Raw genomic sequence first — 288358 nt, 5'->3', positions numbered from 1 at the left:
AGCACTAAATTGCCTAACGAGACGACTTTGTCAGTAGGGTGGTAACTAGCCACGGCCAAAGCCTCATACAAAATAAACTAAATAAAAAAATGGCTAAATGAATTTAACGGCCGACTTGCGCAGTGGGCAGCGACCCTGCGTCGTAGGCCGTGGGTTCGATTCCCACAACTGGAAAATGTTTGTGTGATGAACATGATGTTTTTTCAGTGTCTGGGTGTTTATCTGTATATTATAAGAATTTATGTGTATTATATTCATAAAAATATTCAACAGCTATCTTAGTACCCATAACACAAGCTAAGCTTACGTGTGTAGTGTCGTAGTACATTGATCTATTTAGTATTTAATATGAAAATTAAACTTAATGCTATACTCCACGAAAAACAGGATAATCTGTATGGTGTTATTTATAATTTCTTCAATCCTTATACTCCACACCGAACAGATCTTCGGCAATGTAGACTACGCACGTTTCGCTCCGATTATAAATTACACCATACAGATTCTCCTGCTTTTCGCGGACTATAGCAAATTAAGCTTAATTTTCATAATATATAATGGATTTCCGCAAAGTAACGCCTGCTTCTATCCAATAGATACATAACATACCTACGCCTGACTTATATTATATCTTTACTTTGTTCACCATCCACTGTCCATTTTACTGATAGCTTCTAAAGTTTGCCTAAAGTTTGCAAAGGCGGCCTTATCACTTAGAGTGATCTTTTACTGACAACCTATGTCAGTAAAAGATCACTCTAAGAGATAAGGCCGCCATTGCACCCTAACACTATTTAATTTTGTATTGTTTTTCCTTGTTTTTTTTTGCAATATTGTTATTCTATCTGTTACAGCAAATTAATGTAAAGTGGTGATAGCTCAGTGAGTAAGGCTTCGGCTTCCCTTTCAGGGGGACCGAGTACGATCCCCGGCACGCACTTTTTTCGGAGTTATGTACGTTTTTAATTTAAATATCACAATATGCTTTGACGGTGAAGGAAACTATCGTTAGGACTCGTGCCCTCTAGTGGCCCGGTTACGGATTGAGGATCAAGCTCGATGTTCTTTCAAATGACGTCATGTTTTAACATACCTACGTGTAATTGACAGTGGTCCTTTAACGGGCCTTCGGGCGTAGCTGCGTCATGTTCAGGGTACGTACCTTATATAGAGTATTGCTGACAAATAAAACGATTCGATTCACTCTTTTGAAGATATGATGTACTTTAATCCCGAGCTCACGACTTGTCCGTTGCACATGTCCCGCGTATATCCTGCCCTATCATTTGACATATCTAGAAAAATTCTCAACAACATTACCTATGCTGTCACAAAACACCAGTCGAAAGATTATCAACCCTATACCTATCGAAATAAGACTGCATATTGAATGGTGTCATTAAAAGAAGATTGAAATGTTCTTGGCAAATACGTCAAAGTAAAAGAGTGAAATGTAGACTATTGTTAGTCTATTTATTAGTAGTAACAAAACCTAGGGCCTCTAATCAAATGTGCTATGGTAATTAATAGAGTGGCCAACGGGTTACACATACCTACTTCTTAAGGAAAATCCATGTTTCCTATAGAGTCTACTACCGATAGGGTTTACATATATTTTTTTAAAGTTAGCCTAGCGGGTACCTACGAATTTGTCTATGTCATTTACGACACTGTTTCATACACAAAACTTTTATCCCCTATTTTTACACCATTTAAGGTTATTTTTCCGATAAAACTTTTTTATTCTACATGAACCTACTCAACTGCAATGTCATCAACTGGTAAATGCAGATACAGTCTAAGATGGTAACGGGCTAACCTGTTTCTAAACGACCTAAATTGGTTTCTAAAGCACTAAATTGCCTAACGAGACGACTTTGTCAGTAGGGTGGTAACTAGCCACGGCCAAAGCCTCATACAAAATAAACTAAATAAAAAAATTGCTAAATAAATTTAACGGCCGACTGGCGCAGTGGGCAGCGACCCTGCGTCGTAGGCCGTGGGTTCGATTCCCACAACTGGAAAATGTTTGTGTGATGAACATGATGTTTTTTCAGTGTCTGGGTGTTTATCTGTATATTATAAGAATTTATGTGTATTATATTCATAAAAATATTCAACAGCTATCTTAGTACCCATAACACAAGCTAAGCTTACGTGTGTAGTGTCGTAGTACATTGATCTATTTAGTATTTAATATGAAAATTAAACTTAATGCTATACTCCACGAAAAACAGGATAATCTGTATGGTGTTATTTATAATTTCTTCAATCCTTATACTCCACACCAAACAGATCTTTGGCAATGTAGGCATACATTTCGCTCCGAAACCGGAGCATCCTCAGAAGAGGTTGACTTTAAAATTAATAATTGTTAACATAACATTCTTAACAATAATTCATTGTAAAGTCATTGAGGATGCTCTGCTTTCGGAGAAAAACGTGCGTAGAGGTTACTTTGCATTTCCAAAATTAAGCTTAATTTTCATAATACATCTGCTTCTATCCAATATTTGTTAATATGGTGTTTTACGAGTGTATCTAAAACTGTTAATCTCTGTTTAAAAAGTAGCTACCTAACCAGTAGGGCAGTTAACCAGTCAGTATAACCTGCGCGGTAATCTAAACGATGTGATGAACTCGGCCTTTATCTAACAATATGCATAGCGGAGTCCCAACGCGATATTGTAATCACAACACATACAAATAGACTACTTTATGCGCCCGACTTCCGTTGGCATTTTATTACTACTACACAAGTACCCATTGATCTTAGACTAAAAGATATAATAGACTAAACGCCTTGCGACCATAGTATGCCCAGAGGGTTTTCACTACCAGTTTATCTGCGGCTAAGTTTTTTTTTTTTTACTATAATAAACTAGCGCTTGACCACAATCTCACCTGATGGAAAGTGTGGCCTAAGATGGAACGCGCTTGCCTAGAAGATGCCTTTTTACTCTTGTTTTAAAGATACCCAGGTTGTAAGAATTAGGAAACCGAACTAGGAAGGGTATTCCAAACCCCAGCCATGCGTATAAGAAAAGAAGATGAAATCGCTTCGTGCGAGTTTTTGGGATATTAACTTATGCTTGCAGTGCGATGGTAGAATGGTGAGGAGGGGACGAGATCGAATAGATCCTGAGCACACTCTCCAAAGTATCTATCCGAATAGGCTCCGAAACGGCTGGACCGATTTCAATGAAACTTTGAAACTTGACGCATCGTAAAAATGTACTCTCATCATTTTTGCCTAACGCGCCAAAAGAAGTATAACTTCAAAAATTGCAGATCCCTCTATTTTCCGTCTTCTGTGTCGCTGATACAGCGAGTGTCGTAGTGACGTTTTACTGCGTATTTATTCTATGGACCTATTTAGATACGATTTGTTTAATTAAACTAATGGTTCTGTTTGGAATGTTATTTTTAGATTTCTTAAGAGCAATTTATTGAACTTTGGTTAGCCAGTGGGAAATGCGCGCAAATCTCATTTGCTTACACCACACATTTAAAAGCATGTGCAATAGAAACATAGCACTGATACCACTCAAATACAGAGTACAATTAATTGGTCTACTTTCTATACGAAAGTATATTCAAGCAATACTGAATCTTTAGTTAACTTTAAAATTGCATTGCAACATTAACAAAAATGAGCCATCAACATTAATAACCAATTGAGCATTTATAACCCACTTGAACTGTCACATTTGACTGGTCAACATCTTCAAGATACTTGGTCCGATTCCCGATGCGGGCCAATAATTGTAAGAATAATACGGAATTATGAATTGATTGGATAAAGCAGCTTGGTGGGTTTACGTACTAATATTCCCTTTCCCCTATGAGGGGAGACTTGTGCCCATCAGTGGGACGTAATATAATAAATAATGACAATAATTTTTTCTTCAATTTATTTCTAGAAAAAGGTACCCCGGCGAGACCATACAGTTACCAAATTCGTCTTCCCAAAGAATACAGACATATCATACCTTCACAAAATTTGTGACTTTAGTATAAAAGAACCTATAGTTAAGAAGTAGGTACCGGTATGCTGGAAGCATTCGAAATGTGCTGTTGTATTGAGAGAACAAGTGGGACTGAGAAAATTGGAAATAAAGAAGTGCTGACTCGAGTCGGTGAAAAGAGGAATGTTGTTATATAGAAATCAGAAGAGGGAATAGCATTGGCCACCTACTCTAGACAGTAGTTTTCACGTGATGCCCGGACAGACAGACAAAAATTAAATAAGTCTGTTTTGGACTCAGTATCGATTATAAAGCATCCCCGGTCAAAATTTTCAAATATATATAAATGTACAGAATACTTCCAGTTACAGTTTTATTTTAAGTATAGATAGATATAGATAACCGTGACTATCTCAAAACAACACAAACAAGACAAAAACTAGAAAAGAGATACGATTTTAAAATTTGACACTGTATAAGAGTATATACACTGTCGAATGCTTTATAAGTCGGAAGAAAAAGCAGGCACCTTAAAATAAATCACACGGTAAACTGCCACATTTCGATATGAGGGTACTTGAGTATGTATCCAAATGGTATGAAGAGGTTGGGGAATGTGAAGAAGCTGGGAAGAAGCCGTAGGAGGTCTTGCACGTTCCCTCGGTGAACAGGTAAGTGGATCGGCCATACCTCATTAATTCGCGAGAGAATTCTCTTTGTAGTTTGATCCCAAGTCTGTAAGAGTGGGGTGATTATATTCTTGGATTCCAATTAATTAAGAATAAAAAATATTTTATATTAATTTTATCGTTAAATTAATAATCGTCTCGAAGGTACAGTGATTAGCATGCCACTATGTCTAGGCCCCGGATATTAAGTTATGCAAAAAATTCTTACAACAAGTCAAGATATTTCCTGCAACAGTTTGCAACTAGATAAACCCCGTGCAATGTTATGCCATCAGAGCCTATTCTAACTAACTTGTAATATAATTCGTTAAAACCCACCAGCTTAATTTGTAGCAGCGTTGTGGGTCGAATCTCTAATCCAAGGTTTTATGAGATAGGATTCTTTTTCCAGCAGTGGAAGTTCAAGAGGCTGATGATGACGATGATGATGATTTATTTAAAGAATGAATTTTCAACCGCTATTTAACTCAACTTAAAAGAAGATTTTAAAACATTCTTTCTCTATAAAAGAAATTAAGTTTATATGGCACTTATCAAATATGCTATTCGAGGTATGTCTTTTGTTTCCTACTAATGTTTAAAGGAAAATCTTGTATTTTTAGTAAAGCTTCATGTATCGGCCTGTATTATCTTTAAAGTTTATTTGCTGTTCTACCATTTGTAGGGCTTATTTAATTTTATGTATTATATTACATAGCTATCTATATCCCTTAGCCTAATAATTTTTCTCCAGTTTTATTTTTCTACCTATTCTCCTTTCATTTCCAGCTCTCCCATTGTCTTGGCTTTCTAGCAGATATCTCTTCCATAAGTGTGAATCTTTTCTTGTTTGATGATTATATCGCTTTTTTTTGGTATTGTATTAATAAATACATCTTCTAGTTGAAATAAGCGTGTACGTGGATGTACAGCGAAGCTACTTCCTATCATTCAATATTCAAAGTTTCCAGAACCCCTCGTTTTTTCCTGCTCACAACACGATCCTCGGGCACATGGCATCTCCCACGCTCGTAGCTTCACCCGACTCGTCAATAATTCACCGATTAACCGCAACTGGTAACTGCAGTAGCTTGTTTTACATCAGTTGTCGATTTATTATGATCGCTTACCATGTAGTTTAAAAACTTTAAACAATTGCCCATTGTGCAGTTGTAAATATGTATTATATTTATTGGCATTCAGTATTTCTTTATGTAATACTAGCGGACCCCAGCGCTATATGTCGGGCTAATTTGTGAATCTAAACCATCCCAGGGTGCCACTCAAAGGTATACCAAAAAAAATCATTCAAATCGGTCCAGCCGTCTAGGAGGAGTTCAGTAACATACATACGCACACAATAAATATATATAAAGATGTATTTGGTATATATGCATTGGCTAGGACTACATGGCAAGATACGGGAGATCCTAGTTTAGGGGTCAGGATTCCAAAGATTTATTGTACTGAGTTTTTCTAAGAAATATTTTCCATTTTCTATAATATATACATCCTTTCGGTAGTTTTAAACGTTAAGTTTATTTATTTATTTAATTCCAAAAATAAAAAATTACATAAAAAGGACAGAAGGTGCAAAAGAACAACTTATTTCTAAAGAGATTTTTTCCAGAAGCACTTGAATGCAGAAAAATTAGGTGTAAAGCTAAGAGTAGAGTAAGTTTTTTGTACGTGTAGGCTTCTTCTTAGAACAGGGCGCATTTAAAACCCTCGTAGCTTTACTTTAAAGTTTTCAAATGTAGTTATCACCATCATGCACACTGCAGTGGATTAATTTTATGTATCTGCACATCAAAAGTGCTTTCTAAAGGCCTTGACTAAAGATATTTCAGTTTGTGAAATTTTTATTTAAAGTCCGTTTTCTATATTCAATGTTTCTATAATCTGTTGATAAGTTGCTTCGCAAAGTTGATATTTGTTAGACATTCTATGGATATTTTTTGACAATAACAGTTGACTGGAAGAGATCGCTATATATCGCGATAAGTCTGCCAAACTGTATGCTCTGTGTTGAGATTGTTTTTCTGCTTATTTGGCTTGATTTGACAAATTTCTATCTATTCGTATTCGTAGACAATATACCTACTAACAAGACGGTTGATAAAAGATAAAAAATACCGTATATCTGTAAGGATTAGAGGAGTTTTTCAAACTTACGTATTCCCCGTATCTGGTTCTACGCACAGCCTTAGTTTAGCGCTTAACTATTTTTTTTTTATTAAAAGCCTATAACAGTGCGTGTAGAAAACAGCATATTACATTTATTATCAAACCGCATACAACAATGTTAGCGGTAAGGATTCCATGTTTGTTTTCTGCCGTTTTAAAAATGAAACCGACAATCTACAGAAAATTCAACTAAAATATTAACAGGCGAGTCGGAATCGAGACTAACTTCGACTAATTACAGTTTTGTTGGGCCCCCCGTCAAATAACGGAACGATCGCGAAATGATCGTTTGTACACGTTTAATCGCTTGCATGTTTGAGTGGACCGTTTTATTGGGGACTGTTTTAATGCTCGTGGACAATATGGAATTGTTTGATGTTCATTGCTGGGTTATCTAAAATAACTGAACAATGCGCAGAGGAGTAGCGTAGAGGTTGTAAATTATAAGATATTTTCTACTCGGAGAGAAAACGCTGATGCCCCCAGTAAGATAGTCTAAAGATGATTAATTTATTGTATCTTAAATCTTTTTCCTAATCCGCTTGACCAGTTGATTATTGCTTCACCTAAACCATAAAGTTTCCCAACTAATTGTATTGTAACTTTGGTAAGTAAACTTCGGTGAAACTGAAAACAATTAGGTAAGGCTAACCCTTAATTGTTTTTAGTTTCACCTAACAACAATGCAACTCTTGAGAGTTTTGCACTTTTTCAGTGAATTGATGCGACGTGAAGCAGATTACGTATTGACTAAAAACTAAGATTAGATTAGACTCAAAATTTGTGGTGCTGCGTAGGTGCAATTTATACTAAAGCCTTGAGACTTAAGACTTTAATAATTAAGATGAAACCGCACATTATATTAAATCACTGGAGATACTTCAAGGGTTTACACACAACACACATCCAGATATTAGTTAAATTCTTTCTGTTGCGCTGTCTTGCGCTGTAAATAAACCCACTAAATGTGATATCAAATTCAAAAACTAGTACCAGGGTACAAGGAATGGTGAGAAGTTCGCCAGGTGCGAGCCCGCCCATCGTACGGAAAAATGTTTCAATGTTGTGGCCACGCAGTTTACTTCATTAGCTTGGTCACTTATGCACGCCGTGTAATTGTTGGTAATTACCGGCCTAAATCATGTTTTAACTAGTTATTATTAGTGGTGTACGTTTTGTTTACTTGTAAACTAACAAGTACTGAGAAATTAGGAAATATTAAATCACTAAGAAAATTCTCATTTCATATTCTTATCCGCTGTTTTCAGCGAATAGCTAGTGACGTAGGTACCTATTAAATGTGGTAGATTTTTTGCCTCAAACTAAAAGAACTCAGGAATTTATACTTTATTGCAATCAATTACTCCAACATAATTAGTAACTCGTCCCTTACTTTTACAGAAACATGGGACTTCAATCAGCTGACAAATGGCAATTTAAAAAAAACGTGTGTTTCGAGCTTATTAAGAGGCAGTTATTGAAAATCACAAGTATCCATAGATTACTTGTTAGCTATAAAATACAAGTTTTACGGAGTATGTCAGATAAAGTACCTATAATATATAACTACTTGCCCACTGCAGTCTGTAGCACATTAGGTCGAGGACAAAGCTCTTATCGGCCATTGCATCGTCCAACAAAGACGAAAGCCGAAAAATAGCAAATATCGTTATAATAAAGCGATCGTATTTCGCCGATCGTATCAGTGGGGTGACCAAACAATGGATAATAATAGATAATCCCATTCAGTGTTTGGGAAGTGATAATTTGCTTTTGTCGAGTCTCGAATGACAATATTCCTTCCTATTTGCGGTTGTCCTACAAATCCGTTTTGTTAGTTTGCGCGTTTCGAATAACGGTTATGAAAAAAATGTTACTATTAGCGCTATTTCGAATAATAAAGTTAGTCTGTTCTTTTATCGAAAGTTAGCGAACGATAAGGGCTTTTTTCAGACAAGGACACGTTTGTTCATATCGAAAGCTTTGGCTTTTTTCAATGATCTACCTCAGATGTATCTTTTGTATACCTACTATTAGCCATATCATGTAGTTTAAGCAGAAAATACGTTATCAATGCATTATTAAACAAAATCATAGAATAGAACATTTATTCTATGTCATTTTTGTTCTAACTTTTGTAAGCCTATAATCAAGGACAAGGACACAAAAAAATACATAGTACAAAAACACTTAAAACATCCCACATATATATTTACAAGATTATGATTAACTAATTAACTAAATTGGGTTACTATTATGTGAAATTAATACGTATTCACTTATGTAATAATTCTAGATGCAACGTAACCCAAAGTTCTCTGAAATCAAAACAGCAGAAATACGTCGAAAGTTAACAACCAAAAAGATCGATTGTGCATGTACCTATCATAAAAACCTCTATTAGAAAACCGTTTAGCATTAATAAAGCCATTTAGAACGTAACAGAGCTTATCTCACGGCAATAGAGGAGATAACCATCTCGGCACCAAACAGGCCCAGTTTAGTTATGCAGTGAAAAATGATATGTTTGTAGATGTTATCGTGAGCTACCAAACACAGCCGGGCTCATGTTTCAGATTTGAAAATGAAAGTTTGTACAATGCTCATTGTGCAACGGAACATCTAGTTTTTGTTGTCACCCTACAAGATAGTCGGTATAGCATTCTGAATTCAGCCCTCTGATATAACTCGGCGATAAAATCACAACATTATTACTGTTTTTTAGAATTTAATAACATATTTAATGGACGTCATTTGTGTTAGGGCTTATAAGCCGTTTATTGTATAAGCTTAGATTGAAAACAAGTTTTTAGTTTATAATATTCATAATATTTCTACCTTATTTAGGTAAACCGCCCCTTCTAAGACTATAGTTGAAAAAAAAAAAAATCCCGTCAAGTAACCGAACTCAAAAAGTATTTTCGATTTCGAGTCGTTGGGGTTATTTTTTTTTTCTGGTCTTGAAAAAAAAAATAACCCCAACGGTCATCTGGTCTGAGTGGACGGGCATTAAGACTAAAAATTATGATAAAATTCTGAATGTCATATGACCCAAATGTACCATTTTTTTTGCTTTTCCAATGATACCGTTATGGAGATACCAGCAGAATAGCATAAATTTACCTAGCTTATTATCTACCTTACTAGGCCCATGTAGCGATAGTCTTTTGGGTATGTACCTTGCACATTTACAAAATATATTATTTTTTTTGTAAAAACTCATCGTAGTGATAACGAAAGTTGTAATAGTTTATTTTTTTAGATATTGAAATTTAATTTTTGAAGTTAAAAGGGGATGTATTCAATAATAATTTCAATTTATTTTCATGACATACCACAGTAATATTTAACATAATTTAATGACTAAACAATTGGTTGATCAATTATTTAATATTATAATAGATTTATTAACTTGATGATCTTTAATAGTAACTAGTTATTCTGACATCTGATATATATTTCTACTAACACTAATGGGAATCCTCAAATCGTGTGTTTGTTATTATTATAAGGGTCAAACTGTTTCTTATTGCTACGCCCTGACAGGGCCTCATGACTATGTAGAGGCATAGATGCAAGTAAATAAATAAATAAAGTTACAGTACCGACAGTCGAACAAAACTCAGAATTTACCCCAGTTTACTCGGACACCTCACTTCACTCGTTAACTATGCCACTACTCGCAATTTGGAACTAAATGGAGTGCCAGTGTACCGCAAACGAAATCAAGGATGCGGTTAATGCGGCTAAAAATTAATCCACAATCGTAAACAACTGTCATTATATCATATAACAAGTGTGTCGTGTGCTTGAGTGTAGATAACAGTTTGACAGCTGCAGCAAATCGAGCAAGGCTTTCTTATGAAATTGATTAATTTAATTGCAAAGTTTTGTGGTGCGTTTTGTTGGATTGCCTTTGGATCGATTAAAACTTATGAGGTGAAAAATAAGACAACAGTTTAGTAGTATATTTATTTATTTATTTAAGGGACAATCAACAGGTTACAACAACAACTCTTAAAAACTAAACAAAAAATGAAAAAACTTATAAATGTAATATTGTAGACCCACTTAAAGACTGCCACAACTTGCAAATAAAAACTATATTGTCAGTTAGAAGGAGAAAAAACGATTAAGAGAGACATGATAGTCAATAGTCAATAGTCAATAGTCATTTATTCATAAATATTAATATTATACGTCACAAAGTAATTATTCAATAATAAATTGTCTCATGCAAATGTATATTGTAATTTTATAAATTCATTATAATATTATTCTATAATAACAAATAAGTAAAGTCAATCTTCACAATATTTTACCATCCAAGAATTCATTATAACTGTAGAAAGCCTTCTCGACAAGCCAAGTCTTCAGTTTTTTCCTAAATAAATTATTATTTGGTGCATCTCTTATGCTACCTGGTATCCTATTGAAAACTTCTGGGCCCATGCCTGCTACAGTCTTTGTAGCTTTTTTAAGGCTGTGATATTTGGATAGAAGTCTATGAGGGTATCGTAAGTAACAATGACTCCTTTTGTCAAACTCGTTTCTGTGCTGCTCTACGTATACTGCTACATTATAAATGAGTAGGCAAGGCAGCGTTAAAATACCTAGTTTAATAAAGTAGGGTCGAGCTGGGGTGTCTTGCGATACGTGAGCAAGTATCCTGACTGCAATTTAAAGACGCGTTCCCAATCGGCACCGCGTCCCCACAAATCAATTCCATACTGAAGAAGGCTTTGAACAGAAGCAAAGTAGCAAGCATACGTTGCCTCTGCTGACAAAGTATGTGTAACGCGCTTTAGAGCGAAACAAGCTGTAGAAATTTTGCCACATAATTTGTCGATATGCAAATTCCATTTTAAGCCTTGATCTATCTGGAAGCCCAAAAAAGTAGCTTTATCGACCTGCTCAACTTTTTGGGCTTGAATGGAAACAGACAGGCACCGACGCTTCCGACCGGCTAGATTAAATTGCATAAACTGTGTCTTTGTGATGTTGAGGGCTAGACCATTTGTCAGAAACCATTTAAAAGTAAGTTCAGCCGTTCTGTTTAATTTATTTTCAAGGTCATCCAACGTTAATGCTGTTATTAGAATTGCTACGTCATCAGCATACATATAAATTTCACAATTTTCTATACCGAGAGGGAGGTCATTCAGCAGCAGCGTGAATGCAAGGTTCGACAGAGACGATCCTTGTGGAATGCCATTGTATGCGGTTTGGCTCATTGATTTTAACGATCCGGCTTTACTTACAACTGTTTGTTTTCTCTCTGAAAGAAAGTCAACTAGTAGGTCCAAAGCGGGACCATCTATTCCATAGTGCTGTAACTTCATTTTTAAGATGTTATGATCCGCAACGTCAAATGCTTTTGAGAGGTCGCAGAAGAGGACTGCGACCTCGTTCTTCCTCTCTCGAGCTTCCAATACCTTTTGTACTACCTCGCGTACCATCATAGTGGTTGAGCGTCCCGCGCGATACGCATATTGCCGGTCTGAGAGTGCATTCGTTACGTTTAGAAACTCCGTTATCCGTGTGGTCAATCCATTTTCTAATATTTTAGCCACCGCAGGGATTATTGCTATCGGTCGGTAGCACCTTGGGTCCGTTTTACTACCTTTTCCTTTGTATAGGGGACATACTTTAACCTCTTTTAGTGGCTTGGGATAACCACCTTCCCGTAAGCATCTATTAAATAATATTTGCAACGGGAGGCATATTATGAACGCTATAGATATAAGAAGGTTGGTTGAGATTTCGTAAATATCCTTGGTTGGTTTATTGGCAACCTTTGTGTTTATGATGGTAAATATTTCCAAGGCCGTGAAAGGACGAAAACGCAAGGATCTATCAGCACTCGGTAGAGCGTTGGCTAAACTCATTCTCGAGAGGTCAATATTGGGGGAAAGCAGTCCGCACTCGGAGGCTGCATTAATAAATTGTGCGTTGAGATAATTGACAAGCTCAAGCTTGGACTCGAATTCGCAGCCATCAATATTCTTTAGTATATCTACAAATTCTTGTCGCGGTCTGTTCGTTTTACCTGTTTCACAATTTACTATACGCCACATTGTTTTAGTAGTATTCGAGCTTTGTACGACCATGTTGTCATAGTACTTAGATCTTGCTTGAGTTAACCTGCTATTATAGAGTGAGTGAGTGATTATATATAGAGTGAGTGAGTGAGAGTACTTATAAGCTATAAGATCCATCAGGCTGTGACATAAGCTTGACGAATCTAGCACCGCGAACAAAAACATACATTTAGAATAAATTAAAAAAACAAATACCTAAATTATATATAAAATAATATTAAAAATGTATATCTTTTTATGACAGAACTCGTACGGGACGGTACTCGTACTGCCGCCATGCTAATTTCCGCCAAGCAAAATTGCTGTGTTCCGGTGTAATTACAGGCACTTGAGGTGCGGCAAGCGGTGATTGCGCATTAGGAAAAAGCTCGACTTCACTTTTGGGGGGCTGAGTTCGAATCCCAGCACGAACCTCTAACTTTTCTAAGTTATGTGCTTTTAAAGTAATTAAAATATCACTAGCTTCAACGGTGAAGGAAAACATCGTAAGGAAACCTGCATGCCTGAGAGTTCCACATACTGTTCTCAAAGGTGTGTGGAGTCCACCGATCTGCCCTGGGCCAGCGTGGTGGACTACGGCATTAACTCCTTCTCATTGTGGAAGAAGACCCGTTCTCTGTAGTGGGCCGGTAGTGGGTTGATGTGATGATGATGATGAGGTGCACTTTGAAGGAATTGTAGGTTTTGTTCTTAGCATGCTCTGAGAAGTTCATCTATGTTAATGGTTTTTCACTTACAATCAAGTGGACCATCTGTTCGCTCCGTCAACTACCACTATAAAATAAGACACATCTACAGAAAATATATTAATATTTCGTATCGTTCCATCAATCCGTTCATCACAGTTACAAAACCTATTAAACACGACTGAAGGCACAGGCAACGGGAATGTTACAATATTACAATGTTACGATATTTTATTGTTACAGTAGACAGATAGTGTTACGTTTAGGCGAGCCGAGGCGTGCGTACTGCGACGGATCAGATACTATCAGTGTTATGTTCTGACACTTGACCTGAGATTACCACGCGGTACATATGTTTAGGATACTTCCATCACTTTTCATATTGGCTAGTTTCAGATTGATTGACACAGGGCGGGATTTTGTGGGACGCGTTACTTGCATGCCCTGTGAAGTGTTGGTCTGTCTGTAAAATTCTATTTTCCATTTACCAGAAGGTAGGCCCTCTGCTTGGTACGACATTTATTACTAAAATAAAACAACTATGTACATAGCGTATTCGGCTACGTTTGACGAAGTCCTGAGTACGATATCCGACTTGGACCAAAAGTTGTAAGGATTTATATTTGTGACAAAAAATTCTCAATGATAGGATACGGAATTATGGAATTGGTCTTGTTTCAGCGGTTCCGGTTAGTCCCACTTACCAACTCGTCTACTCTTCCATCCTACATAGCTGGTTTAGGATAGAGTTTGATTAAAAAAGTATACTTCGACCAGTATGTTAGTATCAGCTCTAGATACGTCCCTCTAACGGGTAAGGAGGCATGCGCCCAGCTGTGGGCTACTATTATGCTGAGGATGGCAAAGAACTATTACATGCAATTCTACATTTTGAACTACTTAGGGTGACAATTTCAACAACTAATAAAATCGCAAAAGGACACTACCAGCACCGTAGAGAACTAAGTAGGTAACTTAATCTAATTATTTATTAAGGTTTTTTTATTTGATCTCTGGAATTCTGTCTATCTCTAGAAGCCGTCGCATTGAAAAATATATATTTTTTTTTATACTAAGGAAGCTCAGGAAATTGTATCGTGATGACGCAAAAAACTTACTTTAAAATAAGTTACACACACAAGTACAATTGCTAGTTCCTGGATATCACAAACTCATGTCAACCCTACATCGACCTCCTACCGCTAGCGGCGTGAACCAAAAGCCGCGTTTGACCGCAAATAAACAAACAAACAGGCGAACATTTACATAGATACCACCGCCAGCACCGGCTGTCACTTACACTACAGCTCTGACATCTCACGCGCTCCGCTACTGAAACAAAAAACGAGCAAGTGCGGACCGCAACCAGCCTAAGAAGTATTCCGTACCTACCAAATAAAAGAAAAATACGTTACTAGAGCTAACGCTATCGTAAAATAATTTGTGATCAATTTTATAAATTTAAAATGCATATAAAAAATATCATTTATATATTATTTATTAAATTGATAATTCCTCCAAGTGTAGATAAAAACACTACTAAAAATGTAATAATTTGTGATCATCATTAGGTATATGACATACAAGAGGACTTTTTTTTAGAACTTTTAAAAGGGAACAACTTTGTTGTACATGATTTTATCGAAACTGACCATTTACGCGGCAAACGCAGTGAAAGCTCTCAAATGAAATAAAAGCCCTGATATTGAAATACTCTTCATTGGTGCTATGATTCTGTTGGTCTCAGCGTTATAGCCTATAGCCTTCCTCGATAAATGGGCTATCCAACAGCGAAATAATTTATCAAATCGGACCAGTAGTTCCTTAAATCATAGCGTTCAAGTAAACAAACAATCAAACTCTTCAACTTTATATATTAGTATAAGATAGCCTATATGCCGTATACCACTTAAGGGGTTAGACCAATCTTCGACTATCAGCACTTAACATCAGGCGAGTTTGAAGTCAAGGTTATACTAAAACTCATATTAGAATTTAAAAAATATCATTACTATTTTCACAGCAGGCCATGTATCTCAGTTGACACCAAATTTAGCGAGCCATATATCATCCATTCTGACGGCCGATTGGCGCAGTTTGCAGCGACCCTGCTTTCCGAGCCCAAGGCCGTGGGTTCGATTCCCACAACTGGAAAATGTTTGTGTGATGAGCATGAATGTTTTACAGTGTCTGGGTGTTTATATGTATAATCTAAGTATTTATGTATATTATTCATAAAAATATTAATCAGTTGTCTTGGTACCCATAACAAAGCTACGCTTACTTTGGGGTTAGATGGCGATGCGTGTATTGACGTAGTATATTTATATTTATATTTATTTATATATACTCATATATACCGTATATACTGTACAGTTGCCATCCAAATACATTACGTGACTGTGACTGCCAAGCGATTTGTAATGAACTCAGTTGAAACTCAGGTTTGGTGGCAACTTTCCTGAGTGGTTAGCCATATTTGGTGTCAACTGAGATACTTTATTATCCAAACCAACGTAGCCAGGCCGTTGCCTCTGTCTATTTTTATTATATCACGAGTTTTTGAAGTGCGTATACAAAATATCCTATAGATCATTTGGTAAACCCACATTTCGGTATTGAGGTAATCGTGTCCGTCATTTTCAAAATTCTACGAGCACGTACGCCATGTGTCGCACATTTCTGTGGATATGAAATTTATTTAGTACGGAACTCTTAAAAAACTACAACAAATAAACCATATTCCCTCGTGATAGAAGTGTTACATTTACGTATTTACGAGTAGCTAGTCAAAGTGAGCCGTGCCTGCCAATCACAGTCGGTATGCAAGCGGTACGTGTAATACGATATATCGGTGGATTCGGTACCGCTTTGTGGCGTGATGTACGGCATCGAATTAGGTGTCCATTGTACTGATTGTGAGGCGTTTTGTTCACTTTTTTAGTAAAACCAGCCTCCGTTATCAAACTATTTCTATCAATCGTCTTTTCTAAAGGACAAGTGAAATTTAAAATTCTTTTTATCATTTTGTCTACTTTTTTAAAAGTAATTTATTCACTTAATTACTCTATTGGTTAAGTAACCCAAACATGCTTACCCTTTGGCTTCTTTTAGGCAGTAAGCCTCTCAGAAAATATTTTGTTCGGAGTGAATATATATAATATCATTGCTATAACCTAGAAATAAGATAGGCCCAATTGAACTGCCTTGGGGAACTTAATTTTTTTTATATTTCTACTTTCTGTAATTATTTTCTTTCACGCTTTTGGTTACCGGGACGAGATTATTATATGTCGATAAGGCCGCCAAATTGTAACCGATCTGTTGTGATTGCTTTTCTGTTTTATGCACTTTTTTGGTATACTATAAAGACTTAATCATTCCTTCAATTTGAGGCAATGTTTATTACTAACTATTCATAACTATTCAAAAATAAATTATGCTGATCGTCTTCTAAATTTTTTTTTTTTTTTTTTTTTTTATATTTATAGACGAGCGCTTGACTGCAATCACACCTGATGGTAAGCGATGATGCAGCCTAAGGTGGAGCGCGCTTGCCTAGAAGCTGCCTATTCACTCTTGATTTGAAGGTACTAATGTTGTAAGAACTGGGGAAAATGGAAGCTGGAAGAGCATTCCAGATCCCAGCGGTGCGAATTAGAAACGAAGATGCGAAGCGCTTCGTACGCGTCCGCGGTATATCGACCACGTAGGGATGCAGATCCTTCCGGTGCCTCGCGGTTCGATGGTAAAAAGGCGAGGGGGGAACTAGATCAAATAGTTCTTGAGCACACTCTCCGAAATATATCCTATAGAACACCGAAAGGCAGGCAACCTTGCGACGATGTTCCAAACTCTTAAGTTTTTTATTGGCTAGGTCACCGATGAGCCTTCTAGCACGGCGATCAACCGAATCCAGGGCATCAAGCTGATACTTGGCAGAGCCATCCCATAAATGGGAACAGTACTCCATGCACGATCGAACTTGAGCTTGGTACAAGGTAAGAAGCTGTTCAGGCGTGAAGTACCGCTTGACCTTATTAATATTCTACAAAACACATCATCATTATAAAAATTCTTCCATTGCCGTCCCACTACAGGGCGTCTCACCTCAGATTGGAAGGGTTGAGGCTGTAGTCTACCACGCTGCACGGGCCAAGTGCGGATTGGTAGACTTCACACGCCGTTGAGAATTCATTATGGAGAACTCTCAAGCATGCAGGTTTCCTCACGATGTTTTCCTTCACTGTCTAAAGCAATTGCTTCAATTAAAAACGCACATAACTTCGAAAACTCAATGTTGCCTGCCGGGGCTCGAACTCGGTCTCCACGAAATGAAAGCTAAAGCCTTACCCTAACTAATACTACTACTACTTTACAAATGGTAAATATGATAATGTATCCAACCTTTCATGGTAACTTTTAAATTCGTTATTTATGTTTATGATACTAAGTCACCAGTTGCCATCTCTGATTGCTACTGTGAGGGAATTTCCTTGATTTATAATTTCATTGTGTATTGTGTGTTTTACATTTTGAATTTTCACCAATATTCATCAGCTTCTTATTAAAAAAAATATACATTGAACAAATTAAACGGAGGTGTTAATGGTTGTGTTGAGAAAAATCAAGACTAATAAAAAAATATCTATCCAGGAATTCTACAAAATTGATTATTTGTGATTATTGTGCAATCTTTATCACTACGGTACATTTATCTGATGTTGAGTGACAGAAGCTTAACGCTGATCTCGTATATGTATTGTTTAATGTAACCGATTTCAAGTATCAACATTCGATATTTAGCGTGTAGAGCATACGATGTACTCGTGACTGTCGGTAACCTTAAATCGTTAAGTCTGTGCAAAGTTAAAAGAGATAAACAAACACGCTCTCCTCGCGTTTCCAGATAACTTTGAGATAACTTGATTTTTGGGGAAATAATGAATTCGATCTTATCGGTGAAAAATTGAACCTGTTTGACGAATGTGTGGTTAGATACGATAATGTGAGGATTAAGAAATGACTGAATAACTTGAAAATATTAGCCCGAAAAATCATTTTAAAAAAGAATTATTATTAAGAGATTAATAACAATTCTTTTTTAAAATGATTTTTCGGGCTTTAGAGAATATTTAGCAAGAACAATTACATTGTTGATTGTTGTTGTTGGAAAAGTCTAACTGCTGAGTTTCTTGCCGGCTTCTTTTCGGTAGAATCTGCTTTCCAAACCGTTGGTAGAGTCTATACAAACAGACAGACTTTTACGTTTCAAAGTGCGTATAAACTAGGCCTATTTGAAAGAAATGAATTTTGAAGTTCTTCAGAAATGTAATTAAAAACTTTTTCTAAGCCGTTACTTTTTATCAATATCAAAATTTTTCTATTTACCATTCATTAATGTATTTTGTTAGAGATTAATGTAGAGACTTTAAAAAACCTTATTTCCCACACATATCTTAATATATATAAATCTCCTGTCACGATGTTTGTCCGCGATGGACTCCTAAACTACTTAACCGATTTTAAATTAAATTGGCACACCGTGAGCAGTCTGCTCCAACTTAAGAGATAGGATAGCTTAGATCTTTAATTATAGTCGCAATTTTATTTTATTGCAAATTATTTGTCTTTAATTAATTGACAGTCACATGTTATACATATATATACTACTATACTCATTTAAGGCTTAACGATACTGAATACTTTAAAAACAAAATCAAACGCAGACGAAGTCGCGGGCAACAGCTAGTTGTTTATATAGAGAAGGAGAGCAGAGATTTCATAATAAATAAATTAAGTCAATTTAAAAATCTAAATAAAAATATTACACACATTACCCCGTATTTGATACACACTCATATACACTCTTCTCAATCATTTTTTGGATTTTATTTTGTTTGAAAAAATAGTAAAAATCTTTGATTTTAGAACTAGAACCTTAATTAAAAATGTTCAAACTTATTATTTAAATTAATCATGGTCCAGATTTGACCACTAATTATTATAAATGTTTATTAACGCATTTTATAAACTGATGCACAGGTATTTTTAAAATTCCCTTATCAATTTAGGGATATAATTAAGGGATTAGCTACAGGACTTTAAAGTAAACTAAAGTAGTAGGTACGTTACTAAACATTCGGTCATAAATCCAGAATTACACGTAACGTTCCATATTACAAATTAATGCGTTCACAAATGACATGTCTCAACATGTAACGGCCGATGGCGTATACGGAACCGTATGTCATTACGCGATAAATATTTAATCGCCTGATCGGTCGCGTAATGAGTATACCCACATATTACAGTGATGGCCACCGCAATATTTCCCATGCCTTAAGGTATCTTTAAGGGTTGGCGTGAATTTTTTTTCCTACTGATTTTATTGAATAAATATAATTTCCTCCTCTTTTATTTATCCTTTATTTACCTTTAGTGGGGAGCTTTCTGCCTTGCATGCCCTGTGAAGTGTTTACAGCGATACGCCTGTTTACAGGCGATGGTTTTTCACTTACAAACATGTTTTGACAATCTCCCAGGGTGAGCGCTATGAATTTAAGTGAATATGGGAATTAATAATTTCAGAATTTTCTCTGGTCTGGTCGGGTGGGAGGCTTTGGCCGTGGCTAGTTACCACCCTACCGACAAAGACGTGCCGCTAAGCGATTCAGTGTTCCTTTGCGATGTCGCGTAGAATCCAATTAGGGGTATGACTTCTATACTCCATTACAGTTTAGCCCGCTACCATCTTAGACTACATGATCATTTACCACCAGGTGGTTGCAGTTAAGGGCTAACTTGTAGTGCAATAATAAAAAAAAAATCACGTCTACCTGGTAACTCTCTGTTTTTGTCAGTTGGTTGATAGTAACGCCCCAGCTGTAATTTAAACCTTGATATGACAGTAACAATTAGATAACTACAAGGTAAGGTAATACGGATCATGGGAAATAAATGGAACATTTCCTTACAGTTGCGAGCGATGAATATTTGAACGGCGTCGCCGGTTCCGCCCGCAATGCGCCCTGCGCCCTGCGTGTTGGGCGATGGCAAGTATCAATATTACATCGCGTCCACTCAACAATGGCTGGGCGGGCATTGTGATCGCTTGGGAGTAAAAGCCCTGCCATACTGCCTAGCGTCTATTTTCAATATTCAATCTATGTAAGCTAAGTAACAACAGATTACAGATAGATTGAATATAGAAAACGTACATTATAAGTTCGCGTACGGTGAAGGAAAAAATCGTGAGGAAACCTGCATGCATACGAGTTCTCCATAATGACCTGTGTTGATGATGAACCCCCAACGCAAGAACAATGGTGTGTTATAAGTTAGTCGTGTCTGCCTTTTTTTGTGTCTGTCTATAGCATAGCATTTCCTGAACGGATAAACCGATTTTGCTTTTGTTTTTTTTGTTTGATACGTGAATTAGTCGAGAGTGTTCTTAGTTATGTTTGATCAAAATTGGTCAAAGATGTACACCGCCACAAAATCATTACATAATATGACACAGCACCCTCAATATGAGTATCAAATGAAAGGGCTTGACTAGTAAAACTACTATACACTATGACAAATTTTAAATCCAAAATGACATGCATCATATAATAGCGAATTGAATTTCACACAACTCCGTCAATATGCGTATCAAATGAAAGGGGTTGTCTATAGGGTCAGTAACAAAATGTACTCTATATTGAAAGTTGGGTTTTTTTCAATTTGAAAGCATGTTACCGACAGATTCTTTTTTCAAAATTGCCATCAACTGCCGAGGAATACATAACTACGATTCGTTGCCATATAAGGTAAAGCGAGCTTGGCCTGGCAATGCCAATCCTTTTTTGTCTTAAGGTATCTCGAGTCTATGGGATACAAGTCATAGCAGCGAGAAAAATACAAGCTACCGTTTCAGAACGTTGCGGTGTGCGGTGCGACGTAAATATTTGTGTTAGATGTTAGAAACGAGGAAACAAAGTGCTTTATAGGTGTTTTTCAATTGTAATTATTCACGGTCTACCTGATTTGATGTGTTGTGGATAACCGTCGTCTTTAAATAGCAATCGTCAATATGCATACACTTTTACTGGAGAAAGTTATACTAGGATTTGCAAGGAACATAACCCGCAAAATTAATCATAGCTGTAACACTTTCCCTGAAGATCTATGTCTTATCTATGTCCCTGAAGATATACTAATACGATATTATGTGAGTCGTTTTTATGTGATATGCGTTATGACCCAAGTAACGGCGTATATCCTTAACGACACCACGCGATTTGATATGGCCTGATATTGGGTGGCTACAACGCTGTTATAAATTATTGTAATCACTCACGGACGTAATCTTAAGCCGCGATGACAGAAGACAAAACACACTATAGAGCCGATACCGATATCCGTGTCTCAAATACTACGTGTTTAGTATCACCCGATGTTCTACTAGATGCAACTGTAGATTATGCTAATAAGGTAGTACCTAGAAACTAAATGCAGTTCATCAGCCGAATAAATGAAAAGAGCACAAAATATGCCTAAAAATTTTTTTTGCACATACAAACATGACAAACATGCAGTGGCGTGCATAGAGGGTATGCACAGGGTATGCAGATGATATAAAATGAAGAAAATCTCCAGTACGAGTTATAAATACTTAAGGGTAGGCTTTTTATAACTGTTACAATGCCTATCCTTAAGATTTTTATAACTCGTACTGGAGATTTTATTCATTTCATATCATCTGCATACCCTGTGCATACCCTCTATGCACGCCACTGCAAACATGTATTAGAATTTTTTCATCACTGCTAGTCAAGTCTTGACTATCATGGTTCTGGTAGTTGTATCAAACCGATACCCGTATTGCAACAAAAACTTATCGGCAGGAAAAAGCATGGCGGTAATACTTCCCCGAACAAGCTCCGTCACAAATACTACTTTTAATAAAACTGTAACTGGAAGATATATGTACATTTAATATATTTTGAAAATTTTGACCGGGGGATGCTTTATTATCGATACTGAGTCCAAAACAGATTTTTATTTAATTTTTGCCTGTCTGTCGGTCTGTCTGTCCGTCCGGGCATCACGCGAAAACTACTGAACGGATTCAAATAAAATTTGGTATAGTGGTAGCTGATATTCCGGGTCAACATATAGGTGACCTTTTATCCCGATAAACAATAAGTTTCCTCCGGAAAACGGGTTGAAAAATTTTATCAATTTTACTTCATAGCTCCGTTAAATTTGAACCGATTTTAATAATTTTGATTTTATTTAAAAAGTGTATACTATAAAACTTGTAGTGTCTAATCACGCAAAAACGGCTGAAAGGATTTGGATAAAATTTTGCATGCACGTAGCCTTTGACATGGAAAAGAACATATGCTACCTTTTATCTCGATTCCTTAAGTAGTACCTGAGGGAAAACAAAATGTGTTAACGAGCGAAGCTTTAGACCCAAGAAGTCCACAAATGGGGTATCGGTATACGTATCATTCAGAAACTATTAATTCCCAAATTATCTCTGCCCGGGATCAAACCCGGGACCTGCGACTGAAAACCACAGCACCCACCGCTGCGGTAGGGATACCTCCCTACCGCAGCGGTGGGTGCTGTGGTCGAATCCGAGGCTTCTTTAGAAAAAAAGTGTTGATAAAGTGTGACACTTTTGAAGTGTATTTTTAAATAGTTCCACCTTAAGTACCTAACAGAGAGAAAACTCGGCGTCACGATCAATCGTTGGTAGTAAACAGTCAATCAGTGGATGTTCATGAGTGATGCACCTTCTCACTTGAAAGAAGAAGAAGAAGAAGAAGTATAGACACTTCGTCTATACTTCTATTATAAAGAGAACAAATAATTACGCTCGTTTATTTGTTTGTTTGTATTTTCAGATTTTAACAATTCCTTTACCAATAGAAAGTTAAATTCAGAGAGTAACAATAGGCTGCCATTTAATTTAAAAAAAAAAATAGAGATCCTTTAGAGAATTACAATAAAGTAACCCAAGTGGCCAAATTGTGACTCAGGGCTCTGCAACGCGATCGCTAACTATGGGTCTCATAAGAAGGCTCAGGGCTGATGGAGAGAACTATGCTCGGATTATATCTACGTGATCAAATCCGGAATGAGGAGAAATTATCTAACTATCATAGTTAAGTCACAATAGCAGCCTTAAGAGGTTACCAATATTATATTATTATTACGTTACGACCTTTAATTTATGCGAGTGAAACCAAAGAGCACAGCTAGTCATTTATAGATAAAAAATCGTGCCGGTAATTGCTGAGATCCACCTATTCAAATGATTTGTAAGCCTTATAATATCTATGTAATATATGTATTACATAGATATAGATATAGATACATAAAATGGTGCCTGTAGGGTTGCTTCTATGGTGATAGCTTATCACTTAACGACTATATCACACAGCAACTAATAAATAATGTATTATCAATTAATATTTTATTGTGGTTATCACCAGAATCCGCTTTGGGATTAAGCGCTCAAAATATGTCAAATTAGATTAAGATACTTAGAAATAGTAACCTTGTGAAATCATTACACTTTAATCTGTAGCGTTTTTGTGTAAATATTAAATATATTTTTCACTTAGCATGCTATTAAATTCGTTACTTTAGGCTATGTGTAAGCTGACCAAAACTCAATTTTATAAATATTTTTAAGTATTCCGTCGATACCCATTACGTCTTAATCTTTTCAGGCTTATAACTAGAGGTGTAATAAAGAATCCTGCATAAATAAATCATTTAATAAAAACTAATAACTTAACACTTCAGGTCGTATGAGTCAGTATAACTTTTGCACGCTTTCAACCGTATAGTTATTTTCGAGTATCTAAATTCTATGACGTCAAAGTAAAGTGAACCGTATTAAATTCGATTTACAGTCGCTAATCCTGCCAGCTCTGCTGAAGGGCTACCTGAAGAAGTGTGGTTGAATTTTTGTTTTTAGATACAGTTTAATCGATTCTTTCATTGTGTTTCGATATTTGGAAACTACAATGACACAGTTGCGATGCGCGCAGTTGCGAGCCGCTGAAAACAAGCGGCCTAGTTCCATGGATTTTGGAACTCCCTACAAAAGACCTGTGTCCAGCAGGGGACGGCAAAGTTATGATGATGATACTGAAAACGTCTCTACAACATCATCATGACCACCGATGTACGTCTGCTGGATATAGATCTTTTGTAGGGAGTTCCAAATACCATGATCTTGTGCCGTTTGAGTCTCTGCGACTCGCTTCATGACATACGTCCACCTCATCGGCGATCTACCAACGCTGCATTTACTGGTGCGCGGTCGCCATTCCAGCACCTTGGGACCCCATCAATTCCCCATCACTTCCATCAATTCTCCCAGTTATGTGCTCCGCCTATCGTCAGTTTAGCTTCGCGACTCATTGAGCTATGTCGGTAACTCTGGTTGTTTTATAGATCGCTCATTCTTGATTTGATCACGTCATGATAGCCAAGCATAGCTCTTTCCATCATCCGAGTGACCCTGAGCCTTCTTATGAGACCCATATGTTAGGCGACCACGTTCCAGAGTCATAAGTCATCACTGGCAACACGTACTGTTCTTCAGGCACTGAGGTATTTTCATCACTTCATCTAAATCTTATACTAGGGATACTAAGTAGTCGTCTAAATAATCATATACGATTCCTAAAACATAAGTTCACTCCTGTTTTGGGCAGTCATGTAAGAATCATCGTTTTCATATTTCCGTTGATATTTCCCCAAAAAAGCTGTCAAAAATAATTTGCTCGATTAAGAAAACGAGCATGTAACGGGCTATGCCGCGGCGCTTATGCTAATGCTTTTGTGTGAAGCAATCACGTTACGCGGTTTCGCGCCCGAGCCTTTGTGCCGCCGCCGCAATTATTGTAATTATGTTTGTTCAGCCCTCGCGGAGTGCGCACACTATACTACAATTCGTAGACAGGGTCGCATTAGTATAAGACTAAGCAAGGATTCGTTTTCGCATATCAAACTCGATGCCTTCAAAACAAAATTAGCCTCATGTCAATGGTTTTAGGGTCGCAAATGTCCTTCTGATTTTTATTCTGCTGCCAAACGTGCTGCCAAAAGCCCAAGCTGAAGAAGGGTTCCCAAATTTGAGTTTTAATCAGATATTAATAAGATTTATTTTACTTTTATGAGCAAGTAGGTATAACAATCATATAAAAAAATCGAAAACGACTCCTCGATTGCGAACGAGCAAATCTTGTACTAAAAGCCAAGCACCCACGTCAACAACTTACAAGACGGAAGCTAAAGTATGTGAATGCTAGCAATGAGATTTAGTTTAAAATTACAATGTGAGATTTTGTTGGCTTCTTCATAGACCAGAGCGCGTTCGGAATCCTAATAGCTTTAGGTTTAAGTTTACGAATGTTGTTATTACCATCATCTCACTTCCACGTACATTTTTTTATGTTGCGTTGCCAGAGGTTCATGCTTATTACTAACACTTAACAAAGTGGCCCACTTGTAAATATTTCGAGTTAATTGTACTTGGAAAAGGAATAAAACTAATTACTTATGTACTTCGTTTGGATTAACTAAAAGCTTTGATGTATCATGTAGATGTGGCAGAATCCAGTAAATTATATTTCCCCCAAATAAGAGATTTAACTTGATATTTAAACCATTATCTAATGATTTTAATAAGTACATTTTGGAACGAAGTTTCTCAACGCGGCTTTTGGTAGGAATTAGCTGGTGGAAAAAAACATTGGCATGCGTGTCGGTCGATGCCTTCCTCCGCAGTTCGGATAATAACATGAAATATTGCCAGCCATACCCAGAATTTCGTTCCTGTAGTGAGTAAAAAGACCGCACACATATCTAAAAAAACCAATGGATTGGCCACGTTTTCCTTAAAAATGCCGGTTTACTCCAGGTTTAAAGCTTTTTGTAGTCTTTTAGCATGAGATCGTTTGGGATCAACAAATATATTTGTCTCGTGTGTGCACACGCCCTTTGGCGTGTAGTAGCATGACTATTTGAATCTTTTGTATTAATTCCGTGTATAACAAACAGCGAGCGCCTCTTTTGCTTTATTCCTGTTAATTACATTTGTTTAGGAATAGGCTTCTGTTACAATAAAACCTGCGTAGGTTTATTTTTTTTTATTACACTAACAGTTTTCAGTTCTTTGAAATCAGAAATGGGATATTATATAATATGCCAAATAAATAAAAAAAGTAGGTGAATATAAATACTAAGTGATAATATACAAAGTGGACTATAAAATACAAAACAATAAATAAAGTACTCCAATAAAGGCCGGGAGACTGGAGTACTCCAGTCTCCCGGCCGAATTGATAGTGCCCGTTTTCAAAATTTTTCATTTGACATTCACTCACTTAGTATTATGGTAAGCCATATTCAGTAACTACGATACCTGTATTATTCATTTATGTTCGCTCGTTCGTATATTAGCAAACCTTGATTAATAAAATATTTATCTATATAAATAAATATTAATAAATCATTGAGTACATAATTCTTTTAAGGTTGGTTTTACTCAGGATAAGTTATTCATACAAATATTATAAATGGGAAAGAGCGTCTGCTTCTTTATTTATTTGTTCGATTGTAACCCATGTTTGGCTCAAATACTGCACAGATCCTAATCAAATTTTGCTTAAATAGAGTTTTCGCAATTTCTTAGCCCAGGAAATCAACAGGATCCTGCAGGTTTTTAATAGAACTAAGGAAACAACAAACACGAGGCAAATCACAGGCTAGTGTACCTAAGTTCTAATTATTATATCTTATCTTAAACATGCGGGAATCTTGAACAGAATCTAATGGTTACATTACTTATCATAACATTATATTAGTTTAATGTTTTCCAGCAAAAAACATATCTAATAATTGTAAAAGATAGTAGGTATAATAATTAATATCTTAAGCTTAGCTTCTCATTATTTTTCACGAACACTATGACAATGTGAAAATCACTAAGTAGTTCCTCGCTACTACTCACATTGTTGACGGCCGATTGGCGCAGTGGGCAGCGACTCTGCTTTCTGAGTCCAAGGCTGTAGGTTCGATTACAACAACTGAAAAAGGTTTGTGCGATGAACGTGAACGTTTTTCAGTGTATAGATGTTTATCTGTATATTATACGTATTTGTGTGTTTTATTCATAAAATGTTCATCAGTCATCTTAGTAATTACCTACCCATAATACAGGCTACGCTAAGGTACTTTGGGGCTAGATGGCGATGTGTGTATTGTCGTAGTATTTTTTTTTCAATTCAATCAATTGCACCGGTCTTGAAATAATATAGCATAGAAGTTGTATCATGGTGTTGCATAGGCTGCTGTGATACCGGTATATTAAAGGACTAGCTATTGCCCGCGACTTCGTCTGCCTTTGATTTTGTTTTTGATGTGGCATTCAATTTAGTTGTAGTTCTAAAAAAAATTACAGTATTCAGTATCGCTAAGCCTTAAATGAGGGGTTTGCTGCTGTCCGCTAAGGAGTTCTGTACTCTATCTTCAACCATATTCATCAGATCTACACAAAGTTTGGGCAAAATTAAACACATATTAAATGTATTACTTCTAACACTTCCAAGAATGTGTGTACAAAGTTTCATTGAGGATCGGTTAATTAGGTTTCGCGTGAAAGCGTAACAAACAAACTTTCATTGACATTTATAATAGTAGTACCGATAGGGATAGGGATAGGGATAGGGATTTCTTCAGGATGTAAAAAGTGTGTTAGTCATTCTTATTATTGTAACGATGAACGCATTTTTAAACTGGAAAATGTGTGTGTGATGAACATGAATGTTTTTCTTAATAATCTTAGTACCCATAACACAAGCTATTGTTTGGGGCTAGATGGCGATGTGTGTATTGTCGTGGATATATATTTTTAATTTAGTAATATTTTTTGAACGCATGTTTGTTTGTTCACTTGTTTATTGGTTTGTCGTTGCTTAACGCCCTAAATAAGCAACCAATCAACTAGATTTTAAGCATTTCGAAGGATCGGAGGGTAACAAAGGATATATTTGTGATAAACCTTAATAGATGTTGACGAATGAATAATCCCTTTTTAATAAGGTACCATACACAAGCATGCTATAGGTTTAAATTTAAAAATACGTGGGTATCAGATTGAGAAATTTCTAATTCTTAAGCTGGTTCGAAATTATAATTAGATAAGTATTGACTCAGTTTTACAGAACCTAAAATTAATATCAATGTCAATGAAATAACAAAGCGGAGTGCAGTCGGTCCCTAACAAGGCGGCGCGGTGGTGGAAGCACCTTATAATTTAGTAGCGGTAGCGGTGCCACAATGGATGCGCAAGTCACGGCCTCAATTACGTCTAATGTCTGCTGTGCTCTGCTCTGCGGAGAGGTCTGCTCTATTGTTTGCAGTGGGAGTGGAAACAATCGGGGAAAGTGGGAAGAAAGTACATGTCAAAGCCGCGATATAGCGATCTATTTAAATCCCTTCAAGTAGTAGTAGCAGAGCTTTTTGTGACAGAGCTCGTGCAGGGAAGCACTACCGCCATGCAAATATCTGGCGCCAAACAGCATTGCTCTGATCTAAAGAGCGTAACCGGTGTTACAGTTAATTTATAAAGTAGGTAAATAATGAAACTTTTCATAACTTTAAATTCAAATTGGCCAGATATTTTATTAAATTCATTAGGATTTTCACAAATACGCTGGTAATTATTATGTAAACTATTTATTAAATAGTTTTCAATAAACAATTTAAATTATATTTGATTAACAATATACTTTCATGACGTTGAGTTGGTTATAAATACGACTGCATTATCGATACACTTCAGTCCTACATGGACTCCAACGATGCTAAGTTACCTCCCGGTGTCTTAGTTGTTGTCACCGGTGTAATTACAGGCCCAGGCTTAACACTTACGCTTTAGGTGGATGGACGCTAAGCGACACTTTATAGGATGTGATCCTTGGATGCCATGCAAATTGTAGCTGTATTTAAAGAGGATGGTATTTCCCATATCAGAACGACCATTTGCTTTGTACTAGATATAAAAAAAACCCTATAAGTAAGTAAGTGGTAGGTAAAGTCAATTTAAATTCGTTTGTCACAACGCCTCCTCTTCAATTGTTGATTTTCTGAATATTCTCTTGTCTGGTGTGAGGTGTCAGTCGTGGCTGGTTATCTCTCTACCGACATAGCCGTGTCATCTAGCGATTCAGCGTTCCGGAACATCCCACCCAGATCAGAAACACAGTAGGTGAGGTTATGGGTTAGAATCTTCGACTGCAGATCACGAGGACCTTTATTCGATCTCGGAGTCGATCCAATGAATAGTATTGGGTTTCTCTATTAAAAAATTCTTAGGAGTTTGGAAAATGGCGAAATGATCCATGCGCTTCAGAGAGCACGCAAACTTTAGGTCCTTCGCCTGATCTCTTTCTAGTCGTGTCCTAGCTGCCGTTTCATCGGAATATGAGAGTTATGGAATAGAGAATGCACCTGCGTTTGCGCACACACTTGCGCTATATTATCTCTGGCGTAGTTGGTTAAATCCCTTTGCAGATTGGTTCAAAAGTTTAGCCCATAGAACTATCGAAACTATTTTTAAAGCCGGCAACGCATCGGTGGCTCCTCTGGTGCTGCAGGTGTTTATGAGCGGCGGTGAACACTTATCATCAGGTGACCCACTTGCTCGCTTGCCCGCTATTAATATAAAAAAAAATATATAGTTATTTTATATTGGGTTATCGTTTTATTGAGATTTTTACCGAAAACATGTAAACAATCGCAAGGTATACGTTGCATAACGACGCAGTGATTCACTGCAGGGTATCATTTTAATCGGTAATCTACCCGTGGTATTAGTCCACTATGACGTCAACAGCAAAAGACAATAGATACAATACAATAGATAACAATAAAAAAAGAGAAAGATCCATTAGATTTTGTAAAAGAACTGATTAGTTCCTACTGGCATATAACTACGGATCAGAACCTAGTGCTTCGAAAATGCCTAATTAGGATAGGGTCCTGCCTTACTATTTTTGAATGACAGTTGTACATGACATATTCTGACGTCTCTAAAATAAGTATTACAATTTTGAAAAAAATATGAAAATAATGCTTTTTAAACAATAATATTGAGACCCCATTGGCACTTTGTAAAGCTTGTTACGAATTTGTGAGCTCAGTCAAGTGGTGGTGTTAGTGTTAGCCCGCTGAGCATACAATAGTCCCTCGTTACGCAGTAGCTTGTCATATATAGTATTGTTTACTCTAAGGCCAATATCTACTAGGATAACATGTTTTAGCGCAATATCGTATGATGGAGTGACATTCGCCAGTCGTTATCAACAATTTGTTTACGTTTATGTGTAGTTGCTACACGGATTTGAGATTTTCCATTTTAATCAGTAAGTTTGTAATCAAAAAATGTTTTCTTGCATTTTTTATATGTTTTACGTAATTTTAAGTGGTGCATTCAATAACCACACTGTAATGGACTCCACATTACATAACTAGATGGCGCTACACATATATATATGGAAAGTACCGTAACTATAAGCAAAGCAACCCTTCGCAGGGCAAGAAATACTCCCTGCAACGTGTCTGTGACCATTAACAGTGGAAACTTCATTGGTTTATGTGATACAAAAATACGGCATTACTTTTATGTGTAATAATACTGTTTGTTTCTCTTGAAAAATTAATAAATAAATAATTAAATAAATAACCTGAGGCCTATCTGTTAAGCTACATTAGCCTGTAATTACACCGGCACCCGCGCCCTTCAGACCGGAACACAGCATTGCATCAATGCTGCTCAGTGACATAAATAAGCATAGTAGTAGTACAACCTACACGATTGATTAATTCCTTAACGACAACGCTGCCTAGAAGCAGGCCGCTATCATCTGTCACAATAGAGAAAATTCTACAGATTGTTAAACTGTAAAATGATGTTTAAAATGAGCAATCTGCCGAGTTTTTTTGCCGGCTCTTCTTGGTAGAATCTATCTTCCAACCCGGTTGTAGAGTCACTACAAACAGAATTACTTGACGTTATAAAAGCGCTTATAAACTAGGCACTTGAAATAAATGTTTTTTTTTTAATAATGATAATAATAATTTATTCAGCTTCCACACCAAAGTAAATCAATGAAAACTAATTACTTATTACATTTAAACTAATTATACACTATATTACAAACTAAATGCCTTATGGAAAGGTGTGAAATATTAAACTAACGCTTGACAATCACACCTAATTGATGATGTAGCCTACAATGGGTTGCGCTTGCCTATAAAATGCCTATTCACTCTTGAAGGTACCCAGATTAAAGGTATCGGGGAAGACGGAACCTGGAAAGGCATCCCATATCTTTGCGGTGCGTAATAGAAAGAAGGAAGCAAAGCGATTCGTACTGTTGATGGTAATTCAACTGCGTGACGTGCACTCTTTCGGTGCCTCACAGTTCGATGGTAGAAACCTAATCGAATAGCTCCTAAGCACACTTTCTGAAATGTATCTTGTTAAATACAGCTAGACAGGCAACCTAGCGACGGTGTTCTAGACTTTGGAGTCTACTGACTACGTCGTTTAGAATTTAGAATTTGAATTTGAATTTTGAATTTGAATTTTTGAAGAAAAAAAACACCCGGCTAAGTTTGTTGTGGGCTTCTTCTTAGACCGGGACGCGTTTGGAACCCTCGTAGCTTTAGTTTTAAGTTTACGAATGTGGTTATCGCCATTATCTCACTACCGTGTAATTCTTATGTACGCATCAAAAGTGCCACCTGTGGGCCTACTTGAATAAAGATATTTTTGACTTTGAAAAAAAAAAAAAAGAAAGAATTCACTAGTTAATATCATAAGGCATTTTTTTTGCGATTCTTAGCAACAGTCTCGATGCCATTGATTGGCGCGCACCCCCGGTCGCGATACAGCGCACTATCAGCGTGCTATCGGGGATATGATTTATTTTGGACTTTGCGTCTCACGAGCGCGCCGACTGATCGCGCGATACGGATACGCTATCGTTGTTTACGAAAAACACATCAAAATACAATATTGATTGACGCCCTATCTGATCGCGGCTAATCGCGACCATAAACACCGTTCTCCGGACTAGTGTATTTCGACACGACTTCGTCCGTATCTTATTATTTTCCCAGCCGGGAATGTAAAGCCGATACCTTAAAACAGTTTGAGGCGTCATCAATATTTTGCAGTTCTGGGCAAAAGCTCAAGTTTGCGTTCATCGACCTTAAAGTCAATACTATGTAAAATTTATACGTACAATGCTGATTTTGTAAAATACAGTTTCTTACTGACTTCTTCTTTGTAGAATAAGCCTTCCAAACCGGCGGTAGAGTCACTACAAACAGACAGCCTTGACTTGTTTCTATAGTGCTTATATTAAGCCTCATCGTCATCATCACCTCAACCAATTGACGTCCACTGCTGGACAAAGGTTTTTTGTAGGGAGTTCCACAATACACGGTCCTGGGCCGCTTGCCTCCAGTGGCTCCCAGCGACTCGCCTGATATCATCTGTTTACGTCGTTGGGGGCGACCTACGCTGCGTTTACCGGTGCGGGGTCACCATTCCAGCACCTTAAGACCCCAAAGTCCGTCGGTTCTCCGAGCTATGTGCCCAGCCCATTGCCACTTCGTGAATAGCTTTATTAAGCCTACTTGAAATAAATCACTGAGGATTTCCAATATAACTTAGTCTGAATAGTAATTATTTAAAAGCAGCCAGGACCGGTTAATTTTATGTTATATCACACATGGTACAGCTAAAAATATATATTGTGCAAATTTCTAGCTAGATATCTATTTATTTCCTAGCAATTTTGCTATCTTAAGGTACATTATACTATTTTCGGGTTACAAAGTTATCTACCGATAACTATTCCAATGTGTCTGTAGATAAAACTCTAAAGAGTGGAGCATCCTAGAGCTTAGCACGCAGAGTGAGTGCCACGTGACAGACGAAAGGCAAATTAATCAATTACATATAATACATGTGCGTGACTTACTTATGTCACCTTTGCGCCACGAAATCATCATCCGGAAGGGAAACTCTTTACAAAGCAATCTATGTTTTATCAAACACTTATTTTAGATTGTCCTATTTACTCGTTAAATTTAAATATCTTTTTTACTTCAATTACATAATAAGGTTTGCTATACTTATATTTAGAAGATTTAAGTTGATGGTGAACGCTTTTTTAAAAGTAATAATTGACCTAACAAGCTGATTGTCCACCTGATGGTAAGTGGATAACCATCATCTATCAACAGAGTGACACTCGCAGGGTATGCGAGAGACACGTCCTGCAAAGTGGCGGCCTGTGTCCATTAACCTGAAGCGTAGGTGTTAAGCCTCATGTACCTGTAACTTAGTGGCGTGCACTTCATACATGCACAAAAGCACTGCATACCCAAATTATTTTATATAACTCGTATTGGAGGGGAATTTTAGCCAAGCACTTGCTGTATGCATACCCTGGTCTAAAACCCTGTGCACGGCACTGCTGTAACTACACCGGCAACTACGCCCTTCACACCGGAAAACAACAATGCTGCTTGGAGTCAGCAATGCTAATTAATTATACGCAGAAATAAACATAGCGGGAAGTATATCCGGGGAAGTAATACACCTGTAACTTTTCTTAGTTATGTGCGTTTTAAGTAATTACAATATCACTTGCTTCAACGGTGAAGGAAAACATCCTGAGGAAACCTGCATGCCTGAGAGTCCTCCATAGTATTCTCAAAGGTGTGTGGAGTCCACCAATCCGCAGTGAGGGACTACGGCCTTAAACCCTTCTCATTGTGGGGGGAAGACTCGTGCCCTGTAGTGGGTTGATAATGGGTCGATGATGATGATTTCGATAGGGTGGTCGATAGGCGCGGCCAAAACATCCCACCAGACTAGCTAGATTATATGTGAAAAATATGGCCCTAACAAAAAACTAACTTTTCACTTAAAGGTCTCAGTGAACGCAGTTGTGATGGCAAGGTGATTTTCCACATTGTTAAATCCCTTAATGCCGCAACTTAACAAACTTATGTCCGTTTTCACGAAACCGAATTTAGGTATTTCCTTGAGAAAAAACGTTTCACGAATTCTTATATGACGACCAACGACGTTAGGCGCCGTTAAAGTTACAACACCAATTCGGCGAATCTTTAAGTTTAGAACACTCGTAAACTGACACATGATAGATGAAAAAGAATACGGTTTTTTTAATAGTCTTACAGCCATAAGAAAAATGAAAAATATGATAATACAAACACTAGCGAATCGTTTGTTGAAAGGGGAAATGTATGCCTAGGAATCGTCTTTGATTAGTCGTCGTCGATCGTCGTCTTTCACTTTCTTAGGTGTTGCCTTAACCGTCAGTGAAAACGTGCATTAATGCCGTAACTTAACTGCCTTAGTCAGCCCTCTACCTTTAAGAATGCATCACCGTTTACCACCAGGTGAGATTATATTTAAGGATCAACTTCTTTTTTAGAAACCATAGCCTTATTACCTTAGAGAATCAAAGATAACTAACCACGATTCGATAAATTCTTAAATAAACGTACAAAGTAAAAAAACATGTTGTATCGATTGGTGTTAGCAGTAACTTCTTTCCCAAGAGCAAAATATTTACGATACTCTTTCTTAATGAGCTGTTAATATGTAATTCATGCAAATCGATACGTTTGTTTTCCAATACCTAAAGGCGCCGCGATAGTGCCGTGAGTAATACACAACTTAGAAGCGATCAGCGGTTTATGTCGCTCAATGGAACCGAGTTTTATATGCTGGTTTTCCGATAACACCTTTGGTACATATCATTGCCACTTACTTGACTACGGGAAGTCTCCCGAAGTATATATATATTTGTGTATTGACATTTTTCATGACACTTTAATTACTTTAAGGCGAAATTAAAGTTAGAGTATCATTATTTTCATTTGTTTAACATTAATTCTTTTATTCTTACTATTTTTGCTTTTGACTTCATTTAATTATTTTTAACCGGACTTACTTCAATGTGGTGTATACCTGTAAGTGATAACTGTACTCGGACATTAAACTATCATGTAAAATGATTAATGATAATACAGTGTATCGTTAGTATATCCAATGAAATAAATAAATAAATATATACATATATATATATATATATATAAATTATACATAACTGTTATATATATATAAAAACCGTTCTATTTTGTTCCTGCAACGTTAATCGTACATAAAACGGTGGCAATAAACCGCACTGATCTGGATCTGGGCTTATACAATAAGAGTAAACCTTAAAGTTTGTTTTAAAATTTTTAGTAAAAAGCCGATATTTAACTCAGACCTATAACAGTCTTAAGACCTCTCCCAACTGGAGAATTTTCTCTGAATGTTAGTACACGGTAAACGAGTAAAAGGGTTGGTTATTGCAGTGACGGTAGTTTTATAGACGCACAAGTGTAGGCACCTGTCACCTCAGGGGGTATGTCACAGTACCGTCTGAGGTGACTAGCAATAACGCTTGATCTATACTAGCACAATAGATTATATTCTCTTAGTCGCCTCGTACGACATCCGCGGAAAGAGGAGGAATGGTTTAAGTTATATTCTGATGCTGTCACCACGCGGTGTAATTTATTTATCTCGGCTTTCCAGATATAATGTAGTGTTTAGTTCGAATAGGAACCCGCCATATTGTGTGTCTTGCTCCGCCGAGCGACATTTAAAGCCAACACTTGGCGGAAGGCGTTGTATCAGTAATTGTGTCGATTAAAATGCCGAGGAGAAGTGATGTTCCTCCACTTTAAGTGTACCCGACCGATAGCGGCTCCCTGAGAGCGCGATAATGATTGCATTTGAATAAGGGACCGGACCAAGTCGCCGGTTCCTCTCATATTTAGATATATTTAGATGCATTTAGATACGTGCGCGAACCGTTGATGAATTATTTTTAACTAGCAGTTATTTATTATTTTTTTAATCGTGCGGGAACGGTTTTTGTTCCCGGGATAAAACGTGTTCTGTGTGAATCTTCACCAAACTTCGCAGAGATCGGTTTAGCTTTGCCTTGTATAGGTTACCAAAGCTATTTATTATTTTTTTTGCTTCAGGCGACGAGGCCTATATAAAATACATAACAATCTAGTCTAATAAACATAAGTAAACCCAAGAAGGAATTTTTTGAACGTTTCCTTGGTGATTTTCCGGAATGATAAGTAACAGGGTCAAGCTATAAATGTACTAAATGTCGTCAAGATCACTACAGTGGTTGAATCAGACATAGATAAAAAAGAAAAATCGAACAGAAACAGCGAATAAATTAGTAACCACAAAACCAACATTACTGAAAAAAAAAAACGTAAGGTGTTTTTGTGCATGCTTTTAAATTGAATCTATCATCACTTTATTTTGATAGCTCTAGCTATTACCCGCGTTCTTCCTCCACGTTAACTATTATTTTTGTTTATATCCCGTGGGAAGCATTTGTTTTTCTGACATAAAAAATCCTATGTTAATCTCCATCCTATCAACTGACCCCGTGCCAAAAATAAAGTTAAATGGTGACTTAGTAGGACGTAAAGGAAGGACAAAAAAAACAATCTCACGTTAATATTATTAGTAGTTATTTCCTCCATTGACTCTTACAGGAGATCGCATTCTATCTCGTCACATAAAATATCATCATCATCATCAGTACTACCGATTGAAGACCACTGCTGGACATAGGTCTTTTGTAGAGCGTTCCAAACTTCACGAATCTGGGCCGCTTGTTTCCAGCGGCTCCCAGCGACTCGTTTGATATAGTCTGTCCACCTGGTTGGGGGTCGTCAAAATCCCTCAGTGCCTGAAGACCAAAATTTTTCGAACAGTGCATGTTGCCAGTGACTTACGAATCTGAGTGGTCGCTAACTATGGGCCTCATAATAAGGCTCAGAGTCACTCAGCGTGCGATGGAAAGAGCTAAGTTAGGAGTATCTCTACGTGTTCGAATGAGGAGATCCATAGAAGAACTAGAGTTATCGACATAGCTCAACGAGTCGCGAAGCTGAAGTAGCAATGGGCGGGGCACATACCTTGGAGAACCGATGGAATGTAATAAAATGAATGGAATAAGATGGCATAAAATATCACCTCAGATTTATTGAGATGCGACATCCCATCCGTGTAGGTTCAATAATTAATAATAATTTGTACAGCTTTTTTCGCTCAATGATTGATAGTTGTGTGCGATGCGCCTCACTGTAAGAAGATAAATAAATAAAATATTTAATCAATAAATAACCGCGTGAAGCGATTCGGATTTTGCTTAAGCAAGGGGCGCAGCGTTTGCGGAAGTTAGGGTGACCATGGCTCTGCCATATTGGGATCATGTCATGAAACTTGCTAACGGTGAAAGTGCAAAAAAGGCTAAAATTTATATTATGGCAAATATTACCGGAAAGAAGCCAGGAGTAACTTGTCAGTTGTTCATTCGAGAAACCAAACATTTACAAATAATCAGTGACTATATCCCGTAAATTGGCAGATGAAAAGGTTCGAAGCTTCGAAGCGTATAATTTGATGGATAAGAAATTCCTTCATAATAATTGTAATATCTCCTTGGTTCAACAAATTAGTTTTTACTATATATTTTAAAAGGTCTAAGCTATCTGCATAAAGCATGTTGCATGACTATTTATTCTAACTACAAGTTATACCTTGACTGGAATCTCACCTGGTGGTATGTTATGATCTAGTCTAAGATAGTAGCAGGCTAACTGTTAGGAGCACTGCAGTTATATTACACCAAAATACAGTTATATTAATCGCATCATAGTATCGGAACGCTAAATCTCTTGGCGGAATGCATTTGCCGGTGGGGTTTTAACTAGTCACGGCCGAAGTCTCCCACTGGATTAACATAAACTTGGTGACTTGAAGGTTGTCAAATGTATGTCTTCGAGGCAAAAATCGATAACACCTATAAAAAATTGTCCCAGAAAAATGGTACATACTTCATTTTATACCTACCCTACTGTAGCCCGGAAACGCGTTTGGGGTAGGAGACAATATCGGCAAATTGAGACATCGCATTCGCCACGCATTACCAGTGGGAACACGCATTATCTGTCCGCATGTGCCTCTGTGCGAGCACATGCAATAAATCTTAGCGTTCGTTCCTATAGTTAATGGCTTATGACTACATTGAAACCCTCTGAAACCCCAAGTCATGATGGTTACCCAACTATTTGGCGTCATTATTTATATAAATGTATTGATTTATGTACTGAATAAGCTATTGGGTAAAAATTATATTTTCACGTACATTGATTCGTACATCTTATTTTTAACAGACTACAAAATAGGCTTTATTTTCGACTGTATGTTTTGTTTAGTTTATTCACCGATCAGTGATCAAGTCAGGATGATCCCGTGGAATTCGAAGGAAATTGTCTTTTTTTAGCCATTTACAGTGTTTGCTAAATCTCTCAAATCAAACGAAATATATATATATATATATATATATATATATATCTCAATATAGTGGAAATTATAAATGATTCCTTGAATGTGTGCCATCTTATAATATGTAGTCCTTTATTTGTAACTTACCTTATTATATAAACAAAAATAATATTTTCCATACTTCTTAGTGTAAAGTAGTAGTACGGTAGTATGGTATGGTTGTGGTAATTATAAGCTTGTTGTTAAAATCCTTACATAAGATAAAATACAAGCAATAGGATTTATGTACTAATAGGATAAATGGTACAGAGTTTATCGGTTTTTTAATCTATTTTTGTACCTGTGCATCAGGAATAGAACTTATGGACGACAAAATAACTATTATTTTCAAACAGGATTTATATTACGTCTTCGAATTACAAAATTTACAAACATGTCGCCATTTTGTATGTTGTACCGCGATGCACGTGGTAGGTAGTTAGTCACGCTGGCAATGTTATTCAACATGGCTCCCAAACAAAGACTTTATATTCGATAGGGTGCGCCCTTAGTTACATTTTGAATTATTTTCATTTCATTAATAACAATACATTTCACCCGTTTTCAAACGTGATTTGTTAGACGCCATTTTTGTTCCCTAAAGTCCCCATGCGCAAGCGCAACTGCGAATGCTACAACACAAAAGGGTTTTTTTACGAACCGTTAAAAAAAATAACAAAATGCATATCGTGGTTTTATGACGGGAATTTAATTTGTATCAAAGTATTCGCCGTGTCTAAAGAGTGAAAACAATAACGGGTTAGCATTCGACACGGTATGATGTTGTGACAAATCCTAATATCCCTTATTTAGGACGGATCTCTTCATATCTTTTGAAAAACTGAATCCCAAAGCCCTCAAAAAATAATGTAAAATACTCATAAGGTAAAAGAAATGAAGGTTTGCGGTTATAAGAAACAACAAAAGTATGGAAATCCCGACTTCAGGCTATGGGTTTAAACATAATTTAATGTAATGATAACGTATGGCATCTAAGTGCAGATTTGATTGTGGAGCTGGTCAATGGTAATAGGATCAATGCTAAGGTAGAAGTACCAAGCGTTTTTGTGGCGCGATCACAAGAAACTACATACAGACTCAAATAATCAGATTGATGGTATTGAGATCAAATGCAAAATTAAATAAGTCCTGGTAACTTTCCAAACATATAGTACATTGGAAAACATATATATGACAAAACACCACAACTTATATGAAATCCCTCAGCTGCAAATTCAGGGGAAAGACCTTCAGAACGAAGAAGAATATCTAGGCTGAAGAATTTACCAATGGTATGGTGAAAAAAGCGTCACATCGTTTTCCATGCAGATGTGTACCGATAGCCTTAATTATTGCTGACATCTGTTAAGAGACAGCACTTCTAGAAGTAGAAGTGCTGTATCTTAACAGAAGGATTGTTTGAGTTACGAGTAGTTATATTGGTGTCAATATCATAGTTGGCTGGCATATGATGATAACAATGACAGATGATGGTCTAGCCACAAATCCGCAGGATTCATGAATATTTAGAAAGCAGCTTGTCCCAAACAAAGGTTATTTAAATAATAAAAAATCAGTCAATTTCAGTCAGTCAGTAAATTTTGGACAAAAAATTGTGATAAAGTAAAACTAACTGTTTTCATCTATACACAGCAAAATGTACATGCAATGTTCCGCCACACCACACATAATGTTAAGCAAAACAAATCTCAAGCTGAGCTACAAATATTGCCCCGATATAATTCGCGGCACAGCACAATGGATGTAACGTAATTGTTATTTTCACTAGTTGCCGGGGGCCCGCCATGTTGCATACACGCGGAACTATAACACCTCATTATAGTAACCTATTTAAAATATCATTGTTTCGTTTCTCGCAATTGATGTGAAAAGAGTGTAAAACTCGGTAAACGTTACCCAAATTTTGTCTCCATAATCTTGTGCTTTGGCTCGGGAAATGGCTCGGATAAAATGGATTGCATTATGCAATTGTTGTTTAACATTATTTTTTACATAATTGATCAGAATGCAGTTTTCACCACCCTCCTCTTCCCGCAGCTGTTGTACGAGGCGACTAAGATAATGTAGCGAAGAACGGGCAGCTTCCTCGGTGCTAGTACTACCATCTACTGCGATCACCAACTTGTGATTGGCTTTGGGCGATTATGGCCTTTAGTCCAGCAGTGGACTTTTACTGTCTTCTTGATGAATCTATTTAACGTAAGCAATACGGCACTTTCTTCATACATCCATCCATACATCCATACTCACAAGCTTTTGCATTTATATGCCTTGCGACTTGCTGTTGTTTGTGAAGAGTTATGTCCTTTATCTCCCAATAGTGTAGACTTTCAAACAAAAAAAGAATTATTAAAATCGGTTCAAATATAACGGAGCTATGAAGTAAAATTGATAAAATTATCATTCTTAGGAGACTTACTGTTTATCGGGATAAAAAGTATCCGATATGTTGACCCAGAATATCAGTTACCACTATACCAAATGTTTAAATCCGTTCAGTAGTCTTCACGTAATGCCCGGACAGACAGACAAAAATTAAATCTATCTTGGACTTAGTACCGATTATAAAGCATACCCGGTCAAATTTTTCAAAATATATTACATGTACAGAAATCTTCCAGTTACAGTTTTATTATAAGTAGGTATAGATTATTGTGAAATATTATTGTGTAATTGTTAATGCAGCAGGTCCCTACCGATAAACAGACTATTAGTTGGGTTAATTCCATTAGGTATCTTTTAAGTATCTACGTGTTTTATTTTTAGATGATTTTGATCACCTTATCTAATGCGATAAGGTTATGTTTAAAGGACGCTTATTGACGGAAAATTATTCAAAGAACTCAATTGATATCAGAAGATAATAATCTCAATATCGAAATCTGATATATATCCCATACATCAAACATATTTGACTGATCGATTCATGTGATCTGCGCCGAGACAAGATGTGTGGAGACGAGATAAACGGTAGCTTCCCTTCATTTTGCCGCGGTATTGTGAAGTGGAATCATTGCAGAGATAACAGCGTTTTGTCATATTGTATATGTAATTTGGAAAATGCTTATTTTTCACGTGATGTTTATAAAATTGGATTATTACCTTTTAATTTTTACTAAGATTCCACTGACGCAAATCTCTCTTCTCTCTCTTGACAAAAAGGAAAAAGAAAAGTAAGACATTTAAGTTTCTGTATAGTAGTTGTACGTAAACATTATGAAAAAAGTCTGATAAAAGAGTATGATGCTAGTGATATCTTATGGTTCAGAAATGTGGTCACGATGAAGAGAGGTATGTTCGGAGAATATCGTGGGAATCGAACCCACGGCCTTGGACTCAGAAAGCAGGGTCGCTGCCCACTGCGCCAATCGGCCGTCATGAGTGGTGCACATAAATCGGAGAACTTATGGACGTTGGGGTCCCAAGAAGCTAGAATGGTCAACCTGCACTGGTCAACGCAGCGTTAGGAGACCGCTTTCTAGATGAAGAGACGATATCAAACTACATGCAGAGAGCCGCTAGACGCAAGCGGCACAAGACGATGACTGCTGAGTTTCTTGCCGGCTCTTCTCAGTGGAATCTGCCTTCCGAACCGGTGGTAGAGTCACTACAAACAGACTGACGTTTCAAAAGTGCTTGTGCTTGTAAGCTGAAAACAAAAAAGCATTGCAATTATTTTTTGTTTTAGCTTCGCAGCATTTATTTTAAACTGAAATTATTCAAGAGGTTAATAATATCGCGAGGCTTCGATGGTTTTTTCCATAAATAGTACGTAAATCCGTCTTTAAATCACCGATAAATTTATGTGCATAGCACCATGTCGAATTAAGAACCTAAGCCGAAGCCAGTTATTTTAAATGTAGGGCACATTTCCCACCCCACTTGGTCGGTAAAAGCGGGTGCGTACAAACGTCACACCCGACACTAACAGTATACTTACTGTACCACTGTCGCAGCAGAATAATACCACCAAATATTTATAAATGTTTTATTTGATCGGCGCGAGAGCAGCCTCACTAGATTTCTGTTGGTGTAAGCCACAAGCGAACACTGTAGCCATATTTGTTTTTAATTTGACTACTATTTTAATTGGATACGTGTTTTGTATAGTATCTTTTGTTTTCTGTACTTTTTATGTACAATAAAAATGTATTAATTTATTCATTCAATCTCACATAGTGGTAAGCCATGTGAAATTTAGAGTATTGGTGTTACATTGAATCCATACTATCACCCGATCCTACCAAAAGCTAAATTGGTTGCTTGCTCGACTTTGTCTGTTGGATGGGAACTAACCACGGCCAAAGCCTCCATAATGCTCAGACCAGCGAAATTATCTGATCCAGGGACCCACCTGAAGCCATGGTTTACATATAATCCTTATTATATATGTAACATCATTGAGCTCTGATGATAGGATTGTAAATAGTCTTGGGTGAATTCTTTTACAACAGCCCGACCTTAATTGAGCTTATTAGTTTCTTGCCAGTGAAAAAAAAATATTCCCGATTTAAAATTATTTATCTTATGAAATTAATGTCATAAATAGATTTGCATTAAATTATTTTATATTAAAGGTTATCTGACAAAGCGATAGGCGGCCTTTGCATATTTCGTTTTGTTTTTGTAGTTCTCATATTTATTTTTATCTATCTATCCAGAAACATGCTAATTCAATCTCGCTTTGAAGGTAGACGCTCAAGTTATGATATGTGGTCAATAAATATCACGCTACAGCCTATAACTTGGCGGGTTACAATTAGCCCTATTGTGTGATTACCCTTCTCCCGCCGCTAGTTTGTAGCGATGCAGATTGAATTATGTTTGCACACATGTTTAGGGGTACGCGCGGATCTGAGCGAGACGCGGCGGATTTGCGGGATTTCTACTAATATACAAGTCTTCTCTGGAAAGCGCAGCGTTGATAGGCTCTTAAACCAACATTAATAGGAGAACAAACAGCCCAAGACCGTGGAGTTAGTCCCTGGTGCCGTGGTGAGCACTGTGTCTTATGAGTTCAGGTCCCGGGTGCGGTTTATTAGAACTTCTGAATTTCTAGTGGGAGGCTTTAGCCGTAGCTAGCTTATAACAAAAATCCGCCAAGCGATTAAGCGTTTCCGAACGATGCCGCATAGAAGCCGATTAGGAGTTGGGTTTTCTTTAATGACTAGGGGGCTTTCAAGCATCCGGCTCCGCTTTCATCTCCCACGAGATAGAAAAATGAATGTTAAAAGCAACTGCTGAGTTTCTTGCCGGCTTCGTCTCGGTAGAATCTGCCTTCCGAACCGGTTGTAGAGCCAATACAAACAGACAGACTTTATGTTTCAAAAGTGCATATTGGCTATTAGGCCTACCTGAAATAAATGATTTATTTGAATTTTGGGCTTAATATAACCATTATGAAAATCAAGCTTAACTATACTCCGCGAACAGCAGGAGAATCTGTATAGTTTAATTTATACTTCAATCCGTATACTCCACACTAAACAGATCCTCGGCAATGTACACTCTACGCACGTTTCGCTCCGACACCGGAGCATCCTCAGGAGATGTTGACTTTACAATGAACAATTAATCATTGTAAAATCAACAGATTCCTATATCCTGCTGTTCGCGGAGTATAGCAAATTAAGCTTAATGTTCATAATATATTATGGATTTCCGCAAAGTAACGCCTGCTTCTGTCCAATACTTAATATAACCCTAGCAGGTTAGCCCGCTACCACCTTAGACAGCACATCTACGAGTACATAGATTAGATATTGGTTATACAGTCATAGGTTGAAAGAAGCCGTTACCATATCTGCTGTCCCCTTCCTGGGTCGGCACAGGCCTCGAGCAAGGTGGCACGCTCCAGGAGAGTGGGATTCGCGTATATACGTATGAACGCTTCATAAGTGCCTGTAATAGGCCTACATGAATAAAGAAATTTTGAATTTGAATTTGAATTTACGTTCAAAATTAATTGGTCCAAACATGTCTGCCATAAAGGCGTGAAATTTTATGCAGATACAAATCTATTTGTATTCGCAAAAAAAATATAATTAGAAATTTATCTATTCTAATTGGGCAATTTATTTATTTTTAATATTAATACATTTATTTTCAATTTTAATATCAAATTAGGTAAAATTCAACTTCTTAGTCAACTTAATATTGTCCGCTTATATTAGTGAAGTTAAGAAATATCTATTTCTTAGACCAATTTTATTTCAAAATAATCCTTAATGTCGTATATGTTTTAATTGTGTAGTTTGTTAAACAAGTAATTTTTCAATTTATTAGTAGGTAAATCTTCAATACGGTCTGGTAAGTAGTTGTAAATTTTTATAGACTAGCAATAGACATTTCTTTTGTATACACAGTTTTTGCATTGGTACTCTACTCTATGTTGTTATCTTCCGCTGAAATAATAAACTATTTTGCAAGTTTTTTTTTTAATTTTTGCTTGGAATAAAAAGTATAGTGCTATTCGATGCTATAACATATCCTGTGTCATATTTTATTCACAAGTTAAAAGTTACAGTTGTAAAATAACAAGTAAACTTCGCATTTATAATAGCAGTACGATTACATCATGATACCAGATCTTGTTTGCTTTGTGTGTACAAAAATACCTACTATAGCGTTAAAAGTCAGCAAAATTAAATCTAAATAATAAACACGAAGCTCAAAACCCGGCCTGGTTGCTTACTTGCTCTAAAATTGCCGCTAATCACAATCGCTGCCATCTTGACATGGACCGGTTGATTTGCGGCTGCTATTCTCAAACCATTCGCTAAAACTCATAGAGTTTTACAAATAAACATGGAATAACGTCGGAACTGCGAAGGAAAGGCATTAAAATAAAGTTTTTATAAAGGGCTCCTTCACTGAAAGACAGTTTGTTGCAAAGCTTATAAATTTTTCCCCGTTTGTCTTGAATAAACAAAATTTTTATCAAATTTTGGTGGCAATTAGGTACATTGGTTACTTTCTAGGATGCGAGTGCCAATTCCCCATTGACCTGGATATCCAGTAATGTATATTATGTGGTTAAAGAGGTTTATTTTCTCAAAAGAAATTACAATTTCACTCAATGAGAATATTGACAACTTATTTTTATGTAGGTATGTAATATTGAAACTAATAACAACGGCACATTACATAACAATCTGAAATTACATAAAAAAATACCTCAAGTTTTTAAGTTTTTTCTTTTGTTCCATTTTAATGTAATTAGGTAATTTATTAAACAATAAAATAAATGCTCCTTTAAAGCTTGAATTTGCGTTACCGTGATTTGTACGTGGTTTTAATTGTGTTTATCGCACAACCAACATGATGGGAACCTCGTATGCTATTTATATGAGTAGCAACAATTATCGATAAAATCTCGGTGTGCACTGAACGGACGGATTGTTTCTAAAGTATTACTTTCGTAAGCCTTCATCTAGCCTTTAATGTGACACTTACGATAGTTCGATACCTATATATTGGTTGTTGCGAACTTCAGTTAGTCTATACTAATATTATAAAGAGGTAACTTTTGTGAGTTTGTTACGTTGTAAAGGTTAATCTCCGGATCTACTGAATAGAAAGCTACGTTATTGTAGAGTGTCATCAGGCTATGTATTAAACTGAAAACTAAAAACAACTTTGCGTAGTAATCAGATCTGCAAATTAAATCGGAGAAAAAAACGGTCGAACGAAAATGTTCCTTACGAACGCTGTCTTAGCGATGATTGAGTTCTATAGAAATGTTGTAGAGATAATGCCTAAAAAGACACCTAAAGTCCGCGACAACATATGTATCACTTTTATAGTCTATAAAGTTGGATGAAGACTTTGGTTTTACATTCACTGAAATAAGTGTTAAATACATTTAAGTTTGGTGCATGGTAGAGTTCCCTTGTCCTACCAATAAAGATTTTTTTTTTACAGTTATAATTGAAGCACGGTTAAGCAGAGCGGCCAAATTGGTTAGCAGTTAACCTTCGTCACTAAACAGAGCAACACATGCATGGAGCACGTCCTGCAACATGCCGTCCTGTGTTCATCAACCTGAGGCGTAGGTGTTAAGCCTCCTGGCCTGTAACGTCATCGGCAACCACGCCCTTAAGACCGAAACATAACAATGCTGCTTGACAGCAGCAATAAGCATGACGTACTTCCCCTTTCTTTTCGGGGAGATGAGCCTCGTTTTCATTGGTCTGCAATCCATCTAGGAGAAAGAAAACTCCAAAATCAAACCCGAAATGGAGTCTCTGTTAGGAGCAAAAGGTTTTAAACCTTTACGTGCGGCAGTCTACTACAGCCAACCTGGTACCGAACGTTTGGTCGAGGGGATCTCCTTTCAAAAAAATCCAAAATTCATTTATTTCGTAGGCCTAATATAAGCACTTTTGAAACGTCAAGTCTGTCTGTTTGTAGTGTGTCTACCACCGGTTCGGAAGGCAGATTCTACCGAGAAGAAGCCGACAAGAAACTTAGCAGTTGCTCTTTTCCAACATCAACAATTTACATTTTAACATTCATTTTTCTATCTTGTGAGAGATGAAATCGGAGTTGATGCTTTCAAGCAACCTTGAAATCCATCAATTATATAGTAACCTCGCTGTAATAAATGTTAAGATAGTCCCTTGCGATACATTGTCTATGGAGATGGCACTCCATTCGCGACAGCTCCGCTGCACCAAGAGAAAGTATGGCCGACATTGTCGCTCACTAATTGGTCTCTACAGTCACAGAAGAAAATGTCTCCGAGACAATGTTTGAATCGTCTAACATAGACCACGAGGCCTGAATGATGATCATGATGAGTACTTCCCCAGCGTGTCCTGTCACAGAAAGGTCACTACTTCTGCTAATATAAAACTTGCAATCATGTTATAATGTGTCAGCTTTATAAGCCGGTACTTATTATTTGTTTAACACTCGCGTACAAATATTTAAATAGAATTTTCAATTAACTCAGCAACATGCATATAATTCATTCGATTACATAAAATTTGCATGAGAACAGAAACGAAAATATTATTTCTAAACACGCGCAAATAAATGTCAAATGAATACAATGCGACCGTTTTAGTGACACTTTCTAGGGGGAGTTTAGAAGATATGTGCGACACAGACACACCCATACCGACAATAGCAACGTCAATGTCACCTAATTCCTTACGCTCTGCGCGTCTATTCAATGCACTATGACAATGACTATAAAATACATGCGACATGCTAATTTAAACTTTATGGGTATAGTAATAGAGCTTGAATTAGGAACGGCGTATTAGTTGGTAGGGTGCGTACACTTTTGACTTCCGCGCGGACAATCTTACCCACACATTAGCGGTACAATGAATAAATCGTGCGCCTGCGACGAGATAACTTCATTAAAGTTGAAAAGTTGGGAACACACTGGGAACTGTATTCTTTATTTTGTTCAACTTGTAAGTTTCGAAAGTCCACGATGGACTAACTAAAAATTTTATGTGTTTGATTTTGAATGGCTTTTTTCTCGGTGTGACGGCAGTTCAGAATACAGTTGTCACCACCCCTCTTCCTACCGCGTCTTGGGGAATATCTAAAACTATCCCATCTACTCCAAGCACCAACCCGTCTGCCCAGCGTGATGATTTGAAGAAAACCTCTCTTTAGAAGAGGCTAGACGAGATTAGCATACTCAGAAATGTAAAACTTAGATACTTAATCTTGTGTAACAATATTTTTATCAATTATTTTATACAATTTTCATAAATTTGAATGAAAGAAAGTCGTAGAAAGCCCTTTATATTTCTCTTCGTGTCTCGATGCAAAAGGTCACGTGTGTTTGCGCTGGTACTGTGTGGACGCAGGACAAAACTATAAACTCAATCCAGTTTTTAACTATAATAACATATGTTTCCCCCAGTGCGTCAACGCCCTTACGGATAACATTCCGAATGATTGGCCGGTTATCTGGTGATAAGGGTCGGGCACATTAACATAAAGCATTTTAAATGTTCATAAGAGGATACAACTATTTAATTTTATTTTTCTCGCCCTTTAAATGGCCGATCTGTCGCCAGGCCGCCTCGTTCGATATTTAAAAAGATCATTACATTATGATAATATAATATCGGGCCAACGATTGTTAGGTATTGAGTTTGACTGCCAAAAAAACTGATAATTACTGTGTTTGAAAGTTGATGTTTTCCACCGCCGTGCTTCAGAGAGAACGCTAAGCACTTCCTCCCGGATGTTATCGATAACATACTGTCATAAATAAAATGAAAATAAGTACTTTAAATATTCTTTTTCTATAGATCAAAAGACCAGCGATTGACTCCACATCAGCATAAGCAGGAGGCAAACAAAAACCCCCGATTATAACCCCTGACAAGACATAAAATATGTGTACTCCAGCACGGCAACTTGGAATAGGAGAAGTTTACCCCCATTTATTGTTACACTATATTATTTGGATATCATTTTCATTAGTGTGCAAATGCTCGGACCGTTTTTTTATTTATTTATAATCGACAACCAATTAATAGTACATACATTATTTTTTTCTAATTGTTCACATAGAAAATGTTCCTATAAATTATTTACAGATAATTTTAATTTAGTCTGTTAATATTACCCTATAAACAATAAAACTACACCTATATATAACACTAACTATAAACAAAAAATAATTAATCATTTATGAGGAAACAAAACAAAAAAATAATCCGAAATAAATAAATCGAAATTAATATTGGTGACTTAAAAATAATAAATAAAATTGAACGTAACTAACTTAAATTAAAATCAGGTTAATTAGTATAAAAAATATCGTTTTATTTGTTAATATAGAGTTGATTAAGCTGTGGGAGAAGATAACATTTTTGCCCTTTCCCCGCGGAGAAAAATGTCTCCTAATCATCCTTGCTGATGGAAAATAACTACATATGTGGTTTATGGTGTTATAGAAAATCTAATATTAAGAATTACATGAATGATAAAGAGCTTGCAAATTGCTCTAACTTCATAGCTAAATATTAATTTGTCTGTGCGATGGTGATAACAAGAAAACCGGCTAAGTTTGTTGTGGGCTCTTCTTAGACCAGGGCGCGATTAGAACCATCCTATCTTTAGTTTTAAGTTAACGAATGCATTAATCACCATCATATAACATGAATGGTATATATGGACAAATTCCTGAAATGAACCATGCGCAAGTGTTTAAAAAAGTTTTAAAAGAAGTAGACTTTAATTCGTAAAATCGTTCAAAATAGTGGTAACTAGTAGTCAGTTAAGCATCTTCTTCGCAAATGACCTTTGGCTGCAAGGATTGATTCAGAGAACGCAATGCGTTAATTGCCATAAATTTTTAATTTTAATTTTAATTTAAATTCTATTTGTTCGTTTATCTATTACGTATTTTGTGTTTTAACTTTTGCCATAAAATTATTATACTAGGCAGAGCGAGAGAGAGCACACCACCACACACGGCCCTCTGCCTTTCTCATATAGCCGCTGGATGATACTTATTTATTCTCGTAACTAATATACAAGAATCCATGTTATAGATATTGTGGAAGACTGAAGCCGAAATAAAATTTCAAAATTATTAACGAGGAAGCAAAATGCTTTGTACGAGTACATGGGATATACTTAAACTTCGTAACGATGCCTCGCAGCTTGATCGGACGAAGTTGAAAATGAAACGAAACTGAATAGTACCTGAGCACAGTCTCCGAAGTATATCTTATAAATTATCGAAAGACTTAGACATTTGCGAGGGTGTCTCACACTTGGAAATAACATGAATAACCTCAAGATGATGATAGAATTTAATCTTTCTATTATAAACATCAACATAAGCGTCGCAAGGTTGCCTGTCTAGCTGTATTCTACAAGATACATTTCGGAGAGTATGCTCCGGTGCAATTGAATTCGATTTACTTAAACCATCTTCTGTCTGCCATCGAACTGCGACGAACCGAAAGAATCGGCCGTTACGTTGTGGAAATACCATCAAGACGTACGAAGCGTTTTGCTTCTTCAAAGTCCTGGAATGCCCTCCCATCTTCCCTCTTCCCCGATACTTAAATCTGGGTACCTTTAAATCAAGAGTGAATGGGCATCTTCTGGGCACGCGCCACATCTTAGGCTGCATTATTACTTACCATCAGGTGTGTTTGCAGTCAAGTACTTGTCTATATATTAAAAAATATACAACCAAAATTAAATTTTAAAAAGGGCTTAAATATTCTTACTTTAAGTTTTATCCCCTATTCTATACATTCTCAGTGAGGACATTTGTTATTATGTAAGGAAGAGTGCAGTCTAATCTCTAACCTATGTTACTTGTCGAAGATACTTTCTTCTAATTATTTTTATAACACAATCAACCTGTTCCCGCAGTGATCGTATCTACACCATTATATTAAACGTTCCACAACACGAGGAGTCGCCGTGTTACAAATTTATAATACAAGAAGCATTTTGGGAACTTTTAAATCTATAAATCGGTCGGAATGGGCTGCATTAGCCCAATGGGCCATAACGCGCCCGCTTGCCGCTCGCTCGGAGAACATCTCCATTTCGAACACACTAAAAGGCATAAAAACTCACAAAAAGATGATAAAGCAAGACATTCATGCTTAGCTATCCAATATACTAAATAACTATTTTTTCCAATACTTTATTGAATTAGTATTAAGAAAAAAGAAAATAGCTAAAGATTTTATAACCCAAAATTTATACTGAATTATATTCTATTCTAAAAGTTCAAAATTATGACACTTATTTTTAATTATTTTTATGCACATACCGACAATTGTGGCATTCTTGTGTTCTTAAAGACTTCTTGAAAGAGTTCAACTCTAACAGGAATGCCCTGCAAGAAATAATACCGGCTGAAAATAAATAATCAAACACAAAATATCTTAATTTAGTGTAAACCCTGTTTTATTCTATTAGGAAAAAAATTGAATTGTCTTTAGTAATGTACTGACCTCAGACGATGTTAATTAAACTTTGAAACTGTGGCTCAATAAATTACTTATCTTATATACGAGTATGATGAGAATACTAAGACTCTTTAAGCGTATAGTGAATAGAAGTGCGATATAGAACCTCATAAAGGCTATAACGTTATTTCAAGAAGCTCATAACGATTCTGTTTTCAATACCTTTGGTTACCGTAATTATTTGATCCATTTTACTTTGATGAACCGCCGAATTTATACCAATTTTTTATTCGATTTAATTTGTAACGCCTATTTTATTAAACCAGGGCATGTTAGACCCTTATACACAACTTGCATTCTCGATGCGAGAGAAATGGCACAGATACATTTGATAGTTTATTTTACAGTCTTCTTTACAGAAGACCACCAAGACTAGCGTAGCTGCAGTGACGCAGGCCAAAGTGAAACCGTACTGAGTTCCATAACCTAATTGTCGAAAGAATTTGAATAGAAGCAGGCGTTACTTTGCGGAATTCTATGATGTATTATGAAATTAGGCTTAATTTGCAATACTCCGCAAAAAGCAGGTGAATCTGTATGGTGCCATTTATAATGTCTTCAATCTTTATACTCCTCACTTACAATGTACACTTACACTTGCAATGTAACCTCTACGCACGTTTCGCTCCGACATTGGATTATTCTCAGGAGGTGGTGACTTTGTAATGAATCATTGTTTAGTAGTTAGAAAGTATTCAGCAGCTTGCTAGGCTTCTGGAATCAATTTAGCTAGCTCGAATTGCTGCTGGGATTTATTTAGAAGATTCTAGAATCCAAAGACCTTGCACACATGACACAAATGAAGTTTTAGTGTAGTTTAAGTGCGTAAACTGATACTAAAAGAAACTACCAAGCCTTTTGCCACTGTATTTCCTATTTAAAAACAGTGTACCTATAAAATTCAAAACATTTAAAATTCTACCTAAAACAAGACTATTGTAAAGAGCTTTTAAGTAGCTATATAAGGCCAAAATATTTGATTTATTTCAAACATTCGACATTCGACATTCGATATCTCGTCTGATATCGTAGATTCATCTGAGACGTTTACAATACAAAATCGATAATAGCATTTTTCTGTTACAAAACCTTCTAAATCGCCCATTAGCTGAAACGTGATCGTTTTCCATGGTGGTCTGTAATCTCGAGTGCTATTTACAATAATATCCATTCAGCGATCAAAGCGACTCAAACGGCGTCGGTAATTTGCAGGACAACAAAAGCAAAGCATCACCAGAACGAGATCAGCCGTGAACAGCGTAAAGGGCCCAAACTCCAAAATAACATGATTATATTGGCCAGGCCGGCTGTGTTTGTCGACGATGTCCTTTTGCCGGATCCAAATAAATAAATCCGCCGGATAATCCGCCATGAATAAATAAGTCCGCTTTCGCTTTGTCATCGCTGTCGTATTGTATATTGACATCTTCGGGCAAACTTAATTTAGACAACCAATAACTTAACAACATTGCAGTATCGACTGCAATTTGTGTTCCCCATGAAATATTGTTGTTATTTTGAACGCAAAATAATGTTGGTCGCATGTTATTGTAAGGGCACACAAAATTCAACTCTATTGTAAAGTTTCACAGCTAATAGATTCGCGTAAATGGAAATTGTCAACCAGTGTCATCACCTAATCCGTCGGCGTTTAGTTTTGATGTTATATTGGGTTTTTTTCTTGAGCGTTCACTTTCTTTTTACATCTGTCTTTTGGATAATTAGCTGTGTGTGGGTGGCCTCGCTGTTTATTTGGCGCACTCGTCTATTATTGTGCTGTTAATAAGTCCTTTTGTCGCCATTGTCTCGGTGTTTTCACTTTCTCAGTAAATCCTTTTGCTTGTACACGTAAACAGTCATCGATACTGTCAATGTTTGAAATAAGTCGAGAGTGAGTAGTTTTCTAAGAAACCAATTTTCACATTGTGTCGTGTCGACATTTCTCAAATATTACATTACTCTCTACCGTTTAGATACGACTTGACTTTACCTTGACTACTTTCTGACCTTCAGTCGGTGAAACGGTGGTCATCGCTATCTCCAAAGTGAGCTAACTAGCAAAATGCGATCATTTAACAACTATCTCTAAGACAATGGTGTTAACCAGAAATAGTTGGATTTTATTTCCACTAGTGCTTCCAGCCATCCATCTGACCATACTAGAGAAAATTTCTATATTTTTATGATTCCCAAATTGCCCAATTGTTGTCGCCACCACACCTCATCCCGCGGGTGTCGTACGAGGCGACTAAGGGAATATAATGGAGAAAGGCAGCAGCATCCTCTATGCTACTACTACCTCCCGTTACGAGAGGTCTTTAGTTCAGTAGTCAAATGTTTAGCAATTTAAGGGTTGTTCTAATTTAATAATGAATAGTTTTCAGGAAATTATTAATACTAAATTTGATTCGCAGCCAATGTTCATGCTGGTGGGTATTTTGATATAAATACGGGTGTGTTTACTGTACACTTCAGTCTTGTGTACACTCAAACGGCGCAAAGATACCACCTGGTGGCTTAGTTGTTGGCATATATAATAACACATCGCTGCACCACGGAGACCGCCGAAATCCGTTATGGTCCCGAGACGAAAGTTGATTCTATATGAGGTGTCCATTGAATGCCCTGGTGGCTACTACACATTATTTGAACTTCTTATAACAAATGAACATAATAAGCGACCATTATCTATTGTCGGACATCAATAGTCAATAGCAGTTGGCGGCGTGACGTCAGGACAGGCCGATAAAGAAAGACGTTATAATATCAACTTTTGTAACCGAAAAGTAATGGGAGGCTCCCGTCAAAGGCTGTAGCGTAACCGTTGATATTATAATCCAAGATGTAGCATTCAGACGTGAAACTGAATGTATAAAATAATAACTGAATCGTTGAAAAATTATTTTACTTCTTAATTTTAGTAAGGTTAATAATTTGTTAAAAAACAGTTTTGTTTTTAGCTTCGACGGCTCAACGTCCCGAAATTAGTTTGGAATCTGTAACCAAGATAGAATCTAAAGAAGATATAAGAGCGCGTTCTACATGCTATACTAAAGCTATTAGCTAACTTTATCATAACTCTAGCTACAATAAAATTCTATCACTTTAGGTCTTAAGGTATTTTAGCCGTATTTGCTTAAAGAAAATGTATAGAGCTATTTTTTTTAAACAAAACGGGCTACTTTTCTGATACTTAATTATAGGAAATTATGAATTGTTGACTTACTAATTGTATGGCAACAGCGGGTCCCGAAAACATTACCGAAGCTTCACAAGGTGGCACTTTTAGTGGCCTCTCAAATGTAATAACTGTATCCTCTTTACCAACCCATTACATTACAGGGCACAGGTCTACTCTCAGTGTGAGAAGGACTTAGGCTCCACCACGCTGGCCAAGCGGATTCGTAGACTACACACGCCGTGAACGTTATGGAAACTCAGGCATACAGGTTTAATCACGAGTTTTTGTTTCCCGTTTAAACTAGTGATAACTTATTGCTTAAATTATACAAAGAACTGTATATCTTTGGAGTTTTAATATCAACAAGGGGCAACGATCAAACGGCAGCCGATAATTTGGTCTTTATTAGTGCATAAAAGGCTTTGTTTTGTCCGCCATTGTGCGCAGGGGCCGGCCGGCGAAGGTGGTGTGAAGTTGATATGTTTATTACGAGGCAGGGCGGGGCGCACTCTAATGACGGGCCACACCGCCGACAATGGAACGGCGCGATGGGAAATTGAATTCGATACAGATGCGACATCGGCTTCCTTTACTACGATTGGGTGGAAAAAAAATCAAGATTTCATTATTTAGATGCAGACACGGCAGCTTATAACGGAGCTGGATTTAGAAGTGATGTCAATATGTACGTAAGGGTAATAGGGCTGTCTTCCATGGCAGGTGTTATTCTAGAAGATCCCAGGGCCTTTGTGCCGAGGGTGGCCACCGAGAGGGTTTAAGTGCCAAGCTTTGCCCCCAGGAAGCTGGGAATGTCATCAGAAGATTTTCCCCTGTTATCAAAAATAAAAAGGGCTCTCTTACATAAAACCTTATAATAATAATCAAATTAATTAAATTGTTTTGTTTCAAAATGGACAAAAAATTTACGCTAAAATACTAAATGATTTATTCATTTTATAACATGTCCTAACTTAAATGTCTTGACATCACCTTACATAGATTATAGTTTCCCTAATTGTACACAGCATAAATACAGAGATACCGTAATTAGTACGCTTAAACAAAATCAATTATATTATTTTCTTAACTTACCCAGTTATTGTAATAACTCTATTCTCAAACCACAAAATCTCGTTTTTAATTATTGTACGAAAATACACCGTGTTAACTTATTTATTTGACCTATTACTATTGAAACAGAACACGAAAGGTTTTGAGCATACATTTTTGCATCATTTTAAAGGCAATATATCAAATATTACTCAAAAACAAAAAGATAGGTATTTTTTTTATATTTGGGACTTAAAAGGCTGATAATGCATTAGCAAATCCCTCAAAGCTCCAATGAAGCGTTCATTTCCATTATTGTGAGGTGATTATAACAAAGTTAAAAAGTCAAAGTCAAAAATATCTTTATTCAAGTAGATGGCACTTTTGATGCGTACATTATTTGAGAATTACACTAAACTAACTTAAAACTAAAGCTACGAGGGTTACAAACGCTCCCTGGTCTAGGAAGAAGCCCACAACTAACTTAGCTGGGTATTTTTTCTTGTTATCACCATTTCACATTGTCATTTAAAATTATTAGAAGAGCAACCTGCTTAGAACAATAATTTACACCTAAGCTTTTTTATCGGACTTTTCTATAAGCTTACGTTTAATACAAACTTTGAACTTTTTAAAAGACATTTCCTTAATTTAAAATCAAAGCTACGTTGTTTATATGCATCATCTTTGATGTTAATACTAGATAGGTAGAAACAATGTCAAAGTAGCGATGGTGCTTCTGTTAAATTTTGTGTTCATTGGCGAGGCCGGTAACACCGCGTCATTGGCACTAATAAGCCGCGGGTTTCGGCAAATAATTGAGTAATCTCGATAATTGCGAGCCCGTAGCAGTTTCACAACGTTTCAATTTCCATTCCGCTCCCTGTGAGGCTTTTGTTGTCGTCAGCTCTCACCTCACCTGCGCGCCGCGGTACGTGACTCAATAATTTGATAATTCTACCTTTCCGTTGTTATTATAATATTATGTTCTTCGCTAGGTTATGGTAATTTGAAGTAAATGGGCTCACTTGATAAATATTTTTAATTAAAATAATTAGTAGACGTAGTTTTTTTTTCTGGAACATTATATTTTTATGGTAACTCGCTTCGTCCGCGTTTTTTTGAATTTTCATGAATCCCGCGGGACCCGTATATATTTCTTATTTATTATTATTATTATTATTCAGTAGTTTTTTATGAAAATTAAGCTTAAATTGCTTTAATCCGCGAAAAGCAGGAGAATTTGTATGGTGTAATTTATAATTTCTTCAATCCTTATACTCCAAACAGATCTTCGGCAATATACCCTCTACGCACGTTTCGCTCCGAAACCGGAGCACCCTCAGGAGATGTTGACTTTACAATGAATAATTATTAAGTAGTTTTTACGTAAAAGAATAACAAACATCCATCCATCCTAAAATTTTTCATTAATAATATTAGTACAACTGATGATCATCGAATGAAATACAAAAATAAAAACGAAGCTTTTAATAATAATTTTGTGCCTTAATCTAGTCTATTATCTATGGAATATGCTTGACTTGGGGGTGTAAGTTGGCGTGGCTAGTACCAGTCAGCCTCCCAAATTGCCAACCTCACCTGCACGTGGTGCACCCTGCCGTTTAACCGACGAGGCTCTGGCGACCGACAAGTGGCGGTATAACCACTTCGAATTGGCTAGGCTGAACAAATAGCACAGACCGGTGTCGGGCAGCAGCGACGCCGGGGCGATCAGTCTAGCCCTGCGATGACCAACCCGCCTGCCCAGCGTGGTCATTATCGGGCATAACTTTAATGGGAAGGAGAAAAAAAACTTGGAACTCCCTACAAAAGACCTATGTCCAGCAGTGGACGTCTATCGGTTGATGTGATGATGCTTGTCTTACTGGTTGTAGAGTCGCACATGTTTACAAACTTAAAGTTATTATATAATAACCAAAAAGAAAAAATGACTCGTTATAAGCAATAAGGTAAGAAGGTACCTTATTTTACCTTAAAAGTGTTTTTTGTCAAAATAAAATATTTCCCTTATTACTGTATCAATATTTATATTTGACAAGTAATCTTGAAGACCATTATTTCTTGTATACAGGTATTTACATTCTAATTTACAATGTTAGGTTCAAAATATATGTTTGACCTAGTTTATAAATTTTTTGTTGTGGTCCTCCACATTAAAAAAATAATGCATATTTTATAAGAACGGAAATTAAGAATAATAAATTAATACTAATTCCATATTAAAGTTACACGCAGCAATGAGAAAAAAACAGAAAAGCATAAAGATGTCAGCGGAATTATAAAAGGGAACCTGATAATTAAGCCGCGTCCACACTCCCCGCGAGTGGCATGTCGAATCAGGCGACGATTCTTTGCTTTTAATCCCATAAACAGATAAGAATTTAAAAATCTGCCACGCCGGCATGCAAATATGCGTGGGCGTGATCAATGCACATTTTGACTGATAAATTTCATAATGAAAAGGTAACTTTTCCCGCAATTTGGAAAAGAGCAACTACTGAGTTTATAACAGGCTCTTCTCGGCAGAATCTCCTTTCCGAACCGGTGGTAGAGTCACTACAAACAGACATACATGACGTTTCAAAAGTGTAAGATCAGTTTAAGTAGGCCTACTTGAAATAAATTTATTTTGAATTTTAATTTGAATTTTTTTCTTCTACTTATCAATATTTTTATGTAGACATAAACATAGACTTAAACCGTATATCATTATTGGTACACTTTAACCCCATAATCATCATATCAACCGATTGATGTCCAGCAGTCATAGATCACTTGGATCACTTGACATTCCAGCACCTTGGACTCCAGTGACCATCAGTGCTCTAAGATTTGTGCCCCTCCCTACAGTCGTTTAGCTATATGTCAAGTCTGGTTCTTCATAGGATCTCAGTATTTCTGATTATTTCACTCCGAGCATAGCTCTCTTCATCGCCCGCTGAGTGACTCTGGGCCTTCTAATGACGGCTATAGGAAGAGACAACAACGAGAGACGTAAACCCACTTTAACTTTGTCAATGTGTGTAAATACATGAGTGTTAGATATGTCTTGACATAGAAACACTTGTTTTTACAGACGCTCTTTACTTTCGTCTGAGAACACTTGACCTATCTCGATGTCGAGAAGGCCTATCTTAAGCCCACGAATACATAGTCATACATAACACGTCTAAGCTATTTTTGCTATCAGTGTATATTATATACTGACTTCTAAACGACGGGTAAGCGCACCAACCCATATTAGTGCAGAGTTCAGTATATATTCATATATATTATTCAGTGCTCCATAACTCTTTCACTTACGAGGGCACCCGTACCCAGCTGTAGGATATTAGGCTGACGTCGATACTTTTACTTTTTACTTTTGTTTACTTTTCGAGGATGTAGATGAAGTATAAACCTATTTCCAAAGTGCCTCCTCTCAGAAAAAGAAGGATATATGCCGTTGTTGACGACACTAGCCAAGTGCGTATGGGTGGACGTGAAATGCTATTGAAAACATTATGGACAAGTTTTAGAAAAACAGGTTTCCTCACGATGTTTTCATTAATCTTTAAAGCAAGTAAATCACTTGCTGGCATGTGCCTAAAACGCACAAGCCTCTGCAACTCAGGTAAACCCCTCAAATGTGAGACCGAAGTATTACCCGCTAGTCTAACACCTTTTATATCTATTAAAATACCAAACTACTTTTATGTTCGCAACCTAAACTTTGACGGTAAACTTTTTGTTATGGAACCAAACTCCAAAACAGGGTTCCGCATGGCCGGCGTAGAAGTGTTACCACGTGTAGTGCGTAGACACGGACAGACGGACACGTGGTTTGTATTAGTTGTGACAGATTTAACCTAATTGATACATATTTTATTTCGTTTGTTTAACTGCTTCCTTTGTCGGTGTAACATATGAAACGCTTGTTATTAAGGGCCCACCTAAATCATCTTTTGTTATAACTAAATATTATATTTCGAGAAAGACTTAAACCGCCGATTTAAAATCCGTTTGGGAAAGTAGCTGATGTTACTTTTCGTGTTCACAACGCCAAAAGAGATTTTCAGAGAGATTCCACCCAGAAAAGCCGACAAGACATTCAGAAGATTGCTCTTTTTAGATATAATTTTATAGTTAATTTTTTTTTTAATTTTCTATGTTGTGAGAGTTGAGAGCGAAGCCTTATTGTTAAACTTATGCGGTTGTTTATATCTACTTTTCGTTTATAGAGAGCAATGATTTGTCTTACAAATACTATATTGTTATATATATATTAATGTTGTGAGGCTACCGTAAGTATACCTATTTCTTTAAATTTTTCACGGAAGGATTCACGTGATTTAAGTTTATATATTGACCGTAAAGCTCTTTTCTGCAATTTGAATATAGCTTAAATATCAACGTTGTTCAAAAATCAGGTGACAGTAATAATAACCAGCACTCACATATTCACGTGCTCTCTAAAGCAAGGATTCAAGATGAAAAGGAGCCCCCAAACTCCTACGTCTATCCAGCTATTCACTGGAAGTGATGGAAATCACAGGTAAGCTTTTTGTTCCCTATAAATAAAATATTTTTAGACACCCCAACCTGTGTCCCTTCAATAAAACTCTTCCAAGAATATTATAAGAGTTATTCAAACGCATTACAAATAAATTTTCCCGTTACAAAACATTTTCCTCTTTCAAATACGTATAATGTAAAGGCGATAACAATTTCACACAACACTTCTTAATAAGGCGAGATCTCAGCTGCGCCCCTAGTACCTCGCCAATTATGTGATCCGATGCCAGTTTTCCATCAAAGAAGCTATAATATAAACCTACTATTATCTTAAGCTATTAATTTCAAGTCCTACACGTAGGTACTCTATTTTTTCTGACATGTTTACAATCTTTTCATTCGATAAGCGTCGGTTTTAAAAACAAAGGGCTCCTACCTTACTAATATTGTAAACGCGAAAGTGGCTTTGTTTGTCTGTTTGATTGTCCTTCCTTCACGCTCTAACTGAGCAACAAATCGAATTTATTTTTAGCATAGAGCTAGTTGCTAGGACCGAGAGTAATTTAGGCTTTGTTTTCAAAAAAACCAATGGTTCGCACGGGATTTGTAAAAACTCGCGCTAAACGCGCACAAAGGACGCGGGCAAAAGTTAGTAGTGGAATAAAAAATCAATGAACTAAACAGAGATTTTATTAATGAATGTGTGTTGTTATTAATTTAATATTCCTTCATAGCTATACTAAGATGTTATATACATCGTCTGTGACCATATTTTTGTCCAAATGATTATATGCTTTTTACGATTCAGTTCTGTGTAGAAAAGCTCTTATAGAAGTTAATATTGACTCACATAGAGCTTTGGTGGCAACCGACCCTTACATTTCACGCCTACCCTCGCCTTGAGATTCAAACACTTCACAAATGATTGAAATAAACTGCCTCACTTGACGTCATTGCGACAATTATATCTGAGATATAATACAATTAATGTTGATCTCAGCCAATTAATAACTGCTGGCACAGATACCCTTTCACATAGGCGACAGCGATTTAAGGAAATTTGTAAATTATTTAATAGAAGCAGGCGTTACTTTGCGAAATTCCATAGTATATTTATTTATTTATTTATTATTTATGTACCATAAATTGTGATTGTGAACATAAGATACATGAAGTGTACAAAGGAAAGCTTATCTCTATAAGAGATCTCTTCCAGCTACCCCGGGATGTGAGTAAAATGATTTAATTGTGATATAGGTCAAATAAAGGTACAATATACTTCATAATAACTACTAAGGATATTTAATATATCTAAATATTAACAAAATTCTACATACTAATACAATAAAATTTGAATATACAAAATACAAAAAAATAATATAATAAATATTTATATAATATAAATATCAATATATATCTATAATAAGTAAACAGTGATAAATATACTATGACGACGATAGATAATGCTCCTTTATATTGTGTTTAAAAGAGTGCACCGATCGGCAGTGTCTAATATGTTCTGGTAGTAAGTATACTTTGAAAATTAAGCTTAATTATCTATACTCCGCGAAAAGCAGGAGAATCTATCTGTCTGTGTATCAATCTTTATTTCGTGTAGAAACGACTTATATCAAAAACATTTTTCGTCAAATAGACTTTACCAACTACACTTTTTTCTTCTTTTACATAAGACTAAAATAAATGATCAAAGTATCCGTAACTTTCAAAGAACGTTTAGTAGGATCCTAAGAGGATTAAAAACACATAAAAAGGAAAAAGGGTCGAAAACAAACAAACAGAATGCAATGTAGCGTACTTTACCTTTGTTTGAAATAAATACTTGTTTAGTTGAAGACAGGGGAGGCTAGGGTAAATACATACACTAGTGTCCAGTTTCACTGTCCACTGGCCGCGAAGGAGATTGTTGGCTAAACCGTCCTGTACTTATGAGGGCAGGTCCAAGCTACAGCAGCAAGCGATTTTATTATGTTCGCGAATGTTTTTTAGGCGCATAAATATGTATTTCTGATATAAGTTATCACTCAATTATTCCTGGGATTCATTGGTATCAATTGGAATATAAAAATTATTAAAAAAAACTAACAAAATTTTCTATAAACAAAGATATTTACCTACCATAAAACCTTACAAAATACCTGTAGAAACCTAAAGGTATTTTATATTATTTCGTAAAATACGAAGCTCCATCCATAAGAAAATATTCTAAACTAATTTGATGTTTAACTAAATAACCGCCAGCACTTGACATACTCATTAACTATTATGTATCACAAATAAACTACCTTATATCACTGTCACAAGGCCTTTACTTGCTTAGAACGGTTAAACCAAAATATTTTCTGAAAGGTCAGAGATCGATTGACGTACTCCAGTTTTTTCCATTAACCGATTTCAGTTATGGAGTTTTTCCAACTATGCTTGATATATTATAGAGCACAAGTGTGTGTGAACAGTGGTGCTCTCTTTTTTTCTTCACTCATAGTCTGAATAGTAAAAGTGCTCCCTCGGAGAGCACTTTAACTCTTTCCGGACTCCGACACGAGGATTAATCACCGCCAATTTCCAAACTCCGGGCTATTACTAAAAAATCTTGATACAAAAACCCAATACACTGACCCGACCCAGGGATCGAACTAAGGACCTCGGGATCTGCAGTTGAACGCGCTAACCAGTAGACCATTAACATAATAAGACTATGAGTCTGATATAACCTCATTCGCAAATCGCTTAACCTTGTACCATGCTCGTCTCTCCCTTCGGTAATCCGCCGGCGTCTATTGCTCAAGTCGGTTCTAATTGCTCAGCCTCGGGGTAGGACACCCACCGCTCTCCGCCAGTACGCTTAATTATGTAATCTGTTGTCATCTTCAAGCTTTCAACTTGACAACGAATGCCAATTCCCAATGCTTTATTGCCTTTAAAGTTAACCAGGATTAGTAGAGTACTTTTTATTGTTGGCATACTTATATTCTAGACTAGCTATAACCCGTGACTTTGTCTAAACCGAATGTATTTTTTTATATTTTCTTTTCTAGGCAACTTTCTTCTTGTTGCCCTCATCCCACAACATGTCTTGGTCGGTACAAGATGTCTTCTTCATACTTGATGATAGTTTTTTTTTGTTTTTGCCATATTTTTCTCCACCGACTGCGTCCATCCTCTGACGAATACCGTACTTGGGAATGTTTTCGTAGTTATTTCTTAACGGCGAAAAAATATTTATTTCCAAATAGTTATCTACTATGCACAATTACTAAATTGCATTCGATGTGTTTTTTATTATTCTATATTTTGGTTTAGTTTAGTTCGCAATAAAAGTGTATTCATCAATAAAATAATAAATAAATATACTACGACCTGTATGGTCGTAATATATTCATTTAGATCTAGCCCCAAAGTAAGCGTAGCTAGTGTTATGGGTACTAAAATGATGAAAAATATACATAAATCCTAAAAAAAAAAAACAGTTAAACACCCAGACACTGAAAAATATTTATGTTCCACATTTTTCTAGTTGTGGGAATCAAACCCACAGCTTTGGGCTCAGAAAGCAGGGTCACTCCCCCTGCGCCAATCGACAAATTCATTCACACTCGCAAACTGTTACGCGTCTCCTTTCTGTCATGAGTAAAAATTTGTCAATATCATTAGCGGCACCTCTTAACTCCATTAATCGTAGTGAAATACGCGCTCGAGTTCTTGCGATCTACCGCACGACGATCATTCTCGAAGGCAGATGTTGTTAGCAGAATTACCGCTAATGAGTCGGTTAGCGCTCTGTCAGCGTTGAGGTATGGCAATGGGATTCTTACTAAATACTTCTCGAGTGACAGTTTTAGACAGCCTTCTTCAGTTAGAAACATAACTCACAAAGGCAGGATCTTTTAAAATAAGAAATAATATTGAATCCTTAAAACACTGAATTAATACCGATTAAGTGGTGAAAGGGTTACATGTATGATACAGAAATAAAGACCTAAGTTTGTTGTAGGCTCTTCTTAGACCAGGGTGCGTTTGGAACCCTCCTAGTTTTTGTTTTAAGTTAACGAATGTAGTTATCATCATCACGTAACATTAGTGGTAATATGTTATATGTGTAAACGCTTCAAAAGTGCCTGAGATAAGGTCTACAAGAATAAAAGGGGTTGACACCGCCAATTTCTGACTGGACTGGTACTGAGAATTCTTTTAATAGAAAAACCCAAAACCTAACAAGCATTGGCCTGGCCCGGGATTCGCACCCTGTACCTTGTTAGTTAAATAATAAAGAAAATAACACCCATACCACAATAGATAAAATCTTGGGTAAGTAAACCTACCAAAGTATAACATTACAATCTTGGCGTACATGAATACAAATAGATAGGTAGATCTCTTCTGTTTCTTCATAAGTTATTACGAGCTTAAATATACAACAAAGAATGCTCAAAGCGGTAATTGGTGTGCACGCATGCATCATGCATGCACAGTTAGCGGGACAAATGGCTGTCAGTTCCTTTGCCACCGGGGTCGTTATTATGAAAAACGACTGCGTGGAATGTTGATTATGTCGTCAGCTTAGGTGTGAAGAGCATGCGGCCCGCCCAGAAATCAGGGAAGTAGGAAAGTTGATTGGAAACCATTTTCTTTTTCGTCTAAACTAGATTCAAACTCTAATCTCTTCAGAGTCCGATCTGCTGACGATCATTGAAATATTCCGTCATGAAATCTCCATAAAACATGTAATTAGTCGGACCAAAAAGATACTATGTCCTCTTATATATTAAAAATTATCAAAATCAGTAATGATTCCACTAATTTGAAGTATCATTGACAGTAAATAGATTATTGAAAGTTGAAAGCCAACATGTGTATGGAATTATATTTAAATTGAAAGATACTCGTAGAATCTCATATTCCTGATGCCAAAGTTCTTAGGACATGACTTTTTACCACTAAGGTGGAAAAAGTATCTAATAAAGGGCTCACTTATAAAGTGATTCAAAGTTAATGATGAGTTAAACGAAGCCTCAACCTTTGATCCTAGAGATAAAAATTTGTGTAAAGAAACATCTTTGATCCTCGTGCGTGCGTGGATTATGCGATTAACTGGGTTAACACAGCGGTTATGTCATTTACTTAATTGAAGCAGGCAAATTTCTTTGAGAGAAAATGTTACAAGACAAATATTCCCGAATGTTTCAGGGAGGTCCCAGTTCAAAGCGTTAGCTTGTATCCATTAAAAGTGACAAATTGTTCCAAAATAAGCACGTGTTAGCACGTCGCGGGATTTGAAGTCTCGGTATGATGCCTGTCTGACTGCCGGTCTGTCATCGTGACATCTACGTATCACTTGCGATGTTTTTCATGAGCACGAACCTTTAGCTTCCTTTAATTTCCTACAGGCTCACGCTGCTGATTCTTACACGATGGAATGCGACAATGTGCCTGAAAGATGCGGCATGCTTTCTTTTTTATTTAAGTTAGCCCTTGATTGCAATATCGCCTACTGATAAATGATGAAGCAGTCTAAGTTGGTACAAATTGATTTTCGTACTATCATTTTACCAATGGATTTCCACGCGCCATGGTACCGGAACGCTAAATCTTTGCCGGTAACCCGAATGGTAACTAACCAAAGCCTAAAATTTTCTTGGAAAATGCCTTTAAACTTACCTGTATGTAGTAATGACAATTATCGTGGAAAGGTGTTCTAAGCTCTAGCCGATTAAAAAATAGTGCAAGGACATACTCTGGAAATTTGCGGAAATGTAAACCCCCCTAGTGGTTAGCGGGACCTTGGAACAATAGTGATAGGAAGCCATATCGAAATTTTGCAACTGACCTACTGGCACTTACCTCTATTATACCTCTCCAGTGGCAAAGATTATATATAACCTTGGAGAGGCTGTGTTAACGTTGTTGTTTTCTTTAATCTAATTGAAGCCATATTGTTGACGTTGTACGTTGTTAAGCTATAAAATTAATTACTAAGAATACTAATATTAGTTTCCGAGATAACCGTATGCCAAATGTTGTGCTTTAAATATATAAATATCATCTGTATAGGAACTACTAGGCCATGGTAATAAAGGTCAGCGCCCATTGGTGTTTAAACTTTCTCCATATACAAATCACATTAGAGAATCAGGAAGAATATATTTTCTCGCATAACAAGGCAACGACAGGGTCAAAGTTGCCTTGTTATGCGAAAGAAGTCAAAGAGCTGATGACAGGTCCCCCACGTGTGTAAACTTACATCTAGACCTCTTTGCGTATGTTATCTGTGCGATTAACTGTGATTTATTGGCGACAGCGCGTACCACCCAGCGTGCGCGGCGCCTTTGACGGGTCAGCCATTTTGCTAAGTGTCACAAGCTTTTTACGAGAGGTTGAACTTTAGGGATCCTTGAAGTAAGGTATATGCAATCCGACAATTTTTATAGGATGGATGTAATATTTTTGCAATTTTTTATGTAACTTTGACGATGGATAAATCTTTGTAAATTACAAGTTATCGTAACAAACTTTAATGTAAGCTGACTTTTATGACTCGTCTCATAATAGGTCCGCTCGCTCGATTCATGTTTTCTTACATTGGATTGACTTCAAGAGCTGCGAATGCTCATTAAGAAAAGCCACTTCTAGTTAATTGATTGTACTGTAATACAAACGGTTTATATTTAAAAGTACTGACTCATTTACTGAATGATTTACCACCGAGTACTATGTATAAGTATTACACAGAACCAAACAGTAAAATTTTCAAGCTACCCTTAGCAAGCTGTGGGTGGCGTCTCATTTTTTAGCGGCAACCGCTCGAAACGAGGCTCGGCGCCAATAGCGGGCCCATCCGTGTTTATACCTTATCTGCGCCAGATAATTGCTGTTTTAGCCATTTTTTGTCCAATTCACTACGTACTATAATTGGGGGTTTTAACATAAGGCTCCCTACAATACTGGAAAAATCAGAACACGTGATCTCCCTGACAAGGGTTTCTACCTCTGTCCAAAGTGGCAATGCGTGGGCACACAGCCCGGGAAACCGATGAACGTTGGGACGTTGGGTCTCAAGGTGCCGACATACCGACCCCGGTAAATGCATTGGTCGACCCTGAACGCGATAGACAGACGACGTCCAGCATGCCGCTGGAAAAAGCGGCTCAAGGACTCTGGATTTTGCGACTCCATACAATATACCTATGTCCAGCAGTGGACCTCAAACGATTGATACGATGATGATGATCATTTATTTGGGGATAGAAATTACATAACACATCCCCATAAGGGATCAGTCTTCCCCAAAAACATTCATATGGATATAGGCATTGTTGACATCCGTGCTTGACAATTTAGACGTTCATAAATGCCCTTTAGGCTTACTAATGGACTAGACCTGGCTACAATCATACAAGTTGGCACAAGTCGCGCAGAAGGTTCAACACAAAAACGCGGGTTCAAATCTTGCTTATACCAAAATTGCAGGTGCATTTAAAATTAAATCATTTAATTGATATACTATTTTTAAAGTTTATGGGTAAAGCCTGAAATAAATCATTATTTATTAAAATGTATATAATCGAAAAAGAAGTTTCATTCTTCATAAGCCTGTTTAGTATTTCAATCCGTGGTCAAATTTTCCCCTTGTCTCTTTTTGTTTATTAAAACAGTGCGCGAGATGCCTAGGCGATTTTTTGTTTTAAGGTTAAGAGCAGATGCATCAGTTTCGCGTAAGAAGGTAGCCGACTGAGTAAATGTTTCGAGAGCTATATTTCTAGTTTGGGCGGCCGAAAAAAAAACTATTTGAGACAACTTTAACACGTTTTATGATGTTTTGTTTTATCGCAGAAATTTTATCGCTTTTACGTGAAACGTTTTAAAGCATTTCAGTATTGTTGAGAGACTCGGGCGCAAAGCTTGCCTTAACTTGCTAAGGTTTAGCTAGATAGATAGATAGATAAAACACTTTATTGCACACAAATAAGAAACAACTCAAACGGTATCTTGATAAATTCATAAAAATATTGGTATGCAAAGGCAGTCCTAATCCCTTCCGGACAATTTTGGGGAGGGAATTTAAGATAGTAAAGGGCTCTTAGTTATTATCATTTGTCTTGGTGTGAATGTCGATTGTATTTTTCTGCGCACTAGTCTGCAAACATCGCGTCGTTTGAACCTTTGGATTTGCCGGCCATTTTGAAAACCATGTTCGCTCTAATCCGGTGTTTTAGTTGAGATTAGCGATCGCCTCCGGGTGGGCCCAGCGTGCTGAAATAATAACGTCCTAACCTTTGTGCAGCTTCACCGACCTTTTGTGTGATATATTTGTTTAAATTATGGCTGAAATGTGTTTCGAATTTGTATATCGAGTGGAAGATTCAATCAAATGCAATGATAAAAGAAAATAGCGCCGAGCCTTCTCAACAATGTACAATCTGCAAAACACGCGTTACAGCAGACCGCTTTAAAGTTGTGAGTTTGGCTTCCCGTATCAAGTTGTAATTTGAAAATTTGACGTTAACTCTGTGGTCTATCTAACACCTACCACTAAGTTATACAAAAACGCAAAACTTATTAAAAGCATTTTGACAGCATTATAACTGCACTCATAATGCTTGCAAGGATAAAATCCCGATGATGGGGAATCAACGATAAAAATGAATATATGATATGAATGAGTGTAAATTATTGCAGGTTGCTTCTTTAATACTTTTAAATGACAATGTGAGATGGTGATAACAAAAAAAAAACAACCGGCTAAGTTTGTTGTAGGCTTCTTCTCAGACCAGGGTGCATTTGGAACCCTCGTAGCTTTAGTTTTAAGTTGACAAATTTAGTTACACGTAACTCTAATATGATTCCGTGCATATATGCAAATAATAAGCGGTGATAGCCCAGTGTTTAGCAATTCGGACTCACTTTGGGGGGCTGAGTTCGATTTTCCGGTACGCACCTCTCATTTTCCAGAGTCATGTGCGGTTTTTAATTTTAAAATACCACTTGTTTTATCGCTGAAGAAAAAAATCCTGAGGAAATCTGCATGTCTAAGAGTGTTGTCAAAGAAGTGTGAAGTCTACCAATCCACAATTGGCCAGCGTGGTGGACTTTAGTGGACCAGTGTAGTGTGTAATTTTGAAGGATTATTCTTTTTGTGAAAGAAATAATTCCTTATATTATGTAAAAACTTAATAAATATACATTGTAAAATCAACATCTCCTGAGGATGCTCCGGTTTCGGAGCGAAACGTGCGTAGAGGGTACATTGCCGATGAACTGTTCGGTGCTGAGTATAAGGATTAAAGAAATTTTAATTTACACTATACAAATTCTCCTGCTTTTCGCAGTTCTAGCAAATGAAGCTTAATTTTCATAATATATCATGGAATTCCGGAAAATAACGCCTGCTTCTATCCAGTAACTCCTTAGTCTGAAATCAAACCTACGGCCGCACCGCAGTCGAACAAACTAGATCAACGAGGCAAATAAAATATGTTCCATAAAACTTTGATTAGGATGTTCCAATTTATAAATCCAGCGCCATTGATAAGTGTATCTGCAGATGCGCAGTTGACGGCTAATAAACAGCATTGTAGTATTATTGTAGCAAATAACAATATTATCTATCAATATTAGCCTCAGCGTACATGCTCTTTGAGGGTTCGCCTTTTGTTGGCTTCATTGTTTACGACCATCTTTGTACAGGTAACGAACAATTTAAAAAACACCCTTAAATCCATACGTATTAAGTTCTTTTAGAATGCAATATGTATTTTGCATTAAACCTTTGTGGTTCGTATTCCTATAATTGATATAATGGTCAATTGGACGACTATCAACTTTATCTATCTACAAATAAGGGTTTTCGGAAGTGAATTTAGATGTTGGAAATCCTGTTTACAATTCACAGGACATGTGGGAATTTGAGATTTACATTTAATCGAGATTTCAATCGAAGGTTTCAGATTTCAGAAATTGCTATTGTATTGCTTTTGTACGAAGTCACAATAAATAACTTGCTAGTTTTGGTCTAAATTTTTCATTGTAAAGAAGTTCAGTAAATTTTCTATATAAGCTTGTTTTATAAGTCGTATCGATCTGATCGCGAGGTACATATATTTTTTTTTTTACGACAAGTTACCCCTTGACTGCTATCTCACCTGTAGTAAATTGTATTGCAGTCTTAGATGGTAGCGGGCTAACGTCTTAGAGGCATGGCAGTTATAATATAAAACCATACCTCTAATCGGTTTCTACATTGCATACCGTAAATCGCTTGGTGGTACGTGTTTGTCCGCAGTGTGGTAACTAGCCCCGACAAAAGCCTCCCACTGAAAGAGACCAGAGAAAATTACGTCAGTGGTATATGTATCGATAGCACTGACGACATTCGGCAGCCTGGAGTATTACATAGATATACTTAACACAGGATTGTTATCCAAAAATTTTTTATCATTGTCTTCATGAAACAAAATAACATGGTACAAAATGGGCGATAACTTTATATACCGAAATACCTAGCTACTTAGTTGTACAATAACTTACTTTGTTTACTGCTTACTTATCTAATTTATATCTTCAGGCTAACTAGGTATATATTCCTTTTAACTTACCGCTCCGAGTTAGGTATTTTCTTTTTTCTCTATTAGGGGGTACAATTAAATCCTGCAGGACTAAAAATAAAAACGTTACCCATGTTTAAAACCAAGTTAGGCAAATTTTGCATAGCTTGTAAACTAAAGATACACATTAGAAAACTTTTAGACCGGAAAACTAAAAAAATCCGTGGGATTTTTATAAAACTAAAACAAACGTGGTCAAATTCGCGGTATATACCTAGTTAAGTGAGTATCCTTAAAAAAACATCCGTTAAAAACTTAAATCCCGCAACAATAACCTAACCTAATGCATTCCATTTAACACAAAACCTAAAAAGTGTACACTCGAGTAACTTTTTAAAAGCCGACTATACACGGCCGCACAGTGCTCTGCGCCGCTCTTGTTGGACAAAAAACTACTAATGACTGCGCCGGAATATCGACAATTTGCTACGTGCGATTGAGCGGTATCAATGCATTTTGTACCCCACGTACAAATTCATAACGGCTGCTAAACTTTCTTATTTAAAAAGGTATTCTAACATTCTCCAAATAGAGTATATAATCGTGTGTTGTTGACAAAACAATGTTTGCAAAAATTGAGACATAAGCGTCATGTATCGAGGGCGATTGCCATAAAATATTATCATTTATCATAGAGACGTGTTTGTTATTGCAATAGCGGTTATTGTGGTAAACGTCGGCGTTACCATTATTAATAATGGACACATGACATCTGCGTGTTACAGTTTATTGTCCGTGAACTGTGCAAATCTTGGAGATGTGCGGAAAATGTATAGCGTAAGAATAAAACATATGTCGCTGAGTTTCAAAACCATTTATTATTTTTTGACACTTTGTAAAAGCTAAACCGAATTTTAAAATTCGAATAGTTACATATAAGTATGTACTAGTTCTGGTACACATTTTCAAAGGATGTTTTAAATTCAGGATAACGTATGTTTACTCAACTTTCTAATTGTTAGTTCGTTCAACGTTTTATAATTTCAAGCACATTCATGATTTTTGCTCCATGGAATTTTTTTACTTTATTTATCCATTATACATAATTTGTGATCTCAGTATGCTTGTTGATCAAAGTTTTACTAAATTCAACCATTTAATTTTTATCTTATGTAATAATATATACTTCGTGAATGCCTTTGAGAACGGAGAATTCTCAGGTTTGTAGGTTTCCTCACAACGTTCCCCTTCGTTGTTAGAACAAGTAATATTTTAATTAATTGCCAAAATTAAAAATTTTACCCGTTTTATCACCAAAAATATAAAAATATTCGTAAACCCTAGTAAAAATAGAGTTCTCTCTCTCCTATGAGATAAAAAGTGTGTGCCCAGCCGTGGAATAATAATACGCTGCAGATGATGATGATGATATACCTGCATACTACTAAATTTCAACATGACTGGAAATAAAAGATAAATCATGATTTTCCAGTAATGGCGGCATTTTAGATTATTTCAATTCGGCATATTTACGTAGGGCCCATCGATCACCGTCATCGCAACAAATAAGTTTGTCAAACATTACTTTAATCCGTGACGTTGTACAATCGTCAATTGAACGGCGCGGAGCGACCGAAATGGCCGCGCTAATGTTGCGAAACATTTTATTTAAATAGGGGACCGGTGTTTATCGTTATTATTAAGTTGTATGCGACTCTGGTGTGACTTCCGCGCGCATTCATCATGCGGTGTAAATGGCATAGCTACAGGATGTTTGATGGAATGGAATAGGTGTAGCACAATGAAAACATATTGAAGCAAAACATATCATCAACCCATTACCGGCTCACGCCGTGCACTGGGCAGTGCAGCGCAGAATTTTGGTAATAATATAAAAAAATTAAAATGAAAAAATGTTGGATTAAGTTCATATAACCATACAACGTAAATTCGCTTAACCGAATTTTATTCATTAAAAATTAATTGAAGTAACAAGTACTTAACTTTGTATCATTGCGTGCCGTTAGTGCGAGAAAGTTAATACTCAGATGTTTTTTTTTTTACCTGGGAGCGTTTTACCTTCGTAGATTTATTAAGTAAAGGAATGTGTTTTATCAAAATAATCTCACAACATAAAAAATACGTTTTATAAGATGTCTGTTAATGGTAGAGGTATAATTGAACATTAAACAGAAAGTTTAACTTAAGATGACTTTAAAACTTTACGTATGGAACTAAATATTCAATGCAACTATGAAACATTTTCCGTAATTTAAAAGCAAGCAATGATTTATGAAACATCCTGTACAATATAATAAAGTTGGATAGACCGCTGCGGACAGAGCGTGCCAAATCCTTTAAATGCACATTGCATTTTTTTCCCTCTATTAGGTCTTCAAACACACTGGCTCAGGACGGGTCCATGATACGTTTATTGTGGGTGGATTTTCAAAAGTCCTAATCATGAGCTGATGGTGAGCAATGCAAATGACCATCCATACATAATATTATTTTAAACACGGTGTTACTTTAAGCATAGAACTCATTAAAACTTTAATTGCATGTGTGTTTTTTTAGCTGAAGTATATCAGCACCTAATGATGAAGAAAGAAAGAGAAAGCATATTCTTGTAAAGAGTTACTATGCAACCTACGCGGGTAGAACACACTTTTCAACTCAAAACTTTTTCACTTTCTAGTTCAAGAAGATGCTTCCTTAGTTTTGATTCGAAGGTATATTTTAAATTTAATAAGTGACTTCCGAGATCTTGGCAGTGCATATTAGAAATGGGGAAGCAAAGCGATTCATCGTGTTGTAGACCATGATGCGTTACATGAACAAATTAAGTACCAATAAATCAATTAAAGGGTCTTAGAAATAAGCAGTGAATTATTAAACACCGGGCAGTTAAAGCGTGCCGAATCTCTTAAACGCACATTGCGTTTTTTGTCCAGATATTTGGTCTTTTAACCCACTGGCTCGGGACGGGTCCATGATGGTTTTATTGCGGGTGCATTCTGGAAATTATTGGCTTCTTTCAAAGTGTTGACGATGGTATATAGCTGCTGTAAAACAATAAATAAGTCGATTGTTTTGGTGGTTTGGACCCCATGCGATGTGTTAGTCACGCTGCGGTCACAATGTGGTCTCTTGTGCAGCTTGTAAAGCCATGATGGAACATTAGCGACTATTCTCATCGGTTAGATGCGATGACGAGCAATAATGGACGCTTAGTGAGCCTTTTGAGACAATACGTAAGACATTATGAAGAGTAACTTGGTATCATTTTCTAAAGAACTCCGGGATGCATATCTTTTTATTTCTTAGACTTACTGTGGTGAAATAATTACTGAAGTCGTTATTTGGCATAAAATTTGATTTGTTATGGCTTATTTACCATAGGAACAAAAGTAACTAGAACCCGAAAAGCCAACTTGCAGTGTGGTAAAGCTTTGTACCAATATTGTTTGTGTTAAATAGAAAAAGGTACTAACTGACCATTGCCAATATTGGAATACTCTTAACTAAGCAGAAAGAGGAAATTCTTAACGCCATCTTTCCCCTGGGGATTATCTGTTTTGGCATTTTTGAAAAGCTTCCAGCTATTTGCTACTGGTTGTGGGATAAAAAGACAAAAATGACTGGGCGATATTTTGGTACTTTCAAAGACTCAGATAATGCCTGGGGAATATTAAGTTTAAAAGTCAACGATTCAAAATCAGTGTCAAGGTGGTTGATAATATTTGCCTATTCGGGAGTTTTCAATTATTTGTCAGGCAAAGTGGTGTTGGCTTTACAAGAATAAGGTCTCGCATTCGATTTCTGGATAAGTAAAAACATCAAAATAAATTTTAGATATCTTCAGCCCATGATTCCTGGTATTATTAAAAACCCTGCGGAAATATTAGATACTATTACTTTCCCTCGCTTATTTAGGTAAGCATATTTTGCATGCTGTGCAAATTTCCTCAAAATAGGTGCTGTGGTTGCTCCCAACATTGCAAATACACACTTTTGTATTTTCATTTTATTACTAGTTTACCGGATACGTCATGTACTTACCTAGTATCACTAGTACAATAAACAACTACTTCTCTAGGTAAACAATACGGCGGGATAACTTACCTAGATTTTATATTTGATAGTTGCGAATAATTTTAACTTATTATCTTAATCCCGCTTCGTGAATAAACATTCATGTAAATTTTTAAACCTCTTTAATGCGAACTATCACAGCTTTAATATTGGACCTCAAACTTAAAGCTTTTTTAAAAAAACCTTCAATGACTAATATACAACTAATGACTACTGTTTACCTAAAGAATAGTTACAAATAACTAATTAGATTCATACTAAGTATATCTAAATAAGGAACTGTTGAATAGGCAGGGACATCTGAAATGTAAAAACTAAAAACCCAAAGCATTTCACATAATCTCCTTACGTCCGAAGATTTATTTAACGTAAATCAAAAGTCAACAGCCATTCCGCCGGCTTGCACAAAACCACGGGATCACTAACTAACACTCTAATGCCTTTGTCGTCAACACACATCTACTAAACACGTCAACACACACCACACACCCAAAACGACGTAACTCCCCCAAGCAAAGATGCCACGAAATCTGACTTAATTCCAAGCTTAGAAGGTTTAAAGTTATATAAGAGTTAGTTAAGTCGGTATCCTTTAAAGAAAAGGGATAAATAGAGATGTCGAAGCCACACGGGGTAGCAAAGCGGCCGACGCAAAAAATGGACAATAGCACCAAGTTTTGGACACAAAGCGACATCGGGAAATAAATTATTTCATCTGTTCAGTCCTTTCACGATAATATTGGCAAATGTTTCCATTCGAGACCGGCCACGCCCAAAACGAATCGAATGTGAAAAAAATCTAAAATGCTACTCAATTTTACTATTAAGTTACATAGGTTTAAAGTTTAAAGTTTCTTGAAGGGGAGGGAGTTGGACAGTGGATTTCGGCACGTCACAAAGTCGACAGAAAGTCATCGTTTCTTTTAAATTTTTTTCATTTAAGCCATATATATGCCAAAATATATGTTATATTTTGACTGTGATGTTTTTATTATTTTTGTCCGTGATTCGCTTTAGGATCAATAGCTAACTATCGGCTGTTCTCTTTTTTTGTAAAAGGCGGCACGTATGCATATCGAATGGCCAGTTTATTCACGCAGGGTCCATGTGAAGCTGTTCCTAGAAAGGCCGACAAAGATGAAAAGTAATTATCTAATGGGGTACAATGTTGATTCTTGCAGTATTTTGGCTTCCGTTCATGACTGCCATTAATCAACAGTCACTTATAATGAAACGTTTAGGAACAATACCTAATGGACATTTCGACACATTTGAAACAGTTATATCTAAATTAAGCAAACATGTTAGTGTGGTGCAGGCAGAAAATTTAAAAATGAATACTTATATGAAATGAATTGTTTATTCGGATAGCCAAAATAAATGGCTCCTTTGGCGTCCCATACATGCCATAAAAAGGTGAACCTACATGGTATTGAGATGATAGTGATAACAACATTCGTAAACTTAAAAGTAAAGCTATAATAAAGTGACACACTCGTCCAAAATAAACTTAGCTTTGTGAAACATTTGTACACGGTCGTGATAAACAATAAGTTACGAGGGTCCAAAGCTCTACACACACCCTGATCTGACATTAGCTACTACTTCACGCCAATCGGCACTTTAGAGGGCCTACCCAATTACCCCTTTTGAGAAAATTAAACTACATGATTAAAGATCTCCACAAGAAGAAAAAAATGTGTGTGTACCTATGTTCACGCGATAGACTTAGGCGTAACAGGATCAAAATCTTTTCAAAAAAAATTTCTTTCACCTTATTCTGCGTTTGTAGAAAAAACTACTCTAACAATAGAAGAAGGTATTTAATACATTGCAAGATTTATTATAACGCATTATCTATTTATCTCATTATCGGAAAACCAAGTTTCATCATTAAGATATGAGATTTTTCTTTGTACAATTGAATCAATTATATCACCGGAATGAGCGCGCAGACTTGGACAATTCAAAGTGTACAGTGTCAAACCTTTTATAAAAAAACCAAAATTGTTGTCAATAGCTAACTTCAGGGTGTTGGTTTTTCGTGACGGTGTGCGCGCGCTTCGTAAAAATTTACTTCGTCAAAAACTTCTTAAAGCTGTAGATATTCTAATTTTTAAGCATTTTTGTAATTCATACAACTATCAGAATCGAACACCCCTTTTTCCTTGAACTACTTAATCAATTAAAAGCTACAATAGATATTAAACCTTTCAAATTCTCAGCTTTTACTTTGCAGATAGCAACAAAGAATCAGTTTAAGAAGCACGACCCAAATTACGTCCAGCAGCTTTCCACGAAGACAATAAAAGAGGGCCCGGAAACCAAACGGTAGTACAGAAAGCTCCAAATGTCCAAACGCTACAGAATCACAAACAAGCCGTTGCATAAAGCTAGTCCGTTATTAGTGAAGTCGCGGGGGGCGTAATAAATCAGAGGGACAAAGGGCTGAGTATAATTGGAGTCGAGTTTGAAGTGAGTGATTCTAGCTTGTTTCCCAATATTGTTGTTTAAGTGGCAGATGTACTCTGATTGGTTGTAAGGATCCTGACAAAGTTGGCAGATGACTAGAACCGTACACAAATTAAATGTCTAAATAGGATACATTGCTTAGAAAACTCCCTAACTGAGATATTTAGTATATTAAGTGCAAATTAATTATTTGCAGCGATGCTGAAAATATAATGTTTATTCGATAAAACTGTAACTTGATTAATGATACAATTTCATAGTCTAGTATGTAAGTAAGTTTGTCTTATAGATGTAACCTAAAAAACACATGGTAAATTTTGTATATATTATACCTCAGTGGTATATAGTTAAAGTTATAATAGGGCAGCAAAAATCTATTATCATCACATCAACTCATTACCGGCCCACTACAGAGCACGCGTCTCCTACCACAATGAGAGAATGGACTAAGGCCGTAGTCCACCACGCTGGCTCAGTGCGGATTGGTGGACTTAAATGTCTTATTAATCTCAAAAAATTCCGATATTCCTTTCACAAATGTATTCGCTATCTAGTGAAATATCACCACCATCACAAAGGTATTTAAAAAAAGGTCATTTCATAATCCAGTCGAGGAAATTTTAAAACAAAAAATGCTGTTGGTAAAATATGAATAAACGAAGTAAGAATAGCTAGTTAGCTATACATTCCAAAAAAAAAAGAACAAAACTTTCGAAATACAATTGTTAATTTTTGTACACACTAAATCTAAATCTGCCTGAGCTTTAAACAATAGTCCGCCATCATGACTTTACATTCCATATCGCATTATCCATTCAAAGACATGAATGCGAGAAACAGTAGTAAACTGCGAAACATACAGAAGCCGGCACAATGGTGCGATACGCGCGCCAGGACAAAATCTGGACGAAAATTAACAAAACGACTGCAATAAAAGAGCATTAGCGCGTGAAATGGAAGAAAACGTGCAGACACCCAAGTAGCGTGCCTACATCGGTGTGTCTAATTCGGAATGTTTTGTTCATTAGCAAAAAGTTCTTACTGCAGTAGCCTATAATAACATCGCGATCATGTACGTGGTCTTACTTTTTTTTATAATAACAATTGACGTAGCAGAGGGCCCGCCGATTTTAATCGGAAACCAATCTCCTATAAAAAAAGCATTACTTTGCAGGGTATGCGAGGGATACGTCCTGCAAAGTGCCCCAGTGGCAAACTGACTGAGGCCTAGGTTTTAAGCCTTATGTACCCGTAATTACACTTCCAAACTGGAACACAGAACTGCTGCTTGGTGACAGAAATAAGCGTGGCGGTAGAAGTTCCGTCCCGTAACATCTCTGTTACAAAAAAGCTCTACTAACACTAATTAGTACATATTTAATATTATAGCACATAGCCCAGGTGTGGGAGACTCCCATTTTTGGAAATGGGACCGTAAATTTATTCATATATTTAGTGTTAAGTTAAAGCTTACGGAATGGTTATAATGCAAAAAATATGTAAACGCATATAAATTGCATGCTCATGGTTTAAATATGTGAATTTAACCCAAACTTGTTTCCAAACTACGTCCTAAACCATTCTCATTCTAAGAGGAGAACCTTGCCCTATAAAGGGCCGGTAGCAGGTTTATAATGATTGAAATAAACCCAATTTGTAATGGCTTTAAGAATAACCGTATTCAACGAATTTGGGAAACTTAAAATGTCCACGCAAAAGAAGTTGAAATGAACATTTATACTTATTCAGTTTTATTGAGAAAAAGAAAGAAAACATAGTATCTATATTTGCACACACCAAATTACCTAAAAACACGCCATCATTTTCACGTTCGAGGCAATTTATCACGTGTAACAATCACGCCGAGCAACGCACACTGGGCAAGAAATCCAGAAAACAATCGCCCGCAGCCAAAAAAATATATCGACAGCACTAAATCACCATTTTCAACGGTAGCACATAAAAGTGAATGCCAACTAAACTTTTTCATAGATTATCGTTTAACAATGCAAGTCCATCAATTTCCGATTGTTCTTCAATTGTGGACGGATGTTTTTATCCTTTGTGTAATCTGTGCTTCTGCATTTGTCCTCATTGTAAATTGCTTTTGGACAAAATTTTATTTATTATTTAAATATTTTAAGTATGTTACACTTATTTAATAAATCTACAAGTGTAACGAGAACGTCCATTATGATAAACTCAATTTTGGAGTACCATAAATATGTCAAATTTCTCGACATTGCTCCCAGCATATAATAAGACGGACGCTTACGCTTACGAGGATGTGACGTTAGTGCCATGATGAGTTTCTGGTACGAAAATGGAAAAAACCGCCAAACGCTAAATTGGTCTATAACCAACCACCAAAAACTAAATGTAAAAACGATCTTGTTTGTTAAAAAAATCCTTGCAAAAGGAGCCATAACTTAATATAGTTAATAGTTAATGGATTGTAATAATATACATAAAATAGTCGTACATGACTTATTTACATTGTCGCTTACTTATATTGTAAAAATATTGGAAAGTTAAAGAACACGCTTCTATGATGTATCCGCAAATATTTATTTAAGTATCCTATAGGTTCACTTCCATAAATGGTGCTACGCAGGTTTAATTTGTAAGGTACCTAATTGAAAAAGAAAAACGTAAGTAATTATTGTTATTCCAAAGTGAATATTACCGACAATTTTTAAATCTCGATGGATTTGAAAAAATACTTTTGAGTTTGCTTTGTTTTGTTGTACTTGTAGATAAGTTAAAGCACCCACTATTTTGTTATTAGGTGTTGATTAAAAACCTTCTTGATATCGAACATGACGGTAATTTATAATCTGTTGCCATGTCGTTTGCCTGCATCTTTACATTCGCTTTACCAATTGTAGACTGGGAGATGGCTGTAAGGTTTCATGTTTCAAGCTTACAGAAAAATCCTATTATAACATTAAGGATTATTTAAACGATAAAAAAGCTTGGGTGTGAATTGCTCTAGCTTCATAGCTTAATTTAAATTTACTGGAAGATGGTGATAACAAAAAAATAAATTTACCCGGCTAAGTTTGTTGTGGGCTCTTCTTAGACCAGGGCGCGTTTGGAACCCTCGTAGCTTTAGATTTAAGTTGGCGAACGAAGTTATCACCATCCCGTTACAATTATGTAAACAATTATGAATGAACGCTTCATAAGTGCCTGTGATAGGCCTACATGAATAAAGAAATTTTGAATTTGAATTTTGAATTTGTTGAAGAAATACAACCCAAATTAAAATAAGGAAATTGACATGGAAAAATTAATAATGCAGCTTAAGAATGTCCAGTTAGTGCGTAGCAAACTTATCTTTATATATAAACTACTTGTCGTAGCATGAATTAATATAGTTTAAAATAACAAGCGCGTAACATTGGCTATAGTTTATTTCAGAACCTAATCATAAGATTGTAGCGTGTAATAATAGTTGTAAACCAAGGCCGAAGAAGAACAGCTAACCAGCTATTTTATTCGCATGCACTGACTAAATGGTGCTTTGTAAACGTAAATACTATGTACCTACTACAAAACAATTGGTCAGTAGGTAGGTTTAATAAAAACGCGGAGCCATATTATATTTAAAAATTAAGAGGCGCTATTCCTTATATAAAAGTTTAAATAACTTTTATATAAGGAATAGCGCCATTTTTTGGAGTTTGAAGTTCTTATGAATGACCTCGTTACGCTTCCGCTTTGCGATGTTGCATGCCCGGCAACTGTGATGCGCGAACATGCAACTTCGCTTTCTTTTAATTAACTTATTTTTCCTTTTTAAGTTACCAAGGTAACCGAATACTATCTAGATAAAGAAACAAACACATAAATGTATAGGACAGAGTGAGATAGAAAACATTATAAATTTTTTTTTACCTATTCTAGTTACCATGGAAACTAAATAATAAACCTAACGTTTATCCTAATAGTTCTGATACTCTACATCCACCTCAACCATGTGTGAGTAAATTGCACAGGATTTTTTTATCATTATATTTCGCTAAAGTGAACTGAAAGCCAATTTAGTCTGAAAGTGAAAGGTTTAGATAATATTGCAGGAACATCTAACAAACACGTGGGTGCAAGATATGTTATAATTCATGTATTATATGCATGAGCATGTGCGATTTGTATTTATTAAATATTGCATAATTATCGATGTAGTGTGAAGTATAGTTACATATTAGAGAACAACACATAAAATTAGACCAAAAATAAATAATTTTGTCTATAATGTCTATAAATTCCTCCAGGTTATTATGATTTATTTTATGAATAAATTTTAAATATTAATAATTCAAGTCAAGAATTCGATAATGTTATCTGAAAAATCAACAATATTTCTTGATTGAAAGAAAATTTTATAAAAACATTATTATAATGTTTTTATAAAATTTTCTTTCGAAAAGTTATTATTTAGCATAGTTAAATATTTTTTTATGTACTTATTATTATTGTACATAAAAGATTTTTGTGACATAATTATCTCTTTATAACCATATTTTGTTAGTTATTTTCATTAATTTGTTAATTTACCCTATCATATGATGGTATTAATCTTTTTTCAGTAAAATAAACTCAATGACAATCGTAATTAAGGAGTAAACTCCAGACGTGCGTCGGAGCTGACACACATACTTTTTTTTTTAACTAGTTATTAGTTTTACTATACTAATATAGTATTTTGTATTACTGTACTAATTAATTACCAAGGCAATGCGACGCATGATATTTAGATGCAAGGTTTAGGAGATAGCATTCAAAATAACAAGCTGTTGTATATAATTTTATAATATTTACTTTCCATTAATTTATTTTATAGGCAGGGCGAAGAATCTTAAAATACTTCACTGGTCGTTAGTAGTACAAAATTATATTAAGACAGCTATAAAAATGTATATTGGATGTGCCAAAATTGGTCAAGATACAACCGAATCAGCAGCACTATCTCTGGGAGTAGCACGGGTTTCGCACGGCACGGGTCGTTCATCAAGTTGTAATGAGTCGCCGCGTGTGTTCGCGCTTTATTTACTGCGGCGCGATTTGTGGGCGCGCGACACGCACCCGCTCTCAGCCTTACACGCTGGCAACACATGCCTGACAGTTCTTTTTTCACTGATACCATTATTGCATTTTTTTTTTTTATTTTAGCAATTGAATGTCACTTGCTTGTAACGGCGAAGGAAAACATCGTGAGGAAACCTGCATGCCTGAGAGTTCCCCATATTTTTCTCAAGGGCGTGTGAAGTCCACCAATCTGCACTGGGCCAGCATGGTTGACTACTGCCTAAACCCTCCAAATTGTCGGGAACCCGTGCCCTGTAGTGTGCCGATAATGGGTTGATATGATGATGGTATTTAACATCCGATGATGATATGATGATGACGGTATTGAACATATCGAAGAATTTTCTTATTCTCTTAATAACTGAAATTCATATTCAAATTAATAATTTATTTATTCATGTAGGCCTATCATAGGAGCGTTCATACATATATAATTCTACGTAATTTTAAGGGGTTATAACTTAACTTAAAGCTACGAGGGTTCCAAACACACCCTGATTTAAGCAGAGCCCACTTAGCTGGATATTTTTTGTTATCACCATCTCGCAGTAAATTAAGTAATCCTTAACGTTATAATAGGATTTTTCTGTAAGTATACGTTTTATATAAACTTTGAACTTATTGAGAGACATCGCAAAGATTTCATTAGGTAATTTTTAATAAAATAATATACAGTTGCCCTTGAATGAATTAGCAATTTTTTTTAGCCTAGTAAATTACACAACGAGTTTATTTTAGCTTCTAATATTTATATTGTTACAGTCCACTTTCTTTTTTAAATATAGGCATTAAAAAACCAAACTCTTAATAATAAATACTCAAGTATACCTATGTAATAACAATAAGATAGTTCAAATGCAGTTACTTTGTAAACTACACATACCTGGTAGTTTAAGAATAATATTAAAATCGAAACGAGACGAAAAGATGGAACTATTTAAAGGAATGAATAACAAACGCTATCTGTGTTTAGGAACCGTGGCTACAGTGTATGGACAAGCACGTAGTCCGCGCACGTAATACACGCTCACTTAAATTTGGGCAGAAACAAAAATACCATCGTAACCGTATTAGGTAGGATTTGACATTCAAATCAGTAGCTGCACTCATTTATTTTGAATTTGGAACGAGGTGCAGACAATGGCGGCACAATGGCTCGGTTGGAGCAACAGTAAATCTCGGCAACAGTGGCGCCGTGAAACCGAGCGCGCATCTGTCAACATTAGCCGCCATATTAGTTTATGTGTCACGTTGGACGCGCTGTATTGTTTTTGTGATTTTTAAAGCGCATTGTGTTTACGATTGCTTCATTTATTTTGCATAACTCAGGCGATGGTACACTCTCGGTTTTCACTGTAGCATACCGCAGTTTATGTTCACCATTTTTCGTAATAATATAAAGGGCTAACTGACTGACAGACTGACTGACTGTCTGTCCGTCTGTGTGCCTGTCTGTCTGACTGACTTACTGACTGACTGTCTACTAACTGACTTTCGGTCTTAGTAACTGACTGATTGTTTAACTGAATGAATGACTGACTGACTGACTGACTGACTGACTGAAAATGAAAAGACGCCGGAAACCACCGAACGGATTGGCCTGAAATTTGGCTATAGCTATTTTAACATTCCCTAACAAAGGTTTAATTCCCTAAGAGAGCAAGATAGGAGTTTGGAATTAGCACGCAATTTTAACTTAATTACTAATAAAAATCGAACAAATCTACTGGCAAAAGGTACTTTGTGATATCTTACTATTAAAACCTTTTATAAAATAATTTTGACTGGTAGGCTATGCCTAAAAAGTGTGCCTTGTGTTTGCTGCATTAATTTTCAGTGCCTTAAATTCCAAATATCCATAAAATAGGACTACTTTAACGACACCTAATTTATTAAAACAAATATGTTCCTACATAAATATATACGAGTAGAGTAGGTACATATACCGAATTGCGACCTCAGTAAGAGACTACTACTGCATCAGTAAGAGATGTTAACAAAAAAATCTCACTGGGCTCAGAGCTCTTCTCCTTCCTACCCCAGAATACTATCTTAGTGCTGGAAAGAGGCCTTTGGGTTTGCTTTTTTGTTATTGATTTTCTTCTTTTCCACATAATATTTATTACATATCTAATTTCTTTAAAGTCCTTTAGAGTGAGCGTTGTTTACAGTATATATATCGGCTGCCGTGTTGAAAGTGACAAGACCTATAGTATTTTCAAGAAACAATGCCGAAATGTGGCCATTGTTGGAATGTAAAGAGACTTTAAACAATACTTTTGAATATTTATTATGAAATACTGACGTCTAACTAATGGTTTATATTCACGGTTACAGAAACGTTAAATTACGAACGTATATTTTTGGGTTAATGTTAAATATTGGTGTAACTAAATAAAGTAGTATCTCAATCAAGGTGGGAAAATTTAATCAGTAGTAGTAGAGGTTTTGTGACAAAGCTCGTCTGGGGAAGTATACCGCCATTCCAATTTCTGCCGCTAAGCAGCATTATTGCAATACAGTGTGTTGTGTGTGTGTGTCTGAAGGACGTAGTTGCACACATAATATAAGGCTTAAATTCAACGCTTCAGATTATTGGGCTATAGTTATCCCGTTTCTATCAGGGGAGGCAGGTAATCTTTTTTTATCATCATCTGCAATTATAGCTAAAGAAAATATAATTCAATGTAAATCATTTATTAGCAGCAACTGTACTGTATGTATGCGGCCAAATTAAATATCCATCCGAGAAAACAATTCATTATCTGTGTGTGTATGGCTTCTTTACCTGTGTGCGACTTGCATATACCCGAAAAGGCTGGCTTTACGCGAGAGGTTATTAAGTTGCTAGGTGTAAAAGTTTTGATGATTTCAGGCTTTAAAATACTGGTAAAATGCGTGAGTTTTAATTTATTTAGAAGTTTGTCATCATCATTACATCAACCGAATGGCGTCCGCTGCTGGATGTAGGACTTTTTTTAGGGCGTTCCAAAATCCACGTCCCTGGGCCGTTTGTTTCCGTTGCTCCCCGCGACTCGGTTGATGTCGCTTGTTCACCTGGTTGTACGTCGACCAACACTGCGTTTATCGGTGCGGGGTCCAACACCTTGGAAACCCTATGTCCATCGGTTCTCCGAAATATGTGCCCCGCCCATTGCCGCTTTAGCTTCGCGACTCGTTGAGCTATGTCGATAACTCTAGTTCTTCTACTGATCTCCTCACTTCTGATTTGATCACGTAGAGATACATCTATCTAACTTAGCTTTTTCCATCGCCCGCTGAGAGGCCCATAGTTGAAGTTATAGTTAAAGCTTAAAATTAATTAATTTCAAGTAGAGTTAGTAAGACTCTACCCAGAAGAAATTGGCATACAACTCAGCAGTTGCTCTTTTCCATCACCAATAATTTACAATTTAACATTATTTTTTTTGTCTTGTAAGTGATCCTTGTTGAACCGAGTAGCAACATGTTATTAAGTGATTCAATTATTAACCTCGCTGCTTTAAATGTGTTTATATACTATTATCATCAGCTTATTGTCATCAGCCTATTATCGTCCCACTGATGGGAACAGGCCTCCTCAAGTCCTCTCTCATAGAAGAGAAGGTTTCAAAGCCAACACATGCTGTTCTAATGCGGGTTTAATAATTATAATCACAAGAGATCAGTACCAAAAGCTCGCTGATACTAAGCGCTTTAAACAGAAAAACCCAGAAATTAACGCTTCTTGGCTAGACCCGGGACCTTGATATAAAATTGAACATGCTATCCGCAAGATCAAAGATGCAGTTGCATTCGGTTAGGAAGATTAATATTGTGAATGCATACATCATGCATACACGATCAATTTGGGAGAAATGGATCGACAAATCGATCACGGCGTCATCGATGACTATCATGACGGATAGATGACGTGCGTAAGTATTTGGGTTTTTGAAATGGATTTTTTAACGTTCTGTTACTTTTTTAAAATACCAGCTTATATAATATTTCCCTTTAGGCAGCCTAATTTAGATAACCAGCCAGTCGTACTAACCGAATTGCCCAAGCTACAGACCTAAGTTCGCGTCGCGTACGTAAATTAGTAAAGCTGTTGTCAAAAATTGGAGAATAGTTATAAAATAATAAATAAACTACTTGTTGTGTTGTGAGTTTTTTTATCTTCACCTTGTGCTATAGTCTATAAGTTCGGCATAGTGGTTATCAATTCGGGAGGACCGAGTTTAATCCCACACCTCATTAAGACATCTCCTATTATTGTATAGAAGCAGGCGTTACTTTGCGGAAATCCATGATATATTATCAAATTAAGCTTAATTTGCTATACTCCGCGAAAAGCAGGAGAATCTGTGTGGTGTAATTTATAATTTCTTCAATCCTTATACTCCACACCAAACAGATCCTCGGCAATACACCCTCTACGCACGTTTCGCTCCGAAACCGGAGCATCATCAGGAGATGTTGACTTTACAATGATTAATTGTTAAGTCAACATCTCCTTTTAAGTTTCAGGAGCTTTCTCACGCTGACAAAGTGCGGACATCACGCACCTTTGAGAACGTTATAGAGATTTCCTCACCATGTTTTTCTTAACCGTTAAAGCAAGTGATTATTATTAGGGAATTATATATAAAATTTTCCTCGAAAACGCACATATCACCGGCCCTGTTGTGAGCCCTGGTTCGAACTCGGTCACCCCAAAAGGGAGGCAAAAGCTCCGACCACTGGGCTATCACCACTTCATATTTCGCTTATATTGTATAGTGATATAAATTACAATAAGTAGGTGAATACTAACCACCACGCATTCTTGAAAATATTAGCATTAAATAGCTCTGAATACCGATTATAACGATTACAGGAACCGAAATAAATGCTGGCCGATCCATCAACTCGTGTCCACAAAATATTGCCAGCGATAAGCAATCGTACAGATGGGATATGAATATATTGCAGGCTTACGGTTAAGTTAGTGCTAAGATTTTATAAACTATCTCACATTACTTTAGAATTTTAAACAAAGTCTAGACAGATGGTAAAATATTTAGGCTTACTTTTAATTTTTCAAGATTTTTAAAATATGGTAGGTATATGCATAAAGTAATGTGGCGAAGGTGAGGACTTTACTAGGTTGGGAGCTTAACTTTTGAAGGGCCAAGTTCAGTTCCCAGAAGATCCCTCAACTTTTGTAAGCTATGTACGTTTGAAATATTATTTGCTTAAACGGTGATCGAAAACCTTTGGAGGAAACCTGCATGCTTGAGTATTTTCCATAATTTTCTCAAAAGTGTCGGTAATGGATTGAAATGTTGATATGATGACGAAATACCAAAAATAACTTTACAAAAAAATTACAAAGCGGTTCTTTACTGTATAATTGTTGAACTGTGTATTAGTTCGGGCTGCAATAGTTGGACACTTCCCGTGTACAATCGCGCCATCTACATACTTCACTAATAAACTATTGTTCAGAATAATTATTTGAAAATATTTAGGTCGAGAATAACGCAATATGTTAAGAATTGAATACTTAATTACTTTTGTAACTAAAACGGGCAGTAAATACTTTGTAAACAAGCTTTCCGGTCGTAAAACGTTTTCTTATTACATCAATCAAAAGAATTTTTCTTCAGTGAGTACAACAATCTAAGGACCTACTCTAGTCTTAACAATGTGTTAAAATACATTTATAACTTCGAGGCAACTATATTATTGAAGCTGATAAGGTTGAGAAGCGGGAAAAGAGCAAGTGCTAATATTCTGCCTTTCGAACCGATGCAATGGTAGAGTCATAACAAGCAGCTTAAACGTTTCCAAACCCCCTATAATTAGGTATTTATGTTATTGCTCGTGTTTTTAGCTCTGTGTCCGCAGTAAACTGCCGCAATAATTCACTGGAATATCGCTCCTGTTGATAACGATGTAATATAATTTCTGAAAGAGTTGGTAACTGATGCGCGGATAAAAACTTCAGAGGAAATTGTAAGACGAGCGACTATTATATTGTTGATCAGAATTGACACAAATTAGCCCCTGACTGTAATAGTAACCGGGGGATAAGTTAAAATGCAGTCTAGGATGGTAGCGAGGTAACCTGCAGAGCAGTTCTATCAAACACATTCCCCTACTAGGCATCGTTACGGAACGCTATATGGTTTGGTGGCTAGTCTTTAGCACAGACCAGAAAATAATCAGACGTTATAAATTCACGAATAACCCCTTCCGGGGATAAATATATTTACTATATACTACACCAATACACACATCGTCTTCTAGCCCCAAAGTAAGAGTAGCTTGTTTTGTGGGTACTTAATGACTGATGAATATTTTTATGAACAATACACATAATACCTACAGATAGACACCCAAACACTGAAAAACATTCATGTTCATCACACAATCATTCTCCAGTTGTGAGAATTAAAACCACGGCTATGCACTCAGAAAGCAAGGTCGCCCACTGCGCTAGTCGCCCGTCGGATTGAATACCAATAAAACCACAGATAACGACGATGTCACAAAATCGACAAATTACCAAATTGGTTCGAAGTATACCAGAATAACTAATACTATTTTATAACTAAAACTAAGACTATTTTTAGCTGATACCTGCGTTCTTCGTCCGCATTTATTACGACTATTTATAATCCCGTGGCAACCGTTTGAATCCCTGGGATAAAGAGTGTTACTCTCCGTCCTTTCTACTAACGAAGAAGAAACACTTTTTTGCACGTATAACATACAGGAAAAGAAACAGTAAGGAGTATACAGTACACAATGTAGACATGCAAAGGCGGCCTTATTGCTGCAAGCAATCTCTTACAGGCAACCTTTGTAGATAGAAAAAATCAAGTTGATTGTATAGTCACGGTGTGAAGGAAGGACAAACACACTTTCGCATTTATAATATTACTTAGAATCAGATACCCACGGCTGTGAGTGACGCGGTATCTGTTATTTATTATTATTGAGATCTCAGCCCTTCCCATCACAACAGCGAAGGGCCAGTGCGTCCGTCACTTCCGCGTGGCTGCGCGCGCATCATCTACGCCGTACAAAAAGAGCACAGATAACACACGGATGACGAGGGTAGTCAGATATTTTAATCAATCTCCATCGCCCGGTGATAATGCTAATAACATTAGAATTCCAGCTTGGACTCTTGTCGCGCCGATCACCTTGTTATTTCAACGACTAATTATTTTAAATTGAACAAAGAGTTTTTAGCCTGGTACCTGTTACTCTTCAATTCAAAATTCATTTATTTCAAGTAGGCCTAATATAAGCACTTTTGAAACCTCAAGTCTGTCTGTTTGTAGTGATTCTACCACCGGTTCGGAAGGCAGATTCTACCGAGAAGAAGCCGGCAAGAAACTCAGCAGTTGCTCTTTTCCAACATCAACAATTTACATTTTGCATTTTAACATTCATTTTTCTATCTCGTGAGAGCTGAAAGCGGAGCCGGATGCTTCCAAGCAACCTTGTCATTAAAAAATTCATCAATTGTATAGTAACCTCGCTGTAATAAATGTGTTTTAACAAATTCTTTAAACTTGTGCATTGGCAGGTCCAAAATCACCTTAGGAATCATATTATAAAAGCGTATACTCAATCCCACAAATGATCCCTGTACCTTACGCAGACGATATGCAGATGACACTAATTTATGACCATTTCTTGTAAGTCGACTGTTTATGTCCACTTTTTGTTTATAAAGACTTCTATCCAAAGAGTGTTGTAGTTAAACAGGCGGTCGGTTGTTAGAATATACCTAAACCAAAACATCAAGACTGGCTTGAAAATTGAAGAAGTCAAATAACGTAGCCTACGTAAGATAAAACGAAGACTCTACTCGCTTTATATCCCTCCCTCGTATATAATAGATTAATTAGTATGACGGACTCAAGGACCCACAACTTCTAACGATGATATTTTATCATAAAGACATTAAAATGGAAACTTTATAATATAACCCTTTATCTATAAATTGATATTACATTTTGAGTAGTTAGGATACTGAAAAAAAATAAAATGACTCCCACCTGAAGCACTTTATTTAGTCATAAAGAAAAAAAAGTGCGTATAGGAACCGTTTGAATCGTTTGAAAACAGAATCAAATGGCGGATCAAAGGCGACTTGTGTAAACATGGCCGCAGAGCACTTCCTTTAACAATTTAATTACACCTGCCCAAACTAAACATTCGTTTCCGGAATTATAATGTTTGATAATACTAATATGTATTTTGATTCACAACCTGTGAACTCGATCTCTTAAAATAGCAAAGATTTTAATCGTCAGATATGCTATCGTTATGATAGTCAGATATTTATATAAATCCTGGAAAATATAGTTTTATTGAGTAATAATAAAGTAGATATGCTTTCAGTAGTAGCAGAGCTTTTAATAATACACTTTTTATATAGCTTTTTGTGACAGAGCTCGTTTGAGAAATTACTACCGCCATGCTTTTTCTGTCGCCAAGCAGCATTGTTTCAATGCTCTGGTCGGAAGGACGGTTGCCGGTGTAATTGCAGGCACATGAGGAACTCCACACCTTATATTAATGGACACTTATAAATGTATATATTTTTTAATGTAACCTGTTTATTTATTATTTAAAATAATTGTTTTATAAATATAACCTAAAATAAACCTTTTTAATATATAATATATTTTTTTAAATAAATATACTAAATCAACACACACATCGCCATCCTGCCAAAGTCAAAGTAAGCGTAGCTTGTGTTATTTGCACTATGATGACTGATGGATATTTTTATAATACAAAGATAAACCCATAGACACTGAAAAACATTCATGTACATCACACAAACATTGTCCAGTTGTGGGAATCGAACCCACGGCCTTGGACTCAGAAACCAGGGTCGCTGAACACTGCGCCAATCGAACGTCTAATAAGTATAACTCGGCTAACTTTTGCCTATTGGATAGAATATTGGATAGAAGCAGGCGTTACTTTGCGGAAATCCATGATATATTATGAAAATTAAGCTTAATTTGCTATACTGTGTATATGTGTAAATTATAGTTTCTTCAATCCTTATACTCCACACAAAACAGATCTTCGGCAATGTACCTATAACCCTCTACGCACGTTGCGCTCCGAAACCGGAGCATCCTCAGGAGATGTTGACCTAACAATTATTCATAATAAGTCATTCAGCTTAATTTCCATGATATAATATTTTATGATATGATATGATATTTCCATCAGTAGGTACTTTTCTTCCGGTTGAAAAGTCATACACATAAAGTCTTATGTATAAAGTCCTATATCCTTTTTTGTATGATGATCGGTTAAGTAGTTTAAGCGTAGCGACGCTGAATGCAATATTTGTTCAATCTACAATATAATATTTAGAACGCGGATAGAACTCGGAACTGTGCAATTTTTAATTCAGAAGTAATAGAGCCAACCAAGCGACAGACGTACACAGGGCACAGAGCTTTCCTCGTCCAGGAAACTCGTGTGAGTAAAATGATTTTGTGTTTATGTATTTTATAATCTGTGGATTTAACATTAAACTAACACAGAGCAATGTTGTGGTAGTGTTTTTCTGTGCGCATTAGCGGCCGCTCGTAAAGCTGTCAATACAGGGCGAATTTCGGTGGAGATGATGAATGTTTCCGAGGATCAAAGCGCGAGAGCCGGACGCGGAGCTCCTATCAAATATTGATCTTGCACAACGGTCCGTGTTGAGCATCACTCCTATAATCGGCACGTATAGGGGTATATACGTGGTGCCATGTATCGCTAGCGACGTTAGTTTTGTAACATTGAATCACGACAACTTTAGAGAAAACCGGCAATGCAAGCAATCTGAGAGGTTTTGCCTTTTAACTATTACTCTTTTAGCAGTAGGTAGTTGAGCTTTTTGTAACAGAATAAGCCCGGGAAAGTATTACCGTCATGCACAGAATTAAGAACATACGGTTCTCTCATTCAGCCATTTCCCCATTTTATGGTAAACATTAAGAACGTATAATATACACGGTTTCTGTATGTGCTTAATTCTGTGCCGCTATGCTTATTTCTAATTCCATGGATTGCTGTGTTCCGCTCTGAAGGGCGTGGTTGCCGGTATTATTACAAGCACATAAGCTTACGGCGGTGATAGCCCAGTGGGCAGGAGCTCGACTTCCCTTTCGGGGGGACCGAGTGAATCCCAGCATCCTCCAACTTTTCAACGGCGAAGGAAAACATCATGAGGAAACCTGCATGCCTCAGAGTTCTGCATAATGTAAAAAACCGGCCGACAAACTTTTTCATTCAAAAGTACTCGCATAGGTCTTTTTGTTATGTTATATTGTGATAAACTATTATTCTGGATAGTTAAAAGCATGTACAGCTGGAGAGTAGAGTCATATCAGCAGTTTAAACAAAAAATGGGACTGCGAAAGCCTATTAAGTTTCGCAGTTTATTGCAGCTTTAATAAAGCTTACGTTGAATGATATTAATATTGGTGCATCTGATCATGGGTAGGCCCACCACGCGTTTAGATACCTTAGGATAGGATAACGGCATAGGTTATGTACCTACTGCTATCGACTTTTTATTTCATACCTTAACGACAGTACCAAGATTTGTTGATGTCATCAACTCAAAACATAGCCCTGGGATTTTTTTTATGTATGCGTCACGCTGCCTCATGGGTAGGCCCACCACGCGTTTAGATACCTTAGGATAGGATAACGGCATAGGTTATGTACCTACTGCTATCGACTTTTTATTTCATACCTTAACGACAGTACCAAGATTTGTTGATGTCATCAACTCAAAACATAGCCCTGGGATTTTTTTTATGTATGCGTCACGCTGCCTTCTACGGTTCTATCTTTGATTTTGCATATTGTAAATTCATATGATCTCAGAAGGAATTTATAAATTTACCCATCTTGTTTTCTATCCCCCTCAAGTTTGCCCTTGACTGAAATCTCCCCTGGTAAGTGATTATTCAGTCTAAGTTCTAAGTTTGAAGTAAAGAAGTTATATTTTGAATTAAGAAATTACCGTACTACCGTTTTATTTGAATAACGAAAGTACAATGAACATTAAGCTCAATTTGCTATATACTCCACGAAAAACCGGAGGAATGTATATACACATGTACTACTGCGTATGTGTTTACATACACAGTAGTACATTGCCAACGATCTGTTTGGTCTGGAGTATAAAGATTGAAGAAAATATAATACCATACAGAAAAGTTTAGCAAATTATAGCAAATTGAGATCAATTTTCATTGTATATCATGGAATCACTGGTAAGAAACAAAATATTTGTAACATGTATCTTTAATATGTATTTTGCGCAAAATGTTGGTGCTCTCTTAATAAATAAATAAAATCAAATAAAATTCTACATAGTAACGCCTGTTTTTATACTATCCAAAATTTAATAACGATAATTTGGATTTTTAAATTTCCTACAGAATAAAAAGAAGTTAAGGTATAAATGTAACCACCTTGTCCTGAATAATTAATGTCGTGATGGCCGTCTTAGTTTATACTTTATGGCTAGTCAATGCGATACCCCAGTATTTCATGAACGACGCAGACATCCGGTGGCGGGGCAGATAACACTGAGACGGTGATATCTCGATTAATTCGAAAATCCTGCCAATGCGCTCGATTACTGTTCCTAGACGTTGCCTGACTGCGCTGAAACCATGGGATTGATATGAGTTAAAAGAAATGTTAAATTAAGCAATTAGGGACCTTATATCCATTATTATCTTTTATGCCAACTTGCGTAATGAGATGAACTTTTTTGTTTAACACACCATTAAATATCCTAATACTAATATTATAAATGTGAAAGAGTGGATGTTACTCAATCACGCAAAAACAGCTGAAAGGATTTAAATAAAGTCTGACATGGAAAAGAACATAGGCTAGCTTTTTTTACGATTCTTTGAGTATTTCCCGAGGGAAAATTGAAAATTGTTTACGAGCTAAGATGCGGCAGACCACTTTGAAATTCTAGTCAGACATGTACTTTCTATGCCGATCTCTCAAATAGTTCCCGTGGTAAGATTAAAAATTGTTAACGAGTTAACCCAATTCTGAAGTTCACGCAGACGAAGTCGCGGGCAGAAGCTAGTTTTAAATAAAATAAACCTAGTGTCAAAATTTCAAGTTTCTAACCCCAGCAGTTTAGGATGCGCGTTGATATCTCAGTCAGGACTTTGAATTGTATATGTATAGATAGATATATTCACATTTCGCAACAATATAAAAGTGGATGAATAGTTTATAAAAAGCTTATTTGAAATTATGATTTGGTAACCGCAGATCGGTAACGGTAGCGTGGTGGACTATAACCTAAACCCTTCTCAGGAGGAGACCCGTGTCGCTTAGTAGGTCGATAATGGGTTGATATGATGAATAGAGAGTGGAGATATTCTGCAAGCTCTCCAAAAAAGTATTTAATACTTTAGATCAGTCACGAATGCACATACAAATGAGAGTTTTTACCTTCGAGCTTGCAGAACATAATGTTCGGTGGGAAAGTTTGTACTTACTATGATCCCTACTTTGTTATCAGTGAACGAAGAGTTTAGACACATAGTAGATATTGAAATTTCGATAGCAATACACCTTTACTAATGCATGATTATGTTAATCCATTGCTGTGCGGCTTCGTATAATTGAAACCGCACATGTGCACCAATAATAATGTGAAAACCTCAAAAGTTGTAATTCAAGTTCACATGCACTCTGCACTGCATTCACATACCTCTATGAACATTTCAAACAAAAATTTTTCAAAACTAGTTCAACGTTTCGTTAAACTTACAAAACGACTTACGTTCAACTACGTTTACTGAACTTACGTTGTATATGACCTAAATTTTTTTCGAAGTTAAATCGTGGTAAATGCTTATTCTGTCAGGAATTATTAAAATAATGGTTAGTTAGTTAATAATGCTAGTTTTACAGTCTAGAGACTGTAAAATTGTCCTACGGTGTCTATTTCAGAAGTTTTTCGCGTGGAATGTTTCTGGCTGTCGCCGAGTACTATATATCCAAGTAAACAAAAAAAATGGAAATCTGTACCATCACAATCCTCAGACCATTTGGACCCATTGCTAGACTCAGGCCTCTCTCATACTCGTTATTCTACTCTCTCTTAGTTTCTTAGTCTCTTAGTCGTTCGACTACTTTCTGTATTAAGAGAGAGTAGTCGAACATTCTAATCAAAAGTTTTTATCCGAAATGATCTTAAATTTCTTTTCCTTCCGGGTGAATCGACGTTGTCTCATGGACCCTCCACTTCCCGCAGTTCACGCAACTATATATTTACAGGCGTCTGTTTCTCCTATTTGACCTGTGCTTTACTTTAGAAACTCTCCCATTCGTATCCAGTTCACACGTCAACATATCTAGCTTTACATAGGATTCACCTGGAATTTTCCGATAAACGGTTGCATGCTGAAGGTTAGCTGAGCAGACTGGTTGACTACCTAATCGACGCTCCAGCAGTGTTCTGAGAAAAGCTACAAACTGCGGGAGTTATAAAGTCGGGCGCGCGGCGAGTGCTGCCAGTTTATAAGTTCGGGGCCACCGCAAATATGAAAATAAACAAACACTACCTAAATATCCCGATAGCACTTCAAAGTGGAGTACGCCGACACGCTCTGCCCGCAAGTTGTAAGAGCCAGCGATTATGATCTCAGCTCACTTATTTACATTTTCTCTAGCATTTTTAGGTCATCTTCATCTCAAGCTAGGAATTTCCAAACACCACGTTCTTGATTAGAACCGTGAGATTAATTAAATATCGTCTGTCTCACCTGTTATAAATACTACAGGGCGCAGAGCTAAAAGTTACATTCCTTTGCGAGAATAAATATTTAAAACATTAGAAAAAGTACCCACCCACTGTCACTTTAATTAAAATTCCACTGATGACACTATCAATAAGTTCAAAGTTTATATAAAACGGAAACTTATAGAAAAATCCTATTATTATATTAAGGATTACATGTATGATAATAAAGTTTGGATGTGAATTGATCTAACTTCAAAGCTCAACATTAACTCATGAGGTGGTGATAACAAAAAAAAACCTGGCTAAGTTTTATGTGGGCTCTTCTTAGGTGCGTTTGGATCCCTCCTAGCTTTAGTTTTATGTTAACGAATGCAGTTATCACCATCACTAACATTAGGGTAACATGTTAAATGTATGAACGCTTCATAAGTGCCTGTGATAAGGCCTACATTAGTAAAACATTTTTGAATTTGAATTTGACTCAGTTTTCCGTATTTCGAGGTACTAATCCTTTCCCCGGGTCCTCAGAAAGGTTACTGAATCTTATTTGATAAGATATGTAAGATGCAAAGACGATTTTAGTGGTCATTAATACGCGGCTTATAGACGCTTTCTATTAAAACTTGCACCACACACGAACGTAAAAACCAAAGCATCATGTTTACACACAATATCGCTCATTGGGCCACACCGAACAAGCGCAGTAATAACAAATCTTGGCAGCAAATGTTCGACAAACGTTCCAAGTGTTGGTCGAATACCGTGCTTCCACATATTTATGGATGGATTATTAAGTAATTTTATTTGGACGAGTATTCCCACTGCCAGCTTTTTGCTGCAAGAATATCGTTTTTAATGCCTTAATAACTTGAAAATTGCACTGTAACGCTCTATCTCCAAAAACTCCAAGGAATATCACGAATACCTTCTACTTTTTACCAGTTACCGCCATACTCGAATTAAGATGGGTGTATGCTGGTCCAAACATTTGTACCAGCACCCCAGCTGAGTGGATTTGTTGAATAGAAAACACAGGCGCGCGAAGCTTGTAAACAGCGCGCGGCGGCCACATCAAAGCGGCCGATAGATGCGCACGCGCATCTTCTTGGTGCTTTAGCATTTTCTCACCGACATTGAATAGAAGGGGTAATTCACAAAAAACACATCACCATAGTATTAAACTAACGGCGTCTACTGTTGGACATATTTTTTTTTGTATAGTGATAATTGACGGCGCAGCAGATGGCCAACCTGATGGTAAGTGGAATACTATAGCCTATAGACATAGAAACACTTCGCAGGGCATGCAAGGAATGCCCCTGAAACCGGAACACACTTCAAAGTAGATAGTTTATCTATTGGATAGAAGCAGGCGTTACTTTGAGGGGTTCTATGATATACTATGAAAATTAATCTTAATTTGCTATACTCGCTGTCCACCAATCCGCACTGGGCCAGCATGGTGGACCGTGCCCTGCAGTGGGCCGGTAATGGGTTGATATGATTATGCTGATGATAATATACTCCGCGAAAAACCGGAGAATCTGTACGGTATAATATATGATTTCTTCAATATTTATACAGATTCTCCTGCTTTTCGCGGAGTATAGCAAATTAAGCTTAATTTTCAAATATAGTTTATCTGTTTACACCGTATGTTTACGTTTACGTTTTATTCAGATACAAAAATATCGATTTCCATGATCTTTAGCTTATAGAAAAATCCTATTATATTATTAAGGATTACGTTAATGATAAAAAAGTTTGGGTATGAAGTTCTCTAACTTCATAGCTAAATATTCATTATAGATGTTAAGAACAAAAAAAAACCCGGCTAGGTTCGTTGTGGGCTCTCCTCAGACTAGGGCGCATTTGGAACCCTCCTAGCTTTAGTTTTAAGTTAACGAATGTAGTTATCACCATCACCTATCATTAATGGTAACATGTTATATGTATGAACGCTTCATAAGTGCCTGTGATAAAGAATAAAACATTTTTGAATTTGATTAGGTTTTAGATTTTTCAAATGAATACGATACCTATAATTATTTTAGCCAAACATCTAGAAATGAAACAACGAATAAAATTGATAGAAATGTATTACTTAGATATGCTATGGATTCAAAAAATCACTAAAAATTACACTATTCTACCTTATTTATTTGGGGCTGCCTCAGCTTGACTTTGCGGTAAGATAATTATTGTATATACTTACTTATAAAGTCAAAGTCGAAGTCAAATATTTCTTTATTAAAATAGGCACACAGATCGCACTTTTGATGCGTACATTACATGAAGGTCCAATATATTATTTAACACATTGAAGTCAAGTGTTTTTTGTTAGAAGTTATTTCAACTTACGACCACATCTTAACGCACATATTCTAATATCGTTAATAAGCCTTATTTTAATTCCATACCATCAAAAACATTCGAAATCGTTATCCAAAAAGTTAATTAACGATCAAAACGATTCGTTTTCGCTCGGCAGCACATCGGATTGATCAAAACCGCTTTGATCTTCGGATCACGCGCTTCTTAGTTATATTACTGATGTTACGCTTAAAAAGGCATATCCTACAAACATCTTTCACGAAAAATAATCTGTACTACTACGCAATAAAGTACAAAACATACAATCACATATCTACCTTTATTTCTTTACTCCATGTTTGGGACACGAAAAGTGATCGATTGAAAACGTTGTAAACATGTTCGTAATGTTATTTTAATCAGGACTTTACTGCCGTGTATTTAAAGCAGATTGTTGAATGATGGATTGCATGATTATAAGACGGTTAGTGTTTATGTTTGTTCGTGTGACCTGTCAAAACGCTGAGTGGTAGCAGGCGCGAGGCGTAAACATTAACACGCGGTCAGTAAAGACTACAGTTAGCGGTACCTATGCCTCAGCCGGGAATCGAACGTATCAATTCTCGTTTATTGCGAATGGCCATTCTAACTGTATTGATGGTGTGCGATGTGGAGATTTAGATTGTGTTTAGATTGATGTGTGATAATTCGTAAGTTTTAATTCATGAAGCACTTGGGTTGTAATGTTATTTCGAACTCACTGCTGGGCAGAGGCTATCTCTCATAGTGGAGAATGATAAAGAGCACTTTATAGTAATTTATTTATTAAGGACAGTATTAATATACATACGAATATATACCATATACTACAGTAATAAACTTGTGCATAAACATTTTACATGTGTACATTTTGAACATGGTCAAAGAGTGACCATGATGACATTCACAAAAAAAAAATAGCATGTAAACACGGTAAACAAAAATAGGACGATAATGACATAAAGGAAAAGGTGCTATGTTTATCTTAAGGGAGGACTCAGCTATAGGAAAGCGGTGAGCTTTTTTATAAATAAATAATAAATATACTACGACAATACACACATCGCATCTGATGAATATTTTTATGAATACTATACATGACATTCACAAAAAAAAATAGCATGTAAACACGGTAAACAAAAATAGGACGATAATGACATAAAGGAAAAGGTGCTATGTTTATCTTAAGGGAGGACTCAGCTATAGGAAAGCGGTGAGCTTTTTTATAAATAAATAATAAATATACTACGACAATACACACATCGCATCTGATGAATATTTTTATGAATACTATACATTAATACTTAGAATGTACATATAAACACCCAGACACTGAAAAACATTCATGCTCATCACACAAACATTTTCCAGTAGTGGGAATCAAACCCACGGCCTTGGGCTCAGAAAGCAGGGTCGCTGCAAACTGCGCCTATACCGGTTAAGTATTATGAAATATGTCACTACCGGCCCACTACAGAGCACGTGTCACCTCCCATAATGAGAAGCGGTTAAGTCCGTAGTCCACCACGCATGCCCAGTGCGTATTGGTGGACTCCACACACCTTTGAGAACATTATGTAGAACTACTCAGGTATGCAGGTTTCTTCACGATGTTTTTCTTCACAGTTGAAGCAATGATATTTTCATTACTTAAAACGCACATAACTTAGAGAACTTAGAGAAGTTAAAGGTGCGTGCTGGGATTCGAACTCGGCCCCCCGAACGTGTAGTCGAGCTATCATATGCGCTATGACCGCTCAAACGTCAATGCTAGGTAATCATTGAAGTATTAAGCCTACCCTATAATACGCCGCCAATTAACAAAGCGACACTTCTCATGGCATACAATGAGCACCCATAAAGTCAATGAGGAATACGTTTTACGCCTAATGCGCCTGTTATTACACCAGCAACCATGCTCTTCCAACTACCTGGAAGACGTTATAGTACACAAGTGTGTGCGCAAACAAAGGTGCACTTTCTATTCCCTTACCCCCATATAAAGATCTACTGGCAGCTCCGACACGTCCGGAAAGAGATCAGGCGTAGACCCGACGGCTTAACGTGCTCTCCGAGGTAACCTCCGGGCGGGAACTAGAACTTTTTGAAAGAAAACCCCAATACTATTCACTTGCCCAACCCGGGAATCGAACCTCGTGATCCGCAGTCAAACATGCTGACCACTACACCAGCAAGGCACAAGAGTACATAGCATAATTATTCCAGCGCTATACTCTTTATTATTTAGGGCCGTGAAGTGTATCGTACAGAACATACGTGTGAACGAACAGAAATAAAACATGTACATTCAACAGTTTTCTTTGCTCAATGCTCACTGATTAATATAAAACTATCTTGTCATTAGCTTACCAATGATCTGCCGTGTTTTCAAAAATGCTAGCATGGAGAGTTAATATAACCCACTCAAGAAGCTACCTATTGTAGCTAATAAATAATTACTCTTGTAATGTTATTTCGAACTCACTGCTGGGCAGAGGCTATCTCTCATAGTGGAGAATGATAAAGAGCACTTTATAGTAATTTATTTATTAAGGACAGTATTAATATACATACGAATATATACCATATACTACAGTAATAAACTTGTGCATAAACATTTTACATGTGTACATTTTGAACATGGTCAAAGAGTGACCATGATGACATTCACAAAAAAAAAATAGCAAAAAAAAAAAATCTTGTATATAGTTAGGTATATAAGTCACGGGTAAGTGTCTCGATTAGCATGAAAGAAATCTAGTGGAGCGATTACGTTGGGTGATGGACGAACACAATGCAAAATTTAAAAAAAAATGTGTCTTCGCTCAATCCAAACACCACGCGGAGAAACCGGTGTACACAGCGTGGCAACAAATTGGTCTGATCTTGGGTAATTGGGCTAATTGCATTAAGTAGGAAGCTCCCCAGCGTAAGACGACACCGGAAGACCACCGCGCGGACAATAGGAAGTTACGTAATAAACTCATTACTAAACTCGTGCGTTTGCCCTTACCGCCCACCCAGACTTAATTCTAGGGTACAAGGTAATATAAAAAATAAAGTACTACCGAACCTCAAAATCTATGACAAAGTTAAAAGTAGCAGATTGCACAAAAAGTGAATAAAAAAGCCATTGTATCAGAGAAATATATACGCAAGTCGATTTTTAAATTTTTAGGTTAGAATAAGTTTTATGACTGTTAAATTCGCTATACTATGTTCCCAGTAAAACGAAACTAATAAACGTAATACTGTAAGTATATTTCGAATTACTAACTATATTTTGTAAAAATATAAAGAGAATACTTTAGAAATTCTGTACAGATGTACATTTCTTTTTCTTTTAAACTATTACCTATTATTTGTAATATTAGTTAAAGTATTGGTAAACCAATCGGTTATTTTAAGAAGGCATATATTATACATAATTAAACATATTTTATGTATAACGCACAGTGGCGTGCATAGAGGGTATGCACAGGGAATGCAGGTGATATAAAACAAAGAAAAACTCCAGTAAAAGTTATAAAAAACTTAAGGATAGGCATTGTAAGAGTTATAAAAAGCCTACCCTTAAGTATTTATAACTCGTACTGGAGATTTTCTTCATTTTATATTATCTGCATACCCTGTGCATACCCTCTATGCACGCCACTGATAACCCAAAAAAAATAAATGTTATCAGGTTACCCTAGCATAAACAAGATCTTTACGCAACATGAGAATTAATATTAAAGTTGATAGCATTATCTAACAGAAGCAATATATAATGATGGAAGCATATACAGACAGACACACGCATAAAGTCGAACCATAAGGTTTTCCTTATAACATTTTGAATAGCAAAATTCAATTGCAGATGTAAGTCAAGTTACAATATTGATATAAATTAGATACAAGATCCCAAAATATAAATTGATTCACTCCCATTCCTTCCCAACATGCAACAATAAGCAATAAGTACACATTAACAAAATTAGTTAACAATATAACTGACAACATCTTCAATAAAATGTTCCCAAATCAACCGAAATGAGGTAAAGTGAACACAAACATCCCGCATGCGGTATCGAATTGTGCGCAATTATCACAGAATGTTACCAAACTGGAATCAAAACCGCGTCCATTTGTCCCAATTCCGGCAATCGGCGAGCGTTGATTCCGTCTTCATAGATTTTATTCAGTAAGGGCGTGTAGAGACTAGGCATTAGCTTGTCAGACATTTTGTGCCATTACTGGTGTTAAACGACATGCTTGCAGAAGAAGGTCTTTATTTTACACATAAATATTTAATACCTAGTGACGACCTCCTTGGCGCAACGGAGAGCGCTGTAAATTTGATTAGGAGGTCCCGATTTTCGGCTTAGGATATTTGGGAATATGTAATTTCTGACTTTTCTCTAGTCTAGTCTGGTGGGAGGCGCTGGCCGTGGCTTGTTACCATCGATAAAGACGTGCCGCTAAGCGATTAAGTATTCCGGTGCAACTTCATAGAACGCGATTAGGGGTATACTACTACCATACTCCCTAGCAGGTTAGCCCGCTACCATCCAAGTGTGATTGCAGTGCAAAATAAAAATAAATGAAATATAAAACGTCTTCGAAATCACCGCAGGGAGGCATTAGTGTCTAAGATCCTGGAAGCTTTGCTCCTTTGATTGGCCGAACTAGTTCATTAGCCAAGGTAGCCAGCTCTAGAATTACCGGTAGACTGGTTAAACGTTTTAGACAATGCTTTAAGATACACTATTACACTGAAGTTTCACATAATAAGTTACATTTAAATTTAATAGCTCATTCAACTTTGAAAATATTTGAAATAAACTTTAGAATTTCAAATGAGTTTTTGTGGGTTATATTGAGTCTTCGGTCATTACCTAAATAAATTTACGAGAGCAAAATAATTGGGGTTTAGTGCGTTTAAGCAATGATATATCACTTGCTTTCCCAGTTAAGGAAAACATTGCGAGGAAACCTGCATGTTCAACCTGAGAGTTCTCCATAATGCTCGCAAAGGCTTGTGAACTCTACCTACCCACCCATGACCAGAGTGGTGCACTACGGCCTAAACCCTTCTCACTCTGATAGGAGACCCGTACCTTCTAGTGGTAGGTAAGAATTCTTGAATAAAAATATAGAATTGTCTCATAGTATTCACAGTGTTGTGTTCAGAGCTTTATAACAATTACAATAACAATAAAAGCTGTTTCCCCAGATTCCCGTAGCGGCGTAAACAGAGGAATGCGGGACTCCCGAGGGCGGCGGGCGGAGGGCGGAGGGCGCGGGGAACTATAAATACAAATTATTCTATTACCCTCATGAGCCCGCACCCTCAGAGAACGACACAAATAATAACATCTTGAAGATTAAACTAATATTTTATTACTTACGAAGATGATGGACTGTTTACCTAAGCTAGGTAAACAGTCCATCATCTTAGTTAGCTACTTCTAAAAACGACAGAGTGTAACACGTTTGACAAGTCTGTGTGTATGAGTGTGTGTTTGTGTGTGTAACGGATGAACCGATTTTGTTTTTGTTTTTCTGTTTGAAAGATGAATTGGTCGGGAATGTTCTTAGCTATGTTTAATAAAAATCGGTCCATTGTGGCCGTCGCCACAAATATGAAATATTTACAATTTTTGTTCCACAACGCATATGGGTATCACTTTACAATATTTATTTTTTCAGTTTAGAATAGTGTTGGAAATCCTGAAGTAAGTTTTAAAATACAACCTGTGTCTCAGGGTCCCCGCTCTCTTCCGTATTCAATTTATTTATCTTAACAATTTATTTACCGTGAGAACAAGAAAGAAAAACACTCGCTTATTCATTTATAGTAGATATTTATTGTAATAAAATGTTCTTTGGAATGTCATGCAGAAGTTACGTGCTTGCCACTTTTTAATCAAATTAGTTTATTGTGCGCCACACAAAGACTAAATCGCATCACAAAGGAGCGCCTATCAGCCAACAATCCGTCAGATTCTCATGCAGTCGCCGATGAGAGCTTAATGCAATTACGGTTGAAAGGAGCAGATATTGTCCGCGGCTCAATTTGCTCAATTGCGCCACAATGGCGGGGCATTGTGGCCCGAGGGCAGATTGGGAGCCAATGCGCCCGTATGTCTTCGACGTCACAAATAGACGTATTCTTTGCTACACTGTTGCTAGTAGCATATCAAATATTTTAGGAACAGTCTTAAGTGACTTAGTTGAATAGGTATCCGTACGCAATCTACAGAACTTGAATTAACATTTCATTCCCTTATATTGTGACCAACTCTTGGCGATCCAATTATCCTTAATAATATTAAATTAGTTTGTTTATTTTTAGCTTTTGTTAATAACCTACTTCACTCATAATTTTTACATATCTACACGTCTTTAGAGGAAGATTGGAACGTCGTAGGTAGACATATTACCTTTTATCCAGAAGCACTGTTTCCAAGGTATGGGTAGAATAAATTGATTGAGATAACTACACTAATTCATGCAAAACTGGATACAAAAGCAAGTTTTAAAAAAAACTAGCGAACTAGCCTGGCTTTACATGGGTGCAATGTAGGTACTAGTATGAGGTAGTTCGGAGTGATTAATAATATTATAATTATGATTAGTCTTTATACAATTCCGTTGTACATCAATTTGATCATCCTCGTAAGGTTTAGCCAGTTTAGCAATGTAAGCGCACGAAAATTATTATTTTTCTACATCACATTACAAATCTTCGTATTTCTTTGCTTTTCCCTCCTTTTATATGCATGTCAACTACACATAAACTTTCCTCTTGAGAACTGAAATATAATGCTTGCTTAGTTTGTAAATCCAAGCAAAAAAACAGGGAGAGCGACGTTGTTTTATACTATGTACCTAGAGATAAAACGTAAAGAATCGTATAAAACTGACCGTAATGCTCGTACAGAAAGTCCCATGCTCAACCAGATATTTAAGGATAAAGATTCTATGACATTTTGATTTAATAGTTTAATTGTAATAAATATGTAAAAGGTCGGAAAACTGCAAGTCCACCAAAATCGTAAATTTTTCTAGTGCATTGTAGTTTGAAATAGTTTTCAGAGGTGATTCAGAGGGAATATTATTCAACCATAGATATCTAAAAGAAGGATACAAACACTCAGTAAGCACCTGCTTGTTGAATATTTAAAAAATAAGCATTTTTTAACTAGCATATTCGATGAGCAGTTAAATTTTCAATAAATATTTAGATTTTAATTAATTAACCAATCTTGTATTCATACCACAAATGATTAAACGAGCATAATTTTATTAGTATCTAATCACATCAATGATTACGCATCACATCAAAGAGTTTAAAAGATCTTTGAGTGGGCATCAATCTTCGACATTTCCCAATAAAAATAAATCTTCTGGGAGCAGTTTTAAGTTTTAATGTTGATTTATAGGATGTGTTATGTAAGTTAAATTGATTGTTATTAATTGCTGTCTCGTAGATCAGCCGCTACGAGTTACCGCCGACCTGTTGAACTCGGAAGGGGTAATGTTATCAGGCGGCACAATTTATAGGAGAAAATATCCCCAATATTGTCGCCAATCGCCACCTCCAGTCCTCAGTTTGGGAAGTTATGAGTAGCGTCCAATTCTCATATCAAATAGGATTAGTTACCCTAAAAATAGGAACCCAATGTTTTTCTTTATTTTCGTTCAGAATATTTTATTGACCAACCTTCAAAAAGTATTCATTAAACGCAGGAATAGTACTGACGGCTTACTGCTATCACATAATGCAGTATTAATATAATATTTATAACGTTCTGGTTGCACGGGAAATATTTAATTATTGCCATGAGGAGAGAGAAGATATAACATCAAATTAATATCGTAGTTAAAGACTATGTGGCGATTGAAAAATCAGCCCTTTGTTTTATGATACTAATTTTAGGGACGGGTTGTCATATAAATCTGTCATTTTAAATTAATATTGCTTTAAGCTAGGATAGTAAGCCCACGGGTAGCATGTTCATTACTGAATACTTTTATATTAAACTGAGTAGCCACTAGAGCTACCTCAGATTGAGTTCTACGTCAAGTACATCAAGAACAATATAGAAGAACAGCATCGCAGCATGTGGTTATCTTGACAAAAGTTGGAAAAGTTCATCAGATAGAAAAGGTTGCGTAATTAAAAAGGCTTGGGCCACTAACGGCTGCATAGGTAATATGACTTTAGGTTTGGATAAGTAACAACAGTAAAGCTCCATTCGAAATCAATTTGTGATATTTTAAGCCGCTATAACGACGCCAAATGAACGCCAGTCTGGAATCAGTGAAATAACAATAACAGCTCATCACTTGTACCAGCAGCTAAAGGGTCGCAACAAACAAAGCGAGCTAAAGTAATCCGTTCCGGATAGCATCGTGACCAGCCGCACGGTCATGATGGTAACTCATGTCAATATATACTAGTATAGTGGTCAGCGAGACGAATGCTCGTTTATTTTAAACTAATCCATATTTAAAGAATTCCTTAAATATCGTTCAACGGGTACATACCACGATAATATTATTGGATATGTTTGTTTAAAAAAATTCGATTAAACACGAAAATCATAGTTTAAAATCTTTAATTAAAGAATTCCAGCAACTCTAGTGACCGCCATCACGTATATAATTCTTGCTGCATGTGAAAAGGCAACCTTAAATAAATAAATTAACCTTACAGTTCCAATTATTTTGATATATAGCTTAATAATTAACGCACCATTCCTGGTCTCTACCAGGAAGAAATATTGATGAGTGGGTTTTAATACTCTAACTTCAAACAAATGGATCTTTCATACAAACCCCCCTTCCATCCCTTCAGGAGAGAATTTTAGGTTTGAGGTCATTGAGCGTTGCAAAGTCTCTCAGAGAGCCTACGCCCCGACGGCTACATCATCGGCATACTGAAGTTTAGTGATGTAGATACTTGCTGTTTATCTTCCATAGTTAATTTACTATGGGGTAATGCTGCTGATTTTAGCAATATTTTCGTGCCGCAAAAGACGGCTGTTCGTTCGATGTACAAAATGGGTCCGAGAGAGTCATTGAGAGATAAAGGAGAATGCCGGACGTAGCATGGGATTTGGTTTCAGATATTACTTATAAGTTGCCTTCATGGAATTTATCTCATTTTATAGGGTTTAATAATTATAGTACATTACCAAAAACTCTAGTTCGCCGGATTTCAGAGTTACAAGCAAATGAAGTTGGTGAATTAAGGTTATTTTTGACACGATTATTGTACCTACCTACTGATGGTACTGTTCAAAATGTGTATTTTTAGTTTTTTATTGTTTTTACGTACACAAGTGACGTACCTCTTTTGCTTTTTGTGTGTAGATTTAAACACGATGACGGAAATAAAAGAACCACTAATTTATTTCATTAAAAGATTTATTATCCGTCGAAGTTAAGGCTTGGGATTTAAGAGGTTTTTCATTAAAAATAAAAACTTAATTTTTGATACCAATTTGAATGAGGCACCAAACGAAACCGTGTTCCGGCATTCTCCTTGAAAGATTTAAATTAAAGACAATGTTTGTACTGACTGTATATACCTATTTGAAAATTTAATGCATGTTCATAAAAAACCTTTCTAAATTTAAGAAAAATGTGACTGCAATTATTTGAACATTAGAAGTAAGAATAAAATTACAGTGCAATATCATTTCAAATTCATAATTCGTAGGATTCAAATATAGGTAGCAAACAAACAAGTTATTTGGTTCAAGTTACTTACACAAAGTACTTGTAAAGGTTTCGTGCTACAAGTTACTGGTGAAAGTGCATACGACATGATCGCTACGATTTGCATCCATTCTATCTTCCATCTTCATCACCATCAATGAGAAGGGCTTACGCCGTAGTCCACAACGTTAGCCCAGAGCGAATTGGTAGACTTCACACGCCCTTGAAATCCTTTTGTCACAAAGTTTTCCCTTGACCGTTAAAGTAAGTGACTTTTGACTGCTTGAATTTTAAACGCACATAACTCCGAAAAGTTAGAGGTGCGTGCCGGTGATCGAACTCGGTCCCCCGAAAGGAAAGCCGAAGCTCTACCCACTATGATATCACTGCTTCCGCGACCTTGCATAGTGGGAACGTATTTTGTAAACGGAGTTCTGTCTTCAAGTCCGGAGGTAGTTTATTAGAGTTTAGTGTAAAGCGTGGTGGAGTGCGGACAGTAATGGTATTAGGGCGAGCGGCAGGCACCGAGCGGTCGTGTTGTCATAATTGTTAGCTGCAAGTATGCGGGCTGCCGGGCCAAGCAGGGCTGGCAAACATTTCCTCTATGTGCGATTCACGTGGTACAATGATATTGTGTTGGTACTAGCAAATTGCGCTCGTTTTCGTTTCTGGTTCCCGTGGAAATTCGGGTCTAATTATTATTAATTTAGAGTCCTTAGATGGTTAAACCATCTAAGGACTCTAACACACAAAAAAACAAAAAAATCGGTCAAGAAGTTTAAGCAGATTATTATTACGATTTCCAAGAAGGCAAAGCTTTTTATTGTGGATTATAATAACCAGCGCACCACCAGTAATGATGACCTAAACGTGCAAGTAATCAGCTTAATTTTAAATTTGCTTAGAAAATATAGGAGAAATCGTAATGGATAGAAATTACATGAAGAAATTCCTTAAAACTAGATATAAAAACTGAGCATTCCTATACAAAAACATTAACATCACATATTATACAATCAACAGATATAATATAACAATGAAATAAGAAGCTCAAACGATTAAAATTCGCAAAAGAAAAGTTTAGCCAAATCACGGTACTTTAAGAAATTTAAGTTCTATCTTATTTTATCTTTACGTGAAATATTATATTTTTTTAAATATTTTAAACGAGGAACCATTAATAGATATAACGAAAATGATGATTCTTTCAGTAATTTTTCATGTATTACATTTTTACCTCGTTCTAGATACTAGAACACGGCTCCTTAGTTTCTAACTAATAAACAAAACCTGAATAATATTTATTACACTAGATTCAAACAAAAATTAAAACATATTTTTTATTCAAAAGGTTCACGATATCTGCCACAAAAACCGTAGAGGGTGCGATGGTGCGAACTAATCGCTTCGAGTGGTTTAAAATCATTCAATTACTGGCCACTGGCCGACGGCCGACAAACCTGCACATCATGGCCGACGCACTCGCATTAGTCGCCGACACTAATTGTTAAACGTTAAACACAGAAGGGTCGGTGAGCCTAATTAATTAGTATCGAGTTAAAATTGATGAATTTAAACACACTGGTCAAGTGGAAACAAGCTGAAAAATACACGTAAACTTGGGTCTTATAACCATCTTAAAGCAGTATTACTTTAATGTTGTTTATTTCCGAATTATAATCTTTCAAATTCAAATTCAAATTCAAAATTCATTTATTTCAAGTAGGCCTAATTAATAAGCACTTTTGAAACGTCAAGTCAGTCTGTTTGTAGTGACTCTACCACCGGTTAGGAAGGCAAATTCCACTGAGAAGAGCCAGCAAGAAACTCAGCAGATTGCTCTTTTCCAACATAATTTTAAAGTTTAACAATCTTTAGAAATTTTCTGTTTTTCTTTATTTTGAAGACACACAGGTATTTTTTTTATGATAATTATTGACAAACAAAGCACCTTCCTGATGGTAAATGGAAAGTCAACGCCTTTATACATAGTACCACTTGGCAGAGCATGAAAGAAACACATCTAGCAAAGCGCGAACTTATGTGGAATATATGGCTTGCTCTTGTACCTCATTTTTGAAATCTCGGCATGTATGGATATGTAATACACAATATATATTAAATGATATATTTCGTCTAACTCACACTATGATAAATTTTATTATTTAACTATTTGTGAATCACTTTAATAACAATAGTTTTGTCAAAGTTATTAGATTCGCCTCTACATTCATGACAAGAAAATAAAAGAAATAAATTTTTTATATTTGACTTTTACGAAATTTATCGTTTATCCTAACCTTAATATGTACAATATCTAAAGGTATGCAAGGAATACTGTAAAAAACAAATCTTACATCCACAAACTATTCCAGAAGTAATTGGGTTACTTAATTTGTAATGAAAAAAAAGTTTAAATGATGCTTAAGCATTGAGGTCATTCGTGGTTATGATATGAAACGGCCGTCTTGAATAGTAAATTGCTGCCCTTATTGTCCACAATAGCAATCAGTCGGCAGGCAGCCGGCTAGAGGTCCAATTACGGGAGTTAACCTCCGCGCAGGGGTCACAATCTAATTTAATAACCGCGCTCAATGAGACCAACATCACATTACACCCACACGCTGCCTAGATGTGGATATAATGTGACCTTTTGTAGACGTTTTATTTATTTATTTATTTATTAGCTTTTCCGGGGAAACAAACAGTACCTACTTTTTAACCGAATTGTACTCTCTTGCTCTATGTGTACGTATAACTCTGTTACTTTCTTTGGTGTACAATAAAAGTGTATTTATTCATTTATTCAAACTTTTACACATTTAGATTTTAACAAAAAATTGAGGGCTTCGTTTGCCGTGTAAGCTAGTCTTATGTAAATAAATCACTGAATTTATATATGAAACCAGTCAAGACAGGTGTTGTATACAAATCTTTATCTGAACTAAATTGACTTACTTTATGAAATGTCTTTTGCACGTTTAAATTTTCCTTTAGTTTTATCTTCCCCGGAGTGCTGAACCTGTAGTACACAATGTGTATCAAAGACAAGCAACAAATAAGACAACTAAGAACAAAATAATGAATATTTAAAACACAAAAAGCAGAGTACACGAGCCCATGAAAAAAAGTAAACCCCCTAATTGTTTTCTACATAACTGCAAACAAATTTCGTCATTACCTGCATATCGTATAAACTATCGTATTACAATCCATTTGTTCTCCTTCTAAATATTTCAAAACACGCGGAACTCGATCCGACTTCGGGCAACAATACCGGCAATACTATAATTACCGCAAACAATGTCATTTTATCTTGATTTCATCTTAGTTTCGCTCAGAGACTCACTCTAGCGGAAGGCACTCATTGCTTGAGTAATTCCGCAAATATATTTTTTTTGGAATGTAATCGATACTTTACGTTGAATAAAAAGTGAAAGCAAAAAAGCCTTGTTTATTTTGTTTATTCTGCGGCACTTGCTAGCATAACAGCCTTTAATGTTCACTGCAGTTAGAGACTTATTAATTTTACAACTTTAATAAACATAAAATTCCTCGTGCTTAATCAAAAAGCAAAAATTAAGAACAATTATTATTACTTAATGTACTTAGAAGGATTGGGATATTTTAATTTATACTAAAAGATTAATAATAGGTAAATCAAGTAAATATTCAGATGACGTATATTTATTATAAGGTATTAATTGTTCAAATTACTCATCTTTTAACGTCTACAAAAGACCAGAAGTTTCGTTATAGAAAATACATTTAATCGCCCACATCTCAGTTTGTCTCGTCTACAATCTATATAACAGAAAAATAATTGTCTGAATCATCGTCTCTACTCTTATACAATTTTAATTGTTTGTCGGTGCATCGGAGATATTGCTTTAAGGCGGCCAAATGTTGCACTCTTGTTCTCAAGTCCAATTTCGTCGCTTTACTCAAAATAAGAAACATTTTAAAAAGGACAGCATTACTTTTAGTCAGAAATTTGTGTAAGTATGAGTCTAAGATTGTAGCGGGCTAACCTGTTATGGGGTATCGCAGATACCTACATAAATACATACCCCTATTCGGTTTCTACAAGGCATCGTAACGTACAACTTAATCGCTTGGCAGCACGGCTTTCATTGACAACCCATTATAGCGGCCAACTACAAGACACGAGTATCCTTCTAGAATGAGATGGGTTAAGGCAGAAGTTCTAAATTCCCAATTTGTCCCCTCTGGGAACCACCACTTTTATATAACACCTCAGCACGCACCACAATGCGCCCAAGAGGTTGCAATTTTAAAGATGATGAACGTGACGTTTCAAAAGTGCTTATAAACTTGAATTTTGAATTTTGAATTTGAATTTAATCGTAAAAAGAAACTGGAATCTCCCGCAGTCAAAAGCGAAAGGAAATAGCCCGCGTATATCTCCGCGCCAGCAACAGAGCAACAAAGACAAGATGCTGGCCAATAGATAATATTATTACAAATTATTTTGAAGAAAGTCCACCGATCGATAAACGTTGTCGGCGCGGCCTTTGATGGCGCCGCGGCCGCTTTGATGTGCCGCGACTGGTTCTCGTTAGTGCCGCGTTCCGCTGAAGCGCTGAAGCTTTCAGGGAAAAAGCGAAAATAGGCCGCCGGGGACAGGTGAGTGGAGCGTCCGCCACTATGCCGCAGGGTGGCAAGGTGGAGCCATATTTCCTGGACATCTATACGTCATCACTATCAACCAATTACCGTCACACTAAAGGCCAAGGGACTCGTCTCAGAATGAGAAGGATTCAAAAATGTACGATTTTCGAAATGTGCCACGCTGGCCCAGTTGTTGGTAGAGTTTTCACGCCTTTGATATACTTTGAAAAACTCTCACACATGCAGGTTGTCTCTCGATGTTTTCATTTACCAATCAAGCAAGTGTATTTTAATGCTTAAAACGCGCCTAACTCCGAAAAGTTAGAGATGCTTAACCGTTTTTTTTTGATAGGGAAAATCTAGTGCGGCTGATCAGACCGTCTGTTTGCGTGGCGGCCTATAGTGGCCGTAAAATTAAGATACCCGTTCATAACTTTTGTTTTCAATAATGATGTATTTCTTTATGACGCTATTTATTCTCACCATCATATCTATTTCAAATTTGCCAATAGCGGTTTCACGATGGCTTAATTAGTTTTAAATGACAACGTTGCTTAAAAGCAGTCGAGTCCAGTATGACAGATTAATGTTTTTTTTTTAAATTTTGTAAAATGTTCATATTGGCAACAACTTTCTGGGTGACTTAAGAACTTGGCCGATGGTAACGTCAGTAGTGACGTTACCATCGGCCAACAGACATACTAAACGTTTTAAAAATGCTAATAAAGAAGGCTTTTCAAAAGGTTAAAATCCTATCGGACTTTCCTAGATTTTCCTTTTAACTGGCAACTCTACTATGACTACACACTTATGATAACATTTTAACTACAAGTGGTTATCGTTTTATGAGCGAATACCTTGTACCCTTTACGCGAATATTTTTTTATTACTTGATTGGTGATTAAGATAAGTATTTGTTGGTAAACAGAATGAGCGAAATTATACGAAAGTAAATATTTCAAGATCTGTTTTTTAGTAGTCCCTAAAAAAAAGAGTGACTTTAATAGACTTTTTGAAATCTTTTTTGTAATTAAAAGAAAGCCATTTCGGCCGAGCCCTGGAGTGACCTGGCAATGGGTTGATAAAGATGATGACTAGATTTGTACTGCAAATTTCAATGTACGCTAAGCGGCATACATTGCATCAGGATCGAGACCGATAGGGCTCTAGGTACTAGGAGCCTGAACACTGATTACCAGGGGCCACATATGGCCTGATTCAGTGGCGTGCACTTCATACATGCACAAAAGCATTGCATACCCTAAAATTGAAATATAGCCCGTATTAGAGGAGGATTTTTTCCATTTTATGCAATTTTCCTGCTATATGCATACCCTGGTAAGAAACCCAGTGCACGCCACTGGCCTGATTGTGGGAAATTGGATCACAAGCAGACTGTTAAATGGTATATAATCTACTAATATTATAAATGTGAATGTAAGTTTGTTTGTTACGCTTTCACGCAAAAACTACTTAACCGATCATCATGAAACTTTGTACACATATTCTTGGAGATAATAGAAGTAATATAGGATACTTTTTATCCTAGGATAAAAATCCTTTCCTTTTTAATCCTTTTTATCCTATACTTTAAGGATTTTATTGGGAGAGGTTATGAAAAAGTTTTACGATTTTACACAAGGACTATATAAAAAATGCTAAAAATGTTCTTCGTTAACCTAATCCTAGCATATAAATCAACTAACAATGCTATTTCGATTCGTCCTATAACGATTACTATTTTATGTAAGTGATAGGAGGAGCTGAGACTGGTCAGACAGTTGTTTTCAGATATTGTTTATGCAAAAAGTTTTTTTTTAATAGGAATACACAACTTAAAAATTTCAGCACAACTACACCGAAATTTAATGTCCATATGTCTCAAAAAACAAAAACAAACGCAGACGAAGTCGCGGGCAACAACTACTAATTAATATACTTTTTCATGGCACTTGCTCCGTCCTCTTAGTGTGGACCTTATTACATCGACTTAAGGCTCATAATCCAAGATATTAGACGCGCGTGTTTTATTTAAAATTACCGTACTTGTGCTTTATGATGACCCGATTAAGTTCAGTTTGTACCTCACTGCAAGTTATATGTATGAAGATGGACCTTTTTTAATTTAGCCGGGTACTACAGATTCTTTTTTTTAACCAACAGAGGTTTTGCTCAGCTAAAAATAGTATAGTAGTAACAATCAACAGCTTACTTGTAGTGGAGTAAAAATTACAAGCTAGAAGAAAAACATGAATTAGTGATTGCCTAGCGGGTAAGGCCTCGGCTTTCCTCTCGTGGAGACCGAGTTCGAGCTCCGGCACGCGCCACTAACTTTCGGAGTTATGTGCGTTTTTAATTTAAGCAATTTGAATATCACTTGCTTTAAACGGTGAATATTTGAAAGACTTAACAATTATTCATTGTAAAGTCAACATCTCCTGTTGATGCTCCGGTTTCGGAGCGAAACGTGCGAAATGGGTACATAGCCGAAGATCTGTTTTGTGTGGAATATAAGGGTTGAAGAAATTATAAAAAACACCATACAGATTCTCCTGCTTTTGCGGAGTATAGCAGGTACGGTGGCACGGTGAAGCAAAACACATCGTGACGAAACCTGCATGCCCGAGAGTTCTCCATAACGATCAAAGGGCGTGTAAATTCTACCAATCCGCACTTGGCCAGCGTGGTAGACTACGACCTGAACCCTTCTCATTCTGAGGGGAGACCCATGCCCTATAAATGGCCGTTAATGGGTTGGTTGATATGATGATGATGATGAGAAAAATAACTCCTAAGCGTATGCCAAATGTAAGTAAGATCGTAGACAACCGAGTTCAGATCCTTGACAGAAGAAAATACGCATTATTTACAGCCTCACCAATCACGCATCTAAATCCGCCGGCGTAAACATTTTTAAAACAATCGTCAGTGCAGTGCGCGAGCGTTTCTGGGAACGGCTAAAATGTTATGAAACATCAGAGGACGGCGAAGAGTTCATAACCGCGCTGTTTACAAAACATCTCACCGCGCCCGTTAATTGATGAACTAGCACCTACCACACTTGCAACCTACTTTAACTACTCGCGAAACAAGTCAAAGTCAAAGTCAAATCTCTATTAATGTAGGCCCATAAGGCACTTTTGGTGCGTACATTACATGATAATTACACGGTAGTGAGATGATGGCGATAAGCATGTTCGTCAACTTAAAACTAAAGCTACGAGGGTTTCAAACGCGTCCTGTTCTAAAAAGAAACCCACACAAACTTAGCTGGGTGTGTTTTTTTTTAAGAAGACTGACGGGCATCACATGAGCTTCGGTGACCTAATATGTCTGCGAGAAACGACCCCAAAATACCCAGAGGGGTATTTTATTAAACTAAGCGTTGGGGTCGTTTTAAGGGTCCCTACCCTTTATCATTATCAACCCGTTACAAGCCTACTTTTTTTTCTATTCCAAAACAATCACACCTGTTGATGATGCTAAGTCGAAGGGCTAACCTGTTACGGGTATGGCAGTTACATTAAATCCATACCCCTCATCGATTTCTACGCGACATCGTACCGGAACGCTGAATCGCTCAGTCGGTTGGTAACTATCCACCGCCGAAGCCTCCAAATAACCCGACCAGAGGAAAGTTGAGAAATAATGAATTTCCAAATTTCCCCTGCCGGAATCGAACCCGGGAAAAACCAAAGTACTTACAGCTGCGCCAGGGAGGTTGTCAAAACAGTACAGAGCGCAGGTCTCCCCTCAGCATAGAAAAGGTAGAGCTGGCCAAGTGAAGATTGGTAGACTTCACACGCCTTTGAGAACGATATGAAGAATTCTCAGGCACGCAAGTTTCCTAATACAAAAAACATGCTTTAATGCTGATAATGATAATGATACATGTATTTTAGTGTTGTAGTCACATAGCACTATAAACGGTCGAAATATCTTTATCATTATAATCGCTATTTAATAAAACATCTGACATTCGTAAGGATTTCTACTCACTCCTCGGTCACACGCCTGCCGTGTCAAGAGACTCTCTGTGTCTCGCCATGTGTCATCTGTACCAAAGCTTTCTATCTGTTTACAAAGCTTCACTTTCCAATACGGGGTAGGCATAGCAATGTAGTTGTTTTTTTACCCCAGTATTTGTTTCTCGAATGTTTTTCCAAATAATAATTCATTTATTTCAAGTAGGCTTAATATAAGCACTTTTGAAACGTCAAGTCTGTCTGTGTGTAGTGACTCTACCACCGGTTCGGAAGGCGGATTCTACCGAGAAGAAGCCGGCAAGAAACTCAGCAGTTGCTCTTTTCCAATATCAACAATTTACATTTTACATTTTAAAATTTTACATTTTAAAACATCATCTTGGAAATTATTGTACGAAATAAATAAACAAACAGACACTATCACGTTTAAAATATACAAATATGAATTAGATTTTACTGCAACGTGCAATGGTGGCCTCACATCAGTAAACGCAGCGTTGGTAGACCCCCGACGTGGCGGACGGATGACATCATGCCAGTCGCTGAACTCCAGCAGCAGAGGAACGTAGTTTTGGGACTCCAAAAGACCATGTCCAGCATTGGGTGTCCATTTGTTGACATAGTGATGATATAGGATTTGTATAGTATTGAATACGGCAATCGTAGAATTTAAAGTCGATCAGAAATATGCTAAAAGTAGAAGCATAATTGTTCGTAATACTTTGGATGTCCCAGACCTTTATCAGATAAGTATCAATGTTCCCCGTCGTATTCCGAGATACCCAGAGTCAAAAACCTTCGCTCCTAAATTTTCCAATACTAACCTAGGACAATTCTCACCTATTAACCGAATGACTAATCTTTTTAACATCTTAAAAAACCCTGAAATTGACATTTTTCACGACACTTTATTTAGCTTTAAGGCGAAATTATACTTAGAGTAATATTTTTCAAATTCTTTTTTTTAATTGTTTTAAATTTTTTTATTTTAATTTTAATCATTATTTTCATTTGTTTAATATTAATTCTTTTACTCTTACTATTTTTGCTTTTGACTTAATGCAATTATTTTTAACCGGACTTACTTCAATGTGGTGTATACCTGTAAGTGATAACTGTACTCGGACATTAAACTGTAATGTAAAATGATTAATGATAATACAGTGTATCGTTGGTATATCTAATGAAAATAAATAAATAATCATATCGAAACCAACCGATAAAATCCATCTAATAAATGTATTCACGTTAATTACTGGATATTTCCCCCAGTCATATCTTCTGGTTCATATCTTGCGGGCATCTATTAATTATTGAATCAATTGAATGAATTCATTAAATTAATGAATGACAAAATAAAGACGTATTCATTCATGCACAAGTGTCTATCACTTGCCGTGCTGCAAAAAATCTAATTAGTTTATCCTGATCTATCTCGCGTACAAAAACATATCAAAATAAGGTATCTAGACCATGCGGTTATTTCCATAATCAAACACTGACAATGTAGCAGTGTATCTCGTCATCTCAAATACCTGTTTGTTATCTGAGAAATGACTAAGTGTGTTTCCATCGTTCATAGAGTAGGTTCATCGTTAATCGATGGGGAATTAGGGACTAATGGCGATCTTACACAGTGGTAACGAATCTGTGGCACAAAACACTACCGAAGCCTCACAAAATAAAAAATAAAAAATGCATACGACTAAGTGTAATCAACGTGTAAAAACATTGATGTTATTATAAAATTTAAGCATTTCTTCATGCTTGAAAGCTATGCATTCATTTTATCCAAAATACGAATAGATATTGGTAAATTCACAGAATGTATTCTGTGAATAGGTTAAACTGTAAAAGGTTGAAGTTGGGAAATAACAGCTACCGAGTATTTGCTTCTCTACGACTACAAACACAGTCACTTTTTAGTCTGGTGGGAGGCTTCGGCCGTGGCTAGTTACCACCCTAGCGACAAAGACGTGCCGCTAAGCGATTTAGTGTTCCGGTGCGATGTCGCGTAGAAACCTATTAGGAATATGACTACCATACTCCCTAACAGGTTAGCACGCTACCATCTTAGACTGCATCATAAAAAAAAAGACTTGAAGAGTTAAAAGTACTAATACAGTTCGAACCGTAACTTTAATATTTAAATTATTAATTATTGTATTTCTATTATTATTTAATTTTAAGTTGACATTGTTACTTAATTTCACAGTTTTGATACCTTAATTTTCTGACATTTTGTATAAAATTGAAAAATAATTTGATAATTAAGGTTTTATTATAATATGCATGCCATAGAATGGCAGATGTTACACGGAACCTGTTATGTTTTATTATAAGATCAAATTTGTTAACCTGCAATCACGCTAATAAAGAATTGAATTTGAATTTGAATTTGAATTTGAGAACTCGAACTAAAACAAAAAAATAAACAATGTTAATTAAGCTTTGTTTGCCTCGTCATTCCGTTAAACCAGACAATTGTCATTAAGCTTCTTATGTTTGTAGCTAAGCACGGTGCTAAATATAGCTAATAAATTATATTTAGCACCGTGCAGGTTGGACTGGTTTTTGTGAATTATAGCAAAGTAAATGTAATGCAAAACACCCTAAGTTCATCTGTTTCAAGTAGGCCTACTTTTGAAACGTCGAGTCAGTCTGTTTTTAATGATTCTACCACCGATAGTCTCTACCTCAATTTTCTGACTACGCCAGCTTTTATAGAGTATAGACAATACATCTAAAATTAAATTTCTTTTTTTAGAAAATTGGCACAACTGGACAGAAATTACCCAAAAAAAATTGTGAATACGTACCATTAAAAATAATAAGCTGTATTAAACCGAAAAATATTCCATTCATCGATAGAAAGTTTCCAATACATATGAATGGAGTTCTACTATAATTAGAATGCTCTTTCTTTCCATTTACTCCTTGATATTCTATTCAGTTCGTAAGAAAAACATCCGCTTTAAAGGATAAAATATTATTGAAATTGTATTGAAAATAGTAAATGTGTGCAAATAAATACAAGTAATATAATAAAGTGCATGTGGACAAACAACACACAAAGGTCCGTGAATGGTATTAAGCATAAATATTTCGGATTGTGACCGTTTTGTGACGGTCACAATAATCCTTTTTTTGCGAGATTAGCGACAGAGTCCGAAAGGATTTAATTTTTGATTCGCAATTGTAATCGGAAGAATGAAATTAGGTATAAATAAATATAATACCAAATTTTTGGTTCAGTTGCCTTTAGAATTTTATTCTTTCTTGCCATTAGAAATATTCTTATTAATCAAACTTTGGAAAAAAATAATGACAGAGTTTTTAACACCAAGATATCAATAAATGAATAGGTCTAACATGATGTCCGTGTATTTTAATAAGGGTCAGAATTGCTAATACCTAAGTAAGTTTTATGTATTGTCAATTGACTTTGTGTATAAAATGACCCTAAAATTTGGCAAGGATCCCATCAAATACAACTAAAACAGCTTGCAAAGAATATAATCTATTAATTTTGTTCAAATTACAGAAATCACTTTATTTTTATGTTGTATTATACCTACGTACGTCTGTTTGAAACTTCTGTATTATTGGTTGAAATACCCAGATTTTAACAAAAGTAAATATAGCCTGCTGGAAAGGATAAGCATGCTTTTGTAATTCTAATATAGTAATATTTTACTATGATAAAAACACATAATTTATATAAACAGGAGAACCTACTACATAAATTGTAGGAACCTTTTGTAGACCTATTAAACGTCTGTACCGCGAGAATGCATTGAAGTTTTAAAATACATCTCTTGAAATCAATCCAGAAATTCTCAAGATAATTTCTTCTTACTTGTAAACAAACAAACTCAATATTATTTTCGTACGTTCCCAATATTAGTATAGAAGTGCGATAGATGTGACAGTAGAACATACGTCTTCAATACTTGGCAGATTGGGCGCGACAAAAATTAAGTCGTGTCGTCGCCAAGAGCAACATGTCGGCAGCGCTGGCTGTAACCCAACACCTTAATCCACGTAAACCCGCCATCTCTCACGCGACACTAAACATCTTGCGTTCAGGAAATATTGTGAGGAGCTGCGGCGAACGCGAGCGATAAATCACTACCAGAGACAAAAAACGAGGATTATGATTTAAACAGTCTGTGGAAGTAAAGAAGTCCATCTGTGTCCTTATTACTGACTTGCGTCTTGTCCACGTACAGTTTGTAATTCGTAACTGTTCCCATAGTCTAGAGGTTAGGGCTTTGCCTCCAACCCTTGCCTCCCAACCCTAACTTTTCCGATAGGTATGCTTTTTAATTGAAAAGCATCACTTGCTTTAACGTTGAAGCATTATGAGGAAAACTGCATGCGTGCGAGTAATCCATAAAGTTCTTAAAGGCGTGTGGAGTCTACCATTCCGCACTTGGTCAGCGTGGTGGTCTAAGGCGTCATCTCATTTTGCGAGGAGACCTGTGCTCAGTAGTGGTCCGGTAGTAGGTTCACGATTATGATCTAGCCTTACTCTCATACATAGTGTGATCCATCGGATTGAAGATTATGAATCTTATAAAAAATCAGGTATCCGGTGAAATAGCAGTCAAAAACCTCACATCCATTAAAAAAAATATCACGCCAGTATGTTGTTTCGATGTTCCCGCGTGTTTGCCGACCACAGACAATTAGACGTCGCGCGCGCACCATAAACAAGCGCAGAGCTTACGCGGCTTAACGCGACGAAGAGCAGGCGGCATTTGGCGAGCTCTTCTGGTAAATAATTGTAAATCTACGTCAAAACTCCGCGACAAATACATATGTTTAGGGATTACGGGTGATTAACCCGTTTCACACAGTTTTATGTGACGCCTGATCTCTGGCTCAGAACACACTGGAGACTTTTTGTTTCATTACTTTTTACCTGCGTACAAGTTGCGTAACTAAAGGGGAACCAACATTTTTTGCAACCTATACTTTGGGATAGTACAAAATATGCGCAAATAAAATTGAGAACATGGATTTCAAAAGTCAGTTGGAAACTATCTTTTGCAGGATCAGATCCTTATGCAAACCACATCACTGAACCATACTCTAATCTCTTCCCTATTATTTAATAGAAGACAGGAGTTTAGGGTATAGGTACCCCTACCATGCTGCTTCAATGCAGTTTGGCGTGATTTCAGGTTGGCATCCTAATCAATCAAAATAAATTAATAGAGACCTGATACGTTCCCTAGACCTGACATCTTCATACACAATTTTCGCCGCGTATCCTACTGCTGTTAGATCATATGTTTTCATCTTCAAACAACCGTGTGTGTGGTCTCAGTAGCACGGAGCTGGAACTCAATGTCTAAAAATTTTATTTCCAACTAGGCAATCGAACCTTATTTATTCGAACATGCTAACCAAGACAGTCGGTATATTCTCTAGTTTTATCAACTTGTCCTACTGTGTGAATAATATTTTCATTAAATCTTTATATAGAGTAAGTTTTGACTTAGACTTTACGTTACGTTACGTTTTGTTTTAGACTATATATGTTACATATATAATACAGTTATCTTACTTAAGTATATATATATAATAACTTAATCATAAATATGTTTTTTGTATAAAAATAATTATTAATAAAAATTAATAATAAATTGGTTACCATAGAGTAAATAAAAATGGACTGGCGAACTTAAAAGCACACGATATGTCTGTAGTGTGGTCCGGACTGACATTTGGTTAATCTCCGTTTAGTTATGGTCGCGTTGATATCGGGAATCGGCTCCTAAATATGGATTTGCCTTTGTTTTTGTTGGGCTCATCTCTTTTACCTTGGGAGTATTCGAATGGTTTCCAGGAATATCCAGCCACATACTTACTGATGCAATTAAGATGTTATCTAGTCACTATAACGTACCCAATATTTTATTTAAGATCTTGAAATGACTGAATTCGATTTCAGTACGTGACGTTGCAATTTGCAATTTTTTTATAAGTTCAGTAATCAGACTCGGTCGATTAAATTGTATATATTGTTTAAGTGCTTTGCCGGTCTCCTTCCAGAATGAGAAGGAGTTAAGGCCGTAGTCTACCACGCTGGCCCAGTGCGGAATAGTAGAATCCACAAACCTTTAAGAACATTATCGAGACCTCTCAGGCATGTCATGCATGGTCTCCTCACCATGTTTTCCTTAGTTATGTGTTTCCTTAGTAATTACTTAAAAAGCACACAACTTAGAAATGTTTGAGGTGCGTGCTGGAATTCGAACTCGGCCCCGAAAGTGAAGTCGAGCTCCTACCAACTGGGCTATCACCGCATCATCATCCTTTAATTAAATAATTATATTAAATTAAGACAACGGAAATAAATTTATAACACAACTTTACTCCAAAATTATAGAATAGGTAGGTAGGTACTACTAAGAAAAACGTCCTTGGACTTTTCGTTTTCCATCGGATCATATAGGATACAGGATGGTTATTTGTAAATTTATTCAATAGTCAACTTACTTAACTGTGTTGCATCGATAACTTGAACAAGGGACTCAGCAAAGTTAGGTACTATAGGGAGCAGAATTTAAAATAAGGCCACTACAACCTACTTCTAATTTTTCTAAAAAAAAATCGCAGATAAAAAAGCAAACAACTACAAATAATGCAAAAAATCAATATGCAATTTAAAGTGATAGTTATTAAAACCACTTCAAAATAGGGCATATCACATATTTATTTTCTCATAATATTGCGAGTCCATCAAAAGGCGAAGTGGCAATCTCAATAAATCCCAATTAGCCGTCAGACCAAAGCGCCGCTGCCGATGTATCATCCCGCCTTCATAAATATAACGACGTGTTAATATTAGAAAACATAGAAATGGATAAAGATAGCAGCACACTGTACAGTTTTAGACGTTTTTGACACCATTAAGGCAACAACGTAATGCCTGGCGACTAGACAAATTGCGTCGCGCGAGTTTCGCGCTTTATGAATAAATGTTTGGAGAGCGTTTAGTAACAGTAAACCTTTTTGTGACAGAGCTCGTCTGGGAAAACTTTGCTGCTGAAATGAGCATGATGGTAGCACCATGCTTATTTGAGTAGCAATGCTGTGTTACTGTCTGTAGGGCGTGTAATTACAGGCAAATGAGGCTTAACACCTACGACTAAGGTGATGGAAACATGGCGGTACGTTACAGAACGCATTCCTTGCATGCCCTGCGAGGTGTTGCTCTGTTTCTAGGCGAGGGGTTTCCAATTACCATCTGCTTTGTCCGCCAATTAATACATAAAAAAGTCAGTAGATGCTTCGCCGTTTGTGCGGAATGTGTGTTTATTCCCCACGCAAAAAACCAAGGTGTGAAGTGTCTGTGTGTGTGGGTGTGTGTATGTATATACACATTTTTTAGCATTTAAAAGTAAGTTGTTGACAGTAAACCAGTGAGACAAATGCGACATAGCAGTGGCATCGCAATTCCCTAACGAATAGACCGATTTAGATTTTTTTGTCGGGAGTGTTCTTGAATGATGAAAATTGGTCCAAATTGGCATTCTTTTTTCACAATTTTTTCACAACTCTCTCAATATGGGTATCAAATTAAAGGGGTATTTTACCAATGCTATGTACAATGATAAATTTCCATATGGCCGACACCAAAAAAATGGTAAATTTCATTTTTTTTCACAACTCCCTCAATAAGGTTATCAATTGAAAGGCCCCAAACCTCCAAACTTTTAATTTTTAATCGGGGACTCTCGATTGAAATTTGCATAAAAACTGCACACCTATTCCAACGTTATGCTACGTTTATTAATATAGCCCGTAAAGTGTACACCAAGCTTTAATGTTAACCCACAATCGTCGAATGAAGATATAGATATTCAATTCGCCACGCCGCTCGTCTCGAAATGTATTACGACACCAATTAGAAATGTTTGAGGATGTATCACGTAGGTAGGTATATACCTACTACTGCCTATTCCCAATCAAATAATTAATAATTTTCATCTTAATCCTCTCTATTCTCTTGATTAAAATGTTGATTATAAACAATGTTTATATTTAAATTGCAAAACAGTTTTTGAGTCTTGTAACGGTTTTTTTAATAATAATAAAATCTATACATTATAAAACTTGTTAGCTAACTTGTAATACAATATTAATAACGCGCACACAGACACATTGTGTGTGTGTGCGCGTTATTAATATTCGAATCATCAGTAGCCCATTTGACTATCAATTGACGCAGTGGGCAGTTAGTTATCCTGCTTTCCGATGAGCTTTCGAGATGTTGTGTGATGAACATGAATATTTTTCATTTTCTGGATGATCATCTATTATAAGTATTTAAGTATATTATTCATAAAAACATATTCATCAGTTACCTTAGTACCTACCCATAACATAAATAACGCTTACTTTAGGGCTCGATAGTGAAGTTTGTATTGTCGTGATAAAAATAAAAAAATGGTTGATATGTATTTCTCATAATACGAGCTCAATAAGTCCAGCTCGCTGCTCTAATGCGGTAAGGCGGGCTTATTATGACATAAAATAGGGCTGACCAGGGGAATGTCATATTCTTTATTATTACTCCTTAAGAATCGATTTTCATATATAAGGCGCCCAGTATGAGAAAAATGTGAGGAGTAAAATCTACTAATGAATGACCTCGTTACGTTTTCGCTTTGCGACGTTGCATGCCCGGTAACTGATGCGCAAACATGCAACGTCGCTTTCGTTTAATTAACTTATTTTTCCTATTTAAGTTACCAAGGAAACCGAATAATATCTTATATAAAGAAACAAACACAAAAAAAATTATAGGACAGAGTGAGATAGAAAACATAATAATTTTTTTTACCTATTCTAGTTACCATGGAAACTAAATAATAAACATTACATTTATCCTAGTGGTTCAGATACTCTACATCCACCTCAATCTCCTGTAGGCTACTTTTAAGAAATTACACTTCCGCCGTGTGTGAATAAATTGCACAGGATTTTTAATTTACCCTTTCATATGGTATTAATCTTTATTCAGTTAAATAAACTCTTTTTGTGTATGTATCGACAATCGTACTTAAGGAGTAAACTCCAGTCGTGCGTCGGAGCTGACACACACTTTTTTATATCACTACAAGTTAGCCCTTCCCTGCAATCCCATCTGGTGACCAATTATGATGTAATCTAGGATCTAATTTGTTAGGACGTATGGCAGTTGTATTAAACCCTTAATCGCGTCGGTAGGGTGGTAACCTGCCACGACCAAAACCTTCGTCCAGACAAGGCAAATTGAGAAATTATGAATTCCAAAATTGCCCAGCCAGGGATCGAACCCGACCTCTTACTTACAACTACAGCGCTCACCGCTGCGCCATGGAGGTTGGTCCTATATGAGTTTTCCTTGAGTATCCTATCAAGTTGACAATACACTCTAATGTGATGTACACATAAGAAAGTATAGAACTATCGAATTTGTCTCCTCTATATATTATATCTCCTACCTACAAATATTATAAATGTCAATGTAAGTTTTACGTGTTTGTTACGCTTTCACGGAAGAACTACTTAACCGATCCTCATGAAACTCTGTACACATATTCTTGGAAGTGTTAGAAGTAATATAGGAAACTTTTTATCCCGACATTAAGCTCGGTTCCTTTGGGAGACGGGATGAAAGTGTTTGACGATTTTACACCATAACTCCGACAAATTATAACAGATTTAAATAATTTTTGTACTATAGAGGTTATAATAATATGTTTAAGTTTGCCTAAACTTTGTGTAGATCTAATGAATGTGGTTGGAGATAGAGGACAGAACTCCTCAGCGGACAACAGCAAACCCCTCATTTAAGGCTTAGCGATACTGAATCCTTTAATTTTTTTTTGGACTATAACTAAATTGAATGCCACTTTAAAAAACAAAATCAAACGCGGACGAAGTCGCGGGCAACAGCTAGTATATATATATATAATATATCGTCAGATTAGGTTCATGAAAACGCTACACTACGCACACCATTGTTTTAGCAGGTTTCCTAACTCACAGGCTGGATCATCACTTGCGGGTGTGTTTATAGGCAAGCTCTTATCTGCATATCCCACTTTCATAATTTTTGTTTTCAGGAAATAAATTGAACATTAAGTTAGGAAAGAGAGTAGAGCTTAAATAAATTCAATTTTATAAACAAGGGACATATCGGAATTGGGGTTCCTACTTTATCAGATATTTCCCCACAGTGCCATTGATTCTTCCATCTCGGAAGTATAATAATTTCTGTGATTTCGCGACTATGATTGGGCCATTCGCGCACTCCATTGCATTAAGCACCCTAAAGTTCTCGTATCAGGTGTCTACTCTATCTATAAATGCAGGCTCGGTGAAGCTTTGGTGGAAGCTTATTTTTGTCTGTCCAAAGCATCTCACTTCTATAGTTGTCTTCTTCTTAACATCTTTTTTTTAATATTAAAATAATTGTATCCCCATTTTACTATAGAAAAACACTCAACATTATGTCGTATATAAAACAAATTATTGTGAATTAAGTCTTAAATTCTATTACCTCCATTGCACTATAAGTTTTCAAATTTGACGGCCGATTGGCGCAGTTTGCAGCGACCCTGCTTTCTGAGTCCAAGGCCGTGGGTTCGATTCCTACAACTGGAAAATGTTTGTGTGAAGAGCATGAATGTTTTTCAGTGTCTGGGTGTTTATATGTATATTATAAGTATTTATGTAGGTATATTATTCATAAAAATAGTCATCAGTCATCTTAGTACCCATAACACAAGCTAAGCTTACTTTGGGGCTAAATGCATGGTCATAGTAGGTATATTTAATTATTTATAAAAAAAAAAAAAAATCAAATTTCATATCACACACTTCTCTTCTCCATTTTTCTCATGGAAGATCTGCCTCCTTCAGACAACAGACTGAGAGCATATGGAATAATTGGGGCGACCGAGTACGTTATATTCCATTGTACTTATGACCTAAGTCACTTACTGAATATATGATATGAATTCGACCTTTTACCTTTCCCGCGTACCTTAAAGGATACACGCGTACGCCCAATCATTATCACTAACGTCCGTCCGCAGCCCGCCAACACTTGTAGGAGCACATTCAGCATCCAGACCTATTTAACGTCCAACTGCTCAGCTTAGGCCTCCTCTCTCATAGGAGAGACGGTTTTAGAGCATAGACCTACCACGCTACTCCAATGTGGGTCGACGGGCTAGGAGCACAGCGCTGAACCTAAATTCAATATCCTATTCCACTTGACGATGCCAGGCTGTGAGAAATTAGTAAACTAATGTTTATGATGAAAGTTCTTGTTTACGGTATCCACATTTTCAATTTAATCAGCGAGTGTAATTCAGCATACGATCTGCAAATGAAGATATAACGATTCAATTGGACACACCCAATCAAATAATAAATAGGCAAGGCTTTAACTCCATTCGAGATTGATTGAGTTGTTGTGAGCGTGTTTTGATTTGATCGCTTTTGGAAGATCTCCGGAAGCATCTTTACTGTTAATTAAAGAAATATAAAATTGTAAAAACAGTATAAAATTTCTTCAAACGTGAGAGTAGTTTGACTTCTAGTTGTTCAAAAGTGACCGTTTCTAATTTTGATGATGGTTTAGTGCAAATTGATACGAAATAATTTGCTTTGAAATCTGTGTTTGGAATATGAAAGTTATTCCATTCCTATCCCACAGTCCAATTAGACTATGGCATGGACTTAAGAATGCTTTTTCTTTTATATCATACCTATTTGTTTCCTTAGCTTATTTTAATGCTCATTAATAAAATAAAATTATGTTAATATATATACGGATATGTACCTACGGGTGTAGATATCTAAGCGTGACAAGAGTCGCCGTAACTGTAGGTACTAACCTAACTGTAACCTAACAGTTCTCAGATAATATTATGTTTATGTATTCTACAATTACAAAACAAAAGCCTGAGGCATTCATCGCTTCAAATCGACGACTAATGCCCATTTTTACTAACGTAAGTTATTAACCGATAGTTATCATCTAAGAATTGGTGAAACGTTTTTTTTCACCATCGCCTAAATCATTAATTCGATTTAGGCCAAGCCTAGGTTTAGTTAAAACGGGCAAAAGTTGCAAAGGTACCTCTAATATTTAAATACTTGTAAAGGATTCAAATTTGAGTAAATGGGTATCTAAATTAGAAGGAGTAGATTTTTTAATTAGTTTCTTGTAATGGCATTAAAAACACCTTGTCAAGGTGTTTTTATTCGATATAGCAGATATAAGTATGATCCCTATCGAATTATCATTATTTGACAGAATTTTTTTGTTAATCTAACTATATAAGGCTAAATTTCTAGAGTTATAAGGGAAAAACGTAAATATTAAATGCAGACCACATTTTCGGAGACATATTTTATTGCGTCAAATATAACTTTCTAGCCTCTTAACATTAAAATTATTTCTTTAAATAGAATCTTACGTCAATAAATAAATAGAAGTACCACTTTTTACAAAATACAAACGATTATCATACACACGCTCGTCCTATCACAGTCACTTCGAACCCTTCGAAATAGTTCCACAGCACTTCTGCTCCCACCACCAAACTGCCAATGCTTTGAAAGCATTCTTCTGTAACCCTTCTTATATTGTTTAAAATACACAGTTTCATTAATATTACCATGAATCTAGCCAATAGCGATAAGTTTAGTAACCACATCAAGTTTGGTGCAAGGATGGCTGGTCTTCGAACCAAAATATCGCGAGAATATTTGTTGAAGACTCATAGGATTCAATTCCATCAACTGTGCTTCACCATATGGGTGTCCTGGTCTTGGCCTGGAGGACTCACCGGTGGAGACAGCCCGTGAAGTCGTCTGTACAGCTGATGGTACGGGTTGGGAGGAGGCGGCGGAAATCTCAGTAACGGACTCGGCAACGCATACCTCCCGTACACAGACAATAATGGAGGATACAGCCCGACTAACGAAGCGTACGGATTCCCGAACATAGGATGTAGAATGGCCCCTCTTTTGAAAGCAGCCAAACGAGATCTGGAAGCAGCGGTCGACCGTCTTCTTAACTTCCCCGTCGTCCCACCAATAAAAACATCGTCTGAAGATGGGTCCAGCATCCAATAGTTGCCTTTTCCAGGGTCGTCGTAATGCCTCGGGACTTTAACGAAGCATTTGTTCAAGCTCAGGTTATGTCTTATAGAATTCTGCCAGCCCTGTTTGTTCTCCTTATAGTACGGGAAGTTCTTCATGATGTATTCGTAGATGCCGTTGAGGGTGAGCCGTTTCTCCGGACTACTGCGTATGGCCATCATGATCAAAGCGTTGTAGCTGTACGCCGGCTTTTCGTTCTTCTTTTCATCCGGCGTTGTTGAGGAGCCCGGCGGGGGTGTTTCCGTGCCGGTTACGTCGAGTTCCGTGTCCGAGGGTGAAGGGGATCGCGACGAGGCCTCCGGCAATAAGTCTCGGATCGCGAAACTCGGAGGACTCATAGTTGTGCGGCATCTCGAGCCGCTCGCTCCGTACTAAGGTGCCTCTACGACTGGTGGCGAGGCCCCGCCTCTGGTTACGCCCAGGCGACGAACCCCACCTATTCCGAATCCACGAACGCACGCACTAACTACAATCTTGTTTTTACCATCTACTTCTACCTTATTGTCTTGACAATAGAAACCATATTGCAACTTTTATGTAGAAACGTGAATTCTGCAAGCTTTTTACCACGTTGAGTTACACTTTTGATAGGGCTGAGGGTTACGTTATAAAATAACTCGATTCATCATGGGTTGTAAACATTGTTTTTTGTCTTCTGTTAGCTGAAACAAACTTGTTCTTGCTATTCAATTATATCTTAAGCGTTTATCAATAGAAGCTATTTTGCATTAGCTCCGTTTAAAGTTCATTCGTTCAATCTTTTTTGTGTATTTGGCTTCGTAGCCGTAGAGCCACGATCTTGTCGCATAAGCGGATGCTAAATTCGTCGAGACAAACGATTTATATGGATGTAGGTAAAATGAATTAAAACAGCTTGCCGTCGGGCGTTTCGAATTACGATTAGGTAATTTAATTTTGTCGCTTGTTGTAGCAGTCGCTTTTGCGACAAAACCGTGGCTCAACGAAGGGTTACTTTTGCTGTGCTATAATATATAAATAACTCCATTTATCACGGGCAGTAAACATTGTTTTTTAATGTTACACGCGTAGTTTAGGAATTTATTTAGTGTGACCGGTTTTGATGTGACTCTTTATGGATGGTGAATGATTGTTAATTGTGTTCGACAACATTGCAGATGTAATGCTACAATGAGTTGCGGCTACAATTTGTCATTGCTACCCTTAATAAATTATTCAATTATATCATTAAGATAAATTATTATTTATAATGTAAGTTGAGCGAAACTTTAGTTATTTTATATTATTTACTAGCTGATGCCCGCAACATCGTCCGCGTTGTTTCAAATTCCGCGGTAACCGTTAGTTTTCCCGGGATAAACTGTATCCCATGTCAGGTACGTGAATGTAAGTTATCTCGATGCAATATTTCCTCTATATCGATTTTTCTGTGAAGACATCTGAAACGTCAAGTCGTGGCTCTACCAGTGGTATGGAAGGCAGATTCTACCGTGAAGAATACAAACTTAGCAAATTGCTCTTTTGCAATATAATTTTAAAAAATGCTATTTTTTTTCTTCGCGAACGTTACCCTGGTATTTTTTCCCCCAATTATAAGTATTCTATGTCCATCTCCAGGGTACAAGCTGTACCTATATGTTCAAAATTTTATGAAGATCGGTTCAGAAGTTTTGCTTAACGTAGGTAATAAACAAATAAATAACCAGACACGCTTTCACATTTATTATAATAATATGGATAAACCTACCTACTTATAAATTTTATATCGTAGGTAAATAAAATCTGCTAGTGTACATAAGTTAAGGTTATTAAATAATTAATTACCTTATAAGAAAAACCCAGTATTTGTTCACTTAACAATTTTTGGCCCGGGTATCGAACTCAGGACTTTGTTATCCGTTATCAAACATGTGTTAAAGTAGTTTTATGAAGTGGGTAAAATTAAACTTTTGATAACAATAAATTCAAATTTGCCAGATATTTTAATATATTAATTAGATTAAATTAATTAGGAATTTTACAAGCATGTTGATAATTATTATTTAATAAATAAATAGTTTTGAAGAAATATATTTAATTATACTTGATTGACAAACAGTGTTAATGACTGCATTATCGCTATACTTCAGTCCTGTATGGACTCGAACGAAGCAAAGATACCTCCCGGTGTATTATAGTCGTTTATCACACGTTTATGACTGGAGCGACGAAAGGAATAGAAAATTCATCTGCAAAACATGGTTAAACACAGAAAATAATAATAAAGGCCCGTAAATATAGTACTACATATTAAACTAGCAAATATTGGTGCATTTTTAAATTAGGCCGTTATGAACAACAGTTTAGTATTCCAAGAAAATCTTGTCATGGGAAATCAACTCAAATGTTTGTCACCGTCTCATCATAGTCTTAACAATATAAGTAGACCTTCACTTTAGTTATTTTATATTATATACTAGCTGATGTTCGCAACATCGTCCGCATTGTTTCAATTTCCACCGTAAACGTTAGTTTTCCCGGGATTAACAGTATCCTACGTATCTAACATTTCGTCCTTATTGATTTTGCTGTAAAGACTTTTGAAACGTAAAGTCGTGGCTATACCACCGGTTCCGAAGGCAGATTCTACCGAGAAGAAATACAAACTTAGCAGATTGCTCTTTTGAACATAATTATCAAAGGCTATTTCTTATTCTTCGCGAACGTTACTCTGGTTTTTTTTTCCAATTATAAGTATTCATACTGGCCAGCCATCCTTACTGGGCCAGCGTGGTGGACTACGGCCTCATTGTGGGAAGACACCCGTAACCTGTAGTGAGCCGCTAAAGGGTTGTTATGATGATGATGATGACCTAACAAAGAAAACAAAAATCTTCAATCAGATTGAAGACTTTTACCGTAGTAGGTACAAGTTATACCTACACCTCTACAGAAACATGCACCTTTCGGTCCTCTGTTCGGTTTAAAAAAAGAAAACACGTAACCTCAAGAACTCTACACGGTCCGACACTGCCTCACCTGGCAAACCTTTTGTCTAGAGTAGAGTAGACGTCGTAGACGTAGTCTAAATATAGAGTGCCCCGCCCCCTGGCGGCCACGCCCCGCTACGTGGGGCTACATAGAGACACTGGGCCGTTGTTTTATACTGTTTGCAGACAAACACTTTCGTGCGATACTTAGTAACTAACTCTATAGGTGAGCTGTATAATGCCGATAAAGGCCTAATTCAAAAAACAACTGGCGTTTACATTTTATAGGAACGTTAATCTGTAAGTAAAGCGTTAATAGCCTAGTGGTAAGGACTGCACGACTGCAGCCTCCCTTCCGGTTATAAATTAAAAGTTGCTACTGAGCTTGCAGAAGAGTCCTGCAAATAGTATAAAGGATTACGTTAATGATAAAAAAAGCTTGTGGGTGAAATGTTAAAGAAGCCCACAAAAGACTAAGCCGTGAGTTCATTTTGTTATCACCATCTCACATGATCATTTAAAACTATTAAAGAGGCAACCTGTTAAGAGTAATAATTTACACCCAAGCATTTTTATCGTTGACGTAGTCCTTAATACTACAATAGGACTTTTCTATAAGTTTACGATTATAGAGAGTTTTCAGAGACATCTCCAAGATATCAACTGGTAGTTTATTGTAAAGTTATACACAATTTCCCTTAAATGAATTACTTTATTTATGTAGTCTAGTATATTGCACTGCAAGTTTATTTTTGTCTGCTGTATGGGAGCCTGCCTCAAACTAGTCCTGGTAATTAGGGGTCTTAATAATAAGGTCCCGTTTTACCCTTTGCGTACGGAAAAGAGATGGTGATAAACACCCATCTGTGTATTATAAGTATTTATGTACATTTTTCATAAAAACATATTCATCACTCGTCTTAGTACCCATAACTTCGCAAACTTTGGTGATAGATGGCGATGTGTGTATTGTCGTAGTATATTTTTTTATATCGAACTCTGTTCTGTAAGGGAACCCGAAACCCTAATCATTAAGCTATCACCCCTCAAACGCAAACATACCGAGAAGCAAAGCAGTGCAGTGGAGGAGTAACGCGTTATCAGCACGACGCGCGACACGGCGCGGGGCGACCGCGCTCGTGTTTCTCCACGATTTGGCCAATCACACGCTCGATGTGGCGAACACCACGGAACGCAAGCTTTTCGGACTGGTCCATATCGTACCTTTACCTTTTTTATTTTTTTTCGTATTGTGTGTAGTTTATTTATTTATTTAGGAAGCCAACGTTATATACAATGTTTTAAAATTATTATATATTTTACACCACTTACAGGCTAACTCTGCATGCATCATGAAATATAGACGTTCTTCAATATACAGAACCTAAAACTAAAGAGATAAATTAAAAAAAAAAATATATAAAAGATACTACAAACTAAAATAAAATAATAATAAAAATAAAAGAGGATAACGTAACAAACAGTTTTTTAATTTTGCGCTTATAACTCAGAGCGGAATTGTGAAAAATATCTAAATCTGCTTTTTTAAATTCACAATTGTAGGCTGAGACAATTCTATTTATCGGGGCGGACCTGCCTAGATTAGTTTTTGTGAATGTAGGCCTAAAAGTTTGCTTATTCTTGATATAAGATCTCGCATTAGTTGATGATATTAACAGCCCAACGCGGGTTTGTTGGCGTGCCTCGGAATGTGGCTCTATCATGAAGAATGCTCTGAACGAGAGTCTTCCTAATTCTAAGTTCAAATTTACCTACAATTCTTCAGTTCGGACTTTTGACAGTAACCTTAGTACAACATTTGCTCGTTCGCAATCTTAAAAGCATTGCATTAAAGCTCAATTATTTTTTCATTAATTTTATAGAGGGTTGTGTAAATTCTGACCCTGATCGGAGCTACTTAAAAGATCTTCACCACTGCCTACGCTTAATGGCCACTTTATAGATATCATGAAGTTTTCTGGGCTCCTTAAATAAGGGATGCACCGAAACCTATAGATAAAGACACCCTATTCCCGCAAATCAAGATTGGAGTGAACCCTGAACGGGAGTCTTTCTAATTCAAAGCTCAAATTTGCTGACAAATCTTCAGTTCGAGCTTTTGACAGTAAATAAATAAATACACGACTCTAAAACGAGTGACAGTAGGTTCTTTTTCAAAATCAAATTCAAAATTCTTTATTGCGAATTTGGGTGTTTTACTTTGACAAAGTTTGATGTGCGAAAACGACTCCTCGATTGCGAGCTACCAATCTTGGACCAGCGCTACACTGGCGTACAGTGCGTGGGTGTCGTACGAGGTGAGTAAGGAAATATAACGGAGAACATCTACTGCGATCACTAACTCGTCTGTCCAGCGTGCTGATTATAAATTCTCAAATTACCCCTACCGAGGGTAAAACCCGGGACCTTCTGCGTAGCGCTTGCCACTGCGCTCGAGACCATGAATAATTGGCAGTTTTCGGCTTTCGGATTTTACGACTCGTATGCTATCACTGCTAGCGGCTTGACACTGTCTTACGCCGTCATGTCAAAGCTCTTATTATTTTAATATCACACATAATATCCACTATCATATTCTTGGCACTATACCGTTTTCTTGCTGTAAGTCCTATTTACAAAGGTTGCCTGAAAGAGATCGCTTGCAGCAATAAGGCCGCCTTTGCATGCCTACAATGTGTTTTACTGTAAACTTCTTACTGGCCTTCTTACTCTCCTTTATGTTTTGCTAGCAAAGAAGTGTTTCTTCTTCTTCTCTATACTTTTAAAAGCGAAATTTAATGATACTAGAAAAAGTCCTGTACATTTATAAACGATGGTGTCACTACCAAGGAGTACGTCCATGGTTCAGCCGCGGTCGCCGTAATGTTGAGTCGCTCCAGACAAATATTGTGCTACCGGCTGCTACACGCTCAGAGTGCGGCTTTGTCTGCTTGTGCACCATTGTAGGAATATTATTTCAAGTACATTACAAATAAGGGATATAATCGCTTAACGCTCAACGCCTGAGATCTCGTGGTAAATGCCAACACCTCCTAGAGAGAGTCGAGACAATGTATGGGATGTATATGAAGATCCCTTATTACTAAGGCCAGTAAGGTCCTCCTTCGCTCCGCACCATCTAACACTCGATTGCTATATCTAGACGACATTGTTGGATCGCTTTAAGCAGTTTATCGCCCGAAATTACTAATCGTTTTAATTCAAATACCTTCTTCCCTACCTTACCTCACCCAACGGGGAGCACTAAGAAATATCCATAAGAAAATGAGGCAATACGTAGAAGAGCAGAATATATAAATGGGGCATATCGTTCGAAGGCCCTATAATTTAGTAAAGTAAAAGGTAGGTAGAGGGTTAGGTCTATTTCTAAATTCAAAGCTCCAATGGTGTCCCCGAAGATGTCAACACTCAAAGACTTCATCAAGCCAGTCGTAGGAAGGTGATGGACAAAATCTGTTATGGAATGACTTCGCGAATAAAATGGCTTGTTGAAAGAACGTGGTCGCATACTATTTGCCTTGAGCAGAAAGCTCAAGTCAGCCAGTGTGAAAGTTATCGTCAAAGATCCATATGACTAAATGAGTATCAAAGTTAAAATGGGCGGGGCACATAGCCACAGTAAATATATTGCACACGATCCTAGTATTTTTAACTCCCTACAAAAGACTTTTGTGCATTGATTGATGTTATGATGAATGAGCTGGTGTTAGAATCTAATTTTGTTCCGAGAAGATTTGAATAGTGTTATCCCAGCCAGCTTAAGTTTTTTTTTTCTAGTTAGGTGCTTGGATTGCCAGTCGCAACATCAATCATTAAAACAACAAACGAGAGCAACCTTTAATAGTAACCAAAAAGAATAACTAGAAAACTTTCGTCCGCCCGTTCCCTTGTGTTGCAGTAAATACAAAGTAAATAAATAAATACGAGCGAGGCAGCGCGTGCCTTGTGCAGATTGGAGCAATTACGGCCGCCTCGCGCCTGCGCGGCGAGAGTGGAGGCTGGGTAATGTGGCGGTGCATATTTTGCTGAATGTCGAGATTTCCTTTTAAATCGGTACGCGTATAAGCCTGCATTGCAACCTCGTTGCTTTAGTAGTTTGCAAGTTTGACTAGAGGTAAGAAGAGTCCTAGTTTATTTCTGGGTTAAGCATTGGGATCCTGGAAATCGGCATTGTTCTACCCGGTTATTACCACTAACAGAAGCCTAACCCCACTAACTCGCATTGAAGTTCCCCCGTAAAGAAATAATCTATAATAGATAAAAAAGAAAGTGTGTGGGTATGTTCCATATAGGCTCCGAAACGGCTGGACCGATTTCAATGAAACTTTCAGGGAATCTACGGATTGACCTGGCGAGTAATCCTGTAAAGTTTGGTGACGATCGGAGCACTCCTATTTTTGAACTGTCAAACTGTCAAATACAGCTTTTATTTACTATGATGATATTCTATTGTTGGTTGGGTGTACATGGGTGTAGATAATAATCTTCACGCGCTCGAGAAGAGAATAGAAGAGAATGAATACAGAGAGAAATAAATGATTTAATATATAATGAGACTTAAATTAAAAAATAATTGATGCAAGTTTATTGTTTAAATAAAATAAAGCAAAATTGAGCCCGGCGAAGCGGGCTGGGTACGCTAGTCTATAATAGAAAAAGACAGTACCAATTCCTGGAGATAAAAGGCAGCAGGATAGGGGATTTCGTCATCGAATTTAATAAGCATTCATCTGGTAAGGCAAAAGTATTTTATCAGCGGTTCACATCAGCATCATCACATCGACCAATTACCGGTGCACTACAGCACGGTTCTCCTCCCACAATAAGAATGGGGTTAAGGCCGTAGTCCAAAACGCATTGTTGGACTCCACACACCTTTGAGCAAATTATGTAGAACTCCCAGGCATGCAGCTTTCCTCACGATGTTTTCCTTCACCGTTGAAGCAAGCCATATTTTAATAAGGTACTTAAAAGTTAAAACATACGTATCTAACTTAGAAAAGTTAGCGGTGCGTGCTGGGTTTCGAAATCGGCCCCAGAAGTCGAGCTCCTATCCAATGCGCTACCACCGATTTTAATCATCAGCGGTTATTTGGAATATATATTCCAGTTTACAAAGAAATTTTATTCACGGCGCGTATTTCGCAGTACAACGCAATCACACTTATACCTATATATTTTTTCGTTTGTAGTAGATTTGTGTGAATTTTAAAGAATGCAGCAGTGAAAATAAACATTTACTCGAACAGATAGTCCATCATCATCATTGACCCACTACATTGCTAGGACTAAAGAAAATCTGAGGAAAAAATACTATTTTCATTTCGGACAATATTTAGTGCAGTTTAGTTTAGTTTAGTGATTTTACGATTCCCGTGTCATAGACAATCCGGTAGCGAGAAAGAATAAAGTAAACAAATGGAAATATTTTAAAGGGTTGATGTGGACATGTTTTAATTTGGGGTTCCTTGTTTATTCGCGGTGCTTCTGTGATTGGAGAGTGGAGACAGCTCCCGGGGCTTCGTCTTGTTTGTTTCGTCATCAGTGGGGCTTCGGCAGTTAGCAATGTTTTTATTAGATTGGGGTGACTTGGATTACGTACAGATAAACATTTAGAATACTATATTGAATGTATATTATGTTATCATTTGAATAATCATCTTATCAATATGATGGACGAGAACCAGTTTGCTCGCCTCCGATCGTAGTGTGATGTTAAATACCCAATAACTTCTATCAAAAATTACGACTGGTATTTTCTGAGTTTAGCAGATTCTAGCCATTAATATCACCCTCCTGATGGTAAATGGAAAACCATCGCCTATATACAGAATAACTCATCGCTGGGTATGTAAGGAAAAACTAAAAACTTTCGGCGTGTATTCATCAACCTGAGGCCTCATGTATCTGTAATTTCACAGACTAGCATGCCCTTCAGATCGGAAGACAGTAACGCTGCTTGGCAGCAGAAATAAGCAAGGCGGTAGTACTTTTCCGGACAAGCTCTGTCACAAAAAGCTCCACTACTAAGTACCTACCAAAATAGATGGACCCAGACTAACGCTACTTCATTACTCTCCGAGGGTAGAAAACGCCTGTTTCCTGTGGCTAATATGTGGCTAGAATTTCTTAACACGAAATCCCAATAGCTAAGAATAATTTTAGCATAAACAAATTATTTTAAAACAAATCATCATCATATCAACCCGTTACCGGCCCACCACAGTACACGGATCTCCTCCCGTAATGTGGAGGGTTAAAGGCCACCACGCTGGCCCAGTGCGGATTGGTAGACTCCACACACCTTTGAGCCATTCAGTTGAACTCCCAGCCATACAGGTTTCCTCAGGATGTTTTTCTTCGACTTTAAAGCAAGATAAATATATTTTAATTATTTAAAACATAGTATAGAAAAGTTACAGGTGCGTGCTAGGATTCGAACTCGGCCCACCGAAAGTGAAGTCGAGCTCCTTCCCACTGGGCTATCCCTGGTTCATCTCTCAAACCAAATATGAGTATTAAAAAAGTATTATAATATGTCAACTTCGTGTAACGAGGCGCCCCGCTGCGCGCATCGCTGCCGCGTGCTCACGCGCATGCGCCCCTGGAGGAGGGCATAGAAAGCCTCGGATCACTAGGGGACTTGTTTGCCGGAGTCGGTTTAGGGGTTAAAATCACAGATAGGTATAAATCCAGCTATTATTTTTTTAATCATGTTATTATTCATAGAGTGATATTATAATATAAAAATGGCAAAAAAATAAATAATCCTCACTTATATTATAAATGTGAAAGTGTGTTTATTTGCGCTTCTTTAACGCCCTAACTGAGCCACCAATAAACTTAATTTTTGCCTAAATACAGTTAAAAGGACGGAGATTAACTTTTATCGCACGAAAACAAACTCTTCCCACGGGATTTGTAAAAAAGCGCAATAAACGCGGATTAAGAACGCGGGCAAGGGCTAGTTGTTAAAAATAAAACGCCATAAACAAAATTAAAACACAATATTAAAAAAACACTTGAACCTGTCAAAACGTTTATCTACCGAGGAAATGCGGATTCATGGCACATTCAAGCTATATGACTTTAGTATCTTAGGGCCCTTCCTTAATATGCCTTAATAATTGTAATATCTCGGGAATTTTTGATAAGTTCCTGTGCTAAGTACTAGAAGTACCTACCTTCCTTCACCAGAAAGCACGTTGTAGGCAACGCTTAAAGCAAATGAAATAAAAAATACTAATTTTGAAAACATCACGTCTGGCTTCACGGAAGATCAGCGCTGTGTCTTTAACAGGCACTGCAAACATGCTGAGTGAAGACCATTTTGGGATCACACCGTTCCTATAATTGTTGTGTAGACTATTAAGTTGTATTTTAATTCTAGTCTGTCCAAATCCAAATAAAGTTTTCTTTTCTTTTCTTTTTTTAATAAGGTAAAAAAAAATTTGGCCCGAAAAATCACTTCAACCCAAGGTCTCATGATCCTCATATCTGGCCCTATTCGGTTTATTCGCTTTTCTTTTGTCTGTGAAACAATAATGACCATAAATCATTGACGATACAAACACTTACGTTAAGACACGTACATCCTAACTGTAATTCACTAGTTCTTATATATTATATTTAATATTTTGAAAATATTAACCAATAAATGGGAAAATCCCTTTATGGAGCACTGGGTTGGTGCACACTCACACACCAGGTGCTCAAGAGGGTATTTACCTCAGTTAGGAGATTCCTAATTTTTTATTATTTATATGTTTGGCCAATTTAAGTTTATAATATAGTAAATAAGATAATTGTGATTGTTGTAGCTATGGTTTTTTATTTGAATTAAACGTTATTATTATTATTATATATTAAAAGTAAAATTTTGATTTACGAATCGGTTGGGCATAACTTTAAATAATTAAATGTATCTACATACGTTTAAAAAAAACCCTAGTTTCATCATAAACAATCTGAAAAGCAGTAGAAAAGAGGTGTGCAAGAATAATTGACTCATTCATTAGTTTCCTAAGTTTTATACAGTTATTCAATGACAATCAGCAATAGGTACAACGCAGATAACGGACTAAAGTTCTCGGAGGAAAAAAGTCGGCGTAAAGCCTCCGCAACGTATCGTCGCGAAAAATTACAGCCACTTTGAAAAACGGGGCGACTAAGCTCAAACCGAGAAGATGTCTCGTGATAAGTAGCAGCGTACTCCGCGTACCTACTGTTGTTGAAATATTGATTAATATTGTCGCCATCTTGGATTGGCCCTCGAGCGGCGAGCGCGCCGGAAGTAGCCTAGCAGCGCCCTCTGTATCACTTCCCGGTTTAGATACTTTTTGTAGCCTTTGTTACGTCGAGAGATCCGAGTTGAGGGCTCTTGTAAAACCTTTTTTTATTATTATGTTTTTTTTAGACTGTAAAAAATTATAAATCGTAGCATTATAGGGTGTTGTAGCTCTTACCTGAGTGGCTGAGAGGGCTGTGCTTAGGCTTTCGAAGCAGGAAATGCAAGATTATGAATTGATTATAAATGTAATAACATTTTATTAAATAATAAAATTTTAAGCAAGTGTGTGCGAGGATATGTTTTAGATATAAAAGCTTATCTAACTCTTGGATTATTTAAAAGCAATTTAAACAGTCGTTGTCTTTTATTGTGTTTCTGTGCGAAAAATTTAATATACTTACTACTCTCATAGTTTAATACCATAATACTTTTACCATCACCTTCATATTGATATCTCAGTGCTCGGCACCAGTAGCCTCACACATAGCAGACCAAACCCCACCATAGTGGGTCAAAGCTATTAACGACTTTTACCTTTGACATAAGCCCTCTAAGATTACTTGAAATTTTTAAGTAAACTTTCAAAGCGATTTTGCGTACCTAACTATGTCTTTTTTTTCTGGTGTTGTGTTATTGGTGATCTAATTCTTGTGGCACAAAAGCAGTGTTTTAGGCAAAAGTCAAGTGTTTTTGTTTATTTCTGGTATATAAATGAAATGAAAAATTATTTATTCATAATTAGGTTTTCCGAAATATTGATCAGTTTTTGGGACATCCTTATAAATAAGTAAAATACGTGCCAGGATGTCCCGCCCTTCCGTAGAAATTCTTTACCTTGGGATTATCAGATACAAAATTTAAATTATTAAAAAATAAAATACATATATACATACTACGTAGCAACCTTATGATTGCCGAAAATTCCATACATACTGTATACATAATAAAAATATTATATATTCTATTTAATTTATAAAGGTGCGTGCTATATTCAAACAATGGAAAATATTTAAAGGCATAGAGGACTTGTGAACGCTCAATTGAGCAACGTTTCAGAACGAAAAGGAAAACAATGGCGCCCTCGGGTGCTGTATTGAAATAAATTCGTTTGTGGCCACGAATTACTGGCCCTTTCGCTAATTGAGGGCCCTCGCTCAACACAAATAACCTCTTATTGTATTTTGTACCTACTTATTTATATAAAAACTAACTAAGTGCGATAGCATTGTGCGATTCGGGTTTCGTATCATGAGAAGTTAATAACTTTAAGTTACAGTACAGAGGAAGGATGTCGAAGGTGCCGGCAGATCCGAATACAGTAGTCACCAACCCACCTCTTACCGCGGGTTTAGTGCGAGGAAACTAAGGGAAGGTAACGGAGTGCAGGCAGCTGCTCTGTGCCACTACTACTTCGGTCACTCTCCCGTTGGGAGTAGCCTATTTATTACTTAATTAAATAGTGTTATTTTTATTAACAATTTTATAAATTTAAAATGCATAGAAAAATTTTGCGGAATCGACAGGATGTGAACCTGCAACTCTCTGGCAATCGCGGCCTGAGCGCTTTATCCAATTAAGCTACGGCTCTCCTACCGTCGATGCCAAAATTAGTATATGCCTTTCAGTCTTATAGGGACTGTATAAAATTGATAATTCCTCAAAGTGTAGGTAAAAACACTAATAAAAAAAATTAAAAATTAAAAAAAGTTATAAAAATTTCTTAACAATGTTAAGAAATGCACAACCGCGCTATTGCGATTTCATACATTGGAACCTCTACACATTTTCTGGTATTTACTATGAACTCATAAGGCGTAGAACTACACACTCAGAGCTATGGATTAACGAAAATGAGTGTAAATACACAAAGGAGGCCTTTCCAGACCTTAACACACGACTGACAACCAAAACAACTAAATCTAAGTCGGAACAAACTACGGACGGTAGTAAGCATGACAACAGGGCATTGCCTATTAAAAAACATCTTTTCAGTTTAGGTATAACCGACAGTCCTCTGTGCAGAGCATGCATGGAGGCAGATGAAACACCGACATACGTATTGCTCCGATGTAGAGGAGTAGCAGAGCAACGCGCAGCATACATTGGCTCCCCAGCATCACTCCCTGAAGCACTTGGCGACCTGGGCGGCCTGCTAAGCTTCTGGAGTTAGGCTTAGGTTAGGAGCTCGGCTGGCTGGAGCGACCCAGTGGGGAGCCGTACCAGTGGCACTACGTACAACGGAAGGTTGCGGCCGACCAAGTACGGAGGCAAGCCCAGGGAAAAAAGAAGAAGGCGTAGAACTAGTGAATCTTTTCTTTTTTTTTTTTCTTTTTTTTGGTTTTGGCCGTTTTTTTTTTAAACTGATTGTATCAATCAGTTATACAAAAAACAGGGCAGCAGTAAATATTTATTTACTGCTGCTACTCGAGAATACCTACTGTTTAACGGTAGGAATAATGAGACCAAAACAAAAAAACTAGTGCAGTTCAAAGGTGCAGTTTATCGGCATTAACTTTGCGGAACCCTAACAAAGCTTTTATAGGTACAAGGTGCTGTAATGTAACAGTATTCATTGTAACCAGCACGCCTTGCGGAGTGAAGGCCTTACGTCGCACACAATAAGCACCAAAATAATTTTACAAAAAGCCTTAAATTGTTAAAATATTAACTTAATACCAACGTTCAAAATTGAAGTGGCTCTTAAAAAAGTGAAGAGGTTTCGGCGCACACCTGGTTATCCGGAACGGCCCGTGGATTGAAGAAGTACCAAGTTATATTGATTATTATTGGAGGGGTTGGTTGTAAGATGATATTTTAATCACTATCCGGATTCCGTTAACGCATCACTGCTGGGCACAGATCTCCAGGTTTTAGAGCATAAACCCGCCACGCTGATTCAATGCGGGTTAGTTAGGACTTTTATAACGACTCACGGGTGTATTTTATAAATATTGTATTTGCACAAGGATTGTCACCGCCAATAGGCATGGTGACAGTGACAAAGAATCGCTGAAATATTGTAGTAATCTAATGTTATTCATGTTTTGTTGAGAGATTAGTATTTATTTTCAATAAGTAAAATGTCGGTGTAACGCCGAATAACAACACGTCAATAAAACATTACTTTGTACCGCTCGAACTTGGAAAATAGCTGCACTTGTTATTTGCGTATGTCAGTTTTATGTTATCAATACCTCTTCTCCAAAATGACCAATATATAAGAGATGAAACCTAACTTTAAAAAAGGAGTGAATATCTTTTTAACTTACTATTTTTTTCTATTATTTATTTTTATTTTTTAGTTAACTTATCTTCTTCTATGTAACATGTCCATTATTTCTAATATCATCGCAAATTATTTTTTGATTGTATACCTACCCTCGCTTTTATTTTTATTTCTTATTATTTAAGAGCGGTGTATTCTGGCACAGCGGTAGTAATACTACTCTTAAAAGAAGGCTCTAGCCATTAGCGTTTACAGTAATTTTATTTACCCAAATAAATTATTTTAAAATTTTATTTTTTATCTCAATAATATTATATACACACCTGTTTAGAATATAGAAAAAAAGTAAAAACTTACTTCAAAGTAATCTTCACAGAAATAAATAATAGAGCTTATACTTATAGCTTTTGGATCTCGCCGTGCAAGTTTTTTATTATGGTAGATAAAACTATTGCGTGTTCAGAAATACACCATACATCCTCTTTCGTTTTGTAATTAATTCGATATTTATTTTATTTATTTATATTATTATTAGTGGACTGCATTTTCTCTTTGGTTGTTTTTCAACGTCCCAAAAAGTGAATAAGTTCAGGAAACAACAAGATGAAAGGAAAAATAGCGAAAAGCAAAGGACCTACCTGCCACTTCTCACAAAAGTTCTTGCATGTCGCAGTACCTAAACACAAAATATCACCTTTACACTTCACCTGGAACTCTGCCGAGATCTATTTACTGTCTTTATGTTATTTTAGAGTTTATTTACGAATGATTAGTTCGGATTACACTTCGATATGTCGAAAGCACGCGTTCACGATTCAAAACGTCTTTCACTTAGAAGGAACAAACACAGGGTACCCCTTTTGTTGGTTTTGAATGGAGACTAGGTTAGAAAAATGAGCTGCGTGAAAGAGAATGAGGGAGTGAGGTACTAGGTATGATTGAACGTATAAGAGTGAAATAGGGCGAGTGCTAATTTAAAAGAAAACAGATTCACAGAGACAGACACGTCACACGTCAATCAAGTCTGTTAATTATTTATCTACCCTCAAATTAATTAATATATTATTAACACTGTATTGTATATATTATTATTAACACTGTATTGTATTTATTACACCACCAATATACCTACATTCGAATTTATTTTTATCATCCAAAATTACCAAATTATTGTTATAGCACCTAATGTACTACAAACTTTTATAAAAGTAACGTCACGACTGCAGCCATGACAACCGGCGAGCGTTTTCGCAGAAAATATACTTTTTTAATATGATTTAAAAAAAAATGTGACAATTTTTTTTTTAATTACTGCCGAAAGAATATTACAGGTCTAGGTTCGAATGATTCAACGCTTAATTGTATCCATCTCACAATAAAGATCATACTTAATATGTATCTGAATTGATACAAATTTGAAGTGGAAAAAAAAATCTTCTTTATATTGGACTTCATAAAAATCATTTAAAAGCACTTTAAATTATTTTTAACGCAATCGAAAAACTGGCAGGCGTTGCCTCAATATTTTAATTCACCGGTACATAAGTATTAAATATAACATGGAATAATCTTCCAACGATAACGACCCTTCGCCATTTCGATATAAAGGTTATCTTAGCATAACAAGGGATAATGCGAAAAGCAATAAGATATCACTGTTACAAAACTCGTACAGTTTTTAATTGCATTCGTTTGTGCGAAACACGAATTTGCTTTTTGATGAAACTCACGTTCTGTTAAACAATAAATAATAATACAAAGGAGTCGCGTTCGGGATTCGCTTAAAAATGTTTTTAAATCGCGAAATAAAAGCTAGTAGCTGTGGATTGTATTCCGAAAACTCTCACGTTATTGAAATTAAATGACAAATAGAAAGAGAAGTTTGAAGAGCTCCAATCTTATATTAGAATAGTTGGTCAGTAACTGCTTTTACGCAAGTTCCCAGACAAACTGAATAAATGAGACAAATTTTTAAATAGTGAACAAATGAATCGGTTTTCTTATGAAAATCGATAATAGCCTATCTACGTCTGCGGCAAAAGATAATCAAGCTATATACTCGTGGCTTTAGTTTATCATTTCCTTGAACAGCCTAAAATTAAGATTTCTGCGAAACACTGTATATAGAAGCTAGGTTCACAATTTTCAAGCGAGTGTCTAAAATACTCTAGCAGGAAAATATCAGCTGTCAGATAATAGGGATAAACTTTGTATCTATGGTGTGATTATGGTGTGACTTTATAGTAAAAAATCTCTTGTAAAAACTTCGAAGTAGACACAGTTGAATTATTCTATTCTTTTCCATAGGTAAAAGGCAATGGTGTATCACCGTACAGCCATAGACACAAGGTTAACACGTTTCAAATGTTTTTCTTTTTTTATCGTTATAATTACACCTCACCCTCTCATCATCATCATCATATAAACCCATCACCAGGCCACTACAGGACATGAGTCTTCTCCCACAATAAGAAGGGGTTAAGGCCCTTACAGGGGCAAGAAGGTGTAAAGATCCTCCAGTTCGAGGTAAGCCCGTTGTCCAAGCTGGTTTAAGTTGGCGGCCTCAATCAGATGAGACTCGTAAAGAGTTTATCCTCTCCATGCCTCACCCTCTAGTAATTGAAAATCCATAGACTAAACACAAAGCAGCACCTCGGAGGGCATGCAAGGATCACGTCTTACAAAATGCCCCTCTGTGTCTATCAATCTGAGGCCTCAACACATCTACGTGTTAAGCCCCACCTGTAATTTCACCTGCAACCGTATAATAAATCGGAGTTCCATCAATATCATGATCAGCCATCATCTGTCATGTACTGCTGGACATTTGAAAGTGCATCACCTTAGAAGGCCGTCCGTTTTTCTCCTTCAAACAATTTAGCAACCTTTCAAGATTAAAAATTCGATTCTAATCCTATGAAGCTTCGTTCTCTAAAATCTAACCACTAAAGAATTAAGGGTTACAAATTAACCCATAAATAAATATTAATTGGTATAAGCCACTCACCCTTTCGTTGATGGTCGATTTCTCCCAATTTACAAAACAATTTAACCTATTCAAACCCTCACAAATCGCGCCATAATGAGATTTTTGAGCGCAACTTTTTTCCGGCGCATCTGTCGTTGCCTCGTGTCCATTCTGCTAGAAGTTTTTTTTTATATTATTTTTTCCTGAACTCCTTTTGCAGTTACAAGTCGATCCGATTTGTCACCGGGGGGTCGGGATTGTGCGCTAGTAACGATTACTTTTGGGTTTTGTTATTTGTTACGTTTGTTGCACGTCCTTTGATTGTCCGAATGTGACGGATTTGCGATTTAAACGCTATTCTGTTTGGAAGTATGGACCATTTGGAATTGCAAAGAGGATTAGAGAAAGCTTTTGGAAATATCTTTCGCCAACAACCATGTTGCTAATATAAAACTATTTCTTATTTATGAGATTTTTTATGCTTAATATACCTATCTATCAATTGTGATTGCTGTATTCTTGATTCTCATCTTACTATGGAAATGTCTGCGATATTATTATTTTATTACTTTAATGTTTAGCATTTCGATTTAGATTTTGAAATCATACTTACCATTTAGGTTTAGGTTTAAAGATATTTATTTCCATAAAAGACACAAGTCACTTACATGGAAACAGCAATTAACAGTAACATAATTAAAATATCTAAGTGTCGATCGTAATGTGTAATTACAAAAAGTTGTATTACTCATTTCATGTATTTGAGTTTAAGGTGGGTAGTTCTGGATAATATGTTCCGATAGCTTAGTTTTAAATACATGAAATGAGTTTACATGTTTTAAAGTAGACGGCAAGTTGTTGTAAAGCTGTGCACCCTCATACGTGAACATTTTTTTTCCAGTATTTGTTCTAGTCCTAGGTAGAACTAAAAGACTTGCACGGCGCGTGCGAAGGGGACGTGCTGTCAGTTGCTTCAACGTTATGAACGATAGGCTAGTATGGAGTGAGCGTTTTATAATTTTTCTAAGAAGAATGCATGTATTATAAATGTATAACTGTTTTATGGTCATTAGCTTGGTTTCTTTATATATTTGTGAAGTGGGGGTTAAAAAGTTGTAGTGGAATAGAACTTTGATAATTTTGTTTTGTTGTATTTGGAGATCAGCTAATTTAGTTTTAGCAGCGCTGCCCCATATTTGTATTAGATAAAGTAGGTGCGGTTTGACTAGAGAATTATAAATGGTGTAGCGTATCTGGCGTGGAATACACCGGACAATTCGTCTAAGCGAGCCAGTAAGAGATGACAATTTTGTTCGTATATGTTCAATCTGGGCATTCCACGTCAGACCACTATCCATTCTAAGGCCTAGGTATTTTTCGCAAGCTTTCTCCTGAATTATTATATTATTAATTTTTAGTGCGTCATGAGAAGGAATTACTTTGTTTCTTGATTTGAAAATAACGTAGCATGTTTTTGATATATTTATTGTAAGAAGATTATATTGGAACCAAGAGAATAATTTGTTTAAATCTTCTTGAGCATGGGCTACTATTTGTTGTATTGAGGAGCCAAAGTAAAACAGACATGTGTCATCCGCGTACAAAGACACATGCCCATGTAAGCCTATATCGCGGATATTATTTATATAAGTCAAGAATAGCAAAGGTCCTGTTATGGAGCCTTGTGGAATCCCACATGTGATTGGACGTTTTGTACTTTGGGCGTTATTAATTTTGACTATTTGAAATCTATTAGTGAGGTAAGATTGAAACATTTGGAGCGCTGTGCCATCGACACCAATGTGTTTTAACTTTTTTATGAGGAGACTGTGGCTAACAGTATCGAAAGCTTTTTTTAAATCAATGAACACGCCAAGAACTATGTTTTTGTTGTCAATGTTAGATTTAATTTTTGTTACCAGGTCCACTGTTGCCGTTAACGTATTGCTTTTGGGTCTGAAACCATACTGGCGTTCAAAAATGAAATCAATGCTTTTAAGATACTGTTCCAAACGGCTATTTATAATTTTCTCAAAAATTTTGGAAATAGTAGGCAATACAGAGATCGGTCTGTAATTTCCTGGGTCTGTTTTAGCCCCTGATTTGAAAATTGGTGTAACTTTAGCAATTTTTAAGGAATCCGGAAATTTACCCAGTTTTAACAATTTATTGAGACAGTTTGTAAGCCTATCACTAATGAGGTTTTTTATACATTTTATTGATTTAGTAGATATTCCATCAAGGCCGGTACTAGAGGTCGAATCAAGGCTATTTATGATTTTTAGGATTTCGTCGGAACTGCAAGGATCTAGAGTTAATAATTTTGAATTTGTCATTGTTTGAGGTAAAGCTTGTTCGTAATCATCGTGATAATGTTTTACCATTTAAATATTTTAACATTTAAACTCACACAGAACTTTTTTAAATGTAAAGTTTGTCCGTTAGTTTTAGTGTATCTACAATAGTTCTACCATAAGAATGTCAATAGAGAAGATAAACAGCTACATTTAAGCACAAATAATTCGACAAACCCACATATATTCAAGTAGATGGTTACAAGAAAAGGTTTGCACTCCCACGGCTTTTCGAAATGGCGGCTGTATATTGCTCCCTATAAAGCTAACGAGTCTCGTGAGAGTTACATCTCAATCGCTGAATAAATCATCTGCCTACATTTTAGGCACGTCGATTTAATTAAGTCCTTACGTATAACACGTGAGACTGAATGGTACCATGGCTATGCTTTGTGCGACAACTAGTGTCGCATTGTTGACAAGCAGTGGGAGGTTGGCCCGCTTTCCGAACGCACCTGTCAACGGAGCACCATAGACCATATTCAATTTTAAATTTCATACCTTAAGGTCTAAAGTGAGTAAGCGAAATATGCGTGGGTCTTTTACACTGTAAAGGAATAAACGAATGTCTCAATATGGTGCGACGACGTGTTAAGATCGTATTGTCGGTTTCTGACAATGGCGATAATTGATCGAGTCTACCTCATGCAGATGTCGGCGCACCCTTTATTTGTAGCTTGTTACATAGATACAAAATTTATTTCGTTTGTTTAGATGTCTTTATGTAGATTGGTAAGGCTTTTGACATTTGAAGTGGTGGTGGCGTCTGCTGCTACTTTTTTTTTCTATTTATTGCCACCGCAAGACTTCTGACATTTTAATTTTGTTTTCTCAGAAGGAAGACAGCTTCACAGCTTGCGATTTAAATTAAAAATATATTTGCCCATAATGCATTTATGTTAAACGAAGGTAACGACTTTTAATCTACGGATGATCATTGCTTTAAATGATATCGTTTAAACAATGTGTTTAAACACATTTATTACGGCGAGGTTACTTACTATACAATTGATGAATTTGTTAATGACAAGGTTTCTTGGAAGCACACCGGAGCTGCTTTATATCTCGCAAGTAAGAATAATTATTGTTAAAATAATGATGTTGAATAGAGCAATTGCTGAGTGTCTTGCCGGCTTTTTCTCAATAGAATCTTCCTTCCGAACCGGAAGACAGGCAGACTTGACTTTTTAAAGGTGCTTTAATTTACTCCCACTTGAAATAAATAAAACACATCCGCACTACCACGTGAAATCGGGAAAGATGAGAGTATATATAGAAGATTTCCGTTAGGTTATTTGATATGAATCCAACAATAAGTAAGTATGTGAGTCATGGGAAGCCATTGAAGGTTGTTGTAAAGACTCACATGGTAGGTAAAGTTATTCATGAGCTCACAATATTCATAACATGTATGACTCAGGAGTCTGTCGTAGGGTTACCTAAATTTTCAATTAACTTACTTGCATTATAGATGGCGATGAACTGACTATAAAGGTAACATTTAGGCTAAAAGTAGTATGTTTTAAACAGCTAGGTTATTTTTTTTTTTGCCTCAAAGCAGAATTGCTTTCGTCGAGTAGCTGTGCTGTGTTCCGATCTGAAAGGTGAGATTGCTGGTGTAATTATGGGCACATGAGGCTTAACACCAACGCCCCAGCTTGCTGGACACTGGGCGGCACTTTGCAGGACGTGTCTCTCGCATACCCTGCGACCAAAAAAACATTTCGTCTAACACGCACCTCTTATAAATATCTCTTGCATTGACTGTGAAGGAAACCTACGTGCCTAAGAGTTCTCCACAATGTGATCAAAATGATCACATTGTGGAGAATGTGGAGAAATATGTGAATGATCTTGGTGGAAATGGAATACAGGCAAAGTGGGCCAAGTGGGCCAGTAACGGATTGAATATGATGTTGATGATTTGATTATAGTTTTGAGTTATCTACAGACTGAATGTAACGAGAACTACTGATTCCTGATAATGACTCTTTTATTATGTTATCAGTCTAGAAATAAAGTAATAACTCTACAGTTGTAATTCAAAGATTATTTATAAAATTAAATAGGCTTTATAGTCATGGATCTTTGCCTATCCCGATAGGGACGAATTCAAAAACAATAACATCTAAGATACGTTAGAGAAGTGAATAACTGAAATTTTATAAGTACCTTTACTGATATACCTACTAATGTGACATAGATTGTAAAAATGCAAAGAGAAGGAATAAACATTCAGTTGAATCGTCATCGTCATAATATATATACAGTCAAACCTGGGTAAGTGAGAACTGGATAAGTGAGAAAACTCTATAAGTGAGAGTAATAGCCAGGACCCGTCATTTTAAGCTCCCAAAACCTCTATTAGCGAGAAACAGAAACCTTTGTAAGAGAGAGTCGTTTTTGCCTCACGGACCTCCGTAAGTGAGACTGCTACTTATCTATACCTCTATAAGCGACAGTCGAGCAAGCAATATTCGACAAAATTTTTGAGTTAGAGAAAAACATTCAAAATACAAAAACAGAAACCCAAACGAAATTCACGGATTTTTTAAAATGTAAATAAGTTCTTAATAAAATAAAATTATATAGATCATGAATATGTCTTGTTATTGCTGCGTACCTCTATAAGAGAGAAACGCTACCCATGTACCTGCATTAGCGAGAAACTCGGGTTAGTGAGAAACCTCTATAAGCGAGAATGAGATTGTGCTCCCTTGAACTCTCGCTTATCCAGGTTTGACATAGGAAATCACGATTGAATAGGCTTTACTATTAATTTAAACAATACTCGAGTTTAAAATCTACGATTGAATAGGCTGTATGGTCAGTGACCTTTGCCTTTTCAATACTGTACAAACAATAATGTACGGTCACGTGGCTTTTCATTACCTGATAGCCTACTGTGGTACTGATTGGTGTTAATTTACTTAGGAAATCGTAATAGTTTAAGGTTCATTTACTTAATATTTCTTCCTAAAATCGAATATTGATATGTATTCGGTAAGCATAATTGCAACAATGTGCATGTTAATCCGCTACATGTTGTGAAGGCGAGGCAAGACAATCCATCAAACGCGTTTGTCAGTCCGTCTGTAACGGCTCGGTGCGACGCTACCGTTATCCATCGCTTTTTGTTACGTTGTTGTGTACGTAGTTGGCAAATAAATACAATGCAACTGCCTTTCCGACAAAAAAATAGAGCGTTGCTTAGAAAATTAAATTCATTTAAACTAGCTAGATGGATCGATCGTAATATGGGGCTATGGGCCTGATATGAGTCACTCAGTGGAAATAGAGAGAGCTATGCTCAGGCCTTGGGAGTATCGATGCGTATTAGAAATGAGGAGTTTCGCAGAAGAACGTAGTAGTACTTTTTATGACAGAGCTCGTCCGAGGAAGTAATACCGCAATGCTTATTTCTGCCGCAAAGCAGCTTTGCAGCAAAGTATTCCGGTCTGAAGAGCGTGGGTAGTTGTAGGTTGTAGATACAGGCACATGTCGCTTAACACCTACAGTTGATGAACACAGCTCAGTACATTAAAGAGCGTGTTCTCTGCTCGCCCTGCGAAGTGTAGCTCTGTTTACAGGCGGTGGTGTTCCCCTAATGATCATATGGACTACTGCTTGGTCCACTAAAAAAAGCTTAGAGGCTTAGAGTAACTCAACGGTCGGTAGAGAGAGCCATGTTCACTGTATGCATCTAAAATTACCTGAGCTACCGACAGTATTTATTATATATATATGGTAAAGTTAAATTATTTTTTTTTTTTTAATATTTATTAGTTATTCGTATGTATGAATTTAATTTTTTATAATTTGTTCTCCTCTTTGTTTTCCTAATTCCAAGGTTGGCAGAGATCGCTACTAAGCGATAAGGCTGCCTATTGTATTCTGCTTCTATTTTTTTATTTCATTTTTCTAGGATAATTCTTTTAATTCATGTGAAGTACAAATAAAAAGTTATAATAACAATAGTTGTGAAGTTTTTACAGGTGATCGGCGGGGTCCATCGGAGAACTGATAGCGGTCCAAGGTGCTGGAATGGAAAGCTCACACCGGTAATTGCTGCGTTGGTAGACCCCAAAATATATGGACTGACTAAGTACAGTAAAAAACCTGCACAGAGCCGCTGCACGCTAACTTCATAAGACCGTGCTTTGGAGGTTTGAACTTCCTACTAAATACCTATGTGCAGTACGTGATATGATGGTGTCTTGATGATCGTCAATAAAATGTTTGCCCATTTTTAACCAAAACAATGACGTAAAATGAAGAATGATAAAAAATACAAATAGGAAATAAAATTGAATGTTCTTTATTTTAGGTTAAAAGTAGGTATGTCTGTATGTTGTTACGTTCGAGAAGTCATCATCATCATCACATCAACCCATTACCGGCCCACTACAGAGCATGGGTCTCCTCCCACAATAAGAGGGGGGGAGGGGGGTTAAGGCCCTAGTCCACGCTAGTATATACATAGTTATCTATTTAAATTAAATAAAACCAAAGTAATAAACAATTGTGTCTATTTGTTTAACGTGTATTGTGGTTGTTCCCACACTACACCCGTCAAACAAGAGGGCTTATCTAAAAAATCTCTCTATTTGCAAAACATCCACTCGCCGCAACAAAAGATATACAAATGCGAAAACAAAAACTTTAATCCCACACTCGTAGGAACGAAAACACTCATCATTATCAAAACATTAGCGCGCGGCTATCCGCGGGACGCCAATTATTTTTAGTTGCAACCCCATCATGCGACGATTATTCGGACTGGCAACACCGTTACACTCGTTTATCATTACATTGGTCAGACGCGTGCCAGCCGCTTTGGCACGCGGCCCTCTCGGGATTTTTATTTTCCTCTTAAAATAATCACGTTTTGTTGCAATTATTATTATGAAGTTATATTGGGACATGCAATTATAATTTATTTTCTGCTTTATCATTGCTGTCTTGTTTCGTTTTCATCATATAATTAATAATTATATAGCAAGCTTATAAACTATTAAGCAGTGGCGTGCACAGAGTTTTGATCAGGGTATGCATAAAGAAGAAAGATGCCATAAAATGGCAAAATGTTAAGGTAGGCAGAGCTTTCGCACATGTATGAAGTGCACGCCACTGCTATTAAGGGTATTAGGGGTGGATTTTCGAAAAATTCTTATTTCTTGCCTTTTGAAGAGTTCGTTGTTCTTTAAATCTCTTAATATCAGTGTTTCTGTAGAGTTTTAAACCCCCGACGCAAAATCGATGAATCGATCGGTTGTTATAAGTTTAACGTGTCTGTATCTGTGTGTACTTGTCTATGGCATTATATTTCTCGAAAAGAAGAACCCACTTTGATGTTGTTTTTTTGTTTGAAAGGTGAATTAGTGGGAAGTGTTCTTAGCTACGTGTGATGAAAATTAACGGATTAGATGTTTTTTCACAACTCCCTCAATATGTATCTCAAATGAAAGGGCTTGACTAGTATAATACTATACAGTTTGATAAATTTGAGATCCAAAATGGCCACCTCCATAAAATGGCGAATTACATTTTTTTTTACCCTACAATTCCCTTAGGTAATATGAGTATCAAATGAAAGGACTTGACTAGTAGAATAATGAACTCTTTATGTAAGTCAGGGTTTTTTCAATGTTTTAATATCTATTCAGATTTCGGAATTAGTCAAACTAAGTTATTTATTTGGGTAATAAAACTTTTCTGGTCATTTAAACTTTACGGACGTACTCGTACAATAAAACTAAGAAATAACTTATATTAAAAAGTAATTATTATAGATATATGGCCACGTGTAATAAATGTGTCGCGATCATGTCCGCATTAAAAGGTCACAGCTTTCCTGATTCTTTGTGCAAACAATAAGACCGCTCTTCTGTGACAAAAATTATAACAGAGTAAAATTTACTATTCTAATTTTAACATAATTTTAAACCGTCTGACTTATAAGTAATAAAAAATAAATATAATTAAATAAATATACTACGACAATACAAACATCGCCATCTAGCCCCAAAGTAAGCAAAGCTTGTGTTATGGGTACTGAGATAGCTGATGAATTTTTTTTTTTATGAATATAATACATACACACATATACTTATAATATACAGACAAACACCCAGACACTGAAAAACATTCATATTAATCACACAAACATTTTCCAGTTGTGGGAATGGAACCCACGACCTTGGACTCAGAAAGCAGGGTCGCTGCCCACTGCGCCACTCGGCCGTCAAAAGTATCCTTAAAATAAAGCTTATTTTCAAAAAGTGGACTTCCAAAGCTCGTTGACAAGCTTTTTATACTTAATAATATTTGCTTTGATAAAATTAAATATATAATATTCATAATGTTCTATCCTCTTGTCTGTGAAATTGAAACAATTTTTTTTAAGTTTCCAGATACACCACTGCCTTGGATGTAGCATATTTTTACACGCTTATATTTTTAACATCTTTATGTTTGTAACTGACCCCTTTGGGCTGGATTTTGGCCCTCTTCAAACGGTCTGATTTCGTTCAAACTTTCTAGATATATCGAGAACCGGTGACAATCAACTAATTGGATTCGATTTTTAAATTATATATGTGTCATTTTCATCTTTAGTCGATAAGGCAGAAATTTTGTTCATTTTAATTTCATTAGCTTTAGCTGATTTCTCTAAGATTAACAAATTTTCTCACAAAATAATAGTTTAAGAAAAACAAAAAACAAACTAGACTTGGAGGTAGAAATTAGTTTGTTTTTTATACCAAGCGTATTTTTTAGTTTTATTGAACCATTAATTTATGTTATCTATTATTGTCGTTGGAAAAAAATCGCTAATATTCGTGCAGTTTGAACCAAACAAACCGACAATCAAAAAAAATATCACCCGACTGAACTTTCCCAATCTTCTCATGACTCTCAGAACTCAGTGCACTCTAATCTTCATAACAAACGTTTTAATCGTGAGCAATTAGTATTCGCGCGCCCACTGAGGCGCGGGCACATTCACAATGGCGGCGTGTTTCACACAAATAGCGTTAATCTCCAGTTCGCGCCAGGTCCCCTGTTTGACTCGCACTGACTAAGCACCCAATATTTCCCGCCCTTTGTCGCCAATCGTTCAGAAATCGCCACTCGACCGCATACAGCTTTCACGACTCCATTCCTTTTGGTTCGTTCCTTTTCTTATATTCCTTAATTGTGGGAAAAGGGCACTCAAATTTTGCAATATCGATTGTGGGAATTATTCTCTTTATTATTGTAATGCGTTTCGAGATGGTCATTAAATGTTTATGTGAAATTCAATTCTTAAGTGTTAATTGGAGTGAGCAAATTAGTATTTAAGTACTTTTAAATCTATTGTAGGCAGACCCACTATCAAGCGATAAGTTATCGAATTACTTTTCTCGAGTATAAGGAAGTTACCTAATAGGTGCGAACCATAGACAATATATAGAAGAAAGTATGTAGACTACAATTTAAGGTTCACGGGGCTACCAAAGATTAGTGAAGTTACTTAAGGAATCTAATAAATGCATTATTTCATGATGTTATTGTCACGCACGTGACCATTGTGTGTGTCAATCAATGTAGGATAATGTGCGTTGGATAACAGTTGTTCTAGTACTTGGTATGTAAGTACCTTGTGGGGTCACATGTCTTCTTCTTTCATTCTCTTTTATAGGCCGACATCTTCTTCTTCACTCCTTTTACACGCATATCCTCTTTCACACCTATAGTAAGTTACCTTATTATTAAATTAAATAATTAAAGCGATAAGTGATGATAGCCTTGTGGTTATGATTTTAGCCTCTAACTTTTGAAACCTGCATGCCTTAAAATACCATATAATGTTCTCAAAAGGATAGTGCGAAGGGTGTAACCTAGAATCAGCGCTCGGCCAGCGGGGTGGACAGCTGCCTAAACCCATGTCATCCCGAGAGGAGACCCGTGCCCTTCAGTCGGTTGGTAATAGTCTGGAAATGACGATCTTAATACCTTTTGTCAAAATTAAGCTTAATTTGCTATACTCCGCGAACAGCAGGAGAATCTGTGTGGTGTAATTTATAATTTCTTCAATCCTTATACTCCACACCAAACAGATCCGGTTTCGGAGCGAAACGTGCGTAGAGGGTGTATTGCCGAGGATCTGTTTGGTGTGGAGTATAAGGATTGAAGAAATTATAAATTACACCACACAGATTCTCCTGCTGTTCGCGGAGTATAGCAAATTAAGCTTAATTTTGATAATATATCATGGATTTCCGCAAAGTAACGCCTGCTTCTATACAATACTTAATACCTATCCTAAAGTGTCAGAAAATTAGCTTCATTAGTAGTAGATTTTTTGTGACGGAGCTCGTCCGGTGTGTAAGTATTACCGCCATGCTTATTTCCGGAAAGCAGCATTGCTGTGTTCCAATCTTAAGGGTTTTAACAGCCTCCCTGGCGCAACGGTGAGCACTGTGAATTGTAAGTAGGAGATCCCTGGTTCGATTCCAGGCAGGGGTAATATTTTGGATTTTCTCTGGTCTGGTCTGGTGGGACAAAGACGTGCCGCTTAGCGATTTAGTTGTCCGGTGCGATGTCGCGTAGAAACCAATCAGGGGTATGACTACCATACTCCCTAACAGGTAAGCCTGCTACTATCTTGGACAGCATCAGTTCTTACCACCAGGTGAGATTGCAGTCAAGGGCTAACTTGTAGATGGATATAAAAATATAAAAAAGGGCTTTGTTGCCAGTCCAATCACAGACACATGAGACACCACTTACTATTCAGATTGATGGACACAGCGGCACTTGTAGGACATGTGCCTTTGTTTATAGTTGATGGTTTTCCGCTTACCATGAGCCATCTGCTTGGCCCGCGAATATAACAATAAAAAAATATTTACAAAAAAGAACAGACTTTGTTTAACAATTAATAAGCAAGAAATAAATATTTTCTACAGCAATTTCAAGTTGGTGCCAAGTAAATTGTAGAAAATTACTTAGTATATATAATTATACATAATTATACTTAGTATATATTTTGAGGTAATATTTTCAAAAAAGAGTAACCCCAGATTAAGAGGCTATGGTCTCAAATTTGAATTTCAGAAGGCATCGGCTAATCCTTCTAAGCACTTTATCAGCAATAGAGTTATACAAATGTGGAATGCCTTGCCTGAAGATATAGTGACTGCAGAATCACTGAATCAGTTTAAGAATAGACTGGATAAACATCCAAAAGGCAAAGAGCACAAGAAATGATATAGACGCATCAGCGAAAGCTGCTTAGTCTATTATATAATAATAATAATAATCGATCATTTACTTCGTATTACTTTATGCATAGTAGAAAGGAAAGTGGAGTCGATAGAAGCGTACCGTCTCAAACAAAAAAGTAATTTTTCAAATCGGTTTATAAATGACAGTGTGACATGAGTTTTGAAGAAACAGTCATAAATAACAAAAACAAAACAACATAATTGAGAACCTCCTCGTTTTATAAGTCGGTTAAAAAGCTTATTTTCCAATGTATAGTAACGTATACAATGTATAGTAACGTATACAATGTATAGTAACTAATTTCCATTAACAAGAAGTAGGTGACAACGAAGTATAATGTTAAATAATCACTGATCGCTGATACCGTAGTATAACGTGATACTTGTCGACCTGATGAGTTTAATATGAGAGATAACAGCCCCCTTGTTTCTCGCGCGAAAAAAAATATCAGCTAGTGTCTGAGCGGGACACAACATCCCGATTAAGGTTTCCAACCCCGGAGGAATGTTCGTGAGTAATCCATAAACTAAACAAGTCAACACATGCAACATTTACAAACATAAAACAATCTGTTGTTGCACCCGTATCGTCACCGCCCGAAGGCAGGCGGCCGGCCCCCGTTCGAAAACAATTAACGGTAAGAAATAAAGAAACGGGGAAATAATACGTGTATTAACTCCCGCGGGCGGCCCGGGGCGCGGTTGTGGGAACCGCGCTATTGTTTCTGGACGGCCACATTCAGATTGCTCATGCGCCTCGCCTAGCCGAGCGACAGGCAGACGGCTTTCGGAACTAGTCGGAAAGAAACGAATTGCCGTTCAATTGAGACGCATATGGCGAATTAGGTTTATTGTCGGTGCGTGTGTTTAAAAACTTTGTGTGAAACAACATATTCGTGTTGTTTTAACCGCGGGCTTGTTGGGAACTCTGTGCCGTGTTGCACAAGCGAGCTTTGTTCAATTGTATAGAGTAGGTAAGGTAGACTATATGCCCATTTGAGTCACCCAATCATACGAGAACTTAAGCCAAAGAATAAGCCTATTGTTACATTGTATCATCACCATCTCATCAAACCATTACCGACCCACTACACTTGCACTGTAGTCTCTCCGGTCCGGTCTCGGTCTCCTCTAAAAATGAAGGGCCACAGTCTACCACGCAAGCCCAGGGCAAATTGGTCGACTCCAAACGACGTTACACATTAGGGAACTCTCAGGCATGCAGGTATCCTCACGATATTTAATTGCTTACATTAGAAACACATAACACATTTTTTTATACTGTATGCACCATCCACTTGCCACCTTTATATCGGCTTTGCACGCTCGGGTTGCCTTTAAAGAGTCACATCTAGTGATGAGCACCGTAGCACTAAGTACTATTACTGTTTTCTTTAGGTTTTTCTTTCTGTGTTTTTCTGCAATAACGTTTTTATTTTATGAATGAATGAATGAATGAAAACACTTTTATTGTACACCAAAGAAAAAAAAGTAGTTACAAAGATATAAATACATATCAAGAGATTACAATTTGGTGGCCTTATCGCTACATAGCGATTTCTTCCAGGCAACCAATGGCGTAAAAGGAAAAAACATAGAAAAGAGGTAGGGAGGTGAGGGGGTAGGAGGTAGAGGTTTTTATTTTATAAGTAGGTAACTCTAAAAAGTTAGGGGTGCGTGTCGAAGATCAAACTCAGAGCCCCCGAAATGGAAGCTGATGCCTAAAACACTAAAGGCAATCTTAGGAGGAGGAGTACTTTGCGTAATTTAATATCCTTATTACCCTTACTAATATGATAAATATGAAGGTGTTTTTGTTTATTTGTCCTTTCTTCCACAATGAAAGAAGCAATCGCGGTAGATTTGCTGTCATTTTTTTAGGAGTTCCGTTGGCTGTCTCGAAACTCTTCATCAAAACTTTCTGAAAGGGCTTTATTACGAAATTGTCGGAGTAAACCCCTTTCTGAAAAGTTTGCGAATCCGTCAATAAACGACGGAGTTCTATCAATATACCGATAAAAAAAAGACTTAAAAACCTAATCCTTTTTGAAGGTTGAAAGAACCTGACTACTTTTAAAAGTTCCTAGTTTCCGTTTGGTTCTTTTTGTCTATTAATTATGCACTTCAGTCGACAAAGCTTTCCAGGTAATTGTAAAACAGGAACAGTTTCCGCGACAGCGAGCCCTTAACGTGCAACGAGCTCTTCAGAAGAGTTGTGCTCTAAACAATGCCACAACACCACGTGCGCGGATCGGCGCGCGTCGCGGTGATTTGGCACGCGCCTTGCTGCCGTTCGCCCACTCAGCACGCGCTGACTCCTCTTCACTCTTCACACTATATGTAAAGAACTCCATCGACGGAAACAATATCGCGGGGTAGAGATTTTCATGACGAAAGAAAGAAAATATCTTTTACTTAAACATGCTTGAAAATTCAAAATTAAAACAAAATTCTAAATTCATTTATTCCAAGTAGGCCTAATATAATCTCTTGAAACGTGTTCGGTTCTTTTTATAACGTGCACTTTTGAATTTGAGCATTATTATGACCAATTTCTTCAAGATAAATCCTGTTCCTGTTGTTATACTGGCCAAATATATGCGAGCAGCGGCCGGCAAAAGTTGTATGAAAATCTAGTATCTTATGCGTATAAACCCATTACCGGCCCACTACAGGGCACGGGTCTCCTCCCACACTGAGAAAGGGTTAAGGCCTCTTATGCTTGCTACAGTATTTATTTATTTATTTATTAGCTTTTCAAGGGAAACAAACAGCACTATCACTATCCCTATCCCTATCCCTACTAATATTATAAATGATAATGTAAGTTTGTTTGTTACGCTTTTACGCAAAAAATACTTAGCCTCATAAAACTTTGTACACATATTCTTGGAATGTTAGAAGTAATATAGGATACTTTTTATCCCGACATTAAGCTCGATTTCTTTGGGAGAGGGGATGAAAGTGTTTGACAATTTTACACCATAACTCCGACAAATTATAACCAATTTAAATAATTATTTTTGTACTATAGAGGTTATATATTAAATAAATAAATAAATAATATGTCTTTAATTTTGCCCAAACTTTGTGTAGATCTGATGGATGTGGTTGGCGATAGAGGACAGAACTCCTCAGCGGACAGCAGCAAACCCCTCATTTAAGGTTTAGCGATACTGAATACTTTAATTTTTTTTAGATCTACATATAAATTTAATGCCACATCAAAAAACAAAATCAAACGCAGACGAAGTCGCGGGCAACAGCTATTACACATAAAAGAAATGCCGTATTTTTATATCACATAAACTAATTAAGTTTACACAACTTAGTTATACATTAACCACAATTGCTTAGGAATAAGTACTTACCAAGAGAAAATTTAACGAAAAAAAGAAAAAAATTAAAAAGAGAAAAAAAAAGAAAGAAGAGAGGAAAGAAAGAAAGAGAAGTATTAATAAATTAGCATGTTCAAGTATGGATCACGAGGTCTTTGGTTCAAGTTTGCGAATGTAGCTATCACTACGAGTCTCCCTCCTCACATAATGAGACGGGGTTGAGGCCGTAGTCCACCACGCTGGCCCAGTGAGGATTGGTGAACTCAAAACACGTTTGAGAACATTATGGAGAACTCAGACATACAGGATTCCTCGCGATGTTTTCTTTCACCGTTGAAGCAATTGCTATTTTAATTACTTAAAACGCATGCTTAAACTTAGAACAGTTTGAGGTGCGTGCTGGATTCGAAGTGAAGTCGAAGTCCTACCCACTGGGCTATCGCTCCTTTTTTTATCACCATCACCTCACAATCATGGTAACATAATATAGGTATGTATGAACGTTTCATAAGTGCCTGGGATAGGTCTACATCATTGAATTAAGAACATACATAAAAAACAGTGAAAATGCCTCCGGCACATGTCACTTTACACCCGCGGGATGTTGCTAGCTCGCAAACTTTTTCCCAGTTTATGATAAATGCTTAGAACATTAAGTAAAATAATTACTGTCAACTGCTAAATAGTATGAAGTGACTAACCGTTTGTTTGAGAACCACTACTAAAGTGGAGTGGTTTTTGAGACATCAATATTAGCCGTCTACACGGTTTCTGTATGTTCTTAATTCTGTGGTCTACATGAACAAAACATAATTTAATTTAATTTGGACGCTAAATTTCAGTTGAAACAAACTGTCCATGGCCCAAACTTTACATCAGACCGGGATGGAACCCTAGACCTCCCACTTATATGATCACAACGCTCGTCACTGCGTCACAGAGTTAGGCGAAACCTCTTCACACTATCAAGAACTCCATATTCGGAGCAAATCGTCGGCATGCAGTACTTCGCGGGCGAAATGGAAAACAACGCATTGCCCACGTATTGTATCTTCTTTTCTTTATTCAACTACAAATAATTGTCAACAATTTCTAAATTAATAAAAAAATTAACTCTATATCTTAAAAGACTAGGTACTGAACTGGTTTTTATGAAACGTGCATTGTTCTTTAATTCAACTGAAAAAAAATTGTATCAATACTAAATACTAAAATAAAAAACTCAGTCTTATTAGCAAATACATATTTTTAATTTGCAACTTAACCCAAGATTTTTAACTATTAGCGCCATCTATCTGGCGGTAGTTAAGTAACTACCGCCAGATAACAAGTGTTTCAAGTTAACAAGTGTTAACTTGAATAGCAGCGCCATCCTGTAGAGAGTAGCAGCAACTTTTATTTTTTTATAGTTTTTTACAATGTTGATACGAAATTTCTACTAAACTACCTTTCAAAATTATTTTTATACACAGTTTTTCGGTTTTTGACAGTAGGCCTATACTTTTCCATTCGGAGCTCTATCATAACAACCATCGATGTAAATCTATTGAAGTCGTTGATATCAAATCAACTCATTGTCCGCCCAGGGCACGGGTCTCCTCCCACAATGAGGAGGTGTTAAGGCCGTAGTCCACCACACTAGCCAAGTGCGGATTGGTGGGCTCCACACACCTTTGACAATACATATTATGAAGAACTCTGCGGCATGCAGGCTTCCTCACGATCTTTTCCTTCACCGTTGAAGCTAGTGATATTTTAATTGCTGAAGACGCACATAACGTTGAGAAGTTGGCGCTTAGGTCGGCACTAGTTTTTTATTCTTAATATTCCGATTAATGCTAAAAATGCCCAATGATAAAAATTTATATATTTTTATACTATGCCAATTTATAAGGAAAACCAGAAAATATGTCTTTCAAAGTGTTACCCTGGAGTCTGCAAACAAGCAACACGACTCGCCGATTTTCCGCAAAATAAGTAATTTCCTTCTCGAGATTTCACCAAACGTCCAAAATAAATTGAACCTTCAACACTCTAAGATTACTTACATTCAAGGATCACGCGAAATAAGATATCAAATTACGAATTACGACCGACAGAGGGCCAGCAAATATTTGATGTCGTGTAGGTAATTGCCATCTGAGATATGTATCTCGTTTTACATTGCCCTTTTCGGTGACCCTTAGGGAAAAACAATTTGATCTCGAAGACGTGGATAAACACAAAATTGCTTGGATTTCAATAATTATCATAAATGTAATCCTTAATATTATAAAAATCCTTTTATAATATTCAGGATTACATTTATGATAAAAAAAAAACCTTGGGTATGAATTGCTCTAACTTCATAGCTAAACTTTAACTCGACTGAGAGATGGTGATAACAAAAAAAAACCTGGCTAAGTTTGTTGTGGGCTCTTCTTAGACCAGGCGCGTTTGGAAGCCTAGCTGTAAGTGTTTTAAGTTAGCGGATGCAGTTATCGCCAGCACCTAACATGTTAAACATATGAACGGTACATAAGTGCCTGTGATAAGGTCTACATGAATAAAACATTTTTGAATTTTTGAACTTTTCAGAGTTAAGTGCGTTTATACTTTATATGACACGCGCATAGTACCTGCGCAATGCGACGCGATATGGCAGTGGTTTACTCAAAAACTATTAGGTTTTCGGTTTCTCATATATAAGTCTCAGAGACCGTACATAAACGTACGTACCTCTAAAGCCTATGAAGTTTTATTTCAGTTTTAATTTACGCGTTGTACATGCATAAAAGAACTGCCTACTCTTAAGATTAGGTAAGTACTCGTATTTTTGCTTATATAATAGACAGGTCAAATTCCTATACAAAATGCTACTTTAAATGTTTTTAAAATAAAAACTTCTTAGATCGGGCATATCAATAATAAAAACTGCGTACCGTAAAATTTATACTGACATTTGGAAGTCATAACAAACTGAGTAAAAAATCCGCACATAGCATTCCGAGATTGTATTTGTCTTCTTACCATGAATATTCACAAGCTATGGGAATACAAGGACTACGTGAATGTGAACGGGATGATGCTGACCAGTGAGTTGATATCGGTTCTGCAAAACTCCCTGACTCTACTGCAAGTCGAAAACCACTTCGCCCACGTGCAGTACTGGGGCCAGATATATGCAGTGGATGCGGATTACCACATTGCCGTCGGCTTAAGCAAGGACGCTCTGGCAGACAGAAAGTATTACTACACCACAGACTTCAAATTCTGGGGCTTGTTACCGAAAGCGAAAAAGAAGTATAAACATCTCTCTATATTAGCTACATACCCGTTCCGTGGAGACCCTGCGCTTAAAATCAAAGTTTTAGACGAAGCCGTAGAAGAAAATCATCCCGATAGATGTTCCATCATGAAGGAAGAGAGCAGACTCGCAGCCACCATCAGCACTATATGCGACGAAGCAGAAATATGTGCCAGGGGACAAATCCTAAAGCAGCCAGATGGAACTGTTGTTATAAACCCGAATTACTATGGGCTGACGGCTCCGGAAGCGAAACTCCTCAAGTCCTATCTCCATTTTCGCATTCCTCAACATCGTTGGAACACCAATCTTCTAACGCGACAAGACTACAACTACAGCATGGACTTTTTAGATTCAATCGACCAAGATATACCGAGCGGTTGTTGGAATTTGTCTCTTGAGCGTAACGGCAGTGTTGCTTATTTAAAAAGTTTGTCTTGGCCCGGAATGATGTATTTCCACAAAGTTAAATCGCCGGAAGCTGGGTTTTTGTACGTAGGTAACGGACGAAAAAATTTAGATGTGCCATTTCTACTTTAATTGCTGTTTACTGGAGGATATATACAAGTTTTTTTTTTAATATACTTCAAATTGTGTCTACTTACCTACTGCTGCTTGCTGATAACATAAAACGAAGGATAAGTCTATGGAAGACTTTTCCTTCATATTGAAAATATTGTTAGTGCAACATGATGTCGTTGTAGTTTATGTTAGTCTGTAGATACAATAATATGTTTGGATTGACTGTATTCTGTTGATAATGACCATCTTAACGGTTAAAACAGCGTCCCTGGAGAGTGGAACTTGCGCGTAGCACACCAGGAGTTCAGCTCCAGGGTATAACGACTTCAGAGTTTCTTGTTGTGTGGCTCAGCCCGCGACTCAACTTACGATGGCATCAGGTTATTCGGGTTAGTTTGCCTGGGGATTTATTCGTACGCTCCCGTTGTCACCATGGATAAAACCACCTTCGGATGACGTTAGAAATCGGGGATCTCACCTTTGAATGCGAAAACCCTGTACATAGATTGCATTAGTGTTTATAGCCATGATTAGGTACCTATGTAAAACATAATATAATTCTAAAAATGTATTATCCTGCCTTCCTGCTAACAAACTCTGAAATCTGAATACCTTCCTACCATCTTTTGTCTTTATTTCTCTAATAAAGTAACTTATTGTATGTCTAATAATATATTCTTGACCCAATCCGATTCCAAAACACTAATAAGAATTATTCTTGCATGCATGCATGTTATATTGGAATTTAGATTAAAACTTTAAGCAAATTTAAAGTTAAATATGGATTAGTATCAATATTTTCTATTCTGTTTCCGTTTTGTATTTTTGTCTGTATGAAATATTGTGAAAATAATGGCTATGATAGCAACATAATAAATCATTGCTTCAGACATTCCTAGCGCAATCTATTTTGATGGAAAAAATTCGCGTAGAGCAAATTACACAATTATTTATTATTCAAAATTAATGACCATATCGCGTATTATATCTGTCATAGCCTAATAAATTCTGAATCAAACCCAATTTGTGTCCTCTTTAATCCAATATTTCATTTCATCAACTAAAGTCTAAAACTGCCCCATACACTGACTTCTATGATACGCCCAAAAAAGTTAGAACCCACAGCCACGAAGATTCCCGTTCTATTTCCTCTACCACAGACTATGTAGCTAGTAAAGCATTCCTTCAAGTGCCTTCAATTTTGTCGTCGTGAAAAAATATTGGCGCGTCTTAATGTAACCGGCTTTTGAGAATCTTTGTTTCATAGAATATTAATTATATTTGTCTCGAACTTAACGTTGATAAGTGACACATCCGAACAAAATGGATACGGATCTTAAAAATACAAATGAAGACGCCGAAATGGCTGATTGCGATGGAGAAAAAGTTGTAACCATGATGGACGTCTTGCAAGAGCAGGAAGAATTCGAGGAAGATGTTAACGCCGTGCTGGGCGCGTCGGATGACAAGAATTGCACGTATTCTAAGGTAAAACGGGAACCCTGTTTAAGGTATAATCCATTTAATCTTGAATTTCTACGTCTAAGCCTTGTTGGAAATTAAGGTCAAAATTATCGTTAAAAACACCTGTACGTCAATCATAGTGGATATAGTGCCACCACTTCATTGTTCAATTGTATGTGAAACTATAAGACGCTATTACGGTTGCGTTATAGCTGGTATGAGTGAAAGAAAATGTATTATCAGCAGAAACTAGCATACGGCTGTAGTTTCTTGGATGCCCATCTCACTCGGTACATAAAAGCCTTTTTTTGTCTTAATAATAAAAAACACTCACTTTGAATTCGAATTTTAATGTTATTTGTAGATTTATACGCCACAAATATTGCTGTAGATTATACGCCACTACGCCACGACCCTTAGAAATCAAGTGAGTGAAAAACACTTGCTTCTTAGCTTAATAAAGACTGCTAAAGTAGAGATAGTAAAAAGTAATCAATCAATTTGACCAATAAATGACATTTGTCATGAAAACTGGTCCAAATTGAAATATTCAATCATTTGAATAATAATAATAATAATAAGATTTATTGCATAAATACATGTATGTAATCCGATGTTAGAATTTAGATCTTTTTATTGAAACAGTGTATTACCATTATTTTGGCGTGCAACTCACATATAATATTATTATTATAACATGAAATAGAAAATTAAAAAACCATTAAAGAAGAAATTACAATTATAATAAGAACGCAAAACAAAATAAATTATAATATCAATATTTATTATTATATATGTATTATTTTTGAAAGATGTATTAAAGTGTAGAAAATTCTAATCCCAGTTATTTAAAATAATACAAATTTTACTAAACTTGATTTTTCTAGAGGTTTGGTTATCCATAACAGTTAGTATGTTGTTTATGTACACTTCTGTAATAATGACCAAGTTCAATGAATTCCACAACTTATTTTTAATGGATGAAGCACATAAATGTATAAAATATACAAATGCCTTTTCATGAAGCTAACATGATTATATTAAATTCAGCTTCATTATTTTAGCGTTTACAAAACTTCTTATGTAGTTGAAGAATTGATTCAACTTTTTACACAATGTTGCAATTTTATTAAAAGTTTTATCTATACCTTATATCCCTAAGTTCTCATAGACACAGGTAATAGTGCCAATTCTGTTTTACAAAAATTGCTGAATGATACAAAATTGAAGTCTAAATATAGTGCTTTACTTTGTTTTAATAATTATCTGTTTGCCAATTTTTAGCCCAAACCACAGGTTTAACTGTGTATTGAAAGATTTAGTTAGTCAAACAGCTTTTAATTTTATGTATACCAATTATAGTCTTTTAGATTTTGTTTAGTGTGTGTGTGTTGTCACAACCTGTCCTCTTCTGGCGGATGTTGTAGGAGGTGAATATAATATGCAGCAGCTGTGCTACTGCTACCAGTGGCGTGCACTTGGTTTCTTACCAGGGCATGCATACAGCAGGAAAATTGCATAAACAGCAAAAATCTTCCTTTTATACGAGTTATATATCAATTTTAGGGTATGCAGTGCTTTTGTGCATCTATGAAGTGCACGGCACTGACTGCTACCATGTGACCCAACCCAACCAACCCCTATGCCAATGGCGGTTATTATGGGCGAACCCTCAAAAAGAGTGACGTATAACAAGAGGATAGCTTTGGTGGGCAACAGGCCAGTGGGAAGTAAAAGATTGGCAAACCCTCCTGTCAGGAGGGGCTTTTGTTCCAGCAGCGGACTTTTTCTGATATTGATTGATGATACAGATTTAGTGTCACAGTTAATGTGTGTAAATAACCTCAAGCTGATAAATCCCATCGTATTCACAATTTCGGAAATAGTGGGAACTTTTCTAGGGAATATCGAAAAAAAATCAAGAATTTAACTTATCTGTAACATACTTCCGTCGTTTTGGCGTAACGTATACCGTTCATTGCAAGCATCGGAATATTTCAAAAAGGATATTCTTTGCATTTTTTGCAAAATTACTGATGATGTTATATAGCCTATACAACTAGTTCTTGAGATGAGCGCGTTTAACGAAACAAATTCAAAATCTTTATTATACTACAATTTCGAAAACAATAAGAACGTAAAATTGTAAGAAGTACGTAATATAAATGTTTTTTTTTATAAGAGACCACCAACAACAACAACTGGCCTCATTTGACTGCTTATTAACACACACACACACACACACACATAATCCCGCAGGAACTAATTGTTTTCTCACTATAAATTTCCTTATTCACATTTCAAATCCTCAACTATGCCTTTCCAAAAAATCACGTCAATTGAAGGATAAATATGTAAAAAGTAGCTTACTTATATCCCACAGGAGCTGCATGTTTTTCCGGGATAAAGTCCTTTGTCACTTTTCAGGTCGTCAACTATGCTTATCCATAGCTTGTTGCGCGGATTTTGAAAGACAAATGCGGATTTCAATTAATTCAGAACAAATTTAGATTTTAGCATTTTTCTAAGCCCAAGGCATGTTAAACCATTGGGCCTATAAATATCTCTTATCATCTGATGTATTGGCCAACTAAGAGATGCTGTATCCTTTTGACTTGCTTGAAATCTACAGGATTTTTTTTGGATTTTACTGAGTATTCTAGTTACTTGACTAGTGAGCCCCACATTACTTTTCATAATTATTGGCTGCTGCCAAATTTCTTCTATTGAGAGCAATAATGACACAGACAGACATATAAACATTTTTTAATTGAAATTCTTTAAGAAATAAGCTTAAAAGTTTTAATATTCTGGTCCCAATTATAAGCATAATACAGATACATAATTTTTAATTTTTTTTGCATAACAAATGCGTCTTGCTTTTTCAGGGCTACATAAAAAGACAAGCAATTTATGCTTGCATGACTTGCTGTTCTGAAGCCAAGGATGATTTGACCAAAAGAGCTGGCGTATGTCTTGCATGCAGCCTGACCTGCCATGAAAACCATGACCTCATAGAATTGTACACAAAACGTAATTTTAAATGTGACTGTGGCAACCCCAAGTTTAACTCCCACCCTTGCCAGTTCACTGCAGATAAATCTGACCTTAATGAAGAGAATAATTATAATCAGAATTTTAGTGGTGTATATTGTGTTTGTCAAAGGCCTTACCCTGACCCAGAGTCAACAATAGACATAGAAATGATACAATGTATAATTTGCGAGGACTGGCTTCATGTAACTCATTTAGAAGGTAGTGTTCCTGACAATGATCAGTATTCTGAAATGATTTGCAAAGTTTGCATGGACAAAAATGACTTTTTACATGATTATAGCGATTTAGCTGTTAATATTGAAGTAGATGTAGTGACAAATGGAATTGATACTGATAATAAAATATGTAATGGTGATGCTGAACCAGTAAAGGTTTCAGATAACATTACAATTAGTCCTAAAGTAAGTATTAATAAGACAAATGGAGAAAACATGTGTGACACGAAAGAATCCGCAAATGAAGAAAATGATGATGATAAGTCCGTAGATACGCCAAGTGGAAAAGATGACACAAGTAGTTCTAAATTAGGAGCTACAGAAACAGCTCAATCCGAAGAAAATAAATTGGCGGATGTTACAGAAGATAATATAGAAGAAGAAATTACAAAAGACAACTGTCTGATCTCCGAAAACACCCATAAAGATGTTGATAACCAGAATGAAAGTTCTGATAATGAAGAGCAACAAAATAAAAACAAAGACCCTACAAGTAACTCTGAAGATGCTGGGACTGCTACAGAGCCAGAAAAGAAAGAGATTCTCGCAAAGAGTGCAGAACAGAAAGAGGAACAGAGATTGTTAGCTGAACCTGATGATGACAACTCAAAATTAGTAAAAACAGGTGATAATGACAAAGATAAAAATAATTTAGAATCAACTTCAGCAGCAGATGAGAAAAATACTAACAAAACAGATTCTGAAATTGATAAAACTTTAGGGACTGAGGAGATTTACACAGCTAAAGTAGACAACGAGAATAAGCAAAATGAATCTCAAAGTATTGAAGGTTCCACTGATAACATAAGTGAAAAAGAGCTGGGTGATAAATCAGATGAAAATTCAAAAAAAGATGGAATGGCTCATAGTATTCCTACTAAAGACAATTTAGTAGAAAATTGTATTATTGATACAAAAGAAGCTGTTATTAAAAGTGCAAACCAGAATGGACAAACAGAAGTACAGAGTAATGAAAAAAACACTGAGAAAAGGAAACTATCCACTGAAGAAAACTCTGATCCAAACATTAAAAAAGCAAAATTAGATGAACCGTGTGTGAGGCCAAAAGGTGTTGGAAAAGTACACAAAGGTGCAACGTTTTGGCCTACAACATTACGCCAAAAACTTTGTACTTGTAGGGAATGCATTACTATGTACAAGGATCTTTCAGTTCTATTTTTGATTGATCCAGAAGACACAGTGACTGCATATGAAAATTTGGGAAAACAAAAGATTGATGGCAAGCCTGTGTCTCAATATGAAAAAGGACTGGAAGCATTGTCATCATTGGACAGGATTCAACAAATAAACGCTTTAACTGAGTACAATAAAATGAGGGACAAGTTGTTAGATTTCCTTAAAAGCTTTAAAGATAGACGGGAAGTTGTCAAAGAAGAGGACATTAAAGCATTCTTTGCTGGAATGAAACCTAAACGGGAGCCAGATGGTGTATATTTCTGCAGATAAATTTTCTTTTTAATTTATAGACATGTTTAACTTAAATTTGACTTTTGTATCTTTAGCATTTAACAATTAAATTTATATTCTTATACAAGCCCCTTAATGTTACCTAATTAAAATACAGCTAGTGGTGATTGAAAATCATGCTAATATTATAAATGCAAGATAACCAAATGAAATATGTGAACAAAAACTATTGTTTAAAAGTTTCAAATAATCTGCATAATAATTATTTACTATGCATTATGTTTAAGCTTCACCCTTACTCGCGAAAAACTCATCAAGCGTACTGGACTGGTGATCTACCAGTCAGCTGTATAGCTTGTTCATAATAATCCCTTTTCAGGTATTGAGACTGAGCTATGAACAGCTGTTGGACATCAATTCAAATTATTAATTACATTGCGTCTCATAGCTCTCATAATTTTAAAAAAGGTTCAAAGGTTTTTTGCATCATGATAAGTTTATTATTTACTTAATTCTTGCATAACAATAAGGTACTAGTTTTTGCGTCCATCACAGGCGCGCTATGATAATGAAAATTGCATCCACATCATAATCTCCTAATCTCTTAATCTCCTAAAGTCTAGGCCAGGAATAAATGAAACATACATTAATCGGTATGAATAAGATAATTAAGTTTAATATGTAGTTGTTAAATGTGAAGTGGAATCGCGATAGAGATCACGCGTACAGAATGTCGTAGTGGCCCGGTCGGTACAGCAGGTGGACTAGCGGCTTCACGCCGTCGGGAAAGTCGTGGGCTATCACCTGGAAACGAGAGCAAAATTATAGACTTTTTAATTTATTGTTAAATTGATATTGCAAAAGAGCAACTGCTGGGTTTCCTCCTTACTTAGTAGAATCTGCCTTCTGATTCATTAGTAGTCTACAAACAGACTTGAAGCTTCAAAAGCGCTTATAAAGTAGGCCTATATATAAAATATACTATTACAATTTCTAGAATCCTATATCAAATACTTTCAATACAATAAACTTTGAACTATATAACCATCACAATTTGAAACCAACTAAAACCTCTACAGGAAGATAAGAGACGCACCTTAGGCGTACAATCAAACATGATCTATAAGACTGAAACTAAATCAATGAGCATAAACACAACACATTTGCTTTCAATTATCCAGGAGTGTGCCCGAGCCAGCATCATGTAATGGCTGCCAAACTATTGCAGTTTTGATTAGGTGTTAGTGTATTCACCTGACTGCCCTCGCCGCGGTCCATGTATTTGACCCTGATACCCGCATTGAGGGCATTGCTGAGTGCTATAATGTGGATGTGGTCAGACTCCTTATACATGGGCTCCACCTCCTAGAATCAAAGATACACTTTACTAGAGTTCAGAGAGTTAAGCAAAGTATAAAATTAGTTTGACTCAAGCGCCAATTGCTTTTTATTTAATAAGAGCATGAGTTGTGAAAAAATAAATTAATCACATGCATGATGCAGAATATAACAGGCCTCTCCATGCCTAATGGTTCATATAGAATAATATTTGATAGTTTGCCTAGTGAGTCAGGTTACAGGCTATGCTTTGCTTATGCATTAACACAATGTTTTAATGCAAACATTTAGGCTTTAAAACATTCTATTTGGAGGCAAACCACAACCTTATTGCATTTGATTAATTTAAAATATTATAAACAATATTATTTGTAATCATAACAAACAATTATTTTCTATCTTAGGTGTGGGTATGGTTAATAACTGTCCTATTCTTTAACAACTTAAGCTTAGGGATCCCAAACTTACATATAACATTATCACTATACCTGTCTACAAAACTCGATAACTGTACGAGGTCCCTCAATAAAGTTCTGGTAGAAGTCATGCTGTGTCTGCAGCTGCCCTGACGTGATAAGACGCAGGTAAACCACAATGTAGTCTGAATAACCCTGCTTGTTGAACTTGTCATGGAGTTCATCTCGGATTGAGCAAAGTTCCTCAGGGGAACCACCTACCTGTTCTCCCACTCTTTGAACTACTTCCATAAACTGGAACAATTATAAGATTAATATTGTGCATTGCATAAATTTTTTAGTATCTATCTTAAAAAAAATATTAAAAACATCCCACAGGTAGTGTGTAATTTTGAGTGGCCCCCTAGCCTGAATAGGGGGCCACTCAAAATTAAGGGGAAAGGTGTGTCATAGCATTCCACATTTTTCTTCTCAGGTCTTTCATTATATCACTGCACACCTAATAAATTTGATTTGATATGAAATTAGAAAATCAAACACTTAAATAAAGTCCCACTTTTAGCCCCTAATAATGATATAACAAATTAAAAATATTATCAAATGAGATTAAGAGGGTATAAAAAAAAAAAGTAGAATGCAATATTAAATTAATTATCAAGTTATACGGACATCATAAACAAACTAGTATAACCTCAAAATGTCAACTCACAGTTTCGTAAAAGTCTTCAACAGTGAACTGAGGAAAGCCTAGTGCGACGAGGATTTCCTTCGAGTTCTTCGCTATTTCATAAAACTTATCAAACTCCTGTTTGTCGGTGAGGAGATGCTCTAAATAAGCGTAAGAAAATGCACGGAAAAAACAATTTCCGTCTGGTCTTGTTCTTCTTATAGATTTGTATTTGGCGGCGAGGTCTTTGACTTTAAGTAGATACACGGGATCCTCGTTGTATTCTTTTTCTAGTGACGATAGCGGTTCGAGATCTCCGACGAGGGGAATCGACTCTGATATCTAAAAAGTTAAAAACAAACACAGCATCGAATCATTGTTGTCAAATAAACAAAAAAAATAACACCGAACAGAAAAAAACAACTCCCTCACCTCTTTCTCTATTTCGCGCTGTTGTTTCATAATTAACTCATCTTGATTTGTTGAATTTTCAATTAAATTACCGGTACAAGCGCTGCTGCTCGACGCATCGTCCGCCATTTTCAAGTTTTATAAAAATAATATTGTTGACGTTTGCCTGTTTGACAGCTTGTGACATAATTTATTATTTTCGCCAAATTGACTTAACGGCTCTGGGTTCTAGCTGAACGTTCCCAGTTGGAACAAACATAAACCATTTCTTATAGTAGTAATTGACGAGACCAAGCAGATGGCCCACTTGATGGTAAGAGGAAAACTATTGGCTTTAAACGGAATACCAATGATGCTGCTTGCAACAAGCGTAAATCTCCAATCGCAAGCCGGTGACCTTCGAAATAACCGCCAGAGATAAAAAATTTAAAATGGGTACCTGCCGTTTATTAAGCATCGAATTTCTTTTTGTTCCAATCATTTGCATGCACATTAGAGTGAAAATAAAATACACGTGTACTCATAATAATATTAAATTACTGTTGTTGTATAAGACTCATTAATTTAATTAAAAAATAGGCTCAGACTGCGAAAGCTACTATGCTCACAAGTTAAGTGTGTCATCAAGCAATAGAGTGCCTAGGCTTCTTTTTACTCCAGAAAGGATTGAATTGGTTTTCTAATAACTTTCCCATTTATTTTCATGAAGCATATACAGTAATAAACAATTTAAAAAACAATCCAGTCTTATATATAACAGAATTAATAAAGCACTTAATATATACCAATTAAAGTCTTACGATTGTAAAACAAAAATTACTCAATGGTTACAATCACTAACATATGAAAAAACTGAACTCCTTTTGCAACTGATAAAGTAAGTCATTAAATTTATTAAACAATAAGGTTTATTACTTAAGTAATAATCAGCCTCACGCATATACACGCACGCGCGCACGCAAGCACGTTCTCACACACACACACGCACGTACACATAACATAATCGCACTCACACTGCATGTTTTACTCGCATGCCAGAAATTACAAAAATAAAATAAAAAAAAATTATTATGTAAATAAATTGAGATAAAAATGTGTTTTGTAATGGAAGAGCGAGATCTTCTGGCACAGGTTTTAAACTTAACAGAAGTTCTCCGCCTTATCTGCTATTGTTTTATGTGAACAAATAAATTTTCATTTCATTTCACAGTATGCCCAAAGAGTAAGTACAATATTATACCTAAAGGATTGCAGAAGCAATGATTTTGGAATAAGTAATGCCGTGTCTACACTAAAAAAATGAATGAATTCTGCTCTTTCAACTATTTCTGCGGCAAAAGACGATTTATTATGAATAAATACCTACGAATGTTCCTGCACAACCAGGTTAGGCCCATAAGCCGACGTGTGGCCGCTGAGTGTACAACAGCTACTAGAAGCCACTGGCGAGAGTTTGTGTAATGCTAGCGAATTTAACCATATACCTAATCTACTTCCTCAAATAGAAGGTCGTCTAGTAGAAAATGAACGCTGACACGGCACTATAACCCTAGGTAAAGATAATTTAAACTACTACTGACTTACGAAGAATTTATTTCGCAGGAGTTCGCATTTTCGTATTTTTTTAATGAAAATCGATAACAATTTGTATAACGATGTTTTTACGATCATTCTCGAGGATGAGGATATTGGTGTGAACTGTGACAGGTAGCCAAGCATCCTTAAAGTGGATATGAGTAGCCGGATTGTGAAAGTTTAAATATTACTAACTTCTACAGGTAACTTAATAATAAAACACCGCAGTTAGTAAGCTTAATAACAATTTATTTACTTATACATTTGTTTAAAAACCCTATTATATCAATCTGCAAACATGTCTTCTATTTTCTTCTGTACTTCCTTCTCTGTCTCAGAGTTGAGTTTGTCCGGAAGATTCTTGACTGCTTCAATATCCATATCGGGTGTTTCATCGTCCTCTGATACTTGTCCTTTGGCCTGAAAATAATAAGAAAATTGCAATAACTGAAATAAGGAAGTTCTGGGAAACTGTGCTGTCACTAGAATGCGTTCTTTTGATCCCATATAAATCCAACCAAAAGGCAAGAGTTACTTAATATGTAATAGTATCTAGTACTAGCTGTCCCGGCGAACTTTTATTTTTTGATGAATGTTATATTTTAATATTAATTATCCTATTCCGGTCTAAGAGAAATCCAAAAAATCAAACATCATAAAAATTGGTCCAGTAATTCTTGAGTTATAAATGGTGTAAATAACACAACTTTCTTTTATGTATATAGATAATAATATAATAACTACCTCACGAAGTTTTTCGTGTCGTCACATAAAACATCGTGAGGTGGCGGTGAGGAGGTTTTGAATTAATTATTAATAATAATATGGTAACTACTGATAAAGAAGTTGCAAGTACTTTTAAAAAACTTTTTTAGAATGTTCCAATTTTGTTAACAGATTCACTAAATTCCTCGCCTACTGCAGCTCAGAATTTATTAAGAGGCATCATTAATGAGTGCAACGTTTTGTTTTATTTCATTTTAAACATATAGATGCATCGGATATCATTAAAAACTTCAAGTTGTTAAAATTGAAGAAAACAGGTGATATATGGGGAATGTCGGTAATGGTAATATCTCATATTATTGACGTCATTGCTCCTCTTTTAGCCATAATTTTCAATGAATGTGTTGATTTAGGTACTTTCCCAAACCTAATGAAACATAGTAAACTCATTCCTCTATTTAAATCTGGTAATAAAAATGATATAAACCATTACAGACCTATTTCAATCTTACCAGCTCTTAGGAAGATATTTGACAAAATTATATTAAATCAACGTTTATATCACTTTAATGTAAATAACTTACTACACCCTGAGCAGCATGGCTTTACTAAAGGACGTAGCACAACGGACGCAGGCGCTAAACTTATAAAACATGTTTATGATGCCTGGGAATGTTCACAGAACGCCATGGGGGTTTTTTGTGATTTATCTAAAGCTTCCGATTGTGTTGATCATAAAACCTTGCTTCTTTAGCTAAGCCACTATATGGTATCCAAAACGTTGCACTAAATTTGGTTGCCTCTTATCTCAGCAATAGAATCCAAAGAGTTTGCATAAATGATGCAAAGTCTCAGGGTTCAAATACCTCAATGGGTGTCCCACAAGGCTCGATTTTGGGTCCCTTTCTATTTTTAGTGTATATAAATGATCTACCGTACCATGTCAGTGGAACATGCGACATTGTATTGTTTGCAGATGATACATCTCTATTTTTAAGACTGATAGGAGTAAAGATAACTCTGACGAAGTAAACCGTGTTATGTCGCATGTGTCGCACTGGTTCACAGTTAAGAAAATGAACGCTACTTTTAAATGCAAAAAAAACAAAGTGTGTCGAATTTATCTTACCAAATGTAAAGAAAATTGATAAAAATATAATGATAAATGGTAAATCACTAAAAATAGAGACTTCCACAGTTTTTCTGGGCGTGACCTTGGATAATAAGCTACAGTAGGGTGTCCATATAGATTCACTAGCGGATAAACTAAGCTCGGCTGCCTACGCAGACAGATTACTGACGTTGAAATAGCTAGGCTTGTTTATTTTGCGTACTTTCATAGTGTTATGTCCTATGGAATCTTGTTATGGAGCAAAGCAACTGATATCGAAACTATATTTATATTGCAGAAAAGAGCTGTACGGCCAATATATAAACTTAAATCACGCGAATCCCTCCGTGAGAAGTTTAAAGAAATAGGCATACTTACTGTAGCTTCACAATATATTTATAACAATATAATATTTGTAAGACAACATATTAGTCTTTATAAACAAAAAGTGGACATAAACAGTCGACTTACAAGAAATGGTCATAAATTAGAGTCATCTGCATATTGTCAGCGAAAGGAACAGAAGACATTTGTGGGATTGAGTATACGCTTTTATAATATGATTCCTAAGGTGATTTTGGACCTGCCAATGCATAAGTTTAAGGAATTTGTTAAAACACATTTATTACAGCGAGGTTACTATACAATTGATGATTTTCTTAATGACAAGGTTGCTTGGAAGCATCCGGCTCCACTTTCAGCTCTCACAAGATAGAAAAATGAATGTTAAAATGTAAAATGTAAATTGTTGATGTTGGAAAAAGCAACTGCTGAGTTTCTTGCTGGCTTCTTCTCGGTAGAATCTGCCTTCCGAACCGGTGGTAGAATCAATACAAACAGACAGACTTGATGTTTCAAAAGTGCTTATATTAGGCCTACTTAAAACAAATGAATTTTGTTTTTTTTTTTAATTTTGAGGAAACCTGCTTGCTTGAGCAAGCAGGTTCTTGATTTCCTCACAAGTTCTCTTCATATTTGAAAATTCAGAAATTATTAATTGCAAAATTGATCATGACTCAAAAAAGACCACAGCTCTCACCACGCCAGGGAGAAATAAATAAATATACTACATAGTACACACAAGTAGTTAATAAGTCTCATCAAAAAATTATTGATTCGCCGTTCAAGTAGAGTCACTAGAATAGTAATGTACCTTTTCTAGTTGTATTTCGAGCTGCATGATCGCACGCTCGAGTCGGTAGTTGTCCGATACGAGCTGCGCCCAGCGCCTCCGCAGCGCCCGCAGACGAGCGCCGCTAGCCGTCTGGGATCTCTTACGCTCCCAGTTAACTGCCGCTATTTGTTTCCTATGACAACCATTTATTATTAGTAGTAGTATAGCTTTATGTGACTGAGCTTGCGCAGGAAAGTACTACCACCATGCTTACACCTGGTCCTGCCCCCAAACAGCATTGCTGTGTTCCGGTCTATAGGGAATAGTAACCAGTGTAATTACAGAAGCATAAGGCTACGCCTCAGGTTGACAGTCGAATGGCCACATCCTTTATTTCTTGCATTACATTTTATATCCAGATTAGACAAACTTTATAGATAAATTCATGCTGTAAGTAGTTAAAAAAACTCTTAAAATCGTCAAATTCATGAAAAGACCAACTCTGAAACATATTCTGAATCCCTGGCTTCAGCTTTCATTAACATGTCACTAACATACTTTATGTAATCACAAACAAACAATAATCTTAAGCATGGAATAAGCTTAGGTATGGAAATGTTCAAACTATTTATTAATTTGACAAAAGTATGCAAATGGGGGCCATAAATTTTACCTTAACTGTGAGTGTATATTCTGTGAAGATGAGACCAGTGCTTGCAGAACATTCAAATAAGAGCGCCAAGCTTCTGTACTGAATTGCAACTGAAGCTCCAAGTTTAACACCCTAGTGGCTTGATGTGAGAGTTGAGCATGCGAGTTGTCTACAGCTTCCACCCAGGCTGTTGGCTCTCCAAGACGCCCTGCTGACGGTGGTGGCAATTCATATCTAAAATATGATAATATTATGTTAATGTCATGCACATCTCATGAAAACAATTATGACTTAGAGAGTTGCTGGGCATCAAGTAAAGAAGCTTTAGTGTGGAACCCAGCCCTCTTTATGTGGAGAAGCTTCAGAGTAAAGTAACGCTTAACCTTTTCATAGACAACGGCTCCATGGGCAACCTTTGTTGTACTCGCTCCATTTCTCGCTGCAAAGCCCCCGTTTCGAATGCAGTACTAGGTTCTGGTCCCGCATTTTCTAAATAATTCTTTGTAGGCCTATACCTCCTGCATTCCTCTTCGACCATAGCCAATGCCTACAAAATATGGTAAATAAATTAGTGGGTATTGTACATCATTTGTTCAAAAGAGTTCACATTGGCGAGTTTGAATGTAAATTGAAGAAAGCAGGACACGGAACTGAAAATCCTTACCGCTTCTCGAACTCCTGGATCATCGTAACCTTGGTCAATATAAGGCAATGCATCGACTACCACCTCTCCAGCCATTTTTATTAATTAATTTAATTTATTACAACTTGATTGTCCAAATGACCAAAACAGGAGCGTTGTTTTGACTTTTGTTTTTTTTTTCACTTGCTTCAAGGCTCTGGGTTCTAGCCTTTTTAGCTGCTGGTTTCAGCATTTAGCTTACCACAGTTCAAGTTGCCTAAGAATTATGTTCTTCTGTTAATCATAACATAATGTTACAGCCATTTAATTAAGATGAAAAGTTTTCAAATCAAAAAGACCATAAATTAAAAAAACTGTGTACTACTAAAAAAATCAAATCGAAAGGTTGTTCGTCTGTGGATAGTAAATAAATATTTTGTGAAGGTACGCAAAATGTTAGTGAAGGCATATTTTAAAGTTTCTCAATTCGAATTATGAGCTAAGTAGTTTTGCTATTCAAGAATTAAATAATAAGCAACTAATTATGCAAGACACAATGGCAAACCGTGAAATTGCCAATACAGACTTGACGAAGGTAATCCGTAATTAGTTTCCGATCAATCTTCTCTCGAATAAAATGATTTCTTTTAATAATTAAATTCATCTTGGTATATCTTTGAACGAAGTCAACAAGACCAATGAAGGTCCACGTAATATGTTTAAATACTTTGGTTATTTTGTTCACAAAGTCATAAATAATCCACAATATAATTTTTCAGATCGCTGCTTTACAACAAAAGCGTACATTGGCCTTTGTGAATCATTTCGTGTTCACTACGGTTCAGTTCTTAAACAATTTCGCAAAGAATTGTGAGCAGAAATTAATGCACTTTGAGAGGAAGTTAGAAAAAATTAATGCAACCATGGTATTGTTAGAAGCCAGAGTAAGTATATCACAATTCATAGTACTTTGCCAATTATGGTTCCGCTTCGCATAAGCATCCTCACACGTGAGGGATTAAGATCTGAAAACTACACTGTATCAAGTTGGGTGGGCATGATTTTTCCAATTCTTTCAACATTGTAATTATAAGCACCGATGGCTTAACAGGCTGGATATCATTTTAGGAACATTCTTTATTAAAATTTTCACTATTGTATTTTTGCAGCTGTCATCAATACCAGAAGTTAATAATACTGCACTAACAGTTATTAAGCCAGAAGAAATGAAACATGAACAGGAAGACCAAAAAGAGACAGATGCAGAACAAAATAACGAAGCTGCATCAAATGATAAAGTTGAATCTACTACTGAATCTTCAACAATAAAACCTGAATATGAAAGGTTTATAAAAATGGTGCAAGTTGGAGTACCAATTGATGCTGTAAAATTAAAGATTTCACTTGAGGGATTAGATCCCAATGAATTCGACATTATTATGCGAAAATAAAAACTTAAGATTAAACTTTGCCTACAAAGTTATAAAAATTGTTAGGTGTTTAATTATATTTATGTAAAGAAAAAAAGAAATGTTCCAAAAACAATGCTATTGCTGTTGAAGGCTGTACAGAACTATTTTTTCAAAATTCATTTTTAAATATTCACTTTAATTTTATCTGATAGAAAAGAAGTATACAGACAGTAGGGCTGTATCATTGCCAAACAGAAAAAAATTGTGACTTCTTAATCCCAGACTGGTGGTAAATAGACATAAAACTTTTTTTTTAAGATAGTTGGTATGAGCAGATTTAATGTACTAAGTTCCAACCTAATGTAAATAGAAGTTCCCCTTGTACTTTAAATCAACTGGAACTAAACTTACTTTAGTTTTGAACTATTCTACTAAAAATCCATGAGTTCTTATGTAAGCAAACTTGAAATATCTTTCTAAATATTCCTGTACAAAATCATAAATGTTTTTTTCTCTGAAGAGTAATATTTATATTCTTAAAAATGTTTCAGCCAATTTTTTAACTACTTTAATGAACAGACATCTCTAGATGAATGTTTTTTTTAATACCTTTCAAAGCTTCAAATTTAAATACTGGAATGATAAAAAGGTAATAAAATAAAGAGAGAAGGGTTTTTAACTTATTTATTAGCCAGAACTGCCTAGAACTGAATCATTTGTCCCTTCCTCTTCTTGTCTCCTCCCAGTTCAAAGTGCTTGCAGCGCTTGAGTGCTACCTGTGACCTCACCTTGCAGTCTGCACACTCAAGACGGAGTACAATTTTCTTAGTGGTTTTCGCCTAAAGAAAAAAACACCTTGAAGTATATATTAAAGAATTTTATTGATCACTGTTTTCAAAACTTATCCTTACAAATATTATAAATGTTAAGAATGTTTTTTTGTTTGTCTAACACCCTAAATTAGCATCCAATAAACTTAATTTTTCCATAGAGTTAGTTGAAATGATGTAGATTAACATAGGCTACTTCATGCTCCAGGAAAACAGCTCATTTGAATGAATGAATGAATGAATGAATACACTTTTATTGTACACCAAAGAAACAAAAAGTAGTTACAAAGATATAAATACAAATCAAGAGAGTACAATTTTGTGGCCTTATCGCTACATAGCAATTTCTTCCAGGCAACCAATGCTATGTATTGAAGTTCATTGATATCAAGTAGGCCAAATAAACAGCAATTTTGAAATTACAAGATGACTTTATCTACAAAGAAGAAGCAAGCAAGAACCTACTTTGGGATGTTACTTTTATCATACTTTTGTGAGATTGATCTGTATATTTTTAGCAGATTCTTAGAACATAGTTTTACTAACAAATATAAATTACATTATCTGAATGCCAACTCTTAACTGATGTTAATTGGTTATGTTAATAGTAAGAGGTTATTTTTTTTTGAAAGGTTATTTATAATGATGAAAAATTTGATGCATGTTACAAAAGTTAATATAGCTAAAAATTAGTAAATAAATCACTGCTTCTTCCTGGTAACTTTCGGAGCTAAAAATTTTAAACTTCTATATTTTGGGTTACGAAAAAATTAACAATAGATGAGTAGAATAAGTTGCTAATGCGTACTAAAGACAACAATCAATTATTTCCAATAACCGGGATGGCAGAAATAGAGGTTATGTGTACCGTACCTTTTTCTTGAAGATGGGCTTCGACTGGCCACCATATCCCTGCTGTTTACGGTCGTAACGTCTTCTACCCTGCGCAGCGTGCCTCTCCTTAGACTTTTTGTACTGTGATACTTTGTGCACTTTGTGGCACTTGCATTTTTTGCAGTATGTCCTGCGCTGTTTTGGTACGTTCACCTGAAATTTATAACGGCTAGAAATAAAATATGACCGGCACTTCAACGCTATAAACACATTAAATATATTCCACTCATAAATTCACTAATATCTTTTGAATTAAAAGTGATTTTATTAGATTTTTTAATAATAAACACACCATTTTCGATTTGTCTGTTTCGACCAGGCAAACGTCAAATTGAAAGAGATACGAAATGACTTTGACAATTGACACAAAATTATCGAAGCCCAAATCACACACAGATTATCCCTATAGTTTTGAGTTTTTGACTTAGATTTTCACAGACAAGTAAATAGATATAGATACGTACAATGTTTTTTTAAATCATTCTATCATTTAATTAAACGACCTACAATAAAGGAGGAGGCCATCAATTCGGTTGAATTACGTTCTGTATCTAAAGGTTTTTTTACTTAATTTGATTGTTTATAACTATGAAACATATTATTATTTATTTATTTATCTACAGTGGAGTGTGCTTATACTCAAAAAATATAATATTAACAATCAAAGGAATAAAAGGCTCTGGAATAGAACCTGAGGTAATTTATATAGTAAATTTTCTAGACATCTTCTATTAAACTCTAATTTGGTATCAATTAGATTGTATAACGTAGTGTTTGTCTTCTCATTTCATATCAGCGCTAATCATATCGCCACATATTTAATACGATATGCAAACCGCACCGTATATCGAGGCAACTGTTACTGTTCCACTCTCTCACTCTCGTTTTGTTCACACGTTTTTCATGAATCCTTACGTCGCGGAACAAATAGTTAATAAGAAATTGCGAACGCGAAGTGAAGAATAATAATTGAATCTGTTTGATTCTAGTTTTCGTGTCTAGTTCGCAGCTTTTCACAGAAATTTGGAGAAACCATCAGATCCTACTGTATATCTTTGGCTATCAGGTCAAAAGCCTTATAGTGGTGGAAGATTTTTTGTTAAAAAAAAAAAATACGCGGGAAAACTGACAAGTTTGTTTTTGGTATATATTAATTTCCAGCTTTCAATACCATCACGATTGTTTTTGAAAAGTAAATATTAAGTGATATCATAATGAAATTAGCTATCCCTGAGATTTCCTGGCACAATAGAGATCCTGTTCTCAGTGTAGACTTCCAACCTAAATCGGAACCGAACGATCCACTTCGTCTTGCTACTGGAGGCACTGATTCTCACGTATTAGTAAGTGATTTTTTTTGTAAAGAATAATATAACAAGTAACATCTAGCACTATTGTGGTGATAGACACAAAATAACATTCCGTCCTCTTAATTTAAATTATTTTGGAACTAAAAAATTCTGAAATATAAAACTAAATACAAGTTTGCAAAAGTACCAAACAAAACTATCAAACATATTATTATCTGCAACACAGTTTATACTTATGCATGATCAACGTTTTCATTTGTTTTTGTAACCATTGTAGTTTGTCCTAATAAATAAAATTTATACATATTTATCATTTGAAATTAATTTAATATGGGCCACTCTAAAAGTTTCCTCGTAATGGAGGAAATGTGTGAACTGTGGGAAAACTAATGTGTCTTAGAAGGAAGAATACCTTAAATTTTTTTTTTTTTTTATCTAAAATTAAGTTTGCATGATTGTGTTTAAACAACCCAATGTATTTTTTATTCTCTTCTTCTTATCCATAACACTTAAAGGAGGGTTAGGACTCATCATATCTTTCTACTTCTAATAGCTGTCATATCACTCTTCACTCCTTTTACAAGCTACTCTTTCACACAATCTATCCAGCTCTTTCTCAGTCTTCCTTTTCTTTGTTCTAATTTTATCTCACCTTGTCTTTTTACTTATTATATCTTCCTTTTTATGGTATCTAATTAAAGCACATTCTTTCTTGAAAATCTTATAGATATGGTACATCTCTACCAAAGACTCTGGGTCTGTAAACTTGGAAATGGCAGCAGATCTTACAAAGCACCAGAAAGCGGTGAATGTGGTGCGGTGGTCGCCGAGTGGCCAATACTTGGCATCAGGTGATGATGAGTCCATCATATTTGTGTGGAAACAGAAGACTGAGGAACCTGCTCCTGCTTTGGAAGGTGAAGAACAGTATAAAGAGACTTGGGTTATACATAAGGTCAGTATTTTTCACCTTCTGTGACGCCTGTCTCTTTTCTAAGTTGATGACTGAAATTTGTTCTAAGTAAGACCACTAGCTCTCCAATCTCTCAGTTCATTTTGTCATGTAGCATATATGTACTATAATTATTTAAACACAACCTCACTCAAGGCCTCAGGTTCTATATGTTAATCAGGATTTGATAATTTATAATTTTTAAATTCTCTCTGGTCTGGTGGGGTAGAAGGCTATGGGTGTGATTAGTTTGAACAAAAAATTTGGCGCTAAGAGAATTAGTGTTCTGGTACAAAGTTGCTTAGAAGACGATTGGGGCTATGGGTAATATAACTGCCATGTCCCTAACAGGTTAGCCTGTTACCATCTTAGACTGCATTATCACTGACCAGCAATCATGGGCTAAATATAGTGGAATAAAAAAAAATTATTTGTGTTATGTGTTTCAGATCCTCCGTGGGCACATGGAAGACATCCTCGACCTTAGCTGGAACAGCACATCCACGCAGCTGGCATCCGGCTCCGTGGACAACAAGCTGTTGGTGTGGGATATCGCGCGAGGCCGCCACAGCGCCATCCTCAGCGATCACAAGGGCTTCGTGCAGGGCGTGGCGTGGGATCCTCGGGGACAGCTAATTGCCTCTGCCAGCACTGACAGGTTATTTTTCCCTGACCATATAAATCGAAACATCACCATCATCAACCTATTACTGATCCACTACAGGAACAATGTTTTCCTTCGGTTTTAAAGCAATTGATATTTTAAATGCTTAGTTCATAAACGCATATAGCTCGGAAAAGTTAGAAGTGCTGGGGCTTGAAATCGGTCGCTACGAAATCTTACGAGTAGTCTATCACCACACAGTGTTTTTAATGATAGAATTGTAAGCAGTTTTTTTTTAATTATGTGATACATCAGAAGCAGTCGCGCGCGGGTGCGTAAGCCGTAACAACGTCAAATCCATGACGCTCTGTTTTTTTAGTAATAATTAGTGAATAAAAACAAGTCATATCAAGCTAAAATCACGAATTAACTGTAGATAATAGTGTTTTTAAAAAAATCGTTAAGCTATAATAGTGTTAATAGTGCTAACTAGTGCTAAAACAAAATAATTAAAACTGTGGTGACGTAAAATTGAGCTCTAACAAGAGTGCCAAGGCCGGCCATTCACCGGCCGGGCCATTGACCTCCGCACCGCACGACTGTCCCCGTCGCACGCCAGCGGTAGCAGCGGTGCGTCCCTGTCGGCGCTGCGCAGAAGGACACTGCCGCCGTTGCACCTTGCGACGCGCGACGCGTGAGTCACAAGCATGTCACAAACCACAGAACTACGAGCGCGCGCAAATATGAGCTGTGTGGCCTGTAGCAACAAGGTCGCAACTAACGAACTACTAAACTGCACCTCTTGTCGGGGCGCTTTTCATTTTGAGTGCCTCAACATGACAAAATCACAATTTGAGGGGCATTCAAATGATCTTAGACGCTCTTGGAGATGCATGCAATGCGAGCAAATTACACGCCGCTCGAGGAATGACAACACCCCTGTACGACGTAACTTCGAAGGCGACATGACGACGACAAGTATCGACACTGACATGTCCATGGACGACCGCTTCGCCGAGGATCGCAGCATCCTCGGCAACACAATTACTGCAGAAACCCCCACCCGCAAAACCACTACGTCATCCCCGTTAATCAACACAAACTGTACATTAGAACAAATTAGCCAGTTATTAGACACAAAACTAGAAATAAATAAAAGGTCCACCCTTAGTGAGTTAAAAACGATGATTCAAACCGAAATAAACTCAGCAATTAACACACTTAAACAAGAACTCACACATAAGACAGGTATGTTATTTAGTGAACAGACAAACATAAAGAAAGATATAAGTGAACTAAATGGAAAAATGAAGACCATGGAATCGGAGTGTCACAAATTAAAAACTGAAATAAACAGTATATCGGAACGGTTTGCACTTAAACCTAAGCCAGAGAATGGCGCAGATACCAGCAAAAGAATAGTGCTTTATGGTCTGAACGAGTACCATCGCGAAACAGAGGCGGAGCTAAATGATAGGATAATTAACTTATTTGGCAACATACTCAACATAAATCTTCTAGGCTATATCGAAGACTTAAACCGCATCGGAAAGAAAAGTCCACGACGCCCTATAGTCATCGAACTCATAAGTAAAAGGATGACCAAATATATATTACAGAACAACCGGTACTTCAGAAACACCGGATTTGCCGTCACAGCATTCCTAACCGGCGAAGCTTTGCAAGAGAGGAAAGAACTGAAAGAAGAATACTTGAATGCACGGAAAAGTGGTAAACGGGCATCGCTACGAGGCAGTAAGCTGATCATTGACGGGAAAGAAATAAGCAGAGCTAGTACATCCCACCACATGAATGAATCACAGCAGTCACAGCCCCGCAACATTGATATGGAATTCTACAGCCGGCCTACCCATAATCCACACATCAACGCAGAAATTCATGAGACATTTCGGAACTAATAGTAATAGTAACAACAAAGATAAAAATTTTAACATATTGATACAGAATGCGCAGAGCGTAAAGAACAAATCTGACATATTAACGAGTTTCCTTGAGGAACAAAATATTGACGTAGCATGTATTTCTGAAACTTGGATCTCTGACTCCCAAAAAGACTTTGTAAAGATAGACGGCTACAACTTTGCGGCATCCTTTCACCGTAAATACCGGCAGGGAGGTGGTGTCGCAATACTTGTTAAGAATGGTATAGAGTTTAAGGATAGACATGATATAACGGATTTATCGACCGAATACATCATCGAGTGCTGCGCGATAGAGTTAACTATACAAAAGCTAGTACTCATAAATGTGTATCGTGCTGATCGCGAAATTGAGGTCTTCTTTTCTTGCATAGAAAATCTGCTTAAAAAAATTCGCGCCAAATTACCGAAAAAACAAATTATAATAGCGGGAGACTTTAATATTGATGCCCTTGCAACGCCTAAAACAAAAGACTACCGTAAACTCTCGAATCTATTGCTGGAACTAAACCTCTTGCAATTAATAAACCAACCAACCCGGGTAACTGAAACGACGTCCTCGTGCATAGACTTAGTTTTCACTGATAAGAAAAACCTCGTTACTAAAGTCGAGGACCATGGTATCTCAGATCACAAAAGTATAATCTGCGCGCTCAAAGTCGACGATGAACCAAAAACAAACCTTACCCGTTATTTAACTAAACGTATCTTCAATACCAAATCATTGTCTAATTTTAAAGCAAGACTAAAAACTGTAAACTGGAATAAAATAATATCGCAGAATAACAACGCTAACGAAAACTACAACAACTTTATTAACCAATTAACACAAACCCTAGATCTATGTATTCCTAAACGACGACTTAAGATTAAAACCACAACAAAAACCTACCTAGCCACCGGGCTAAAACGGTCTTGCCGCCACAAGCGTATAATAAAAATACTGATTAATGAGTCCAACAACAGTATTTTAAAAAGACATCACAAAATTTACAGTAAACTGCTTAAAAAATGTATAAAACAATCGAGGAAATTAGATAATATACAAAAGATGCGTAACTCTAAAAGCAAAACGAAAACCATGTGGTACATAATAAGAGATTTGACGAGCAGGAACAGGCAGACAGACACTAAAAATATAACACTCTCTACTCAATCGGGTTTCGTCCAGGAACCACAAGCAGTCGCGGACATATTTAACGAGTTCTTCATATCGGTTGGAAGGTCATCCTTTGACGATGAGACGTGCTCTGAAAACCGCAACCCGTATAATATGTGTAATGCACAATCACGATCTATTAACTCTTTGTTCCTAGAGCCGGCTACCGAGCACGAAATACATAACACTATTCGTAGATTAGAAAACAAACGCAGCTTCGGCGCAGATGAAATCCCACCGATATTAATTAAAAATTGCATTAATGAATTAACCTCCCCATTGACATTTTTAATAAACCAATCGTTCAACGAAGGCTACTGCCCCGATAAACTAAAAATAGCAAAAATAAGACCCATTCTGAAGAAAGGCGGGAAACCCAATGATCCCAGTAGCTACCGACCTATCGCCTTATTGCCAGCACTATCAAAAATTTTCGAAAAAACCATAACCAACCGTGTGTATGGTTTCCTCGAAAAATACAACATCTTAAATGAAGCCCAATATGGCTTTAGGAAAAATCGATCGACAACCCTAGCCGTCTTTAAATACATTCAGGAGGTTCTAGACTGTTTGGAGGGAAAAAAGTATGGTGTCGGGCTGCTGTTGGACATGACCAAGGCCTACGACAGGGTTTCCCACAAGATACTGCTCAAAAAAATTTATGATTCGGGTATACGAGGGAACGCTCACCGATGGCTGGAAACCTACTTGAAGGACAGACGACAGTTCGTACAAGTGCAATATCGCGATGAACAGACTAACGTAATAAACGACTTTGAATCCGACGTACGTGTTTCTAATTGGTCCATACCACAAGGAAGTGTCATTGGATGTATACTATTTTTGATATATATTAACGACCTACCTACCTATATAGACTCGATAAACTCACACTCGCGATGCATCATGTTTGCGGATGACGTATCGATCCTATCCATGTGCTCGAATGAGACAGATTGTGAAAATTTTATCTCAGAAAATCTAACAAACATCAAAAACTATTTAAATTCCAATAACCTCGAAATGAATGTTAACAAAACTAAGTTGATACAATTCCGGCCACACCAAAAACAACCACTAAATCTAAGATCGCTCGTGAATACTACAAAAATCAAAGAAGTTACAGACTTCACCCTTCTCGGCCTAACTATTGATACACACCTGAACTGGAAGAGCCATATTCAAAATTTAAGCGTCAAGCTCTCACGATTTGTATATGCTCTCAGCATACTAAAAGCAAATACAAGTTATGAAATTGCACTCTCCGCATACTATGCATACGCGTATTCTTGGATAAGATATGGGATAATCCTCTGGGGTGCAAGCACCAACGCAGAGGATATCTTCATCCTCCAGAAAAAATGTATCCGCATTCTAGTCAACATAAAACCTCGCGAAAGCTGCAGACCCCACTTTCTAAATAAAAGAATTTTGACACTACCCTCAATTTATATCATGGAGACGGCTCTATTTGTTAGGAAGCACCATTACCTGTATAAAACAGTGGACAATGCAAAAAAACACGAGAGAAGCACGCGTCGCAAAAATAAGCTTGTACACCCTAGGTGCAAACTTAAAATGTCCAGCAGAGGCCCATTAAACAGATCGGTAAATATTTATAATAAAATCCCGAAATATATTACTGACGAAAATACTGATGCAGCCTTTAAGCGGAAACTCAAAGAATGGCTCATACACAACTGCTTCTATGAGATAGATGAGCTATTGCAATCCTAAAACTAGACGTACTTTACCTTACTTTAATATACCTACTCAAGACCTCAATAGCGTGACAGCTTATAATTTAAATTCAAAACGACTATGTACATCTAACTTAACTAAACTAAGTGTTTGTTGCTGACTATAATTGTTGTAAATGAATTAGTAAACATCATCATTATCATTTTTCTCTACAGCGAACACGTGACAGGACCTATGACAGAACTAATCTGACTAACTATCTTTAACACTGACATACTTATTAAATTATAATATTATACATTTTGACATTAAACTATTAATTATGAATCTGCCATTAAATTAAAACCTTTTGATTAACAAATAACTAACAAACTATTATATAAGACATATTTTATTAGATTAATATCGATAGGTACTAAATATTGGAATAATGTAATGAACTTCGCAACAATGTAGCAACGCCCTGACAGGGCATCATGTGTATGTACTATAGTTGTAAGGCATGTACATGGAAGCTATGAATAAATGAATTGAATTGAATTACAGCAAACTAGGAAAAAATTGCAGTCTTGTGAAGTTAAATCATAAAGAAGAATAAATATTATATCTTTGATGTTCATCAGAGCTTTGAATTACGCTTTTAAAACATCAGTAGGGAAAGTTATCACAGTAAAATGGGCAACATTTTACTGTGATAACTTTCCCTACTGACGAACTTTCACCCCATTCAACTGAAATCCTTAAGAAGAATCTTTCATATACAGGGTGTTCCGCACATTTGATGTGTCAACAAAGAAGGTGGTATCCCGCAGCAGCAAGGCCGTGCTTCCCTTCCCCAAGCAGCACCCGCTGCACGGGACCAGCGTGCGCCTCTACCACGACGACACGCTGCAGACCTACTACCGGAGGCTGCACTTCAGCCCCGATGGACTTCTGATTGCTGGTGCTTGGAACTTTTTATTTAATGCATTGCAGTGCATTTGAAGCATTAGTAGCCTAGTGAAGCATTGATAGCCTAGTGATTAGGCCTTCGGATTAACTTTTGAAGAGGCTGAATTCGAACCTTGGCATGCACCTAGTAACTTTTCTAAGTTCATCTTAGCAAGCAATTAAATACCAACACCATGCCTCAACAGTAAAAAGTATAGTTAGGAGGAGCTTGCAGGCCACCAATGAGTAGTGTTATGCAGTTGCGTGCACTTCATACATGCACAAAAGCACTGCATACCCAAATTATTTTATATAACTCTTATATTATATTCGACCTGCTCTATGCATACCCTGGTCAAAAACCTTGTACACGCCACTGGTGTTAAGCCTGCGTGTGTTTTCCACCAATTCGCACTAGGCCAGCGTGGTGGACTACGGCCGAAACGCTGCTCATTGCGGAAGGAGACGGTTATGATTAATGCATTTGACCTGAGGCGCCTCATGTTATTAGAAAACTTGTTACCTGTAGACTAAATTTGAAAAATGAAATTAGTAAACTAATGCAATTATTTCTGCTGCAGTTCCGGCGGGCAGCATCGAGCCGGAGCAGGGCAAGGTGGACATGAAACCCATCAACGCCGTCTACATCTACACCAGATACTCGCTCAAAGTGTACGTCCATTATATATTAGATGCAGCCCACTAGTTAGTTTGCGTACAATGTACAAGTACTTATCGCAGTACTTTCTCATCTTGAGGCCCATAGTTGTGCTAGTTATATTAGCGAAATGTTACAGAATTTGACACAAATTACAAAAAGTTGTGATTGCCTAGTTGGTAAGGCATCAGCTACCCTTTAATCTATAGATCCATATATACACACCAGCAATTAAATATTGTAAGAAAACATATAAAAAAAAAATTTGCGTTAGAATTGCCAATGCTTGTGCCATTACATATAAATATCGGTGTTTTATCATATCACCGGTCAAAAAAAAAAAACTACAATAATCATGATGCTGAACTCTATCTTAAATAGCTATGCAACAAGGATTTACTAAAGCTCTAATTTGCTTATGACGTCACAAGTGCCATGAATGAAAGAACCTCCCATGAAACCGTGCGGCAAGCGTTTTACCGGCAAATAACCGCTAAAACGCTTGCTGGGGTGTCATAGGATGTTTTTAGATATATTTTTACAATTTATATCAAAGAAACATTTAATTACTGCAAAAATGAATGGATATAGCACATGCTTTACATCTATATCAACACCTGTTTACCTGCATCAGGAAAAAATAAATTGAATTGAATAGTTTCCAATTACTGCAAAGTCAAAGTCAAAGTCAAAAATATCTTTATTCTAGTAGGTAGGTTATGATGGCGATAACCACATTCGTAAACTTAAAACTAAAGCTACGAGGGTTCCAAACGCGTCCTGGCCTAAGAAGAAGCCCACAACAAACTTAGCCGGGTGTTCTTTTTTTTTTTTTTTTGTTATCACCATCCCTCAATGTCATTTAAAATTATTAGAAGAGCAACCTGGTTAGAGCAATAATTTACACCCAAGCTTTTTTATCGATTACGTAGTCCTTTATACTAAAATAGGACTTTTCTATAAGCTTACGTTTAATACAAACTTTGAACTTTTTAAGAGGCATCTCCAAGATGTCAATTGGTAGTATATTGTAGAATTGTATGAATTTTATGTAACCTAGTATATTGCACTGTAAGTTTATTCTTACTTCTAATGTTTAAATTATTGCAGTCACATTTTTTCTTAAATTTAGAAATGTTTTTATGAACGTACATTAAATTTTCTGACTGACTATATACTCTGTCGTTATTTAAATCAATTCAAAAAATATCGGTTGTCTGTGAAGTCGGTTTACTGACGATAGTTGAACGTGCCAACGTGTAAGAAAATAGTGATGGAGTGGTTGCATTTTTCAAAAGAAAATTTCAATTTTGATGTTTTTTACACTTTTCACTGCATTTTATACTTGACGAAAACATGTTTATTGTTTATTGTTTATTGTTATTAGGTACACAAAACAGGTAATAACTAAAAGTAGATCTAAATATAAGTAATAACAAGTTTTGTTCTAAGCTACAACCCAAAGTATGTGTACACAAATTGGAATTAAATTAAACAGAAAGTAAAGATAAAATTAAAGTTGAAACAAAAAAGAAACACTTAAATAATAATATATATATTATTTCCCTAAAGATTATGTGGAATAGTGCTTAATAATTTGATTTTTAAAAATATTTATCCTTTTGTTAAAAATGTCAATATTATGATTACTTGATACTAAATCATTATAAAGGCGGCACATGCGAACGATGGGATTGTAAAAGGAAGTATTGTTCTTGTAGACACTTAGGGAAAATGGTTTAAAATATTTTAATCTGGGATTAACGCGAGTATTTATAGTAATGAGCGAGAGCAAGACGGAAGAATCAATTTGGGAGTTAATGAGCTTAAATAAGAAGATCAAATGAAAGTATTTTCGACGAAATTGCAAGCTTTGCATCCCAAAGTGTACAAGCCTGTCATGGTAAGTTGTACGTTTATGGCCGAAGTGATGTCGATACGACAATATTCGTAAAAATTTTTTTTGAACAGCTTCTAAACGATCGCAATGAATGGTATAATACGGTGACCATATTAGTGAGTTATACTCCATTATACTACGGACCATAGTTTGATAAAGCTTGATAGTTTTGTAAAATCTCTCGTTGACCTTAAAATAAATCCCACTAGTTTGTTGCATTTAGCAATGATATACTGGTAATGGTCTCTAAAAGATAATTTATCATCAAAAATTACCCCAAGATCATTTGCTAATGTTTTTCGAGTTAGTGCTTGATCATTCAAAGAGTAATTAAATTCTATTTTCTTTGAGATTCTTTTAGTAAAAGTAACGACAAAACACTTTTGTATATTGAGGCTCATGAGGTTCTCGGTGCACCAGTCGGCTATAGCATTTAAGTCTTTTTGTAGACAAAGAGAATCATTTTCACTATCAACAGACTTGAAAATTTTAAGATCGTCAGCATAAAATAAACTCTCGCAGCATAATCTGTCTACAAGGTCATTAATAAACAAAATAAAAAATGTAAATGTATTATTGTATAGAAGCTGTCCACGCGGACGCATCGCTCACTCAAGTAGGAGAGAGACAGATGTCGAACGCTGCCGAACGCGGAGGCCGATTGTGCCTCTTTGTCGCTTGTTCCGCGCTCTCGCTTGCACTTCGAGCCTTAAATGGAACGCCTCAGGGCGAGGTAACGCCGCATGAGTCATGTTTTTTCGTGCGCGCAGCCGGCTCCATCGAATTATAAGACGTTGTCACGTCAAAATGAATGGATATATCCATTCCTACATTACCTGTATCAGGTAATAAATGAAATTGAATAGAATAGTTGGCGAGCATCGTGTGTGTATCGTGTCGCAGGCCCGCGTGCGTGCTGCCGTGCGCCGCGGCCGCGCTGGTGGCGCGCTGGTCGCCGCGCCGGTACGCCGCGCGCCGCGCCGGGCCACGCGCCGCGCTGGCCGCGCCCGCCCGCATGCTGCTGGCCGTGGCCACCAAGCGCTCGCTGCTCATCTACGACACGCAGCAGCGCACGCCGCTGGCGCTCGTCACCAACATGCACTACACCAGGTACTGCCAACTCCAACTCCTTTAGACTCGTTATCAAAATTAAGCTTAATTTGCTATACTCCGCTAAAAGCAGGAGAATCTGTGTGATGTAATTTATAAATTCTTCAATCCTTATACTCCACACCAAACATATCTTCGGCAATGTACCCTCTACGTACGTTTCGCTCCGAAACCGGAGCATCCTCAGGAGATGTTGACTTTACAATTAATTACAATTATTCATTGTAAAGTCAAGTCGTCAGTCGTGCGTATAGGGTATATTGCCGAAGATCTGTTTGGTGTGGAGTATAAGGATTAAAGAAATTATAAATAACACCATAGATGACTGATGACTGATGAATATTTTTATGAATAACATACATAAATACTTATAATATACATATAAAAACCCAGACACTGAAAAACAGTCATTCTCATCACACAAACATTTTCCAGTTGTGGGAATCGAACCCACGGCCTTGAGCTCAGAAAGCAGGGTCGCTGCAAACTACGCCAATCGGCCGTCAAAGTAATGAGTGTGTTGATTGTTGATGAATTTTTATGTGTCAATACTTTCATCTGCTTGATAAATTATTTTTAAACAAAAACTAAAGTTAAAAAAAACAGCGCACGCACTGCACTACGGAGTTATATTGTATTGCTTTGTGTTATAATAATTATTGAAGGGAAATTAGAACCGTTGTGATTTTAAACTCGATGTAACGCAATGCTTCACGATCAAGAAAGAGACAGATTTATAGACGACACATGTATAGGCGGGAATGAGATAGAATACATTACACATTTTGTTTCGTATTTAACTTATTAAGGAAACCGAACAGACAGAGTGAGATAGAAAACATTATACATTTTTTTTGACTATTCTAGTTACCATGTAATAAACCTTACATTTATACAAATAGTTCTGATACTCTACATCCACCTCAATCTCTCGTAGGCTACTTTTCAGAAGTTACACTTAAAAAAAAAAAAAAAGATGCAGTCTCAGATGGTAGCTGGCTAACCTGAGCATGGTAGTCATATCCCTAATCGATTTCGTCTCGTTGCCGGCCGAGTAGTTGCGATGCCAGTTAATTTATTGTGCTGCTTAATTATCACATTTCCAACGTACCTCAGAAATAGTTTTATACTTCTGAGGTATGTTGGAAATGTGTAGTAGTTACACACATTTCCAATAGTAGTTTTAATTTAAATTATAATATTAACATCATTTCATTCCCGCACAGGCTCACAGACCTGACATGGTCACCTGATGGACTTATCCTGGTGGCCTCCAGCACAGACGGCTTTTGTTCTGTGGTGTCGTTTGCTGATGGAGAGCTTGGGGAAGTGTTACCTGAAGAAGTCGCAGAACCTTGTCCAGGTATTATAACAATATTTTTAGGAACTTTCATAGGATGCCTGCTGTCCGCATAGTTTTATTCATCTGTTTGTCTGCCTCAATCGCCTTGGCCTATAGGCAGCCCAAAACAACTAAGCTGCATTCTTTTGAGTTTCCAAATTACCAATTTGAATTTTAATAAGACATACTTTGTTTGAGGAAAGCGTTCACACATACATACTTAAAAATAACATCAAAACATTTTTTTTCAGAACCAGCGACAGGCACCGAGGACCAACAAAACGATAAAGAATCCACAGATGATGTTAAAGAGATCAAAACCAAAATAGAAACTAAACAGACAACTCATAACATATCAAAAATAGATTCATTTATTAAATTCAAGACGCCAAGTAGTGGTAAATCCCCTAAAAAAGCTAAAATCGAAAGCGTTCAGCAAAAAACACCAGTAAAATACGATATATTAGTCGAAACAGCTATGCAGTCTTGGTCGGATAATTCCAGCAACGATGTCATCAAGCCAAAGGAAAGTGAACCTATGGACGTAGACAAGAATGACGACATCATGATAATAGAGGACAGTGAGGATATAAAACTAATTTACGAAGAAACCGAAACTAAAACAGACGCACCATCACCAAAACAAATTAAATTGGATGAAAAATCACCAAACATTACGGATGAGTCTTCACTAGAATTTAAGTCTATCTCAAAAGAAAATAAAAAAGATTCAAATGTGAAAAAAATCGAAAGTAAATCTGAAACAAAACATATTGGAACAAAATCTGAATCAATAGAAATTAAACGTACAACTGAATCAACAACTACTGTTAAAAATGAAAAAGGAATCGAAAGTAAAATAAACGAAACACCTTCAAAATGTATGTCTCCCAAACAATGTGAAACACCAAGTTTAAAGCAAAACGAGAGTACTTTTATGAAACAAGCTAAAGTGACAGACATGCAAGAGGCAGGAACGGTCAAAGCCGCGCCCAGTCCTAAAGCGCCCAGACGAGTGAGCTTTGTAACGTTATCAAGTCCTAAGAATAGCAAGAAAAAATGTTAATAGTGTAAAAAAGGAAAACTGCTATTGAATATTGCAAAGGTTTACAATTAGGCGTAAAATATTTGTTAGACGAATGATTGTAAAGGTGCTTTCGAGGAGTCTTCTTGAGTATGGAAATACTTGAACATCAGACTAAAATAAGTTTTAATTGAATTGTATTAAAGCTCAAATTTGCCTACAATCCCTTTAGCTCGTGCTAGTGCTCGTGAAAGAACGTTTTTAAAATAATAATCAGGATTCCGATTGACTGATTGTTAGGTTCATTTTACTTTGGCGATACAGAATTTATATGAAATTTGAGAACGACTCTCGGCTCGATAGCGAGCGAACAAATCTTGTACTAAAAAACTGTAATCTTTAAAACTAATTAATCGTATAACGTCTAATAAAACCGCCAAGTGAATTTATCAGGACACACAAAAAACACTACTATGCAACAATTTTATAGGTAATAAACCCATCTATATTGTTTAGATTTTTTTTAAATATTTGACATTATAGAGGTTTTTCATCTGGTTTGTGTATAAAATGATGTTTATTGTATTTCCTCTTAAACTGTGCTAATTTGAATTGTGCATATCGTTTAGCCATGCTTTAAAAAGAGCCAAGCTTGGGTTACGGTCAATTTTTTCGACAGGCTTTCAGTAGCTGTTTTGGGGGGTACTTAGTCTCGGAATCTATAGTTTTATTTTTATAGATGTGACCTTTAAGATATAACTTTGGCCATATTCATCGGTTATATCAAAAGCAAATATTAAAAAGTTTGTTATACTGTGCAAAAGTTGACTTTTGTACATTCGTAACATTTTGTACATAGATGTTCTATGTCTATGCATAGATTAATCAAAAATAATAATTCTTAAATCACATTTGTCCAGTTCTAGGTTTGTATTATGTAAAAGGCGAGGGCTTGGTCGAGGCTAGCCACTAGTTTTCAAATACTTTCTGCACATTGACGTAGGATAGCGTCGTCAATCAAACGACGTAAATAAAAGGTAAACATTTTTAATAAATATTTACAATTTAATCCAGGTTTTAATTTTATCACATTTCAAATAAAGAGAATATAATATATATAACAAAATATATTTCAGTGTCTGTACTTACCTAACACAAGGTCCGTGGATAGTTTTCGAATCCCAGAACGTAATTGGAAACCCAAAGTCTCGTTTACGGGAGTTACATAAAATTAAAACGCAGAAGTGTTGACAAATTTTTATAATACTTTTAAAACATAATTATTGCTTTGATATGAGTTTTCAATAAATCTGGATTGTTAACTACTCATTGTGATGTTCTATTTGTTTCTTATTATTTAATATATTCTTTATTCAATATCCACAATAATTTGTTCTTATCAAGGGCCAGACGGTCAAATAATATCCATATATGAATACCGGGCTATTTTTGTCTTAATAGAGTATCAGTGTTTAAATTAAATAAAAAACCAATATTTCTTTGTGTCCAGTTGGGCATACTCCGACGAAAATCCACGCGAGTTCAGACATCTAGTACGGTTTGTTTTTTTTAATCGTTATAACAAGCATTTCGATATTTTCTTATACATGCAAAAGTTTTTGTTGGTTTGTTCTTTTACTCAACAACGGACATGAGGACACTTTTGCATTGAAGTTTTTATAGAATAGGCTTCCGTTTAGCCGCGAAACAAATCTTCGTTGACGTAATCGCGGGCAAAAGCTGGTAACAAATTATATAATTCTGTATAAATCTTAAACACCCTACATCTAGAGCGAGGGGCGCGTTGGCGTACAAAACTTTCATATACTCTGTCCATTTAGGTAGTTGACAAAACGTATAAAATCTTGACATATATTTTTACACTTAAAATATCGACCGCATTACAAATATAAGAATAAGTTTTCGGTATTTTTTCCAATATTTACATTTATATCAAGTTCCATATTTTTTTAAGGCATTTTTTAACTCCCTCAACATTTCAAATATTTAGACATCACACATGTTATTTATTGAACGTCTGGATCTTGGCTTTATACGTTGGCTTCGTTAACAAATATATCTGACACTTTGTTTCTTACTTCAAAGTCAACTAAAACCTTATTTAATCTTAAAGAAAAAAATGCATTTATACAAAACGTATAAATTAAATAAGAGTAAAATACGAAAGTAAGAGGCTCTTTGTATGACTCAATAAAAGTTCCCCATCTTGGGATTGCATTGACATTTTCATATTACATTTACACATATTACAGGTTCAATAACAATCGACAGGTATCAACTACTAATATTTGTAGATCATCCGTAAATTTCGGTTTGTTTTCGTTGTTGCAACAGTCGGCCAATTCTGTGTAACTGGCATGGCGTCACATTTTTTAAAATTAAAAGTTAAGCATTTATAAAACATGAATTAAACCTGTAAATGTATATAAAATACCGTCACCCGTAATATGGAACCCTTCAGATCAAGAGTGAATACATATCCGACGCAATCGCATTTCATTTTAGGCTTCATGGTCACTTACCATTACGTGTAATTGCATTCATGTAAAAAAAAACAATATGTTCATTCTATTTGTTTTTGCAAATTATTTGACTACCTATCTACTTGAAGATTCTAATGAACCTACATTTATCGCACAAATTTAACAAAGTAATCACATTCGGATCCGAAATGAATGAATGGAATCATTTATCCTCACAGAGAAATATAAAATGTCGAGTCCAAATTAGGCGCACCAACACTAAACCAAACCAAAAAGATTTTCCAGTAGTTGTTAAGATAAGGTCTATGGGTCTATGCTCTTCTAAATAAAGTTTAGTTTTGTTTAGCTCAATTTGACTGTATTGTTAATAGCGTGACTAACATCATTAGAAACATGACGTGACAGGTAATTTTGACACTGTTAGTGTGCAAATCCAACAGTATCAGAAAAGTAACGATTCAGGTCCAAAATTGTATGCAACATTGTTACTAACGTCACATGTTAATAGCGTCAAAAAACTGTCTAACGGTGTCAAAGTGACATAGCATATCTACCAACGTTAAGAACGTGTCTGACGGTGTCCATGTGACAGCATGTCTAACAGCGTCAAAGACGTTTCTAACGGTGTCAGAACGTACTGCAAGTCTACCAGCGTCAACGTGCCTAACAGTGTCAGTAAGAGTCTTAACGTGCTAATGAGTGTCAGAAACAAGACGCAGTGAAGGCTTCTGCTGGAGTCAGTCTTGTGGCGGCCTCGTAGCTGTGTGGTTGTCTGTGTCACTATCGGTAGAGGCGCGCGAAGTCGCGCAGCAATCGGGTCATCTCCTTGCATTTCTCAGCCCTGGAATAAAAATTAATATATAATACATATTATATTATATTGTATATAATATAATACAACATATATAATAAAACGCAACATAAACATTTTATTTTTATCAGTAAATCGCAATCTCATCTGGTAGATATTATTTCACTATCCTGCACCTATTTTCCCTCTTGTAATATTTTTTTACTAATATTAATATTGAATTTTTTTTTCTTTTAATATTATTATTATTTTAAAATCAAAGCTGCATCCGAGCGATTCGTTTACTCGACTTGGGATGCGTTTACCAGTTAGGGGTTCATTTTCTAGCACCTTCGGAACCTATCGTTCTCCAAGTTATGTACTCTACCCATTGCCACGTGATTATATAGGATGTGATGTACATAAAAATAAGTTCTAAATATTCTCATTGAGTGAAATTGTAATTTCTTGTGGGAAAAAATAACTTTAATTATCTTTAAATCGTTATATATCCTAGATGATTAAAGGTAATGCATGTATAGCTAATTAAGCTTAATATTCATAATATATCCTGGATTGTCGCGGAGTATAGCCCTCATCATCCATCCATCATCATTTCAACCAATCAGCGCTTCGCATCTTCGTTTCTGATCCGCACCGTTAGGATCTGGAATGCCCTTCCAGCATCCATTTTCCCCAGTGCCTACAATATTCGCGCGCCCCACCTTAGGCTGCATCATCGCTTACCATCTGGTGTGATTGCAGTCAAGCGCTAGTCTATTAAAAAAAAAAAAAACGACATCCACTGCTGGACATAGGTCTTTTGTAGGGAGTTCCAGAATACACGGTCCTGGGCCGCTTGCCTCCAACGGCTCGCCTGATGTCATCTGTCCACCTCGTTGGGGGCGACCTACGGTACGGGGTCGCCATTTTAGCACCTTAAGACCCCAACGTCCATCGGTTCCCCGAGCTATGTGCCCCGCCCATTGCCACTTCAGCTTGGCGACTCGCGGAGCTATGTCGGTAACTCTAGCTCTCCTAGTATAGCTGCTGCTATGGCAGGCTAGGCCCGGCGCACCTCATGGCGTACTGGTGGAACTGCCAGCACTGGTGCTCGGTGGCGGCGGGCGGCGCGCGCGGAAGTCGGCGCAGTGCGCTCTGCAACCAGTCCACGCCCGCGCCGCGCTGCCACTGCAACAGCTCCAGCAACACCTCGCCCACCTGGCGGCGCGGGACCAACCATTAAAGTCAAAGTCAAATACTTCCTTATTCAAATAGGCACATAGATGGCACTTTTGATGCGTACATTACATGTAAAATATGACATAGGAGTGAGTTCATGGGATAAATAAATTCGTCAACTTAAAACTTATTATTTTGAAAATATTAACCAATAAATGGGAAAATCCCTTTATGGAGCACTGGGTTGGTACACACTCACACACTAAGTGCTCAAGAGGGTACTTACCTTAGGAGATTCCAAATTTTTTATTATTTATAGGTTTGGCCAATTTTAGTTTATAATATAGTAGATGAGATAATTGTTATTTTTGTGTGGATTTTTATCTGAAACTAAAGCTACGAGGGTTCAAAACGCGCCCCGGTCTAAGAAGAAGCCCACAAAAAACTTAGCCGGTTGTTATTTTTTTTTTGTTATCACCATCTCACAATTTCATTTAAAAACTATTAAAGAAGCAACCTGGTTAGTGCAATTATTTACACCGAAGCATTTTTATCGTTGACGTAGTCCTTAATAGTATAATCAGTGACGGTACTACCATACAAGCCGAAAAGCCGGGCTTGCGGCTTGCTTGCCGGGCTACAATAAATATCTCTTTAAAATTTTTCTCGACAATTCCGAAATAAAATTAACAAAATAATTAAAACTTGAGAGCAATGAGGATATAAATACAATGTTTTAACTTTTGCTCAATAATGTATATACTCTTTGTCTACTTTACTGCAAGCACTACGTTACTCTGGCAGGTAGACTCCTTGGTTGAACGGCGCGGCGCCGCGCCGAACTATCACTATCGCGCTCTTCGCGTGTCTTCGTACGCGATCGGAGGTCCCGCTTTGTCTCGCTCACACTAATTTGCTTATATGGGGCTTTTATTTTACTGCTCTCTCTCATAGAAATTTCAATGTATTTAGCAGAGACAATCTAGATTATTTAATAATTTAGTATGGAGATCAAATGCCAGATTGTGAGTTGAAGTTAGTGAAGATGACCAGCGAGCGAATTGAAACAACTTCACGCGTGTTATTGTTTGCGTTACAACTAGTTGACACTTGACAGATTCATTATTATTGATTAATTAGTAGCTAGTTAGGAGTTTATTATTGTTTTTTTTTAGTTGAATAGTGAATTTTACTGGTTTGTTTTCTTACAAATTATAGTAAATATTGTTAAATATGAGCTCAAATTGTGTGCAAATTGTTTCTGTGGCGAAATCAAAAAATAATTGGCGAACAACAGGGAAATTTTTTTCAATTTAAAAATTGTTTGTTGGCTTTGCATATATTATATATTTTTTTTCTAATGAAAAGAATGGTTGGAACGCTGCTGGTTATGACATAAATTACCAGGCATCATAAGAAATAAAGAGAGCAGAACTCAAAGAAACACTTGGGATTTCTATGATTACTTTTTAATTTTGGCAAACATTGCATAGAAACTTCTTTATCATAATTCGTGTGCTGACCTCAATCGTAGTATCTTTCAAAGATTTGTTGATATTGTTTGTCATTTAGCACAACAAGAATGGTGTCTTAGAGATTATGAAACTAATTTGTCCTTTAGGTAACTGGGCTTGCTCAAACTTAAAACCCTAGGCACGCCACTGATTATTATATAAACTTTGAACTTTTTCAGAGACATCTCCAAGATATCAACTGGTAATTTAGTGTGAAATTGTATACAATTTCCTTTAAATGAATTACTCATTTTATGTAATCTATGTAGTTTTTTATATGTCATAACTATCTGTGCACTTCATACACGCACAAAAGCACTGCCTACCCTAACATTCATATATAACTCGTATGGAAGGGAATCCTTGCCATTTGATGCAATCTTCCTGCTGAATGCGTACCCTGGTAAATAACTCAGTGCACGCCATTGACCGTGTAGGATATTTTTTGTTATATTCTTAAATTTATAGGCATACATTTTCATTGCCGCACCAACGCGTTCCGTAAAAGCATTATATTCTCCAAAAGGTCGTCTGGGAGAGATCGCGATAAGGCCGCCTTTGCACACCTAAACTATTGTTGTATTCTATTGTTTCTTTTTTTTGTGTTTTGTTTTTGAATTTGCAGTAAAGAATTGAATCAATCAATCAACATCGCACCAGATCTGTACTATTCAAGGTCATACATACAAAGTGTAATGATAAATTTATGTAGGTGTGGTATACACCCAGATGTGTTTACGTACCTATACAAATGTATCACTAACCATTACATTATTAACGGGTTAATGGATACACTCTTATTGACCGCAACATAAAAACAAAAATATATAATGCAAATACAAAAGAAGGTACAATTTGGAGACTAATGGCTAAATAGCGATCTTTTCCAAGCAACAAAAAGTGTTTTAAGAAGATGCTGTAGATGCATGGCAGTATGGTAATATAAATAGCACTGATAAAAATACATAATAAATATATATATAGATGAAAATCATCAAAACATACAAAGTATAATACTTAATTTATAATATAAGCAAAGAGGATATAAACACTTTATGAGAAGTACAAGAGCTTTTTCACGAAGCTCGTCCGGGGAAGTACTACCGCCATGATTATTTCTACCACCCATTTGCTGTATTCCGTCCCACCATTGCTGCATTCCGGTCTGAAGGCGTAGTAGCATACCATTTGGGAATAACACAACCCATACAGAGTATGAGCAATACTTGATTTATGCCAAAGAGAATACTAGCAAAGAGGATATAAACACTATGGTTATTTAGTTTTCTTTTATTTTTAGTTCGGAGACGAGGCGTTTCTATGCAATGTGCAGCTTTATCAGGGCCTGGTAGTTCTAAATTCAACAAAGTTAAGCAGGTTGAGCTGCGGCTCCACTTACTTCAGCGAGCATGTACGAGTGTAGATGCAGGACGGAAGCCTCAAGTAGCGCGTACGTCAGCGTCTCTCCGTACTGCGTCAACGCCGTGTTCACCAGACCTGCCGCACGCCGAATAACATACGCAAGATATCATCAACAGCAAAGACATTTTGTTTGCACTAAAAAGCAAAAACCAAAATTATTATTCAATAACCGCCCTAAACTAAGTAAATGTAAATTATATTTTTTCCGTAATAACTTAAGCCAGGATATAGTTAAGGTTTAGAAATTACATCAGCTTAATATAAAAATACTTCATTTTATGTATGTACATTTTATATATGCTCAGAGAGAATGAGTTCCGAATTACCTTTTAAGTGATGGTCGTCAGTTCGCGTGGCGGAGGCCATACGAGTGAGGTCGTGGAGGAACTTCATCAGCGAGCAGTTGGCGTCGCTGTGATCTAAGGCGCAAGCCGCGACGGCGCATTGGAGGACCGACCCCAGGGTGTCTCCCTCCACCAGAGCTGCTGGGCTCCTCTGGAGATATCTGCGACAGGAGATTTCTAAATTGTTCAGGGTTGAAATGCTTGCATTACTTTAGGTTAGATTGTTAAATGTCACCTTTGTGGAAGTCATCAGAAAGAGATATTACACAGACTAGAAACGATAGTTTGTAGCTGGGATGGTCCACAAACAAAAGTAATACCCAACCAATAGTAGCTGGGAAACTCAGCTCGAAATCAACGAGAAAAACAATTAAGATGAGATTCGTCGTCGGTGTTTTGAAGTGGAACTTGAAGCATCAGGACCCGAGTAATGCAAATGTACGCTGGACTGTACATCAAACCAAAAGTGTCCTGTTGTGAATCAAAGTAGCCATTGACGACAGATAGCAGACAGCGTGCAGTGTCGGGGTTGTCCTTCACCCACCGCACCCCGTACACCCAGCCGGAACAGGTCTTCCTCGAGCCCCGCGGGCGAGCAGCACTCACCGCACGCACAGCCGGAACAGGTCGTCCCGAGCCCCGCGGGCGAGCAGCACTCACCGTACGCAAAGCCGGAACAGGTCGTCCACGGTGTCGGGGTTGTCCTTGAGGCCGGCGGGCGCGGTGAGCAGCGCCAGCGCGCGCGGCAGCACGGCGCGCAGCAGGCCGGCCAGCGCGGCGCCGGCGGCGGGCTCGGCCAGCGCGTCGCACAGCACGGCGCACAGGTACAGCAGGCACGAGTGCGCGCGCGCCGCGTACAGCGCGGGCAGCGCGCCGCACAGCGCGGGCAGCAGCGGCGCGGCGTGGCGGCCCGCGCTGCGCACCATGAACCGCACGCAGCGGCACGAGCGCTCCATGATGCGCCCGTCCGACACGTATCTGGAAGCGGATGGAGTTCTAGCAGTTTGTTTATTTAATCACAGCAAGTGTGCCTGCGATATTCTTTGTCTATTCTTGTTATTTCTTATAAAACCGATTACTTAAAACAATATGTAAGTTCAAGACCATACTGATAATGGGCTATCACAAGTGAAAACATATTTATAATTGCGTGTCTGTGCTATTAGCCGTTAAGGAGTTCCGCGTCGGAAGGCACTCATGTGTGCAGCAGAAATGTCATGGCGGTACTTAGCATTAACAAAAGAACGCGATTACATAATGTATATTCTGTGCATTTAGTCGTTTAGGAGTTACTGGGCAGAAACTTGAGTGCAAAAATGTAAGGTGGTACTTAAAATGGACTGTTTGTCTATTGAACATGTATATGTTATTATAGTCTTTGCTCTTGGTCGTTTAGGAGTTCCTAGTCGGAAGTCAACCATGGGTGCAGCACAATGCCAAAGTAGTAATAACAATGGACGGCTACAATTGAACGCTTTACGTAAATTCTAGTCTGTGCTCTTAGACGTTCAGGAGTTCTTGGTCGGAAGTCAACAATGAGTGCAGCCGCAAAGCCATGATGGTAGTTATAATGGACTATCACAATTTAACGCGTATACGCAATTTCTAGTCTGTGCTCTCTGCCGTGCAGGAGTTCCTGGGCAGAAGTCAATCATAAGCTCAGCTACAATGCCATAGTGGTACTTTAAATCGACTGTCACATTTGAACGCGTATACGTAATTTTTAGCCTGTAAACCGTTCAGCAGTTTTTGGGCGAATCTCGAGTGCAGCAGCGATGCCATAAATAGGATTTAGAATAATTAATAGTGGAATGCATAAAGCATAAAATCGAGCTGGGTTTAATGTATTTATATTTATACACTTAAATAATTAATTGGAGAAGCTGAGGTGGTTTGCTGACATGAAGCGTTGCGGGAACCAGCACTCCTCCGCAACGCACCAATTCGTTGCGGCCGGAGTAACTCACGAAATACTCATTACAGATACTCCTATGTCTCCTACAGATATTATACAGAATTTGGGGTTGCGCGTTCGATTCCCACAACTGGAAAATATTTGTGTGATGAACATGAATGTTTTCAGTGTCTGGGTGTTTATCTATATATTTTTTATCTATATATTATAAGTATTTATGTATATTATTCATCAGTTATCTTAGTACCGATAACACAAGCTACGCTTACATGGGACTAGATGGCGACTTGTGTGTAATTGTCGTGGTATATTTATTTTATTATACAGACTCCTTCCCACGCTACTCTCTCACTTGATCATGACGTCGTTGATGGCGGGCCAGGCGTCGCGGAAGGCCGGCATGCAGGGGTGCGCGCCGCTGGCCGGCAGCACGTCCACGTCGCGGAACAGCGCCGCCAGCCGGTCCAGCCACAGCACGGGGTCGGAGCTGGTGCCCTTCTTCATCTCCTTGCTGCTCTTCAGCAGCTCGTTCAGGCCGGCCAGCTGCACCGCCGTGGCCTCGCGCATCGCCACCGTCAGCTGGGAACGGGGACTGTATTGCAGAGAATCTACGCCAACCGGATATCCTTGACAGCTTGCTACAGCGTTCCCAGAAAATCACTACATTTGAACCATCCAAATCGGATTTCAGTTCTAAATTATGTTTACATATTACATGTATGTTTAAGCTATACTTATAAGATACTAGCGTTTGATTTTGTTTTTGATGTGGCATTCAATTTAGTTGTAGTTCTAATAAAATTTAAATTATTGAGTATTGCTCATGCCTAAATGAGGGGTTTGCTGTTGTCCGCTGAGTTCTGTCCTCTATCTCCGACCACATTCATCAGATCAACACAAAGTTTGGGCAAAGTTAAACACATATTATAAACTCTTCTAGTTCAAAAATAATTATTTAAATCGATTATAATTTGGCGGAGTTATGGTGTAAAATCGTCAAACACTTTCATCCCCTCTCCCAAAGGAACCGAGCTTAACGTCGGAATAAAAAGTATCCTATATTACTTCTAACATTTCCAAGAATATGTGTACAAAGTTTCATGAGGATCGTCACGCAAAAACTAACAAACTTACATTGACATTTATAATATTAGTAGGGAGTAGGGATGTGATTCAAACATTGAATTATTTTAAAATCAATAAAACATTCATCAGATCTTTGTAAATGTTTATGGCTCCATCTCGAGATAATTTTAGGTCCTGTTATTGATACTCACTTGAGGCTAACGATATTGAATACATTAAGTGTTGCAACATTTATGAGGACTTCACTGCTAGTACCCATGCGGAACACTTGGTCGAGTGGCAGGATATCACTCACCTGGTCGTGCGGCAGGCGGCCGATGGCGGCGGCCAGCGCGCGCATGAGCGTGGAGGAGGTGTGCAGCGGCAGCGCCAGCTCGTCGGCCAGGCGCGCCGCACGGAGCAGCGTGGCCGCGTGCGGCGCGGCGTGGCTGCGGCACGCCTTGCAGATGTTCTGCGGCGAGCACGCGACCATCAGGCGACAGAGCCCATTCAAATGTCACAAATATAAAAATTTATATATTATATTTTTAGTATATATAATAACGGTCCGTCTGTCTACCTGTGACAGCTGAAATTCTCAGAGATGTGCTTTTAACTGTGTCATGCCATGATTATCTAGTCTATGGGACATGATTTCCTTTACTGTCTTATCTATGTATAGGTTGTTTATGTACCACAGTGTGTTAAACATGCTTGCATTCATGCAAAATATAAAAACAAGAAAACATTATCTAAGTATATAACAACCTTAAAATATCTACAAAAAAAATGTATGTAAACGTAAGGATTGGGTTTTAACTAGCTTCCCTATAGCGACAGGTACACCTCAGGCCTCAGGTATATCTGAACTGAGGAACATATCCTTGCACCAAAAAGTATATTTTTTTTTATTTATCCAGAATCAGCTGCACTCCTGCCATATACAGCATTACCCAGATGTTTCGTATAATTTTCAAGGACAGTTCTTATTAACATTCCCAAGTCAATCATACAGGGGGCTTACTTTGTGAGCTTACTTAAAATTATAGTTTATATGGACATACTTTATTATATTAATTAAATAATTCTGAAACAAAATGTCGACAATATCAAAATACTCCTGCTTTAGGTGAAGGTAGTAAGCTCTTGAAGGAGTACAGTGTAGTTAGACTACTTATTGGTTCTAGAGTTGGTTGAAAAGGATTACCTGCAAAGCGACAGCAGCTGCATTGGCTAATCTCTTATCATGCAATGCTCTAATTAGGTTTTGCAGACTGGCCTCCAGGCACTCAGGATGCCTTTCGATCCATTCGCAGAGTTCCCCCAGAAGGAGGATGCATGTCTTACGAACGGCTGGATGACTGTCCTCAGGCATAGATAGTATTGCTTCCACTACTTTTGGCACATATTCATATTCCTCACTGTAACAGATACCAACAAACACTATTTTACTTATCGGTTTCTAAGCGACTTTGTGTCGAGCGCTAAATCACTTAGCAGCATATTTTGTTGGTAGGGCGGTAACGAGCCACGGCCGAAACCTTTCACAAGACCACACCAGAGAAAATTCAATAATTATAAATTCCCGAATTACTCCTTTGGAGAGAACCCTGGATCTCCAACTTAAAACTACAGACTCACACAGTACGAGTTCACAGCTGCACCAGTGAGATAGTCAAAAATTTTTCTTACTTATATTATTGTATTCTAACAATTTAATTTCAAATAGCATCACTTCAATATTTAAGTAAAAGAAAAGGCCCTAATGATGTTATAGAGATAGAAGAAGTACTCACGGCAATATGTTCTTTGCTACAGCTTGCATAATAAAAAGAGCAGCTTCCGTTTGTTCCCAGGAAAGATCAGCCTGCAGTGTGGCGAACATTTGACAGAAGACTGAGCTGGATCCAACTATGAACACCACATCCTTGATCAGCTCCATTACTTTCATTCTGAAGTCCTAGAATTATTAAAAGTACAATAAAATTAGGTTTTGATTTGATAATTATAATCAGACAAGAATTATTAAGAGTGGAATTTCAAAGACAAGTAACTTCATGTTGTTACACGATAGAAAAGAGAGAGCAGTTGAGTAAACATCAGACACTATCTGTGTCTGTGTACAAAATATTTCTTCAGCAATTAGTTATTATAGATACTTTGCTATGAGCATCATTATCATTAATGTTATGTAATCAGCTTTAGCTTAAACAGTATGCTATAGCTGATAAATATGTCGTAAGTCTGGAGTGTAATGATTTTAATTAGAAAATGGGTTAGGATGGTGTCAGCATACTACTGAAATTAGCGTCAGTAGACCCCTAGATGGATAGAGAACTAGGATGGATGGAGTAAGGACCCTCTGAACACAGGTTACCCAAGCCTGGAATCAAGAACTTCCTAGAAAAGACACATATATGCACTTTTTACATTTTCAAGAAAAGCAAAGTTTTCTAATATCAAAAGATTAAAAATTCATTTATTTCTAGTAGGCCTAATATAAGCACTTTTGAAAAGTCAAGTCTGTCTGTCTACCACCGGTACGGAAGGCAGATTTTACCGAGAAGAAGCCGGCAACAAACTCAGCAGTTGCTCTTTTCCAATATCAACAATTTATATTTAACATTTTAAAATTCATTTTTCTATCATGTGAGAGATGAAAGCGGAGCCGAATGCTTCCAAGCAACCTTGTCATTGAGAAATTTATCAATTGTATAACAACCTCACTGTAATTAATGTGTTTTAACACATTCTTTAAACTTGTGCATTGGTAGGTCCAAAATTACCTTAGGAATCATATTATAAAAGCGTATACTCAATCCCACAAATGACTTCTGCACCTTTAGCAGACGATATGCAGATGTCACTAATTTATGACCATTTCTTGTATCACTTAGTAAAATCTCATTTCCGTTGAACCTCTCTTGCTGTGTTCAAAAATATTTTTTTAATTTTTTGTGATTATTTGATTTTTTATTTTTTATTACTATTACTCGTATATCACATTAGGCTTCAAACGGACGAAAAGCGAAAAATGGCCTTATCCCTCCTCCTCCTGCTCAAACAATGCTCTTAATACTTTAATAGCTTAACTTACAAAAAACTCATCTTCATCTGGCAGCTGTATAAGGTCAGGTTCACACTGACAGTGCCTTGCCAAGGCTTCAATTAGCCTCTCAATGTGAGGCTTGAATGCATCTGTCAGTGGTTGGTAGTCCCTCTCATATACCTCTTCTGATAAACGATACCACAAGTTAAATGTTATTTTTGCTACCTGAAAACCGAAAAACACAATTATATTTATTTATTGCTCTAGCCTTCATAGGATTTTGTGCAGATACTTTCAGTTCAGATGAAGCATATTAAATATTATTTGTAAAGGTTTAAAAGGCAGACTAATGTGTCTATAGGGTGTCTGTCTTCTTAATATTCCTCTTAGGCAATTTGTAAGGATGACTAGGAAGATATCATAATAGCTTTAGGCCCTGGATAGAAGCAGGAATTTCTTTGCAAAGGTTATCTATATACAAAGAACATAAAAAAAAATAACTACACAGGTTTATCTGGTTGGCACAAATCATGGAAAATTAAGCTTATGAAATGTTAAAGCAAATGTTAATCTTGTTTGTTTAGAGATGACTATTTATTTAAGATTATATAGTATTTTCTGTTTCCAAATGAGCCTTGTTAATTAATTGAGTCTTGCGGTTCCTGTACAACTGAACAGACACCACTTATTAGAAATGTGTCTAAAACTTTGCAACACAATAGACTAATGCCAAGCATTTCCCGCTTGGTTGGGCTAGACATAATTCAATAGTTTTAATATTTCAGTATTGTATAGCTCTCACCTCATAATCATGATGTCCTACACACATTAAAACCAATTCTAAGGCTCTCATGGCAAAATGTGCACTTCCATTGGCAGTACTCAATATAATTTTCCCTAAAAATGTCTCCGCCAACTCTGTGAACACTCTAGCGTAGTTTGCAGCTTTTTCTTCCTCTTCATGAGCTACTACCATATGGTAGCTTGCTTCTAGAGCTGATACATTATCAAATAATAACTTTTCTACCTCAGTATTATTGCTATTATCTTCTAAACAATGTAATATTGCACAAATACAGTCAGAAGCTGCATCATGTAGTATGTTTATAGATGTATGGTCTTGTAAAACTTGCAAACTGAACCCTATTACAGCATTTTGAGGCACTTCCTGTATACTAATAGCTTTAACTTGTATCCATGATGTCATACACTTTATAATTTTCAATGCAATTTGAGAATTTGGATTACTATTAATACATTCCTTCAGAAAAAATGTGACATCTTGCGCATTAGCACGTAACTCTGTTTTTATTTCCTCCCTTCGATTCTCACCAAGTTTCAAGCTTGATGAGTCAATTTCCTGAGGTAGCACTGTTAATATTTCTAGTAGAACAAAATAATTTTTGTTGGAAAATAACTTAATAAGGTCACTGACACAGTTTTGCCATGTCAACATCTGTAATGCAAGATCGGCTAGCGCTAAGGACAATTGAGTTAGGATAGGCGGACTAGTATCAGCCGAGATGCCTTCTAAATGCGCCACTAGAGTGTCTCTGAGGGATACAACAGCATCCTGTGGTAGTTCTGATAGGTTATGTTGCACTTTAGATCGCATTGTTTGTGCAGCGAAAAAACACGAAGGCACATCCTTCTTCTGTTGTAGGAGCTGATCTGCTACTTTCCAGGAGTGTATCTGCAAAACCGATGCTCTAGTTTATTAAATTAGACGACATGAGAAATGAAAATGTCTATATGTTAAGTAATTTTTAATTAGTTTAAGTAAGTGAAGCAGATACATATAGTGCTTACAGATTTCTGTACGTCTCCTAGCCAGGTAGAAGCCTTTTCCTTCTCGTTTCCATTGGGGTTATCATACAAGGCACTGATGGCCTGGTAAATAGTGTCCATTGATGGCGATTCCATGCTTATCACGGCACTTTATTGACGAGTAAACCTCAAAGTCTTACTGGCATAGCACGAAAACCATTAATAATCATATTATATTTCAAATTAATGTTAAAAATACTCTAAAAAGCGAGGAAATCCTGTGAAAGAATCAAACAACGTCAATCAAAACGACAAACGAACTCGTTTTAGAACCACAGACCACATACAATGTTTTGCAGAGCCTTAATATCCAAAAAATACTAGAATTTAAAGCGTATTGTACAAACAACATTTGTCTATGGAAAATCCAATTAAAAATTCAAATCCTGTAATAAGGTTATTCGTCTTTGATTTGAGTCGGAAAGAAGAATCAATCGAAGATTTAAAAAAAATAACGAAAAGAAAAGTCAAACAAATGTTTCGCACGAGCGTGTCAATTATTCGAGGTGTTTCAGCATCAGCATTTGCGAAACAAACATCCAATCGAGCACTCCACACGACATTTTACGCAATGGCTCCAGTCAAGGTAATTTATAGTTTTACAATTATATTGAGAATTACATAACAAAAGCTAATAAGGTTTATGTTATCCAAGGTTGGGGACAAGTTGCCGGCAGTCGATTTGTTTGAGGATTCTCCGGCTAATAAAGTGAATGTATGCGATTTGACGAGTGGCAAGAAGGTCGTACTTTTTGCTGTACCCGGTGCATTTACTCCCGGATGTTCAAAGACGCATTTGCCTGGATATGTGCAAAACGCTGATAAGTTGAAGTCTGAAGGAGTTGCTGAGATCGTTTGCGTGTCCGTGAATGACCCTTATGTGATGGCTGCGTGGGGAGCACAGCACAACACTAAGGGAAAGGTAAGATGACTACTTACAATTTCTATAATAACTGTATTATCTTAGCATTTATAGATATGTACTTCAAAGAGATAAGTTGCGGTTTGCACTCAAAATGTTGTTGATTTTTGTATGAAAATTTGTAGTTGTTGGACAATAGTTGTTGGATGTTGTGAGTGTTCAGACATGTTATCATAATATATTCAGCTTTTTTATTTTCATACTATTATTTTTTTTGTTATATCCACTTTATTCTGAAAATAAAAATATCATTATAATTTGTTTGTTGCCTAGTCATCTACAGGGTTAAAAAAGTCTGAATATTTGTCTTTGGGTATTTTTGCTGCATTAGTTTAGTCATCCCAAGTTGGATCACAAGGGATGTTCCCAATGTGTTTCCAGATTTAAATATGTCCATTTATAGCTTGGTAACATGCAAAACAGTTGATAAGCGTTTTGTTGAAGTGAACAGTATTTATTGACCTATAACCTGGCCAGTCACACGTCAATAACATGCACATAAATTAAATGTACCTACCACAAAATTAATATATAATGTGTATGGAATCTGAAAACTATATTTTATGCAACATTCATATATTGATTTTATTATAGACTAGTTGTACCTGGCCTTACTTTGTTGTAACTGTATTTTAAATATAATCTAAATTGTTTGATATTTGAAACAATTTAGAACCACATTTACTCATTTTTTGTAACAATTTCTAGTAAATTCATCCATGTTTTTTCAGGTATAGTAAACACTACTTATAGCAAAGCTGAATTTGTTTACTAATTATTTGAAAAGTGTAAATGAAAACCGAAACACAGGAGTACATATAGTACCTCTAAAGGTACTTTATGTACTGTCTCTGAAACTTATCTGTGAAACCAAAAACCTAATACAAAATTCAAAAATGTTTAAATCATGTAGACCTTACCACAGATACTTACGAAGCGTTCATACATATAACATGTTACAACTAATGTTAGGTGGTGGTGACAACTACATTCGTTAACTTAAAACTAAAGCTAGGAGGGTTTCAAATGCACCCTTGACTAAAAATAGCTCACAACAAACTTAGCCAGGTTTTTTTTGTTATCACCATCTCACAGTCAAATTAATTTGTAGTTTCTATAATATCTGTCTTACGATGTATCTTTTTAACTGTGTAAAGAGCAGACCTAAGTCTGTTTGATCAATTATTTATATGCAGGCCCCATTAAAGTTTAGCATCTAAAATTACCTAAAAGTATTAAAAGATAGGTTTAACGAGGAATTAAAATATACTAAGAAATGTCAACATTTCGATTTTCTCCTTTCCAGGTTCGCATGCTTGCAGACCCCAGCGGAAACTTCATCAAGGCATTGGACCTTGGCACAAGCCTACCACCACTGGGAGGATTCCGTTCTAAAAGATTTTCAATGGTCATCAACGACAGTACAATTGAGGAATTGAATGTTGAACCAGATGGAACAGGCCTGTCCTGCTCTCTTGCTGATAAGATTAAAGTGAAGAAATAAGCACATCAGTAGTTTTTAAAACTCAATATCTCATTTAAATTGTGATTCCCATGCCTAGCTTTATGCAGATCTTAGTCTGTGAGCACCCCCTTGTGATAATGCTTTTATGGAATTAAAATTGGATACTTTAATGTGTAATGTTCAACTTGTGTTTTATTGATACAAACAAACAAATTTCTCCTCTTTGCAAGTGTATAGATGACAGCATGCCTACATACTTTTATAAAAATGCTTGCTATTGCACAGCCTATATTGTATAGCCTATTGCAATCTAACAAAAACAAGCCAACTATTCCCACAAGTTCCATTTTATGATAGTTAATTTCCATTCATGTCATTGTCTATACCTACTATTATACAAAGAAACAATAATTGTAGTGATAATAAGCTCTAAAGATTATTTCAACCATGATTCTAATGTGTTTGTGTCCATGCTAATCTTTGAAATGGCTGAACCAATTTTGATGGGACTTTTACAGAGAGGATTTCATTAGACGGCCGAATGGCGCAGTGGGCAGCGATCTTGCTTTCTGAGTACAAGGCTGTGGGTTCGATTTTTTGTTTTTTGATTAGAAAAATTGTTTGTGTGAACATTTATTTATTTAATTATTTATTCCCATCTTACATTTTTGTCATTACAGAAAAAGTTATCCTAATACGATAATGCAGCATGTTATTAACATGAATAATTATAACATTAATCATAATAATTATAATATTATAACATGAATCCTTTTCAGTGTCTGGGTGTATTTATCTGTACATTATAAGTATTTTTGTTTATTATTCATAAAAATATTCATCAGTCCCATAATACAAGCTACGCTTACTTCGGGCTAGAAGCCGATGTGTGTACTATAGTATATTTATTAATACTTTCACTTTAGAAAGTTTTTGGCGTGCTTTGTATATTTCCATACATTTGGTTCCATTACAGGACGTACGACAATTTGCGCAGCCCATAGAGCTGAAATGAGGTTGTAACATTGCCGAGCCCCATGGTTTTCCAACTTAGGGTTAAAATAGGAGATTATTCCGTCATCCTTCCAAGTGCAGTGGTTTGATAATTGTCGATTTCTAAGTTGGCTCAGATCTAATTCGGTAGGAGTTTTCGGTCGATATTATTGTATTAGGAGAGTGGTAGACACACTGGCTTTGGGCTTTGGCTTTCGTGCGAGTACTAACTTTTTTTCTGGGAATACAAACATGTGGGTTCCATTCAAAATCATAGACTATTAAGAAAGATCTGAACTCCAAACTGCGTCACAACTGACAAATGTCTTCTGATGTCATCTGTCAAAAACATCGGGGATGGGGCAATTACAAATTTCCACAGCAATATTTGTTTTCCAATAAAACTATGTTATTATGACTAAAACTACTAAATATGTTTAAAAAACTGCAATATTGTGGTACAGTGCTCTTATTTTTTACATTAATTTATATAACTAGATTAGTTTTAAGTGAAATATTTGAAGATGAAAGTACGGAGGTCGACGAGTGGCTGGACCAGAATGATCTCGGTGATTATAAGAAGATGTTCAAAGATCTCGGTGAGTACTTTATGTTTATCAATAGCAGACATCAGTCACAATCATGTGTAGAATTTTCAGCCTTTATAAACAAAAAGTTTTATCTTTAAGTATGATATAAAGACACCTTGATGTATTCGGGATATTAGGGAAATAAGAGTCTTTTAGACCTAATATAGTCAAATCATTATTATATTAATCAACTTAACTTATGTCCCAGTGATGGCTCTAAGCTCCCTCTCGTAGAAACCTAGAGTGTAGAGCTTAAAACTTCCAAACTGCTGGCCAATGCTGGCTTAGTTAACGATTATTATCAGATGGTAGAGATAAGACTGCTTACTTTGCTCTACAAGGCAAATATTTTTTTTTTTGTAGACAAGGGAATGAGTAACACACCCATGTATTGTGTGTGTCATTATAACTATTCTGTTTAATTTATACTCTGCCATTTGCAACAGCAAATATAAGAACAGCAGCGAACAGCAGGCTAAAACACTCCAGAAACCAGAAAACAAAGTAACTGTGTGGGGGGGGGGTTGGGCCTTTTGAGGAAGCACTAGTAATATTATACCTTTATCTTCTTCTTCTGAATATATCTTATAATTTGTTACCAATTTAGCTCTATATGGGCAAAGTATTATGATGCTTGAAGTTATTAGTTTGTTTAAAATATAAATTTGGAGCTTATGAGTATTATAGTAAATTGTTGTTTTCATGACTTCTATTTATCATTTTGGTATGAATATTACACGAAGAACTGTAGGAGATATGGGCTCAATAAACTGCCATACCTCTTCCAAGTTAAGCTAAATTTGGTAGTCAGGATAAAATATACTTAACTTATCAGTAATCAGCAGGCAAGTAAAAGGGGATTACTACCTTACCCTGTTGAACTGAAAGATGCAGTTATTCTACAAATACAACGAAAAAAACTCACAAAGAAAAGGACACTATAGTACAAGGAAAATCACAAACCCAACTCTATAGTGAAGTAGTGAGGAGTGAATTGGGAAGAAAAATGAACAGTAGAATTTTCGAAGAAAAACCGATGTATAACGTTGACAATAGAAAGTCACAGCGCACACCCTACAGCACTGAAGCTGAAAGAAGACACGCTGAATCAAATGATTCACAGCCAAAAAATAAATTAGAAACTCTTATCATTAATCAGGCAGAAAAGATAGACCAGCTCCTTCAACACATGGGCACTCTGATGAGTCTCATCACTACACTGTTGAATAAATTGCCCTAATAGGTTCTTTGAGGATTGCTACCTGGAACATCAATGGCTTACTGCCAAATAAGGAAGATCTAGATATAGTTCTTAAAACAAACAAAATAGATGTAATCTTAATATCTGAAACACACCTTAACGACCGGGCATGCTTCAAACTTAAACACTATAGTGTGTACACAACAAATCACCCAGATGGAAGATCTCATGGTGGCACAGCAGTAATCATAAAAAGTAACATTAAGCATAACATGCATAGTGAATTTAAAGAAAACTACTTGCAAGCTACAACTATCACTATAGAAGATAAATTGGGCCCTATAAATATAAGCGCTGTTTATTGTCCCCCTCCTAACAAAATCAAGGAAGAAAACTTCGCCTGTTACTTCAAGAGCTTAGGAAACAGGTATATATCTGGAGGAGACTGGAATAGTAAACACACTTTTTGGGGCTCCAGATTAATAACGACGCGAGGTCGAGAGCTTAAAAAATGCATAGATAGTCTCCATCTAACTGCCTTATCTACAGGAGAACCAACCTACTGGCCGACAGATCGTAATAAAATACCCGACTTGCTAGACTTTTTCATTATAAAAGGACTCTCTCATATGCATTACATTGCAGAGTCATGTCTCGACACATCATCTGACCACTCGCCGGTTATAGGCACATTTAGTACAAGTGCAATTCAAAAAAAGACACATCAGGCACTTTGTAATTATAAAACGGATTGGGATTCATTTTGTGACTTCCTTGAGAGCAATATTGATCTCAAAGTACGACTAAAATCAGAAACTGACATTGATGAGGCATCGTTTTATGTCACAAATAAAATACAAGAAGCGGCTTGGAGATCAACACCAGATCTAACGATGAGGAACAGGATTCCGAACATTCCACTTAAAATACGGAAACTTTTAGAGAAGAAAAGGAAACTTCGACGTCGCTGGCACACAAGTAGATTCACTGAAGATAAAACAGCATTCAATAAAGTGGCCAAAGAATTAAAAACAACGGTCACAGATAATTGTAATAACGCTTATCAACACAAGCTCTCCACCCTATCAGCCAGTGGAAGGGATGGCTACACCCTTTGGAAAATCACAAAGGATCTTAAGAGGCCCAAGCGACCGATCCCGCCACTCAGACTACCATCAGGTGACTGGGCTCGGACGCCTATTGAAAAAGCCGAACTTTTTGCACAATACTTGAGCGAAGTATTTGAACCCAATAACTCCACAAACGAAGAGTTTGATGCAATAGTTGAAGCAGTAATAAACAGCGATCAACAATTGTCGATGCCTCTAAAGTTAGTTACGCCAAAGGAATTAATCCGAACTATACGGAACCTAGAGAATAAAAAAGCTCCCGGTTTTGATCTTATCACTGGTGAGATCCTAAAACATCTACCAAAGAAAACAATAGTCTTTCTTACCATGCTTTTTAATGCTATTATGCGAGTGCAATATTACCCGAAAATATGGAAGATTTCCCACATCTGCATGATACCAAAACCTGGCAAAGCACCAACGGAACCTTCTTCTTATAGGCCCATTAGCTTGTTACCTATAATATCAAAAGTATTTGAAAAGATCTTATTAAATAGAATGAAACCAATACTAATTGAATCACATATAATGCCAGATCACCAATTTGGGTTCAGGGAACAGCATTCAACTGTAGAGCAGGGACACAGGGTGGCACATAAAATAAGAGAGACTTTAGAAAGAAAAGAATATTGCTCCGCAGTATTCTTGGACATACAACAGGCTTTTGATAGAGTTTGGCATGAGGGGCTTTTGTACAAACTGAAAACTTTGCTCCCAAATTCTCTATACATGATCCTAAAATCTTATCTTAGTGGAAGAAGATACCAGGTAAAATTCGAAGACGAACTCTCCAACATTTACAATATCAAAGCATCAGTACCACAGGGCTCAGTGCTTGGACCAATCCTTTATTCAATCTATACAGCTGATCTGCCGTCCACTTCAGAGGTAGAAACAGCAACGTACGCTGATGATACAGCATGTCTAGCAAGTGACATTTACCCTGACAGAGCATCTCAAAAGTTGCAAATTCATCTAGATAAAATCGATCAGTGGCTCTCAAAGTGGCGGATTAAATACAGTGCCTCAAAGTCAAAGCACATCACCTTTACGTTGCGCAAAGACAGTTGTCCACCAGTTACAATGGGTGGCAAAGAGTTACCGAGTGAAACAACTGTTAAATATCTGGGCCTACATTTGGACAGGAGACTGACCTGGGCACACCATGTCAAAAATAAGCGTAAAGAACTGAACTTTCAATACCATAGCTGGAACTGGCTAATAGGGCATCAGTCACCCTTATCCCTGAACAACAAGTTACTAGTATATAAGTGCGTAATAAAACCTATTTGGACCTATGGCATAGAACTCTGGGGATCAACTAGCAACTCCAACCTTGAGATACTCCAGAGGTTCCAAAACATTGTCCTTAGAGCAATCTCTGGTGCACCATGGTTCACACGGAATGACGAAATTCACAAATATTTGGAAATACCAACCATCAAAGAGGAAGTGAACAAATACTCCAAGAAACACAAACTCAGACTCGAGAAACATCCCAATATCTTGGCACAGAGACTGCTTACAGACACAAATACTAAACGCCTGAAGAGATGGCACATACTAGACTTGGACGAAAGATAAAGCTTTACTTACCGGACCATAATTAACTCTATAGGGGAGGATATTCACTGGAATACCCCTCAAAATCAAACAGCATGTAAACATACAATCTGATTATGGCTGGAAAAGCCGATGGCAGATAGATATAATGTAATAAAAAAAAAAAAAAAAAAAAAAAAAAATTCTACAAATAAAAACATTATTAAAGACGTTCAAAGGAAACAAGTTTGCCGACCCCTCTTATCCTAAAGTACAGGCTAGAAGTAGATTTGTCAATAGTAGCCAGTAGTTGTCAGCAGTAGGTCATCGGTTATAAGTAAAAGTCAAATATTACTTATTCAAATAGGCACAGAACATAGATGGCACTTTTGAAGAATATGTGTGAATATGTCACCCAAGTAGCCCTTCTTCAGAGAGTCCTCCTGCTAAAGCCTAGGTTGCAAGAGTGGAAATGGAAATGGAAATAATATCACTAATCCACGGAGATTGATTAATTTCATTATCATTATCACATCAACCCATTGCCGACTTACTACAGAGCACAGGTCTCCTTCCCACGATAAGAAAGGGTTAAAGGGCCGTAGTTAACCACTCTGGCCCAGTGCGGATTGGTGGACTCCACACGCTTTTGAGCTTATTATTTACATCTCACTTGACGGCCGAGTGGCGCAGTGGGCAGCGACCCTGCTTTCTGAGTCCAAGGTCGTGGGTTCGATTCCCACAACTGGAAAACGTTTGTGTGATGAACATGAATGTTTTTCAGTGTCTGGATGTTTATCTGTATATTATAAGTATTTATGTGTATTATATTCATAAAAAAATATTCATCAGCTATCTCAGTACATAACACAAGCTACGCTTACTTTGGGGCTAGATGGCGATGTGTGTATTGTCGTAGTATATTTATTTATTTTATTTATTTATCTCAGGCATGCAGATTTCCTCAGGATCTTTTCCTTCACTGTTGAAGCAAGTCATATTTTAATTACTCAAAACGCACATAACTTAAAAAAAGTTAGAAGTGCTGGGTTTCAAACTCGGCCCCCGGAAAGTGAAGTCGAACTCCTACCCAATGCGCTGTCACCGCTTCCAATCTTCCTGATTCATTTACTGGGATGCAATTCTGATGTATGTACATAAGTGTGTTACCTGGTGCCTAGAAAACGATAGTTGTTTCGTATGGGCTATAAAATTACGCAGGCAGGTACAGCCAGGTGGGCTATGTTTCTTCTATTCCACCATAAGTTAGCCTGTTATCTCAACTGGTGATAACTTGATAAGTGATGATGCAGTCTAAGATGGTAGCGGGTTAACCTGTTACGAGTGTGGCAGTCATATTAAACCCATAGTGGTCTACACGTAAACGTATCGGAACGCTAAATCGCTCGACTGCATGTATTTGAAGTCGGTAACTCGCAAATCATAATGTCCCAAATCGCCGGGGATTGCACCCGGGTTCTTACACCTATAAGACAAAAGCTACAATACCCACAAAGTGTTTTCTTAGATTTTTTTAAAATATAAAATCAGAATAAAAGTTTTTAATTTTTTCCCGGTGGGAGGCTTCGGTCGTGGCTAGTGACCCTACCGATAAAGACGTGCCGCTAAACGATTTAGTGTTCCGGTATGATGTCGCGTAGAAACCGATTAGGGCTATGGGTTGAATATAACAGGTTAGCCCGCTACCGTCTTAGACCGCATCATCACTTACCACCAGATGAGATTGCAGTAAACGGCTAACTTGTAGTGTTTAATCAAAAAAAATGAAACTTATCGGAGATGGTAATTTTGGGGGAACAAGATTACAGATATTCATTATATATTATATTTAAATCTATAAGGCAGACCATTCAATAATGAAATCTGTCATCACCCTTAAAATATATGACATGCGAAACCATATATATGCCTAAGCACGAAAACACATTCGTGCATATTTCTAACATAGAAATTTTCTAATTAAAAGCTAAAAAATAAACACGATTGAAAAAGTCATCTCTTTACTTATGTACCAGTAGATTGCCTTTTAAAACGAGTTTCTCTAATAAACGTAAATAAAATATTGTCATTGAAATCGGATTTGAATAGTCATACACAGGATGAGGTCCCATTTCCAGGCTTGGCGACGTCCCCTGACGTCAGTTTACAACCCACCACCCTCCAAAAAAAACGAGAGTGGAAGGGGTTAAACCTCCCACCCTTCGCCCGCAAAGCTCAGTCGCGCCGCAGACACCGCACCGCGCGTACGTCCCTTCCCAATGCATATCCTTACACATCACTGAATATGACAGCATTTCATTTTCATGTGATAAAAACTTTACCCTTACTCTGTATTTAAATTATTTTAATCCAAAACCTTTTGGAATTTCATACTTTGATTCATAATTCCTGTTATAAACGTGTTGTCGGTCATAAACATTGATTGCGGGTTTCCTTTGACACTTTCGCCAGCGTTAAAAGTTTTCGGTAACAAACATGTGGCAATTCGAGGATTCCGAGATTTGCTCCATAGGGATGATACACCCTTCCCACAGTCGACACTCCGGCCTGTCCCTCTTGTCGGGAATGTCTACGTTCTCAGGTAATTTATGTTTATTTATTTTGCAATTGCGAACCTAATACTTAGTGCCATGTAAGGACGAGAATCGCGATTCGATGTTTATTTGTTTTTATTCTGATTGAGCTTCGTACCTACACCGATTTCCCCAAATTATTTTTGCCAACTTTTTTTGAATAATTTTAAACTACCTTCAAAAATATAATGTAGGCATATAACAATGTTTGCTTCAGTACACTACGCACGACTAATCTGTAGGTACGGGTGTAATATTACCGTAATCTGTATATAATAAAATGCTTCCATCCAATAAATAATTTTTACTCAATCAGTTCTTTGTTCAGCATGTTCCCGTGTAAGCCGATTTTCAAAGCGAGCAATTGTCTGGTTTAATTACAGGTTCATTGAGATTATATTATTTATCGCAGGATAATTAGATAAATCGAGTTTTTGCCAAAATTCTTACAACCCCTCAACATCTCACTCTTCATCATCATCATCATCATATGAACCCATAACCGGAACTCTAAAGGTCGCGGTTCTTCGTCCACAATCATTTAGGACGTAGTCCTCCACGCAGGCCAAGTGCGGGTTGGTAGACTTCACACGCCGTGGAGAACATTATGGAGAACTGTCAGGCATGCAGGTTTCCTCACGATGTTTACTTTCACCGTTAGTTAAATAAATATATAAATAGACTAAGACAATACACACATCGCCATCTAGTCCCAAAGTAAGTGTACCACTAGGTTTCTTACCAGGGTATGTATACAGCAGTAAATTGCATAGAACGGTAAAAAATCTCCTTCTATACGAGTTATATATAAATTTTAGGGTATGCAGTGCTTTCGTGCATGTATGAAGTGCACGCCACTGACCTTGTGTTATGGGTACAAAGATAACTAATGAATAATTTTATGAATAATATACATAAATACGTATAATACGTAAATAAACACCCAGACACTGAAAAACATTCATGTTCATCACACAAACATTGTGCAGTTGTGGGAATCGAACCCACCGCCACGTCAGAAAGCACGGTCGCTGCCCAAGGCGCCAATCGTCCGCCAAAATTATTTCACTCCTGGATGGATGAATAAAAAAATAACATTGTAATCTTAATCCTTTAGATTAATATTATAAATGCGTAAGTTAGTTTGTTTTTAATGTTTGTCCTAACTAAGCAACCAAGTAACTTGATTTTTAGCATCTACGTCATCATATCAACCCGATACAGGGCATGGGCACCTACAATGAGAAGGGCTTAAGGACGTAGTCCACCACGTTGGCCCAGTGCAGATTGGTGGACTCGTCACATCTTTGAGAACATTATGTAGAACTCTCAGCCATGCAGGTTTCCTCACGATGTTCTCCTTCATCGTTGAAACAATGGAGATTTGAATTACTTAAAACGCTCATAACTTAGAAAAGCTTAAGGTCGAACTCGGCCCCTCGAAAGTGAAGTCGAGCTCCTTCCCACTATCACCGCTTAGTTTTGGCATAGAGCTAGTTGACAGGACTGGTAGTAACAGAGACTTTTTATCTCAGGAAAACAGATTGCTCCCACGGCATTTGTGGAAATCTGTAATAAACGGACGGACGAAAAACTTCGGCAACAGCTAGTAAATTATATATTTGGTAGTAACTCATCTTGTCATGTTAAAATAAGAATTATAAGCAAGTTTTTGTTTTTTTAATTTTATTTTGTTGTCTTATTTTCGCTTGGTAGTTAATCCCTAAGCAATTTGTGTTCAACGCTATTGTTCATGTATAATTTCATTTTATGTGATAAAAAATACGGCATTTCTCTTCGGTGTCATAGTACTGTTTAATACATTGTTTCCTTTGAAAAGCTGTGGCGGTTTTAGGAAGAGAAGGAGTAAAAGATAGAAAGCGTCATCACAGAATTTATTTAAAAAGTAAAAAAGGTCAGAGGTCGTAGGTGAAAGGGACCCGCCTATTAAATTGCTTCCAAATTCTGTAGTCGGCGACTGGCGAGTGCTGTACTAATAAATAAATAAACAAAAACCACTAAATTGATTTGGTAATTTGGCAAGGATTTGTAAAAGAAGAATTTAAAGCCATTGAAATTGAAGCCTTTGTACTTACTTATAGGATACTTTTAGCCCGGGAAAACAGACTTTTCCCGCGGGATCCAAATAATCGCAACAGACACGAACGAACAAACTACATAGCCGTTGTTTAGCATCGGGTCGATATTCACTTTATTATATTGAAAGTTGTGTATTAGATAGAGTTCTTATATTATAAGATAGATAATATAATGAGGAGGGGTTAAGGGCACCAGGCTGGCCCAGTGCTGATTGGTGGACTCCTCACACCTTTACTCTGAACATTATGTACAACTTCTCAGGCATGCAGGTTTCCTCACGATGGTTTCCTTCTACGTTGAAGCAATATTAATTTTACTTTTTATCTCAGGAAAACGGACTGCTCCCACGGCATTCGTGGAAAACCGTAATAAACGCAGACGAAAAAAGTGCAAAGTGTACTTTTCAATGTTTTGCCCAGATCATAACAAAACTCGAACCCTTATTTTAGTGGATTACTGCATTTTAGCTTAGCAGATGGCAGTTTACCTTCTGTCTATCCTTCTTCAAAAGTTCAAGGTCATATAATTTTAATGCTGCCTCGTTGGTCGAATTGTTAGTTTGATTTACTACAGATCACGAGGTCCCGTGATTGATTTCCGGGTCGGGCGTTACATCATTTCTATAATCTCTTATTGTCAATTGTCATCATCATCATCGGTCTTTTGTACTTGGGCCACAAGTTTATGTATCTCCTCATTCCTGACAGTGACAGGACTGAAAAAGTGCAACTGCTGAATGCTTATGTAAGGCATGCTTATGTAAGACCTAGAATTTTGGATTTGAATTTGAGTTATATTTGCCTCGAACTTGGCATATTCAGAAAATGTTGAAACCACTAATTGACTCACCGCAATCCAAACCAAACGTGGAGTGCGGTTGGAACCTCTTTGAATCTACCAACCAGATTATTACAAATAACTCTTCTTTCAATTAAAATTTGATGACTAATAAAGGCTGCTTAGGTCTGTTTTACCCCATCCTCGCAGCTCAATATCTATAAGGCCAGGACTCTACGTCGTCGGAGCTAATTTAGATAGATGTCGTCAGCACGCACTTTTAACATTTGTAAGTTATGAGCATTTTAAGCAATTAAAATATCACTTGCTCCAACGGTGAAGGAAAACATCGTGAGGAAACCTGCATGCCTGGGAGTTCTTCATAATGTTTTCCAGCATGGTAGACAAGGACCTTTGGGGGAGGAGACCCGTGCCCTGTTATGGGCCGGTAATGGGTTAATAAGATGATGATATATTCGTTTATTTTAGATCACCTTAGTGGTTCATTTGCTGTCTCTACTTTTACTCGCGAGTAACATGGTGCTGTTCGATAAATGGTGCCAGCAGCGTCTCGTGGAAGCAAGCCCCTAATAATTCACCCTCGCAATGTAAATGTGTAAAAAAGTGGAATTTGCGAATTTCCACTATCGTAATCTAGGTAAATGACGTGAACCGTGCAATGCAGCGCCACATGATGTATTATTTTTTTTATCTCGTGTTTAATGCTTATAAATCGCAAAAACCAGACAAATACTTACGAGACCACCTACATAACACCACAAAGATTCTTCTTGATGCGCTCTCAGTTTCATCATCATTTCGATACCGGAGCATCAATTCAATGCACAGAACTAACTCTTCGGAGTAATAGGCGTTAGCAGTCCAATATTACTTGTAAAGGAAAATATCGTGTTCATAAACCTGCATTGCTGAGAGTTATTCATAGTATTCTCAAAAGCGTTTGAAGTCTACCAAAACGCACTTCGGAGCGTTGCAGACGACGGCCTAAGCAACTCTCATCCTGTGAGAAGAACTGTGCCCTCTAGTGGCTCTGTAATGGAATGATGTGGACTTTATAAGTGGATAGTCCGCTGTTCGATTTGAATTTTCAAGTATTTCCAAACTCAAAAACGACTCTCGATTGCAAGCCAGCAAAATTTGTGCTAAGACTTATAGGTCTCAGAAGAGCCCGCAACAAACTTAGCCGGAACAATTCCATCTTGTTACATAATTCGTGACGAGTAACGAGATACATTTCGCTTCGAACTTTATCATTGGCTTTGCATATAGTGAAGTCGTTTGAAGCACTAATTGACTTTCACCGCGAGCCAAACAAACCGTAGTAGAGTGCGGTCGGGAACCCTTTGAAAGAGAGGCCTTCGTTATGCCGCTGCCTCCGAACGCAAATAGCACTTCCGAGCTCTACAGCTCGAGGCTGCGATCTATAAACCGTGTATAGCATTTACTTTGGAGTCGAAGTCTTAGTCGAAGCTTTCTTTATTCAAATAGGCCTAATGCACTGTTGAGTACTGATGCGTGGATAGATGTAAACCGCGCTATTAAAGAATAGATTTCTAAAGGCGGCCGTTGTGGTCGGCCGATCTGGTCTGGCTGGTTTTTGGTTTGGTGCGAGGCTAGTTACCACCCTACGGACAAAGACTTGCCGCTAAGCGACTTAGTGTTCCGGTGAATGTCGCGTTGAAACCTATTATGGGTATAACTACAATACTCCCTAACAGGTTAGCCCGCTAACCACCAGATGATTGCAGTCAAGGGCTAATTTGTAATGGAATTAAAAAAAAAAGTCTATGTGTAAACTTTCTTTAATCAAATATACCCAAAGCGCTATTATATAAAACTGGCGCTTTTAAGTATTCCATACTATTATTATAAATTCTAAAGTGTGTTTTTCCTTCCGTCGCGGCCTAACTAAGGAACCAATTAATTTGTTTTTTGATATAGAGTTTGTTAAATGGACGGAGAGTAACATAGGTTAGTTTTTATCCCGGGCAAACCAACGGTTCCCATGGGATTTGTAAAAAAAATTGGTTGTCTGTAAAGTCGGCTTACTGACGATAGTTGAACGTGACAACGTCGTAAGAAAATACTGATGGTCGATGGAATGGTTGCATTTTTCAAAAGAAAATTTTAATTTTATTTGTTTGATAGATATTATCGTTGCTATAAACAATTGACACCACATTCACTTTTTACTGCACTACATCCTTGCCGAAAACATGTAAATGTATTATTGTATAGAAGCTGTCCACGCGGACGTATCGCTCACTCAAGTAGAGGAGAGACAGATGTCGAACGCGGAGGCCGACTGTGCCTCTTTGTCGCTCGTTCCGCGCTCTCGCTTGCACTTCAAGCCTTGAATGGAACGCCTCAGAGCGAGGTAACGCCGCATACGTCATGTTTTTTCGTGCGTGCAGCCGGCTCCATCGAATTATAAGACTTTGTCACGTCAAAAAGTTGTAAACGTAACAAACGCGGACGAGAACCTAGTGTAAAAGCTATTGTCACTCTCATCATCATTAGGTGCCATCTTCATATTGAAGTCCGGTCAGCCGGTGGAAAATCGAACGATGACATGCCATCTTCTCCAATACCGAATAGGTATGTCCGGTCCACTATCTTTTATTGTCGAAACACTTCTTCCTCGGTCTCCCAGGTGCTCTTTTCCCGGCAATTTTCCCTTCAAAGATCAACCTTGGAAACTCGAACAGGGATCCTCTCTGTAGGTGACCGAAAAACCAAACCTTCCTTTGTATGACGGTTGTCATTAGTTTGTCACTCTCCGACCCGTTAAATGTTCCGATGCAAAATATTATGTCAATCCAATACTAAGTTGCTGCGTGAAAAAAGGAAAAACTATCAAAAACACTTTCGCTTTGAGTAGAGATATTCTTACACGTGCAAAGTTTTTAAGCATTCTAACTTTTAAGTCTCAGAATTAGATGAATAGATGGCAAGTTTTACCGCAACACCTCGCGCCGGTTTCGGGTTGCAGAGCTTTAAAGTTCTCTGGAACATTGCCAGCCCGCTAATTTACAGTCCACTCTACACTGGCAATTAGATATTCTGAGCTCGCGTCGTTACTTGCCGCACCACTGCCAGGCTGACCACCTAAGCCAATCTGGCCACAATTGGCATACTGGCTACCACTGATAACTGCAAAGCTGGCCACCATTAGGACCATCAAACAAACATCATACTTTTTATCGCGAGAGTGTCCAAAATTAGCGACCTTTTTGTTTGCATTTGAAAAAAGGAGGTTTTCCATTCGCTGCTAGTTATTTATATGTATGTACGCCGATTTTACTTTTTCTCCAGAGTTCCTTCGCCGAACTCTCAGCAATTAATACAAAATTAAGATTTTAATATGCATGATTAAAATCTCCTCTACGCAATCTTAACGCTCGCCCTCCGCCGCGCCGTAACACTTATCGCGAAATTGTAAGTTAATTATAAGCGTTCAAAGTTGAAATGTAGTCAAGCTAACTTATAGCGGAATAAAAAAAAAAGAAACTCTACTGAATACGTAACCAAACAGCTGATGACGGTTACTGCTGACAGAAAAGTGACTGAAGGTGTTATTGAGGAGCAGGCTGAATAGCTGCTAGAAACGTACAAATAGCTGATAAAAATTTACTTTATAGCTGACAGAAAAGTTACTCTGTTGGTTACTGAGGAGCACGTAAAACTAACTGAATAGCTGACAGACACATAACTGAATAGCTAACAGAAGCGAAATGACAGGCTGACAGGGAAGCTACTGTGTAGGTAATAAAAAAGCAGACAGAAAAGTTACTGAATAGGCTACTGAGGAGAAGGCAGAAAAGTGATTGAATAGTTGACAGAAACGTAGCTGACAAAAATGTTACGGAATAGATGAGATACAGACGACATCTTAGAATTCTCGCCAACAGATTGTTAGCAATAGGGTTCAAAGGATGTGCAGGACAGTTGGTATTGTTCTTTGTTGTTTTCGGCCGTGTCCGCACCTGGGGCGCCGTAACCCCAACGGGGCCGGTCGGCGGCCCAGTTCCCGCGCCCTGCCGGCCGCAACAAGTGTGCATCGATCCCGTGATCCGTTATATCGCCTGCGAGTGCTGACGGCCGCGTCGAGTGTCCGTCGACCGCAGCACGTCTGCTTGCACAAAGGACAAAGAGTAATTAGTTGCACCGGCTGACAGGCTGCTGAAGTGAACTGCAATAACTTCCGACAGATTACTTACCGGACGATCTATGCCATCATCATATCAACCAATGGATATTTTGTATTTATTGTTTTTATTGAGGGGACGCCTGCCATTGCCAGACAGGTGATTTGATCTATAAAAGAACCATTCCACCGTATCCTCTATGATATAACCCTATGGACCTCATAAGAAGGCTCAGTGTCACTCAGCGGGCGTTGGAAAGAGCTATGCTCAGAGTATATCTGCGTGATCAAATCAAAAATGAGGAGATCCGTAGAAGAACCAGAGTTAGCGAAGCTGAAGTTGCAATGGGCGGGGCACATAGATGCACGTTGGGGTCCCAAGGTGCTGGAATGGCTGCCCCTACTGGTAAGCGCAGTGTTGGTCGCCCCCCCAACGAGGTGGACAGACGACATCAAGCGCATCGCAGGGAGCCGCTGGACGCAAGCGGCACAAAACTGTGGAATTTGGAACTCCCTCCTTGCAAAAGACCTATCTCCAACAATGGATTTCTATTGGTCGATATGATGATGATGATGAGACACAGATTTTACTGATAGCCCGGCCGCATCCCCCCCTGAAACCTACCACTCGCTTTTGTGTATCTAACAATAAGTATCTCATATAGAAAGGTTTGTTAGGTCTTCTTCACTTATTCTATCCTTATCTTGTACTTCCCATCTTACCAGCGGGTACGCGGGGCACTCAGTAAAGATTGCTGAACTGCTCTTCGGCTGACATCATCCAGTTATTCGCTTAATGTCGTCTGTCCACGCAATATCAGGAAATCAAGTATTGTTTCGCCAATCGAGCAGCTTGTAACGTCTACGTTTATCAATTCTCCAATCGGTTTGTCCCACTCAGTCAGAACTGCTTCGCAACTCGTCGAGCTAATGATATGTATTAATTTATAAAATATCACTTGTAGAACTTAACATTCAAAAGTTACGATGCATCAAATTGTTTGTTATTCATTGCCTAATACACCTCGCAGTTCGTCGAGCTATGTCCGTAGGTACTTTAGTTTTTTTACAGAGCTGATTTCTGATTTATACTGAGCACAGCTCTTTCCATCGGCCGCTGAGTGACTCTAACTAAGCTTTTATCAGGCCCATAGTTAACGACCAAAGTTCTGAGCGGTAGAATGGAAATGATTATAACAGTGCGAGACAAAGATCTGGGGGATGAGTAGGCAGTTGGCGAGCGCAATCTCAGCTAGTTTTCGCTCTGGCAAGTGGTCTGGCGTGGCTGACGCTTTTATCGTTTTTAGGGTTCCGTAGAAAGGGCATTTAACGAAAGATTAAATCGGGACCTTATTACTAAGACTCCGCTGTCCGTCTGTCTGTTCGTCTGTCATCAGGCTGTCTCTTATAAACCATGATAGTTAGACAGTTGAAATTTTCACAGATGATGTCTGCTGTCGCTGTAACAACAAATATTGAGAACAGAATAAAATAAATATTAAAGGGGGATAAAGATTTTTTTGCCGTTTTATAGATACTAGTACCGAACGTGCGGGTGTCAGCCTCTCATTTAGCTGGTTTTTTTTTTATACCTTAACTTGCAATAGATAAGTTTCTTAGTTTCTATACATCGCGTAAATGAAAACCCACATAATACATCAGAGGCTTTAGAGGTACATTATTTACTGTCTCTGAGACTTATATGTGAAACAACACGCTAATAGTTTTTGAGTAACCATTGCCATAGTTTTACAAAAAGAAATCAGATACAGTCCTATAATCGAGTGTCTTCTGTCACTTTATTAGGCTCGCGTCGCGTAGCGTAGGTAACAGGCACGTGTTTTGTCTTTTAGGGTTGTCAAACCAAGGAGTAAGTAAACACTGAGAATGTTTTGAATTAGTTCGTATGTCAAAGTCAAAGTCAAATATTTCTTTATTCAAATAGGCACATAGATGGCACTTTTGATGCGTTGATTATTTACAAAATTCGTACATAGCAGTGAGTAGTGATGGCGCTAACTACAATCGTAAACTTAAAACTAAAGCTGCGAGGGTTCCAAACGCGCCCTGGTCTGGGTGTTCTTTTTGTTATCACCATCTCACATTGTCTTTAGAAAATATTAAAAAAGCAACCTAGTTCGAGCAATTGTTCACACCCAAGCTTTTTTATCGTTTACGTTATCCTTTAACGATAACAGGACTTTTCTATAAGCTTTCGGTTAATACAAACTTTGAACTTTATTAGTGACATCCCCAAGATATCAACCGGTAATTTTTTGTAAAATTGTATACAATTTCCTTTAAATGAATTGCTTATTTTGTGTAGTCTAGTGTACTGGAAAAACTATGGAAAAATTAATATGCTTGTTTTGATATAAATTTTTACAGGGTGATCCCACATGAAATATACTTATGCAACCTTTAACAGTATTCCGTAATTCGGTTGCACGTTGTATAATGCTCGTGGCTACAAGCGTTCAAGAACAAAAGACGTAAATAGCTGCGAAATAGCTGTAAAATATATTGTTGAGTTATATTATATTAATACAGAGTCCATCCTGACGCTTGATGAGGTTTGAATAAATTAGATCCCCTGAATATTACCTTACCTACAGATATAATATTACCGTAGACCTGGCATTAGTGGAATAATACATGTACCCAATATAATGCGTGCTTATTTAAAGGAGCTTTTTTCCTTTCTTGGCTCTAATATTGAACAGGAAAATCTAAGATCGTGTTCTGACAATCGTTTACATATCCCAGCAAGTCACACACGATACTATAGTAATTCATTTGTAAGTCCGTCAAATTGTGGAATAGCCTTCCCTCTGAAATTCGCAATTCCAAATCCCTACCCATCTTCAAAACCAGATTGTTTAAGTATTACCTAGCAGATTGTGTTTATGAGTAGGTAGTATTAGTACAAAAGATTGTATTAAGTACTATGAGGTACATACATTTGTTTATTATATGTATATGTATATATATATATATATATGTTTATTTTATTATATATTTATTTTATTAATTCTTATATGTGTATGTTATATAGTAAAAAATTTTTTAAATATATATATACTACATATATATATATTTAAAAAATTTTTTTTTTTTTCTCTTGCCTGTGTATGTTTCATTGTTTGCACTGTCCCTCTTGTTTTCTATTATTACTTTCATCAAGGATTGTCTGTAAGAGATTGCTTTTGCAATAAGGCCGCCTTTGCACACAACTGTATTTAACTTTATTTTTATTATAATTTTTTTTAATTGTTTTTAATTTTACTTATTTTTTTTTGTTTTCTTGTGTGTTTCTTGTATTGTTTCTAAGTTTGTGCAATAAAGTATTCTAAATAAAAATAAATAAATGCCCTTCAAATATTTAGAATTGTTTGTGTCTTTCTAAAAGTTATTTGGGTAAACTTTTATCCTTACTCATTACAAAAACAATTTGTGTGTTCAAAAGCACTAATCTTAGGAAATAGGAACTAGTACGAAAGTATGAAAATTGCTTTTTGCTGCAGTTAACTAGTTTGCTGTGTGGTGAAGGCAGACCAGAATGCAGTTGTTCAAATTCAGCTTCCGTCGTTATTGTGGCCTATCAATAAAGGCGTGCCGCTGAGCGATTTAGCGTTACGGTACGATGTCATGTACAAACCGATTAAGGGGATGGGCTTTAAATACGTTACTTCCCTATTCCCTACCCGTAACCCTATCCGTTTTGAGGTAGGTTAAAAGAGTTGTAGCATCATGCTACTTCACATAATTAACGAGTAAAACCGCAGGGCGCAGCAAGCCCTATAATATATACACTTCGTCTGCAAAGCTTCGCCAAAATCAATAGGTTTGCCAGTCTATAGGTGTCTGACCCAATTCTTACGCGAGATCACATGAATTCGTTATTGTATTTTAATTATCATCCATCTACAGCAAACCGCGATGAAATTTATTGTTTTATACGATATATTTTTGACCCGCTTCGCAATAAGAGGGGTGTCGTAAATCTCAACGCGCTGTTTGTTTGTCTGTGATATCGTGGCGCTTGATTTTTATTATTATTGCATCGAACCAGGATTATAACTAGTACGAAGGCATAAAATTAACGGGTCCATCTGCACACAGGTAATCGGAGGAACAACTCCCGCTTACACACGCATGTACTGATATTATTTGGATATTATATCCACTTGTGCGCCGATGCACGGAGAGTTGATGAAGCTGAGGGAGATGATAAAATGTTATCGTTTCCCAAAGAGAAATTTGTCTCCTACCCGTGCTAGTCAAACAGGCGTGGTCCTACCGCCCTCGATTATTAAATTATGGATCGACATAAGCTCTAATTAACTATCAGAGTCCAACATATAGGTTAGCACTATACTACTATACGTACAAATTGGTCCCATAGAAGTTAAGGAAAATAATTACGTCGTGTGTACGTAATTATTTTCACGGAACTTTATTCGAAAAGAAGATATACAACTTTTTCGGAAGAGTGTGTGCTAAGGCGGTATTATAAAAGCATATACTCATCCCACTAACGACTTCTGCACCTTTCGCAAACGATACGTACTATGTCACTAACTTATGTCCATTTCGAGTAAGGCGGTTGTTCTCATCCACTTTTGGTTCACGTGATTTAAGTTTATATATTTACCGTACAGCTCTTTTCTGCAATTTGAATATTGTTTCAATATCAGCAGCTTTGCCCCATCCTGTAAGACATCACACTATGAAAGTTCGCAAAGTAAACAAGTCTTACTGTATCTACGTCAGTAATCTCTCTAATTTTTATGATGAAGTAGGCAGCCGAGCTTAGTTTACCTGATAGTTTGTCTATGTGGGTACCCTACTGAAGCTTACAGTCCAAGGTCATACCCAGAAAAATTGTGGAATCTTCCATTTTTAGTGATTCTCCATTCATTATTATTGCATTGTAAAACGTTTATTCGTAACAAGTATTCAATGAAGGCGAATTGCCCGAAACACATTGATTACAGGTTACTAAAGAAGTGATGAATTCTGAATAGCAGACTGCTTGCACGCTTTTAATCATCCGGCTTTGCTTTCATCTCTCACAAGATGGAAAAATGATGGATTTTAGGATGCTGAATTAATTTCGATACAATATATATCTAAATTTAAAATTTAAAACCCCCGACTTGGATATTGGACCGATATTGGACATTATTCTACTCGTCAAGCGCTTTCATTGGATATCCATATTGTAGGAGTAGTGAAAAAAATACTGTAATTCGCCGATTTGTGGTGACGACCATCTTAAACCGATTTTCTTCAAACTCACATCAGTACACTCCCGACTAATTCACCTTTCAAGGAAGGAAAAAAAAATCAGCTTGGTTTATCCGTTCGGGAAATATAATGCGACGGACAAACACACACACAGACACGTCAAACTTATAACAACCCGTCGTTTTTGCTTCGGGGGCTAAAAATATGTAATCAATGATATTAATGTATAACGGTAACTTTTGCTCCCCCTCCCCTCATGGCTTCCTGACTACGACCTTGGCGGTATGAAAAACAACGTAGTAACCGATTCTACACTCAAGTTATAGCGCCACCGTGTCGGGAAGCTATACTTCTCGTCACGAATAGAAGGCGTACAATGTTTGTCGTCAACCATTGCCCCAAATCAAAGCTAATCAGTCAAAATTAAAGCAGCTCTAATGTTACGTGATGGCATTAGCGGAATGTAGGTGAGCCCGTTTGTTTATCAGCAGTTACTGCTATGCAGATATCAGATGCTCCCAAAGCTCGGATGCTGGCATGTTTTCAACTCAAACGCTTACCTAGCAGGAAACAAGATATAAGTTAAAAACTATTTTTTATTAAAGCTACTACAAAGAAATTTTATTCTACTATCTGTTTAAGACTACTAAAAAGATACATAATAGAAGCATGTGTTTGTTTGTGTGTTGGAGAAAGTAGGGATGGACTCGAACAATTCTCATTTTCGCTTATTACATTCAAACTCAAAATTCATTCATTTCAAGTCTACATACTATGAAAACCCTTTTGAAACATAGTCTGTCAGTTTCTTTGTGCCCTTTCGGAAGTCAAACTATCGAAAAAAGCCGGCAAGAAACTAAACAGTTTCTCTGAATAAGTGTGCGTGTGCGTGGGCGTGAACACGTGCGTGCGTGCGTGCGTGTGTGTGTGAGTGTTTGTGCGTGTGTGAGTGTTTGTGTGTGTGTGTGTGTGTGTTTGCGTGTCGTTGGCGTCCGTAGCGGCCGAACGGTTGAACCGATTTAGATTTTGTTTTTTGTTTTCATAGGTGAATTTAAATCTATCATGTAACGACTGACTTTTATCATTTCAACATCCATGCAACATTGTGTTTGTATTTGTTATAAATTCACGGCTCAAACACTAGTTTCCATCTTGGACCCGGACGTAGGGCCTTTTTTAATCCTGAGCATATAATGCATTACTTATAACATTCCCGAATTAACACATTAGTAGCTTGCTTTCCGGAGATTTCAGAGGCGATCTTAAAATATTTCTTAATCTCACGGGACAGCAGTTATTGTATGCGGACAAAGTCATTGGCGACCGCCGTGCGGTCGGCCATATCTAATTCAACGGTCTTATTATTCTCGGCCATACTTGAAAAGCTTTTTATACCGACAGTTCTATACTAAAGGCTGAGCTCAGACTGGAGTGGCGCCACTCGAACTTGGACGCGCACTCCAACGAACCACTAGACCTCGAGGTACCGAACATTGGTTCACTAAGCAAAATATGTTATGGTTATGATAAGCGCTTCAACATAACTGATTTGACCTTTGATAAATTATAGCTAGCACTAGCAAATCTTTCATACAAATTCCGCGGGAAGCTTTTGTTTTCTCTATATAAAAAGTCTCGATCTCGAATCAGATCACCATAGTTCTTATTGATCGGATTCGAGATATTCTTCATTGCATAGTTATAGCCCGCGCGATTAAAGAATAGTTTTATATCTAAAAGGAGACGATGTCGGACCGTCTTTTGAGTACCCTATACAGGCGTGCGAATATTGTGCGAAAGAGATACATAGACTTCATTGTAAAGTCAGGACCCTCCGGTGTCGGAGCGAAACATTGCGAAAGTTTAGTTTGTAGTGGAGTATAAACTTCAAAGTAATTATATATTACACCGTACAGATGTTCCTGCTTTTCTCGGTGTCCTAGAGCTAATTGAGTTTATTGTTCATTATATCAAAAGAAATACGACATCAATGTAAACCGTTCTTTAATGGCGCGATATGTAATAAAGTTTTTTTTTTCTAATTCTACGGAAACAGTTCCCGGATACTTTACCGTTAATAAAAGTCCTGTGGCTACACGATGCGAGTTATTCCAGTGCCTAATTTATGTAAAAAGTAACAAAGAGACACACCATGGAATTTATAATACACATATGTTTGATCTAAGGATTAGACAGACAGTTTAATTGCATATTTTATGACGTAATATAGAACAGTGGCATGCAGACGTGTCATGAGTCGGGTAAAAGGAACCTACCCGTAGCCGACTTTCGAGTCGAGGAACTACGTATAGAGAGAGTATAGAAAAACGAGCAATAAACGAGTAAATACTCGGTAAATCTGAAAAAAATTCTATTCAACGAAGCCTGTAGAAGATACTTTTGATGCGTCGGAAGTCGGAACCTGGTGAAAACTATAATGTCAAGGTCTACCATGGCATGCCTATCGTCATTATCAATAGCCTACAGCAATCCACTGCTAGTGTAAAAACCTTTACTAATGGGAGGGTTTGCCCATAATCACCAGGCTGGGTGGAATGGTTAGTGATCACAGTAGCTGCTAGCTCTCTATTATACTCTCTTAGTCGCCTCGTATGCCATCCGCGGAAAGAGGAGGTGGTGTGAAAACTATATTGTAATCTACCATAACCACACGGCACATAAACAAAGTTAGAATTAAAATTAATTTATTTAAAGAAGATTAAATATTACTATATAAACGCTGAGTCTGTCTATTTGTAGAGACTGTACCACCGGTTCGGATTACAGGTCCTACCGAGAGACGGCTAGAGCAAGTTAAGTGTTGCAGTCAATTTATAATGTGGGGAAATAATTAAACTTTTAATAACTGTAAATTCATTTGGCCAGATTGGCCAGCGGCGATGGGTAAGTAAAGAGTTCCATCTTCAAGCTCTGAAGATGAGAAAAACCGAAAGTATCGACTAATATTAATGAAAATAATGGTGTTTTTACTGAAAACATGTTTCGATACTCGGAATCATCGACGTTTCTCGTATCAAGGCGTTAAACCTCGTGCTGAGGTGCTCTCGAACTTGACCGGGCTCTTCAACAACGGACCACTAGACCTCGGGTAACGGAGCATTGCTTTGTTCTCGCGGAAATTTAAAGTTTAAATTTATATTTTCATACCTTTTGTATACACTATAGCAATTCGGCTTGTTTCTATTGTCTGGAAGAGGCCCGTTGGATAATACGCAGCCATTTGTTACGTAAGGTAGACACGCTGGGTTATGCTTGGCTCGAAAGAGCTTCATAGAGCACAAACGTATCTACAAACCTGCACAAGCTCTCAGTCACCATCATGGCACCGAGAGCGGTGGCTGACATAGCGCTAATAGGAATATATTTCTAATTTTGAAAAAAAGAAAAAGCTTAACAACAGTGGTGTAAAAAGTGGTTACAGAAGGGGAGAAAATACAGCCATGTCAACCTACTCAAGGAATTAAGATTAATTAGAGGTTAACGGTTTTGAGACTTAATATTTCAATCGCCATATACAAGGCTCCGATTTATGTATTCAAATAAATTCTTCTAAAATTTCATTTCGTTTGAGGGACATTATTGCGCAGTACCTATCGTACGCTTACGTCGACCCCAGCCTGTTCAGATATCACGAATAATCAAGATATCAATTTCAATATTTTTGATTTAGCCTGCGCAGGCGAGAAATTATACACACGTGCAGTTATGCGTGTACAGTTAAATGGTGCAAGCATACCCTTGGGATATAACCTAGCGTGTGTGGCTATCTTTACACGAAAGGATGCTAAAATAGTAATTAGAAACAGTAGTTAAACTATGCCTAACCATTCTAATACATAGGATAGATAAATCCTACTTTTTTTAACACTAGTAGAATTCCGTAAACCTTAAGCATTCCGTATCATTTCGTAACCTTTTTAAGTAGTAGAACTTTCTGTGACAGAGCTTGTTTGGATAAGTAGGTACTACCGCCATTCTTATTTCTTCCGTCAAGCGTCAGTGCTGTGTTCTAGTCTGGAGGGGTGGGTGCCGGTGTAATTGTAGGCACATTAGGCTTAACACATTCGCCGGGATATTTATTGCCGGCAGGTTTTATGCCGCCCAGCATGTAATCATCCGCTAATTATTACTAAAATTATTCATAACTTTCTGTATAAATACAGTACAGTTGAAGCCAACGAATCACATTTCACAACTTCTCCTACTTTTCAAACGCTCCCTTTGCAATTCCCCGCCCCAACGCCCCACCACCAACGAACACTTTAATTAACTTTGTAAACTTGATTACTTTCTAGAGCTTTCTTTCTATTTCCGACGCATATATTGATCAGGCGTAACATACACCTGTTAGCAAATCGGCCTTTGTGTGTACGTTTGGTTCTAGAAAAATAGGTACCTTCGTTGAGACTAGCTAAAATTATGCATAATCTGTGGTACCAATGGAAGTGTCAATGGAAGATTGAAGAATTTATGTCTCTAAAGTTAATTAAAAGTATGCTATTAGTTCAGATAGATTGAGTTTATAATGTGTTATGCTGTAATTAGAGATACAAAAACGCCGTAAGCACGCCTACGTACGCCTGTAGGGCTAACATGTTTTCAGCCAGTTTTTTGTTTGCTGTTTTACTACAATCTCGTATTGTGGACAGTTTAGACTATACTCCGCGAAAAGTAGGAGAATCTGTATGGTGTAATTTATAATTTCTTCAATCATTATATTCTACACCAGGCAGATCTTCGGCAATGTACCCTCTACGTTTCGCTCCGAAACCGGAGCATCCTCAGCAGATGTTGGCTTTACAATGAATAATTGTTAAGTTAGTTAACTTTTCGCGAAGTATAGCAAATTAAGCTTAATTTTCATAATGCAAATCATCACCATCCGGTGTGATTGCAGTCAAGCGCTAGTCTATATACTAAAAAAAACCCTTTGCGGCTCGTCTTTGTCGTTAGTGTTGTAGCTACTTCCAAAGCTTCCCACCAGACCAGATAAGAGAAAAAACTAAAAAATTCCAAATAAGTCGCCGCTGGGGATTGAACCCGGGGCCTCCAATTATAACTCCACAACGCTCATCACTGCGCCAAGGTAGATGTACCTACGAGTATATGTAAGTATTATAAAACAGTTCTCGGTAACATATAAAAAAGTCGGATTTTTAACCGTCAATAATTTCCAAAGGTCAGGAAAAGCTGAAGTCAACACGAATCCCATTTCCATTCGCGTGCGTCACGGCACGATGCAATTTAATGCGCACACCCCGACACCCGAGACTAACGTTTTCGTTCACATTGGAAACTTGATTAGTTTTTTGACGAGTTCCTTAGCGCAGTAGTGGTGAGCGTTATAAGTGGAAGGTACTAAGTTCGATCTCCGGCGTGAAAAATTTGGGAATAGGTATATAATTGCTGAATTCTCTTGCTTGTTTGAATCTTGTTATAACACAAATGTTCATCATCATCACATAAACTCATTACCAGCCCACTACAGAGCACGGGTGGAGACCCCTTCTCCCACAAAGAGGAGGGATTAAGGCCGTATTCCACCACGCTGGCCCAGTACGAATTGACAGACTCCACACACCTTTGATAACATTATGTAAAACTCTCAGGAATGTAGGTTTCCTCACGATGTTTTCCTTCACCGTTACTCACAAGACATAGACAGATCATTCAGTAGTTACATACCTTTGCCCAAATTTTTCACGCTGGAGATAGAACTTAGTGCCTTCCATTTAAAGCGCTCAGTACTGCTGCGCCAAGGAATATTTTTTAATAGTAGTACTTTGTAATGTTAGGTACTCGATAAAGTTGTAGTCAGCGTTGTAGTTTTTCTTAACAGTTACTGCTGTGGTACTGCAACAGAGCCGAGGAGGTGATTGACCACAGCGATGTATGAAATACATAGTTCGTTTCTTTTTTTATAAGCACTTTTGAAACGTCCAGTCAGCCTGTCTGTAGTGACTCTACCGCCGGTTCGGAAGGCAGATTCCACCGAGCAAGAAACTGTTCACAATGAAAAAATATTATTAAAAGTTTTTTAAATAAATATATTAAACGTGTTTTATTTAACACACTGTTTTAACTTCTACCCCATCAAAGTCCATAGGTAATATTTTATCAGTTGAAAAAAAGATACGGCAGTTTCTTTATATGTTTCTTTTTCGGAAGCAAGAGATTAAGTGAAATAGTGGAAAACATTTTACCAATTTTTGCTCGGATCATATATACGGCTGATACGGCGGCAACATCACTTCTGGACAGTAAATAATGTACCTCTAAAGCCTCTGAAGCATTCTTCTAAATTGTATATGAGTAAATTAATGCCACTAAGGCTATCCGATACAACCCTGTTACAGACAACGGGATTCCAAACGAAAAGCCTATATGAAAAATATTATGAGAAAGCTGGCAAATGAAATAAAGTTTACGATGGCGTGACAAGTGGCGGTAGAGGCATATTCTGTAGCCGTTATGGCCTATTTAAACTTGCCGTCCGGTGGCCTTGGCGCTACATGTGTCTTACTGCACGCTAAGTATATATATATACCTGCCCAACCTAATAACATTTTCAAAGGAAATGCCTAAGTTTCCTTATGAAAGTTAAATTAAAAAATCCAAGTCGTATCGATCGTTTAACTATCGGATGGCATGTTGGACATGTCTTTTAATAAATTCTAAGCATTGTCGTACCCAGGGCAGGGCAGGGCAGGGCAGCTTATCCCCCCTGGAAATTTTGCAGACAGACACACAGAAGGACAAAAATGAAAAAAGGACAGATTTGGCTTCAGTATCGAATAGCCGTGGACGATCTGACCTAAACAGAAACTCACTTGCTCCCCCCTAGACCAGAAGCTGGGTACGCCCATGGTTCTAAGTTTATATTAAACGCAAGCAGCAAACGTTAAATAAGTTATGAATCATTCCTGTTACTAGGTTGAGATTTAAGTGACAATATGAGATGAGATGGTGATAACAAGAAGAATACCACCCGGCTAAGTTGTTGTGGAATTCTTTTTAGCACGCTTACGACAGTTTTTTCATGCTTGCATTTTTTGGTCTTTTTCGCGCTTCTAAACATTATATCTTCTTACATTGGGACAATCGTTTTATGAGTCGAAAATTCGGTAGATTTTTACTTTAAAGGTGGCCTTGCGTTTTCATAAATAAGCATTTTTTAATCAAACTATGAAGAACTGAAGCGGTGATAGCCCTGAGGTTCACCCCAATTCACTTTCGTGGGGCCGAGTTCGAATCCCAGCACGCACCTCCAACTTTTCTTAGTTATGTGTGTTTTAAGTAATTAAAATATCATTTGCTTCAACGGTGAAGGAAAACATCGTGAGTTAACCTGCATGCCTGAGAGTTCTACATTGTGTTCACAAAGACGCACTGGGCCAGCTTGGTGGACTACGGCCTCACGGCATTGTGGAGACCCGTGCCCTGTAGTGGGCCGTTAATGGGTTGATATGATGATGATGAATCTAACTATAAAATAAAATCCAATCTAGGTCAGGATTTGGAATATTAACCATTTATAGGGTGGGATATTTTGCTTGAAGAAACCAAAAGAAACCCCGCCAATTACGGCGATCGCGTTGGTGATAAACCGAGGACTTGTTTTTGTATCCACCTAAAAAATAACATAACTTCGATTTAACTGTAGGAACGTATTAACTTCCATTTAGAACTAACCGTAAAGGTCAGAAAATATGTTGTATTTTCATCATTAATTCAATATCAAAATCAATAAGTGCTAAAGCTATAGCTCTATTATGCAGTGTCTTTAATAGCTGTAAAGGTCATTTCGTTGCTTGGCAACACGATGACAACATAGTGTCGTTAGTTTAACTGTAGTTATCGTAACGACTAATATAATACTTTAGTAACCATTTGTTGGGTGTGCAATCATCATTTTAAATCCATTACCGGCCCACTGCAGGGCACGAGTCTCCCTTCAGAATGTGAAGGGTTTAGGTTGTAGTCCACCACGCTAACCGATGCGGATTAGTAAACTTCACACGCCTTTAAAATATCTAAACTTCTACGGTGAAGTAAACATTTTTGTTCCCCTCGTTGGGTCTGGAGGAGACTTAGTGCGTATCCAATCTAATGTACAACCAAGCTATAGTTAACACTCCGGTCGCCCGGTACAATCTTAGATTGCATCTCACCAGGTTAAATTGCAGTCAAGGGCGAACTTGTGGTGCTATAACGTTGAAGAAATCCATCGTGAGGAAACCTGCATAACTGAGAGTTCTCCATAATGTACTCAAAGGCGTTAACATATCAACCCATTACAGGCCCACTTCGGGACACGGGTCTCTCACTTTGAGAAGGGGTTAAGGCCGTAGTCTACCACGCTGGCCGTTTGCGGTTTGGTGTATTCCACACGCCTTTGAGAACATTATTGAGAATCCTCAGGCATGCAAGTGAGATGCAATCAAAGATGGTAGCGGGCGACCGGAGTGCTAAATAGCTTGGTTGTACATTAGATTTGCTACGCACGAAGCCAGGGCAGAAAAGGGAAAAACAAAAAAAATTGTACCGTTTTTTTAAATTTTTCTACTGCTGGAATTCGGGCGCGGGCCTCCCGTCTATAAAATCACAGCTCTCGTGACATAGCCAAGGGGGTCACGAGCATTGACATAACATCAAAAGTACCATCGATGGGGCTATTTCAATAAAAAAATATTTGACTTTGACTTTGTCTTTGGTGCCCATTATTGGTGCACACACACAGATTGCACTATATTATTTGTGGAAAAGGACAGGACTATTTTATGACTTGCCAATTTAATTTAAAGTAATTGTGTACAACACAATTAATATCTGCTATTTCAAACAAAAACGGAGTTCATATATTGCGAGCGTTCGCTAAAATAGCTGCAAGACAATTAAAAAAAAAATAAAGCACTAATATCATTTTCCAGTCCCATGTTGGGTGCCATTACGTAACAGTGAATAGCTCGTTATAGTAGCGGAGCATTCTATTGTACGAGAACCCTCGCTAACTGAGCGCTCTGCCACAACTAGTGTAGTTAGTTTCTTTTAGGGTTCCGAAGCTCGTGCCGGGAAAACGGAACTCTGATTGGGTGGGTCACTTTATTGTCTGTCTGTCCGCTTGGTTTCCAACTACTGTAATCAAAACCGAAAGATTAAGTTTCACGGTCACCTATGATCTTAAAATTCGGCGAAATTATAAAAAGCATGTTCACGTTTGTTTAGATTTTTAAAATTATTTATGTAGGTTGCTATGCAGCTCTCAACGTGCTATATCTATCATACATATGACATATGTAGAGTCACTACAAACCCACAGACTTGACGTTTCAAAAGTGTTTATATTAAGCCTACACGAAATAAGTGAAATTTATTAAGTAACATAAGTCTTTAGTCAGTGGGTTGCTGCAGTGTGCTAAAGAGTTCTGTCCTCTATCTCCAATTATATTCACCAGATTCCTGTGAAATTCAGCAAAGCTAACCGATGATACATTTTTTTCAAAAAAGATTCGGTTCTGATGTATCTAAAAGAGAGATCATGGTGGAAAATTGGCAAAATCTTCCATCCCCTATCCCGAAGGAACCCTATTATTTTTCGAGATAATAATTTGCTTATAATAATTCTATATGTCCTTAATTCTGTAAATCAAAATGTGTTCTTAATAAGCGTGATATGTGATAGAATGCAGGACTTGACAGTGGACCTTGCCGCAGGTATCTCCACGCTGTCCGGTTGCGCGTCGCCGGAGAACATGGAGCGACTGCCGGAGCTGCCGGCGGCAGAGGAGCGGCGGCTGCGGCGCGCGGCACATGTTCTGCAGCAGCGCCTGGTGCTGCGCCAGTGGCTGGCCACGCACAAGCTTCAGCACGCCTACTCCAAGTGAGTCGCACTGCCCTGCAACTGAACACAGAGCGGCGGAAGAACTGACACCTGAGAATCGACCACAGATTTTTTTATACGAGTATTTGACGGATCTGGCATACGGACCAGCCGTAAGTGGGAACCCATCGCCTATAAACAGAACAACACTTTGCTGGGAATGCAAAGTACACGTCCTGCAACGGACACAGTCTATCAGCCTTAGGCGTAGATGTTCAGTCCCATGTGCCTGCATTGACACCGGCAATCACGCCTTTCAGACCGGAACACAGCATTGCAACAGAAAATGAAATGACATTTTAAATTTGCTTACAAAATTGCTTACAATTGTATACAAAAATATATCTAACAAGAAAAATTATCAGAACGCATGTGGACAAATAGGGTTCCGCCTCAGCACGAAGCCGCAGCGAGCTGCGGCGCTATTTTTCAGGGGGACCCCGTGTGCTCACATACGTGTTTGCGACTGCTTCATTCATGCCAAAACCTTAAGTCTATACATAATAAAAATAAATTTAAAAATAAAACACGGTACGAAATATAAAATTATAGGTTTACAATTTGGCATAGGTGAAGCAGTCGGAAGCGAGTCTGTGAGCACACAAGGTCCCCCTGAAAACCAACGGTGTTCCAACTAAATTATGTGGGCAAATATAAAATTTCTTTCTTTCTTTTTCTTTCTTCAACAATGCTAATTGAGGGCAGAAATAAGCATGACTATAGTACTTCTCACCGACGAGCTTTGTCACAAAAAGCTTTACCACTAATTACTACTAAACCTCGTTATCCGTACCATTTGTGGAAATATATATCACCAGAAACTTATTATGACGATGACGTAAAAGGGAGATTAAGAGATTTAATTTGTCAAAAATAAAGCGAAACTTTGTAAAGTTGCGCCCATTAAAACACTGCCTGGTGCTCTTTCATGAGGTGGATACAGACTCATTACCGCGTATAACGTCGTGAATGGCACATTGCAAATGACGCCGTTCTATACAACGTTTTAAATGGGCGCTTTTTATTTTAACCTGTATGTTTGTTGTCGCACATTTGTATATGTTGCCGTTTCTCGTTATGATTAAAAGGTATTGGATATCAATAAAATGAACATCGATGGGAAGCTCAACTAAAATGAGATCTCAATATTCGATGCGGCTAACGATACGTGTTGGAGGTATAAACCAAAATGAGGATTTAAAAGAAAAAGAAAGCTTTGAAATTTACTAAAAGAACTTTATTGCACCCAAGACAAAATAGAATACAGATAACACAAAAATTCAAGTTCTTCAAAAAACTAATTGAAATCGATCACATAACACTTCTGAGTGTTCAAGGTCATGTTGAAATACAATTCCTTACATGAGGGAAATTAAAGGTACATAGTAGATAAAAAGAGCTATTTATTGACTTGTTTAAGAGTAGTTATTCCTTTCACAATGTTTGCCGTAGAAAACCATGACAACAAGTCTGCCTTCAACTGAAGAAGAAATGAAGGGCAAGAAAAAGGATTGAGAAAAATTTAGACAAGTACAACAGAATGGGCATCAAAGTGTAGCTCTCGTTTTCTACCTTCTATCTCTTTCTCTCTGTCATGTAAAGAAATATCTACACGTGACCTTGAAATTTCACTATCGGTTCTCGATGGAAAACAAACCAAATAGAGCGTTAGAAGTTTTAATTTAATGCATACTAATATCATAAATGCGAAAGTGCATCCGCCTGTTTGCTTGTTTGATGGTTTGTTTGTTTATATGTTGATTTGTGTTTCTGCTACTTATGTTCGGCTCAGCCGTTGAACCGATCTTGATGTTTGGTTTTCATGTGTAAAAGTTACCCGTAGGATCTGATAAAATTGGATTGTTAAGTTTTGCATTGGAATAGTTTTCATTCTGTGTGCTGGACGAAGAGTGATTTCAGCGCGGGCGGCAGTGAATGTATCATCCTTTTTAGCAGCCTGTTACACATTCAAAGGCTTATGGTATAAATCCAAAAGTGTAAACCGTTCTGCGATTTAATGTGAAGATAGATGGTGGTGAAATTGAGTGTAATAAATAACATTGTGTCGAGTCGGCCGCAGCTAGCGGCGCGCGGATAATATCTTCACCGGGCACAAATCATCGCTCACTGCACGGAAACGTTACGATCGAAAAACATGTGACTTCAAATGTTATAATGTTAGCAATGCGAAACTGTATTTTTAACCCGTTCTGGAACAAGTAATAAATAGGAATATTAGAAAAATAAGCTTCTAACTACCTACAAACCTGTTAAACCAAGTCATCATCACATCAACCCGTTAACGGCCATTACTGAGCGCGGAATGAGCTTCAGCAGAGACTTTGAAAATTGAAAGTGTACATTATCAAACCTTTTAACTAACTTTAGGGTATCGGTATTTTTCTAGAGGTGAGCGCGCGTCGTAAAAATTTACTCTCATCATTTTTCCCAAACGTGCCAAAAGTAGTATATATAACTTTTCAAATAATTCGATCATCGTATTGCGGGTACATTCAGATTCGTGACTACAAAATGAATAGACGAAGCAAGCCAACTTTTGTTTTCAACGCGAGATTGGGGGCAATCCCCTTTTTAGAAGTTGCATCTGTTATATAAAAATTCCTTTTTTGAATACATTTTATTCGCGAAACATTCGCTTTATCCGTCCGCTTTACGTATCGCTATGCCGCATAAAGCCGTTCTAAATATTTTTGACGCGTTCAGTTTTGTTGGAATCGCCGGAAATTGCCTCGTGTGATGGACAAGCCAATTTGTTTGCGACGTTTTTCATTTACCTACTCCACTACCCATCCACGGACCAACACGCCGCCGTCACAAAAGACTAAATTCACGTTTTTTTACTTTTTTTAAAATAATAAAAAATATTCTCGTAGAACGACTAGTTATATGAAAAAATAGGTTGCAAAATTCATCTGTGGCCATATTATGACATAGAACAGTGCATTAATTTAGGACAGGTGCACGAAACGTATATATAACGTAACGTATTTTTTCAGATCTATATGGTGTGCAATGATGCAAGATAATTTTTAACTGTGAATGTTTATTTATTTACGTTTGTACTTTTCGTGTATTTACCATTAAAACTGACCATACTTTAGAAGTTTGGAGATTTTTAGATTTATTCCACTACAAGTTAGACTTTGACTGCAATCTAACCTGGCGGTAAGTAATGATGCATCAATAGATTTATCAACGATTATGCACTAACCCTGCCTATTGTGAACTGTCAAAATTATCATCCTAATTAGACAAAGCGTATGTATTTATGAAAAAAAAAATCGTACAAAATAAACAAGATAAACAAAAAACAGAAAACAATGCACATAACTAGCGTTTATAAAAAATGAGGAGCTGCATGAATTTTTATTTCTACTAACCATCACCTGATGGCTCCATCAGGTGATGGTTAGTAGAAAACCATAGAATAGAGCAACATTGTGCAGGTCTTACAAGGAGTACTTCCTACAAAGTGTATTTCCCCAGACGAGCTCTGTCACAAAAAGCTCCACTACGGTATGAAACGTTGACCGACGAACTGCAGTAAATGGTCTATTAATATTTCAAAGTCAAGGTCAAATATTTCTTTACTCAAATAGGCACATAGATGGTACTTATGAGAGTTCTCCATAATGGTGGACTAGGTCCTTAACCCCTTCTCATTGTGGGAGGAGACCCGTGCCCTGTAGTTGGCCGGTAATGGGTTGACATGATAAGGATGAAACCTAAAAGTAAACCTACGAGATCTCTGTGAAACATAATTACTTAGCTTTGGTGACGTAAATGTTTTTGAAAATGTTAAAAAATAACTGTAGTCACATCGGCAACACAGTCCCACTTAATTCGTTTCTAAAAACTGTAAAAACTTGCGTAGATTTTTTCAAGAATTAGGTTAGTAAGATTTCATCAATTCGGAAAAGTTTTCTTGAAATTAATTAATGTGCAAAGAATTTTGGATTGGATAGAAGCAGGCGTTACTTTGCGGAAATCCAGGATATATTATGAAAATTAAGCTTAATTTGCTATACTCCGCGAAAAGCAAGAGAATCTGTATGGTGTTATTTATAATTTCTTCAATCCTTATACTCCACACCAAACAGATCTTCGGCAATGTACCCTATACGCACGTTTCGCTCCGAAACCGGAGCATCCTCAGGAGATGTTGACTATACAATGAATAATTGATAAGTGTCTTAACTTAATATGGAAAGAATTTGATTAGAAGGAATTTATTTTTGAAGAGAGTCAAATTAATTAAAACAGTTTATAGAGGTTGTATCTAATTATTTAACTTCTTCTTTTCTTTTTAACTGTACGTAAATGATGATGCTATTAGTTGGAAATTACTCACTTCCGCTTTTCCAAGGGTAATAAAATTGTTTTTTTTTTGGAGGATATCGCCTTACCCCATTAATTGCGATCGGGACTCTACGTCTTTCTGACTTTACACAATCTAACTTGGGTTGTCTTGTCAGATAAAAAATGTTAATGTCTAGCAAAAACTTTCTTCTACACCATCGGCGATTGTCCTTTGACGTGGTAGAGCATTTTGACACAGATCTCGACCGCGGAACATCTACCGCCATGCTTATTTCTGCCACCAACTAGAATTGTTGCAATGCTGTGTTCCGGTCTGAAGGGCCGTTGTAATTACAGGCACATGAGGCTGAACACCTAAGCCTCAGGTTGATGAACCCAGGGTGGCCCATTGTTGTCCGTGATCATTGCATGCCCTGCAAAGTGTTGCTCTGGTTAGGCGTAAGTTTTCCACTAACCATCAAGTGGGCCGGCTGCTTGGTACGTCAATTAAAGGGCGTTAAAGATTTTGGCTTATCTTGCAGTTCCCCATTTTCATTTTATTTTAGCATCGCATTCACGGATAATTCTTTAAAAACAGGTAGCAGAAATAAAAACGTTGAAAGCTCACATCCTCGAAATGGATAATTTAAGAGTATTTGTCAAAGACTATTTTTGGTTTGTTATATGTTAACTATGTTAACTATCAGTTTTCGAAAGAATTATTCGTAAAATATGGCTATGAAATAAAATCAAAACGGCCAACGATAGGTAAGCCAGGCTCCATACAAAAATCTTCATTGCCCTTTGATGCATATTTATATCCTTTGTTTTGTTTTTGAAACCATAGTTTTTCGAGTCTTACATTATTGCCCGTTGAGAAGCATAGATATATTAATAGACTTAAACCTTTCAGTTCATGAAATCGATCGTGCATTAAATATGTACGATAATCCGCCATCGTAATTGGATAGTCGGACATCACACCTTTTGCACTTGCAAGCACGATTTCTATAATCTCATTACGCTTGATTGTACTTATAAAAGTGTAGATAGTTTTGTAAGTGCAGATGTTGAGGTATATTCACAACTTTGTTTGAAAAGATCTGCTTCGAAGGACCATCTTCGTAAGTCTCTCGAACCAAACTTGGTGTCCATTCAAACATACTACGAGTATTTAGAAGGTAGTCTAACCCAATAATTTCTGACCTCTTAAATCTTAAATAAAATGTCTTTTAAATGTAAGTATGTTTGTCTGTCCTGCCTTCACGCCCTAACCAATCAACTTGATTCAAAATTCCAATTAGAAATTCCAAATTTTATATCAAGTAGACCTAATATAAGGACTTTTGAAACGTCAAGTATAACTATTTGTACTGACTCTACCACCGGTTCGGAAGGGTGATTCTACCGAGAAGAACTGCTGAGTTTTTTGCTGGCTTCTTCTCGGTAGAATCACCGTTACGGCTCTAAGGCTCTTTTCCAACCTCATTTTCCAACTTAACAATCATTGTTCTATGGTGAGAGATGAAAGCGGAGCGGCTTGCTCCCAGGCAACCTTGTCATTAAAAAATTCATTAATAGTATAGGAACCTCGATATGTTAAATGTGTCTCTATACATTCTTTTAACTTATGTGGTAACACGAGAAACTTATAACACCCCGACGTTTTTGCGTCGGGGTTTAAAAAATTAATTACATATTAACCAGAGAATACAAACGACGGAAGCAAGTTCCATAAAAACTTGAAAAAAAAAACCGCATGAATACAGCAATTAAATTGGCCTGATTAATTTAAAACCCGCCATTGCAATGAGTGTTACCGGATTATCTCGTCGCGAATGGGGCAGATTAAATTAAGTCTGTCAAGTGTCCAGCCGTCCCTAAAATATGCTTACGTGTACGGATTTACCGCATAAAGGCTTCAACTAGAAAGTTTTTAACTTAAAACATTTTTAACGTTCCATTTTACTTATCGTTGACAGGTTTTCGCTTCACTTAAATCGAATGGATTAACCTTGAAAAGATTTGGCAAGACCATATCACTATTTTTCTATTGTATACCTACATATCGGTACAACCTTGTCAGTTGACTTTACTAAAATGTGCCATGTTTGCCTTGCCAAATACAATTATTAAAATAATAATAAATTCATTTATACGCTGAAATTATAAATTGGATACAAAATATCATAGCTGTATTTTAATATTATATATTTACTAGCGTACCCAGCCCGCTTCGCCGGGCTAGATTTTGCTATATTTTATTTAAACAATAAACTTACATCATTAAATTTTTAATTTAAGTCGCATAATATATTAAATCATTTATTTCTCTCTGTATTCATTCTCTTCTATTCTCTTCTCGAGCGCGTGAAGATCATTATCTACACCCATGTACACCCAACAATAGAATATCATCATAGTAAATAAAGGCTGTATTTGACAATTTGACAGTTCAAAAATAGGGGTGCTCCGATCGTCACCAAACTTTACAGGATTACTCGCCAGGTCAATCCGGAGATTCCCTGAAAGTTTCATTGAAATCGGTCCAGCCGTTTCGGAGCCTATATGGAACAACACACTTTCTCTTGTACTTTTAAATTACAGAAAAATTCCCACAGCTGGTTTTATTCTACTAATTATCACCTTAGGTAATCGTTGCAGATAGGCACCGAGGACAAACCTCTGCGGTTTTTTCGGTGTTTTTATACTAACCATTTTATTGTAATTGCTTTATTTGATAAATAAATAAAAAAAAAAAAAAAAAATTCCAAGACTGAAAACATTAATTTTCATCACACCAACATTTTCCAGTTCTGGGATTCGAACCCACAGCCTTGGGCTCAGAAAGCAGGGTGCGTATTTCTGCCGCCAAGCAGCATTCCTGTGTTTCGGTCTGAAGGATGTGGTTTCCGGTTCAATACCTCACAGGCAATGAGGCTTAACACTTACTCCTCAGAATGGTGGACACGGGGTGGCACTTTGCAGGACGGGTCCAATTATTACTATAAAAAAGAGAAGGAACAAAAGCGTTTACTAAATGTTCATTTACAAAAACGTCTATTTATTAAAAAACTCTCATTAGTGTGGGGACAAAGAGATAAGATACCGCGCACAATGGCGGCCCCGGGCGGGAGGCAAATGAACCGAGCGTTATTGTTCCCGATGTAATATCCAGGGGCAAGCCTAGCCGGGGCGCGGCGGGAGTGAACGGAAGTCGTCCATACCTATGGATCTACATTACGCGCGTATGAAATCGAGAATGTTCGAAACATAATAACAGTTAATAGTATAAAAAAAAGTCGCTTCCCACATATCGGTCTGTCCCTATAGGAACTTAGACACATTTTAGGTCATCCGTCCACCTCGGCGGGGTCCAACTAACGTTGCGTTTTCCAATGCAAATGAATAAAAAAAATATTAGGCATCAAGGCCACCTTTTGTACCCACACTAAAAGACGAAATTAGCTTGATACTGGTAGTAGCGTGCTAAAGAATATGTACAGGGTATGCAGATGATATAAAGTAAAGAAAATCTCCAGTACGAATTATAAAATCTAAAGAGTAGGCTTTTTATAACTCTTACAATGCCTATCCTTAAGTTTTTTAAAACTCGTACTGGAGATTTTTTTCTTTTTATATCATTTGCTCGCTTATCATCATCATCATATAAACCTATTAACACTCACTACAGGCCAAGGGTCGCCTCTCACAATGAGAAGTGGTTAAGGCAGTAGTCCACCACTCTGGCCCAGTGCGGACCTTCAGAACATTGCCTATAGAACTCTTAGGTGTTCCTCACGATGTTTTCCTTCACCGTTGAAGCAAGTGATATTTTAATTGCTTAAAACGCACATTACTTTGAAAAGTTAGAGGTTCGTGCTGGGATTCGAACTCGCCCCCGAAAGTGAAGTCGAAGTCCTACCTATAGCTATCACCGCTTCATACTGGGTATACCTAAATTCAATTCCTGAAAAGTTTAAAACTTTTAGCATTTTCATTATTGCAGAAATATACATTTTTTTTAGTTATAAATGCCAAAAATACCAAGCTTAGTTATGCTCGACAAAGGCTACGTGGTGTGTACGAAGGACGGCACTTAAGAAAGAAATGTTATAGCCAACACGACGCGTGATGTCTAGAAATAAGTGTACAACTAGGGCACAATTACCTAATAATTAGGAACTAGTAACTAATTAGGTCGCAGTACGAGATTTAGGTCCTAATTACTTTCTTTCAAATCGAATTACTTTGTTCTTTTTCAATCTATTTATGGGTATACTTTCGTATTTATTAAACTTATTTCAGTAATTGTTTTCTTTTTAGATAACTATCTTGTTGGTTCCAATTTTTTGATACAATCTTTCGAACTACTGCTACTGCTTGACGACAAAACCACTGTAACAAAGAACAAGTCAACTTGAAATAAATGAATTTGAATTCTAAAAAAATCAATTTGCTTAAGTTTTTATTATTAAATCGTAAACTCTTATTAGAAGTAATTTTGCGTGATTGAACTTTCAACTATTATATGGTAAAGCATTATGTATTTGACGTCTCTCATTTCGCAAAGGAGGATTCTTGAGGAGGTCGTAAAAATAAATCCGAGTGCTCCAGAAAGCCTTCGCAAAGAAATTCCACAAACGTTCTAAATTATTCGTGCTGCAGAGCCTACGATTCCGTTGCACAGTTATTATTATTATTTAAAAAACCCACGTTAATTTGAAGAAATTCACATTAAAATCTGTTACATTGTCAGTCTGTTTGTAGTTTCGCAAAATTAAGAACGTACAGAAACCGTGTACACGACTAATATTGAAACATCCACTCCACTTTAGTAGAGTTTCTCGAACATGTGGTTAGTTATTTCAGCATTTAGCAGTTGACAGTAATTATTTTACCTCTTATGTTCTAAACGTTTACCATCATCATCATTTCAACCGATTGAAGTCCACAGCTGGACATAGGTATTTTGTAGGGAGTTCCAAAATCCACGGTCCTCGGCCGCTTGTTTCCAGCGGCTCCCAGCGACTCGTTTTATGTCGTCTGTCAACCTCGTTGGCGGCCGACCAACGCTGCGTTCATCTGTGCAGGGTCGCTATTCCAGCACCTCGGAACCCCGACGTCCACTGGTTCCCCGAGCTATGTGCCCCGCCCATTTCCACTTCAGCTTTGCGACTCGCTGAGCTATGTCGGTAATTATGGTTCTTCTGCGGATGTCCTTATTCCTGGTTTAATCACGTAGGGATACTTTCTGCCAACCATAAAATGGGAAAATAGGGCAAGGTTTGTGAGCTAGCAATATTCCGCGGAAGTGATGTAAAACGTGCATAGGGCGTTTTCACTGTTTTGGGCACAATGCATTGCATGTAATAATAACGGCTAAATGAGGGTTCTGCATGTTCTTAATTCTGTGAATGTAGGTATCTAGATTCTTTATTTTTTTTCAGATTACTTAGTCTGGATGTCTCCTCCCTAGAAGATGTATACTGGCTGGAGGACTCAACGGCCAGACACGTGATCGACCCCAAGGACTTCAACGCGTGGTGCTCGGCGCGTCAGAGCCTCCCCACGGGGAAGGAGGCCCTGCAAACCCTCAAGCTGGACTTGTGGAGTGCCGTTGTTAAGAGCAGCAAGCACCAGGACGCTTGGACATGGGGTGAGATTTGGCCAATCACATAAGTTACTTCTTGACTGGTCGATGCGCATAGCGGCGTAACTATTTCGGGGCTAGACGGGGCAGTGCCTCAAGACACCTATGCTTAAGGGCCCCTTAGTTATTAACGTCGTTTCTACGGAGTTATGTAACTAGCTCAATAAAGAATTTTCGACCTTTATCATTTTGGCCACTGACCAACTAACCTCGAACAGCTAGCCTCTACTCACTCGCGATGTTGCAAACTGAGTACACGAGACGTTTTTGACAATTAAAATGGTTAATATCGATTGTTAAGAAAAATAATGAGTTGGAAAAATGATTTAAAGTTTAAGTCAACTTTAAATAAATGAACTAGGAACAATGAATAATACATATTCTCTATAACTAGGAACAATGAATAATACATATTCTGAGCTCTATAAACACTTTTGAAACATCATGTCTGTCTGTTTGTAGTGACTCTACCACCATGCCAATTCGTCAGTCAGTCAGTTATACAATTAGTCACCTTTTCCTTTTATTTTAATACATTTCCACCTCGTTAACATGGTGGTCTATAGCTCTGTTATTTCCCGGTTAGCATGCAGGTCTATAGCTTTGTTGTTTTCCAGACGGCATGCAGGTCTATTGCTTTGTTGTTTTCGAAGTAGCATGCAGGTCTATAGCTTTGTTGTTTTCCAGACGGCATGCAGGTCTATTGCTTTGTTGTTTTCTAAGTAGCATGCCTGTCTATAGCTTAGTTGTTTTCCAGACGGCATGCAACTCTATTGCTTTGTTGTTTTTCTAAGTAGCATGCAGGTCTATTGCTTTGTTGTTTTCCAGGTGGCATGCTGGTGGTGTCGATCTCAGTGTGCGGGCTGGTGACGCTGGCGGCCATGACGCAGCCGGCGCTGGCGCCGGAAGCCAAGCACTCGCTGCTGCAGTACGTGACCGGGAAATACCTGCACCCGCCGAGCTGTAAGGTGCCGCGCTCTGACTAGCTCTGCGTATTCTCAGTGTAGCGTTTAGCACTCTTGATGAGTGTGATATAGGCAGAATTTGCAAAAAAAATCTGTGTTATTAATTCACAGATTGCAGAAGTGAAATTTCGACAATTATTATTGTAACGCAGTGGCGTGAATAGAGGGTATGCACAGGGTATGCAGATGATACAAAATGAAGAAAATCTCCAGAACGAGTTATAAATATTTCGGCTTTTTATAACTCTTACAATACCTATCGGTAAGTTTTCTTTAACTCGTACAGAAGATTTTCTTAATTTTATATCATCTGCATACACTCCATGCACGCCACTTTTGTGACGCAATCGTAAGTGGATGGATGCAGACTAAGATAGTAACGTGCTAAACTGCTAAGGGGATAGCGGTTATGACTTCAATTTTTTAAATAACTTAATGCTTGGTTAAAGCCGGCTTGTCAGTTTATTTACCCCTTGTAAAAGGGCGATTAATTAACATATAAATATGTATAATAATAATAATAACAATTTGTCTCGCTTTAGTAAAATTCAACCATAATTAATTTAAACAATAAGTCTGAACATTATTAAGGTTCTACTGTCAAAGAGTATACTTCTATTATCACAGATTTTTCCAAGGCATTGATACTGACACTGTTAATTTGCCTATGTTTTTCAAACACATTATAATCCAAAAAATGATTAAAAAAGATTATATATGCGTGTGTGTGTCCAATACGGACGATGGTATGTAAATTTTTTTTTTTATTGATTTAATGTATATATATATGCATAATTAAAAAATAAATTACTATTCCGCATTCATTCTCTACATAAACTAAAAGAGAGAAAAATTTCATACTCCATCGTTAAAGCAATTTTCGTGAAAAAGCGAACAAAGTTTTTGCTTCACGTGTTAATATATAGATAATCATTTATTCAGGTTTATAAATAAAAAGATAAAATAGTTACATGCCTTACGCTCTACGGAATGAACACCTATGTTACAAAGGGAAGGTGTTGTACACCACGGAATGTTACACGGCTTCTAGTTTATTTTAAACCAAGGTTATTTTTTGGTGTAGTTAGTCAAACCGTGTTTATCAAATAGGGGTTGTGCCCGCAGGTGGAATGGGGCTGGGAGGAGCCTCAGCCGGTGGGGGAGACCATGTGCTTCACGGTGTACTGCTTCCAGCGCAACGGGCAGCCCTACCCCATCTGCGACACCGACGAGCTCGTTGTTAACATCTCCCACGGGACGCGGAAGGTCGGTGCGCCGATCAATCAATCAATCAATCAATTTTTATTTTGTTTGAAAATGGTACATGCAACATGTTTACATAGGTGTTAATTAAATTTTATAAGTGTCACATGTCCTGCCAAGATTGGCGTGCAAAAATTATTCGTTAATGATTATATCAATTTTCTACATTAAATAACAAGTCACATTTAAATAAATTAGTTAAAAGAAAAAAACACAAAAAACACTTAATAAATAAAATATATTCATGAATGTAAAGAAAGAAAGAAAGCTTTATTTGGATATACACACACTAGAATTAAAATACAACTTAATAGTCTACACAACAATTATAGGAACGGTTTGATCCCAAAATGGTCTTCACTCAGCATGTTTGCAGTGCCTGTTAAAGACACAGCGCTGATCTTCCTTGAAGCCAGACGTGACGTTTGGACGGTAGGCACTGTCAGAGCGACGCTGTCTATAATTATAATAATTTTCATTTAGGTAGTCATTGATATTATAATAAAGCAAATAACACTGATTTGAAACGTGTAACCGATAAAAGTTTTTCGCGCATTTGGCAAGTGGTTGTAAATAAGCGGTTGTAAGCCATACAGTGTGCACTTTTACTGGTCACTGTGAGCTTTTGCATCGGTACACATAACTTAAGTTTATTCCTGTTAAATTTAACATCACGCATTAACGCAATTAAACATCATTAAGATAAGTTGGTGTAAATCTAAAATTCTTGTTTTTGTTTATCTTTTTAATATTGATTCATCATCATCGTCATCATATCTACCCATTAGAGACCCTACACGGCACGAGTCGAAAATAGCCTTACATATATAAAAAAAGCTTAAATGTGAACTATTGCTCTAACCATGTGAGATGGCGATAACAAAAAGAACTCCCGGCTAAGTTTGTTGTGGGCTTCTTTTTAGACAAGGGCGCGTTTGGAACTCTCGTAGCTTTAGTTTTCATTTTACAAATGTAGTTATCACCATCACTATTCAATACTGTGTACAAATTTTGCCATATTTGAATACAGAAATATTTGACTTTGACTTTACTTTCAGATAACAGCAGTGGTAGAGTTGGGGTCCGGCGACCCCGCCAAGGCAAATATCGCGCGCGTGAAGTTCACTGTGCGGACCGCGGGGGTTTACATCATCAATATACTGATTGGTAAGTGAGTAGTTGTTTAACGGCGTTACATTTCAGAACATTGCAAACTAGAAAGCCATATTAAATGTTAAGTAGTCGCGCCGTACACTTTTTTTTTATAGGAATTGACGCCGTTAAAAAAACACCCGTCTGTTGTGGGCTTCTTTTTAGACTAGGGCAAGCGTGCGCACCACGACATAGTTATCTCTCCCGGTTATTCGTATTTTTTTGACGAGATAATGGGTAGACACTACTGTCTCGTAGCGCGCATCCTAGCCCTACAGGGCGCGTGTGGAACTTTCGCAGCTATAGTTTTTAGTTTACGAATGTAGTTATAACCATCACCTATATATGTGATAGCGCAGTGGGTAGGAGCTTGAATTCATTTTCGGGGGCCGAGTTCGAATCCCAGCATGGACCTCTAACTTTTCTAACTTCTCTTCTCGGTCTTCTCCCACAGGGAAAATGGTGCGGATTGGTGGACTCCACACACCTTTGCGAACATTATGGAAAAGTCTCAAGCATGCAGGATTTCTCACGTTGTTGTCTTTCACCGTTAAAGCAAGTGATATTTGATTACTTAAAACGCACATAATTTAGAATACTTAGAGGTGCGTGCCGGGATTCGAACTCGGCCCCCCGAAAGGAAAGGACCCCTCCCTTTCCTTTTCATTCAAGGGCAATTGTATAGTCAAAGTCAAAGTCAAAAATATCTTTATTCAAGTAGGTCCACAGGTGGCACTTTTGATGCGTACATAAGAATTACACGGTAGTGAGATGATGGCGATAACCACATTCGTAAACTTAAAACTAAAGCTACGAGGGTTCCAAACGCGTCCCGGTCTAAGAAGAAGCCCACAACAAACTTAGCCGGGTGTTTTTTTTTTTTTTTGTTATCGCCATCTCACAATGTCATTTTAAATTATTAGAAGAGCAACCTGGTTAGAGCAATAATTTACACTCAAGCTTTTTTATCGTTTACGTAGTCCTTTATACTATAATAGGACTTTTCTATAAGCTTACGTTTAATACAAACTTTGAACTTTTTAAGAGACATCTCCAAGATGTCAATTATTTCATTTGGTAAATTGTTATATTATTTTATAACAAATTACCAAATGAAATCTTTGAGATGTCTCTCAGTAAGTTCAAAGTTTATATAAAACGTAAGCTTACAGAAAAATCCTATTATAATATTAAGGATTACCTACTTAAACGATAAAAAAGCTTGGGTGTGAATCGCTCTAGCTTCATAGCTAAATAAATTTACTGTGAGATGGTGATAACAAAAAAAAAATTACCCGGCTAAGTTTGTTGTGGGCTCTTCTTAGACCAGGGCGCGTTTGGCACCCTCGTAGCTTTAGGTTTAAGTTGGCGAACGAAGTTATCACCATCCCCTTACAATTATGTAAACATGGATGTATCAACGCTTCATATGTGCCTGTGATAGGCCTGCGCGAATAAAGAAATTTTGAAGTTGAGCTATTTGAGCTCCTACCCACTGGGCTATCCCCCTAATGACCAACAGTCGGTAAGAGTTAATGTAGTTGCGGTACCAGGGGGGCAGGTGGGCGCAGGAGGCCCGTTCCGCAAGTGGTTCGCGGCGGGGCGGGTGGAGGCGCGGCGCTCGCGGGTGGGGCGCGCGCTGGCCGCGCTGGTGTGCACGGCGCAGCACGCGCGCCGCCTGCACGTGCACCCGAGGGACCGCTTCGACAACCCGGCGCCGCTCGCGCACCCCGCCAACGAGGTACGTGCGACTAGGCCGCGCTCGCAAAACAAGTTTCAAATTTGAACACTCCGCCATGTTTGAGTACTTATTTTTCCTAGAATGTCGAAGCGTTCGGCCTGCGAGGAATTGCACTCGAAGCGTTGCCGCTATTACAAACTGTAGGGTGTTGTCAGTGGCGTGCACAGGGTTTGTGACCAGTGCATAAAGCAAGTACATGGCATAAAACGGAATAATTCCCCTCCAATACGAGTTATATAAGATAATTTACGGCCGATTGGCGCAGTTTGCAGCAACCCTGCTTTCTGAGCCCAGGGCCGTGGGTTCGATTCCCACAACTGGAAAATTTTTGTGTGATGAGCATGAATGTTTGTCAGTATCTGGGTGTTTATTTGTACTTATATTCTAAGTATTTATGTACATTATTCATAAAAATATTCATCAGTCGTTTTAGTACCCATAACACAAGCTACGCTTACTTTAGAGCTAGATGGCGGTGTGTGTATTGTCGTAGTATATTTATTATTTAATTTGGGTATGTGCTGTGCTTTTGTGCATGTATGAAGTGCACGCCACTGGGTGTAGTCCTTTGTGAAATGATGATAAATATTAGATTGCTAGAGATTGACAATTGGACTTTATTTCTGTATGTAAGTGATATAATGATATTGATAATGAGTACGTTTCGATTGGCAGCCCGTAATGCACTGTCCTAGTAATTCAAAATTTTCAAAATTCAAAATTCAAAATTCATTTATTTCAAGTAGGCCTAATACAAGCACTTTTGAAACGTCAAGTCTGTCCGTGTGTAGTGACTCTACCACCGGTTCGGAAGGCAGATTCTACCGAGAAGAAGCCGGCAAGAAACTCTTTTCTATGGACGTTTGTATGTTGATATATAAAATAGATAAATAAAAAGGCTTTTATTACTCCTTGGTTGGCGAGTACAGAAAAAATAAAAAAAAGATGTTGATATACAACGCGTAAATGAAAACCGAAATAATACTTCACGAGCTTTAGAGTTACATTATGTACTGTCTCGGAGACTTATCTGTGGAACTGAAAACCTAAAAGTTTTAAAGTAAACCACTGCCTTAGTTTTTATTAGAAATAGATACAGCCCTAACTAATTAAAATCATATGACTATCACTTTATTAGGTACTCGTTGCGTAGGTAAGGTACTATGCGCGTGTCGGTCTTTTACTTCAATAGGGTTGTCATAAGTAAACATTGAATTCTTGTGTATTTAAAAATAAATATGCTTCTTTTGATTTAATATTTGTACAGAGTGACTCCTTATGAAAAATACTTATGCATCCTTCAATATTATTTCGTAATTCTGTTACACGTTGTATAGTTGTCGTTAAATAAAACCAAGTCGTTCATAAATAAGTTTGCCATTTGATTACCTGGTGTTAACACCTATTCATCAACAACAGCCTATTACAGTCCACTGTTGGACTAAAGGCCCCTCTCGGCTAGAGGACTTGCACATAATCACCACGCTGGGCAGGCGGGTTGGTGCTCGCAGTCGATAGTAGTAGTAGCACAGAGGACGCTGCTGCCCGCTCTCCGTTATATTCCCTTAGTCGCCTCTTACGACACCCGCGGGACGAGGTGGGGTGGTGGCAACTGTATTCTGATCTGGCGTCACCACACAGCTCCGCCATATACTTAAGGATGATGCAGATATAGAACGAGAGCGTAGGGCTTTGGCGGTGCGCTGTAATATGGTCCACAGGTTTGCCTGTTTTAGCCATGAAGCAAAAGTTAGTTTGTTCAAAGCCTTTGTCAAACGTTTTACACGGGATCCCTGTGGACCAGCTATACACAGGCATCGCTTAACGCCCTACGAGTTCAGTATAATGCTGTTGGGCTTACCACGTTATTGTAGTGCATCAGAGATGTTTTCTGATGGCAAAAAGTCATCAGTATGAGCCATACTGATGACTTTTTTGCCATCATAAAAAAACAAATAGCATCCTTGATGAAAAGAACGTGGGTTAGCATTAACGGCATTCTGAAAGCATTAATAAATCGATACGACTCTCCAATTTACAAGAGGTATATTAAACTCCACGTAGGGCCTGAACGCAGAAATTCTAATTTGTAACTTTTTGTATATTGCATATTAATATTTATTTCATGTAAGTTTTTTTTTATTTAGTTTGGTTTTTAATTATTCTGTTATAGATGGGTCATAGTTACCAAATAATAATAGATTAATAAAATAAATACCTTTTAAAATTGCTCGTTTCATTGAATCAATACTTGAGAAGCTTTCGATGCAAAGGCATCGACAGACCTAGTCTGCTGTAACCAGGACTTGGAGGTTCTATGTATATAAGCAACTCTCAGGGGTCTCGGCAGGGGTTCACGATAGAGATCAGCCCGATCGGCGAGCCGGTGGACCCCGAGCTGTCGGCGGCGGCGTCGTTCGAGTACGACGCGGTGAACCAGCGCGTCAGTGTGGCGCTGTGTTTCCCGCGCGCCGGCGTGTTCCGCGCCGCCATCTACTACGACCGGGTGCTGCTGCACAACGGCGAGTTCGACTGCATCGTGCTCACAGGTGACTGCACCGCGACTGTCGCGACATGGCTGCAGTATGGCCGTGTAGCCGCAGAATTAAGTGCATACATAAACCGTGTACACGACTTGTGGTGTGATGATAAATGATCGAGGTTTACTCGATTGTTAAGTGGACTGCATTTCCTATGATGATAATTCAAAGTCAAAAATATATTTATTCAAGTAGGCCCACAGGTGGCACTTTTGATGCGTAGGTACATAAGAATTACACGGTAGTGAGATGATGGCGATAACCACATTCGTAAACTTAAAACTAAAGCTACGAGGGTTCCTAACGCGTCCTGGTCTAAGAAGAAGCCCACAACAATCTTAGCCGGGTGTTTTTTTTTTGTTATCACCATCTCACAATGTCATTTTAAATTATTAGAAGAGCAACCTGGTTAGAGCAATAATTTACACCCAAGCTTTTTTATCGTTTACGTAGTCCTTTATACTATAATAGTACTTTTCTATAAGCTTACGTTTAATACAAACTTTGAACTTTTTAAGAGACATCTCCAAGATGTCAATTGGTAGTTTATTGTAGAATTGTATGCAATTTCCTTTAAACGAATTATGAATTTTATGTAACCAAGTATATTGCACTGTAAGTTTATTCTTACTTCTAATGTTTAAATTATTGCAGTCACATTTTTTCTTAAATTTAGAAATGTTTTTATGAACGTAAATTAAATTTTCAAATATGTACTGACTATTGATATATGATGCTGCTACCTGAGTGTAAGAGGTCTTTAAAATCAATTAATTTCTTCTTAAAACAAACTCTTAAACATCTTTTTTAAATTTCACTTATCACTGTCAAAAACATTGGTGACTTTCAGAAAAGGTTCGATATATCGACGAAGTTCATATATGAACTCGAGAAAAGAGTTCTTTACATATATAGATGATAATATTATCCTACGAGTGCAATGTGAGAAATCTTTTATATATCGGGAGTAGAGCAATTAGTAATTGGCAATCTTTGGCAACGGCCTTGTAGTCAGTAGACTTCAAAGCCTTGAACACCGGCGCAAGGTTGCTTGTCTGGCTGTTTTCTACAAGATACATTTCGGAGAGTTGCTCGGGAGCTATTCGATTTGGTCAAACCATCTCCTTTCTACCATCGAACTGCGAGATACCAAAAGAATCTGCACCGTTACGTGGTTGAAATACCATCAACACGTTCGAAGCGTTTTGCTTCTTCCTTTCTGATCCGCACCGCAAAGGCCTGGAATGCCCTCCCATCTGCCGTCTTCTCCGATACCTATAACCTTGGTACCTTCAAATCGAGAGTGAATAGACATCTTCTAGGCAAGCGCGCTTTATCTTAGGCCGCATCATCACTTACCATCAGGTGTGATAACAGCCAAGCACTTGTCTATATATAAAAAAAAAAAGAGCATCACTCCAACTTTTCGTTTCTATAATCATCGGACATCGGACGCCCGCGAACTAGATGGAGCGACGACCTCCGAAAAGTGGCAGGCATCGACTGGATGAGGAAAGCCGAAAATAGAAAAAAGTTGGCGCTGCTTGAAAGAGGCCTATGTTTAAGCGTGTGCTCCTCACTGGACTGCACGACACCCGCACGCGCGAGAGCGGCGCGCACACGAATTTCGCACGTTTTAGACGGTCGAAAAAGACATAAATCTTGAACCGAGGCTTCATAGGCCCTACAAAACTGCCATACTTTGAGTGATTTTCATTGACTGCTAAACACACTTACCGCCGCTCCTGGTCGAGACTTTCTACGAGTCCGCTGTCGGGGTGGGATTCATGGCCTTCTGCGCCACCCTGCAAAAATGGTGGACGCAAAATGGCTGATGATGATGATGATGATGATGATGAATCATCGGGTGTCACGTACATGTAATTCGGTGTTGCAGCCAGCGACACGGCGACGGTCCAGCGGCAGCTGAGCGCGCGGCGCGGCGCGGCGTTCGAGGCGCGGCTGGGCCCGCGCGCGCGCCGCGTGCTGGTGTGCCTCAGCGCCAAGCAGCTGCTGCTCAAGGACTACATCCTGCGCTTCATCCCCAAGCGCATCACCTCCTTCCGCCTCTGCCCCTCCACCAAGGTACCCCGCGACTGCTGCCACAGAACTGACCCACCCACCCACTGTGAGAAGCATTTGGTGCGGATCGATGAACTCCAAACACCTCTGAGAACATTATTGAGAACTCTCGGGTATGCAGGTTTTCACACGATGTTTTCCTTCACCGTTGAAGAAAGTGATATTTGGATTGCCTAAAACGCACATAATTAAAAAAAAACACATTCACATAATAGACATTTAACTGAATATTTTCGGAATAATATTCCATTAAGGATATAAAAATAGCTTCATCAATCTTAATTTTATACTTGGCAAATGGGAATGATACTCAATAATTACAATATAATACTTAATGTAAACATCATATTAAGAAACTGGAAACAATATTTAATAATCGTTAAGTCATTTCGATCCGTTTATCAATTCCATCTTCGTTACGAGTTTCACAGTTTATAAATGTTACCAATATTTGATGGAGCACTGGCGTAAATGAGCGATAGTCTATACGGCACGGCATTGCCATATTGACCTCGGCCGTTCTGCCGAGCGCCTGTCCCTCTGTCCCGACTCCACGGCCGGCCGTCACGCGACTTGCCACACTCGTGGGCGTGCGTGGGCGCGACTGAGCGGGCGCGTTGCAGCTGTCGCTGAGCGCGCGCGCGGGCGCGGGGCCGGCGGGCGAGCTGACGCTGGACGACGGCGTGCAGCCGCCCGTGACGCTGTGGAGCGCCGAGCGCGACCTGCTGGCCGCCACCTTCACGCAGCTGCTCATCGCCAACTGCGGCGGCGAGGACAGCTTCAAGGTCAGGGCATATCCGTACCCCGCCGGAGCTGCCGGCTTAAATGCAATACCGTCGAACTATTCCGATGGTATTCCACTTTCATTTCTAAAATACCTAGAATTTATTGAAGTGAAACTTCCTTATTTATTTATCTATTCATTTATAGTTGGAATGAGTCGCAAAGTAAATGTTCAACTATTTACAGATTATCACAGCATGCATTAAAATGTAAAAAGTCATTGGTGTAAATTATTTACAGTTTATTATTAGTCCGTTAATATAAAACTTTAAAAAAAAGTATTTAATCTTTAGCGACGTATGGAAGAAATTTTATAGCAATGTAATGTTTTTCTGTTACGCGCCATCTTCATTATTTACAAGTGAGATAAAATAGAGAGTCTTTTTTTGTTTTTTATTAATTTTTACATTTAATAGTTCCTATTTGTATTATAGATTGAGATGGTTACTGCCTGAGATAAACCAGAAATTGTTATTATGAAAAGATCATCAATCCGTAATAGGGCAACGTAGTGAATGTATGCTCTAAAACCCAGCCCCATGAGAGGCTCGTGCCTCGTGTATTTTAATATTAGTCGACATCAAGCGAGTCGCTGGAGTCCACTGGACACAAGCGGCCCAATAGTAGCTACTATTACATAAAACGTATTGGTAGGCTTCACACCCCTTGTCCACACTGTTCCGCAGAACAAGCAGGACTTCTTCTACAGCGAGGTGCGCAAGGCGCACTGGCGGCACCCGCACGAGAAGCTGGCGCTGCGCGTGGCGCGCTCCGAGCTCGTGCGCTCCAGCCTCAAGGCCACTAAGAGCTTCGCCATCGCCGACTGGTGCAAGAACTTCGACGTCTGCTTCCAGGGAGAACAAGGTCTCTCCCACAGCATTAGGAACATACAGAAACCGTGTACGCGACTGATATTGAAGCATCAAAAACCACTCCACTTTTGTAGCGTTTCTCGAACAGGCCGTTTGTCACTTCATTCTATTTCGCAGTTGACAGTAATTATTATACCCTAATGTTCTAATAGTTAACCATGAAATGGGGGAAATGGGAAGCGTGACGCTGATATCCACTGAAAACAAGCGGCTCAATACTGTGAATTTCGGAAATCTCTACAAAAATACCTTTGCCCAGCAGTGGACGTCAATCAGTTCAAGAAGAATACGACGGTGGACTTTATTCTATACTAATATCACAAAAATGAAATATTTTTGGGTGTTTGCTTGGTAACCAATTTACTCCGAAATCGATTTTAAACATTATTTTTTTACTAATGAAATGCTAAATAATCACGAAGAAACACTAGCCATTTTTAAAGATATTTGGCCAATATTTGATAGACAACCAATTATTCATCGTAAAGTCAACATCTCCTGAGGATGCTCCATTGCCGAAGATCTGTTTCGTGTGGAGTATAAGGATTGAAGTAATTATAAATTACACCACACAGATTCTCCTGCTTTTAGCAGAGTATAGCAAATTAAGCTTAATTTTCATAATATATTTGGCCAAATAAATTAAATAGTATAAATAGCAATACGCGATAGCTCATATTAAGCTTACTAATGCAAAAGTATGGATGGATGTTTGTCAATCCATCACGCCTCAACGACTGGACCGATCTGAACTTAAATCGGTACAGTGATATATTATACCTCGAAATTGCACATAAGCTACTTTCTGGAATTTGTTTGAAAAATTGTTATTAATGCGGATGAAGCCGCGGGCAGCAGCATAAAGAAAGGTAAACTCAAGCCAGTCTCTCACGTCAAGTTGCTCTCCGCCAGGTGTGGACTGGGGCGGCGTGCGGCGCGAGTGGTTCTCCCTTCTGTGCGCACAGCTGTTCGACGCCAAGGGCGGGCTGTTCGTGTCGTGCCACGACTCGCCCGCCGGCCTCGTGCACCCCAACCCCGACCGCCCGCCGCATTTCAAGGTCACTTGCGTTTTATACTCCTTCACTGTTATATAGGATGGAGACGTTTTTCTCCCCGGCGAAAGGTCAACCTTTTATCTTCAATTTCCGATTCTCCGAATCTTCGATCAACTCTCCGAGCATTGCGCTAATGGAAATAATATACGTGTAATACCTTCCCATGGTGGGAGGAGACCCGTAAATGGGAGTAAACTTCTCCTATTCCCTAGCAGATGGACAAGTTAATTTAATCCCTCCTCAGGGGATAGTATTTATGTCTCCTGCCTATACTAACCGTGCTGACCAAATCTTACCTGAACTTGACCACAACATCGCATTTTAGCTAAAGAAAAAGTATGCGTCTATTCTAATTTATTTATGTATTTGGCTGTAACAAAACATATAAAAAACTGTAACTATATTATAGAAGCACTTATAGGAAAACAACTTTTCACAACTTGCGAGTAAGGCAAATAAAAAAGATATTCCATTTGAGTTGAGAATTGCCGTCCTAAAGTGACCAAAAAAGAAGTCGCCAGGTCCGGACGTGATCCCTATTTGTCGCACTAGGTACAGAAGCTGCCTAGAAGACCGTCCACCTGGCAAAAATTCTGGCCACCAAATTTTTTTACTTTATTTGTTCTTTTACCTTCTGGATTTAGCACATGATAGCAAATTAAGCTTTATAACGGTATGTATAACTTTGGGACATGATACAATTCGGATTCCAGTTGAAACACTTCGAGTTCGCGGGCAAGATAGTGGGCAAATGCCTCTACGAGAGCGCCTTGGGGGGAGCGTACCGGCAGCTGGTGCGGGCGCGCCTCGCCAGGTCCTTCCTGGCGCAGATCATCGGCTTGCGGGTGCACTATAAGGTCGGTTCGGCAAGAGACGTGCGGTTGTATGGCTGTATGGATGTATCGATGATTAGTAAAGTTTTCACGCAAAAAATATTCGCGGATTTTGGAATGGAAATAGATTATTCGTTATACCCTGGATAAACACATAGGCTACTTTTTATCCTGGAAAAATCACAAACATTTGTAAAACATGTGTTTGTATTTCACGTCGATGTATAAAAGCAATGACAGTAGTTTGAGACATTAATGTTTTTATCGAAATTAGATTAACTGCGCCCCGTAGTGTTCCTATGAAAAGTTCCTCCGCTACGAATAGGCTGTACATATCAGGAAAAAAATAACGTGCACAGATTTATTCACCGCGGGATTTTTACATGTATTCCATTGCGACTTACTTCATGCGAGGATTACACCAAAGTCCACGAAACTTCCAAAAAACTGTTACACTTCAAAATAGAAGTAGAACTTTTTGTGATAGAGCTCGTCCGGGAAAGCACTATCGCTATGCTTATTTCTTCTGCCAAGCATCTGGTTTAGACTGGACACAGGGAAGCACTTTCTAGGTCGTGTTCCTTGATTGTCTTGCGAAGTGATGCTCTGTTTCACCCTATAATGAGGTGGCCCATCGGCTTATTACAATAGAAAAAAGGACAATATATGTATATAACAACACAATACACCAATTATAAAATACATCTTAAGTCCATTTCTTTTAGTATTTCGAGCAAGATGACCCTGAGCTGTACCTCTCCAAAATCAAATACATCTTAGAGACCGACCTGGACGCATCGGATTCAATACCAGAAATTTACTTCGCGGACGACGTTTACGACTCTTCCGGACGGCTTGTCGAGACGAAAGACCTGGTTCCTAATGGCTCTACGATAAGGGTGAATATGATATACGTATGAATATCTAATAATAAAATACAATTAAGGTTCTTACCGCAAAATTTTGGTATTTTCTGGACATGTTGCTTGATCAGGAAAACTTAAACAACCATACTTTGTGCCTTACGAATAAACGTCTAGGGTGTTTGGAGCTTATGATAAGTTATACAATGTTTTTTCTATCTGTCATTAAGTTCTAGACATTGGAAAGAAGAAGACAAAATATTACAATGTTTACGCTTTAAAACGTTTATTACTAAGGAGTTAAAATGTAAGGTGAATGAAGCAATCTCTCCCAGGGAACCAAAGGAACGTATTAAGAAAAAGCTTCAGTTTAAAGACTGATGATATGATACCTTGCTAAAACTTTCAAAGATCTTAACTGCCTTGACGAATCCACCGCTAATAGCATCTCATCGCGGGGCGGAATGTAATAAGAACATATGTACTAAGCTGTCGGAATAATGCCACAAGGTGTTCTCTCGGTTTATTGTAAAACAATTGTGTTTAGTTGTGTGAACAATTGCATTTATACCTTCCCACAACTTTTTCATTACATTTTCAAATGTATGCTGTAGTTGTTTTACATCCATATTGCTTTAAATCAGCTACGAAATGGTTTTAAATATTTTTTTGACGAGTTGCCTAGTCACTATGCTACTGCTGCCCGCGCCGTTCTTTTCGTGGAATCGTAATATGGCGTGCGTACGTTTGTTTGCGCGGTGACCCACGCCGGGCGCCGCTGCAGTGATTCGTTGCAACAACACAGTTTAGTACATTTGTTATTACTGACCTCTGCCCCGCGGCAAACTGGCGCCGTTGGCGGAGGCGCGGCGAGGCCGCGTAGCTCACGAAACGCGTCGGCAGGTGCGCAACGACAGCAAGCTGCAGTACCTGGACGCGCTGGCGCAGTGGCGCCTGGCCGCGCGCTGGCGCGCCGAGACCGACGCCTTCCTGCGCGGCCTCACGCTGCTCGTGCCCGACAACCTGCTCGCCATCTTCGACGAGAACGAGCTCGAGGTGAGCCACCCACCAACACTGATAGCTCTCATTGCCTGCGACGTCACGAGTGCGGCCATTGCATGCGAATAAACGCATAGAGCAGTACCAACCAATGAGTATGCAAACATCAGAAAATATCATGCATCTTTAGTTTTATTTTGCATATGCTGTGGTAAACGTTGTCATTTGTCATTTTGCTGCTGTATCCGGCTAGCAGTAGATATCACCAGAAGCTTGGTTTGGACGTGAGTGTGCCCGCAGCTGCTGATGTGCGGCACGGAGGAGGTGTGCGTGGCGGACTGGCGCGCGCACGCGCTGGTGTCGGGCGCGGGGCGCGACTGGGAGCGGCGGCTGGGCTGGCTGTGGGCCGCCGTGGCCAACCTCAGCGCGGAGGAGCGCGCGCGCCTGCTGCAGTTCACCACGGGCTGCTCGCAGCTGCCGCCCGGCGGCTTCCAGGTACGCCGAGCGCCGCCGCACGACCCGCGGGGCGATTACGTATCCCGCGACAGGCTTGCGACAGCCGCAAATCTTGCAATCACTGCAATATTTACGCCTGTCGCAAGCCTGTTGCGAGATACGTAATCACCCTTCTAATACTTCTTTTGGCGCGTTAGAGAAAATTATGAGTTTGAAATTTTACGATGCGCGCGCACACCGTCACGAAAAACCGACACCCTGAAGTTAGCTACAGTTGACATTGTTTTTCAAAAAAAGATTTGACAGTGAACACTTTTAATTGTCAAATCTGCGGGCTCGTTCCGGTGTTTTTTTTTATGAATTGAATAAGGCGAAAGAAGAAGATGAGCAATTGACGGGAAATCATGAGATACGTAGTTGTTTTTTATTTTAATCTATTCTTTTCTCAAAGAATTTTAATCAGAGACTATGTTTTTGTACTGAGGAAATGGCTGTACGGTGCATTCGTACCTTACCTTTCCTTTTTCTGAAATGGGAAAGAATAAAAAAAAAATATGTTTTAGTTTTTTTTTTATTTGTTTTATTATTTTGTTAAAACCGGATGCGAGTAAGTATTTAATATTATAATAATAACCAAAAACTTGACTTATATTCTCTTCTCTCTTTATTAGAAATAATTTATTTTATTTCTTCGCAATCGAAATTGAAACTCGATCTTGAACTCTTGGTATAAGGGGCAACGCTCTTAGTCTTATAAAATGCTATCTTAGTAACAGGAGTCAAATAACTCAAATTGATAGAATATGCGGAAAAAGAAAAATTGAAAAAAGATACTTATCGCAACCTAAACAGGTCACACATGGAGTTCCTCAAGGCAGTGTATTAGTACCACTTCTTTTCCTTATTTACATAGATGATATGCCGAAATCGACGAATATTCCCATGGTCCTCTTCGCTGATGACTGTACAGTAATATATACTCAAAAAAATTTAAATGATCATGAAAATACAATAAATGACAGTATAGTAAAAATAATTCAATGGCTGACATCAAACAATTTGACATTAAATCTGAATAAAACTAAACTAATGACATTCCAGAATATAAGAAGCAATAAACCTAAATATGACTTGAACATTAAATATATCGATAATAAAATTGACCATACGGAAGTAACAACTTTCTTGGGACTTCACATAGATGCAAACTTAACATGGAAACATCACATTGAATACGTATGCAAACGAGTAAACCAAGCATCATATTGCCTGCATATGCTATCCAAAAAAGTTAACCGTGACGTCTTAATGACTGTTTACCATGGTCACATTGCATCTATCATGAGATACGGCATAATATTTTGGGGCAACGGTACCAATAATAAAAATATATTTTTGGCCCAAAAAAGATGTGTGAGAATTATTTGTAAATTGTGCAAGCGAGATAGTTGTAAGCTATATTTTACAAAGCTTAACATATTAACATTTCCATCATTATATATTTATGAGGTAGTCTTATTTGTGGCCGCCAACAAAAACATGTTTATCGAATTTGAAAATAAACGTCATACAAATAGATTAAGATATCCCGCACATAAAACCGCTCTGTATAACAATAGTTTTTATATTATGGCGATAAAAATATTCAATAAATTACCTGACGAAATTAAGCCACTAATAAATGACATGAAATGTTTAAAAGATAAGTTATTTCAATATTTAAATAGACATTCTTTTTATACTATTGATGAATATTTAAAATGACATTTGTTAGTGATTATTAATTTATTTGTATTTCTTTGACATGTGCCCATATAAACTTAATTGTAATTTATTATTTTATTAATTGTATTGTGTTATTATAAACATTGTAGTTGCCAATATTTTAATTGTACCTAGTAGTAACAATTTAAAATTTTAAACACTACCCTGAAAATATTTTGCATGCCAATTTGGCGTGGTACAGTTAAGATCTGCATATATTTTTTTTCTTGTAACACCTATTTACCTGTATCAGCAAATAAATAAAATTGAATTGAATTGAACTCGGTCATTAAATCCACTTTATTGTTCACTTAAATACTAACTTTTAATCTGACACCCGGGTCAGATTAAAAGCTATACTCGGTATCGGACTATATATCGGACGTTATACTTCAAACAAATTTCCTCGCAATCGAAGTGAAAAGCAGAGTGTGTAACTTGGTTATAATGCCCATTTTATCCGAGATGATAATCGTTCCTTGGGTTCCCCGCAGGAGCTCAACCCGCGGTTCCAGATCACGGCGGCGCCCACGTTCGGCGCGCTGCCCACGGCGCACACGTGCTTCAACCAGCTGTGCCTGCCCGACTACGACTCGTACGAGCACCTCGTGCGCGCGCTGCTGTGGGCCATCAACGAGGGCGGCGAGGGCTTCGGCATGATATAGGCCGCCACTGACAACACACACACACGCACACGCACAGGAGCTGCAGGATCACTAGTTTCAACGAGACTCACAGTGTCGCGCGTGTCTTTGGGATTTTGCATTTTATATCTCAGTATTCAGTGGTCTGTTTACGATTTGATGATAAGAATAAATCATTTTGCTGCTGCTCCAATGAAGAGTTACGGCCCGATAGGTTCGTTAAATGGTGCCAGCAGCGTCTCGTGTGATTAAAAACCTTAAACTTGTGCTGTGCAATGCGAGGTACGGTGGTTTGTTCAGAATGAATTTGGCTTTACAGTACAGCTAAATAGAATGACTTACGCACAGCGACGGCGAGCAAGTTAATGCTTGTTACCGCGCTATTATAATAAAAACGTTGATGTAAAAGCTGGTGATTAGTTGTACAATGTTTTATTTCTATATGTGTATGCCGTCAATAATTTGAAATTTAAAAGAAATAGACAGAACATTGCATAACTATTCAACCACCTTACAACGCTTATTAGTAAGATGGTAAATGTCGTCGAAGAGAGCCTACTGAGCTGTATGGAAATACAGCTCAGTAGCTTAACTTATTCAGTGCAAACATATAATGATAGTGACGGCGTTGGGTGTACCCAGTAACAAACTGGTTAACATCCGGCCGCAACACATCGATATTCCGGCCAGGGTCAAGGTTTTGGTCGTGTGTTTCTGACACTCGATGATAACATTTGATTTTCCTGAACACTAGTGGGTCAATGTATTTCTGGTCATACTTGCTTGTGCAATCATATAACATGCGTACCCATATGTAGCCATACGCAATGCGTTCACAATCACTCTTTCATTTAGCTCGTTATCGAATCATTCCATCTTCTTACGGGTGTATCGAGAAAGTCACCAGTTACGAATACATTCCACATGATAGATAGTAAAATAGTGGGAGTTCCATTTCCGCTTTATGGATCTAATTCTCAGTATATCTCAGTTTCGAATAATTCCACGGCTAAACGGCTAGAGCTAACAAGAGTCCCGTTAGAGAATGCCTGACATATATCCCCCGCCTCATGACCCGAAAGATTCCTCGAAAGAGTTTGAATTTCTGACCCCAAAAACCCATAAGGGATCCGGGATTACTCCAGCTGTAACTGCCTGGGATTGAGCCTAAGCCTCCTCACTCTCTAACTGGGGCTTCTCCAAGGTCACACATGTGAACCAATTTATGGCTAGATATCACACGACTCGTCGACTTCATCTTTCGGTATTATTCAACGAATAGTTGTAGTTCATGTAGTCATGTAGTAACTGATGAAATGGTAGAATTAAATTCCGCCAATACAATATGATCTCCAGCTAGTCATTAGTTTGTCGAATCGACTCTAAACGTGATTTTATTTATTAATTTATGAATGAATGAAAAATGAATTTGTATATTTCTGACGACCTGATTGTAAAATTAGCGAATTTTCAAAATGATAGAATCTTATACCTAGACAATATAGTAAACTTTAACACGTTAGACTTAGTATAGACTATATACTATAGAGATTTTTCAGTGTAGAATTAAGAAAAAACAGCCTTTAATATTCGACTTTGCGTTACCCTACTAGATGGGTCTGGTTTCCAGCTCAGCCTAGCCAACTTTGCCCGGTCGATGAGGCTTTGTGTGGCCTTAACTGGACGTAGGCGAAGTTGCTTTAGCGTGGGCCTTTTCTTCCAGGACATTGATGATCATGAAAAGTACTATGCATGAGCAAAGCATTAAAATGCGTATAAAATATATATATATATATACTAGCCGACCCCAACGCCATATGTCGGGCTGATTTGTGAATCTAAACCATCTAGGGAGCCACCCAAACGCATACCGATAAATTCACAGGCATACCGGAAAGGTCCAGCCGTCTAGGAGGACATCAGTGACGTACACACGCACACAAGAAATATATATCTTGCGTAAACTATTTTTGTTTGCAAATACAGGTCATAGGAACCGTAATAAGAATCTGTTGTGGTCCTGAGGTGTAAGAGGCCCTCGCAAGAGGTCGTATAGTAACTTGTTGACACAAGCAAGCTCGAAAATGCTTCTACCGATTTGATATTTTTAGTTTTGTTATTCTTAATACAGATTAAGGAAAATTAGGAAACCACAAAGCCTAAGTATCTTAAAGTATAAATCGTAATTTTGTATGGGAGATGGGCCTCTTGGTGTATTTTCGATAGACGGCGTTCTTTACGCCATTAGTTGTAAAATAATAAATCCTGCCATATAAAATGTGTCCGTCGACAAATGGAATTGAATGTGTGACAATAATGGATCCCTGATAAGGGCTACGCCATCAGGCACCGCTTGCCTTGTAACCGTCACTCATAACTATAATTATTATTATCGTGGTTGCTGTGAGTGCAGGATAATATTATAAATATTAAGCTTAATTGGCTATAGAAATAACAGGGGAGGACTTCACACTAAAAAGTTGCTAAGTCTTAGCAAGTGTCAAGTGACAACCATTGCTAAGTCTTAATAATTGTCAAGTCTAAGACTATTGCTAAGACTTAGAAATTGTCAAGTCAAAATAATTGTTTAGACTTTACAATTGTTAATTGTAAAGTCAACATCCCCAGTGTTCGCTCCGGTGTTAGAGCAGTATTTGCGTAGACAGTACATTTTGGAGTGTAAAGATTGGAGAAATTATTCATGCGGAATATAGCAAATTAAGCCCAATGTTTATCGTATATCATAGAATTCCGCTAAGTAACGCCTGCTTCTAACCAATATTGGAAGGAAAATAACAAAGATGCGGCTCAGCAGGGGGACTCTAAACGCAAACTTTATATTTTTTATCTTAAGGACTATATTTCGAATGGAGGTCTAAAGCAATTCGGTCTTGTCAGCCAAACAAATGAGGCTTCAGGTTCCTCTGAATGCGCTATTTTTGATTTGTACTTAAATTCTAACGTCTACAAAACTATTTACTATACAAGCGCCGAACCCGATCGGGGATCTTATTGATGAGCGAGTTTATGATTTTAGCTTACTTTGTGCCGGTCACGCAAAAAAAGCTGTTGAGAAAGAATTCCGAATGGGTTGAAAACTAGTCGGACTTATTCCGACGCGAATTCACATGAGTTTAGAGTAATAAAATATATATTTTAACTTAGTGCACTGTGAATAATATTATACAAGCATAATAATATCATGGATTTTGTGAATCAGAGGCTGTAGGCATTTATTAAAATATAGCCATTTTACTGCGCCCCTTATGACAGTTAGAATTGTTATTAAGGATTTGTGTCAAACTCTAATCTGACTAGATCCAGGCATCAGTTGTTAAAAAGTCTTTGAAAATAGACTACTGCAAAATGTAAAGTTTTTACCAAAAAAGTGCCCAAACAATATTCCTTTTAATCAACAAATCCTAGATTCAGTACTTTAGTAGTAAAAAAACAATTTAGAAAAAAAAAAAACCCTAACGAAGCCTAATTTATATACTATATTACAATTCAAGTCCGGTCGTTAAATTATGTGTCCCTGACGTTTAGGGTTATACAATTAAAAAGTTTATAGACCAGAGACTTTACATTTAATTCCGGGGAAATAAAGGTTTTCTGCGGCAATTTTGAAACGTCAAAATAAACGCTATTGTTGAATAAAAAACAAAGCAGTATTTATTAAAAAGCCAACTGTTTAGTATTGTGTTGGCAAAGTTCAGAAACACGTTCTTCCAGCGGCCGGACTGTAGTTAATTACGCCTATGTAACGCTAAGCCCCAGTGAAACTAGCCTAGAATATATCAATCGCAAACATTAGTTAATAGAATAATATCGGTACTTAATTTATTATATCATATTAAGCTGCGTTCCTACGATCTTTTATTCAATAATATTTGTCTTTATGATGCAGCCTTAATTTTTATTTAAGTATTATTTTTTATATAATCTGTGATTTTCTCTAGGTATTAATGTACTCAGCCACAGTATGTATATTGTAAGCATGTATTTTATTTTTAACTCATACTTTTATAAATGGAGAAAATCGAATTTTAAAATGGTAGACCAACATGAAAATGTTTAAACGCATGCAAAAGCGAAAGACTCCACTGTGTCGCGTTGGCCGTTGGTTTAGTTGCGTCTTATATTCAATTAAGTCGAAAAAATTCATCGTGTAAAGGCGTTTCTGATTTAAGGGGGCTTTTATAGTTCTCTCGGAGTCTTGACATCAAAATGTTGCGTGAAAAAGGAAAAAACTTGCGTTTCTGTATGATATGACAATTAATTAAACTTGATTCCGAGTGCATATATCTAATCTAGTGCATCTATCTTGTACGTTTCAGAATGCAATTTGGCCAATATGGAACGCGTATAATGGCTGTAGTAGAAAATTTCATTGGTTATTAATTTAAAAAAAATACTAGTCATTGACATGGGAATATATAAAGTATATCTATTGTTGGAGAAATCGTCACAACACGTCATCGTGGAGGGGACAACGCGTAGTGGTGGTGTTAGAGACTATAAAAGGCGGTGCGCGCTTCATTCGAGAGAATCTTCGGGTACCGTCAACTAGTTTAAGGGGGACCCCTGTCCGTTTGGAAAGTCAACCTGCTCATTTTTGTTTTTGTTGTAAATTAGATTTATGAATTGAATTTCTCTAAATTAGTAATCTGTTGAGTGTTTTATTAGTTCTGTGTAAATTCTTGCTTCTATTAAACATATATGTGTGTGTAGTCATGATTTGTTTTTTTTTTATTAAAATTTTACCTCTGGTTCCTAAAATCAGTTGTGGGATTCGAAAATATCACGTGACCTAATTTGCTTTGCATTCCTGAAATACGTGCGGCAGTTTGACTATTCAAATTACTTTTTATCGTTGCGTTTGAAAATTGAATTTTAAATGTCCCTTATTACGTAAGTAGTGTGCTGTCTAAGTTATTAGATGGTAAAGTATACGTAGCTGAAACCCTGGTGAGTACTTCTTTTTTTATTTATTTGCTAACTACCTACAGCTGTTTTCAATATAATTGTGCGTGATTTTCAAATAGATTTGTGAATTCAAATTTAGCGTTACTTTTGGCCTATCTCGCTATTTTGCTATAATAGCCTACCTACCCGCATAAAAGTTTATTTGTATTGGGCCTAGTTCTTGCTTATATTTCGTAATTTACTGTTACCTACAGTAAAGAAAATGTCAAATCAAGGTCATGAAAGGAGAAGTCTCTCTAGATACCGCGCCTCGCTTTCCGGGCATGGTACCGCACCATGATTCTGGCCGTAGGCGTCGAAGGTAGAATTCTAGACTTACTTCAAAACTGCATAATTCCCCTAATAAAGAGTTAATCGAACAAATGCAACAACTTCAAAATCTTTTAATTGCATTAGAAGGGCAACGCCGCTCCACACCGCCGCGACTCCATGAACCGAACGCTGACTGTTTGCCTGCGCTGTCGCCACCACGGCTGCGACCTGTGACCGCGACTGTAGCTGAGCAACAGAGGTCGGTGGTGGAGGGTCGAGAGTCTGCTATGCAGTCTTCGCCAGGGCGTCCTGTGAGCGCAATGACGGACCGCGATGCCAGCGGAACCGATCGTATCATCGAGGCGATACGTTCAATCAATACGACGGTGAGATCCAACCAATCTTATTACATATCCAATTTCGATCCAAGCATCCACGATATAGACATCTGGTGCGAGGAAGTTGACCGTGCTAAGAGTACAAACTATTGGAACGATAACGAGTGTCTTTCTCGCATCGGCAACTGTCTTAAAGGGGATGCTAGGACTTGGCTCAATGAGTGAGTCACCAATGACCGTAGTTGGAGCAATTTTAAGAAAGAGTTTAAACCGTTGTGTCCTAGGACACCGGATATTGCAAATATTTTATACGAGGTCATGAGTTCTAACTCTGATAAATACCCAACATATGCAGACTATTCTCGTCGGTCCTTACTAAAGTTACGCATAGTTAGGGGGTTGAGTGACGAGCTAATTTCGGCAATAGTCATACGGGGCATCACCGATCCGCAAATTCGTGCTTCTGCTGCCAATGCAAAGTTAATGCCAAATGAGATAGTAGAATTCTTCTCTATTTACGTGAAATCTAATACATCATCTTTTAATAGGAAATCTGGCGATAGCATAAGTTATAATCGTCTTTCTAAATCAAATTACGATGCAAAAGTTCGAAAACGTAGGTTTGAGGAAGGCATATGTTTTTCATGTGGCCAACGTGGTCATACTCAGTCTCGTTGTTCAAAGAAGTCTAAAGCCATCTCTGTTAAAAGCAACAACGAGGAAAACAATAAGAATTCTGCTCAGAGTTTAAATAAATTCGAACCTTGCGCTTTTTGCCGAAAGCCAGGGCATAAAATTGAAACTTGTTTTGCAAAACTTAAATCTGATTCTCGTAACACAAATAACATTAACTTTTGCCAGGAAAACTGCTATGATAAAAATAAAGATGTAGTAGCAGTCATACAGGGAATTCCGGTTGATATTCTTATAGATAGCGGTTCAACTATACCTTTGATTTCTTCATCGTTGCTAAGACATTTCAAGTGTGCGCGTAGGCCAGCTTTTAGAGTTTTACGAGGTATAGGCGGTAATGAAATTGAGTCAACTTATTTTGTTACCTTGGCCATAGAGTTTAATGAGATTACTTCAGAGGTGGACCTACATGCCATATCCCCTGAACTTATGAATACCCCTATTATTGTCGGTACTGACGTATTTAATCGCGAAGGAGTTACTTATGTACGTACCCGTGAACAGCAATACCTTACTAGCAAGTCTCGTCTTACCTTTAACGTTATGTGTACTATGCCGACTACGCAGATTCCGATTAAGACGTCGTTAACTGATCAAAACTTTAGCAAGCTGCGAGACCTAATTAAGACATATTCAGACTTTTTTTTATCTCTGGGACGGCAACATCCACAGTTAACACTGGCAGCATGTCAATTAAATTAAATAGTGCTGTGCCGATTAATTACAGGCCCTACAGGCTTTCTCATCCAGAAATTTTAAAAGTTCGCGAGATAATTAAAGATCTTCTAGAAAAAAATATTATTCGGGACTCTGAATCGGAATATGCGAGTCCTATCCTATTAGTTAAAAAGAAGGATGGGTCTAACCGCATGTGTGTTGACTATCGTAAACTCAACGAAATTACAGTCAAGGATCGCTTTCCTTTACCATTGATCGATGATCATATTGATCGATTAGGTAGACATAAATTCTTCACCAGTCTCGATATGGCCACAGGATTCCACCAGATACCTATGGATAATGACTCAATACCACTCACAGGATTTGTTACACCCGAGGGGCACTATGAATATTTGAAAATGCCTTACGGTTTAGCAAATGCACCTGTTGTTTACCAGCGGATAATGTCGAAAACACTTCGCCCATACCTAGAGTCCGGTGAGGTCCTGGTGTATATCGATGACGTACTTATACTGAGCAATACAATACATGAGGGTCTGTTGATTCTTCGCAAGGTACTTCAAACTCTAACTGATTCTGGTTTTTCTATTAATCTAAAGAAATGCTCTTTTTTGTGTACTAAAATAGAATATTTGGGAAGGACTATCAGTCAGGGTCAGGTGCAGCCGAGCGAACAGAAGGTTCAAGCCTTAGTCGAGGCTCCCATCCCAAAGACCGTTAAGCAGGTTCGCCAATTTTTAGGGTTAGCTAGTTACTTCCGTCGATATATAGCTGGATTTGCTTGACTTACAAAAAAAGGCGTTCCTTTTGCATGGGGTAGTGATGGATTTGCTTGACTTACAAAAAAAGGCGTTCCTTTTGCATGGGGTAGTGAACAAGAAGCACGGCGAGATATTATCTCGCAACTTACAAGCGAGCCCGTCTTAGCCATTTACGATCCTGTTTAGCCTATCGAAGTCCATACGGACGCTAGTTCTATTGGTTATGGTGCAGTTTTTCTTCAGGTTCATGAAAAGGTGTATAAGCGAGCAGTCGCATACTTCAGTAAACGGACTCAAGGTGCTGAGCCAAGCAGGCACAAGCGACTGGCAAGCCCGACTCTGGCATGCGCGGGCATATACCATACGACATACCGTGTGGTCAAGGCGCTTCCCCACGGTCGCGTCGAGCTGCAAATGCTGGCAGGCTCGTGTGGAAAGGCGACCCGGGCTGCGGCAGAATTTATGGTGCCATGGCGAGGGGAATGGACTCCTGACACGTGTGCTGCCTTCTTCGAGGGGGAGCTTGTGTGTTATTTGTGTGTACAAGCTAACGTCGTGCCTCTGTTACACTGTGATGAAGACCGCATAGTACGCTAACGTCGTGCATATGCTATGTGGTTGATTCGGAAGTGGTATGCTAACGTCGCGCCTCTACCATTCGTGAGAGCCTCATGTTAAGCTAACGTCGTGCCTATGACATGTAGGTGAGCTGATGTAGGGAATAAGCTAACGTCGAGCCTATGTTCCTTGCTATACGAGATAGCTAACGTCGTGCTTCCTCTCTGGTATTTGTTTGTGATCAACCATGGATCGATCACGGGTCGATGTGTCCTTGGTAATCACGGAGGTCCCAATCCGAGATGCTTTATGTTCTCAGGTGCAGACGATGATGACAATATGGAGTCCACGCCTGAGCAAGCTGCCAGGAGCAACAATGTGCCTCGTGAACGTACTGCGGAGCCCGTGCCCTACTGCTCTGCGGGCATCCAGCAGCATGAGACAACGGAGCACGAGGACGTCCTCCAGTCAGGAGAGGCCGTGTTGGAGAAATCGTCACAACACGTCATCGTGGAGGGGACAACGCGTAGTGGTGGTGTTAGAGACTATAAAAGGCGGTGCGCGCTTCATTCGAGAGAATCTTCGGGTACCGTCAACTAGTTTAAGGGGGACCCCTGTCCGTTTGGAAAGTCAACCTGCTCATTTTTGTTTTTGTTGTAAATTAGATTTATGAATTGAATTTCTCTAAATTAGTAATCTGTTGAGTGTTTTATTAGTTCTGTGTAAATTCTTGCTTCTATTAAACATATATGTGTGTGTAGTCATGATTTGTTTTTTTTATATAAAAATTTTACCTCTGGTTCCTAAAACTATATATTGACTGAATTAGCGACCAATGAAAATACACACTGAAGTTTCTTCGGTCTATATACATCTGACTCTAAATAGTCTGGATCGGATCTGGATATCGGTCTGGATAGTTAGATAATAATCTTCTTAGATAATTAATACTTATTAGTTATTTACTTACTAAGTGAAAACCAATATGTGGCCTATGAACTATAGCTATATCTTTTACTCCATACATTGAGACGCTTCCTAGAATATAAAGCATCTTAATTTTAAAGGTACTTGTTGTCCTTGGGCATTCTGTACCAGTGATATGTTGTTACAACTAGAGACGGTAGGTCAATAAAATGGACTTCTAAAAGAGTTTACGAACTGCAAAGTTGTCAGCGGAATCACATCTTGGACATGTTGGAAAGCTTTGTCGGCAGGACCAAAACAGCACAATGTGAGATCGCATCGATTAGCCATATTTCAGCGGCAAGTCCAAATAAACTAAGTAGTATGAGAAACCCCATATTCATATCTTACATCGTTTAATCGTTTCAGTATTTCAAATTATAGTTTAACACAATATAAACTTCAACAATCTATCTGAACTTATAGCACGTAACTTCTTCAATCTTCCCTTGACACTTCTGTCGATACTCTTCTATACCACTTTTTTCCGCCATTTTTATGACCTTTCTTTTTCACCTGGGTCAACTCCAACTTATATCGACCTCAGATTATGCATAATTTTTGGCCAGTTTGAACCGAGATACCGATATTTTTTTTTCCCCCAAACGTACACACAGGCAGACAGATTTGACAGACAAAGGCAGATTTGCTAACAGTAGATAATAAAACCCTTCGCACCAATGATGACGAACCGCAGCTCTAACTATCCCTCATCCCTACCTCAATACTAATGCCTAAACTCTTTCATGGGCAATGCGGACTTTAGAGGTAATAACATGTCACTAATTTTTTCATACAGATTTTCCTGACATCGGCTAATATGATGAATTGATTTCATTAAAAAATCCGTTAACTTTTATATCGTGTAGTTCTTAACGACCTTTAATAATAGCAATAATTTTAAACAAGTTGTCGTTGGCAAGTATCAGCGTTAGATATAACATATTATTCAAAATGTGCATTAAGTAGCCGAAAATAGGACTTCTTTTCAAAAAACCGATTTCAAAAATCACCGAAAAGTAAAATAATTTTTATTTGAGTTCTTTTTACAAGGTTTACAGACGGTTTTAAAGTTACCTGTGATTGCTTATATTCGCTTGTGCACTTCTAAATATTTTATGTGAAAAACTACATTTTTTGAAGCGAGCGACCGATTCAAAATAATGTACACGATGCATTTACTTGCTTTGTAATAAATCGTTTTTATGAATATATCAGATAGTGCTTTAAGAAACAGGTCTAGCTTTTTTTAACTAATTTTGTTGTGGCTTGGGAAGTCGGAGTAACGAAAAGAATTTCTATCCTTGTACATACTCGTGTAATTTATTTATTTAATGAATGTTGTATTGTATAGAATCTTTCTTACTAATGTCCAGTTGGAAAGTGATGCCTATACCTATTGTACCTAAAAAACAAAATTAGGTTTTAAAAATACTCGAAATTGGGAGTCATATTGATTTGAGTTGCGATGCAAAGATAGTGATGGCAGACTGTTAACGGATATGGACTACGGATTTAGGTTCCATCCAGCCAAACAACCAACTCTGGTATTCGAATCCTATCCGAAATTATTCGAAATTATTCGACGAATCTAGGGAAGGGACATTATATTATGCTAATTTTAGAAAAGGGCTCTTTTTTGAGATTTAAAAGAATGCTCATAAAAGTCTAAGGCCCTCAGGTTTCACCAGCTCCTGACAAGTATCGTATAGCCTAAATGTAGGTAATATCTGTCAAGTAGCAAAAACAAAATCGGTCCGTCACTACGACGCTACTTCAAACTATAGTATAATAGATAGAGGTCAGTGGCTATAATTAGTCCAACAAGAATAATTTTTCCACGTGGTTAAATTTCTCTGATGACCGAAAATACAGTCAAGTAGGAAATATTAGAAACTAAATACTTTCTACGACATTTTTTAAGTCGTAGTCAAGTCAAAGTATAGAAACTTACCGTTTACTTTCCTTGCTTTCCTTTATATAGTACCTAATACAAACTTAATTTTGTAATGTCACTTTGTCAAGGCAAACGGTAGGTACCTAACTTGCGCAGAATAAGGACACTTATCAAAAGGTAATGAAACAGGCTTTAAAAGTAGCGTAGAAACCGACCCTTTTACAGTGTTTTTTGTAGAACGAGTAATTATAGAAAAAGGATATCACAATTTTTAGAAATTTTAGTTTTGTTTCGTTTGTCGATAGTAGAATTTTCACCAATATTATTCGTAATCAGCATAATTACATATGATACAGTAATGGTGAAATTATTGTTCTGTCCTAAATCAATATGACCCCGATGTAATAGAAATACGTATTCTGAATGTTGATATTTTGTAGTAGATTGTTGAAATAGAATTTTAAGACTGAAGGAATAAATAAGACATACAATGGGCATTTTGTTTTATATACTACAAACCTTTTACTTCCAGATCAAAACACAGGTTCAACTTTCAATGTTTGTTTGCAGTAAGAATGACTTGTGGTACCTAATAGCCCGGTGGTTAGCTTCGATTTCCTGTACGAGGGGCACGCAAGTTATGTGCGACCGCAAATAAATATAACTTAATAACGGTGAAGAAACATGCCTGAGAGTTCTCCATAATGTGCCCAAAGGCGTGTGAAGTCTACCAATCTGCACTTGACGTGCGCAGCATGGCGAGGTGAAATACCGGCAGGGTGATCAAGTCTCACGATAGGCGCTTCAGACAGGCGTAAATCTTGAAATCTTTGTTTTCAAACCTCACTTGTATTTTTTTATGTATGCAAAAGTTATTTTTAAAATTTTTATTAGTGTTTTTACGTACACTTGGAGGAATTATCAATTTAATAAGACTGATGATTTTATAAGACTGATGTGAAAGGCCTATACCGCTGACGGCCGATTGGCGCAGTGGGCAGCGACCCTGCTTTCTGAGTCCAAGGCCGTGGGTTCGATTCCCACAACTGGAAAATGTTTGTGTGAAGAACATGAATGTTGTTCAGTGTCTGGGTGGAATATGTTATATTATAAGTATTTATGTATATTATTCATAAAAATATTCAACAGTTATCTTAGTTCCCATAACACAAGCTACGCTTACTTTGGGACTAGATGGCGGTGTGTGTATTGTCGTAGTATATTTATTTATTTATTTTATTATTTATATACTAATTTCTGCATCGACGGTAGGAGAGCCATAGCTTAATTGGTGAAAGCGCTCAGGCCGAGATTGCCTGAGAGTCGCAGGTTCAAATCCTGTCGGTTCCGAAATTTTTTATATGCATTTTAAATTTATAAAATTGTTAATTCCTCCAAGTGTAGGTAAGAACACTAATAAAAATTATA

General features: G+C 37.2%; 12 protein-coding genes across 14 annotated transcripts; 7 read left to right on the top strand and 5 right to left on the bottom strand.

Moving 5' to 3' along the window:
* Positions 1-130117: 130117 nt before the first annotated feature.
* Positions 130118-131135, bottom strand: LOC120627514 (fork head domain transcription factor slp2-like). Its single transcript, XM_039895519.1, has one exon. The coding sequence runs from the start codon at positions 131117-131119 to the stop codon at positions 130415-130417; it is 705 nt and encodes a 234-aa protein (XP_039751453.1). The 5' UTR covers positions 131120-131135; the 3' UTR covers positions 130118-130414.
* Positions 131136-166186: 35051 nt separating this feature from the next.
* Positions 166187-167034, top strand: LOC120627575 (radial spoke head protein 9 homolog). Its single transcript, XM_039895583.1, has one exon. It carries the CDS (start codon positions 166209-166211, stop codon positions 167022-167024), a length of 816 nt encoding a protein of 271 aa, XP_039751517.1. The 5' UTR covers positions 166187-166208; the 3' UTR covers positions 167025-167034.
* Positions 167035-168191: 1157 nt separating this feature from the next.
* On the top strand, positions 168192-173292 carry LOC120627490 (putative E3 ubiquitin-protein ligase UBR7). The gene is made up of 2 exons (XM_039895494.1): positions 168192-168494; positions 171359-173292. Exons 1-2 carry the CDS (start codon positions 168330-168332, stop codon positions 173207-173209), a joined length of 2016 nt encoding a protein of 671 aa, XP_039751428.1. The 5' UTR covers positions 168192-168329; the 3' UTR covers positions 173210-173292.
* Positions 173293-173816: 524 nt separating this feature from the next.
* Positions 173817-176179, bottom strand: LOC120627727 (ubiquitin thioesterase otubain-like). The gene is made up of 5 exons (XM_039895751.1): positions 176024-176179; positions 175634-175933; positions 174997-175218; positions 174425-174535; positions 173817-173974 (listed from the first exon to the last, which is right to left on the bottom strand). Exons 1-5 carry the CDS (start codon positions 176129-176131, stop codon positions 173888-173890), a joined length of 828 nt encoding a protein of 275 aa, XP_039751685.1. The 5' UTR covers positions 176132-176179; the 3' UTR covers positions 173817-173887.
* A 1626-nt stretch (positions 176180-177805) lies between these two features.
* LOC120627367 (pre-mRNA-splicing factor SPF27) lies at positions 177806-181986 on the bottom strand. Its single transcript, XM_039895359.1, has 5 exons — positions 181845-181986; positions 181564-181727; positions 181202-181414; positions 180568-180721; positions 177806-177997 (listed from the first exon to the last, which is right to left on the bottom strand). Exons 1-5 carry the CDS (start codon positions 181917-181919, stop codon positions 177863-177865), a joined length of 741 nt encoding a protein of 246 aa, XP_039751293.1. The 5' UTR covers positions 181920-181986; the 3' UTR covers positions 177806-177862.
* A 236-nt stretch (positions 181987-182222) lies between these two features.
* On the top strand, positions 182223-183897 carry LOC120627605 (WASH complex subunit 3). The gene is made up of 3 exons (XM_039895619.1): positions 182223-182397; positions 182582-182746; positions 182972-183897. The coding sequence occupies exons 1-3, from the start codon at positions 182347-182349 to the stop codon at positions 183251-183253; spliced, it is 498 nt and encodes a 165-aa protein (XP_039751553.1). The 5' UTR covers positions 182223-182346; the 3' UTR covers positions 183254-183897.
* On the bottom strand, positions 183884-185344 carry LOC120627606 (60S ribosomal protein L44). The gene is made up of 3 exons (XM_039895620.1): positions 185231-185344; positions 184918-185091; positions 183884-184053 (listed from the first exon to the last, which is right to left on the bottom strand). The coding sequence occupies exons 1-3, from the start codon at positions 185231-185233 to the stop codon at positions 183916-183918; spliced, it is 315 nt and encodes a 104-aa protein (XP_039751554.1). The 5' UTR covers positions 185234-185344; the 3' UTR covers positions 183884-183915.
* A 156-nt stretch (positions 185345-185500) lies between these two features.
* Positions 185501-200637, top strand: LOC120627725 (chromatin assembly factor 1 subunit B). 2 transcript variants are annotated; one of them, XM_039895750.1, is made up of 9 exons: positions 185501-185634; positions 186100-186281; positions 186976-187203; positions 187650-187858; positions 193369-193547; positions 194116-194206; positions 196996-197202; positions 198429-198565; positions 198796-200637. In XM_039895750.1, exons 2-9 carry the CDS (start codon positions 186153-186155, stop codon positions 199608-199610), a joined length of 1995 nt encoding a protein of 664 aa, XP_039751684.1. In that variant the 5' UTR covers positions 185501-185634; positions 186100-186152; the 3' UTR covers positions 199611-200637. The 2 variants fall into 2 exon arrangements, with proteins under 2 accessions (XP_039751684.1, XP_039751683.1); XM_039895749.1 differs by lacking the exon at positions 185501-185634 and having other exon boundaries at positions 185794-186281.
* Positions 200638-200813: 176 nt separating this feature from the next.
* Positions 200814-215438, bottom strand: LOC120627724 (transportin-3). Its single transcript, XM_039895748.1, has 12 exons — positions 215163-215438; positions 214156-215046; positions 213402-213578; positions 212101-212264; positions 211512-211725; positions 210621-210776; positions 209592-209818; positions 207985-208302; positions 207307-207485; positions 206958-207055; positions 203941-204083; positions 200814-202913 (listed from the first exon to the last, which is right to left on the bottom strand). The coding sequence occupies exons 1-12, from the start codon at positions 215274-215276 to the stop codon at positions 202853-202855; spliced, it is 2742 nt and encodes a 913-aa protein (XP_039751682.1). The 5' UTR covers positions 215277-215438; the 3' UTR covers positions 200814-202852.
* Positions 215439-215581: 143 nt separating this feature from the next.
* On the top strand, positions 215582-217751 carry LOC120627328 (peroxiredoxin-5, mitochondrial-like). The gene is made up of 3 exons (XM_039895305.1): positions 215582-215766; positions 215836-216102; positions 217409-217751. The coding sequence occupies exons 1-3, from the start codon at positions 215656-215658 to the stop codon at positions 217604-217606; spliced, it is 576 nt and encodes a 191-aa protein (XP_039751239.1). The 5' UTR covers positions 215582-215655; the 3' UTR covers positions 217607-217751.
* Positions 217752-218929: 1178 nt separating this feature from the next.
* Positions 218930-276425, top strand: LOC120627237 (apoptosis-resistant E3 ubiquitin protein ligase 1). Of its 2 annotated transcripts, none has more exons than XM_039895128.1 (17): positions 218930-219159; positions 247648-247813; positions 257584-257792; positions 258615-258754; positions 259877-260017; positions 261073-261181; positions 262720-262907; positions 265258-265456; positions 267345-267532; positions 268153-268314; positions 268999-269176; positions 270097-270242; positions 270953-271096; positions 271798-271971; positions 272839-272991; positions 273235-273429; positions 275649-276425. In XM_039895128.1, the coding sequence occupies exons 1-17, from the start codon at positions 218994-218996 to the stop codon at positions 275817-275819; spliced, it is 2829 nt and encodes a 942-aa protein (XP_039751062.1). In that variant the 5' UTR covers positions 218930-218993; the 3' UTR covers positions 275820-276425. The 2 variants fall into 2 exon arrangements, with proteins under 2 accessions (XP_039751062.1, XP_039751063.1); XM_039895129.1 differs by lacking the exon at positions 218930-219159 and adding an exon at positions 225282-225625.
* A 4109-nt stretch (positions 276426-280534) lies between these two features.
* On the top strand, positions 280535-284740 carry LOC120627453. Its single transcript, XM_039895456.1, has 3 exons — positions 280535-281085; positions 281181-281422; positions 284387-284740. The coding sequence occupies exons 1-3, from the start codon at positions 281061-281063 to the stop codon at positions 284738-284740; spliced, it is 621 nt and encodes a 206-aa protein (XP_039751390.1). The 5' UTR covers positions 280535-281060.
* Positions 284741-288358: the final 3618 nt, after the last annotated feature.

Source organism: Pararge aegeria, chromosome 11 (genome assembly GCF_905163445.1).
Source record: "Pararge aegeria chromosome 11, ilParAegt1.1, whole genome shotgun sequence".
NCBI lineage: Eukaryota > Metazoa > Arthropoda > Insecta > Lepidoptera > Nymphalidae > Pararge > Pararge aegeria.
Note: the sequence above shows the minus strand (reverse complement) of the source record. Positions and strands in the feature narration are given on the sequence as shown.

Excerpts from the sequence above, each read along its gene's own strand:
- LOC120627514 (XM_039895519.1), bottom strand. The coding sequence starts at position 131,119 with ATGAGTCCTCCGAGTTTCGCGATCCGAGACTTATTGCCGGAGGCCTCG.
- LOC120627575 (XM_039895583.1), top strand. The coding sequence starts at position 166,209 with ATGAATATTCACAAGCTATGGGAATACAAGGACTACGTGAATGTGAAC.
- LOC120627490 (XM_039895494.1), top strand. The coding sequence starts at position 168,330 with ATGGATACGGATCTTAAAAATACAAATGAAGACGCCGAAATGGCTGAT. Across the intron at positions 168,495-171,358 it reads AGAATTGCACGTATTCTAAG|GGCTACATAAAAAGACAAGC; the intron begins GTAAAACGGGAA and ends TTGCTTTTTCAG.
- LOC120627727 (XM_039895751.1), bottom strand. The coding sequence starts at position 176,131 with ATGGCGGACGATGCGTCGAGCAGCAGCGCTTGTACCGGTAATTTAATT. Across the intron at positions 175,934-176,023 it reads AGCGCGAAATAGAGAAAGAG|ATATCAGAGTCGATTCCCCT; the intron begins GTGAGGGAGTTG and ends TTAACTTTTTAG. Across the intron at positions 173,975-174,424 it reads ACCGCGGCGAGGGCAGTCAG|GTGATAGCCCACGACTTTCC; the intron begins GTGAATACACTA and ends TCTCGTTTCCAG.
- LOC120627367 (XM_039895359.1), bottom strand. The coding sequence starts at position 181,919 with ATGGCTGGAGAGGTGGTAGTCGATGCATTGCCTTATATTGACCAAGGT. Across the intron at positions 181,728-181,844 it reads ATCCAGGAGTTCGAGAAGCG|GCATTGGCTATGGTCGAAGA; the intron begins GTAAGGATTTTC and ends CATATTTTGTAG. Across the intron at positions 177,998-180,567 it reads TCGAAATACAACTAGAAAAG|GCCAAAGGACAAGTATCAGA; the intron begins GTACATTACTAT and ends TATTATTTTCAG.
- LOC120627605 (XM_039895619.1), top strand. The coding sequence starts at position 182,347 with ATGCAAGACACAATGGCAAACCGTGAAATTGCCAATACAGACTTGACG. Across the intron at positions 182,398-182,581 it reads CCAATACAGACTTGACGAAG|ATCGCTGCTTTACAACAAAA; the intron begins GTAATCCGTAAT and ends ATAATTTTTCAG. Across the intron at positions 182,747-182,971 it reads TGGTATTGTTAGAAGCCAGA|CTGTCATCAATACCAGAAGT; the intron begins GTAAGTATATCA and ends GTATTTTTGCAG.
- LOC120627606 (XM_039895620.1), bottom strand. Across the intron at positions 184,054-184,917 it reads AGCCCATCTTCAAGAAAAAG|GCGAAAACCACTAAGAAAAT; the intron begins GTACGGTACACA and ends TTTTTTCTTTAG.
- LOC120627725 (XM_039895750.1), top strand. The coding sequence starts at position 186,153 with ATGAAATTAGCTATCCCTGAGATTTCCTGGCACAATAGAGATCCTGTT. Across the intron at positions 187,204-187,649 it reads AGACTTGGGTTATACATAAG|ATCCTCCGTGGGCACATGGA; the intron begins GTCAGTATTTTT and ends TATGTGTTTCAG. Across the intron at positions 198,566-198,795 it reads AGTCGCAGAACCTTGTCCAG|AACCAGCGACAGGCACCGAG; the intron begins GTATTATAACAA and ends ATTTTTTTTCAG.
- LOC120627724 (XM_039895748.1), bottom strand. The coding sequence starts at position 215,276 with ATGGAATCGCCATCAATGGACACTATTTACCAGGCCATCAGTGCCTTG. Across the intron at positions 213,579-214,155 it reads TAGGACATCATGATTATGAG|GTAGCAAAAATAACATTTAA; the intron begins GTGAGAGCTATA and ends TTCGGTTTTCAG. Across the intron at positions 210,777-211,511 it reads CAGCTGCTGTCGCTTTGCAG|AACATCTGCAAGGCGTGCCG; the intron begins GTAATCCTTTTC and ends TGCTCGCCGCAG.
- LOC120627328 (XM_039895305.1), top strand. The coding sequence starts at position 215,656 with ATGTTTCGCACGAGCGTGTCAATTATTCGAGGTGTTTCAGCATCAGCA. Across the intron at positions 215,767-215,835 it reads ACGCAATGGCTCCAGTCAAG|GTTGGGGACAAGTTGCCGGC; the intron begins GTAATTTATAGT and ends ATGTTATCCAAG. Across the intron at positions 216,103-217,408 it reads AGCACAACACTAAGGGAAAG|GTTCGCATGCTTGCAGACCC; the intron begins GTAAGATGACTA and ends TCTCCTTTCCAG.
- LOC120627237 (XM_039895128.1), top strand. The coding sequence starts at position 218,994 with ATGTTTAAAAAACTGCAATATTGTGGTACAGTGCTCTTATTTTTTACA. Across the intron at positions 262,908-265,257 it reads TCGCGCACCCCGCCAACGAG|GGGTTCACGATAGAGATCAG; the intron begins GTACGTGCGACT and ends GGGTCTCGGCAG. Across the intron at positions 269,177-270,096 it reads CTGCTTCCAGGGAGAACAAG|GTGTGGACTGGGGCGGCGTG; the intron begins GTCTCTCCCACA and ends GCTCTCCGCCAG.
- LOC120627453 (XM_039895456.1), top strand. The coding sequence starts at position 281,061 with ATGATTCTGGCCGTAGGCGTCGAAG. Across the intron at positions 281,086-281,180 it reads TCTGGCCGTAGGCGTCGAAG|AAGGGCAACGCCGCTCCACA; the intron begins GTAGAATTCTAG and ends TAATTGCATTAG. Across the intron at positions 281,423-284,386 it reads TACGTTCAATCAATACGACG|GTGCAGACGATGATGACAAT; the intron begins GTGAGATCCAAC and ends TTATGTTCTCAG.